Source organism: Sinohyriopsis cumingii, chromosome 14 (assembly GCF_028554795.1).
Source record: "Sinohyriopsis cumingii isolate HCF-2022 chromosome 14, ASM2855479v2, whole genome shotgun sequence".
NCBI lineage: Eukaryota > Metazoa > Mollusca > Bivalvia > Unionida > Unionidae > Sinohyriopsis > Sinohyriopsis cumingii.
The window spans coordinates 113,975,717-114,257,602 of record NC_142974.1 but is presented as its reverse complement, the minus strand read 5'-3'; the positions used below and the strand labels follow the sequence as shown (position 1 = coordinate 114,257,602).

Below are 281,886 nucleotides of genomic sequence, written 5' to 3'. Positions count from 1 at the left end.
AATTTATAATCACTTTCATTTACAAGTTATTACATTTTGTACCGTCATAGACCATATCAAGTACAGTATTTACAGCTTTTATATTAAATCACAATTCAGTGACGTTTTCTAAGGAAGATTATTAGGCAATAAAAATATTGGAAATAAAACACAATAAAACCTCTCGAGGCCCAGAATAAAGAGAAACTTCTCTCCTACATAAAATGTAGGGAGTTTATAAGATGAATACTTTAAGACATTTATCATTTATAAAATGCTCCCTTCAATGGATAACGTAGTATACGAAATGTAACATCTTTGCCCTATAATTCTTTAATAGCAAACACGGTACAATATATTTACCATGCTAACAAGACATTCCTCGATATATAATGCAGTACAAGAAAGAAAGAAAAAAAAAAACGCTTCTGAAACATTTTTAATACGTAGCCCTGTAAATGAAAATGAACATGTAAACAATAGCCATCCTAATTAGAAAACGCAGTACCAGAAATTTAAAGACATGTAATCACATGAAAAGAGTGACAAAGGAAAATGCGTCTGGATATAATATGTAAATCTATTATTTACGTTCAAACATAGCATATATTCTTGGAAGTGTCTGCATTCCGATGCAATAATCATACCGGGCTTTCGGGTTGCTTGTCCTAACGTCGAATTCTTGATTACATTTATGGTAACTGAACATTGAACGTTGTTAATGAATTGTATGTCTGCAACCTACAGACAGCAATGAGACACACTCAAGTTATGGCACGTTGTTGATGAATGACATATCTGGAACCATAATAATGACAGCATGAATAAATAATATAGTAAGTTATGGCAAGCTATTAAAGAATAATACTTCTGGTACGATAGGGATTACAGCATCAAAAACTAGTGACAATTGTGAGTTGCCATGTCCACAAATGATATGCAGGAAATAGACATTCTATTATAATTATCAAGACCACAACCAGCAGTTATGCTCATCACTGATACGTATCAGTAATACAAATATATTTCCACCAACATGAGTCCGTCGAGCATATAAAAGCGGTCCACAAAACGGACATTTGAAATATTTAAAATATATTTGAACAGAGGCAAATAAAGAAACGCTTTCGTTACATATACACCACCTACACCTCACAATAAAGGCTGCAGATCGTCTGGCTGTCTCGGTATATCCATTGAAAAGTCACTTATCTCCAATTTAGCTGCATGAACAATCTGATTAAGAGGCAGATAACAGTTGTTAAGCAGACTGCAGTATTAGTAGGGGATACCGTAAAGTCACGTAGACCTCTATGTTTAATTTAGGGGGTTGAACCGTAGGGTCAAAGTGGATTGGGACTGTATAGGGTCACATGAAAATGAATTGGGACTGCATATGGACAAATTAAAATGTATACGGACTGTATAGGGTCAAACGAAAATGTATGGGATCTGTATAGATCAATGGAATTGGAACAAGGTAGGTCTTTCTAGGGTCAAGGTTTTATATGGTCAATATGCACAAACAAATACACATACAAACATACGCCTATACAACAAAAAGTAAAACATAGTGTGACAATAGTAGAAATTTATATTTTTTCTAGATAAATGAGGAAAGGAAAAATTCTAATATCCATTTAGAGCTGGGTAAATTTCAATGTAAAAATCTAATATATATTTTTAGCCGGAATTTGTGGTTCAATCCTATGGAAAAACCCTTTTATCTATTTATAACCTCAACTTGTTGGAAAGTACTATGGAAAAACCGATTATATAATTTTACCCTCAACTTGTAGGATAGTCCTATGGAAAAGCCCAAGTATATATTTATATCTTCGACATTTCTAACCTCAATGACGTTGCTTTAGTGGGCACTAGATGAAAAAGGGCAACAGTATTGCAAGTAATTGACCTCAATCGGGCGGTGATTTAGTAATAGTGTTCTAGTTCATCTCAATACGTGCTATTGTATAAGGACAAATAAAACATGGACTTACATAAACAAACAAACATATACATACAATATCCAAAATGTATGGTGTAGTCTCCACATACACTCATACACACACACATACACACAATGCAAATGCCATGTTTTCGCTAAGAATGAAAAAGGAGATGAAATAACTCTATCATACTATCACATAACTTATATACTATCCAACATCCCACTCTACAAACTAGACAAAACAATTTGTATTAGGTTAAAATGTGAGAGAAGGAGACGAAATACCAGGAACGGAATAAAATATACCATATATACAATCCAACATCCCATTATACTTTCTATCCAACACGCTTTGTTCTCTTAGAATGTAAGAGAAGAACAAATTCATCAAACCTATTATTACATACCTTATATACCATCAAACATCCCATTATACACTCTCGCCAAAACGCTTTGTGCTAGCTTAGAATGTAAGAGAAGAAGAAATTTCACAAAATATACCTACCCCTTACACCACAAACAATACATGATACCACTAAACCATCCAACATCCTAATACCATCCAAAACCCCATACCATTACAATCCTGTACACCATCTATACCAACAATCACCTCACACGCTATCCAAGAAAACACCCTGTGTTAGCTTAATGTATACGATGAATGCAAACAAATCCCTTACACCACAAACATATCATCCATTACATCCCAATGCCATAAATCATTCACACACATTATCCCAAAACGTCGTATGTTAGCTTAGACTTTAAGAGAAGGAGATGCGATCTCACAAACCTAAGATCTAAATTCACACCTGTACCACTCAAACCCTTCCAAATAATATTCCGAAACGTTCGGTGTTAGTTATGAGTTTAAGAGAAGGAGATGAAAACATACAAAACATAGTCTCTCACACCTTGTATGCAATCCAGCACCCGGTACAGTTATATTCATTGCACCATCGATACCATCCATTAGACGACACACTATCCAACAAACGTCCCGTATTATTTTTTAGAGTATAAAACGTAGATGAAATCGCAAAAATATACTATCCCTTACCCCACAAAAATAATATAAATTACTCCACTATAGCATCCAACATAGCAATACCATTCAAAGCCCCATAAATATGCAATCCGTTACACCATCTATACCAACCATCACCCACATGCTAATTCAAAACGTCCTGTGTTAACTTATACTGTACGAAAAGGAGGTGACATCAAACGAAAATACTCTTACAGACCTTATATATAAAATCTAACATCCCATAAAAAAATATCCATTACACCATCTGCACCGTTTATCACCCACACCTTATCCAAAAAATTCTTATGTTAGCTTAGTGTGTAAGAGTCAGATGAAATCTCACAAACTAGACTATTCCTCAAACCACAAAAATATTTTCCATCACACCAGCTATACCAAACAATAATATACCTTTCATTACCAAAATACTTCACATCACACTACTTATGCCATAAAACATCCCAATTTAATCAAACAAGCCATATACACACTATCACAAGCTTTCTATGTTTGCTTAGTTGTAAGAAAATCAGAATATTTCTCACAAATTATCTATCCCTTACACCTCAAAAAATAATATCCATCAATTCATCTATACAATTCAACACGCCCTAAACACTTTATCCCAAAAATCTTGTGTGTTAGCTTAGAATGTATTCAAAGAAGATGAAATCTCTCACAAAAGGCTATCCGTTGCAAGACAACAAATACAACCATCACACCAGTATACCATCGAACATCCCATCACCATACAACACCCCTTACACACACTATTCAAAACTCCTCTTCCCATGTCAGTGTCTGCAGCTGTGAGTATTTGTCTGAACTTTACAAAATCAAGACACAACGATGTTGGATGAACAAAAAACAAAAAAGTTCCCACTTGTAAGCCTATAATACATATATTTCTTTCGATAATTACTAAATATTTCGTTTAAACTCCGCTAAATTCCTTATTCGTTTGGAAAGTTTAGCATTATTGTCTCGACCAAGTTTTACTTTATATGGAGCTTTTGTCTGTCTCTTATAAAGTCTAGTACAGTTTCGAAATTTAATTCTAGTCGCATTTAATTTAGTTGTACTTCGAGTTGGTCTCCTTGATTATATATATATATATATATATATATATATATATATATATATATATATATATATATATATATATATACATACATACATACATACATACATACACATATATATATATATATATATATATATATATATATATATATATATATATATATATATATATATATATATATATATATATATATATATATATATATATAACAATACAATATGTGAAAAGGTGTTGATAGCGTCAACCTAGTCAAAGGTACAGGTAATGTAATATATATAAATATCGGATATATGCATATATTCACTAGGTAGCAGGTTACAACACACGGCGTGTTGATGGTATAATGGGAGTATATGACCGGATATTGATCGGTACGTTTGTTGTAAGGCAGGTAGAAAGTACTTGTCACTACATACAGCTTGTTGATGGTGTAGTGTGGAGTTCTGCATAGTAAATGACTGAATACATTTCACTGCACGATGTGTGTTGGGTAGTGAGTGTGGGGTATTGGTCACTACACACAGCGTTCTGATGGTCTGTCACTGGTATTGGACACTCAACACTGAACGTTGATAATATAGTGCAGGGTATTGGATGTTAGATGCCTAAGTGTTAGATAGGAGTTCACTATTGTTGGATAGCAGATAACTATTTAACAATATATATTCCGTATGCAAAATATACAAAGTGCTCCACATTTTTAACAATGAGATATACAATTAAATTAAATTTGCTTCAAATGGGTTCACAATGTGAATCTGCAGCCAGTGGTGGTGGATAAGGGCAACTAATCTTGGGAAGCAAGTTCGGTGGGGTAGGGTCACATTTTCGCGGAGTTTGTGGTATTTTTCGATGGGTGGGGCGCACTGTAAACCGTCGTTGCAGACGTCCTACATTTGTGAAGGAATTTCTTAGGGAATACTGTTATTTCTCGTCTGGTTGTCGGTTGCGCCACATTTCTACCTCCTTCCGTTCGAAGATCATCCCATGGATGTGTCCGTCCATGAACGATTTGGTTTGCGCACTTTGAATTGTATTTGATATATTTCAACTATATTAGCATATAGTAATATATTAGTTACATTTATATTAATTAAATTTCGAGTCATCCCAATCTTTGGAATAACAATCCCTAATTGCATCGATTCTTAACTTTGATTTAAACGAAATTACAGTATCTAGAATGGTTGAATTCAATATATTTTTTCATCTGCCTAATACTCATTTTGTTGTCTCTAAAGTTGCAGAGTCTTTAATTATTGAACAGATTGTCCATTTTTCCAAGTCTGGCATTTGGGTTGGATTGTCAAAGATTTTGAAGAAATTGTACATACAGCTATTGAACTATTTCATGATTTGTTTGTCTGCCTTCAACATCGTGTTTTATAGAGTTAAGCGCAATTTTTAAAGATATAAAGGTCTCCATGTAAGGCCTTACAATTCAAATCGTTTTTGTGTGTTGAAAGCAAAGGCTTAATGACTGGTTGTGTTGGAGTCATCTCCGCATTAAAATATTTAGCCTGAAAGTATTTACGTCATTATTATTTCCAATCGGCAACCATATAGCAAGACTATGTTAGCACTTAGTGTGTATACTGTTGTGAGACAGGATAGTAAAAGAAACGTTAACATCTTTTGCATTCCAGAAGTAATGGTATTATATAGACCGAGACTTTTGACAACAATTATTATGTTTTAGAAATGACAAGTGAATAATCAGATATAGCCCTTGTTTCGCTGTTACTTTGCAAAAATAAACATCATGTGGACACGTGTATACATAACTAAATGAACGTTATAACCTGACACTATTCCCAATAGGAATCATGTTTGCAAAAGTTCTCAAATAGTATGGATTATAACAATGGTTTCACAGAGAATGATCGTCAAGTTTCATGTCAATGTCATCAATATTGTATGATTTTTTATTACCTTATCGGATGTCCTACTTTAGAAATCACCTTCATCTATCCACATTTTGGTATACAGTAGGTGAATTAAATGTACCAAATTATTATGCGCTTGTTGACGATAACAACAATTGTGAATAATAATTGGAAAGTTAAAGGACAGTTAATAAATTACAAGAATGATTCTACAGTTTATTCTGCACATAATTCACAGTTCAAACAATTTTACTGATAATCGATTTACAAGATTGGCATAATTATTAAATTATAAAAATATGCAAAGTAAGTGAACAATAGATAAACAAGTTCAATAAATTGAAGAAAAAACTCAGTATTGTTTATGACACAAAAATATATCCCCTCATATCGCATCAAGTAGTTCTACATTAGTTTTTTTGAAGTGAAGTTTTCAAATATATTAATTTGTATACATCAATTGAATTTATAGGTTATTTGTATTCGCTTTTTCTTAACAGAAATGCTATATGTTCCTGATTCTCGGGCCAGTTGGAGCAAACATTTTTATCACTACTCCTCATCAACTAAAAGATAGCCATGCAAACATGGGGTTTTACGTAAATACTTCTTACAGAGTTTATTTGGTATTTGTTAAAAGTTGTATCGATCTACCCTACAATATGGCGTCTAGGCAGTCATATTCAACATCCGCATTATTTATTGATAAAGGCCGGTTATCGCTACTTGTCCTGAACAAAATATTCGTGGTGACAAAGGGTTGTAACCAACAAGCATGTATTGATCCACAACTGCTTCTAAATGAAATAATACTATCCATACCTAACAAAATGCCTCCACCATAGTCATCTTCAAAAGGTTTAATTACTATTTCTGGTACTAATCGAAGTCACCACATAATGAGCAACTATATTATACCAAACGTAGCTCAGCGTAACGTATTTTGTTCCCATGATAAAATTTATATTTGTATATATTTTCTTCAAGCCTGCAACGTTTTAGGCTATATTTCGCACGCATTTTGGATATATTCTGACATATGTCAAGGAGGCAACACATCCAAGACTTAAATATGGTCAATATAATCAAAATTTCATGATTCTTTGACTTTTTTCATTTTAGTATTGTTTGTTTCTTACGAGTCACTAACCTTTACAGTGAATGGCCAGTGGACACATTCACTATCCCGGCAGCACAATGTAATATGCAGTCCACATCGATGATGAAATCAATGACACAGTTGCTAAAGCAAATCTGAGCTGAGTAGAGAATAGGTATCAGACAGCAAAACAACGATGGTCTGCGAAGCCATTATCTTTTCGACCCCAATGTACGCTTGCTAATCCGGAGCAATCTATAGACACCATACCAATACAGCTGAAACATCTGGGCTACAAGAGGAAACTGATGAAGATGAGATTGCAAGACAGGGTCCAATATACTTAAATTATTACACAAGTAGGTTTTCTTATCTTCCATACTTTGGTGATGAAATTATTGTTCATATGAGAAAGTATATGATAATGTTGGTATTTTTGGACTTTTAATAATTAATATTGTCACAATTATTAGCTAGATATACAGAAAAATAAATATTAAAATTTTTTAAAATATTTGCATAAAGTCAAACATTATCTCCATGACCAGCCATTTTTACATTGGGTTTACCTTAATTCTCCTATTTAGGGTTTTCCACATTTTCCCTCAACCAAATCATTTATGAAGCTACTCTACATAGATACGAAGATCGGTTACTTGATTTTGTTTCTTTGTATCAACAAGCATTTGAATCGTATGCAAATGTTTCAGGAAAATTTGAATTGTAAATCTGGGTATCGTGATTTGTCATTAAGGTCACGGGGAAAGGGGGCTAAATTAAAGTTTGAATTACTTTTGTCCTGTAAGCTCAATGACCTTACACATATCACGTGACAACTATGTAATGGTACACGTTTTCAGAAACGTTATGAAATGGTAAGTTCAATCAATCATAATGTGATTAAAAATATCTTAGCAAAATATAACACTTTAAAATAACGTTTCTAATTTTATTTACTATTTTAAATACTTAATTTGAAAAAGGGTTTTCCTCTCACCTTATCCTCTATTCACACCTTTTTGTGATTCCTTTCTGAATACAATTTCTTATTAAGAAGGTATTTACAGTTTATGCTATGACTATTTGACTAGAGAGGCAGAATCCAATTTTTCAATAGTACTAAAATGTAAACAGGAAATATTCGAAATTTTAAGCCATTTTCCCTAAATCATAAAATACCTCGCGACATTTAATTTTCATAAACCCAAAGTTTCCTTAAAAGGACAATTGTATTATCAAGTCTCCAGTCTGGATGCATGCATCTTTTCAGTACCCCGCCATAAACATATACACATCTATATCTTGTTGGTAGAGTTCAATTTGAAAATATTGAATCGTTCATGTACTTTTTTGAATTAGTCACAATCATAATGTCCATGTTAGAATTTCATTATATTCTGTAATTGTTCATGGCCTAAAATTAACGTTAAATATAGTATAAGTCAATAAATCATGACGGATCGCTTCACTGTTTTGAGCTTTATACAGCTAATTGATCCCTCTCAAGACTCCATACCACTTTATGCATTGTAACTTAGACCAACTGCAATAATTAAAAAATGCATAGCGTTATTTTGGTATCATTTTTGGAGATTAAATTGACCGGGGCCTCTGCTAACGAATTTGATGCAAGCGAAATTAAGAATTAATGTGGAAAATGATTTTATCAAGATATATCAATATGTATCACACCAAAAAAATAATCTCCACTTCTTTATAATGGACATTCATCATTCCTCTCAAATACTGGCCAAATTAAATGTTGGCAATTATATAAATATATATCGGGTCTACGTTGGTATCGTAGTGAAATGGTGACATACTAAAAAACCTTATCTTTACTATACTATTTTTTTTCCGGAGAAAATTTCATCAAATATTCTTGTCATGTTGGAGGCACAATAATCAGCTTCAGCATTAATGTCAATATGTTGCCTTATCATATTTAGTAGTTAATCATCGTAAACCATTATCGGTGCATGTTATATGTCCTCATTACAAGTATTTCTCGATTTAAATCAGACTGTCAAATTCTCATTACGTACTTGCATCAGCTCGACTTTACATATCGTTGACATTGTACCTCTGTTCACGCGGGTTCGTGTCGCAAGCTCGGTCAAAATGATTATGTACGTTTGCCAGCTGCTTTCCATAGACCGATAGTTCTTCCCAGGATCTCTTGCCGATAATTTCCACCACTTAATATATAGACTAACATGCATAGCCTACCATGTGCTCAAAATCGTGCTAACTACGTAGCAACAACAACAAGAACACAACATAGAGTGAATAATAAAGGTTATACTACGTATACCTAGGAGAAACGTTTGTATTACCGTTTGTTATTTCAAGTGGCATATTGAAATAGGTAACACGTCAAATTATCATGTGAAAGAGTTACGGATCGTATACCATTGTTTTCCGTTACATTCTTTTCGGCGTAATGTTATTGCATTGCTTTGATCTTGTCATGCATCCCTTTTTTAACATAATTCGAATGATGTTTGCACTGGAAAATAATTGCTCACACGGAACGTTAATAGTTGCTTTAGAATTATGACAGTTTCTGTGAATCTGTGTCAATGTATTTTTTGTTGTGCATTTAAATGTGTCTGGAGAGTTCGTCTGCCAATATATTCCTTTTGAAGAAAATATATCAGACTGTGAGAGCAATCTCTTCTGGGACTGCCCAACGGATGGAGGTCCACACTTATATGTACAGATGAAAGCCACATGTACATTATTGACTTCTGAGGTATGATACCGCCGATGTGTTGTCACATAACACAATGAACCTGTACATGGTTGACACACACATAAAGAGCTACAATTACTGTCAGTAATTCCTTTTTAAATGGAGGATTGCTACTCCACTGGACCATTAGATCTAAAGAATTATCCCTTCTGTCAGAAGGTGATCGCCACAACCCGAATCTGACACGTCGGTTAATATATAAGAATCGGTTTCCTGGCCTTTGAAATTTTACTTGTGCCAGAAACCGGTTCCAATTAAATAATTACCTCACGTGGTGATGGAAATAGGAACCAAAAGAGATCCGATCCAAGATCCACGTGTGGTCTTCAGCAGGAGAAACTGGAGAGGGTGTATGTGAAATCTTATTTGGGGGAGCCATGCCCACCGAGGAGATTAATGTTATCATAGACGAAATATATAGGAAAGCCGGCGAGGAAGCGGGATGGATAGCTGACAAAAGTGACAAGATTATGTCTGACCAGTGGAAAACATGCTAGCGTTGGACTTATTAAGGAGTTTATCCCCACGTAAGTGATATCCACTGAAGGGATTAGACCCGAGTTCTCCAAATATTCCTACCGCTCTGTTAAAATTCTCCAATTGTGTAGGCTGCGCCAAACATCATACCTTTAAATCGAATACTTCCTTCCTTATCCTATCTGATTGCCCCCTCTAGTGAGGCGATAACAAAAGTATGTTTGAATTGCGGACGCTCACAAAATTTGGAAGAAAGCTCTACTTGGAGGCCCTGATAAGCATGCTTATTAGCCTGCATCGACGGACCAAGAGCAGCTTAGCATGCCTATGTTGTTTGTCACATAGATCAGAAACGACCCAGCAGATTTACTCCAAGAGAAATGGTCCTTTAAAGGTAATTATTGTGCGTTAGCCAGAACTTTGAAGTATCTAGAGCATCATCGCTGACAAATAGCATTTCTTGATGTCTTTGCTATTGTTTCCATTAGGTTCTTAACCATCACTGCAGAGGAGATGTCTACCATCAGAAGACTGACGGTGGCAGGCGAAAGATGATCGGCATCAGAGAGCATGGTTATAAGTGTGCAATACTTAAGCTACATTTCTTAAGGGTTTTCATTACCCATGGTCACCATTTTAACTATAGATTTGACGGTTACTAAAATTATGGAGGTGACTATACATGTGTAGGTGACTATACACGTGGAGGTGACTATAAATTTGACGGTGACCATGGATGCAATGGCGACTAAAAGTGGGACGTTGACAACAAATGTTGCAATGACTGAAAATCTAGCGGCGATTAAAAGTGTTACGTCGACTATAAATGTTACAGTGACTATAAATGTAATGATGAATATAAATAGAATGGTGACTATACATGTTACAGTAACTATAATTGTCACGGTGACTATAACTGTAACGATAACTGTAAATGTGACTTTGACTATAAATTTTACGGTGAATATAAGCGGAACGGTGACTACTCGTGATTGCAACAATATATTTGACGGTGAATATAACTGTAACGGTGACAATAAATTTGGCTGCAAATGAAATGGTGACTATGGATGAGGCGGTCACTAGAGATTTGACCGTGACTATAAATGTGATAATGACAATAATGTGATTATAAATGTAATGGTGACTATACATTTAATGGTGAGTTTACATGTAACGGTGACTGTAGACCTTTCCGGTGGTCTTTTTGGTTAGACGCTCAGCATTAAGTGGTTAGTGTTAGGACTGGTAAGACTGGTGTCGGGATAAAGTAACTTTATAGGACATCATGCTACATGCCTGGGTATGTTTCCCAGTACTAGACATCATTATAAACTGCCACACTGACAAGCGATTTAAAATAACATGTTTTTAAAGCTGCGTTAAAAATCCAAATCACACACCATAAACACCCACACACACAGATACACACACGGTGACTGTAAATGTTGCGGTGTTACAAATCTAACGCAACGGTGACTATAAATGCATTTTTAAACTGATGTTAATATAATCAATGCATAATATTATGTAAGCTATTTTAATTCTGAAAGAAACTATATTGATAAGAAACTATATTCCTTCAATTCTGTTCAAAAATAGTTACATGTTTATGTTCTTTTCTTGGTGTCTCGCTATATTTCGACAGGTTGTGAACAACAACTGTAATCAACGATTTTTTTAAGATTCCTCACAGCCTATATTTGCATAGCATTACAATTATGCAATATATGTTTGATACGTTCTGGTAAGGGATTTGTAAGCAATGATGCCATTAAACATAGTCTTTGTTTTCGACGTTTTGGTGGACAATTTGAAAAGTAAATTTTTAATACGTTGTATTATTGGTTTACTACAAAGAAGAGGATAGAAAAGAAGGAGGAATATTTTTAAACTGTATCGTTTATTTAAATTGCTGATGAATATTGTTGGAAGGTTTGATTATATATATATATATATATATATATATATATATATATATATATATATATATATATATATATATATATATATATATTGTTGGGTAGACAGTAGACTAATGTTTTATATTGAATCGGAACGCTTCTGTGCTTTTCACTTCGATAGTAATGATTGAAACTAATATTAAATTATAAAACATCGGTCTAGTATGTAGAAGATGGCTTCGCTGATGCCAGGACAATTTGAAATCAAGAAAAATATGAGTACAGCATTATCTCAAAATTGAACCTTTTTAATGATTCTGATAAAATAGAGTTTTGTTTTCATGAAAACGTGAGATTAGTCTGAGTGAATGTTTGTGTATATCTCCAGATATATATATATATATATATATATATATATATATATATATATATATATATATATATATATATATATATATATATATATATATATATATATATATATATATATAGATATAGGTACAAGGAAAAGATGTTTGTCATACTCCAAAGATGCTTGTATAGGTAAAGAGAGACAACATGTGTATAGGTACAGAGGGAAGACGTGTGTATATGTTCAGAGAGAAGACGCGCAAATAGGTATAAAGATAGAAGATGTGTGTTTAGGTCCAGAGAGAAGACTTGTGCAAAGGTACAGTGAGACGATGTATGTGTAGGTCCATATCAAAATCGTTGGTATGTGTCGATAGAGAGGAAAGACGTGCTAATTAATAGGTCATGAGGGGATGATGCGAGTTCATGTCCAGAGAATGGAAATCAGTATGTACCTGGATCGAATACATGGAAATAAAGTCCAGAGAGAACACATTAGATTAGGGAGAAGATGTGTGTACAGGTTCAAGATAAAACATGGATATGAGACCAGAGTTAGGCTGGGGTATAAGTACAGAGCGATTGCCTGATCCTCTATAATACAATTTTCAAAGATAATACTCAAAAAGTCTAAGCTTTCAAGAAATTGTACCAAGTCTTTCTTTCGTTTTTTCCCGTTTTACAATGGTAAAAATTGAGTCGCTTCAAAATAGGGCATGATATTATTTATCTTTTCTCATGCAATATAAGTAATGTAATGTCAAATACACTTTAATGATATATAGAAATGTATACAGTATTTAGTCACCATATGTGGCACGTTTCAAAATTGTAATATTTTAGTTTGTCTTTCCGTCGCATTATTCTAACCGTAATATGTACATTACTCGTAATGCCAGTTATTGTCAATTCTCGTATGATCTTTTTAACCATGCTTCCTATGTTCGATATATTATGTTTTATGATTGTCACTTTATTGTAAAAGGGCATGTTCCATGAACATTATCCAAGAAAACATTCCCCTGTGTCTCTTGATTCTCATACAATGTTAGGTAAGTTTAACGAAGTGTATTTGAATTATAAAACGTAAAGTTGATTTGCAATACGAAATAAAATTGCAACATATTATTGTTCAGACAGTAGGCTATTTGTTCCAACCTAAACGCAGTTTCTAAGGTCTAGTTTTTCCAAGAACACATGTAGATTATCGAGCAATTGTATAGCACTGACTACTGACAAACACGTTTTCAATTATTCTTTGGAACAATTAGTCTTTGGAACAGTTAATGGCAAATAGTGCGTCATACGTTTCATTACTTTGCCTGGTTTAAGCTTTATCTCTAACATATCTCTCATTGACCTTTTTGTTTTGCATTGCACGATGTTATGAATAAACAATGTTAAGTTACAACGTTAGTTCCCTCGAACAATACTACAAAGGTTATGCTAAATTATTCGAAAAAATAACGATTGATTGCTTTTTAACGCTATTTTAACAAATATAATTGTTTCTGCAAATATTATGACTGTCTCCTGACAACACATTGTAGATAAAATTTTAAATCCTCAAAACAAAATGTGCATATGAATCCAGGTCCGCTGGTAAACGGCACCATCGCCTAGCCTGCACACACTAACCCATATTCAATCAAGACTAAGCACTCATCACTACAAATAACGATGCTTAATCGTTGTTATATGCAGTCGTGTGTAGTATACACACACAAAAGACGACCTATTAATTAATTCTCGACTATATACAATCATTTCAGAATTTCTTTTGCAAAATATGGTTGCAAGTTATATACGCATTGAATGCATACGATTTCCCTTTTTGTTTGCTTTCGCCACTTGTGTTTGTACTGAGTTAACTAAGTAAACATCCGTATATTAAATGTAGGATAGAAAACATTATGATTAATCTTACACGTACAAAAAAGTGATTTTGAGTTTTACGGCATATCAACACATGAAAATGCAATGAATGTGGACTATGTCATCCTGCCCAAGTGCCTACCAATGTAGCCAACTGGGGCTGATCGTAAGTATGTATGTATGTATGTATGTATGTATGTATGTATGCATGTATGGATTGATGGATGGATGGATGGATAGATGGATGGATGTGTGTGTGTGTGTGCGTGCGTGCATGCATGCATGTAGGTAGGTAGGTACGGAGGTATTTAGGTAAGCTGGCTGGTGTGTATGTATGTATGCATGTATGTATGTAACCACAGATACACATTTACTTGTTTGCTGCTCATTTATATTAAAGACTATCGAAAAAAAAGAACGATTCAAAAGTCCACTTTTTCTTCACTTGATTCCTCGTTTTCTTCACTTGAGTACCCTTTTTCTTCGCACTGAATTATATTGCATTGGTGTATTGGTTATTCACTACCTCTACCGTGCGTGGAATATCTTACCATTTATTTTTCCTACAAATGAAAAAGTTGAATAGTTGTCAGCTCACTAAATAAGACGTAATTGTAGCGTTTACGGATATCTTATTTCAACCCATTATTGTGACTGGAATTGTATGGGGTAGGGATGGGAAGCTGGAGAGATTATTGTGTATTATCGTGACGTTAATTATGTGGGGTAGAGATGGTATGCGGGAGACTGGGGTGTATTATTGTGACGGGAAGAAAGGATAAATTGTACAATTGTATTTTCTATATTTCCGTTGCGTATCAGCTTTGTTGCCGTAGAAATGTCTAGAACTAATCATTTATTTGTATTTTTCATTACATCATTACAAGTCTGTGCATCTTATGTTAATTGATCCAATAGTTGGATCATATACACGCACATATTAATCATGAATAATTTCTCATTCAAGTCGTTCGTTATTAAACATTGTATTTGTATCACCAGCAAAGGTATTATGTTATCTTATTACAAAGGGAAGAAAGGATAATTGTGCAGTTGTGTTCACTATATTTCCGTTGTGTATCAGCTTTGTTTCCGTAGAAATGTATAGAGCTATTCCCTCCATGCATTTGACAAGATTGTGTCAAAGCATTATACGTATACATAAGATTTTATCTATTATACTTGTTTAAAATTGTCAATCTAATTATAAACGAGATCTCTGACATAACGGATCTTAGACAGCCATTGGCATGAGCTCATCTTTTCCCGATTTCAGGTGTCCAATTAAATGACGAGTTTCACATTTACTAACGGGAATCACATCATTCAGAACATATCGTATCTATAATTAATGCTGTCTAATACGAAATATCTTACCTCATCTGATAGATCATTACAAGTTACTGGACTTTGTATTTCAAATAACACCAGACCATGACCTTATCTTACATATATAAGCCAATACAGTTTTTTCATTCTCATTTAAATGAACATGAAATAATAGTTTATTTATTATATATTAATTGTGTAAACGTAACGTTTTCATAGTATAGATAAGTTGTTAAGGTAGTGTTTCCATGTTATTGATATTCTTTGTAACGCTAGTAGCTACAATTGTATAGATATCCCTTACTCGGATGCAGGAGGTCGTGGGTTCGATCCCCGGCCGAGTCATACCAGAAACTTTAAAAATGGTACTAACAGCTGCCTCGCTTGGCGTTCAGCATTAAGAGGTTAGTGTTAGGACTGGTCGGCCTGGTGTCAGGATAATGTGACTGGGTGGGACATCATGCTACATGTCTGCGGCATGATGCCCCAGTGCTAGACATCACTATAAACTGCCACATTGCAGACATCGAAGCGATATTAACTGAAAAATTGTTAAAGCTACGTTAAAAATCAAATCACATCACATCACATAGATATCCCTTGTGAATGTGTATGTGATTTGGATTTTTAACGGAGCTTTAACAGTTTTTCATTGATATCACTACGATGTATGCAGTGTGACAGTTTATAGTGATGTCTTGCACGGGGACATCATGCCGCAGACATGTAGCGTGATGTCCCACCCAGTCACATTATCCTGACACCAGGCCGACCAGGCATGCGAGGCAGCTGTTAGTACAATTTTGTAAGTCTTTGGTATGACTCGGCTGGGGTCGAACCCACGACCTCCCGCATCCTAGGCGGACAATCTACCACTAGACCACCATAACGGTCCAGTGAGAATGCAATGATTCCATAGTATAGATAAGCTGTGTATAGTTAATGCTTCCAAAGTATATACCTTGGTAAAATACTGTTACTATGTGCGAACGAATTTAATGATACGAGGTCGTGCTCAGTTTCTAATGCTATGCTTTCTGCAAGTTTCACACCTTGCGACCTCGCCACAATACATACATCTTTAATAAGCATTAATATATTCTACATTCTTTTGCATACCTAGCTACAATTTCTTTCACCTGTTTTTATCTCATGTCCATGTTGTAGTTAATGCCAAAGGCAGTCTCGCATTCTCATAAGCAGTGGACAAGATAATAATACTATTTACTATTTAAACCAAGATTTGACAAATAAGAAACAGGAATTTTTAATTTATCATACCAGTTAGCTTGTAATCGGAAACTCTTTGTACGTTCTATGTTAGCATGCCAGATATTTTCAAAGACTGTTTAGATACATGTCGCTGTTCTTATGCCGAGAATGTGTTAATTGGTAAAATTACAACACGTGATAATTATCTAACAGGTACGTGTTTGTAAACAACATTCACTCGTCTCGAACGATTAACTACCAGGAGTATTTCGTTCAAAGCGTGATTATGTTCGGAAAATGTAATCCACAGGTGGCGTATATAATATCATTTTTACGTTGTTATCACAGGAGACTAAATACATGTTGCTTGTCAAACAATGACATGGACGAAAAATAAGTATTCTAAAATCATTCTCAAACGTCGGATGCATACATACTTTGATTCATGTTGAGGGCCTGAAGGTTGTTACTTAAATGGATAAAAGAAGTGTCCCCAAATTTCTTTACTTTTGAGCATAAATAAATCATTGAAAAACAGAATAGATCTTTCCATCCCCTCTCTCTCTAAAAAATGTATCGATTTCCTTTCTACCTTCCCATATATATTGTACATTTTTTCTCTTCCAAGTATATTTCCAACTGAACTCTCAATACTCTATTGTCATATGGCTTTAAGGTACTATCAGAGATGCAAAGGAAAAAAGAGATTCAATAAATATAACGTGATTTCCCTAAAATATACCATATTTTGTCTTATTGTGTTATTCATGTTGGGATATTATTTTTGGGGTAAGCTCAAATATTCCAAGGGTAAGTTCAATTTTTTAATTGTATAAAATCTATGCGTCTCTCTCTCTCTCTCTCTCTCTCTCTCTCTATTATATATATATATATATATATATATATATATATATATATATATATATATATATATATATATATATATATATATGTATATGCGTGTGTGTGTGTGTTCTTAAAGGGCATATCCCATGAATATCATCCAAGAAAACGACCCCCTGCTTTTCATAATTCTGGAATATTAAATGTAATTGCAAGGTTCTGTTTTGTAGAGTGTAAGTTATTTACTTCCAGCAAAACACAATTTGCAAACCCTTGCATTCCATATAAATGATCTTGCATTCGTGGCTGACTGTTTACTGAAAGCACATTATCAATAGTCTTTGGAATAGTTAATGATAGACAATTGCGTCCTATTTGTATACACGTTGTACGGTTTCTCCCTTGTCTCTGAAATATTTATCACAGGCTTTTATTTGAATTGCATGGTTTATTGAAATCTACTTGAATAATTAACTTTAAGTTTCAACTTTTCTTCCGTCGAGCTATATAGTACAAAGGCTGTCGTTATTGATTGGGACAAATAATACTTGTCGATTGCTTTTTAATAGCGATTGAAGTAAATATAACTGCTTCTGCAAATAGTTCTCAGTGTCCCTTGACGTCACTTTGCATATTTCATGACAAAATGCGCATCACATTTGTACCATTTCAATAGTTTCACTTTTATCTATATAATGTGTGATCACAACAAGCTTTTATTTGAATTCCATGGTCATATCAACACCTGTATGTATAATTCAGTTTAAGTTTCACTTGCCTATTTAAATAGATTACAAAGCTTATGGCCTTTCCTATCAAAGACTGAGACGGCAAAGACAGGCTGCCCTTGGCTGGTGTCAAACGCAAGACATTTGCATTAAAAGACCATCTGAGCTACAGCGGTTCCATCGAACTTAGGACGCATGGTACAACATAACATATGGAACATTAGAAGCCTATTCAAACATGATAAAATTGACAAAAGTAGCAGTAGGAATAATATACATGTTACGTTTAGCACACTACGACGGTAAACCAAAATTATAGTGTGCACTTTTAAAACGTGCCACATATGGTGACACAAATATAGTACACTCGGTTGTGCGTCCTTAAAGTCTGTTTGAGGTTCATTGTTTTCTATGAGAAAAGATGAAGAAAGACCGGGTCCTGTATTAAAGCAACTGGATACTTTACATTATGTCATGTAGCATGAACATCCACTAAGATAATGATGTCTTAATTTGTTCGACAGAACACAGTGCAAAATAATGCAAGTAAACCTCGCAACAATTACTTGAAAGCCTTGACTATTTTTTTCTCTTTATAGCCTATATTATTGAGAATCAGGCAATCACTATAGCTATATGTAAACGTTTTTTCTCTAGAATTACACCTACGTCTTCTATGAATTTTTTTTGTGCTCTGAACCTATTATCACATCTTTGCTTTGGACCTACGCCAACGTCTTCTCTCTGGATCAACTTTTATATCTGAACCTCTACGCATGTCTTCTCTATAGATCTGGACAAACTAGTTCTATCTGAACTCTCTGTGTCTTCGTTCTGGACACATACCCACCACTACTCTCCGGACATATAACTGCGTCTTCTCTATTGAACTATCATCATCTCTAGACCAGTGCAAACATATTCGATATCGACTTATGAAAACGACTTTGCTCTTGACCAGTCCACACAACTTCGCTGCGGACCGATACCAACACCTACCCTCTAGACGTTTCGACACGTCTTACTTAAAGGTCTACTATCGTATAATACACACCATACATTAGAATGATCATTTTACGCTACATAACTCAGAAATGTGCATTAAACATGCATATTTTGACTCATAGAGAAGAAAATGAAGATAAGTTGTGCATTTGTCAATGGTTTACGGAAAACACTGCGGAAATATTTTATACTTCCGGTGATAATAGACCTTCCGGAAGTGACATATTGTCGGGAAGTCTCTTAAGTTTAGGGTATATAGTGATGATGGCTGAATCAAGTGATGTTTCTAGCGAATTAATGGCAAACTTGTCATGCTCGTTTTCGTCGTCTGAAGAAAGTGATCTCCTAGAAGATGGCGAACATAATGAATAATAAGAAGACTCTTCTCGCTGAGGTTAGGCCGTACCAATTTCAGCCCGAACAAGACGAGAACGTGGACGAGGAGGAATACCCTAAAGAGTGCATGAGGCTGCGCAGCGCTTCGGCTATTCATTATGGTGATGAATGTTATCATTATGGTAATTATTATTATTATTCTTTCGTTAAAGAGAGGGACACTAATTTGAGCAAAACTTGGATGACTTCAGATCAGAATTTCATTTGAGATTGGTTCATCAGTAACTAGTGGTGTTCAAAAGTTAAACACTTAAGACTCAGACTGCAAGAGGTTTAGAAATAAATACTCGATTAACGTTATGACTCAAGATTGTTGTTCTTTTGAACCGTAATGAAATGCAGACCCCGAATATAATTTGGGTGGAATTTTTACTAACCTAAACAGATATTAAAATTAAAGAATTTCGTTAACAAGAAAAATTAATCATAGTCTTGGTGAATCCAGATGTTTAGCAAGAATATATTGTATCTTAGTATCTAGGTGTATAATACTAGTGTCAGAGCAAGTACAAAGGTTTATGTAGGAAACAAATCTTGAGATTAATACATTACTGATTAAATGTTCATTATAGTGGTACAAAAGGTAGAAAAAGAGTCTAACCATGCATCAAATATACATATAGTTCATACTTTCACATGCAAGAACTTCTCATACACCTTACACACAAGTTTGCTATCTAGCACAATAATGAATGATAGTGTGTATATACCATGTATATTGATTATTGCAGGTGTACATATGGATATTTCAGTAGTAAAGAAATAGTCCATACGTGTAGAGGCTATAACGAGATCAACATGATTTTGGATTAGCTTTAGGAGGTCAGTGTGTGATGTATCATTGATCTGCCTAGATTTCAGACAGAGTGCTTGGATGAATATGTCCTGGACGCTGCGTACTTGTGCCTACAGACAGCAATATGGAAATTGCAAGGAAATTCTGTAATAGTACATGAACACTTGTAGGCAAAATATTCTTACAAAAGTTATGATGCCACTTTCTGCATCGACTTTGGGACAAGTGATTGCTTGATACACATGACCCAAATATGACACAAATAATAGTATCATACAGCTTAGAGAATGTTTATTTCGTACTTTACGGAGATTCGAACCCAGGTCCGCGAGTACGAATTAAAAATTATCTAACCTGTATTATATTATTATTTGTATTAAATATTAACTCTGCTTATTATTATCAAGCATTCTCCTATATATTCCAGGAAAGTCACTTTCCGTACTGTCTAGTGTATATTTATAATTCTCTATAATTAATCCTATATACCTCGATTTCTTTCTTAGAAATCTGAAATGATTGTAGATAAGCGAGAATTAATTATGAGGTTCTCCTGTGAGTGTCTACTACACACGAATGCCTATAACACGGATTAAGTATCATTATTTTTGGTAATGTGTGCTTAGTCCTGATTGAATATGGGTTAGTGTGTGCAGGCAAGGCGATGGGTGCCGTTTACCAGCGGATCTGGGTTCGAATCCCCGTAGAGTATGAATTTAAAACATTTTAACCTCTATGATAGTATTATTTGTATTAACTATTAATTCTGCCTACTATTATCAATCATTCTCCTATATAATCCAAGGATAGCACTTTTCGTTCTGTCTGGTGTATATTTATAATTCTATAGAAGGGTTGATGTGCATACGTGTTTCATACGCACATTTTGTTTCACAATATTTAAAATTCTGTCTAGAATGTTTCGTCAGGAGAGAGTCATAAACAATTGCAGAAACAATTATATTTGTTAAAGTGGCGTTAAAAATCAATCAATCATTATTTGTTCGACTCGTTTAGCATTCCCTTTGGAATATTGTTCGAGGGAACTAAAGTTGTTATTTATTCATAACATCGTGCAGTGCAAAGAAATACGTCAGTGACAGATATTTTAGTGATAAAGCTGTGGACATATACACACACCTTCGCTCAGACTAATCTGCATGACACAGTGGAATGTTTTCTTGGATAATGTTCATGGAACATGCCCTTTTAGAATAAAGTGACAATCATAAAACAATATATTGAACTTAGGATAGATGATTACATTCCTCATATTGTATGAGAAACGATAGATAATGACATGCCCTATTTTGAAGCGACTTGATGTATCATCAACATCCACACTTCTGAATTATTACCAGTATAAAACGGGAAAAAAATGAAAGAAAACTTGCTAAAATTTCTTAAAAGCTTAGACTTTTTGAGTATTCACTTGAAAATTTGTTTATAGAGGATCAGGCAATCGCACTGTCTTCTCTTTATGGAACTATGCCAAGCTTTCTCTCTGAACCTGTACCCACCTCTTCGCTCTGGACCTATGTCCACGACTTAACTCTGGTCTCATATCCATGTTTTATCTTTGAGCCTATACAATCATCTTCTCCCTACAATAACGTGCTCTATCTGGACTTTATTTCCATGTATTTGTTCCAGATACATACCGATTTCCATTCTCCAGACACGTACTCGCATCATCGATCATGACCTATTAGCACGTCTTCCCTCTGAACATATACCCACGAATTTGCTATGGACCTAAACACATATCTTCTCTCTGTACCTATAGACGCGTCTCCTCTCTGGACATATACACACGTCTTCTCTCTGTACCCATACACACGTCTTCTCTCTGTAACTATATCACACATCTTCTCTCTGGACTATTACAAACATCTTCGCCCTGTACCTTTCTACACATATCTGTGGAGATATACACACACCTTCGCTCAGACTAATCTGCATGAAAACAAAACTATATTGTAGCACGATCATTAAAACGGTTCTGTCTTTTATAATTTAATATTAGTTGCATTCATTACTCTCGAAGTCAAACGCACAGAAGCGTTTCGATTCAACAGAAAATATTAGTTCACTGTCTACCCAACAATATATATATATATATATATATATATATATATATATATATATATATATATATATATATATATATATATATATCATCATCATGATTATCAAACCTTCCAATAATATTCATCACCAATTTAAATGAACGATAAAATGTAAAAGTATTCCTCCTTATTTTCTATCTTCTTCATAGTAATAGTGAACTACCAATATAATTTTATAAAAAAAATTACTTTTCAAACTGTCCACCAAACAGTCGAAAACAAAGACTATGTCCATGGCATCATTACTTACAAATTCCTTATCAGAAAAAAAAAATATTGCATAATTGTACTGGTATGCAAATAAAGGCTGTGAGCAATCTAAAACAAAAATAATATTCACAAAGTGACGAAATATAGCAGGACACCAAGATAAGAAAGAAAACATGTAAATAGTTTTGAAGAAAAGTGAAGGAATATAGTTTGGTATCAATATGGTTTCTTTCAGAAATAAAATACTTTACATAATATTATGCATTGATTATATTAACATCAGTTAAAAATTGCATTTATAGTCACCACTGCAATAGATTTATAACACCGCAACATTTACAGTCACCGTATGTGCCTGTGTTTGTCTGTATGTGGTGTATGGGGTGTGATTTGGATTTTTAACGTAGCTTTACAAACATTTTATTCATATCGCTTGTCAGTGTGGCAGTTTATAGTGATGTTTAACACTTGGAAACATGCCGCAGACAGTGTGGCAGTGTGGAAGTTTATAATGATGTCTAGTACTGGGAAACATACCGCAGACATGTAGCATGAAGTCCTATAAAGTCACTTTATCCTGACACCAGTCTGACCAGTCCAAACACTCACCTCTTAATGCTGATCGCCTAGCGAGGCAGCTGTTAGTACCATTTAAATAAGTATTTGGTATGACTCTGCGGGTATTAGATCCCGCGACCTGCGGCATCCGAGGGTACGCTCTAACCAAAAAGCCACTTAGCGGTCTAAAGTCACCGTTAAATGTATACTCACCATTAAATGTATAGTCACCGTTACATTTATAGTCACATTTATTGTCATAATCACATTTATAGTCACGGTCAAATCTCTAGTGACCGCCATATTCATAGTCACCATTTCATTTGCAGCCAAATTTATTGTCACAGGTACAGTTATATTCATTGTCAAATGTATTGTCACAATCACGATTATAGTCACCGTTCCACTTGTAGTCACCGTTACATTTATTCTCAACATCACATGTATAGTGACCGTTACATTTAATGCCACCGTGACAATTATAGTTAGTCACATTTATACTCAACGTTCTATTGATATTCACCACTACACTTATATTCACTGTAACATTTATTGTCAACTTCAAATTTTATTCATCGTTGCAATTATATTCACCGTTAATTATAGTGATCGTGAAAATTATAGTTATTGTTACATTTGTAGTCACCGTTTTATTTATATTCACCGTTAGTTACAGTCAGTGCAACATTTATAGTCAACGTCATACTCTTAGTCTTATTTGCATCCACATGTATAGTTACCTCCACATTTATAGTCACCTCCACATTTATAGTAACCGTCATATTTACATTAACCGTCACATGTATAGTTACCTCCACATTTATAGTCACCTCCACATTTATAGTAACCGTCATATTTATAGTCACCTCAACATTTATAGTCACCTCCACCTTAATAGTAACCGTCACATTTATAGTCACCACAACATTTATAGAAACCGTCGCATTTATAGACACCTACACATTTACAGTAACCGTCATAAGTATAGTCACCTCCACATTTGTAGTAACCGTTACATTTTTAGTCACCTCTACATTTATAGTAACCGTCACATTTATAGTCACCTCGACAGTTATAGTAACCTTCGCATTAATAGTCACCTACACATATTAGTAACCGTCATATTTTAATCACCTCGACATTTATATCACCTCGAGGTTTATAGTCACCTACACATTTATAGTAACCGTCACATTTATAGTCATCTATACATTTAAAGTCACATCCACATTTTTAGTAACCGTCACATTTATAGTCACCTCCAAATTAATAGTAACCGTCACATTTACATTAACCGTCACATGTATAGTCACCTCGACATTTATAGTCACCTCTACATTTATAGTAACCGTCACATTTATAGTCACCTCCACATTTATAGTAACCGTCGCATTAATAGCCACCTACACATTTATAGTAACCGTCACATTTTAGTCAACTCGACATTTATATCACCTCGACTTTTGTAGTCACCTACACATTTATAGTAACCGTCACATTTATAGTCATCTATACATTTAAAGTCACATCCACATTTATAGTAACCGTCACATTTTTAGTCACCTCCAAATGAATAGTAACCGTCACATTTACATTAACCATCACATGTATAGTCACCTCCACATTTATATTCACCTCCACATTTATAGTCACCTCCACTTTAATAGTAACCGTCACATTTATAGTCACCACAACATTTATAGAAACCGTCGCATTTATAGACACCTACACATTTATAGTAACCGTCATAAGTATAGTCACCTCCACATTTGTAGTAACCGTCACATTTTAGTCACCTCGACATTTTAGTCACCTCCACATTTATAGTAACCGTCATGTTTATAGTCACCTCAACATATATAGTCACCTACAGTTTAATAGTAACCGTCACATTAATAGTCCCCACAACATTTATAGAAACCGTCACATCTATAGACACCTACACATTTATAGTAACTGTCATAAGTATAGTCACCTACACATTTTTAGTATCCGTCACATTTTTAGTCACCTCGACATTTATATCACCTCGACATTTATAGTCAGCTCCACATTTGTAGTCATGGTCACATTTATAGTCATTTCTACATTTATAGTCTCCTCCACTTTAATAGTAACTGTCACATTTATAGTCCCACAACATTTATAGAAACCGTCACATTTATAGACACCTACACATTTATTGTAACCGTCATAACTATAATCAACTCCACATTTGTATTAACCGTCACATTTTAGTCACCTCCACAATTATATCACCTCGACATTTACAGTCACCTACACATTTATATTCATGGTCACATTTATAGTCATCTCTACATTTATAGTCACATGCACATTTATAGTAACCGTCACATGTATTGTAACCGTCACAATTATAGTCACCTTCATATTTATAGTAACCGTCACATTTATAGCCACCACCACATGTATAGTCACCTCCACATGTATAGTAACCGTCACATTTATACTTACCTCCACAATTATATTTACCGTCACCTCCAAATTTATAAGCACCTAGTCATTTATAGTAACGTCCACATTTATAGTCACCTCTAAATTTATTGTAACCGTCATATTTATAGTCACCTCCAAATGTATAGTCACTTCCAAATTTATAGTCACCTCCAAATTTATAGTCATCTCCAGATTTATAGTAACCGTCAATTTATTGTCACCTCCACAATTGTAATCACCTCTACATTTATAGTTACCTCCACATTTATAGTTTCCGTCACATGTATAGTTACCTCCACATTTATTCACATGTATAGTTACCTCCACATTTATTGTTACCTTCACATTTATAGTCATCGTCACATCTATAGCTACCTCCACCTTTATAGTCACCTCCACATTTATAGTTACCGTCACATTTGTAGTCACCTCCACATTTATAATCACCTCCACATTTATAGTTACTTCCAATCAATAGTTACCGTCACATTGACGGTAACCTCCACATTTATAGTACTTGTCACATTTATAGTAAATTCCATTTTTATAGTCACCTTCGCATTTATAGTCACATCACATTGATATTCACCGCCACACATATGATCACCTTTACATTTATAGTCTCGGCCACCTATAGCTGCTGTCACATTTACATTCATCTCCTCAATTATAGTCACCGTCACATATTAGTCTCCGTCATATTTATAGTCAGCTCAACATTTATTGTCACCTATATATTTATAATAACCGTCACATTTATCGTCACTTCTACATTTATAGTCACCGCCACATTTATAATCACCTTTACATTTTTAGTCACGGCCGCCTATAGCCTCGGTCGCATTTACATTCATATCCACATTTATTGTAACCGTCACATGTATAGTCAGCCCAATATATATATATATATATAGTCACCTCGACATTTATAGTAATCGTCACACTTAAAGTCACCTCTACATTGATAGTCACCGCCACATTCATAATAACCTTTACATGTTTAGTCACGGCCACCATTAGCGGCTGTCACATTTACATTCATCTCCACAATTATAGTCACAGTCACATTTAAAGTAAGCATCACAAATTATAGTGAACGTTACATATGACATAACCGTTATATTTATATTCACTGTTGTACAGGAGAAACAACTGCAGCATTGGGTTGAGCATTATCTCGAGCTATATGCAACCCAAAACAATGTCACTGGAACTGCCCTGGACGCCATTCCAGACCTGCCTGTCATGGAGGAGCTAGACATACAGCCCACCCTGGAAGAGCTCGGAAAAGCCATCGATTGCCTTGCCTGTGGGTCTTCTCCTGGAAGCGACGGCATTCCGCCTGAAGTCCTCAAGAGCGGAAAACGAGCACTGCTCCAGCCCCTACACACACTCCTCTGCCTTTGCTGGGAACAGGGATACATCCCACAGGACATGCGTGACGCCAACATCGTCACTTTGTACAAAAACAAAGGAGACCGTAGCGACTGCAACAACTATCGGGGCATCTCCCTCCTCAGCATTGTCGGAAATGCCTTCGCCCGTGTTGCCTTGGCGCGCTTGCAGATCCTAGCCTCCCGCGTCTACCCAGAGTCCCAGTGTGGATTTCGAGCCGGCAGGTCAACTGTAGACATGATCTTCTCACTACGTCAGCTGCAGGAGAAGTGTCGCGAGCAGCGGATGCCCCTCTACATTGCCTTCATAGACCTGACGAAGGCGTTTGACATGGTTAGTCGGAGTGGACTCTTCAGACTCCTGCAGAAGATCGGCTGCCCACCACGTCTGCTTGATGTCATTATGTCGTTCCACGAGAACATGCACAGCACAGTGTGCTTCAATGGCGCAACATCTGAAGCATTCCCAGTCATTAGCGGAGTCAAACAAGGCTGTGTCCTTGCACCGGCGCTCTTTGCCATCTTCTTCTCCATGCTTCTCCAGTACGCATTCAAGAACTGCAGCGAGGGAGTGTACATCCATACCAGGGCTGACGGCAAGCTGTTCAACATCGCCCGTCTCCGTGCTAAGACTAAAGTCACAGAGGTACTCATCCGTGAATTACTCTTTACCGACGATGCAGCCTTGACATCACACACGGAAGATGGACTTCAGCAGCTGGTATGCTGCCTCTCCCATGCATGTAAGGAATTTGGACTGACCATCAGTTTGAAGAAAACGAATGTCATGGCACAGGACACAGACTCCCCTCCCTCTGTCTCCATCGATGGGTACAATTTGGAAGTTGCCGAGAACTTCACATACCTCGGGTCTAACATCTCCAGCTCACTCTCCATTGATTCTGAGGTGGGCGGCAGGATTGCCAAGGCAGCAGCAGTGATGGCAGACTTAACCAGAGGGTCTGGAACAACCCCAACCTCACAGAGAAGACCAAACTGCGTGTCTACCAAGCGTGCGTGCTCAGCTCACTTCTCTACAGCAGGGAAATATGACCACCTATGCAAGACACGAGAGGAAACTCAACAGCTTCCACCTGAGATGTCTGCGGCGCATTCTGCACATCCAGTGGCAGGACAAAGTACCCAACACAGAGGTTCTAGAACGCGCCAACATGAACAGCATGTTCTCCATACTCAGCGAGAGGCGCCTTCGCTGGCTCGGCCATGTCAAGAGAATGGACCCAGGTCGCATTCCCAAGGACCTGTTATATGGGGAGTTAGCAGAAGGTGCACAACCAACTGGACGACCACATCTGCGCTACAGAGATGTTTGCAAGAAGGATATGAAGACAGCAAACATCAATGTCAATGACTGGGAGAGCTGTGCAAACAACCGTTCCAGCTGGCGTCTAGCTGTCAGGCAGGGAGTTCAAAACGCAGAGGAAAAGAGAAGAATAAAGCAAGCTGAAAAGAGAGCTAAAAAGAAGGATAAGCAAAAGCGTACTTTGGAGCTATGCCATCGTCTCCCGTAGACGGACGGATGCCAAGACTGTACTTATAGTCACCGTTACAGTTGCAACCCACCCTCACCCCAAAACTCGACCTGATCCGGCCTTGTGGTTTTCCAATATATAGCATTACATTTCAAACCCTTGTGTTCAATAATATGGAAAAAACTGCAAGCTTTTGTATCGAGTTAATTTAATCATGTTTCATTGCCATACATGTTAACAAATGCGTCAGGCTACAATTTCTAATAGGATAGAATAACTCCTTCCAAAATAGACGATACAAGAATGTAAACGGATAGCGGCACTAAATTAAAGTGATTTCAGAAACTTATACGTAAACATAAATTAGTCATGGAAATATATTGGTGGAAGGGGGAGATATGAATAAATGAATAATCGTGTCAGAAATTGGAGAAAAGTACATGCACCAAAACGAATACGTACTTAAGAAATATACATCATCCTGCCTTTCTGTGTCACATTTGGGAATAATTAATTGAATTGAAATCTCAGATTTTGAATATTCCTTAATTATTGAAAGCATTTATGTCTAACTTGATATCGACGTCAGTGATACGTGCAATCGTATCAAGACACGACTGACTCTGTAGCTTTTCCTTTGAACCATACATCGAAATTATCTGTTTATTGGAGGAGAGGCGTTTACTATATTATGAACCGTACAGCGACAATTACCAGTGTATCAGAGACGCATAGCGACGTTTTTATTTTGTTATGGGTGTAATGTTTGGAGATCCAAAATTATAACAATTATTGAAAATTTTCATAACTGATTTTTTTTTATATTTTAAAACTGTAAAAAAATACTGTCACTAGCAGGTTTTATTCAGAACTAGGAAGCAAACATACCTATGATATTAGTGTTTGTGATCTCTGTCATCAATGGTTTATGAGCTGAACTATCGATGTTTCCTTATCATATATATATGATACACTTTTCCAAGTAACCAAGTCAAAGTAACACAATTTTTGTTACATGCAAATATAGCAACTCTACTGTCAAAAATATCCCCCAAACCCAAAATGAAATAAGATAAAATAAAATTTCAAAATGTTTAATTTCTAGAACCATCATATTCTTATGAAGTATTGCAAAAGCCACAGATACTTAAGTCCAGCAATGAAAATGTAATAAACTGACACAAATAAAAATAACAGGTCAAAGTGTACCTTGCGTCGCTCTCCAGATTTCGACAACTAAACAGTTGACCATTTCACTAAGCAGGCTTATGTATTGAAAGCCTATGTGAACAATCTTCCAGACCTGTGTACTGTGTAAAGTTTATCTATTTCTCTACAGGTTTCAAAACAACAAAAAAAGTCTTTCGAAATATTAAAAAGTGTGATTTGATGAAGGTAAACAATACGTTCAGCTAGAAGCTCTTGAAGTACACTTAGACCTTAATTACTTACAATACATTTTCAAATCCCAGGGATATCAGTGGCTTCCTAGATATATCTCTCATCCTTGTGTAATCATTGATTTTGTATGTAATGTTCACATGGCATAGACATTTCTATCTCCTCTCATATGACATATTCAAATCAACATAGCATGATGTCTAGTACATATAAGTGTTGCCATGTTTTCCCATGGAATTGGAATATTCTTTTCACAAGGCTGTGCTGATTTTTGAAAATATTTTAAAAGGCCAACTGTCCCTTTCACTTACAATATATTTTCATTAAATTCCAAATCTTAAAAAATGCTTTAAGCAACAGTTTGATCATGCAAGCATTTTGTATGAACAATATGGACAGATTATATTCTTATGAGTTATTCCTGTAAAGTAAACATGTTAATTTGTTGAACTCCACATAATCTTAAGAAAGACCGAAACATGTTAACTTAATGAACTCCACATAATCTTAAGAAAAACAGAAACTTATTAAATCCAAACAACAATTTATCAGATTCCGCAACAATTCTACTTTCAAATAACATGCTATTATTCAGCAATTCCATAGATCACGGGTAATTAGTAGTAACTGTCAAGGTCAGCATTTGGTACTAGCAACTTGTCAACATAAAATCTGCAACATTAAAATCATTACTACAGACCAGTATCATCACATCATACCAGATTGTTATCTTTTTGATAATCTCACCTGAAGTAGATGATTGTTCCTGGTTCATGCAGATATTTAAGAAACAGATCCAATTTTTCACTTTCTTTTATTTGGACAGCACCTTCAGTGTTTAACTCTTCCACTGCACTGCGAGAAATCACCTGCAATTTCAAGTCGTCAAAGTCCTTAATTTAATTAAGTGTAATAAATGTATATGTACTTTGTTTAATCTGCTTTAAAATACCATTATAACATTTTTATTACATATTACAATCTTCCTATAGCTATCTAAGCATGTCATCTAATGTGACCTTGGCAATGTTGAAAGGAATAAAGTTATCATAATTGGACCTAACCAAGATATAAGTTGATACAGGTATCCTAAATCAACCTTGCCTATATCCAAGTGAGCTTTTGTCTTGCTTGATCACTTCTATAATGTGTTCTGTAGTCATCAACAACTGTATGTGTAAATCACAGGTTACATAAAATACTTTGCAAATAACCAAGTGAACTCAAGACATTGCCTGATCACCTAACCCACTGGATCGTCAAATGACACACAGTTAATTCATTAACATTGTAATAGTGAAACCATGGCAAAGAAATAAGATTTGGACGACTTACATCTTACATTGTTTATCAAAACATGTTACATTGCATCACATGTTTGCATTTTCTTTAAGACTAAAAAACCACCATATGGCAAGTAGCAGTCACTTGCAAAGTAACATTCATTGCCAGTAGAAGAAAAAACATTATTTGCCATAAAATGTTTTTTAAATATTTTGTTGAAGTTCAAAATGTGGTATCAAATGTTCTGGCATTAAACAACTACAAACTATGCAATAAACACGAGACCTTGTGTTTTCCCTGCCACATGGGAACAGTGTCCCTGTGTTTTCCTTGTCCTATAGAAAATGGGCCCTTGTTTCACCCAGCCTCATGATAACACAGAAATTATCAATGGCACAACTATAACCTCTGAAATAACAGGAGTACTTCTATGATTTAATCTGCTAAGATAAATTATTACAAAATATTCTTTGAAAATAAATGTGGAAATTTCTGAGGGATCTAAAAAGGAACAGTATGATATCATATCAACCAATAATTGATGAGATGCAAGATAATGTTAACAGATCTAACAAGTACTTTGTTAATTTAACAAACATAATTTCCAATATACCGAATACAAATGCTAAAAATACAAAGTTATGGGTTAATTGAGTCTAGAATCCCTGGAAATGTACAGTTCACAATACCATTTATGTCATGTGTAGAAGTAGTAAGTAAACTAAAATATTTAATTCTAAGAAGTAAACCAAAGTGGATCAGATAGGTCCATTCATCCTAAAAAAAATATATTATTGCCTCATCTCATACCGACGTAAATAATCAAATCTTTAACAAGATAAGCTTCCACCTCAATTAAAATGTTATGCATGTTAATAAAAAAGATTTAACATTAAATCCAGATCATTATAGACCAATATCTATTTTGCCAACCTTATCCAAGTTGTTTGAAGGAGAAATTTCTAGGCATCTCAATGGTTACCTTTTGTAGAACTGTACAAAGAAATTCACTCTTCCCAAATCAGGATCTCAGATGAACCATTCATGTCAGTCTGTGTTCGCAAAACTAATTGATGACTAGTTGCTTGCTATGGATACTGTATAATTCCTTGTAACTTAAGAAGGCTTTTGATTCATTTAAAAACAGTATACCTGCATAGAAAGTTTAAAAGAACAAATACTCTTATCACTCTCATGGTTCCAATCATACCTGTCTGACACAAGCCAACAAGTTGTTATGGGTAATATTTAATAAGCGGATGTCCATTGACAAGAAAGTTCCACAGGGATTTATTTTAGGGCCTAAATTGTCTCTATTGTTTATAAATGACTTGCACATGTATGCACAACATTCAAAAACTAAGCTATATGATGAAAGGACTACTTTGCATAAGTCTCATTATAATGTTAACATGACAAACAAACAATTGGGTGAAGATTTATATCAAGATTCAAGACATGTGTTCACTGAATAATATGTTTATTAATGCACAAAAACCAAGTTAGCAGGTAGCATTGTTTGGAGCTAATTAAATATTATCAGCAAACAAAAATCTAAATCTTGGGCCATATCTTTAAGGAATATGTATTCAAATTAAAAATGTGGCCGGAAAAACTCTTGGGAGTTCATATTGATAAGAATCAACTAGTGTAAGCAAGTGAAACGTACTCGGTTTAAAAATGTTGACGGAAAGACTCTTGGCAGTTCATGTTGATAAGAATCTAAATAATACAAAACGTGCGAAACATTTATTTGAATTAAAAATGTTGACGGAAAGACTCTAAGGAATTCATGTTGATAAGAATCTAGAATAATGCAAACAATTAATTCATGTACACCACTCTGACTACGACAACCTTATCGTGTAAACTAATGCATTATTGTACACCACTGACCACGACAACCATATTATGTACATTAATGAGTTCATCTACACCAATCTGAGTCCCACAACCTTATCATGTACATTAAAGCATTCATGTACACCACTCTGACTAACACAAACTTATTCTGTACATTAATGTATTCATCTACACCATTCTGACTACCATGACCTTATCCTATAAATTAATGCATTTATTTACACCACTCTGACTATCATAACTTTATCCTGTGCATTAATGTACACCGCTCTGACTACAAAGACCTTATCATGTATAATTATTGCATTCATGTACACCACTCTGACTACCACAATATTATCAAGTATATTAATGCATTCATGTACACCAATCTGAATACCACAATCTTACCCTGTACATTAATGAATTCATGTACAACACTCTGATTACCATACCCATATCATGTACACTAATAAATTTGTTTACACCACTGTGACTACCAGAACCTTATCATGTACATCAATGCATTCACGTTCACCACTCTGAGTACCAAAAGCTTATCCGGTACATTAATGCGTTTATGTACACAACTCTGATTACAAAAACCTTATCCTTTACATTAAGGAATTCAAATACACCAATGACTACCACAACCTTATCCTGCACATTAATGCATTTATGTACATCAATCTGACTACCACAAGCTTATCATGTACATTAATACATTCATGTATACAACTCTGACTACCACGAATTTACTGATGCTATACTGGTCAAAATACTTTTCAGGGCATATTTTCTTTTTAACCTATAAATGTTGAAACCATTGCTGTTATTCTTGAACAACAAGAAGATTTTCAAACAAGTTGCTGTGACAGCCATATTGGGCTCAATATTTTTACCATTTTCATCCTGGAGCAACTAGATATCATCTGAAGTCTTTTGGTGAAAACCCCATGTCAACATGGTCATCATTTCAGTAGGAGTAGCTGTAACAAGATTGACAAGGTGGAGGTCAAAGCAGCATTACTGGATATAAGAATTGCACAATTTTCATTTAGGACCAAAAATATATCGTAAGAAATCTTTAAGTGAAAACCCCACGTTGATATGGCCATCCATTCAGACGGAATGGAGATAAGATTTTTAAGATGGCCATGTTGGTGGCCATATAGGATATCAGATCGGCATCTTTTTCATTTAGGACCTACTAGACATCATCAGAAGTATTATGCTAAAGACTCCATGCTGATATTACTATCCATATTGTAGAAAAAGAAATATAAATATTTTAATATGGTCCCTGTGTCAAGTTTCAAGTAAAGCTTCCAAGTAGTTTATGAGTAACGATATCAAAATTTACTCACAGATGACCAGTAGAGCTAAAAATCAGAGACCTTACACAAATCATGGAACAATTATATATGTACATAATCACTATTGTGAACTAGATTGGAATAGATCCTTCGAATCAAATAAGTGAATCAAAGGCTCCCTTTCGCCGTCAATTACATACATTACTGTCATTCAACAACCCCCTCAGTGTCTTGACCTTTGTCTGAGTGCCCTCTATCAACTTTATTGGAATACACTAGATATAAAAAGTATGTTTTTATCCAGTGTTAGAAAATATATGGACACTCGATCACTCATTCACAAAACAAACAGATGTCACATAATCAAGTATAACTTAAAAATATGGAGTCCAGTGAATGCAATAATGAATAAATGGATTGGATGAAAAAAGTGAACCACAGGGTATCATCGTAAAAATGTTGTATAAGCAGATAGTATGTACGTGAACAAATAGACTCACAGGACAGAATTGTATGTTCAGGTATCAGCAATTTTTCAAAACATTGCATCGATCAATGCATCCTTTTTGAAAATGAAACAACCAGCTGCAGCAAAAGAATAAAAAAAACAAATTCTGACACTTTACATATGCAAATACTTTGTGAATACGGATGCGGGAGGTCATGGGTTCGATCAGCGGCCGAGTCATACCAGAGACTTAAAATTGGTACTAACAGCTGTCTCGCTTGGCGTTCAGCATTAAGAGGTTAGTGTTAGGACTGGTCAGCCTGGTGTCAGGATAATGTGACTGGGTGGGACATCATGCTACATGTCAGCGGCATGATGCCCCAGTGCTAGACATCACTATAAACTGCCACATTGCAGACATCGTAGCGATATGACTGAAAATTTTTTAAAGCTACGTTAAAAATCAAAATCACATCACATCACTTTATGAATATATACGGTTTATGTGGCTGTTTGATTTAATTACTCTTTGCAGCGCTTCACTGTGTACCACTGTTGCACCCAGTAACCATCTGCCAAGTTCTTTTGATACAGGTGTGTACTTCACTCAGTCTCATTGAATTCCATAAACAGAGTTTTTTATACATATTTTCTGTGATTACCATGCACTGTGTCTTGATATTGTGGCAGATTAGTGATAATGAGACCAGGACTGTCCAATGTGGAACTGACTATTTAATTTTAAAGTGAATGGCCTGGAATGTTTTTTTTAAATAAAATATTTCTTGCCCCAAAATAGCTTGAAAGAAATATTCTTGCTCTGATTTCATGACAAAAGAACTAATAATATCCATGATAGTAATAAAACCAAATCTTGAGGTAAAATAAAAAAATAGCTAAACAAAACCCTCAGCCCTCCCCCATCCACAATTAAATTGCTGTTCCCTTATGGAAGCTATTTCTTTTAACTGTTTCGATAAATGTGCATCACCACTAAATCTATTTTGAGAGCATATCATACCTCAAAACAGTGATTTCCAACCATTTTTGCAGCAACCCTAAAATGACCACGAACAGGACCCCCCTATCTTCAGGCTTATAATATGGTCTAAATATGAAATAACTTGATGACTCTTTGCAAACCGAGGACACTCTACAACCATGATTTGGGTCATGACCTGAGTTTGGGAACCGCTGCCTTAGAACAATAATCCTATATTGGAAAATCATGTCTCGATTGACCTATTTTAATTCACATTATTAGCCTATAGTTATTGCTAATGTATTTCTGTTTGTTTGTTATCTACAATCCTGTTCAGCAATATGCATAATAAAAAATCCCTGAACAGACTTAAGTAATTGAAAAATCTTAAAATTCCATGAGAATAAATTCGCTGCAATTCATTTATTTGTAAATCATTGTTACTGAAAACGTCTGAAACGACTCGTTTAATCAAGTCAAATAGAGTGAGTTAAGATTTCTGCTAGACCTAAATGTATCAAAACCACAGATATTGCAGCTTTCATGCTGTTCGTAATCAGAACCCTGCTCTTTGCGCATGTCAAGATAGTTAATTAATTTCAAGCTATTCTGTTCATACTATACTTTCAATGCTTCATCATCTGTAGCCATTAAAATTGGGATGTCTTTTCAAGTCATCATGGGTTTAATATCAACAGTGGGTCACTGACCTACTTTGCACAATTGGCTCCACATATTTTGTAAATCATGTGGAGATGATAGCATATTTTGAGGTAAACTACTCTCCAACATGCACGCCATTAAGGGATAATTCTTACCTACTTTTTAGTGTACCAATTTTTACAACTTTAGGAAGGGCATTATTTGATTATTTGATAAATGCTGGGGTATTGAGGAAGTTCTTCAGCTCTCTAATAACCCTTGTAATAATTAACAGCTTCCCAGCTAATATTTCAAGCAGAAATTTGACCTGTGCTCAAACATGTGTAGGGGAAACCTTCATTTTTATTTTATAGAGAAAACATGACTTTCTTATATTATCGTTAATTCACTTTCACGTGCATACCATTCATACACCCATACATATAAACCAGTCATGGGTGTTTGTCATGTACTGTAAGTTATCATTATATTATATCATATTTTAGTCAGCTGTCCATGTCATTATATTCTGATTTCATATTAAACTTAATATCAAGAAAAATCATATTAGATCATCACGTGAGACTTGTCTTCTGAGGGTCCAAGATAGAAACAGTCGAGTTTTCTAGTTTGTTTGCTTCATAATATTTAATAGTGTCTAAAAAGAGCAAGCCGCCTGTCACACTAACCCAGTTATTTAAAAATCATAGCACAAATAGCTCTGGAAGTGTGACAATTGTTTACCCCAGGATTCACCCACACGTAAACTTTAGTAGCAACATGTTTAAAAATGAAAATATAGTCAAAACGTTTTATTTCAACTTAAAAGATATACCTGCTTAATTGTCATATTACTCATGTCACTGAGAGGGGCACTAGAAGTGTCAGATGAAGCAGCTTAGTTCGCAATCCCTGTGGGGATGGTGGCCTCTTCACAGGGGAGGGCACTGGTAGTGCTATTTGTTGGACTGCTATTGGTATCACTTGGAGAAGTGTTCAAAGTGTCACCTAAGGGGTCAATTTCATTTCTAGAGGCATAAGATGCAGCAGAGTTGGTGACTCTATCAGACCCACCTGTAAAACAAGCCGTAAAGAAATTCTCAAGGTCCACTATCCATATATGCATTTGCAGACCAAACACAATATAAAGATGCCCTCCACTAACCTTGCTTGACAAAGTCTCTAGACACGTAATTTTAAAGTAAATGGTACAAAACAATAATATAAATGACTAATTAACCACCCTTTAACATACTACCATAGTGCCAGTATTACAACAAGAACATGTGACTAGTTATTAATGACACTTGAATGTATTCCAGAATACTACACTTATAAAACACCGAGGTATATGCCATTGTTAAAACTCTGCAAATGCAATCCCACTTTGGCGATAGTCATAACTTGCAATGGTCTTTGGTAGACATTTTCATTTCCTTCCTTTGTATGTCTAATGTTCTGATTAAAAAGGTTACATCTTCTGGTTTGACTTCATGTGCTGCATACATAGTACTTAACCTAGCTCTGTTGTTTGTGGCATTGATTTTTGAATTTTCAATTCCAATCTTTTTACACTTGTAATCTATGCAGTCCCATCCAATGACATGGTTTGGTGAAGACTCAGTATTTGGAAAGATGAATTCATTTGTTGATAAAATACCTGCATCCATGCTAATATTTCTGTCACAGAGGTTGTTCATTGCCTTCCTGCAATCGTCAGGTATCAAATATGATACAAGTCGTGTCTCTTTTCCCTGTTGGAAAGTGACCTTCTATGTCACAAGAAAGTGACCTCTATGTCACAAAACACTTTCCTCTCAACTGGTGAAAGATAATCCATATTCTTCATCTAGGACTCTGTAATCCATTGATTTCTCTTGCACTACTGATCGATCCTCACTCTACTGGGTCGTCCACCTCGGCAAGCATTGAAAAGAGTTAGTCTGGAACTAACTGCATTGCGCAGTTCTACAAAGTCATGTTTTCCAATGAAATCAAATTTGCCTTCAGTGTGTTTTATTATCACTTGCAGTGTGTATTTTCTAAGCTTTTTTTCTGGTTCATCCTCTGGTAGTCTATCTGGCAAAGGAAGCCGTTTTTGTCTACTTTGGGTAATCGTGTATCTTGCATCACCATTAACTGTTCGTCTGTTCAACTTCAAAACTGAGACAAAGTAGTCCAACTATACACAAGACAATGTCAAGACATTCAAATATCTTCACAGGTTCAACAGTTCTAACTAGACATCAATACATGAAGACACGTCGTTGGTGTATATTCCACCTAGCAGTAACTTTGACCTTGAGGCAGGGGTCATGGCAATGGTATGTGACACAGTCTAGTGATAATATATAACAGGTTAAAGGTGTTATTACCATACCTGCAGTAGTTCAAAGTTATGGTGTGAACAAGTGTAGCATAGCATATGTTTTATAATTTTATATTCGTGTTTTATTTAGGCAGAAGTAAATATTTTATTCTTTTATGTAGTTAATGTTTATTATTGAGTGAAATAGTCATCAGTTGCAATTAGTGTGTTATTCTCAGTTTACTCATATTTAGCCATTTAGGTAACCTTGAACCAGGATTACCTGTTAAGAGTTTTGTTCACTGAGCAATGCAACTACCCTGATTGCTGGTTATATTGGGTTGTTCTATTGTATGACAAGTGGTAAACAACTTTCTGATTGGTTAGTTTGCTACTTGTCTGTATAAACAACATAGTATGAACAGCATATTAGTGGTCAGTCCATTAGAGTTTCTTGTGCTTGCAAGATGTAAATTGACCTTTATCCCATATGACCAAAGTTTATGTTACAAAGCAAGGAGAAATGACTCAATCTCCACCTATGAACCCAATAATGCATAATAAATCCAATACTTAACAAAACACTGGACATGTATTTTCTCACCAATGAGTAGAAGGCAAGTGCGGTAACATTTGGCGCCCACCGTGGGACTTATTGTGCTGAGGTCGTGAGACTTATTGTGCTGAGGGTCGTGAGACTTATTGTGCTGAGTGTCGTAAGACTTATTGTGCTGAGGGTCGTGAGACTTAGTATGCTAAAGCCGAGGTTGTGTACATGTGTATGATGGAAGGAAGGCAGGACCAAATGGATTAAACAAGAATAGACGCAATAGATGCAATCCCTTCAGTATCATGCTGCCAGTAGATGTGGACATGTGGGTACTGCAGCCATATCAGCTTAGAAGAACACAAATGGAACTCCGGCTGTTTATTCTATTTCATTCATGGGATTCAAGAAATGTTTGTGAATCATTTTCATTGAGCCTTTGTGGATCATCTGAACCTTGTGATTGACAGTGACATTCATCCTGTGCTTATATAGACTGATATTTGTGTGTTTTGACTCCTTATGACACTGTATAATCTGTTTGTTCATTTAACCTGGACTAAATTGTTCTTTGCTGAAATAGGTAAGAATGGTTAGCATCAGCGCAAGTTGAAATAATTTGTATTTATTACAGAAACATCTATGAATATTTGAACTTGCTATATATATTTATATTCTCCTTAGTACATTTTTAGGAAATGTGTTATTTTGGAAATTTGTTTCATCTTAAAGTCTGTTTTATGCTACAGTTAGAATACAGGTAGTTCTGGTTCAATTGATTAGTCTAGAACTATTTTCTCATAGAATGTATTCCCCTCCCCAATTTTACAATATACGCTATTGACAGTGCAAACATTGTTCTTTCAGGGTGATCCATATTTTTTAAATATTCTTGCTTAATTGGCCCTATATAGATATAGCACAGAAGTTTGTGCATTTCTTCTTTTGATCGCGCGTTTTGTTTTTTCTTTTTTTGTTTTGTGTGAGTACGTATGGAGTTCACAGAGGACGAAGTTCTAAACATAGTAGGGGCCTTTAAGACTTTAAAAGTGAAACCCAAGGCAGACACACCTGAAGATTTCGCAAAGTGGATGGCAGACTTCACGTCTTTGATGGGTGCACATCCTCTTAAGGAAGAGCTAACAGCAGTACATGCAATGGCGTCCGTGGCCAGTGGTCCTATATCGGTCACACTACCACATGAATTAATGATATCGGTATTTTCAGGAGATAAGAAAAGTGAAACATCGTACGAATTATGAAAATATGAAGTTACATGCTTACAACAATTCAAGAATCCACAGGACCAGGTATCTCATATCATCAGACGTTCCTTGAGAGGAGAAGCTGAACGGATTGCTATGCGATTGGGTCCAACAGCATCCATTAAGGAATTGATATCAAAGCTGGAAAGTGTGTATGGCAATGTAGATTTGAAAGAGACTTTGTTAGCTGACTTTTACAGCGCTCGCCAGAATGAGGATGAAGATATTTCTACATGGATTTGTAGGTGGGAAGATTTGTTAAACAAAGCCGTTCAACATGGATTAGTGAAAACCAGTGAGACAAATGATATGCTAAGGGCTATGTTGTGGACAGGACTTAAACAGACACTTAAGAATGTGTCTGGCCATAAGTTTGATTCGCTCAAGACGTTTGACGAATTGCGAATAGCTCTTCGTCGTATTGAATCTGAATACAGGCAACGGGAAGATGAGCTAAAACGTACCAAGAGAACTATTAATCTTAATATGGCATCAATTTCAACACATCACAAAACAAGGAACTAAGTGAATTGAGAGATCTTGTCCAGCAGCTGTCAAATGAAGTGAAGATACTTTAGGAGCATTCAGCATCCCGCGTATCCAACAACCAGCAAAACTATATGAATCGATTTAGGAAAAATAATACTGATGAGAGGAGAGACCGAATATGCTGGCGCTGCGGGCAAATCGGACACATCGCTTCTGCTTGTCGTGTTCGACTAGACCATTTAAAACGGGATTTAAACTACACGAGGCCTATGGCTGGGGGCAAGCAGTAGGCTTTTCAAGGGGTTGCCCCAAGAATCATAAAGGAGCGGACACGATGGAGCTAGTAGGACAAGCTAACGAGGTTTCTGTTGTCATCAATGGTATTAGAGTAAATTCATTGATTGATACCGGATCGACCTTATCAACAGTTAGCCAGACATTTTATAACAAGAATTTGAAGACGACTCCGATTGAGCCCATTACAGACCTTTTGAATGTTGAATGTGCAAATGGAGAGAAGCTACCATATAATGGCTGCATAGAAGTTGAAATAGAAAGTAACATTCTGCCAAATGTGGAAAGACAACGTTGTCTAATGTTAGTCGTGCCAGACAGCAACTACAGTAGTCGCGTTCCTGTGTTACTAGGGACAAACTACTTAATGCGTGCTCTAAAGGAATGCAAAAGTGGACATGGAGCAAGATTTCTACAGACAGCTCGATTGCCAACTCCGTGGTATTTGACATTCAGATGTTTGACTTTGCGAGAAAAGGAGTTAGCAAAGAGAAACTTTTGTCTAGGCGTTTTGAAGAGCGAAGAGTCACATGATATTATTGTAGAAAGCAATAGAAACGTGATGTTGCGAACTTTCGTTAATAAAGAGATACCTTATCATTCAACATGTGCTTTGCTTCAGAATTTAGTGATGTCCACAGTAAATGAAGACTTAGATATTTCTCCAGGCCTGGTGACTTATAATTACACGAGGAATGGTTTGATAGAAGTTCACGTGTCCAACGTGACTGCCAGGACAGTTAGTATTCCGCCCAGAGCTAATGTGTGTGAGTTGCAACCAGTGTTTGTGGCTGATATCTCAGCAGATGTGGTTGGAAGGGAGCGAGTAGATGACCTTCTCAGTCAGATGGACATTACTTCCGATAAACTGTCCAAAGATGAGCAACAAAAATGAATAGATCTTATAAATAAATTCGAAGACATCTTTTCCAGAAGTGAAACAGATGTGGGATTTACGGCAGCTGTATAGCATCGCATCAATCTGAACGGCGAAACACCTTTTAAACAGAGATATCGTCGGATACCTCCTTCCATGTACAGTGAGGTGAAAGATCACCTTCACCAGTTACTTGCTAGCGGTGTGATTCGTAAATCACATAGTCCTTGGGCCAGCAATGTTGTTTTAGTGAGGAAGAAGGATGGAAAACTTCGCCTGTACGTTGATTTTCGGCAGTTGAATAAGATGACAATCAAGGATTCCTATGCCTTGACCAGGATAGAATATATCTTGGACTGTTTGGCTGGATCTAAATATTTTACAGTGCTGGATATGAAGTCGGGGTATCATTAAATTGAATTAGATGAAACTCATAAGGAGAGGACAGCCTTTACAGTCGGTCCACTGGGTTTCTACGAGTTTGAAAGACTACCAATGGGGCTTTGCAATGCACCAGCTACCTATCAGAGATTGATGGAAGAGTGCCTCGGAGATAAGCATTTGATCATCTGCGTGATCTATCTGGATGATATCATCATTTTCGGTAAAACCTATGAGGAACATTTAACAGATCTGGAAAAGGTCCTAACAAGGCTTAGGGAGTATGGTTTGAAGTTGTCCCCAAAGAAGTGCCAATTCTTAAAGGAAAGGGTCATATATGTCGGCCATATTGTATCAGAGGAAGGTGTTGAGGCAGATCCAGCCAAGATTGACAAAATCATAAACTGGCCAGCTCCACACACCCCTGAGGAAGTGAGACAACTCCTTGGACTTGCTGGCTATTACCGCAAGTTTGTGAAGAACTTCTCGAAGATAGCTAGACCATTATCAGAATTAATGCCAAGCACTCAGAATAAATCCGGTAAGCGTCAGAAGAAAATTCAACACGTACCATGGAAGTGGGAATCGGAACAGGAAAAGCCTTTCAACAGCTGAAGGACACTATTTCTTCACCACCTATTCTAGGCTACGTTGACACTGGGCAACCTTTCGAGCTGCACACAGATGCCAGTCAACACGACCTTGGTGCAGTTCTGGATCAGATTCAAGATAGTATCAATCGAGTAATCAGCTTTTCCAGCAGAGGGTTAACAAAAAGGAAGCGAAATTATTCAGCGTATCGACTGGAATTCCTAGCATTAAAATGGGCAATCACGGAGAAATTCAATGATTACCTTTATGGACAGTACTTTGCTGTGTACACTGACAACAATCCGCTCACGTATGTTCTTACATCAGCCAAACTTGATGCCACTGGGCATTGGTGGTTAGCTGCTCTAGCCACTTACAACTTTGACATCATTTACAGAGCCGGTTCATGGAATTCGGACGCAGACGGTCTATCTCGGTTGCCATGTGTAGAGAGCAGGAGCAGTACCAAGTATCTAAAGGCTATTACTACAGAGACCTTACACGCTCTCTGTAATTTAACTAGTGCCCAGCCATCTGTTGAAAGTCTTTGTATGTCTGCAGATGTTGTTGATGACATTGACTCTGGTTCGGGAATATTCGCAATGATAGATAGAGATTGGAGAGTTGCTCAATCGAATGATCCGGTTATAACGGAATGGGTAAAGCATGTACGAGACAAAAGAAAGCCTAATCGACAGTCCCTACCTGCTGAAAGAGATCATTTAGGATTATTTCGGACTTTTGACAATTTATGCCTGCGAAGAGGTGTGCTATACCGGAAGACAAGTGCTGATGATCATAATCAACTACAGCTGGTACTTCCCAAGTCTCACCGTGAGGAGGCTATGCACTACTTACATGATGATTGCGGTCATTTAGGCCGAGACAAGAAGCTTTCTCTTCTAAGGGATGGATTCTACTGGCCCCTTATGGCAAAAGATGTGGAGGTATGGATCCAAAAATGTCGTCGTTGCATGCTTAGAAAATCGTCAACGGATGTTCGAGCACCACTCGTCAACATAGTGACCACACAGCCATTGGAACTCGTTTGCATCGATTTTCTGACTCTTGAGATGTCCAAAGGAGGCTACCAAAATATACTGGTTATTACAGATCACTTTACCAGGTATGCACAGGCCATTCCGACAAGAAACCAGACAGCCAGGACTACAGCTGCGGCTCTGTTTAATAGTGTCATAGTGCATTATGGTATGCCCCAGCGTTTACATTCAGACCAAGGTGCAAACTTTGAAAGCAAGATCATCAAGGAATTATGTCAAATTACTGGAATAAAGAAGTCTTGCACGACACCCTATCATCCAATGGGCAATGGTATGTGTGAGCGATGGAATAGGACACTGCTGGGTATGTTAGGAACTCTTGACCCAGATCAGAAAAGGGACTGAAAGAGCTATTTAGGACCATTGGTTCATGCATATAATTGTACGCGCCATGAGTCTACAGGCCAGACTCCATTCTTTCTGATGTTTGGAAGAAAGCCACGTTTACCTATTGACCTCGCATTTGGATTAGATAAGGGTAGTGGATCAGACAATTTATATATTTATATAAAATCTCTTCGGAACCGATTCGAAGAATCGTACAAACTAGCCACATGTCTTGTGGAAAAATCTCAAGAAAAACAGAAAAGAGCATATGCCATAAAAGCAAGAGCTGCAACTCTTTTGCCTGGGGATAGGGTTCTTGTGAAGATAGTGGCATTTGATGAAAAACACAAAATTGCTGATCGCTGGGAAACTAATGTTTACATTGTGGAATCCCAACAAAACCCGGATATCTCAGTATACGTTGTATGATCGGAAGATGGCAAAGGACTGAAACGCACTCTTCATAGAAATGTGCTGCTTCCTATTGGCGCCTTGCCAATTCAGTCGGAGCTTAATAATCGTAAGCAAGAGAAACAAACTTTCAGGTCTGCGACATCCAAGAATAGAAATTCACCCAAGAATAATTTCAGGGAAACAGATTTTGACCAGGATATATCACTTTATCTTCCAAGTGATAATGAAATGATTGGTGTAACTGGTGGTTCCGTAACGGCAGATCCGGGAGATATATCTGTCAGGAACAGTTTTGAGGATGATTTAGCTGGCGAAAATTCATTTACAGACTCCTCCAGTGAGAGTCTTACAGTGGATGATGAAACCTCTTCAAACCATGATGGTAATCGCAGTGTGGGAGAAGAGTTGGTTTTAACTAGTGCAGTTGATGATGATGAGCAGAGTGGTCATACTGCTAAACAGCCTGGAGCTATGAATCCAGAAGACACTGTGATCAACATTGATAATGACTCTGCAGTACCAGGGCAAACCAGGATGAGAACCCCAGTAACGTAGTAGTTACTGATCAGTTACGAACAGAGAAGAGTTCCTTGCCTGTTCCAGCACCACGATGTTCTAGTCGAGTGACAAAACCACCTTCACGGATGACCTCTGGAGACTATGTGATGTCCCAAGCCGTTAATGAGCCAGACTGGCTAAGAAAAGTCCGTATCCTCCAGTCATTGCACACAAAAGGAATTTTCAGCAGCATGCCTGATACCATTTCCAAACACATAATTTCCATCATGGTGGATACTCCTAAATGATGAGGACATCATTTAAATGTGTGGAGGGAAGTGTGTAGCAAGAGCATATGTTTTATAATTTTATATTCGTGTTTTAATTAGGCAGAAGTAAATCTGTATTCTTTTATGTAGTTAATGTTTATTATTGAGTGAAATAGTCATCAGTTGCAATTAGTGTGTTGTTCTCAGTTTACACATATTTAGCCAGTTAGGTAACCTTGAACCAGGATTACCTGTTAAGAGTTTTGTTCACTGAGCAATGCAACTACCCTGATTGCTGGTCACGCTGGGTTGTTCTATTGTATGACAAGTGGTAAAAAACCCTCTGATTGGTTAGTTTGCTACTTGTCTGTATAAACAACATAGTATGAACAGCATATTAGTGGTCAGTCCATTAGAATTTCTTGTGCTTGCAAGATGTAAATTGGCCTTTGTCCCATATGATCAGGATTTATGTTACAAAGCAAGGAGAAATGTCTCAATCTCCACCTATGAACCCAATAATGCATAATACATCCAATACTGAACGAAACATTGGACTTGTATTTTCTCACCAATGAGTAGAAGGCAAGTGCGGTAACACAAGGATAAAAGTCAGAGTTGCATTCTATCTTTACCTGGAGTTAGCGATCATGGCTAAGGTATGTGACATACCATCTATACATGATACATAACTGGCAAAGCTTTCATTAAAATATCTTCACTGGCTACAAAGTTATATTCCAGATATAGGTTATATATTTCCATTGCAGTGATCTTGCCGTTGAGGCTGGGTTCATGGTTATAGTACCTGACACACCATCTAGTTATGATATATAATTGGCTAGTTTCATTAAAATATCTTCAAAGGTAGAAACGCAGACCTTCCAATACTAAATGGACCTCAGTAAGGCTGCCAATATTCACTCCAAGTTAGACCAAGTTTAGTAAGGTGCAACAAAGTATCATGTACTGTTATTGCCAATGTGGAAAACATGCATTTGAAAAGTTGAGAAGTGTTTTCCAATGAAGGGAAAGCAATATTAAACACTTCAGCCTAAATGAGATTCAGTTCAGTTTCAGTAACTGCATCTACAAACTACATGGCAGACAATGATTTCTTGATTATCAGCTTGATGGGATCTTTGTGTGTTTTTATTTTTCATTCTTGTAGTAGCAGTATTCATCATTCAATCCATGTAGGTTATGGGCATTTGGTTGATTAAATTGTCTAAGATACACCATTTAAAGTTAGTATGTTTCCTTGAGCAACGCCAGTGTGATCTGGACCAAAACCTAGACAAGCCAATATTTAGATTTGCCTGCATCAAAAGTATTTTAAAAGTGTTAGCGATTGTTCCATAAGTCCATTATTTAGTAGTATTTTCAGCAAACCTTACGATAAAATCATCTGAGTTGGCAGATGTGGAAACGTTGAATTCTGGACAAAGATACAAGTTACAGAGTTACATTTCCCTTGATCTTGACCCATAGGCTGGGTCCGACTATGGTACATGACACAGAATCTGACTGGTCATGGTATATACTTGAGCAAAGTTTCAAGAAAATTTATCCAACAGTCACAAAGGTATGAGCCAGACTAGCAACAATAAACAATGCCTTGAAGACAGATGTATACAAATGATTTTGATTTTTTAGGAGCCAAAAATCGCAATAAATACATATTAAGATATAGCAAAAGGTTTTGATAAATGTTTAAATTATTATTCAAATCTTTTGGTGTTTCTGCAGTACAGTCTAGAGAAAGCTTTTTCTGCTGTAAACAAAATACACCATTATACAAAATTCCATAACAAAAAAGCCTATTTAAATCTTGCTCAAACAAGCTTCACTTTTCAAATCTAGAAGCACCTGTCCATCTACAAATTTATGTTAGAAAAGTGTCTGACATCACCCAAAACCTTTTGTACAATTTATTTTCTTTCCCAAACAAAATGTTAACCAAAAGGAATAAGAAATATTAAATTTTCTTTTTCCTGTAATTTATATACATCTTACCAAACATTCATTTCACAAAGAAGAGTTATCGTGTTGGAATGCCATTTAATAGACAAATACCTAGGAACACGTTTGCTTCTTAACCGCTTGAAATTTTTATGTGAGGAAGCATGAAAATTGAACTGTGTGAAAGAAGCCCAAACATTTTGTTAATTCTATACATGTTCCTAAATGAGATATTAATGGTAGTAACAATGTCTGTGTCTTTAAGACACCTTATAAGTGTTTGTGTCAATTTGTCAGTCTGTGTATAAAGCCACTAAAAAGCATTAGGTTACGTTTATACATACATCACGATCAGTCTCAAATTTGACTAAATATATATATATAAATAGAAGTACAAATACAGTATTGTACGGGATGGTTGGGGGATATATATATATATATATATATATATATATATATATATATATATATATATATATATATATTTAGATATATATAGATATATATATATAGATATATAGATATTTATCTGTAATATGTATATCTCTATATGTATACCTATATGTATATATATCTATCTATATGTTTATCTCTTTATGTATATCTATATGTATATATATCTATCTATATGTATATCTCTATAGGTATACCTATATGTATATCTATCTATCTATATGTATACCTATATGTATATCTATCTATCTATATATATCTCAATATGTATATCTATATGTATATGTATATATATGCATATAGCTATACATATAGAGATATACATAGAGATAGATATATAGATATAGGTATACATATAGAGATATACATAGATATAGATATATAGATATAGGTATACATATAGAGATATACATAGAGATCGATATATATAGATATAGGTATACATATAGAGATATATATGCATCTAGGTATACATGTAGAGATATACATATAGATAGATATATATGCATCTAGTTATACATGTAGTGATATACATATAGATAGATATGTATGCATCTAGGTATACATGTAGAGATATACATATAGATAGATATGTATGCATCTAGGTATACATGTAGAGATATACATATAGATAGATATGTATGCATCTAGGTATACATGTAGAGATATACATATAGATAGATGTGTATGCATATAGGTATACATATTGAGATATACATATAGATAGATATGTATGAATATAGGTATACATATAGAGATATACATATAGATAGATATGTATGCATATAGGTATACATATAGAGATATACATATAGATGCATCTAGTTATACATGTAGTGATATACATATAGATAGATATGTATGCATATAGGTATACATATAGAGATATACATATTGATAGATATGTATGCATATAGGTATACATATAGAGATATACATATAGATAGATATGTATGCATATAGCTGTACATATAGAGATAAACATATAGATAGATATGTATGCATATAGGTATACATATATATATATACATATGGATAGATATGTATGCATATGGGTATACATATAGAGATATACATATAGATATATATTTATGCATATAGGTATACATATAGAGATATACATATAGATAGATATGCATGCATATAGGTATACATATAGAGATACACATATAGACAGATATGTATGCATATAGGTATACATATAGATATATACATTTTAGATATACATACAGAGATATACATATAGATATATATATATATATATATACATATAGGTATACATACAGAGATAAACATATAGATAGATATATATACATATAGATATACATAGAGAGATATGCATATAGATAGACAGATATACGTATAGAGATATACATATAGATAGATAGATATACATATAGATATATACATATACATATAGAGATATACATATGGACATATATATATATACATATAGATATACATATAGATAGATATTGATATATATATAGATCTACATATAGAGATATGTATATAGATAGATAGATATACTTGTAGATATACATATAGAGATATGCATATAGATAGATAGATATACATGTAGATATACATATAGAGATATGCATATAGAGAGATAGATATGCATATAGATGTGCATGTAGACATACACGTATATACAGATAGATACGCATACATATGTACGTATAGACATACGCGTATAGACAGAGAGGTACGCATACAGATGTACGTATAGACATGCGCGAATAGACAGATAGGTACGCATACAGATGTACGTATAAGCATACGCGTATAGACAGATAGGTACGTATACAGATGTGGGTATAGACATACGCGTATAGACAGATAGGTACGCATACAGATGTGCGTATAGACATACGCGTATAGACAGAGAGGTACGCATACAGATGTGCGTATAGACATACGCGTATAGACAGACATGTACGCATACAGATGTGCGTATAGACATACGCGTATAGACAGACATGTGCGCATACAGATGTGCGTATAGACATGCGCATATAGACAGACATGTGCGCATACAGATATACGTATAGACATACGCATATAGACAGATATGTACGCATACAGATATACGTATAGACATACGCATATAGACAGACATGCACGCACACAGATATACGTATAGACATACGCATATAGACAGACATGTGCGCATACAGATATACGTATAGACATACGCATATAGACAGATATGTACGCATACAGATATACGTATAGACATACGCATATAGACTGACATGTACGCATACAGATATACGTATAGACATACGCATATAGACAGACATGTACGCATAGAGATATACATACAGACATACGCATATAGACAGACATGTACGCATAGAGATATACATACAGACATACGCATATAGACAGACATGTACGCATACAGATATACATACAGACATACGCATATAGACAGGCATGTACGCATACTGATATACATATAAACCACGCATATAGACAGGCATCTATACATACAGATATACATATACACGCACGCATATAGACAGGCATCTATATATACAGATATACATATACACGCACGCATATAGACAGGCATCTATACATACAGATATACATATACACGCGCGCAAATAGACAGGCATCTATACATACAGAAATACATATACACGCGCGCATATAGACAGGCATCTATACATACAGATATACATATACAGGCAGAGATCTATACATACAGACATACATATACACGCACGCATGTAGGCAGAGATCTATACATACAGATATACATATACACGCACGCATGTAGGCAGAGATCTATACATACAGATATACATATACACGCACGCATGTAGGCAGAGATCTATACATACAGATATATATATACACGCACGCATGTAGGCAGAGATCTATACATACAGATATATATATATATACACGCACGCATGTAGGCAGAGATCTATACATATAGATATACATATATACGCACGCATGTTTTTCAGAGATCTATACATATAGATATACATATACACGCACGCATTTTTTCAGAGATCTATACATATAGATATACATATACACGCACGCATGTAGGCAGGATATACATATACACGCACGCATGTAGGCAGAGATGTATACATATAGATGTACATATACACGCACGCATGTAGGCAGAGATGTATACATATAGATATACATATGCACGCACGCACGTAGGCAGAGATGTATACATATAGATATACATATGCACGCACGCACGTAGGCAGAGATAAAGATGTATACATATAGACATAGATATGCACGCACACACGTAGGCAGAGATGTATACATATAGACATAGATATGCACGCACACACGTAGGCAGAGATGTATACATCTAGACATACATATGCACGCACAAACGTAGGCAGAGATGTATACATATAGACATACATATGCACGCACACACGTAGGCAGAGATGTATACATATAGACATAGATGTGCACGCACACACGTAGGCAGAGATGTATACATCTAGACATACATATGCACGCACACACGTAGGCAGAGATGTATACATCTAGACATACATATGCACGCACACACGTAGGCAGAGATGTATACATATAGACATAGATATGCACGCACACACGTAGGCAGAGATGTATACATATAGACATAGATATGCACGCACACACGTAGGCAGAGATGTATACATATAGACATAGATATGCACGCACACACGTAGGCAGAGATGTATACATATAGACATACATATGCACGCACACACGTAGGCAGAGATGTATACATATAGACATACATATGCACGCACACACGTAGGCAGAGATGTATACATCTAGACATACATATGCACGCACACACGTAGGCAGAGATGTATACATCTAGACATACATATGCACGCACACACGTAGGCAGAGATGTATACATCTAGACATAGATATGCACGCACGCACGTAGGCAGAGATGTATACATCTAGACATAGATATGCACGCACGCACGTAGGCAGAGATGTATACATCTAGACATACATATGCACGCACACACGTAGGCAGAGATGTATACATCTAGACATACATATGCACGCACGCACGTAGGCAGAGATGTATACATCTAGACATACATATGCACGCACACACGTAGGCAGAGATGTATACATCTAGACATACATATGCACGCACACACGTAGGCAGAGATGTATACATCTAGACATACATATGCACGCACGCACGTAGGCAGAGATGTATACATCTAGACATACATATGCACGCACGCACGTAGGCAGAGATGTATACATCTAGACATACATATGCACGCACACACGTAGGCAGAGATTTATACATCTAGACATACATATGCACGCACACACGTATGCAGAGATCTATACCACCTATAGACATACATACGCACGCACACACGTAGACAGAGATCTATACCACCTATAGACATACATATGCACGCACACATGTAGACGGAGATCTATACCTATAGAGATACATATGCACGCACACATGTAGACAGAGATCTATACCTATAGATATCCATATGCACGTACACGTATAGACAGAGATCTATACCTATAGATATCCATATGCACACACACATATAGACAGAGATATATACCTATAGATATCCATATACACATATGCATATAGATATATATATATAGAGATATACATATATATACATATACACATATACATATAGATTTATATATACATATAGATAGATATAGATATACATATATACATATACATATATATACATATACATATATACATATATATATATACATACATAGATATACATATATATATATACATATATATACATTTATGTATATATACGTATATATATAGATATACATATATATATACATATATATATACATATATGTATATACATATAGATATACACATTTATATATATATATATATATATATATATATATATATATATATATATATATATATATATATATATATATATATATATATATATATATATATATATATATATATATATATATATATATATATATATATATATATATATATATATATATATATTGGATCATTGGGAGTCATGGCAATTCAGTTTTTACACACTAGATAATTGGGATACATGGTAATTCAATATACATAAATGTTTGGGGTGCATGGTATTTCAATATAATATGCTTATATAATATACTTGTTGCTTCAGGGCCATGAAATCTGTCTGTGTGCATTTGTGAGTGTGCGTGTTTTATGTGTGTGTGTGTGTGTGTGTGTGTGTGTGTGTGTGTGTGTGTGTAAATGTGCATGCATCTTTTTGTGTCTGTATGCTTATCTGAAATAGTTTAGATAGCCCGGGTGAGCTTTCTAAGAACATTGCGTGGACTTTCAACAGTTTTTACTTAGTACTTTATCTACAGTAATTGGGTCAATTGCCCATTTTGAACTGCATACAAATCATTCCAAGTTCGGCCACGTTCTTAAAAAATTAGTTATCCTTTGATAAATGTGATTAGCAAGGTAATACTGCAAGTGACTTTACTCTATCTTGCAACGGTTGTTTCATTTGATCCTCACAATTTTATCCCATTTCATTACTTTTGGAAAGCATGTAAATAAAAGTCTTGCATTTAGAAACTGATATCTTTTATACAATATTAACGTTTTGTATTCCCTCTCATAAATTCATGGTGCTACAAAATTCAAGGAGTTTTTAAAGTAACTCCTCAGATTCAAGGATTTTTCAAGAGTGTGGGAACCACATTGGTGTATAAGACACTAACTAGATAGGGGACATATGACAACATAACAATTTACAGTCTAAACTATAATGATTTGGGGACACATATAAGTAAAGCAATCCCTACTTCTTGGCCATTTATTATTACACATTTACTGCTGTATTTTATCACACATTTATAAAACAAATACATTATAAATCTCATTTGTATGTGCAAAATGCATTTCATTTAAGCTTGTTTAACTATAAGGTGGTATTCCATGCCCAAATCAACAGCTTTAGAGGGTGTGTGTGTGATTTGGATTTTTAACGTAACTTTAACAATGCTTCAGCCATATCGCTAGAATGTATGCAGTGTGGCAACTTATAGTGATGTCTAGCACTGGGGCATCCTGTCGCATACACGTAGCATGATGTCCCCACCAGTCATATTCTCCTGACACCAGACTGACCAGTTCTAACACTAACAACTTGATGTTGAGCGCTTAGTGAGGCAGCTGTTGGTACCATTTTTGTAAGTCTTTGTTATGACTCCAGCCGGGGTTCAAACCCATCACCTCTCTTATCCGAGGCGGACGCTCTAACCACTAGGCCACAGGAGCGGTCAGATTTAGACGGAATACTATATATTGCATAATTTTTGTTTTTCAGAAAGTAATGTAGGCATGCATGTATTGATGGATTAATGTATGTATGTGGTTTAGATCCTGTTGGTACAATACTGGATACATGGTGCCAATTTAAAAGTAAGGTCTAAAAACAATAACAACGAGTTGCAAAAAATAAAAGATAAAAGATAAAAAGCAAAGGTTATATAAAATAAAAGGTAAATTACAAATAATATAAAATTATTACGTTATATGATCAAAATGTGTTATATAAACCACCACCACTCCAAATCTACGGTTTCTCTGGTGGTACATCACCATAAAAAGATTTCATCTTAGCTCACATAAAAACTTTCTGCCTTGCAGGTTGGAAGTTGATACTTTTGACAAAAATGTATTCCAATGCCAGTAGAGAGGGAGGGTTTGCACTCTGGTCCAGGTTCATTCATTGAGAACCCATGACCCTGCCATTTGATCACATTACTTCATGAACATTTAGCACATACCGTAAGCAAAGTTCTTATGTGGTGTGCACTGTATATGGTAGGGTGTACATAGACCTATACAAGGCATGTCATAAATAGTAGATAAAGATTTGAAAGTAACATCAGGGGTTTGGTTGTCCCTCAACAGGGGTACAGGGTAATTGGTTGCTCTGACAGATTTATGTGGGTAAATTATTCGGCTAATGATGCTTAGGAAATGTCCTACACTAATATAGGGCAAAATTGAACAGGTACTCATCCACGTATCCAACTGCGGGAACAATCAAATTCAACTAACTGATGCCCCCCACTCCAAAAAGACATATGCATTTTCAAAGACTATCATGGAAAGAGTTCTATCAAAGATCGATTGCTTCAAATTAGATTATATAAAGCTAAATTATGAATAACACACTGTACTCTTGTCATTTAAACCTTCCTGATACAGTGCTTAGTATCACAACTGATATAAATCTAATATTGGGTCCAAAAACAAACAACAGGTGGCAATAACTGCTATCAAATAATGAATGACGTGCTAAAACAGTGACAATACATTTCTTTAAAAGTCTGATTGGTATCAAGCTGTATACCAAGTTGGGTTGTGATCCAAAGATAATAATTAAAAGAATTACTGTTGAGAAACAAAGGCGGCTGGGTCTGACACTCTGTGGCTCTCACTTCACCAAATAAAAATACAGAGAGCTGACAATCAAACCTAATCTAAATCTCATCATAATCAAACTCTATACTTACATAAGCTGAATGAAACCCAATGATGATAACAGAAGATCTTGTGAAAGTGGGTGGGTTAGACAATATGGGGTTTTAGAAATGTTAAATTAGGAAATGTAACCTGAAAATCTAAACTGGCCATCAGTTTCAAGCTACCTACTAGATTATTTAAAGGTCCAGCCATAATTAAGGAAATTAATGCACAGAAATGAAAATGGGACAGATGAACAAAAGAATGTAGTGAAGAAAAGGAAAGGCAGCATTACATAGTCCATATCGTCTACAATAAAAAAACACTGACCCTCGATAAAAGAGTTAAAATGAAGCTAACACCAGCCAGTGCTACTGAGCAGTAATTTTTTTATAACCCTGCAGACCTGCGAACTGAAACGAAACCATTTCTCCACTAAGTCAGACCAATTTTCAATAAGATGCAACAATATATCATGTACTGTTATAGTCAACTTGGAAAACATGCATTTGAGAAGTTAAGAAGCGTGATCTGAGTCAGCAAAGGCAACATTATTTTTGACTAAAAGGTTTGTAAAGAATACTTAGGCCTTTTTTCAATATTTTACTATGCAGGACTTAATCTTATCAGGGTGAATAACTGACCTAGTTATTTTAGTTTCATGATATGTAATAAGGTCCGAAAACAAGCTTAAAAGACAACAAGCTGCTTGTCACACTGACTCGGTTATGGAGTGCAAACGTGTTTACCCTGACATATCTCAGTCAATACAAAGGTGACCTGTCCAAAAGTTTAGCCAGTTGTCGTCATCCTGACACTGACAGCTGCAATGTCTAATATACAGTTTGAAGAACTGTGCAAGGTATGTATTTGGTTGTTTTTAGCATAGCTGATCCTCTAATCAGCTGACACATCCCTACACAAACCATAGTTTCATCACACTGGCATATTGTCATTTCTATTAGCCCCCCCCCCCCCCTTTGTGTGCTCAGAGATGTAGAATATATCCAAAGCATCCTCTTGTATATCATAAGAGGTTAGTGTGCCAGACTGGCCAAGAAAAAGGTTCATGTTCGGCTGCCATGGTGTCCTTTGTTAAGGCCATTTGCTCCAGTTGCCTGGGCAATAAATAGACTGTGTTTCTGTGGTGTAAAATACCAAAGTCAACAAATCATTTATATTAGGACCATCTCATCTGTTATTCTGAGTTAGTATATATCACAGAGGCCTTATTTTATTTTACCTGTCAACAGTTCATCGTGGCATCACACTCGCAAGCTTGACTTTGCTCACCATACAGATGCTTAAATTTAGTGACATACAGCCTTCTCGAGCACTTTAGTGATATAGATAAAAAGTATTATAATTGAATATATCTGGGGTATAACTTGACTTCACTCGTCCTACAGATGCTTAATTGAATGACAAAGAACATTATCAAACACCTGAGTGATAGAGCTGTGGAACTTAATAACTGAATGGAATGCAGGCAAACTATATCTTCATGGAAAATGACAGCCCATAGAATATGTACCCTGAACTGAAGTTCACATGTTTGTGAAATATTTAACAGCAACTACAGTGAAAGTATAGCAGTAAATAGATCTGGAAGTGTAAGACATGGTTACCTCGAGATTAACCAACACTTAAACTTTAGCAGAAACAGGTTTAAAAGTGAAAATGTAGTCCAAACAATTTATGTAATGTTAAAACATATTAGCTTTTTCACTGATTTATCATATTAGCTAGGTTTCAAAATGGGGGAAGGGTACTTCCAATTTCAAGAAGAGTCCTCAAAGAGATTGACACTCTACTGATCAAAAAGCATTTTAGGAATCAAAGACAAATCCATTTTTAAATTTAACTGATTTATGGGACATCCCAGCAGCACCATTTTACTTTAGAAACAACTAGACCTTGGGGTGAAGGCGCGTGTAACGTTTCATGGTAATCTTTGAAGTAGTTTAGGAGAAGTAGTGGTAACTTGTGCCAACAGACACAGATGATGAACAACAGGTAATCCTATAGGCACTCAAATAGCAAGACACAGATGATGAACAACAGGTAATCCTATAGGCACTCAAATAGCAAGACACAGATGATGAACAACAGGTAATCCTATAGGCACTCAAATAGCAAGACACAGATGATGAACAACAGGTAATCCTATAGACACTCAAATAGCAAGAAAGTTTGCAACAACAACAACAAAAGACAGTTTGTTTTATCCAAAATCCCGAGAAAATGGTCTTCAAAGAAAAATGTGTCAAGGACTAAGAGTGTATGCATCAGGAAAAACGCTGGGGTCATGGTTTTGCATCTCTTATCAGAGACCATGCGGATATTGTTACACTACCGGTAATTGAGCATCGAAACTGTTCTTTGCATCGTATTGAAGCCCAGAAGAAAATCAATAATATTTTCCTTTGATTTGACCTCGAGCTTTGCCAACCAGTGAAGGATGTTACTTGAAACCAGCATTAAAACCTAAACAGAAACTAAAATGTTTATTAAGTTGAGATTGTTGGCTTGTGCAGAAGATGTCATTGAAAACAGGTATGATTTGCCCCATTCTGGAAAGGTCACTTGCACTAAAAATTCCAATCTTTTAATTCAAATGCAACTATTTCCAAAGCATAAAACATAACCTATTATGATTTGTTTTACATGCAGCATCCGAGTTAGTGCCCCGCATAAGCAAGATAGTCTTGGTGCATTCAAACTTACAAAAATGTACAAAAATTAAGCAAATATATAATACTTAAAATGGCTTGAACCTATATTTACCTACGAATTTCAGTAATACATTGCATGACTCTTTTCAGCTACACATAAGCTTTCACATCAAACTAATTTAAACATGTGACACAGCCTCAACTTTGTATTGTTGTAAGTGCTGTCCATTCTGTTAAATACAACCCAAATATACCGGTTAGAGCAAAAACTCTCTTATCACTTATTCAAATGTACATATATTTCTTATTTAATTGTACGTACACAGTATTGTCATCATCTAGGTTATGTTATTGACGCAAAACCTAACTGACAGAAATAAGAAAACTTCGCATGCTTGACAGTCAACTAGATAACTGGGAAATACAAACTTTACTCAGTTAAACCAGCCGAAGGCGATGCTTACTTGAACTTAAACTCTGAAAGTGAAGGGTTGCAACATAGATTCTCTATTTTATGATATACCAGTCTTCTCTAATTAATTGATCATGACTTTTTACTTCATCATTTCTTGCCATAATGATAATACAAAAATATATTAAATGACAAATTCCCCGTCTGCATATAGTGATCATTTTGATCGCAACAAAAATCTTTTCTCATTCAAATCGTTTACCTCAAACAAGAAATATCAGCAACACCAACATTAAATTCACACAATCAGTACGAAACCTAGGAGTTACTCTGTTCAGAACTCTCACATTGCACCAGCATGTCATGAACATATGCAAGGCTACTTATCTTAAGCTGAGACGCATCAGCTCAATTCGCAAATATGTTTCAGCTGATGCCACTTAAACACTTGTGTGTTCATTAGTACTTTCAAGACTGGACTATTGTAACTGAGTTCTGTCTGGTTCATCTCAATATCTGCTCCAGAAACTTCAAAAAGTTTAAAACACAGCTGCTCGGATCGTACTTAGAGTACCACGATAAGAGCACACCTCATCGCTGCTCAGTACCCTACACTGGCTATCCATTTGATCCAGAATCAAACACAAAATGTGTTCTCTGTGCTACGTGTCACTGTCGGACTCCTGTCCAACATACCTATCCGACCTCACCCATGTCTACACAAAAGTCCTTATTAATATTATTATTATTATTTACTTGTTTCCCAAACTGCTAACACCTTTGTGATATTTGAAAAGCACCATACACTAGAACTTAATGATATAAAGTAAAGTTATGTACCTCTGGTCAACAAGCATTATTTTCCTCTTGTTTCTAGAATCTGGCTCGAAGATGAAGAAATAGAAGGGGAAAAAGCCATAGCCAGCAAAAAGAGAGGTTAAAACAAAAAACTAGATATAATTATGTATCACACTTTTATTAAAAAAATACATTATAAGAAGAACTGGGTGTTCTCTAGATAACTATTTTTTATGACGTTATTGTTTGTAACTGGTAAAGATATACTTCCAAGAGAAGGAACCTGCGGATTCAATACGTGTAGAACAGTATGTGACCAGTATGTGAACAACACTTTGAAAACATAAAACAATATTTGTAGTGTATGTATCTGATCTATTCTTGTGATAAAGTGGACAAACTGGGAACAGTGTTCGTAGATAAATTGCTAAAATTATGAATTCTTCATTTATAAGCATTTTACATTGGAACAAAGACCCATTTTTAGCCTCCTACCCCCATACCAGACATTTGCATGCCCCTCTCCCACAAACATAGAAATTTTGTTTATATTTTATCTTTCTTGCTCCTTAAAACCATATGTCGATAATTAGTTATCCAAAAAATAGTACATGTAGATAGATATGTAAATGAAGAAAAAAGAAAGGGAATCCAGATATAGGAAGACGAGCAAAGACAAACACATGTATAAAAATAGACAGATAAATGGATAGATAAGTGATTGTTTTGGAAATGGCTAGAATTTTGAGAGAGAGAGAGAGAGAGAAAGAAAGAGAGAGAGAGAGACGTTTAGGTATAAAACTCATATATTAATATTAAAACAGCCAAGAACAAAACCATTTGAACCTAATTTTAATCATGTTTCAATATATCATGACATTTTTCTGTATCTACATTTTCATTTAAAAATCAGTTGATCATTCAGCATTACGTATCCATCCAGGAAGAAATCAGTTAAAACTGATTCCCTCATTAGCCCAATATTAATGAATTCACTCTTTTCTTATTTTCTGGGAAGTGTTGTGTCCACTCACATATCTGCTTCCATTTCCAGGTCATCGAATTTTCACTTTGAATCAGCGACATGCATCTAAACAATCGTTGACATGCCAACTTTGTAAATATTTATTTGTATCCAGTCTCATATAATAATCACATAAACAATAGATTATAAATACTGCTTGTGGGCTCTAGACTTCCAAGTGGCTAATCATTAGAGATGAGTGCCTTTTATTTGCAAACACAGCTGTGAAAGAAATCTCAACAGTTATATTACTGACAATAATCACCTCATCAGTTTGAAATTGATGACAGGCATCAAAACAATCTTTGACAAGCCGGCTGTTTAGAATCAGTAATCTCGGCACTTAGAACTCACAAACTGCCCATGGCTAGGTTAGGGCTTTAAAGTCGGAAAGTCTTTATACTTACAAATATTAAAACTAAAATATAACTGACAAGTTTAAATATCAATGTTTATTCCCTTTTGTCGAAACTTGCCTTAAATAGTAAATGTTTACATTATCATGTCTGTGCCAGAAAATGCGAGGCTGAACTTAACATTGACTACAAGATTGAAATGACGGACTTCGACAGTATATCGTGTGAAATATAGGATCGATATATGAAAGAAACTGCGGGCAGTTATGTTATTGAAGAATGCAATGCATATTGCAAAAAAGGTGTTGTCATATGTATTGGAAATGTGGAGAGATTGCAGAGTGTAAAACTACTGTTACAAAGCAGTACTAGTTTAAGACGACCTCTCTCTTTCTAAATTGTTTTACCTTGGCAACTTGAGCTTGCCCAAGCTGATTTGAGCTTGTCTTGGGTGGAAGCCAAGTGGATTTGTAAAGCCCTACAGGTTGGGTCATCGTCACTAATCAAGGGTTATTTATATATTTGTTCCACATTGACAATGAATTAACTGGATCAATTACCCTTGGTTTGCAAATATAGGCTTGATATTTTGGCTCCATGTCAGCTGTGTGCTACCTAAAATCAAATATTGTTGATTGAATTCAGTGATTTTATATCAGAAAGTAGAATAATTTATAGAAATTAAATGATCATGGGTGGGTATTTATCAATGTGCAAATTGTGCATATTGACTCACAAAGTTAACAAAACGTCTGGGCTTTATGTTCATTTTGTGATTAGGTAAAATTTACACATTGATGAATATCCATCCATAATCATTTACTCCCATAGTATTTCTAAAATAATTTAAAATCAGTCTTGATTTGTTTATACTGAAAGACAAGAAAATAATAATAAAACAAATAAATCTAACTCCTCCATTTAGATGATATGGATGTCAACTTTCAGAATCTGCAAAGCCCCATTTGACACCTTTTCACAATTAGCGTGCATCATCAGCATATTTTGCTATAGTTGAGACAGGGTCTGCATTAAATATACATTCCGAGTTCAAGTTCTCTTTGTTGTCTTCACTTGTACTCCAGCCCTTGTGTACCTAATGCCTGTTATTAACATTTATGTCGTTTTCATTGCAAGTTCATTTTCCAAAATATGAAACAAAATGTTTTCTTGACTCATTTTTATGAGTCAACGCATTTTTCCGCTCTCATGAAAAAGTCCCTACTGATACTGTAGTGCCCTAGTCTAATCATTGCATTAAAATGTTAATCATAATCATCAGACTGAGGGTCTGTCTACAAACATGGTTTTCAAGACGAACTGGTTTAATGTAATGTACAGGCATTGTAATTAACCTTATATGTAATATGCGGTACAACCAATTATCGACAATTTTGGCTTTTTTCCTAGCAATGCCACATAAAATTTGAAATCATACAACTTGATGCTATCCGAGGCGACATTGTTCGTTATACGACTGTTATATTCGAATACATTATACACTTATCTGACAATAAAACAAATAGTAATTTCTTTAACTCGTGGGTCATTCCATAACATTGGAAGTAACCAATACAAATTTGACAGTAACAGGAGAGTGTTACCCTATTTATATATGTGAGATCTCGACACTGATATTTATGTTGAGTGCTTCAGGGTCTTACAGCCTAAAAAACGCCGCTGTGTAGCGTGTTTTGATGTCGACTAACATCGTAACGAGTCAAATTTTCAGGAATATCTTACACAACTTGCAACTAAAATAATGACACTTTTCTACCAAGTAAAGTCAGATTTTGCTTACTCTGATGATTCAAGTTCTCACACAAGAATCTGTTTTCAAGCTTCGTTGGCCTACATTTCAGCTGGCTTGAAAGCGATGAAATATGGGAATGCCGAAATCGGGTTAAGTTAAAATGTTATTCTTTAACGAAACGAATAAAAATATATTACGCTTATTAGAACTGTAATCAAAATTTTGTTTCGTTCAAAAAATATATCCCCACGTGAACCTACTTGAACATACTTCGGCATACCTAGGGTTTACGGTCGCATTTAAACAAATTCAAACGTATGTCAACGGTAAATGAAAATGCGTCCATTTGCTATGTCAGATTTTGATTCCACCAGTATAAAAACAGCATAGTAAGTATGTTAATTACATATCAACTTGTGGAAGAGTGTTGATACGAGCTGCCAAGTGTGTGAGATATTTCAGAAACTTGGATTACTATTTACGATGTCAACCGACCTCGGAACACGCTATACAAGCACATTATATCGGTAGTAAGACATAGGCACTAAAACAACAATAACATGTGCTATCTTACATTGTAGGACTAGGTGTTACCCGAACAGTAGCCGGTATAAAATGTATGCTTGTAAATTACCTACCTGCCGGCGCTTAAGTTATGAAGCTTTTATAATGGATTTCGCAGTTCAATTTAATAATTATATTAAAGAGAATGGTGATTTTCAAAAATACTTTAGTTTAAAGCATGTATAAACTAAGACTTCTGCGCGTCTGCCGTGCATGTGTGAATGATATCAAATGGCATTGAATCCATTACTTTTGACAATCAACACGTATTTCCAACTTAAAACAAAACAGTTAGAAGATGCATGTTATTTTCAGTGTGCATACCACAGTTTCACCAAAGATTACATCTGCGCCTACAGGAGCACAACATCTGCATTACCGTGTGCCACTAGTTTCCTTTATAGCTATGCGAATCAAAACGCATGCGTGCAATATTTGACACTGGAAGGCGAATAGTGTTTGACTAAGACCATGTTATGTTCACCTTCGAAATAAAATAATTTGAACACTTCTTCTACAACACAACTTTTTCTATCGTCACTTTGGATTTAAATATCGGTCTTCTTCCTATACAATGATAAAACAGTTTCACTATATTTTATATAGACTGTATAACAGAAAATTAAAGATACCCAAAGGTCGCTATTTCCAGAAGAAGCAAATATATACGGCTTTTCAAAGATTATATTTATTTTGCAAAAGTGACTAAAGTCTAAATATTTTTTGAACACGAGTTAATTAAATCTGGTTTTTTTAAATTAACACACAAACACAGTTGTTTTCTTTTCTATTTATTTGCCCATTAATGTTTTTTGACTATTAGGGTACCAACAATTTCAAGGTTCGGGGACATTGAAACGTTGAATTCTGGACAAAGATACAAGTTACAGATTTACATTTTCCTTTGATCTTGACCTATAGGCTGGGTCCGACTATGGTACATGACACAGTCTGACTGGTCTTGATATATACTTCAGCAACGTTTCATGAAAATTTCTCCGAGAAATACAAAAGTTATGAGCCAGACTAGCAACAATAAACAATGCCTTGAAGACAGATGTATACAAATGATTTTGATTTCTTATGAGTCACAAATCACAATAAATGCATATTAAGATATAGCAAACGGTTTTGATAAATGTTTAAAATAGTATTCATATCTTTTGGTGTTTCTGCAGCATAGTCTAGGTAAAACCTTTTCTGCTGCAAACAAAATACACAATTATACAAAATTCCATAACAACAAAGCCTATTTAAATCTTGCTCAAACAAGCTTCACTTTTCATATCTAGAAGTACCTGTCCATCTACAAATTACTATTAGAAAAGTGTTTGACATCATCCAAAACCTTTTGTAAAGTTTATATTCTTTCCCAAACAAAATGTTAATCAAAAGGAATAAGAAATGTTAAATTTTCTTTTTCCTGTAGTTTATACATTCATTTCATAAAGAAGAGTTATCTAGCTGGAATGCCACTTACACAGACATTAGTCCCCTGGACAAATACCTTGGAAAACATTTGCTTCTTAACTTCTTGAAAGTTTCATGTGAGCAAGCCTGCAAATTGAACTGTGTGAAAGAAGCCCAACCATTTTGTTAATTCTATACATGTTCCTAAATGAGATATCAATGGTAGTAACAATGTGTCAGTCTGTGTATTAAGCCACTAAAAAACATTAGGTTAGGTTTATACATACATCACGACCAGCCTCAAATTTTATAAATATCTATATGCAGAAGTAAAAAAAAAGTATGTGTTATATAAACCACCACCACTCTAAATCAACGTTTTTCTCTGAAGGTACATCACCATAAAATCTCTTCATCTTAGTTCACATAAAAACTTTCTGCTTTGCAGGTTGGAAGTTGATACTTTTGACAAAAATGTATTCCAATGCCAGTAGAGAGGGAGAGTTTGGACAAGATTCATTCATTGAGAACCAATGACCCTGCCATTTGATTACAATCCTTCATGAACATTTAGCACATACCGTAAGCAAAGTTCATATATGGTGTGCACTGTATATGGTAAGGTGTACATAGACCTATACAAGGCATGCCATAAGTAGCAGATACTGATTTAAAAGTAACATCATGGGTTTGGTCGTACCTCAACAGGGGTACAGGGTAACTGGTTGCTCTGACAGATTTATGTGGGTAAATTACTCGGCTAATGATGCCTTGGGAATGTCCTACACTAATATAGGGCACACTTGAACAGGTACTCATCCACTTATCCAACTGCGGGTACAATCAAATTCAACTAACTGATGCCCCCCACTCCTCAAACACATACACATTTTCAAACATTATCACGGAAAGAGTTCTATCAAAGATCGATTGTTTCCAATTAGATTATATAAAGCTAAATTATGAATAACACACTGTACTCTTGTCATTTAAACCTTCTTGATACAATGCTCAGTATCACAACTGACTTAAATCTAGTATTGGGTAAAACAAAACCAAAAAAAAACAGGTGGCAATAACTGCTATAAAATAATGAATGACGAGCTAAAACAGTGACACTAAATTTCTTTACAAGTCTGATTAGTATCAAGCTGTATACCAAGTTGGGTTGTGATCCAAAGATAATAATTAAAATAAATACTGTTGAATAACAAAGGTGGCTGGGTCTGACACTCAGTGGCTCTCACTTCACCAAATAATAATGCAGAGAGAAGACAATAAAACATAATCTAAATCTCATCAATATCTAACTGCATACATATATAATCGGAATGAAACCCAATGATGATAACAGATGATCTAGCGAAAGTGGGTGGGTTAAACAATCTGGGGCTTTAGAAATGTTAAATTTGGAAATGTAACCTGAAAATTTAAACTTGCCACCAATTTAAAGCTATCTACTAAATTAATTATAGGTCCAGTCATAATTAAGGAAATTAATGCACTGAAATGAAACTGGGACAGATGGTCAAAAGAATGTAATGAACAAAAGAAAAGGCACCATTAAATAATCCATATTGTCGACAATAAAAAACACTGACCCTCGATAAAAGAGTTAAAATGAAACTAACCCCAATCAGGGCCCTATTCCTCTTTGTGTGATCAGACATGTAGAATATACCCAATGCATCCACCTGTATGTCAAAAGAGGTTAGTGTGCCAGACTGGCAACCATAAAGGTTCATGTTCGGCTACCATGGTGTCTTTTGGTTAGGCCATTTGCTCCAGTTGCCTGGGCAATAAATAAACTGTGTTACTGTGGTGTAAAATACCAAAGTCAACAAATCATTTATATTAGGACCATCTCATCTGAGTTAGTATATATCACTGAGGCCTTATTTTATTTTACCTGTCAACAGTTCATCGTGGCATCACACTCGCAAGCTTGACTTTGCTCACCATACCGATGCTTAAATTTAGTGACATACAGCCTTCTCGAGCACTTTAGTGATATAGATAAAAAGTATTATAATTGAATATAACTAGGGTATAACTTGACCTCACTCATCCTACAGATGCTGAATTTTATGACAAAGAGCATTATCAAGTACTTCAGAGATAGAGCTGTGGAACGTAATAGCTGAATGGAATGCAGGCAAAATACATCTTCATGGAAAATGACAGCCCAAAGAATATATACCATGAACTGAAGCTCACATGTTTGTGAAATATTTCCCAGCAACTACCGTGAAAGTATAGCAGTAAATAGCTCTGGAAGTGTGACACGTGTTTATCTCGTGATTAACCAACACTTAAACTTTACTAGAAATAGGTTTAAAAGTGAAAATATAGTCCAAACAATTTATGTAATCTTAAAACATATTAGCTTTGTCACTGATTGATCATAATAGCTAGGTTTCAAAATGGGGGAAGGGTACTTCCAAACTCACCAAAAGTCCTCAAAGAGACTGACACTCTACTGACCAAAAAGTATTTCCAGGAAGCAAAGACAAATCCGTTTTTAAAATTTAACTGCCTTATGGGACATCCCAGCAGCACCATTTGACTTTACAACCAGTTAGACCTTGGGTGAAGGCTGATGTAACGTTTCATGACAATCTTCCAAGTAGTTTAGGATAAGCAGTGATAACTTGTGCCAACAGACAAAGATGATAAACAACATGCCATTCCATACAATATACTCTATGACCAGTACAGCTAAAAACAAGAATTCATATAGGCACTGAAATAGGAAGAAAGTTTGCAACAACAACAAAAACAAAACAGTTTGTTTGACTCCAAAATCCTGAGAAAAGGTCTCCAAGAAAAAATGTGTCAAGGACTAAGAATGTATGCATCAGGAAAAACCTTGGTATTGCATCTCTAATCAGAGACCATACAGACATTACTACTCTACCGGTAATTGAGCAACGAAACTGTTCTTTGCATCATACTGAAGCCCAAAAGAAAATCAATACTATTTTTCCCTTGATTTGACCTCGAGATTTACCAACCAGTGAAGAATATTACTTGTATTCAACAGAAACCAGCATTAAAACCTAAACAGAAACTAAAATGTTTAGTAAGTTCAGATTGTTGGCTTGTGCATAAGATGTCGTTGACCCATTCTGGAAAGGTCACTTGCACTAAAAGTTCCAGTCTTTTAATTCAAATGCAACTATTTCCATGACATACAACATAACTTATTGTTATTTGTTTTACATGCAGCATCCGAGTTAGTGACCAGCATAAGCAAGATAGTCTTGGTGTATTCAAACTTAGATCTAATGCTCTGGATTTCAACACAATGTACAAAAGTTAAGCAAATATATAATACCTAAAATGGCTTGAACCCATATTTACCCACGCATTTAATTAATACCTGCCATGATTCTTTTCAGCTACTCATAAGCTTTCAAATCAAAATAATTTAAACACGTGACAAAGGTTCCACTTTGTATTGTTGTAGGTGCTGTTTTTCAAAAATACTTTAGTTTAAAGCATGTATAAACTAAGACTTCTGCGCGTCTGCCGTGCATGTGTGAATGATATCAAATGGCATTGAATCCATTACTTTTAACAAAAATGTTTTCCAGAAGAAGTAAATATATACGGATTTTCAAAGATTATATTTATTTTACAAAAGTGACTAACTAAAGTCTAAATATTTTTGAACATGAGTTAATTAAACCTGTTTTTTTTTAATTAACACATAAACACAGTTGTTTGTTGTTGTTTTTTTGTTATTTATTTGCCCGTAAATTTTTTTTGACTATTAGGGTACCAACAATTTCAAGGTTCGGGGACATTGTCCCCCGATGATCGCACTTTTGTTCCCAGATGGTATCATTCGGACTAATATATATATATATATATATATATATATATATATATATATATATATATATATATATATATATATATATATATATATATATATATATATATATATACATACATACATACATACATACATATATATATATACATACATACATACATATATATATATATATATATATATATATATATATATATATATATATATATATATATATATATATATATATATATATATATATATATATATGAATGCTTTACATTTTCGATCAAGAAAGGTGTTTTTCTCGCCATTATACCTTCGAAAGCATTTCTGGGAAAACTTACCAGACAAAAAGTTTGGAGGGTTGCGAAAGGTAATTAGGTTTGATGTCAACTATAACGAAGGAGACAAACAATGTAAGGGAGCTTTTTCTTTATTAAATCAAACAAATACTCACTATATTAAATTACATTCAAGTAGAAATATGACATTAATTTACTTCATGACAGAGGCAATAAAGGCCTATCAACATCATATTTTCAAAGAATTTCAGCATTTGAAATGTCATATGATATTCGTGAAATGATCAAATAATTAATTCAGTAAATATAAATAACCAAACTATACTTTTTGATTGAATACAAAGCAAATATTTTTAGATAATACTTAAGTTTTTGTACATAAATTTATATGAGATTCAAACATTTTAGAGTTAGACTATACTTAAGGGTTTAAAACATTTAGAGTATATAGAGATCATGTATGAATAACATTGTCCCAGAAAATGAATATCATTGTCGCAGATCATGAATATCATTGTCTCAGAACATGAATATCATTGTCGCAGAACATGAATATCATTGTCCCAGAACATGATGTTGGTAGCGATGACATCTTATAACAATATTGTTATTATCAGAATCACAAGCTATGATGATTGAAAACAATACTATATAAATACTGTAATTATTATATTAACGTATACGACATATTTACTACATTAATATTTACTATATAATTGCTACATTAATATATACGATATAATTACTACAATAATTTATATATATATATGTATATATATATATATATATATATATATATATATATATATATATATATATATATATATATATATATATATATATATATATATATATATATATATATATATATATATATATATATATATATATATATATGATTACTACATTTCTCTCATTAGTATGCATATGTTTCTAACAAAGACAGAACAATCACGGACATTATATATATATATATATATATATATATATATATATATATATATATATATATATATATATATATATATATATATATGGAATAAGGTAGTTCGAATTTGCAGCGAATAATACATTTACATATACTTAAGAAGGGCATAAAAACTGACAGGATGGAGTAAGTCTGTCTCCTGGGAGATGCTTGCATAGATTCCTTTATCCAGAATGTGAATACCCTATGCCAAAATATCGAACATACCTAAGGACGAAAATTGGTACATTTTGCGGTAGACATAACTGAAGACATTCTTTGTCAAATATTTTCTCATAGAAGCATTTATTCCGACATAGAATTTAGAATATTCACACCATTACATATAATGTGTTATCTGTAGTCAAAAGACTTCTTAAATCGGATGGTCGGCTGACAAATTTAATATATTTGCATTGCATATATTTGCTTGAAATGGCAGACGGTTATATGAACAATTTGTAATCGTTATTGCAAGACGTTTAAATTTTGCTCAGATGAGTACCTCAAATGATGGCAATGGTAAATGTGGAACTGGCGCATACAATTGAACTACAATTGTACAGATCTATGCCTGTTTGATATTTAAAACTGTACCTGATTACATTTGTGAAATACAATAATTGAATTGCATACACTTTCGAAATGAATTAACATAACATTCTGATCAAAACAGAAAGGAAAAGTGCGTTACTGAGTTAAGCAACACAAGCATTAAAATAAGATAATTGAGTGAACAATATATCTTCAACGCATTGGAGAACTTATATATTATCGGTCTAACCGATGAACAGTCGATAAATATTTGGAAAAGATTAGGCGCATACTCTATGACTAAAAATAAAATAATGTGTACTATTACTTCAGCTAGTAGAACTAGTGGGCTATGCAACACTATTGTGTTCTCTGTCTGAAAGAGTATAATATTAAAAATAGCACACATCACATTTATGTTCTTTATTTTGAAAAGGAGAAAAAAAATACAAAATACTTTTTGTTCTCTGCGTCTTATAATATAAGATAAAACAACAGGTTTTTTGCACAGCAAATGATGTGTTTATTTTTACATATGCAATCATTAATTACTTACATTATACATCCAAACATCTATTCGAAAAGAAAAATAACAACTCATCCCATAAGACCTGTATTCACGCGGTACATGATATTCCTATATTTGAATACAGTTTAGCAGCATACACATACCACCGATATCGGTCTGACCAAGAAAGAATCTACTAGCACTGTTCTTAAGTTTTAAAAAAAAAGTCAGAGACGATATCTTCCAACAGAGATTTTGAAAACAAGAAGCTTAAGGGTGCGTAGTATTGTGCGCCTGTTGGGCAATGCCCAGATTCCATTACATCACTAAGATGTTCATTGTTAGTTTTATTTCAAAATTATCTGGCTAAATTTCACTGTAAATTACTGAAATTTCGTTCTCTTTTAATATCAAATGCCATGCTACAAATAGAAAAATTTGCCAATATGTATGTATTTCTTGTCCAAAGGAGGCCAAGGCCGCTTGGGACAGAACAGCATTTACTCGTCGTTGGTATGGAAGGCGCACTAACTCCTGATATCTCTACCTGGTTTCACTGTTAAGACATATCGTTGTAGGTAACATCCTTATACAGTCTTATCAAATATGGCTAATAAGTTTTAGATAATACATAACAAAATAAACCTTTACACGTGCTACAACCGAGACCAGATCATTGCTGGGGAAACTATAAGTTATATTACTGGCAAGTTTGATCAAAACTGGCTTAGTTGCTAAAGTAAAAGTTAAAACCTGGTTGCTACGGAAGCCACAATCTTACTAGGCAGACGACTCTGACACAAACATAAACTAGAATATATTATGTTCAGAACTGAATGAAGGATTTTTGATGACAATAAAATGTCGACTGACGGACAACGCACGGGAAAACTGCAAGGCGGACACTGGATCATATAAAGCCCATAAATGAACTTAATGCCAAGTGATCTGAAATGAAATATCAGACAACAAAAAAGAACTATCCCGTTCGTGTTTAAAATAGAACTCAGTGTTGACGTGGGTTCAATCCCGGGCCGAGTAATATCAAAGACTTACAAAAATGTCCCTAACAGCTCCCTCCCTTGGCGCGCAGCTTTAAGAAGTTAGTGTTAGGACTGGACGGCCTGGTGTCAAGATAATAAGGCTGGGTGGGACATCAAGCTACATGTCTGCATCATGAAGAACCAGACATCACTATAAACTGCCATGATGCAGACATCGTAGCAATAAGACTGAAACATTCTTAAAGCTACGTTAAAAATCCAAATCACACACTCATACACAGTTTTGTCGTGATACAGTGATATGTTTGCGTGCATCACAAATTACTATTTACAGCAAAGAAAACAAAGCTTGTAGGCGCACGAAACGTCAATAAGACCTGGATATGCAGGACTGATCATTGCACAATTCTCCCCATCCTTGCCATTCGGTTCAGATGGATTCCAAAATGGATGAATCACCACTCCATCCCCGTTAACCCAATTTCCTTCAACAGATTCATCTGATATACCAATAAACGTCAAGTCTGTGTATAAAAATATTGATATGCATATATAAAGGTCAAATTCTGGTATGTATGTATGTATGTATGTATGTATGTATGCATGCATATATGTATGTTATGTATGTATGAACGTATGTATGTATGTATGTAGATGTGTGTGTGTATGTATGTATGTATGCATGCATGCATATATGTTTGTTATGTATGTATGAGCGTATGTATGTATGTATGTATGTATGTATGTATGTATGCATGTATGATAAATTAAAATGCTCATTTATCTCAATGTTTTCCTATTGTATGTTTATGTGATACGTATTATCAAGAAATGCATTGAATTTGTTTTTCGTGGTTAAAGAAAACAAACATGTATGATTTAAATGAAGTTTTTTTTTCAAATATAACGTGGACAATGAAATCATCGTCTATGAGTTGTCATGGAAGTTTGAGGAAAAGGAATAACAGAATACTTAAGAGTATGCCTACGTAATTTAACGATAGTTGATCTATTATAGTCTCGAAGATGCTGAAAGATTTATAGCACCCACATATGTCACGAACGCCAGTAAATATCACACTTTAACTGCAAACTTAAGATATGATGATACATGCTGCTGAGTAAAGACAGCCTCATCTGGAAAGAACATCAATTGTTTCAGATGAAAATATCTCCTTTCGATACGATCGTCTGGACTCTGTCGTATTTGAGCATTCATGCGTTAGTCCGTCCATCCGTGCATTGGAACTTCTCTTCCAATACTTAACTATGGCGAACATTTCGTCAATCTTTATGGCTATCTATCTATATATCTATCTATTTATCTACCTATCTATCTATATATCTATCTATCTATCTATCTATATATCTATCTATCTATCTACGTGTGACTATCTTTCTTTCTCTAATTATACACAACTTGTTCAGATTATTTTCCAAATTTTGTTTTAAACAGTGTGATGGTGCAAACATTTATATAGTCTCAACTAGCAATGACCGAACAATATCCAAATTACTGTTATATTCGTACCAGGTCTGCACATACGTTCAGAAATGGGTGAAAGTGCTATTAGTTTTGTAAAATGTATTCATTGAGAATATCCTATTATTCTTCAAGTGTACGTTTGTAGGTGGTACGAACAATAGAAAGGGTAAGATACAATGATGAAGATTGCATTGCAACAACAATGAATGTATATTGAGGCTAAATTGGTGTGCGGGAAACTGAATAACACGGAAAGGAACATTGTTGGGAGACCGATTGTGATGAGCATCATTTTCTTTCAAAGAGATTGTTGACTGGTTTCAAACTCGCTGCTATATGTTAGCTGTTTATATTTACTTTGTCTTGTGATAATTACATTGATGTTCGACATGAACTGTTTAAACTGAAAGCTCAGTACTGCCAATAAATGTCAAATATGTTGAAAATGACGGTAAGCGGTCATTGTTACTTGTATCGGTGATTCTGCGTGTTGTGTCATCATTAAATGTCACTGATATTTGTGACATTTACAAAGTCGTAAGTGATTCTAACTTTATTTTGCTTAGCACTAGAGAACGTGGTAAATATTCCAGACTCTGACTTGCAGTTGAGTTTATTACTAACATGTATTGAGGCTAACATTGCTTGTGTTCTATCTAGTTAGAAGCATCGTCACTTACCCATGTTCCAACCAATAAACTTCTTTACATCAGCTATCTCGGCCTCTTTCGTAACGACAAGCATCCTTGCCTTTTCAGATTCGCATTCTGCCTTTGCGTCTTGGAATGTGCTTTTTGTGTCATAGTACTTGATGCAGACGTAAGAACCTCCCAAACTGACATTACCGTACTCCATATCACATAAGGCTGCAAAATGCAAGTTCATAATTTGGTGAAAGATGGAGTCCCTGCTACAGTCACTCTGAGGTCGTAAATAATTTGCGAGCTGGAATGATACAGTCAATTTTGTTTCCTCTCTTGACTCGAAATATGTATGTGGCATTTAAATAATACCACGTTTTCAGATTAAGAAAATATGTCATTAAAGTAATTACAACATTTAACATGATTTATTTCTCCTGTTGTAAGATATACAGTAAATTAGATATTGCTTGCATATATATACATTCATAAATACACAAACACAAACACACACACACATATATGTAATTCGAATTTACACTTGTAAACAGTATCACATTATGTGTAATAACGATTACATATATATATATATATATATATATATATATATATATATATATATATATATATATATATATATATATATTTGTGTGTGTGTTCGTGTATGGATGAATGTATATATATGTATATATATATATATATATATATATATATATATATATATATATATATATATATATATATATATATATATATATATAGTGTGATGTAAATCCAATAATGAAACAAACATACATACATACATACATACATACACCATACATACATACATACATACATGCAACACACAACATCTATACATACATAGACAAATACCGACATACATACATACATACATACATACATACATACATGCATGCATGCATGCATGCATGCATGCATGCATTCATACATACATACATACATACATGCAACACACAACATCTATACATACATAGACAAATACCGACATACATACATACATACATACATACATACATACATACATACATACAACATATATACATACATAGCAATGGGGACCCGAGTTGCGGAATGGTCGAAAACACCGTTGCGGATTATTGCCATCTCACCTCTGTTTGCGTGGGTTGGAGTCTCCTGCTCGGCCAATGTGGGTACGTGAGAAAGTTTGCCGGTAGCTTCTCGTCGGTTGGTGGTTTATTCCGGGGCTTTCTCGAGTTCTTCCTCCAACATATATACTGGCCGCCATGTATAGTCTTTCTTGTGCTTAAAAATGTCGATAAATCCTATAACAAGAACATACATATATACATACACACATACATACATACATACATACATACATACATACATACATACATACACAACTGGATGTAAATTTATTAGATCGCATAACTTTATGTCTTCGTCATTGGAATAATAATTATATAATATTTACCCGTGTAATAGATCCATCCATAACTCGATTGAATAAGCAGCGGCGATCCTTTCCTGAATGAAGAGGATAACGCACACATGCCCGTGTGATTATCATAAAAGAAGGACAAGCAGTTGTTCATATCGTCACATTGTTGCATGCACGCCAACAAATCAATCCCTGTCGCTGTACCGATTAGACCAAAGCCATATGCGTTGCCAAGATATCTTGTATCCTGTTTCCAGTTCCGTTTTACTGAATGAGAATGAAACAAGTAAATTATCAGAATGTAAAAATAAAGAATCTCATTGCTATTGCTTTCTTCTAATCCTTCATGCACACACACACACACACACACACACACACACACAGACACACACACACACACATACATATATATATATATATATATATATATATATATATATATATATATATATATATATATATATATATATATACATACATAGATGCGCACATACATATACCCACATACACATAAACACACATACATATGGGTTTAATATAAGGATCATTAATAATAGATGTAAAAATGCTTATTTCGGTCTGGATCTAGCATATTGGGATTATCCTACAAGTTATCTGGTGTACCTGATATTGTCCAGATTATATTTTATAATTTTAGTAACATAATTTTAATAATTTAATTTTACTTTCTGAACATTAAACAAAATCCAGAAGGTTATTTTCTATTAGGTAATGAGTTTTATGAGAAAATGTTAATTTTTAGTGGAGGATGATGTGGAAGACTATATAATCTTGTTACTGGAAAGATTGTTAATTCGTACTGAAGATCTAATACAGTTAAGAAAAACTGAGCTTCAAGAAAGACAAAATCAATTAGATAAAGATAATGAGAAACCCAAATGTTGTCGCAAATAGAAGAAAGATTGAATCAAATGCAAATGCAATTGGAGAAAGAGGAGAAACAAATGCAGATGCAATTGCTGGAGGAGGAAAGCGAGATCTAATGAGAAAATTAAGAAAGAAAATTTCAATTTAAACTAAACGAATTAGAGCTGGCAAGTGAAAAATAGCCTTCCACTTTAAACACATGCTTAGGTTTTGATTTTACTAAGAATAAAAGGTTATCATCCCCTTTTGAAGAAGATGAAGTAGATAAATATTTTCCACATTGTTTTATAAATTGCTGAAAATTTGAAATGACCAAGAGAGCATTCTATTCTAATATTACAAAGTGCACTTATTGACAAATTCCTGACATCTACACTTTAAAACAGTTTAACACATCATTTATTTAAAAATGTATTGATCACATGACAAACTTACTTTATTAAAGACAACAATGTCATGAAAGTGTCTTCAGTGAATGCGGATGCCTTACATGACATTAAGTCATGACCTGAAATGTCATAAAGTGGAAGGAAATGCTATATATCAACAAATAAGGCACGGTAACAATACTGTCATATAATTAAATGTATTATTAAATTACCACAAATAAAATAGGTTGAGGTCCAGCTACCCTCCTGTAGACACGTGACGGTCGGATTCTGTTGTCCTTTCCCCAGCAGACCAACCTGGCATTTGTACGTGTAGTTCTGTCCAATCTCCACTTCTGGCATTTCATTTATCGCCCCAGATTTTGCCGGAGGAGTTGTACACACTGTTAAATGTGAACATGTACGTTGTACAATTACCTTCTGTACTAAGCTTATGAATGTTATAAACGTATGCAAAACGTGGGTTGTAAAACGCGGATTGTGAAACAAGACAAGTCAGAAGAATATCTTACAGTACCTGCAAAGCAGCATCTGCAACTAAAATGGAGTATGGCCTTAAATAATACATGGGAAGAAAACTTACACAAATACTTGAGATGCAGTAAACACTACTCAACATTGTGATCAACATGACGCCTTTCATTCTGTTATATATTCCATAAAGAGCTACTGAGATATGTTGTTTTGAGAAAAATGGTATGCCAAAGGGCGACAAAAGATGTATCGCCACCGTAGTTCTGTGACTTCTGGAAGGTGCATGTACGAAATATATATCCTTATATATGTTTTATATCTATATTTGCGTATAAGTCGTGTTTAGGTTTGTTTATTTTGTATTCGAATTCTTCTTCATGTTCTTATTTTTTCTGTTTCAGCTTCTTGAGAAGATCATAAAATACGCGAACACTGTATATTTATTTAAGGAACGATGTATATTTATGTGAGCAAAGAAGAGGGTGCCATTTACAATTATCTCCAAATGTGACTCCATAAAAAGGTGATTTTAATCATTAGCTTAAAATAGTTTTCCAACTGAATATTGCAAATTACCATTGCATGAGCATGCATGACCTGTTTGTATTCGATATATTTATCATCTATTTGCGAAGCTCCGTCAATAGAACCGATGATAATTTAAAACAACGAAATCTACCATCGCCTCCCTGTTCGTTTGATCTTTTTTCTCTTTTTCTTTACCTTTGTTTAGTTTGTTTTGTTTCTTTTTCTTGGGGGAGGTGGCTCTCAAAACTCATGAAGATTGAAAAACACAAATATTATTTTAACAGAAGTAACAGAAATCATTGTTGGTAAAATAGCAATAACAATATTCTAATTTAGTTTTGCATTCAACGCTGATATCCTTTCCATTATGTATCACAGTATATTTATTCTTAAATGTGAATACGAAAATTTCTTTCATTTATATTTAGTATTTAATTTCGAACCAAATGTATACACAGCTTTGATTAATTTAAAATATCTGTGTTGGAATATATAAGATATGTTTAGTTAGAAATGCTAAAACATAATTGATCACATGACTCATGAAAACTGTTTAATATATGAAAAACATGTATATTAAACAGTTTTTGAAGTTGAAACGCATCCTTGCTAAACTCTTACATTTGTTGGAAAGGTGTTAGTTATTCCATCTTATTGACTCATACACTTCGTGTACATCTCGAGGAAGTCTTATACATATTTTAGTTTGCACAATAGTACAAAATGCTAGAACATACGAACTGGGTGTGGTTATACATCATAGTTCGTATACCATTGTAAAATATATAAGGACTTATATATATATATATATATATATATATATATATATATATATATATATATATATATATATATCCAACTCAAATTTATTGTTTTCTTCCTTCTCCGCCATTAACACGAATAGTGTTTAAAATATATGACCAATGCACAATTAGGCAAGCGTATGATATCTCAAAATGAGATATCTGCAACAACTAGCTTATTGAAACCGGCTTTCGGCTTGAATTGAGTGCATTATCATTGACTTAACTTCTGTTCAAAAGCCGATGTCGTTCTTTACAAACCTGTATGATGTGTCAACCAGTTGAAAAGGAAAGAAACACCAAGTTTTCCAGTTTGTGAAAATTATTTTGCAAACCGCTTTCATTAGTTAAAAGTAATACAATCGTGTGTGCATGCCCAATATAAGTTTATTTGGTATAGTCATGAATATTAATATATAACTAATCACATAATCCATTGGAACTGATAAGCAAATCATTGACATATTTATTGAATTGATTTTGAACCAAAACATGTCCTTCTTAGTGTTCTACATGTTTTGTGAACATGTCATTCCATTTTGAGGCTTAATACAATTCGTTTGCTTTTTGATACATTTGAGGAAGGGCTTAATAAACTGTCTACTGTTCCGTATTCCATACTTGCAAAGTGTATATAAAATATTGCTGATATGTACTCTATCAAGGGCTTTTTATGTAATTTAGGAAAGAAAGCATATACATAATTTAATTTTCACATTATTTCAAAATATTAAAAGTAGTAGCAACCAATGATTATGTGTGTTTTACATATACGTCCAAAACTATTTTGATTTTCTTGTTCTTCATGTAGATATTAAATCATTTACAGTATCTAATATCTTGCAAAATTGCGTTCTTGAGCATGCTGTTTCCTCATTATTGACATTTGCGCCATTAATTAGATAATCTACGGTATTCAAGAAGATGCTCGATTATTACTTTGAAATGTATTCGCAATGTAACTAATGTTGATCTAAATGTTATGTGCTGCCTGCATCATATACTTTGGAAAATAATATATCTACATTACAAAGAGCATTAAGCGTGCATGAATAGAATGACAAGGGTAATGCTCTATGGCTCTACATCAGAGCATGTCTTCCCTCAAGACCCAGGAATAAAGCAGCAGGGACAATGAAGGTGCAAGACCGATAGAGCCGGAAGCACACCGGAACGGAATCGCCGAGGCAGAAGACTATCTGACAGAGGTATTTGTGGAGAAGATGAAATAGAGTTTATCGTATTATAGGTTTTTGCATCCATAGAGCATTTCGTTGCACCTAACTCAATAGCTGAACCAGTTCTATTTTGCCGGAGGCTAATGATAAGAATAGTAAATGATCATCATCGTTCGATTGCTTCAGCACAGCCTAACGTTTGCATTTGCTTCCTGAAATTCTCTGTGCGACGGCCATCCGATAAAGTCTTTGAAGCGGTTACGCTTCGCATACCGCTTGGATTAAGCATTGCGGATGTAGAAGAGGACCTTATCCTCAAGCACTGCGATATGATCAACTACGATGGTATTTCCTTTGACGACGTTGATCTCTGCAGGGTACAATAATTCAGGTAGCTGTCTGGACTTGCGCAGAGACACCAAGAAACCCTTGTTATCACAGTTGACGTCGACCGATCCAGATCTGGCCAGTGAGAAAGGTGACTGTTAATAGCATCGAGCAGTACTATGATGTAGCCACAAAATATGTCTTTCGCACTCTGCCTCTCACTTTGTGAATTAAGGCGCACGCCGAAGAAGATCTTGCCCGAATAGGGTTGGTCTACTAATGCCTGAGGACTTGTCAAGATGACGAGCATCATATGGAGGCATATCAGTATCTGACTTAAAGGCAATTTGAACATGGACATTCGTCTAGATATCGGAGCGTTTTCTATAACTGGGAGTGATGATATTTACACGTGAAAACAAGTTGCAGAATGCAGTACCATGCATGAAAATATACCAAAGGATTGTTTCTATAACAACGAAGTGGAGTTGTGTCCCCCGTTAATTATGTTTTGTCAGCATTGTCTAAGGTACGAAGAAGAAAAACTGGACTATTATTCAACGCATTCGCATTTGACCGTTTAAGAATGTGTGCATTTCGTTTCGGAAATCAGTATGGCTGTGAATTAGTGCAGTGTCAAGCCCTAAGAAAACACAAACTCTATAAATACTCCTTCAAGTAAATCCTCTCTATCATTACAATACAGATGTACTAGCAAATATAATAAATGGTTAGAAGTGCCAATGAGTACAGCACATGAAGGCCACTAATACTTATACTTAGTGATCACATTTATTTGAGATGAACTATAATATACCCTTGAAGTTACCGAGTGAAACATATATTTTAAGAAGAAAAACAGCTGCGAGAAGAATACACCAAGAAAACCAATGTAATGGTGAAATGCAAGCGAATGTGTGTAGTGCAAACCAGTTATCGTCCTGCGAGCTAAAATATTACATTGCTGGTAGTCTGGGCCCAAGAGCACAAGTTGAGAAGGACAGTACTATTGTTATAGACGAGATATGCGAAAAGATTTAAGATGGTTTAGTGCCTAATGACAAATCGGACGATTATATAAGGTATATAGCCACTGAGGCATCATAGAGGCTCCGGGGAAAAATGAAACATATGATTGTACGACCGGAAACATGCCGTGGCGTAGGCAGTGATCTATAAGCGGCATAGAATAACACGCGCAGGTACCAGTTGTGAGTAACGATTACTTGTGGCAGTATGTTCGAGTCGTCCTCCAGTACACAAATATGTCGGTATATAAACCTTAATGCTAAAATGTATAAGCCGTACCACACTAGCCAGCAGTGCATGAATAATATTCTGGCGCAAGCACTTCGATGGAACAAGAACAAAACATTCACAGATTGAGTACAACAGAGACCGGGAGGGTTTATCTACCTCGGGAAGCCTCTCCACGACGTTCGCACGTCGGTGTCCAATGTTAGGTCTGTCTACATATAACCTGGAGATAGTTGCACTGCCCTCCACGTGCTCTTTATATCGCAAACGATATCCTCCATGGATAAAGTTTATGAAAGTGACTCATTCCTGTCATGGGGCTGCTATCGTTACCTCGAGTTTTTTAAAAACCTCATAATCTAAATACGCACGGAGTTGTTTTAAAGCTCGAAAGGATGATAATACATTGCGCAAACGCAGAAATGCACGTGCTATTTGTCGGTTAGCAGTATTGCTACTATCCACAGCAACACAACCCCACAGCATTGTAATGTTTGTTTAGTTTGAAATTCGGAAAGGTAGTTTGTTTTAAACGTTACTTATTTGCACATTGATGGATATATTAAAATTCACGATACCCGCCCAATTCAGTCCGGATCGGATGCCACAGTGTTTCTTGGGAAGGTACTTGTATCTTATTTCCACGTCATGATATTAGTTCAATGCGCTTAAACGGCCATGAAAACACTTTGCTGCAACTTCAGCAAACGTTAAATTGAACCCACATTATCGAACATAATACTTACATGTAGGTGCAATTGGCTGGATAAAATATGCATTATTAAATAAAATCCGTACAGTGTGTTGGGTGTGGGCAATATACCTTTTTAATTATGCTGAGATCTCATGGTTACATTCTTAATAGACACAACAACAACTTCGACTAGAACGATTACATCCGTATCATTGTGTATTGTTATTATAGTTAGACAGGGTCATTGAGACGTCCATGGAAAAGATGAAAACTCTCAAGATCATTGATTTTTATCAACACAAGGTTTCCATTGCAATCGTCATGAGAATGCATGACATGTTTCAGAAATACAATCAAGCCATCTAACATTTGTAACAAATATGATACGAGGTCAATTGGAGACTGGGCATAAAATATCATTCTATTTTACATAGAATACATTCCTTGAGCATCTAAATATGCCATGATATTATTTGGAATTTTCAGTGTCAACAAAACTAAATTGCATGCACAAATCAAATTCGATACTTATACATAATGCATGTCAAGGAAACTGAGTTACATATAAACATTAACCTCCATCACCATACATACAACCATGTCAAGGAAAGTGAGTAACATGCACATAGCATAGTACATAACCATACATATATCCGTGTCATGAAGAGCGAGCAAGATACATATGCAAAAAAGCATATTCGTTGGGGCGCGAGAAGAACATCACACGTCTATATGCATGTAACATCAGCCCGTGATGATTTCGTATGGAACCAATCGTCCATTTGCATGCCTATATATCATGACAATAGTGAATGGCATCACTTGAAGTAACTCCTTTGTAATTTCCAGTGTCGAGCGTACCATGAAGTGCAAGGCAGTCGATCGGCAACAAGCTCTTCTTCTCAAGTGGTTAATAGGCCTCAAGTTACGTATCAAAAATTGTGTCATAAAGGAATCGTATAGTACCAAACACTATGTCACATGAATCACACCATTCCAATCTCCCACTGCATCATCGATCAGCGCATCTGGAATCACAGATACGACATCTACTGAGACAGTCGGAAAATATAAACAGCTGGGAAATTCACGGTATAACGTTGTTTCCCAAGACTACAATAGTAGCACCATCGCAGAGTCACTAGATCAGCACTGTAGCATCTACTACATCAATGACAAAACAGTATCCAGATTAAGTAAAGATGTTGACAAAATCTTAGTGCAATCCATGTATCGTCCTGCGAACTAAAATATTCCATTGCATGTGATCTGGGTCCAACCGCACAATTTGAGGAGGACTATGGCATTGTTATAGACGGTTCATGCGACTTGTTTTAACAGAGTTTACGTACCTAATGATAGATGAGACGGATTTAGCAGCCACGCTCTTCGCGGACAAGAGCAAGGACATATCATCACTGCAGTAGAAGTGATATACGATAAGGCTCACATAGTATGCGCTTACTATTGGTCCTCCTATCAAATATCAAGCCAGTGTTATTGTCCTTGTCGAACTGAGCAGAATCAACCACGGCTAAAATAATATTTTCGCAGAAATTGAATCACGCAGCATCTATACCTACCCAGACCACTGAAAAGCCAGACAGACACTGCCTGTAATTTGACTCAAGCAGTGCTACGATTTACTGTCATTGAATTATATATAGACAGCATGAATGATTTCATATCCCATCCATTTGTTTGCGACTTTTAATAAAACCAAGGTGAGCGACATCAGCAGAAGAAACACATCTCCTGTACAAGTAAACAGCTTCCAGTTCACTCTTCGAAGCATTCTCCAGAGATTGTTCATTTGCAATCCAAATAGAAATTGCGTGGATGTCCTCCTCAGATCATCGAGGAGATAGCGGCTATAGGCTTCACACAGGCGCCAGAAAAAATTGATCAGAACGGCATGGAATGGATATAATTTGATCACCGAAAACGTACAGCGTATGTGACTTCTGGCTTAGGCAGTGATCCCTTCTCTTCGTCTCATAACACACGCAGCGATCCTGTACTAATATGCCATGTACTAACGCCAGTGAGCTTCCTAATATTAAAAACTGCGTCGGTATAAAAACCTTTATCATAAAATATGACCTCTAACTTTAGAGATTAGTAAGCCGTACCTGTGCTAGCCACCAGTGCACTGGACCAAGCACTGCGAGGTAATAAGAACAAAACAAGTGCAGATTCAGCATAGACAGGGAGTGTTTTACTACCTCGAGAATCCTCTCCACGACGCTCAATGATGGGTCTGCCGACATTCCAGGTGGAGCTAGTTAATATTCCCTCCGTTTCTACTCCAAAGATATATTTGTGCTCGAAATAAAGTTCCGCAAGCTCATAAATGCACATAGTATAGGCCGGTTTGCTGTATTAGCACTCTCCACTGCAACAAAACTCCAATGGTTTGAAATTTGGAATGGTAGTTTTCTTTAAACTGTACTCTTTTTCACATTGTTGGCTATAATGAGTCCATGATACCCTACTGGGTCAGTCCGGATCGGCTGCCTCAGTGTTTCCTTGGGAAGGTATTTAGCTCCTATTTTCCCGACATTATATTGCCATTAATGTGCGTAAATACTGTGTTACAACTTCAACAAATATTACATCGAACTCGCATGATCCAACATAACATTTCCTTGTAGGTGCTTCTGCTTGGATAAAAAATGCATGACTAATAAATACATGTACTCCAGCTTGGTGTTGGATCTCGGCAATGTACCTCCTTTCTTATGGTCAAACCTCAAGGTCACGTTCTTCGTGGGTACGAAAACTTCTTCGACTAGAAACATTATAACGGATTATTAATGCACTGAACTCATTTCCGAAGTGATAAAAAAATGAAATTTCAGTTCAGATCTCAGTTCAAAACTTGGTAGCCTTTCAACACAGTCGCGTTGCTTTGTCACATGACATGCATGTCAACCTCCTTTGATGAAACTACACGACTTGAGATACTAGCACTTGTTCCATTTAATCTCCAACCAAATAGTGTTTGTAATGTTCAATGTTAAACCTAAATAAACAATATATCAGCAAAGAATACCCCGCATTTTGAAGCCTGGCACGCAGGGATCTCAGTAATAAATTCAAATTTCTGGACTCCTACCTAATCTGTAATATACATGTATGAGGCGATCAGATATTGAAGATTCTACGGGTGTCACTTTAATGTTATATAGGCTCTAATTTCTGAGTTTGACGATCAGCTTGAGTTTTGCTTGAAACGTTCCAAGACTAAGAGACCAGGAATATATGTATGCATTACTTGAAACTATAATTGGGCAAGATAGAGTCTACGTTTAATATCTAATAATTTCAGTTCAAAGAACTACACATTTGTATTACATTTTCCTGTTCAATTTCATCATAATATTCCGATACAAACCCTTTAACTACGTTTGATACGTTCATCCAGTCTCACAAAATATGCTGTTTTGAGTCAAAGTACAACAGTAAAATTCAGTACAACTCTACATTTTATATTATTCTTTAAATCACAGTTGAGTCACAGTTCAAATCACAGTTGAGTCATATAGCTTATGCTATTTCCTTTTCGAATTCTATACATTAAAGTCTTAATTCATATATTAGATGCTCGGTTTTGTGTGTATTGCAACGAAATTAAGTAAACAATTATTGTTAAAAAAGTTTTCATTTCAACGAACATGTGTACAACAAGCAACATTTCCGTTATATAAGAGCAATCGTACGTTCCTATAAGGCCTCATAATATATTATCATCCAGCAATAACAAACATTGTCTCAAACGTACACGGAGTTTTATTTTACCAGTGGCTGTTTTATATTTGCAACGGAACTTTATTAATAATATTGGATTTTCATTAAGATTTATTCGTCACGTGTTTTAACAGAGTTCATATAAAGGCATCTTTTAATGACATTTCACTTTTTTTACAATTTATGGTTAGAGAGTATCAATGAGTGGTTCGAGGAAAGCTCTGTATACGTTTTTTGATATTCTCTTTCTATGATGAGAAATTAAATCAAACCACCTAATATTTGTAGCAAACATAGTATGAAGACAGTTTGAGACTTTGATTAATATCGCATGTTTTACATACAATTCTTTCCTTATGCATCTAAATCTGACTAGATATTTTCAGGAAATATCAAGAATACCCAATCTACAAACATTGCGTCCTCTACTGGTTCTGTGACGTAATAATTGACCTGATGCTCCCAAATGCACGTCTTAAGAGCAAATTAAAACAGCTAACCTTGTTTTTATATAACTTTGATTATTACTAGCAAAATTGTATGTTATGGGTTCTAACACAAGTGATAGCGATGAATGCACATATCAGCCTCCATAACCGTACATCAGTGTCAAGGAACTTGTGCTAGATACATACATCACTTCAATGAAGGTCCATACAGTATTGTCAAGACAACCAGAGATATGCACGCGTCAATGGAGCAGGATACGAATTCGCTATGTAGATATATATATAATTTACCCACAAGATCTGACGTCCACTGCCATACTGATTTGGGATACACAGAACAAAACTGAACACATCGTCATATATATATATATATATATATATATATATATATATATATATATATATATATATATATATATATATATATTGAGTTTTATTGAGTTTTAGCAGTCGTGTCACAAAGCACTGTTTAAGACACTGCACACGACGGGCTATCTTAAGGTATGGTTGGTGTTATTATACATAGCATCACATCCACCTAATTCCTAATCTAGCCGTCCTCCTTAAACATAACAATAACAATTAATACCATTGAGCTAGATGCACACATCATCTTTGATATTCATACATAAAGCAGTCAAAAAATGAACGACTTACTTAAAAACATTAAATTATATCACCATACACGCAGGAAAACATAACAAATTACATAATATTACATGTAACAGTGTCAATAAGAGCGAGCAAGATGCAAATATAAAAATGTACATTTCTATAGGGCACGATAAGTATGTATCACTTCCTTATGCATGTAACATCATCCCGTGACGATATAGTAAGGAAACAAATGATCGAATTCCTTGATAAAAGCATGACAAAAGTAATTGTCATCACTTGAACAAGATAATTTTGCTGATAGTAAGTAATCCTCTAAAAGGTGATTCCTCCGATGAGTCTCTTGTGATGGAAAAAGACATAATTGCCAAACATTTAAGTAATCACTGTAGTATAAAACTAGGAAACTGCAACCTTATTTGCCTTATAATGAGTAGTATTTCCAATGATTAATAAAACCATTGGCTTTTCAGATTTTGCATACAACAGTGTCTGAGAAAATGCACTTATGCACGAACATCAGACATTCTTATTTATGATTAAGTATCCGTCTAAATTAGTGAGCTATTTTAGTAAAAACCTCTTTGATTGTTAACTTCAACACGATTTTCCTACGTATTGTCATCTTCACAAATAAATAAAAACAGTTTCATGACTGTATATAAAAACATCTCAGAGAAACATAAAACTGTTACTAGAATTGTATGCAAGTATCTAACTTTTATGCCTGTTCCGAAATGCGTCTTCAAAGTGTTGAGTATGCTATGTAATATGACTATATACTATTGCAATGGCAGTGAACATGACAAGGAAAACCATTACATGACACAATTAACCAGATAGCTAGATAAATAGATCTGCAAATTTATTGGAGTAGAACAAATAGATAGATCATGTCTTATGCCACCTGTTAGGGGTAAGGAAGAGTGGCATTTGAGAGAGGTGATATACAAAATGATATATGATGTAATTTGAGAGATATTTGCCATACCGCACTTGAAATCTGGATTAGACCATTTAGCCTCGCTTTCAAGACAAGTCGTTATAGGATCACCTCGCTCCATATTTTCTGATAAACATCTACGCCGTGCTTTCGTGTGCACAGCTGTTTCATTTGATGGCTCAATCGTCATTCCCAGCTTAAGCTCCGCAAATAGACATTCTATTTTGAAAAGAATTAACACTTCATGTAAAAGTATAAATGCTGTGCTATGTGGGATCAGAACACTTATATAGGATGCTATCCAGAAATATTAAAATTAGCTAGGAAGAATACCTTAGATTTTTCAGCGAAAATAGAAGTATCAATTTTCCATCTTCATTATCAAAACAAGACTCTATCTCTATTCTTTTGCATCTGATTCCAACGAGACATGTTAGTTAAATTTGTTTTGAATCCTCAAATGCCTCTTAATTTCTTTTGAGTAGATAGAAACTGTAAAGTACCCGTTAATATAATTGTTAACGTGCATATTTACTCTGTTAGTCAAATGCATCTTGAGAATTTTATATCACTTTAATTACCTTTGTTAGTAGTGTACATAGAGATGGTTCTAAGCCATCTTCAGTCTCTTCGTTAGTGGCATGTATAGCAAATGTCATATGGCCCTTTCATTTTCTTAGCTAGTTAATAAGCAAACTCACACTGATGTACCCATTATAATTCCTCTTTCACTAGAATGTTTATATAAAATCCCCAATAACTCACATTTCCTTTATTATTAATATATATGTTATGTCTAATGGATCACTTTCGTTTTCTCTGGTTTTAGTATGTATAAGGAATGTTCTAGACCAATATGATTTCCTTTCTAACAGTATGTATACTGACATCTGTGGACGACTACAATTTCCATTGTTATTTGCATCGCGAGACTTTAACTTCACTTTCACTACCTTTCATCCATCTTGCATTAGCTGTTTTGTAATATATACCAGTGCATGATATGATAACTACAAAAACATAATTGTATTCATCACACAACATGTCGAAACAATATAGATTACTAGAATGCTTGACTTGCAATATTAAACTGCTATAAATAACAAACTATGGAATATATATTTTACATTCATGCAAATACACAAAACACAAATCTTCCCAGCAGGTACACAGGCATTTTTATCAACGGGTTTGGATGGATCGCACCTTTCGGTCCATGAACAATTTGTTGTATTGCAGTGTTTAATAGGAATCTGTCATAACAAAAAATATTTAATTACATATTTTAAAGTAGGCAAGTTGCTTCGTTATGTACCATGTTTAATTAATCTGAACCACATTAATTGTCCAAATATGTCATGCATTGTTCTTGCAATTGTCTACATAAGTCATGCAAGTATATTCCATTCTGCTGTGTGTAAGTGTTTCTTACGGTTCCGGGGTGGTTGTGAATCTAGGAATATTGCTCATTTACTGTAGCAAAGGCTTGTACTTTCCGCGTAACTCCTGCTTCACTAAGGACACGCATGACATCCCCAAAAGTATGTGACAAAAGGTAACGCAGCTACTGCCTAAATGGTCAAGTACTTTATTCAACAATGATATTGAAGATTTTGTTATCAATTTATAACTCAACATTCTAGGATAAGCAAAACAAGTTGTGACATTTCTTCAATAAGATTATTTCTTATAAAGATCCTGTCTCATATACTAGTAAATTTTAACTAACAAAGGGCCTTAAAGTATCTGTAAAATTACTATTGAAATCCTTCCCTTATTTTTACCTTTCATTATATATTTCCAAACACATTAATATAAACATGTACTATTCCAACCTTCATTTTAAGTGGTTCACAACAGTTACTAAATTACCATTTGTTGTATAGAATAACCTGACGATTTGTGATATCCATACCTCACAAGACTGAGGCACAGTTTAACTACAAGTAGCGAAATTTAACTTAAAATCTAATATATTTAGATCGGTTTTATATGACGCCTAATGTTTTATATAATTATTAGCATTTTCACAGGCGATTTATGTAGCTATTCAATCGATTGAAATTTTTTGTATCAACTGATAGTGACAGCGAGGAGTGTTATTATTGCGACGTTAAAGCGACTAGCGTTTTCATCAATTTATATAATCTTTTATTTTAATCAAATATGATTTGCATGACAAACCATATTAGTGTAATTCAAATGTTACTGTTGACTAAATGACGTACCCTTTGCACAACGTTCAGTTCATGCTGTCTCCGACTAATTTGCTAATTAATTCCAGCACAGCAAAACGTGAACTGTGACTATATAGACTTATAACGCTGCCAAAGTTTCATATTTCCAGACATCAACAGGTTTGCATGAACTATTGTAACATTAATGTATATCAGTTTCAGTTTATACGATGCACTTGTCTACTAATTCATATTGTACTTAGAGTAATAAATTTTATATTTGTTGTAAGTGATATTAAAAATAAACTAAATATAATAAGCATGAACATGCACAAAATTCAAAGATTACATTGTTGCTGTTGAATTGTAGTACTTTTTCAATACTGTTTTCGTTTTTGTCTTTGGTTGTCCTTGTTATGAAGAAGCGCGTAAAGTTTCGATTGACTTAGCAACATTTCTAAAAAAAAAAAAAAACAGGATTGTACGCTTATCACAGTCCCGAACTTTCCATTCGTTCAATGACGTGAACATGTTTATATAAGTGTATCTCATTCTAAACACCTAAATCTTAGATGATATCAAGACTTATCGAACTTAATTTTAGATGGAAAACGTTTACGTTGATGATGATTATCGGTACAAGTTTTGATTTTTAGGACGATACGGTTTGGCACATTCATTGTCTCTGTCTCCGTTACGTCTTCTCTCTCCCAATATCAACATTAAGTCAACTATTTCGTGATATCACCGAAATCGTCAAGTAAATCGTTTTAATTACTATGTCATCTGGCTATTTTCTGAAAAAAGAAAAGCATCTGAAAATGTTCGAAATCTAATTTGCACACTACAATAGGTATTCGATAAATTTCGAAAACTCATTGCTTTCAAGTGTTTTGAATAATCAGGCGTTTCAACTAAATATTGTATTATATCTACATAATAATATACTTGTGTTCTTTATCATAATCAGTGATGTTTATTAATGGTGTATTATAAATAGCACGGAAATATAATTAAGCTGTCGGAGAAATACTACCTATTATATGGCATTCCAAATACTATGCACTTCTATGGCACCTGAAATCCTATGCACTAGCAAGCATTTGAAAGGGTCAAGATCCCGTCATTACGTTTACATTTATTTTCAAAAGTTCGATACTTTGCAGACCGCTGTAGAGTGCTTAATTATGATATCGGATGAAATTTAAACACCAAACTTAACTTGCATTTAAGCGTTTAAAAATGCAAGAATTCTACGAGAAATCAATAAGAAAGTACGTCAAGAGATTTCAGTTTAAATGTATGAAATGAATTAATATCAGATAATGTAAAGGAAACAAGTTCTGAGCTAAAGGTCTTATATAAGAAATGTATCCTAAATGACTATTATAAAAATACAATAGTTCGTAAAGCAATACTATAAAAATGGCATTGTGTACTCACGTTTTTCCAGGTGTCTATATTGCTGTGGATCGAGCCATCTTTGGGCTGTAGATTTTTACCTCCAGGTCCAGAGTCTTCTTCGCACAACTGACATGAAAGGGCAGATCTTCTGTAGTTAAAAGATTTGCATCTCTGTCTTCTAAGCGAACACTCAGTGGCGCATTGATATAGGCTTACTTGGTATTTTGTGGTAAAAGCGGAGCGTGGGAGGAAGTCTCCAAAACTGAGTTGTCCAAGACATGTGCCTCTCTCGCATATATCTTCTGAAAGAGCATATTCCATCAGCAGAAGGTATATTATCCACGAAAATTCGTCCTTCTTTCTCATGTCGGAATAAATTAGTATAGGATTATCTCATTTAGAAAACGTGTATCTGCAAAACAAAACATAATTGCAAAGTTTTATTGACAAATGTTAGACTCTATGTTATTTGATCCAACCGAAAACCATTTAAAAGCTTTCCAAAGGAACTATGCTTGTTTTTGCAACTGTGGATCATTGTTTCATGACAGAACATTCTCAATAGAGTTTGGAGTATTTAAGGACAGACGATGCGTCAGATGTGTCAATAAGTTGCTTAGTTTCACCTTTATCTTTAAATTATATCTCACAAGCATTTATTGAAATGGTTTTCACTGCCTGCTGATTCGATATAGCCTTTGGAATATTTAATGACATAATTTGTATTGCAAGGTAATAGACACAACTATGGGAATAATAAATAATGAATTTCAATGGATTACAAAGTTTATGGATAACAGTTTAAACACAGCCAATCGATTGATTCGGTACTTGGTTTCTAACGCTACCTTTAGCATATATCTCTGACTAAATTATGATGAGGAAATCGGATCAATGCAATTGCCATAAGATACACACATACATACATACATACACACACACACACACACACACACATAAACTATGTTTAGATTATGGATGCATTATGTAGGCATGATTTTAAAAGCTAATGCTTCCCTAGTATTGATAAACTCTCTATAGGTAATCTATGTGAAGGTTATGTTTCTATTGTATAGACAATCTGTGTGAAGGTAATGTTTCCACAATACAGATGATCTGTGTGAAGGTAATGTTACTATAATATACATAATTTGTCTGAATGTAATGTTTCCATAGCAATGAAAGTCTCTTTGAAGATAAAATATATATATATATATATATATATATATATATATATATATATATATATATAATCTGTGTGAATGCAATTAATTCTCATGCATCTACTCTGCCCTTTATACTTTGATTTCTTTCATAGGAATCCAGAACGACTGTGTAAATAGATGAGAATTAATTATTGAACCGTCATGCGAGTGTGTCTGCTACACACGGGCGCACATATCACCGATTAGCTAGCGCACATATCACCGATTAAATAGCATCATTGTTTGGTGCTGTGTATCTTTTGTCATGATGGAATAGGGGCTGGTGTGTGGCGATGGGTGCCGTTTACCCGCCAACCTGGGTTAAAATGTCCGTAGAGTACGAAATAAAAATTATTTAGCCTATATAATAGTATTATTTGCATTAAATGTTAATTCTGTCTACTATTCTACTATTATCAAACAGTCTCTCTCTCTCTCTCTCTCTCTCTCTCTCTCTCTCTCTCTCTCTATATATATATATATATATATATATATATATATATATATATATATATATATATATGTATGTATATATGAGAGAGCATATAGGCTGTATAATGATGTTTGCATCTCTTTGCTTGTATCTCCTGAATGAGCATCTTTAACGAAAACATTAAGTAAACCATTCCCTTGCTTTCGGTAGTTCTGACTCTCCTGGATGTCAAGACAGATTTTTATATTATTGCAATAATGCGTAAGAGAGGTATGCATACTTGGGTTAGAAAATTTGATTTGCAAATTGAAATAAAATTGCACAGTTCTATGAACAATTTCATTGACAGTAGACAATGTCAAAACTCTATTGTTTCAAAGTGCATGTAGATGTTCCTTTTGCTGTTTATCGCTTCTACTGATAATATAGTCTGTATAGTCTTTTGAACAGGTAATGACAGATAATGCGTCATTTTTTCTCGATATGTTACATGGATTGAGCCTAATCTCGAAAATATTATTTACAGACCTATTTGTATTGGATGTATTTTATCAATTCAATTTGATCAATTAACATTAAGTTTAAACTTTCGTTCCCTCAAAATAAATCATAAAGTATTTGGATATTGATATAAGCAGACAATATCGGTTGCTTGATTTGTAACAGCAATCAATTAGTTATCACTGTCCTTAACACATTCTAGTTATTCCCTTGAATATTTAATGATAAAACGTTCGTTAGTTGCCTATAGTTATCATGTTTTCACAAAACATATCTTTAATAAAAGGCTAACTGAGCAACAGCTTCTCCCTCGAGCAAATGAAACATGACATGACATATGGAAAATGTGGATTAATTAAAGCATGACAATGAAGTATGTCTTTGTCAGCACAATCTGAAGGCTGTAAAACATAATGTTGAATAATCATGAAACATGACAAATATAATGACAAACTTTGCACATCCCCATCTGCGTCATTATAATGTATTTAACCTTCATTATTTTCTATAAGAAAGGATAAAAATACTGTATCGTACTTTAAAACGACTGTGTATTTTACGTAACATCATACGCATGCACACAAACAAACAAAAAGCCCCAAAACACATGTTTTTGCAGGTAGAGGTGGTTACAAAGGACTGCAATTTAGACGAATAAACATATATGTGGAAAAGAAGATCACACAGACGTTAATACATAAGATAATACATGAAGCTGTAATTTGTACAGATGTTTGCATCTTTTGTTACCATAACAAAATTTATCTCAGAAACAGGGAGCCACTGGTGATAAAGAAACATTTCATAGTGTTGTTATTGTCTAACATGCATGACTAGTAACATGCAATCAGGTAATAGTAGCATGAAGTGTTTTAATTTTCTCTATAGACCTATGTCATGAAGGATTTTAGCATCCGAATCGTAGAATTTAATATTTATTTTATAATTTTCCTTAATTTCTTTTTGACAAAATGTAAATCCCTAGTAATGTAACAATTTGAATTGATACAAGCAACACACTGATTATAAGTCAAGGCGAAATATTTTAATGATGCCGGGTAAACAAAAGCTGAATTTTCCTCAATTTTCGTATTCAAGGTTTCAGAAACTTCGATTTTTACAAGTTTGATTACAATACCAGCTTGCTTATTTTTGCTATGGCTGTCTATGTTTGAAACTTTTCTGACATATATGTTCAGCAAAAATTCTTCACAATTAGTTCCTCCTTTTTCTACCTCTTCTTTTCATTTTATTTCAACAATGTGTTTTTCTCAGTATACTTTTGCACTGAAGGCTTGAAGAATAAAAGCCACGCATATGACCACTTTACTGAAAATATCCTTTGTCAGAAATCAAACATATTGCAATCTGTATTTGCCATACGTTCTAAAAGCAAAGAATAGAAGATATTATTCATAACATCATCTAGCCGAAATATTTCCTTCGCACATCTGTGAACGTAAGAGAGGTTAAAGTGTATATGCACATGCATATCCCTTGCGAATTCTGAGAGAAACCTAATAGATATGCTCTCAGAGGCAAACATAAGGTTTGCAGGAAACAAACCTTTGGTGAGGCTACAAACGAAATGTGATCAAGGGCAAACATATTAATGCAGTGTTTCAAACTGTTCGCGCAGACTTTCGAAGGAGAAAGGCTGAAATTGAAGAACAGCAAATACAACAACCATACATTTGATTGATTACTCTGCAAGAAAACATAAGATGCCTTAGGTTTTTACATGTTGGTGCTACAAAACAAACACTGTTTAATCTGATATGAAAAACCGGTCTGTATTTTTCACGCAATAATGAAATTTAAGACCTTTTTTTCTTGTACTGACTGCAATATACACCTAAATAATGGTGTACATATATTACTGAACATCTTTATCCTGTTGATGTTTATTAGAGGATGCAAAAGCGTTAAGTTGATTAAATGCAGTAATTTAGTATGGTTCATATGCATGTAAAGAATATCCCTTTTCTACAACTAGGAACGACATTTTCGCAAAGGAGACAACACACAATGGTTTTGAACGTCAGGTACCACCCTCCTATGCAAAGAAATGTGTGACTGTTCTCATAAAATGGACTGTTAGCTAAAGTATAAGCTTGATTTCTACGTAACGTGGCTCTGAACATAGATTTGCATGCTACTGATATGATATCATAACCGATTAGTTTGGTTGAACGTATTTTGAGAAATATTTATATGAATATATGGGATCTGTAAGAAAGCCCACAAGCTGATTATCTTAAATATGTTAAATAATTTTCGGGAAATGAATTCCCCAATAAGTTCTCGTCTCGCTTTGATGCAATTTTTTATATGTATGTCAGAGTTCTGATCCTTAAACAATTTCATAATGTTATTTTCATCATAGTTTGCACGTATGGATGCAAGTTAAAGTTATCTGTCATATGTAGATTTATGGCAACTTATTATGTTTGGGATAAATTGCATCCTCTTTATAACTTTCTCATGCATTAAAATGGGATATTGTCGTTGTAGAGGCTTCTATTTATTTTGCGCAATTTACAATGATATATGTCTAGAGCTGTATGTAGAGAACTTGACGTGAGATCAGTTTGGTAAATTCATTACATAATTATAGACCACGGTCAATCTGGAGAATGCTAAATTCGGATATAGAAATGTATTAGCAGTCTATATCAAATAAGACATGCACTATGTTTACGTATGCTTCAATGATACCGACGCCGAACACAACATGTTTCTTTCTTTCCTCCATAAATCTATCTATCTATCTATCTATCTATCTATCTATCTATATATATATATATATATATATATATATATATATATATATATATATATATATATCATGCGCTTCTGCTCTCTGCATAACAGTTCTTATATTTTACATGGAATATAACAAGAAACTGTAAATTAAGCGACAGCACAACTTTCATTTCATAGTCAATATAATTTTTTCGAGCACTCTACGTCCATGTGAATGATTAACAATGCAAGAAAGGCTTGAGTGACATTCTGACGTTTATACAATCGATTTTGATCGTGTTTGCCCCTAGGAAAGGTTTGATGAATACATGTAAAGGAATGACGTTCTTTATTTCTCAAAATCAGATCAAATTCATCCATAATTTCAGATGCAATTAAACTACACTAAATTCAGTCTTGTCAAATATCCAGTGTCTTCGTGATTGTTATTTCGGAAATATGTTAGAGAACTCTTGTTATTTGTAAGCATATTTATTTATATTTTGTTGATGGGTGTCAATATATTTAATTTACGAATTGAAGTTGTTTAGTTTGTTCATGCTGGTCCTATTGAAAATGTGGTCAATTTCATTTCCGCCACAGCAGCAAGATTTACTCATCCTGAAGGATATTGATATCAACATGACAATTTCACATGAACACTTATTATAATGTTTACTTCTTTCAATGAAAATGACTCCATACTAACATTAAATACGGCCCTGACGTGGGCAAGCTTTAAAATATTGCTGTAGCTAGCTTACCGCAGATATACTCACAGGAATACTAAAACATGTAACCATAAGTTCGAAATGAAGCTTGAGAAACATTTATCGATTAGATAGTTTTAAAACGGAAAATCGTAATAATTCATGAATGCAGTAAAGTGTTCTAATAAAAGGAAACTACTACGCCAATGGATTTAACTATGTTAAATGATTGATTCATTTTTAAAGAACACCTTGGAAACCTATAGATTGAAACAAAGCTTAAAATCATAGCAAAAGGATGAAACCAAGGCTATGACTATTACTTCCAAATAATCACTTGGCTACCAGGGTCCCAACTATTGATGATAAATGACACCTTTTAATGTGCCAACACTTTTTTAATTTTTTCATCGCCCGTACCCTTTGATAAGGAGATCCCAAAATCAACACCAGTCTTTCGTAACCCAAGAGTGAGCTATCCACAAAGTTTGATCTGGGTCTGTGATACACAACTAATGGCATTCTGTAAAAACCATTTGTTTACCTTCAGACATATTGAAACTGTACTTTGACTTCTTGAACCCAAAGTCAATATAATTCTTCCTGATATTAATTCAGAGCCATCTACAAAACGCGGAACATGTACGTGATTCTTAATATGAACAGCTATCAATTCAAATTGAGTAGTGATATGACCAGCTATAATGAAAAATAAGCAGTGATAAAATGGATATTCAAGCTGGCCTTTCTGGCAGTTATATTAGAAGACGAAGTGACGCCATTGGCTTCTAAGACCAACTTGAATTCAGCGGAAGAAGTATTCTCCATACCCCATGATTTTCAAGATGGCAACTAAAGCATGTGTATTGAATGTCTGAACGGTACCATAGAGACCAACTACACATCATTCAAGTGGTGTAGTATTAAAACAGTTTTAAGAGTCACAGTTGTGGTCATAATATATATATATATATATATATATATATATATATATATATATATATATATATATATATATGCTCTTTGTTTCTTTGCTTTGCACGGACATACTTGCATATTAATCATATGCGAAGCGTGAGGGTAATTACAGTTCTAGATCTGATTAGTGTGATATGCCATTATGATACATAAGATGATGCTGTTGTTGTTTTGGCTTTACAGCTGCTTTTCAGCGCGTAATTGGCTACATATGACAGTCAGTACAACTGATGTAGGACGAAACAAAGAAAGGTATGGTTGACCCACGGACCGACCCAATCTACTGCCAATATTCCACACTTATCCACATTCTTCGAGCATGAGACTCGGACACACACGGACACGGGTGAGATGGCAATGATACGTAAAGGCTAGCTCTTTAGACCACTCGGAAATCTGGGGACCGTCCGTAGGCAGTTAATCTAAGGTTTTAAGCTCTTTTTGTACCGCAACCTTCGCAATGATTCTTCTTTGACCTAAAAATCATATAAACGGATACATTTTCTAAACCCATTATCAATTTCAATGCTTAATATCTTAATTTTCTTAACAGGAAAGAACATTTGAAATATGAATTTTGAGTTTTCAAAAATAAATTTGAACAATAATTTCGCCGTCACCTTCTCGCATGTTCACAAATAATTTTGTAATTATACCTGGATAAATGTTCCTGTGCAGAAACATTTTTAACGTTATTGTTATTTAAGTATGATGACGGAATCTAAAGAGATACATACATACATGCATACATACAATATGACTCTTAGTTGAAATGCATTCAAACTTGTCGGGGCCCCAACCACACACACGCTCGCGCGCACACGCAGATACAAGCATGGATATGTGTGTATTTGTAAAACAAAAAATTAAAATAATGATTTCAATGATTTCTTTATACCTGTTAAACCATTAGGCACATTGGCTTTAATTTGAGAATGTCAGTTTACTTTGTAATTGTTAGTACTTTCAAATTAATATTAAATTTGTTCAAGTCAATAAGGCATGACACTTGACCGCGGTATTTGAGTACGTTTCAAGTTGTTAATCTCTCATGCGTGTTTCTGTCTCTTTATTGATTGTAACTTATACTGAACAAAACAACGTCAATAAATAATGTTTAGCGTTACTGTAACCACAATGTGTAGCCTTTGTATCATTATATTGACTGAAGCATTAATTTTGACAACTTTGTAGTAAGCGAACTTAAGCAGTCATATGAAAAATAATTATTTCAAATACATAAATATGCTGCAAACCGAAGCGATAATTTGCAATTTCACGATTGCTTTCATGATTAACCGACATCCCTGGAGAAAAAATAAATAAGGTGGTATAAGAATCACATTTAACCCAGTATTTGTCATTATTAAAAAGCACTGTAAAGGACGAAATTGTTGTACCTCTTTGATATCAGGAATATAATTACATAGCCTTGATCGTACATCTGTATATCGTTCTTATGAAGCATATAAAATTAACGTCAAAATGAAACAGGTCTACAAACATCTGAAAACAATTACTTTATCAGCAAATACAAATCTTACTGCCATGTATATTATGTCTCTGTTTTATTTAAATAAGAGCATTGTTTTCAGAGTCAACACAATTGAACTATCTTTTTTTATAATTGCGAGACGATAAATAAGTAATTGCTTATTTTTCTTGAGAAAACTTAACATATCGGTATAGTCTGAACTCAAAGCAGCCTCCTGTGCTGTATTAATTTATCATGCTGTAATTATCTCTCTCTCTCTCTCTCTCTCTCTCTCTCTCTCTCTCTCTCTCTCTGACGCACGGAAGTTGCAGGGATGCACAGCTTTCTCCTGGCTACTTCTATAAAGAGTGGAAAGTTGTACTGCTACGTTTTTTAACATTTCAAACGCTCCTCATCCAACAGTATTACAGATTCCTTCCCGAACAAGTTGAGCTCATGCGTCACACTGTCAGATACGCAATGCGTTGGTCTGTCTTCCTTGACCAACATAAAGTACCCCAAAATCGACGTACGTTAAGTCAGATATATCTTACTCTCAGAGACAACTGGTTCATCCGATTTAACATTATCTGCTGATAAAAGGCTGTCCTTCAAATTTTCGCGCGTACGAGTAGGAATCTAATAAAAGCCTCAATTAATAAAATGTCACATTAAATATGGCCTTATTTGTCATTGAAAACTTTAACCTGCATTTACAATCATTTTATTCACATGACGTATAAATAAAAATAAAATAAAAAGGACTCATTTTGGAAATGCAGCACATAAGCAATTGAATATGCAAGAACCGACCACGCCCACTAGCAGTGCATAAATTGGAACTCCATTTTCAGATGAAGTGACTTGGATCATTAATCATAATGACCAGCAAATATAGCAACAACGAAACAAAATGCAAACACTTACAAGCCTAAGCGATTTCTGGCAGGATTGGATGTACAAGCAGCCATAGCTAAGATGTCACAGGCTTATGTTTGATGCTGACAACTTGGCTAACTCAAGATGCTTCCAACCCTAGTCTGTTGCATGTGTAGAACGTTGCCTACTCAGTCAAGCACATTGACTTGAATCGTGAATAGTGAATACCTCCGATATTTGTCTATCGCTTTGGTCTTTTTTCCTATATCAAGCACTAATATCTCTGTCACTGCATCACACTTTGTAATTTAGTCACTGCTACATACTTAATCTTTTGTCACTGCATCATACTTAGTCTCTGTGTCACTACATCATTATTTAGTATTTCCGTCTGCCACACAAACCATGAACACAACTATACATTGTTTCAGTATATAGCCATGAAATACGGTAAACGCAATGGTCATGATCTAAAGACACACATCAGACTCATTTCATGTGTGGTAGGGGTGAAATGTTGAAGAGACTGGTGTAGTTTTATACGAGCAAGTTCTCTAGGCAATAAGCATTAAATTGAAACCATAGTAAATTTAGTTTTTTTCAATAGTGGAAGAAAAGACAAAATGTGCAAAATATAAGCTTTTGTTTTGATTTGGAATCGAATATATATGAAGCAAATATATTAATAAATGTACTAAAAGAAATGACCTTGGATTAGTGACTCATCATTCATTTGCATACAACGTGTAAGAGTTAAATGAATAAAGAGGTAGAACACATGCACTCAATGCATGGTATACATACAATACATGGTGCTATACATTTTAAAGAAAGAAAATTATCAAAATTTGTACATTTGTTTTTGTGAATTATCTGGCAAGGCTATCTGCAATTTTTAGTCGTTAGTTCTTTATAATGGTATTTAACAAACACGCCAATAAATGATAAGCAAACAGCATGACTAATACTATCTGTGTGATGACTAATACTGATTGTGTGATGAGTAATAATATTAATATGATGACTAATACCAATTGTGCGATGACTAACAATATATGTATGATGACTAATACGATATGTATGAGGATTAATATTATTTTCAAGAAGACTAATGTTAATTGTGTGATGTCTAATACCATGGGGATTGTACATAATTATGTAGCAATCATATACTTTCCACCCCAATGCAGTTTTGACGGTATGTTTTTTGAAGTGATTTAATAATATATTTTATCATTTGTATAATACGTAAAACGTAATTAGGATTACATGTAATGATAATGCTGCTTGAAAAGCAGCCCGGAAGGTCCAAATCAGTGACCGGAGAATATTCTCCACGCTATATAAATATTTTGCAAAATAAAGGCTTTGTTTATTTAATCGAGTAGTTACTGTCGTAATATCTTAATCTGAGTGTGTGCAACGCAAATTTGGTAAGACAAAACGACGCTGGTTTCTATCAATTAAGGATAGATTTGGATATCATTATCAACTAACGTATGTCTCCTTAATCACTTGAATCCCCTTTTCCTTCATTCAATTCCTTGTTTTCGTCACTTGAGTCATCTTTATCTTCACAATTAATCATATTTCATTTGGTGTATATTTCATTCATCATCATTGCGGTGAGTGAAATATCTTATCATTTACCTTTTGTACAAATTATTAATTGAATAGTTGTCGGCTCACTAAATAGAATGTTACTGTAGAGTTAACATTTATTCTGTTCTAACCCATTAGTGTGACGGGAATTATTGTAAGCTATTGGTGGGACACGGAGAGGCTGGGGAGTATTATTTTGACGGGGATGATCTGGATTGGAAGCGGTATGCGGGAGACTGTGGGAATTATTGTGACGGGAAGAAATGATAAATTATGCGATTGTGTTATCTTATATTTCTGCTGCCTATCAGAAAGAGGACATTGTATTCCAAAGATCACTAGACCATGAAACTGTATCAGTGCTTGTTAGATCTACTTATAATAAATCGTTTCCATTTGAAACAGAATGAGAACATGTTATAGGCACAGCTCTTTCAGGTGTGCTTGAAATCTTTATATATGTGTTTCTGTTTTTCAAAGAAACTGAGTTAATATTTGATTACCAAGTTAAACTTAGTATATTTTTTGCCTCTTATTAATCATTTTATATTTCTTGTCATTCGTGCAATTGGGATATACTTGACTTTTGGATAATGAATTTTATCTTGTTAATAATATTTGCAGGATTGATGAAATTTGGTCGTGAGCAATGTTATTGGTTTAATAAATGTACATGAAGTAAAGTTTTATATAGTATAAATAAATTGTGTACACGTAACGTTTTTATAGTATAAATAAATTGTGTACACGTAACGTTTTTATAGTATAAATAAATTGTGTACACGTAACGTTTTTATTGTATACATAAGATGCTTAAAGGTAATTTTTCCATATTATTGATATTCTGTGTAGAGCTAGTACCTCACATTGTATTGATTTTCATAATTCTGCAATGTTAATTGAAATTGCAAAGTTCTATTTTGTTAACTGTAGGTTATTTGTTTCCACCAGAACACAATTTCCAAACCCTTGCTTTCCATATAAATGTTCTTGCATTCGCGGAGGTCTGCTTACTGAAAGCACATTATCAATAGCCTTTGGAATAGTTAATGACAGACACATACGTCATATGTGTATGTACGTTGTATGTTTTCAATTTGTCTCGGAAATATCTATCAGGGTCTTTTATTTCGATTGCATGGTTCATTGAATTCTAAGTGAATAATTAACTTTAAGTTTGAACTTTCCTTCCCTCGAACTATATAGTACGAAGCTACTCGTTATTGCTTGGGACAAATGATACTTGTCGATTGCTTTTAATACTTTACGTAATGTCATGTACCGATGTCTTAATTTGTTCCAATGAACAAAATGAATGAAAAAAAAATAAAAGTAAACCTTGCAACAATTACTTGAAAGCCTATACTTTTCTGTACTCTCTTTAAAGCATACATGATTGAGAATCAGGCAATCATTCTAGATATATATCAATGTCTATATCTATACCATATATACGTATTCACACATGATATATGAACAAATCTTTGCTCTGAACCTATACCCACGTCTTTGCTCTGGACCTAAGGCAACATCTTCTTTCTGGATCAACGTTTATCTCTGAACATCTACCCATATCTTTTCTATAGATGTAGACCAATTAGTTCTCTCTGAACGCTCCATGTCTTAGTTCTGGATACATACTCACCTCTACTTTCCGCACATATTACTGCGTCTTCTATCCAGACCAGTGCCAACGTTTATGATATGGACTTACACCCACCTCTTTGCTCTTGACCCGTCCACACAAATTCGCTATGGACAGATACCCACACATACGCTCTAGACCTTTCCACACGTCTTATGTACAGGTCTAATAAAAACCTCGGAAATGTGCATTAAAATGCATATTGTATCTCACATAGAAGAAACTGAAGATAATTTGTGCATTTATCGATGTTTTACAGAAACCGCTAGGACATATCTTTATACTTCCGGTGATGATATTATTTCCGGAAGTGACGTACTGTCGGGAAGTCCCTTAAGTTTAGCGTATGTGGTGATGATGGCTAAATCCAGTGACGATTCTGGCGAATTTATGACACATTTTTCGTGTGATCATTTTCGTCGTGTGAGGAAAGTGATCTCCTAGAAGATGGCAAACATAATGAATCCTAAGAAGGTTCAGCTCGCTGAGGTTAGGCCATACCAATTTCAGCCCGAACGAGACGAGAACGTGTACGAGGAGGAAGAACCTAAAGGGAACATATGGCATAATGAGGCTGAACAGTGCTTGTGCTATTCATTTGGTAATGACTGTTATCATTTGGGATTGGTTCAACAGTAACTAGTGGTGTTAAAAGTTAAACAGTTAAGACTCAGACGGCGAGTGATGTAGAAGTAAATACTTGGTTAACTTTATGACTCAAATTAGTTCTTTTAAACCGTGATAAAATACAGACCCCAAATGTAATTTGGGTGTGACATTTTACTATCCCCTCAGATCGCAAAATCGAAAAAGTATTAAAAAGGAAAACAAATCATAGACCAGGCGTATCCAGATATTTAGCAAGCACATATTTCTCTGGGTCTATGTGTATAATACTAGTGTCAGAGGAATTAAACAGATTTATGGGAAAAACAAATCTTGAGAAGAACACATTGCTGATTAAATGTTCCTTATTGTAGTACAAAACATAGAACAAAAATCTAACCATGCATCGTATATACATGTATTTCATACTTTCACATGCAAGAACTTCCCATACATTTTACCCACAAGTTTGTTATCTAACACAATAATGAATGATATAATGTACTTACCATGTATATTGATTAATGCAGGTGTACAGGTGGAAATTTCAGCAGTAAAGCAATAGTCGATAAGTGTAGAGGCTGTAAAGAGATCAACATGATTTTGGATTAGCATTAGGAGGTCAGTGTGTAATGTATCATTGATCATCCTAGATTTCAAACAGATTGCATGGATTGCATAGATGAATATGTCCTGGAAGCAGCATTCTTGTGCCTACAGACAGCAGTATGGAAATTGCAAGGAAATTATGCTAGAGTACATGAAAACGCGTATGCAAAATAATGTTACAATAGTTATGGTGTCACTATCACCTTCAATTTTGGGACAAGTGCTTGCTTTATATACATGACCAAAAATGATACAACTAATGTTATCATACAGGTTAGAGTATTTTTAATTCGTCCTCTACGGAGATTCGAACCTGTATGATAGTATTATTTGTATTAAATATATATTTCTGCCTACTTTTATCAAGCATTCTCCTATAGAATCCACGGATATCACTTTTCTTTCTGTCCAATGTTTATTTATAATTCTCTATACTTAATCGTATATACCTCTATTTATTTCATAGGAATCTGGAATAATTGTAGCTAGATGAGAATCAATTACTGGGTCATCATGCGGGTGTGTATTATACACAAGAATGCATATAACACATATTAAGTAGCATCATTGTTTTGGTCATGAATGCTTTGTCGTGATGGAATATAGGCTAATCTTTTACAGGCAAGGCGATGGATTCCGTTTACCAGCGGACCTGGGCTCGAATATCCGTACAGTACGAATTAAAAATTCTCTAACGTGTATGATAGCATTTTTTTTTATTAAATATTAATTCTGCCTACTATTATCAGTCATTCTTCTAAAGAGTCCAAGGATAGTACTCTCCGTTCTGTCTGGTGTATATTTATAATTCTATGGGATGGTAGATGAATCCGTGTTTTATATGCCCATTTTTTCATTAAATGTTCAAATTCTTGTCAGGATAACGTGATAACATTAGCAGAATCAATTTTTTTTAAAGTGGCGTTAAAAAGCAATCAGTCATTATTACTTGTTCGAATCGTTTAGCATGACCTTTGCAATATTGTTCAAGGGAACTATAATTGTAAAATAAAATTAATTATTCATAACCACGTGCAAAGCAAATAAACGTCTATAGTAAATATTTTACCTATAGTAAATATTTTACAGATACAGCTGAAACAAAGCAAAGTACTGAAACATATGACACACTAAATGTCTTTAGCTATTCCAAAGACTAATTGAAAACGAGATTGTCAGTCTGCAGTGCTATACAATTGCAAGAGAATATCTTTGATTCTTGGAAAACTAGACCTTACAACCTGCGTTTTGGTGGGAACAAATAGCTTTCAGTCTAAAAACTGAACTGTTGTAATTTTATTTCATATTGCAGATCACTTTGAAGTTTTATAATTCAAAATACTCCTGATTAAACTTATCTGACATTTGTTAGAAGCACGAGAAACATTAGAATATTGTCTTAGATAATGTTCCTGGAACATGCCCTTTTAGAATAAAGTGACCATCATAAAACAGAATATATCGAACATAGGAAGCATGGTTAAACATACCATAAGAAAATTCACAACAAATGGCATTATGAGTAATATACATATTACGGTTAAAATAATACGATGGAAAGACAAACTAATTTTGTGAAATTTTGAAACGTGCCACATATGGTGACTACATACTGTATACTCCGCCTTATATCATTAAAGTATATTTGACATTACATTCCATATGTTATATGAGAAAAGATCATTAATACCATGCCATATTTTGAAGCGACTTGATGTATTACCATCATCCACACTTGTCTCAATTTTTACCAGTGTAAAATGTGAAGAAATGAGATAAAATCTTGCGACATATTCTTGAAAGCTTCGACTGTTTTGTTTTCTCTTTGAAGATTATATTATAGATGATCAGGCAAGCGCCCTGGACCTATACTCGTCTCTCTCTGGACCTATACATATGTCTTCTCACTTTCTCTCTCTCTCTCTCTCTCTCTGGACATATACCCACGTCTTCTCTCTCTCTCTCTCTCTCTGGACCTATACCCACGTCTTCTCTCTCTCTCTCTCTCTCTCTCTCTCTGGACCTATATACACGTCTTCTCTCCTTCTCTCTCTCTCTCTCTCTCTCTCTCTCTCTCTGGACCTATACCCACGTCTTTTCTCTCTCTCTCTCTTTCTCTGGACCTACACCCACGTCTTCTACCTCTCTCTCTGGACCTATACCCACGTCTTCTATCTCTCTCTCTCTCTCTCTCTGGACCTATATACACGTCTTCTCTCTCTCTCTCTCTGGACCTATATACACGTCTTCTCTCTCTCTCATTCTCTCTCTGGACCTATACCCACGTCTTCTCTCTCTCTCTCTCTCTCTCTCTCTGGACCTATATACACGTCTTCTCTCTCTCTCTCTCTCTCTCTCTCTCTCTCTGGACCTATACCCACGTCTTCTCTCTCTCTCTCTCTCTCTCTGGACCTATACCCACGTCTTCTCTCTCTCTCTCTCTCTCTGGACCTATATACACGTCTTCTGTCTCTCTCTCTCTCTCTCTTTCTTTCATTCTCTCTCTCTCTCTCTCTCTGGACATATATACACGTCTTCTCTCTCTTTCTCTCTCTCTGGACCTATACCCACGTCTTCTCTCTCTCTCTCTCTCTCTCTCTGGACCTATACCCACGTCTTCTCTCTCTCTCTCTCTCTCTCTCTGGACCTATACCCACGTCTTCTCTCTCTCTCTCTCTCTCTGGACCTATATACACGTCTTCTGTCTCTCTCTCTCTCTCTCTCTCTCTCTCTGGACCTATACCCACGTCTTCACTCTCTCATTCTCTCTCCCTCTGGACCTATATACACGTCTTCTCTCTCTCTCTCTCTCTCTCTCTCTCTGGACCTATATACACGTCTTCTCTCTCTCTCTCTATCTCTCTCTGGACCTATATACACGTCTTCTCTCTCTCTCTCTATCTCTGGACCTATATACACGTCTTCTCTCTCTCTCTCTCTCTCTCTCTGGACCTATATACACGTCTTCTCTCTCTCTCTCTCTCTGGACCTATACCCACGTCTTCTCTCTCTCTCTCTCTCTCTCTCTCTCTCTATCTCTCTCTGGACCTATATACACGTCTACTCTCTCTCTCTCTCTCTCTATCTCTCTCTGGACCTATATACACGTCTTCTCTCTCTCTCTCTCTCTCTGGACCTATACCCACGTCTTCACTCTCTAATTCTCTCTCCCTCTGGACCTATATACACGTCTTCACTCTCTCTCTCTCTGGACCTATATACACGTCTCCCCTTTCTCTCTCTCTCTCTCTCTCTCTGGACCTATATACACGTCTTCTCTCTCTCTCTCTCTCTATCTCTCTCTGGACCTATACCCACGTCTTCTCTCTCTCTCTCTCTCTCTCTCTCTCTCTCTGGACCTATATACACGTCTTCATTCTCTCTCTTTCTCTGGACCTATATACACGTCTGCTCTCTCTCTCTCTCTGGACCTATATACACGTCTTCTCTCTTTCTGTCTGTCTCTCTCTCCCTCTGTCTCTCTCTCTGGACCTATATACACGTCTTCTCTCTTTCTCTCTCTCTCTCTCTTTCTCTCTCTCTGGACCTATATGCACGTCTTCTCTCTCTCTCTCTCTCTCTCTCTCTCTCTCTCTCTGGACCTATATATACGTCTTCACTCTCTCTCTCTCTCTCTGGACCTATATACACGTCTGCTCTCTCTCTCTCTCTCTCTGGACCTATATACACGTCTTCTTTCTTTCTCTCTCTCTCTCTCTCTCTCTCTCTCTGGACCTACATACACGTCTTCTCTCTTTCTCTCTCTCTCTCTCTCTCTCTCTGGACCTACACCCACGTATTCTCTCTCTCTCTCTCTACCTACAATAAATAAAAACAAAATAAATAAATAAATAAATACTTGAATGTTTTGGGAGATTTTCATTAGAAAAGAACAAAAATGCTCTCTCAGCAGGATATTATAGATGATGTGGACATTGAGAGAAAGTCTCAAAATAGTTTTGATGTTGCTCAAGACATGTTAGATAATGAAAATGAGGACAACACCAATTCAAGGCCGGATTTAAACTTATCAGAGATGGATGATATGGGGAAACCGAAGGGAAATCTGAGAAACATTGAAAATGTCACTGATGCTGATACCAAAGATGATACCAATGATGATGCTCTATTTGTCTCACAGACATCGCAAGCAGAACAAGATTCAGATGTAGACGAAATTAATGAAGGCATATACATGCAAATCAAAACCAAATTTGGAACTCTTAATAGAAGTGCCTTCAAAAAAAGATTGAAATCAACACTTGATGTCAAAGGTCTCAGGGATTCTAGGCAAGCTCTCTTTGATCTAGCAAAAAGGAAGAGATATGATTGTCCTGATGGTCGATTAGTAGAACGTTTACCTCGAACAAATAGTGCTCCTGTGGAGGATAAGTTATCGGAAGATATTTATATTATATTCCATTTCATTGAAGGAGAAAATAATTACAGTGACATGAAAGCATGTATATCTAAATGGGCATTGAAACATAATTCTGAAACAAGATCATCCCAGCGTATAAACTCAATTCGCAGTGATTGTATATCACAAAGTCCGAAAGCTCCGGTCAATGATAGCGCCTTACAAAGAACTGATGAAGATGCTGATAGAATGAGCACAATATTTGCGCAGATAGCGATAATGAATGATAAGTTTGAAGAAAAATTCTCCAGATTGGAAAACCAGTTGGGTGATATTATCACACGGACAGAAAATGAGATCCTAAACTTAAAGTCAGACTTAGTGGAAACTACGAAGAAACTCAAAGAGGCGAACTCTCATATAGAACAACTGAAATTAAAGGAAGAAAAACTAATCAATGATAATAGAGGAATGTATTTCCAGATGTCATCAATGGCAACCCGGGAAAATGAGATCAAAGAATTATCTTCTCATGTACATCAACATCTAGATGTGATCATGAAAAAGATTAACTGTATTGAGGGAAAGTTAGACACAATTTGTACAAGACACAAACTTTTATTCAATCAGTCTAACAAAGGAAGTGATAGAAACGTAGACTTGCAAATGAAAGAAAATCATGGAAATCATGAACTATCAGCATACAAGGAGAGTAGACATGTTATCTCTCCATCTATTGATCAAGAAAATGTAGTACATGGACAAAAATAAATACATAAAGAGCCTGCTAGAGCTCTTCCAGCAAATTTGCCTAGCAATGGTCCCGCTATGTTTACATTGAAAGATTTCCCGCCACTTTCACGGAATGATCGGACTAACATAACGGAAAATGTGAATCATAATCAGCGCACAGAAATAACATCTCACAATGCAAGTACATCAACCTACAATCAGCAAAAGAAATTAAGATATGAAGATAGAGCTAACATAAATATAAATGAAAACATAAATAAAGATCAAATAGGGCACAACAAATCACCAAATGATCAAAGAATGCTTCCGAATGACGAGGAGAGACAAAAAAAGGAAGATACATCGTATAGACATATTGAGACAATTATTACCAGACCCAATCAAAGGAATATAGAACCGGATGTGTTTGAACCAGTTGTAAGAAACAAAATAAGACGCATTCTGCTACCAAATGTCAAATCGAGAAAAAATATAGATGTAGTAAGGACAGCTATTGCAACTCAGTGCAAGGAGGAAGGTGTGACAGTAACATTCGTCCGCCTCATAAAGGAACGACCCCATTGGGATGGATCAAATATATATACATTTCGACTAAATGTACTGGATAAAGATTTTGAACTGATGATGAATAATGAATCATTTTGGAGTTCTGGAATAAAATGTAGGGAATGGATAACAAACAGAAAATGGAGAGAAGGCTACTTACTTGATGAAACGCATGAGAATTACAAAATATATTCCTAATGAGCATAACTATATGACTAGTAATTGCTTCTTAATTATAATTATGATCATTATTTCAACATGGAATGTACGTGGTATAATGTCTAGCACGCAGAAACTAATTGAATTGTTACCAGACACAGATATATTTGTTATCACTGAACATTGGCTTTGTACAAAGAATCTAACGTATTTAGATAAATTACATGACGATTTCAAAGTAGTTGCGCTACCTACTGAAGAGATACAACAATGCTATAGAGGTAGTGGCGGGGTTGCCGTATTTTATAGATCATCACTATGCAAAGCAAGCACCTTACAAAATGAGTTCCCAAATATTATGGCGGTGAAAATCTTAGTGAGAGACTTGGAACCTATAATTTTGATTGCAACCTACTTTCCCTCGACAACTAGAACTGATGATGCATATGACAAATTTTGTGAAAATGTTTTTGATGTGTATGATAGGTATTCTGCTGAAAATATATGCATAATTACGGGCGACATGAATGCAGATCTTGTGTGTAAAAATCCATCAAGAAGAGATCTTGCTCTCAAAAAAAGAATAGAACAGAGAAACATAGTTGCTACGCTGGTGATAAAACCACATGAACATTACATCACGTATAGATCAAAAGACATGTCACGAACGTCCACACTTGATTATATATTAATACCTGAAATAATTAGAGGTGCTGTAAAAAGACACATGGTAAATGACAAAATCGATTTCTCAATATCGGATCACCTACCTATTACAGCGGCACTTGCAAAAGATATACTGAAGGAAAATAAAAAGACATGTGTATCTCCAAGAATGAAATGGAACTTGGCAAATCCATTAGAAATGAGCATGTATAAATCTGATGTTAGTGCATTCTTGAATTTCGCCTAAGTAGAGAAGGGGGATAGTATAGCCTCAATGGGAATTAGCATTACAGACCCCCTTGGGAACATATAGCCTCAATGGAAACGTAACATGGAGAAAAATCGTGGGAACATATAGCCTCAATGGGAATTTAACATAGAGAAAAATCGTGGGACGATATAGCCTCAAGAGGAATTGAACATGGAAATTGGGACTGTATAGCGTCAAAGGAATTTAAACAGGGTGGGACTGTATAGCGTCAAGGGAAATTGAACATGGGAAAAATTGCTGGGTCACTCTAGGGACAAGGGGAATTGAACATGGGAATAGAATGTGGGTCTGTCTAGGGACTAGGGGAATTTAACATATGGAAATTGAACATGGTGGGTCTGTATAGCGTCAAGGGGAATTGAACATGGTGGGATTGTCTAGGGACAATGATGGTAGAGGGTCAAACACAACAGAAACAGAGACATACATACACTAGTACAAGCGTGAGATATATATATAAAGCATTACCAAGACCTGAAATCTTGCTGGGGTGTTCAAAAATTTGCATAATTGTAATGATGCTATAAATAGCTATAATCAAGGAAATGCTCAACGACAAAATGGATGTGACTAAAAGTAACGTTAAAATGACGAAATTGTCCCAGAATTTAAAGGAAAATAAACATATTCCCGAAAATTAAGTTACAATGGTTTAGACTAAAATGGATAAAATTAGTAACTACTTACAATATCAACTTCTGTGACGATCGTGGATAAATACCTATGTATCTATAATCAGCTGAAATTCCTATGAAATCCCACTATCTATTTATAGCTCCAACTTGTGGGTTTTTCCTTTGGAAAATCCCACTATCTTTTTATAGCCTCAGCTTGAGTGACGTTCCTGTTTATGAATTCTAGTATATATGTATAGCTACAAAATGTGGAAATCCCCAAGTCGATATTTATAGTCTCAAAATTTCCAGCGTCAGTGACGTCACTGTACTGAACACTAGGGGATAAATGGCAACAGTGTTGCAAGTGGCTGACCTGAATACGCGCTACTGTAGGTAGGTAGGTAGAGTGTATCTGATAGGGATAAAGTGAGTTTTATAGGGACAGAGACCAATACACACACACACACACACACACACACAACATACGCGCCCAGACACACACACACACACACACACACAGAGGGAAGAGGAAAAAACAAACCCCAAATATACTATCAACACAGAGGGGAGATAATACAAACCCCAAATAAACTATCCACACAAACGTACGCGAACGCATACAAACCCCAAATATACTATCCACACAAGGTCGCTAACGCACACAAACCCCAAATATACTATCCACACTCGGGAGGAAGAAACAAAAACAACCAAATATACGATCTACACAACGTACGCTAACACAAACACACACACACACACACACACACGCGCGCGCGCGCGCGCGCACACCACAGAGGGAAGAAGAATAAAACCATTATACACTATCCACACGGAGTGAAGAAATAACCCTTTATATATACTATCAACAGAGAGTGAAGAAAATAACACATTATATTCCATCAACACAGAGTGAAGAAGAAAAAGTTTTTTGAAAGCACCTAAACCCTCACCTGCAATGACCAACTCTGCCAAACACCTACACCCCACCCACCCCCACTCCCAACACTACAAAACCCATTTCACCCGTTATTTTATGGCATCAGTGTGTGCTTTAGGAAACATCAAGACACAAAAATGATGGATGAATAGACTGACTATTGTTTACGGACTTGCATGCCTAAAGAGCAATGTCAAGACCAAGAGACACTTACGTTTTCTTTCTGGTCTATTCTCTTTTAGAAGGTAGTATGAAATTTCACATCAGGGCCAACGCATCGGCTCACATTGTCAATTTTTCCATTTCCATGTCTTTACTGGCACAAGTTCTTCATCATCTTCAATTTCTTCTTCTTCTTCTTCTGAATCCCTCTTCTCTGTTTCGTCTTGTTTTTTGTTTCTTCTCTTTTCTCGTAGGGCACTCTGAATTCCAGTGTCCTTTCTCCTGACAACGATATTAGGTATCTTGACTTTTGTCTCTCTTTCTTAGACGAAGCAGGTATTTTGGAGACAAATACCCATTTACCTTTGCAGATATAGCAAACTTCATTAGCTCACACTTTCGTATGACTCTCATCAAATCAACGACCAAAAGAGTACGTTTTGTTGCCACTTTCGCCTGTGAATTATGCTTTCGTATGACTTTTAGCAAATATTTTACCAGCAGGTCGATCTGTGCTGACTCTTCCATCTTCGTGATCGTTTGAGAGCGGAATGAATACTCTGACGCTAAGACACTCTCCTTATATACAGGGACCTGCTGCGTATGAAACCTAGTCAAATGAAATTTTGCAATAAGATGAAACGATTTCATTGAGGAAGTAAAAGGCAATGATCTACCGTATCGCCTCACACAAAACCTGAAGTGTTAGCTCAGATCCGTGTCAGCAATTTCGAAGACGACATAACTGAGCTTTCATCAATGCTCTCCAATTATGCCACAAAACCAGGAGTCCTGATTCACGCCAAAAGAACTTTCGTTCGGTCCATAAAAATAGTATCATATCTGAGAAACGCAAAAAGGAACTTCCAGAAAACTGAGAAAGACGGCTTACACCTACAACGTAAATGTATGAGTTCAAGTAGTGCGTAAAACTTAGTCAAATTAAATTTTTATAGTCAAGACGAAACGATCTCTTTTCGAACAAGAAAGCAGACACCAAGCGACAATGGCGATCCGTGTCACACAACACTTTTCAAAATGTATATTATCAGAGGTTTGTTCTAGCGATCTGCACGGTTAAATTAAATGTTGATGTATTTTGCAATAAGACGGACACAATTTCCATGGGATCGCCCATGGTACGAATGTTCGTGCATTAGTTTAATTTTTAAAAATATTTTTTTTTATATAAATCGCCTATAGGATAGACCCAGTAAAGCATGTCCATTCTCGTCACTGTCTGAATAGCTACTCAAGTCAATTCGAAGCGAACGCGGTAAGAAAATAAGTATAGCCAATGAAATGGCTTACAACGGGTGATGCATTGTTTTGTTCTAGGACTGTGTGGCATAATAATCCCTATGTTCTTGCGTTGTTACCATTACAGTGCAGACAGACTGAAATGTGAACTTACAAGCCCTCTTTGTGTGTGTTGTACCATTTCCTCTTACCACATCAAAATACTGAGCGTCACAGTATTGGTTCGCGTTTTCAAACTGACCATTTTTTTTATGTCTCACTTAAACATTTCGACATAAACACTCACACTCACATCGGTAGAGTCAGAACAGACGTGTTACATTATTGAGGGGCATGTTATCTTTTCGTTTTCAAACTAATAAATTTGGGGCTTGTATGAAGTAAAGAACCGAAAGTACAGTGAAACTCAAGGATGATGACCTAATCTGTCTGTCTATTGATGCGTGTATTTACTTAAGAAGAAATATGACCTCTAAAACACAAAGAGATACGGCAAGCATGATTAGAATGAACATAACGATGTTTTCCTTCACGCCCGTGTAATTTAGAGCTTCAATCCTCTTTGAAGACAAACTTGGTCTCCTTTTGTAGGGCTTGAAATAATAAAAAACCTGAAAAAATCTTAAGCACTTTGCTATAGATAATTTCATCAACAGACTAAACAACATAAATACCGTTACAACACTAGAAAGCCTTAAATCTTCTATCAAAAAGAAATGCATCAAAAAATTAAAGATTAACGATAACTAACCAATGAAACCGAATTTAACAAAGGCAGTGACATGTGAAGAAATGGCTCTCACTTTGGAAAGGTAGGCGAATGTACTCTGTCATGCACCATCAACTTGAAAAAGAATTATAAACAGAGAGAAACCTGAATTCAAAATTCAGTTGTTTTTTCTTCAAAATTGTTTCGTTTCTTTTTTCTTTTTTGGAACAAATCAAAGCACTAATATAGAGTGGAAAAGGGAAAATGCACATACAAGCTTTGATATTTCTGAAAAAATGAGGGGATATTCCTAACGTTCACAACCACCTATATATGCTTGGACTTATCTGTGACTTATCCACAAAACAAAATGTACATATTTCTGGTCAAGCTGCAAGTGTGTGCGTGTTTTTGAAAATGGTAAAAATTGGATATACAATTTTCTCGTGACACTTATAAAGTGAAGAGTCTGTGCAAGTGTCGAAAGCCAAAGTCATATAAGTTTTGTATTTTGTACGGCTTGTAAAGATTTCCACTTTAGAAAATGTGAAGCATCACAAGTTATTATCACAAACAGAAGTGGAACATAGGGGCTTGCAAGAAAGAAAATAACCCAGACAGTTGGTGTCATCAAGAGTGCTAGAGACGGTACCCGAACTTGCTTGCTTGCTTACTTGAATTAAAGTGATTTTCGCTCTAATGGAACATACATCACTGGTTTAATAACGCACCGCGTGATTTTTAATTACTCCTGGGGAAGGAAAGAGAGCCTCATCCCCCAGGCTTTTATGTACTCACGGACTACTTTTAAATTTAGCCACTCAGGTGTAGGACTAACTAGTCCTTAACAACCTGACTGAAAGGCTTTAAACATGAGTGGGAATAGTCTCACCACACACTCATTTTTCTGTCCGAGCGTGGTAAAGGAGGGAAAAGGTGCTCAGCAAGACAGCCATGGGTGTTAAGTACTCAACAAAACGCTAGCCCGTACTTATTTCAAATCAAGTCGTGTCACCAAAAAAGACGACGTGTACGACATCAAAGGCATTGTCAAACGCAGAAACCGTAAGGTGGGCAAACGACGTGTCAAAGAAGTCAAAGTACGTTGGAAAGGATATCCACCCAGTTTTGATTCTTTCATCGACGCTTCGCACTATAAAAAGAAGTGACCATCATTTCCTTTCACACAGATTCAGCTACTGCGATCACTCCTTCACCCAATTCTTCTCTGCAAGATTTACAAACACAACCCTTGTGGGTGTGGTATGGAAAACGTGTGCCTAAAACGTAAATCGTCTTTTTCTGCCAAACCTTCGTGGTGTATTGTGTCATCGGTGCATCCATTGCCAATTTGAGTTTGCAACAAGGAGACAAACACTTGTGGACCATTGTATTGAGCAGTTACATCGGTTACCTGCTTCCTAATCCCTGCCTGAAATTCTCCTCGAACGGGAACCACGGGAACCTAGTGTCCAGTGCCAGTGCCAGTCACCAGTCGAACAACAACAACCACAACAACAACAACAACCCCATTTTGGGCGGAGACACTCCTCTAACTTCTAGTATCGCCTCGGAGAGCCACAAAACTCTGGAATTATGAGCAATAACAACCAATTTTACTTAACCTTACCCAGTGACAGTTCCATGGAGGTGTTTCCCAAGAACACGTTGTGCTGTTACACGGTCAGATTACCTCAGACCATCAAGTTAGATCACGAAGCCCATTGGGAAGTGGCTTTAGTGGAAATCATTCACCCAACACAAATCAAAAACATCACCGAAAAGCAAAACACTTTCGAGGTAGAAATCCTGAATGCACAATTGGAGGAAGAAATCAACAAAATCGGGTTTTTAGGGGACACAAGACCAGCCAGCAATCCAGCCTTCATTATCTACACCTTGAAAATTCCTTCAGGTTATTATTTTAGTGGTGAACATTTGGTGGACACTATTGCGGACAGGTTCAACTTAGCCTTTGGCAAAGCACTGAACAGAGCCAAAAAAAGTGTTAAGATTGAGTACCATAAAGTGGCTCATCGTCTCGTGATCAAATTTCAAGATACGGACACATTGTCCCTCAGGTTCAATGGTAGTTTGTTTGAAATTTTGGGTGGACATGCAGAAATGGTCGCAAACAATATGAGCCCCAAGATCAAAAGTAATATGGATTTTTACAGAGCTTTTGGAAACCCGGTAGAACTGAACCAAGGACTTAATTTGATCTTTGTGTATTCCGATGTGGTGGAGTACAACGTGGTGGGACACACCTCTGTGCCGTTACTGCGTGTCATTCCTTTCAAAGTGGATAGTACCACAAACAATGACCAGGAAGGTGCAAACACCTATCACGTACACCGTGAATTTGTACATCCTCACTATTTGCCCGTCAGTAAGTCGTATTTAGACACTGTCAACATTGCTATAAAAGGAGATCTGGGACAAAATATTCCATTCTCCAAAGGGAAAGTTACAGTGAAACTCCATTTTCGAAAACGGTTCTCTAACGAATTGTAAGTCAAGACAGCGAAGAGCGACATTTTCACCCTATAAAATCCGGCCAGATGCGTGTGGAATTTCAGTTTGCAGAAAATCTACGCGCAGACAATACGGTGAACGTCATCCTGTATGCTGAATTGGACAATACGATATAAACCATCAGTTTGAGAGAAGTCATTCCAGACTATTAGAAGTCATGGAAGACTTTTATCAATGTTTGTATAGTAGGGATTCTTTGGACATGGAATGTGAAGATCCTGAGGAAGGAGAACCCCAAGACAAAGACGAAGAAATCATCATGATGAAGTCTAGATGGCCAGAACAAGAATCACATTTAGTTTCCTGTTATGCTATAGTCTTGACAGAAAAAAAAATAAGGAATTGATCAAGAAAAATTGCTATGAATGTCATAACGATCATCCCAGTGAAATTCAACACGATAAATGCCTGATGCTGAGTCAAGAAGAAAAATTGGACGAATATCTGGACGAAGCTTGGAGTCTCATCTCGGAAGAAGACGTGTTACAACAGTGGTATAAAGGCTTGCGTGAACATTATTGTCCTCCATTAACAACTCAAGAGATCCATCGCATCGAAGCTCTGTTGGATCAGAGTGAGGAGACAAGGTGAAGAAACGGTTACTTGACAGACATTTTCAAGCAAAAAGTCAGGATCGAATTGATGACTTATCATTACCTGTGAAGAAGAAAAAAAACAAAAAATGGATACCTGAGAACTTTATTACCTTTTGAACCACAGTTTGTACACTGCTTCTTGGAATCCTGTCGTCTGTGCTAAAGATGAACTCCCTCATTGCACACCTCAAAACCATCAAGCTTATGTGATCAACACGGACAACAGTCATCTCCCAGGAACCCACTGGGTAGCCGTCTACTTTCCTCAAGAAGGATGTGTGGAATATTTTGATTCCTATGGACTGCCCCCTTTGGAAGACGATATCATTGACTTTATGAGAAGAAATGCTCAGACCACACGATTCAATAATGTGAAATAACAAGGCAGATATTCCTTGGTGTGTGGACAGTACTGTGTGTATTTTCTGCATCATTGCAGCCTGGGCTATTCTTTAGAACATTAAGTGACTCATTTTGATCCTCGTTCTTCTTCTAGAAACGATGTGAAAGTAGATCGATGGTTTTGTGACCAGTATGCTTATCTTTTGTCTCTAACTAGGAAACGTAGCGTCCATCAATGGCCTAATGCCTTCCAACAGTGGAAATCACAATTTCATTCACAACGTTGTCAGCCCTGTTTAAAGTAGAGTGTGAATCGAAACAAAATGTTTGGTATTTGAAAAAATGCTTGATGTTATAGTGTTGGATTATTGTTAAAAAAAATGTTAGAGTTGTTTGTTAGTATGAATAAAAAATGTTGTGTTTTGAAGAAAAAAATGCCTTTGTGGTTTGTTTGGCTATAGGAATCTTGATTCATGCTCTTTGACTTCTCTCTATCCCTCCCATAACACTATTTGAACGTTCCGGCTAGAAAACCGTGTAGTAATGTTTTCCTTCACGTCCGCGCTTTGACTTTAAGAACCGGGGAAGTTTCCAGTCTGCCCATCCATTGTTAACTCATCCTCCTACGAAGATGTGCTCCAAACTAGCTAAGCTAAACGAAGCCTACGTGAATTTGCATAGCGTCTGACACAGTCTGATACCGAAGCCAGAAGAGATAGAAAATGTGAGAATGCTAAAAGTCACTGAAGACCTGAAAGAAGAGCTCTTCAAGGAGGAATTCAAGAAGGAGAAAGAAGAATGGATGGAGAAGTACAGACTTCATAAACAGCAGAGAGAGCAGCAACAGCAGCAGCATGAACCTGACAGAGGCTTTGTCAACAGTTGTATCGACACCAAAGAGTTCTTCTTCTCTTTTCCGAAGAAGCAGACCTTATCCTGTGGGAAAGCCTGTCGTCAGAGGAGGTCGCCATCTTATAACCTAAGCGACCGCCATAGCTTCAAGTTCCAAAAAAATTATTCAGGGCTACCCCATACTCTCGAAAAGAAATAACATTCCATTGCCTATGATACGTTAGTCAGTTAGAAGAAAAAATACAGAAGTGAGTCTATCAGCACATGATTTCTTTATCTTGGTTAGAAAGTGCGACTCTAAGTCCATCGTTTCCGTCGCTTATCAAAATTGTAAAAATAGTAATGTTCTGTAAAAAAGTGAGTGAGTGTTTCTTTTAGATTTGTGTGGGGTTTTTTTTGTTGGTGATAATATGGATAATGTAAGTTCGGTTACAACGAAATTAAAAGAATTAGGCCCAGAACTCGGTGTGGAGGGAAGAAATATACGCAACAGTAGCGGGAGCAAGAAATGCAGACCTAGCCAGTTAGCACTCCACCCACCTCGAGAACACAATTAACATCTAGTCAACATCCGACTATACCTAACAAACAACCTGTCCCGGAAAGAGTGGTGGCAAAACAGAGGGACAATTATGTTAGACAAACCGTATGGCAAACTCAAATGTAATTATCGGAGGCACTACGTTCTTTTCTGGGGCCCCGAGTGGCCGAGTGGTCTAAAGCGCTCTCCGTTACGGATCACTGTCATCTCACCTCTGTCTGCGTGGGTTCGAGTCTCGGATTCGGCTAATGTGGGTATGTGATGAGAAAGCTTGCCAGTAGCTTCTCGTGGGTCGGTGGTTCTTTCCGGGTTTTTCCCGGGTTCTTCCTCCACCATTAATACTGGCCGCCATGTATAGCCTATCGCGTGCTGAAAAAATGGCGTTAAACCCTACAACAACAACAACGTTCTTTTCTCACTCCGATACTACAGGCAATCTCAGCTGAAAGAACAACCACAGCAACAATAACAGCGACAGACACCATAACAGCGGATTTGAAACTACCTCAACTAAAGAATTAGTATCAGAACCAGAAGAGGAAATTGAGGCGATTGAGGAGGAGGAGGAGGGGAACGCTGACACTCGTTGAGAAGTACACCGAAATGGGACTAGATCAAGCATTGTATAACGTCAACAAAGCAGGGTAGTTTATTAGAGCCATACAATACGTTGCCTACAAATCTCTAGACACCTTTAAACCAAGACCTTCTCAATGGGGATTAGGGTCAGAGTTCTTCCCCAATTCTGCAGACAAACCTACACTGGATACCCCCTCAGTCAACTGGTAGAAGCCACTGCTTACATTGCCGCCCATCATGGCTACGCATTTCCTGATATCAAGAATCATGAGACTAGGAGTGCGGGAAAGAACGTGAAAGCAAAAGAGAGACGTGTTACCTTCTAACAGAAAAAACAGCCTTTTTTAGGGCTCGAAAAGATTGCTTTTTATTAACTAGGGAACCATATTTGGCTTGGTATCCCTCCTTGACTAAACTATTCTCGAAACAAACTTGACCCATTGGAACACCGCAACAAACTTAACTTTTTAAACCTAACAGTGACCAAACTGGTATATGTCGCTCAGACATAATAATTTAAATAAGATCAGTATGGCTATTTTTATGTACACTAAGTACTAATATTAGATAGATATGTTATTAAGTAAGAAGTTTAACAGAATCGTTAGATTTGAACTAATTGCACAAGAGGTTAACACATTATTGGTACTTTTTACTGTCCATTAGCAAAAACGGAACTTGATTTGAAATAAGTACGGGCTAGCGTTTTGTTGAGTACTTAACACCCATGGCTGTCTTGCTGAGCACCTTTTCCCTCCTTTACCACGCTCGGACAGAAAAATGAGTGTGTGGTGAGACTATTCCCACTCATGTTTAAAGCCTTTCAGTCAGGTTGTTAAGGACTAGTTAGTCCTACACCTGAGTGGCTAAATTTAAAAGTAGTCCGTGAGTACATAAAAGCCTGGGGGATGAGGCTCTCTTTCCTTCCCCAGGAGTAATTAAAAATCACGCGGTGCGTTATTAAACCAGTGATGTATGTTCCATTAGAGCGAAAATCACTTTAATTCAAGTAAGCAAGCAAGCAAGTTCGGGTACCGTCTCTAGCACTCTTGATGACACCAACTGTCTGGGTTATTTTCTTTCTTGCAAGCCCCTATGTTCCACTTCTGTTTGTGATAATAACTTGTGATGCTTCACATTTTCTAAAGTGGAAATCTTTACAAGCCGTACAAAATACAAAACTTATATGACTTTGGCTTTCGACACTTGCACAGACTCTTCACTTTATAAGTGTCACGAGAAAATTGTATATCCAATTTTTACCATTTTCAAAAACACGCACACACTTGCAGCTTGACCAGAAATATGTACATTTTGTTTTGTGGATAAGTCACAGATAAGTCCAAGCATATATAGGTGGTTGTGAACGTTAGGAATATCCCCTCATTTTTTCAGAAATATCAAAGCTTGTATGTGCATTTTCCCTTTTCCACTCTATATTAGTGCTTTGATTTGTTCCAAAAAAGAAAAAAGAAACGAAACAATTTTGAAGAAAAAACAACTGAATTTTGAATTCAGGTTTCTCTCTGTTTATAATTCTTTTTCAAGTTGATGGTGCATGACAGAGTACATTCGCCTACCTTTCCAAAGTGAGAGCCATTTCTTCACATGTCACTGCCTTTGTTAAATTCGGTTTCATTGGTTAGTTATCGTTAATCTTTAATTTTTTGATGCATTTCTTTTTGATAGAAGATTTAAGGCTTTCTAGTGTTGTAACGGTATTTATGTTGTTTAGTCTGTTGATGAAATTATCTATAGCAAAGTGCTTAAGATTTTTTCAGGTTTTTTATTATTTCAAGCCCTACAAAAGGAGACCAAGTTTGTCTTCAAAGAGGATTGAAGCTCTAAATTACACGGGCGTGAAGGAAAACATCGTTATGTTCATTCTAATCATGCTTGCCGTATCTCTTTGTGTTTTAGAGGTCATATTTCTTCTTAAGTAAATACACGCATCAATAGACAGACAGATTAGGTCATCATCCTTGAGTTTCACTGTACTTTCGGTTCTTTACTTCATACAAGCCCCAAATTTATTAGTTTGAAAACGAAAAGATAACATGCCCCTCAATAATGTAACACGTCTGTTCTGACTCTACCGATGTGAGTGTGAGTGTTTATGTCGAAATGTTTAAGTGAGACATAAAAAAAATGGTCAGTTTGAAAACGCGAACCAATACTGTGACGCTCAGTATTTTGATGTGGTAAGAGGAAATGGTACAACACACACAAAGAGGGCTTGTAAGTTCACATTTCAGTCTGTCTGCACTGTAATGGTAACAACGCAAGAACATAGGGATTATTATGCCACACAGTCCTAGAACAAAACAATGCATCACCCGTTGTAAGCCATTTCATTGGCTATACTTATTTTCTTACCGCGTTCGCTTCGAATTGACTTGAGTAGCTATTCAGACAGTGACGAGAATGGACATGCTTTACTGGGTCTATCCTATAGGCGATTTATATAAAAAAAAATATTTTTAAAAATTAAACTAATGCACGAACATTCGTACCATGGGCGATCCCATGGAAATTGTGTCCGTCTTATTGCAAAATACATCAACATTTAATTTAACCGTGCAGATCGCTAGAACAAACCTCTGATAATATACATTTTGAAAAGTGTTGTGTGACACGGATCGCCATTGTCGCTTGGTGTCTGCTTTCTTGTTCGAAAAGAGATCGTTTCGTCTTGACTATAAAAATTTAATTTGACTAAGTTTTACGCACTACTTGAACTCATACATTTACGTTGTAGGTGTAAGCCGTCTTTCTCAGTTTTCTGGAAGTTCCTTTTTGCGTTTCTCAGATATGATACTATTTTTATGGACCGAACGAAAGTTCTTTTGGCGTGAATCAGGACTCCTGGTTTTGTGGCATAATTGGAGAGCATTGATGAAAGCTCAGTTATGTCGTCTTCGAAATTGCTGACACGGATCTGAGCTAACACTTCAGGTTTTGTGTGAGGCGATACGGTAGATCATTGCCTTTTACTTCCTCAATGAAATCGTTTCATCTTATTGCAAAATTTCATTTGACTAGGTTTCATACGCAGCAGGTCCCTGTATATAAGGAGAGTGTCTTAGCGTCAGAGTATTCATTCCGCTCTCAAACGATCACGAAGATGGAAGAGTCAGCACAGATCGACCTGCTGGTAAAATATTTGCTAAAAGTCATACGAAAGCATAATTCACAGGCGAAAGTGGCAACAAAACGTACTCTTTTGGTCGTTGATTTGATGAGAGTCATACGAAAGTGTGAGCTAATGAAGTTTGCTATATCTGCAAAGGTAAATGGGTATTTGTCTCCAAAATACCTGCTTCGTCTAAGAAAGAGAGACAAAAGTCAAGATACCTAATATCGTTGTCAGGAGAAAGGACACTGGAATTCAGAGTGCCCTACGAGAAAAGAGAAGAAACAAAAAACAAGACGAAACAGAGAAGAGGGATTCAGAAGAAGAAGAAGAAGAAATTGAAGATGATGAAGAACTTGTGCCAGTAAAGACATGGAAATGGAAAAATTGACAATGTGAGCCGATGCGTTGGCCCTGATGTGAAATTTCATACTACCTTCTAAAAGAGAATAGACCAGAAAGAAAACGTAAGTGTCTCTTGGTCTTGACATTGCTCTTTAGGCATGCAAGTCCGTAAACAATAGTCAGTCTATTCATCCATCATTTTTGTGTCTTGATGTTTCCTAAAGCACACACTGATGCCATAAAATAACGGGTGAAATGGGTTTTGTAGTGTTGGGAGTGGGGGTGGGTGGGGTGTAGGTGTTTGGCAGAGTTGGTCATTGCAGGTGAGGGCTTAGGTGCTTTCAAAAAACTTTTTCTTCTTCACTCTGTGTTGATGGAATATAATGTGTTATTTTCTTCACTCTCTGTTGATAGTATATATAAAGGGTTATTTCTTCACTCCGTGTGGATAGTGTATAATGGTTTTATTCTTCTTCCCTCTGTGGTGTGCGTGCGCGCGCGCGTGTGTGTGTGTGTGTGTGTGTTTGTGTTAGCGTACGTTGTGTAGATCGTATATTTGGTTGTTTTTGTTTCTTCCTCCCGAGTGTGGATAGTATATTTGGGGTTTGTATGCGTTAGCGACCTTGTGTGGATAGTATATTTGGGGTTTGTATGCGTTCGCGTACGTTTGTGTGGATAGTTTATTTGGGGTTTGTATTATCTCCCCTCTGTGTTGATAGTATATTTGGGGTTTGTTTTTTCCTCTTCCCTCTGTGTGTGTGTGTGTGTGTGTGTGTGTGTGTGTCTGGGCGCGTATGTTGTGTGTGTGTGTGTGTGTGTGTGTGTGTATTGGTCTCTGTTTGTCCCTATAAAACTCACTTTATCCCTATCAGATACACTCTACCTACCTACCTACAGTAGCGCGTATTCAGGTCAGCCACTTGCAACACTGTTGCCATTTATCCCCTAGTGTTCAGTACAGTGACGTCACTGACGCTGGAAATTTTGAGACTATAAATATCGACTTGGGGATTTCCACATTTTGTAGCTATACATATATACTAGAATTCATAAACAGGAACGTCACTCAAGCTGAGGCTATAAAAAGATAGTGGGATTTTCCAAAGGAAAAACCCACAAGTTGGAGCTATAAATAGATAGTGGGATTTCATAGGAATTTCAGCTGATTATAGATACATAGGTATTTATCCACGATCGTCACAGAAGTTGATATTGTAAGTAGTTACTAATTTTATCCATTTTAGTCTAAACCATTGTAACTTAATTTTCGGGAATATGTTTATTTTCCTTTAAATTCTGGGACAATTTCGTCATTTTAACGTTACTTTTAGTCACATCCATTTTGTCGTTGAGCATTTCCTTGATTATAGCTATTTATAGCATCATTACAATTATGCAAATTTTTGAACACCCCAGCAAGATTTCAGGTCTTGGTAATGCTTTATATATATATCTCACGCTTGTACTAGTGTATGTATGTCTCTGTTTCTGTTGTGTTTGACCCTCTACCATCATTGTCCCTAGACAATCCCACCATGTTCAATTCCCCTTGACGCTATACAGACCCACCATGTTCAATTTCCATATGTTAAATTCCCCTAGTCCCTAGACAGACCCACATTCTATTCCCATGTTCAATTCCCCTTGTCCCTAGAGTGACCCAGCAATTTTTCCAATGTTCAATTTCCCTTGACGCTATACAGTCCCACCCTGTTTAAATTCCTTTGACGCTATACAGTCCCAATTCCCATGTTCAATTCCTCTTGAGGCTATATCGTCCCACGATTTTTCTCTATGTTAAATTCCCATTGAGGCTATATGTTCCCACGATTTTTCTCAGAAATCCATCAGAGGGATTTGGTAGATTTTTAAAAATTAATCCAGGATTAAAAATGTATCATCTATGGAAAATAGCTTACACTGACTCAAGCCGAAAAATGGAATATGGGACATTAATTCGTATTGGAGGAATGCAAGCAAGACCTGGACTGTGTCCCCTATGTGGCAAAATGAGTCATGACCGTATTTTGCACATTTCGATGAATTGTGCCTTAACCTCAGACGACAGAAACCACTTGATGGAAAGTCTATTTTCGTATATGCCTCCAGTGATTTACCGTGATTTCTGTGATCAGATCGATGATGTTATACTGATTATACTACTTGGTGGTTTAAATGATATATCAGAACGTTTAGAATTTGAGGCATGGATAAATATGATCAGACTATCTACCAAGTATTTCATTAAGATAAAGGATATTATATATTCGATTCAATAGAGAACTCACTCAAAATATAAGGAAAGAAATACTTGTACTGGATTGCAAAGAGAGTAGGAAACTATTTTTGTTGTGAGGATACATTTTCAAATGTTTTATCGTATATATATCTCTATCTAGATTAGTAATGATTTTAATTTATTTATTCGTTTGCTATTGGAAATAATTCAATAAGTAACGAATCTACTATTTTTGTGATTCTATGTATTTAAATGCATTTCTTTTTTGTCTTAAAATCTTCAGAAAATGGAGGAATAAAAGAATATCATCATCTCTCTCTCTGGACCTATACCCACGTCTTCTCTCTCTCTCTCTCTCTCTCTCTCTGGACCTATATACACGTCTTCTCTCTCTCTGGGCCTATATACACGTCTTCTCTCTCTCTGGACCTATATACACGTCTTCCCTCTCTCTCTCTCTCTCTCTCTCTCTCTGGACCTATATCCACGTCTTCTCTCTCTGGACTTATAAACACGTCTTCTCTCTCTGGACTTATAAACACGTCTTCTATCTCTGGACTTATAAACACGTCTTCTATCTCTGGACTTATAAACACGTCTTCTATCTTTGGATCTATACCATGTCTTCTCTCTAAACCTGTATCAACATCTTCGCTCTGGACTTTTACCCACATTTTAACTCTGGTCCCATACCAACGATTTAGCTTTAAACCTGTACACACATCTTCTCTCTATACTAACTCGTACTCTCGGGACTAATATCCATGTATTCGCTCCGGATATGTACCGATGTATATTCTCTGGACCACTCGCATCATCGCAGATGACCTATTTGCACGTCTTCCCTCTAGACATATACCCACAATTCTGCAATGCACCTATACGCACATCTTCTCTATGTACTTATGCACACGCGATCGGTCCAGAACAACCACAGGTTTTTATGAAAACCAAACTCAGTGTATTTTATCAGAATCATTCAAAAGGTTCTCTTTAAGAGAGTATGCGGTACTCATATTCTTCTTGACTTTGAATTTTCCCGGCTTCAGCAAGGCCATCTTCTACATATGAGATATATCATTATAATTTAATATTAGTGTCAATCATTTGTATGAAAGTGAAAAGCAAAGAAGCGTTTCGATTCAGTACAAAATATTAGCTTAATGTCTACCAAACACGCACACACACACACCCATATATCAGAGCTAAAACAATCAGATAGCCTGACGCACTGGAATCCTCTAAGTTTAGTTCCGGTCCGTCTTTTCGTCTTGTATTCCAAGTGAGGAGCCCGTCTGGATAATAGGAAAACAATAGTTAGTCTGAAGAAACTTTGATCACGCTGCAGCAGCGTTTTGTTCAAGTGTAATTTATTTTTTTTAAAACTTATATTTGAATTGTAGCAACGTATTGCAACTTTGTGTGACAATATTAGAAAAGGGGAAATTTGGGGCTTGTGGAAACTGTTGAGTCCGGAATATCTGTCAACTTTTCAAAAGCCATGTAGTGTAACAAACAAACAAAAGTGAGATTGGGATAGAAAATAATGGAGGATTTTATGCGACATTTTTGGAGCGCATGTTTCCATACATATTGACCTATCTTGCAGGTCAAATAAGGGTGAAATTCTCAAAGGACGCGCAAGAGGCGATCGCAAAAACTTTGGTGTATGTGGCGGGGGACCCGTAGTGGTCAGCCATGAAATGTTATGGATGTAGGCCAAAACACGTTTAAAGGTGACATAGTGAGAGGCGCCTATTGCCCTCCCCCCCCCCCCCCTGCGATACGCTTTGTTCTCCCCAAGACATGTCCCCATTGTCATATTCTGGCCAGCTGTGGCTAAACTGCAAATAGCGAACGTTTAAACTGAAGTATCAAGCGTAAGGCCAGTGTGACTAATTAACAATTGGTTTTGGTTTTATGTGTAATGTCTGAAGATCGAACATTATAGGAATTATTGAAAATTTTCATAACTAATTTTTTTTAAATATTTTAAAACTGAGGAAAAGTATCGTCACTGACGGGCTTTATTCAGAACTAGGAAGCAAACGTACCTATCGTATCAGGTTTATGATCTCTCTCATCAATGGTTTATGGGATATATATATATATATATATATATATATATATATATATATATATATATATATATAGTGGATGAATAGCATAAGGAAAACTTTTGACAACTGGTAAATGACAAGACCTTCTATATGATACATTTATCGATAATCGACATGGAATAAAATGCACCATCAAGGTAACTTTAAACTAACTTTATATACAAGAATGGCTAAAACAACTGTATCCTCTATGGGAAAATTTTAACAATGTTTAACACAAGATTTGAATGTTGAGAAATACCTATAAAAGTTGCATAGGACTCAGTAGTTTACAGTTTAGGACTTATAATCCTTTGAATAAAGTTTATGACTTCTAATCATAGACTTCATGTTCATAAAAGTCACTTCGACAAAGCTTAGGACTTCTATTCATTTACTCTGTGTTCGAAAAAGTTAAATTGAATAATGAAAATATCAGGTCCCAAATACGCTAAAATAGGGAATATCCTCCTCCGTAATCATCCTGTCATATATTCAACCAATTCAATGATTTGAAGTGAAACTAATAGTGACTCACTCTCGCTGTTAAACTTGTATTGTTGACTTCATACTGAACTTGCAAATACATTCTGTGTTGCAAAAGTATATCGTTTGAGTCACAGATGCACTATTTGAGCTAAATTTTAAAAATGAAATAATCTGACGAAGAAAATAAAATATACTGAGTGACAAAATTTCAGCAGGCTGTCATTCAAGCTATATTCATTTTTCTACTTTGCACCAAACTTATGTTTCGAACATCGAAAAGTACGAATTTCACGAACATAGCCTGACAGCTAAAATGGACGGTTTGTATCCACTTTATTTTTCCACCACAAGTTAGTTTTATAAGTACAAACATGGCATGTATCCACACAAAACTCCATTGTTTTCGGTTACACACAAACGTATCAATTGACACGGTTTGATGTATTAAATCTTATTGCATAGTTACGTGAAGAAATATTTTCTGCAGTAACTCTGAGGTAAAAGTATTAATAATTTACGTGCACGGTTTACGATAGAGTATACAGGAAATACTGAAAGATGGGGGAGGGGGATAATATGCTGATTTAAAAAAACAGGAATAACTAAATTTTATTGTATATCCTGGAGTAAAATAATAACGCCCCAAGTAATATCAGAACGACTGCATGGGCTAAATTATACACTTCTGAAACGAGTCTTGTCATTTTGCCGATATTGGGAAGTCGCCGCTTCATACATACATTGATACATACATACACACATACATACATACATACATACACACACACAGACACACACACACACATACATACATACATACATACAGACATACGTTTTATTTATATGGATAATTTATTTTATTGCATAAACAATGGAGTTAGTATATATGACTTAATTTCTAAAATTTACAAGTTTTGTTATATATTCTTACTATACAATAACAATAAAACACAATACAATACCTAACGACACAATACAACACAACACAATATAATACAATAAAATACAATACAATACAATATCAGAGGATAAATACACTCATGTACAGTAACATATATTTAAGATTCATGTTCAAATCTTGCCATGAGACTGGCCACGCTATTGTGTCTGTGTTCATGACCCTTTACCCCAATGTCGCAATTTAGTGTATTGGCAATAGCAGAGAACCAGCAATTAATACAAAGAGGAGCATCATGCATATTGAACATAACAAGTATCTAAGAGTGCATCTTTATATTTGAAAACATGACAGGAAAACATTAATGTAACCTAAACTAAGGAAACAAAGGTAACACTGTTCATGACCTTGACCTTAAAGACATGACCCCAATGTAGCGTGCGACACCTGCTAATGAAAACTGTTGAACTATCTCAATTATCAATAAACGAAAATTGTGATGGCAAAAATGGCAAAGACCGGAAGACCCCAATGCTGCGATTGACACACTCTCTAATGACAATATATTATTATATGATGTTTCTAATCATATGATTATACATTATTTTTAATGATAATATACGATATCCGATGCTACATTCCTGGAGCTTAAAGAGTTTAAAATTGTTTCTAGTCAGTAAAGCATAGTGGAAGAAGCCCCATGACTTTAAGAGCTATCAAATTCCCGAGTAACTAGACAGCAAAGAAGAGCGAAAATGAAACAAACCTTGTACACTGAACTGACCATGTGGAGCTCAATGCATCGATGATGCACTATTATGGACTATGCATGGATCGATCGATGGCTTTAAAAGTAGAACCTATCTTCCCGCATTTCATGAAAATAATCCAAGGGCAAATGAAAACTGTGACATGAACTATAAATAACTTTATTGAAATGAAGAAGACCAAGCATCTTGTACATACAGACTAAATATGGAAATTGATACATGGTTCGCTTGCCATGTGATACAAAATGATACACAGCTTGTTCGTCATCAGAATCTTCTCAAGTATCTAAACTTTTTCGATTAATTTTATCCCTGACATTTCCAGATTATTTTTCTATGTAACCATTAACTATTTGTTATGTCAACGCAGATTGCTGTTTGGACAACAATGAACCATTTATAATGTCAATACTTGCTACTTATCTGAACAAGAAAGAATCACGTGTCATGTCAGTACCTGTTAGTTTTCTGTACAACACGTAATATAATGGCGACATGTTGACACGCGATACATTTTCCCATGATGATCATTCGCTTATGTTAGTAATGAAGACTCCCCAACCAAAACGTTGTTTATGATCTAGACATGGAAAAGTCGCTCTGACAGATTTTTTAACATCTGTAAGCATAACCCTCACATTTAAGTCGGACGTTTTCATGCTAATATGTTCAAACATGTTTCACATTGGTACATGTACTTGCTTAATTTCAATTTTATGATATGCCACCGTTTGATTCAGCCGGTTTGTCTAATTATGTGTCCATAAACAAAACAAGTAGAATGTATGAACAGACTTACAGGTTATCATTTCACATCCTCACTATTAAAATGGTGCTGGCATAAAAGTTAAATACTAAAAAATAATAAGCATATGACAAAACATGTACACATAAAATCTTTGTTTCGAATTATTTTAGTTACACTTTTCCAAGTAACCAAGTCAAAGTAATACAATTTTTGTTGCATGCAAATACAGCAACTCTACTGTCAAAAATATTCCCCAAACCCAAAATGAGATAACATAAAATAACATTTCAAAATGCTTCATTTCTAGAATCAATCGTATTCTTATGAAGTATTCCAAAAGACAGAGATACCTAAGTCCAGCGATGAAAATATAATAAACTGACACAAATAAAAATAAGAGGTCAAAGTTGGCTTTGCGTCACTCGTCAGATTTTAACAACTAAACAGTTGACCATTTCACTAAGCAGGAATACGTATTGAACGCCTGTGTGAACAATCTTCCAGAACTTTGTACTGTGGAAAGTTTAACTATTTATTTTCATATTTCAAAACAAAAAAGTATTTCCAAATATAGAACCTGTATACTTGACCATGATCTTTGTATCTGGCCATTTACCATGTTTCATTGAGATTGTATAATAAATACGATAAAGCCTGACATGTTAAAAGGTCAGCCAATAACACGAATTTCAAAGCTGAGTTGGGTTGGATTACTTTTATTTAGGTTGGCTTGTATTTAACATCACAACAATAACTGTTCAGTACCAAATAAATAGGACATTTAATGGCTCTTGCTAAGGAACATAACTTGAAAGCTGAAACTGGCCGTTTCAAGGAGGCCCTGGACAGGTGACCTTTGGAGTCTGGTACTCAACCCCTTTAATAACATGACCAACCCATCTCAATAATATATACATATTTCACTCACTAACAAAAATATGACAATGACAATAGAGCATATTGAACACAATGGAGCAAAACTCTAATCAAAATGTAGTCCCCAAGTGAAGTAGCTCAGACAATTACATACAGGATTACGTTATAAATAGTCATAGTTCTCCCTGGTAAATATGTTTATCCAACATCTGTATGAGATTGACTTGTTGATCATGTATCTTTGTAATCAGACTTGTCCAACCACCTGATCAGAATGACTTGCTTATTAAGTATCCTGTGTAATTATGTTGATCAATCTAAAGACAGATTGGCAGCACTTTCATTCAGCATCAACTAAACATCATAAGAATTATTTTGATGAACATCCCATATCAAAATGATATTCTACACCAAAGCAGCGCACGAGTTTCAAGCAGACTAATGTGGTGTTCATATTGGCCCCATGTTCATTTAGAACAAATTAGATACAAAAGTCTTTTGGTAAAACCCCCATATTTTATGTTCAAATGTCCAAATGGCACCATATTATCAACTAGGCAATGTGATACATGTATGTGAGTTTCATGGCAATCATTGAGGTAGTTTAAAAGGAGTATCAATAACAAATGTGTGCTAATGGACTGGCAGATGAAAGACGATGAATTTGTTTGGTCTCTGACTAGTAGAACTAAATACAAGTTTAAACAGAAACTCGCTGGAATGACCTTTATTGATTCAGCCATAACTGGATAATATATCCGCAACTGCAATAACGTATCTTTTATGGTCTTGTTAATTATACTTGTCTCTGCTTGATCTTTATTTTTTCATTGTACAGATTTCTAAACTGATGTGGTCAACTCCTGGTAGAAAGGATATTTGTTTCTAGGAGTATGACTCTCTAAAATATAACATTTACAGAATAAAGGTAAATTTATTGAAAGATAAATATATATGCATCATCTAATGTAATGAAAGTTAATATATCTACAATGCCATTAATCACTGTCATTTATGTGGTGATATATAAAATAACCGGTATCATGCGACCTCTTTTTTCTATTTTGATAAATTTTGTCCCATAAAATTTCATATAGGATGAAATAGTGAAAGGACAATATTGTCTGTGATAATTGCAGTACATCATTTTATCAACACAATTAATACATACAAAAAGTCTTACTTTATTGCAATTCACAGCTGAAGTTAACAAATGGAATGTAAAACACAGATTTCTAATTGTATGTTCCAAAGAAATTAATAAACTATAGGTATGGATTTTTTGTAAGCCTAGTGAAAAAAATCTTTTTAATAATTGTTGGCAGTGCTGAAATTATGTGACTTGAATTCCTTTTCACTCAAACTACTGAACGTCTGTTAACATTACACGCTGATGTAAGTACAAATTAATTTAATGCGGTTGTAGCATGCAGGTTCAAATTCCGGCCAAGTCATACCATAGACTTAAAAAATGGTACCACTAGCTACCCAGCTAGGCGCTAACAACAACCTGTATTAAGAGGTTAGTGTTACGATTGGTCGGCCTGGTGTCAGGACAATGTATGTGGCATGATATCCCAGTGCTCGACATCATTATAAATTGGCACACAGCATGCATCATAGTAATATGACAAAAACATTGCAATAAATCCAAAGCACTCACTCAACCATACAGGTAATAAACTGAAGTTCAGAATTATAATTTTTTTTTTAAATCAAATGACAATACTTTCAGTTTCAATCCAACATGTAATACAAACTGGTGATATTTTTTAAAACTTGCATTTCATTTGCGCTTGTAAACAAGAGTACTCCATGAAAAACGTTAAACTGCAATGAAACTCGATTTTGCAATCGGACTAAACTTACAAACTAATTATAAGAAGTAGGCCCTGACAAATGCCGAACTTTGGAAGTCCAGTTCCACGTATTTTTAACAATATATCAGAAATATTGCATTTGAGTCAGCAAGAGTTACTATCCCAAACTTAATCATACTGGTCAGTTTTAATATCTTTAACAATTTGTACAGTTGCTAACCCCAGTTTCAGAGTTTTGGTTTGATTAATTTATGCATCTCAAAACCACAGGACATGCCTTTAAATAAGAACCTGATAAACTTTAAAGTTATTTTTTGGCGAGTTTAATTATCTAAAATATGGTGCACAGTGGACCAATTTCTATACAAGTGAGTGTACTCTGTCCATGATACATGTATTCACATATGTTTAAAAGGATGACAAATTGACCATTCGAAAATAAGATTGTTCCTGTAGTTTTATCTTGTACAGATAAAGATGCAAAAAAAAACCCATTGAAGAGTTGATGATAGTCATAGTCAATTTGCAATACACCCCTATAAAAAGAGTGGAAAATATTAATAGTCAATTTACATAAACACCCTCTTCTTATTAAAGTGTTCAAAATGTGCAGTTTAAGCTATCCTCCCTTGGTAAAGTGCAAAATGCAGAGACTATTTATACTATATTTAATATACATCTGCGTTCCAATTTGTTGACAGTATTTGAAAAATATTTCAAATCCTAGAAAATGAATGATGTTAGCTGTAAAACTATCACAGGACAAACTCCTCCTCTTCGGTTCTGAATGAGCAACGATCATGCTTTTCTTTCAGTTATTCTGTATCAATTCTACATGCAAATAGTCATGTTAAATATCGTGTAAGATACAAAGTATTAAATGCTTAAATCTAGGTCTGGACTAGATCGTTATCTGAACAAAATCATTTTCCCTATTGAACTCGAAAAAATGATGCAAGTGCAGAAATGTGGACTAAAAGATGTATATCAAGCTAGTACCACATTTTAACGGCTTTCACAAAGTGGTTGCTATGCAACTCACCAAAACAATCAAAACTCCCCCCCCCCGCCAAAAATAAACACAGAAAAGGTCAATCAAAGAAATGTAAAAGTGGAACCATGCCAAACATAGGTTGGATGACTGCAGAAAATCATTTGTTATGCAATGGTACCAATATGCTATACACTGCTACTAAATATGTTATGCATTGGTGCTGAGTATTTTATAAAAAGGTACCAAGTATGTTGTAAAGTTTGAAGGAGTATGTCATGCAATGGTACTATGTAAAGCAATGGTACTGAGTCCGTTATATAATGATAATGAGCATGTTATATTGAAAATGTATGTTCTCAACTGTGGTATAACTCGGATTCTAGCAGCACTACTCAAATAAGGATTAGTAGTATAATGTTCAATTAATGATCGTCATCTCATATATATACACAATGTAGGCCATTATTAAAATGTGCATTGGCAGTGTGTCACTTAACTGATAACTGTCAAATCGAATTTTTGTACAAACACGTACATAAAAATGAAATTTAAGGGTAAAAAGTTGTATCATACAAGTATTTTAGCACAATTCTTTTTGACATTAAGTGATATAAATGTATCATCCACAGGATTGGCTCTTCTTTTTCTTAATTCTTTCAAAAAATTCAATAGGAATTATTCCTTGATCTGCGACGACAGCTGCTTCTCTTGGTTGCAAATATGTTAAAAGCGGTGTTTATTGGGATACCTGAATATAGTGGGCAGTGGCGGATTGTGTGTGCCTTGTTTCCTGTTGAACCGCAAAGCGGACAATCATGCTTCCTCAAAATAGGGCATATAACCTTCCCCTTATTATCCTTCACAAAATTGGTACTGTAGAACTCTAGGGTATCTCCATTCCTCTTACAACATGCACATGATGTTACTTCTCCATTTCTAGGTCGTCCGAAATGTAAACAGGTTTGCTCACCTTCACTTTGTAATCCTTCACGAGCCTTCAGAAGATTCCACATCAGTAATGTCAGATCTTGGACATCTGACAGACTGCAGATGTTCGAATCATGAAACAGGCTCCAGGTCCAAGATGAGGTCTCATTCTGATTAGAATGGCTTCAGCTACGATGACATCTTTCTGGACAGACAAAAGTCGCATCATCATAAATGGAATTCAAATCAGATTATCTGCATCTGAAATGTTTTTTCTGTGTAGGACTGAAAGATGGAACATCAGGAATGAAACTGTGATATGATGAACCATCATACCAGCCATTGCTAGTTGGAACAGGCAAATCTTGCCACTGAGATCTAGGGTTATTTTTGAAGGACCAAGGATTGGCCTGACTTGAAAAGTATGACTCGGTGTTCATGGCTCCAGATTTTGGAGTTGGTATGTCACATGCTAGATTTTTCACATTCGGCAGGATGCACGATCTTTTTGGCACTGTTGTACAATGAGTTTGAATTTCTCTGTGACCATGGTCGCCCCACTGCCAGTCTCACATTTTCACCATCAACTCCTTCATTTACAACATCTTCTTCCACCACATTGTCTGCAAATGAACTGTCCTTTGACCAACGTCCAAGTATAGGATGTAGCTCTGAAACCTGCCTTGCATCAGAACTACTCGACCAAATAGAAGAGGATTTCACTCTTTTCATATTCTTAACAGAAGCAGATGTAGGTTCGTCAAAATGGGTGTCTGATCCATTGTCTAGCAATGGATAGTCAAGCTGCAGAAACTTACTTATTAAACATCAGATTCCTTTTTTCTGGTGACAACAACCTTTCCATCAAATAATCAGTACTTCAACTAAATGTACAACTCACATCAGACTCCATGTCCTGCGTATGGAAACTATTACAGAGGAACAGAGAATCACTTCCATTTTCTACTGCAATATCTTCCTGGAAATGTTTGTTTGTGAACCTTCCATTGCTCATGATGTGTACTAGTGATGAGATTTTCGTACCATTTGCAGGGTTAGGCCCAATATCAATGGGAACCTCTGAAATACAAATAACTGAAGTTAGTTTAAAAGTTCAAAACTTCCTGCTGAAGCTAACAGGGGTTTCTAAGATCACAAAGACAGTGCATATTCAATTCTTTGTGTCAAGCAGTACATACATTCAAGTACATTGGTCTCAAGGAACAAAATGTTTCAGTCCAAGTCTAGTTGACCCCAAATTGTGTTGGTCCATACATAATGCAGTCAAGCTGGGAGCTTGTTAACATTTTCACAAAATATTTTGGTACACAGGAAAGTTTACACGTCATTTCCAAAGGCATCCAAGCATGTCAGATTCAGCGGGATTTTCCTCTTGACAGTTGCGTTGATGCCAGAGAGGTTGTTTTTGAATGGCTATAAGACACGTGTATGACTTGATGGCTGAAAATTTAACTTTTTTATATCAGACTCATGTTTCGGTCTGCTTGTTTCATTTTATTCTAAATACCAAAGTTTCTTAAATTTTAGAAAGGTCTACAATGGACACTTGTACAATAATGAACAGTGCATAAACGTATGAGCTATTATTGAACTGAACATAAAACATTCTTGAAATTTGTTTTCAGATGTTCATGAACTACAGCTCTTGAACAGTTCATTAGCAATTTATATAATATAAAATATATAATTGATGAACAATAATACATCATAAAAGGTTATGAACTATTGTTAAAATAGTTCATGAACGTACTAAAGATAGTAAATGTACTAAAATCAATTAAAATAGTTGATCGAAAGAACTCATGCATAGTTTTTCAAAGAGTTCTTCAACATGTCAATAGAAGTTAAAGAACTAAAACAACAGCAGCTAAATTCAAGAAATATTGCTGAAACGTTTGCAAAGATAGCTGGAAACAACAAATCAGGAATTGTTTAAGTACGTAAAAGTTGCAGTTGAAATAACTGAAAACAAATTAAAAATGTATGGCCATCTGGTTGTTTAATGCAGCAATAATTAAATGAAAGCGACTATTTCTGACCTTTTAACTCCAGGTCACAGTTTTCAATATTACTCAAAATTAAACTTTTTTTGAGGCAATAATTAAACCTGTGTGAATGTTTGAAAAGGATGACAGAAGGAATAAAATCACATATGTAATTATATATAACCTTAACATTAACAAATTAATAGAATTAATAGAATCAGAAAGTATTATTATCATTGGTCATCTCTGTAAGCCCGTATCAATTCCGTACAAGTGAACAGCAAGTTCATAGACGTAGACATTTTAATTTTGTGACTAACATTTTACTACAAAATGCAGCTTAACGTTTAAGTGTTACTGCAAAATTCAACTAAATTCAACAATTAAATGTGTTATTGCCCAATTCATGTTACTGTAATTTTCAATAATCATGTGTAATTGTTATTGTTGGTACTTACTTCCTTGAATACAAAGTTATACCAACCACTCGAAAAGCATCAACTGTTTAAACTTGGCATAGGGGTGAGAGGGAATGCCTTTGTGCTGGAGGAAAACATCATAGTTGTATATGCCGAAAAAAACCTTGCTATGAGAATGGATACTGTTCCATGTTCATATGTCCGATATGTCTAATCATGTCATGCTGACCTGAATTGTACAATCTGACAAAGATTCACTATCACATATTCTGTTATATTGCTTAAGGTAAGTACCGCAATCATGCCAAATGTTTATGCATATCCATGATTTGTCAAATTTGCATACATATCGAGGATATGCCTATGTTACTCATTTATTCATAGCTAGCCAATTTCACATACATATCCAAGACATGCCAATTTGGCATGCATATCCATGACATGCTAAATATGCACAAATATCTTTGACATGCCAAAATGTACTTGCATATCTCTGACATGCCAAATTGACATACATTCATGACATGCCAAAGTTACATAAATACCCACAACATGTCAAATGTACGTGTATATGATATGTCAAATTTACATGCATATCCAAGACATGCAAAATTTGCATGCATATCTAAGACATGCAAAATATACATGCATATACATGACCAGCCAAATTTGTACATATATATATGACATACCAAATGCATATGCATATTGCAAGTCAAATTAACATGCATAGCCATTACAAGCCAAATTTACATGCATAGCCATTACAAGTCAAATTTACATGCATACCGACATTTCTGCTGTAGTTAAACTACATCACTTTTATAGCACATTTTAAGATGCTACAACTGTACAATGTTTGAAACAACAGCTGTTCATATTTATAAACTTGGCTCACGATAAATTGCCAGCATTTATTAAATACAAATATAACTGTCTTTAAACTACCCGTGTCTCTACTTCAGAGCTATCAAATTCTGTTTTTCAAGTGCTAAACAAAAAGCAATACATCTTTGGGCAGCTGCATGAACAAAGATAGCGTCGTCTCATCTTATTTAAAGTCGTGAATTGTCCTGCTGAAATAAACTGGAATTTCTTGTCTTTAAATTAATAATTTACCTCTCACTATTTCTCTGGACTGTTTTCATTACAAGCTGCGATTATTTGCATTGAGGGTTCACATACATACACACAGACACACTTTTTCAATAAAAATGAATACTCATGAGAAAATGAAAATAAATAAATCTGCCATTTGCTATGTATATTTCATTTATATTGTTTGTTGAAAGTTTCGTGAAAGTTGCAAATTTCCCAAAGTAAAATTCATTAAAAATTAGAAAATAGAAGAGGCCTCAGGTGGCCGAGTGGTCCAAACTCTCAACTTTATTGATCACAGCCGCCATCGCACCTCCGTTGAGGTATGTTTGTGTCTGGTTCAGCAAATGTGGGTAAGTATGAAATCTTGTCAGTAGCTTCCCGTGGTTTTTCCTGGTTGCCATGTATATCCCATCGTGCACTGAAAAAGTATGTTACATCCACAACAATGGGTCAAATAGGAAGGTTGTTTTTGTGTTTTGAATAGTTGAAACATATCAGTTTTAAAGAATTTAGAATTACAACAACAAATTTTCATTCAAAGGGTAAATTTTAACGATCATAAAAAACAAATTAATAAGTTGAAAAATAATGTTACTTTATGAGGTCGTGTCATAACCATCAAATAATTGCCAACTAATGCATGACAATGATGACAGACGCGTCCCTCGTCAACTGAAGACCAGATATTGAACTCTGGGTTGGAGTATATTTTCATGTACAATGGAACCAAGATTCACAAGACTAAAGCAAACTATATACACAGTTGACATGGACGAAACTTTATATGTAGGATAAAAGCAAGAACATAATATATATTCATGGATCTTTACATGTAGAACTGAGACAGGAACACTCTGACAGGTCTAGTTCTAACAAGATGAAAATTGCCAACATTCCTAAATTAAATGAGAAATCTATGAAAGTTTGATAAATTTATATAATAATACATTTATATTCCCAGGATAATGAATCAACCAATCTTACATATACTTGTAGTCATCAATGATACAAAATTAAAACTATAAATGCAATATAAACCTTTAGTTGTTGTTCTTATCGGGTTTAAAGCCATTTTTAGCATAAGATAGACTCGTGGCAGCCAGTATTAATGGTGGAGGAAGAACCGGGAAAATCCCAGAAAGAACCACCGACCTACGAGAAGCTACCGGCAAACCTTTTCACATACCACATTAACCGAGCCCGATACTCGAATCCACTCACACAGAGGTAAGATGGCGGTGATCCGTGACGGAGAGCGCTTTAGACCACTCAGCCATTCAGGGCCCCGCTACATTTAGTACAGGCAGGGTTTGACAGGCTTATACAGTGGCATAGCTAGGATATATGGGTCCCTACACAGGCCCCTATGCGCAGCTTCATACTTGGCCTCTGCTTAATCTATAGTGTACAAATAGTGTCTGGGTCCCTATGACTTGTATAATGCTAATATAAGAGATCTAGGCCCCTGAGTTAATATGTAATAATAAAATATACATTCACAGGATATGTGGGCACCTATGCAAAACTTACCGATGGGCCCCTGCCTAATCTATAGAGTAACAAAATAATTAATGGCTCCCTATACTTTCTATACTTTTACTTTTACTATATGGTTGTTTGGCCCTCGGCTCAAATGTAATCGTAAAATATACACATACATTAGACAAAAACATAATAAACATATACAAGGTGACCTGGGAGCTAATAGTAGAGTGTGGGGAATCCAAGCTCGGTATTCCAATTTGACAGAGATTTAGCATGATCAGAATGAAAATTGTGAAGTGCACAATCGAAATAAAAGTGCTGGTGTGATTTCCCACAACACAACTGCAAAATATGTGTGTGTATATATATATATATATATATATATATATATATATATATATATATTTATATAAGTGTTTATTTAATAATTCGAGTGGCTCATTATTTTGTTTTATTTTACTATCTGATTAATACAAATTCCATTGTTGTTTCCCAATATGGTACAACCATAATCAAAGCCCCGATATGGTAAAACCATAATCAAACCACCAATATGTACTAAATGTAATGAAACACCCAATGGTGTAACCATAATTGAAACCTCACTATGTTACAAACATAATGAAATCCCCAATACTGTAAAACCATAATTGAGTCCCTCAATATATATATATATATATATATATATATATATATATATATATATATATATGTATATATGTATATATATATATATATATATCATTTCAGCAATTCAGGTCTTATTTAATATAGTTTCGTAAACAAATTGAAAACTTGTTTAAAGAGTGGCATGTCTGATTTATTTTGTCTTTACCTTTGACATTTAATAAGCATATTGTGGAAGTACCATTGAAATAAATGTGTTTTCTATTCTTATTTGTATTTGACAATATTCAGTTGCTATATATGTTGTGTTTATTATAAATGAAGTACAGGTGTCATCTTTTCTGAAGAAATCTGAATTTTACAAACAGAAACCTTAACGATATGTCAGGATGCACAATAAAAACCAAACATATGAAGTTCCATGACTATATGCTGCTTTTGTTGCTACTATAGAATAGTGTGTATTCTTTGTTATGGTAGAAAGCCATTTACTGAATTTTCCAAGTGAAATAAATTTAATAGGTCACAGGAGTGAAATATAATAGCTATTTGTGTTGCCACATCAGTATCACTGTAACAAACATTATGAGCTATATTCGGATGCTTGCATTGTATAGTGATAACTGTGACTGCCAAGCATGCAAACAGACCCAGCTGAAATCAAGCAAAAAGAGAATATTTGCTTAACAACTAAATAACGGATATATTTCATTGTGTTATGACTCTAGATCTTAAAATGTGTAACTGAAAGAAATTAAGCCATCAATTTAAGTAAATCAGCAAGTTATTTATTTATCTACAATGCACATTATACATTCAAGATAGTGTTGTGAAGTCTAAATATTTATAAATGTCCCATGTAAAATAATACAGAATATTCCAAAAGAATTCCAATAGTCTTGAATATCCCATGTAAGATAATGCAGAATGTTCGTAAAGAATTCGAATAGTCTTGAATGTCCTGATGTCCTATAATGATGCACATAATGTCGTTGAATGAGTTCACATTAATTCAAAAGTAGTGTACATATCCAGTCAATAAGAACTTACTAATTCCAAGGAATAATTTGAATAGTTCCTCTTGAATTTTATCTCAAAAGTACTGTAAATTCTATTAAATAAGGATTCCCACACACTGATTTAAAACAAAAGTAAATTATTTATCAAATACTTATTGATAGACATTTTCATTTTACCTATATTTCTTCTTTTATTATTTATTTTATACCTCACTAAAGCATAAAGATTACGTTCTGATAGCAGAACAAAATTTATAATCTGTAACTGAAATTAATAATTCATGTGCAAAACAGTAAAACTTTCTGTAGTATACATGATAGCAAAACTGTCTGTGGTATAAACACTAGTAAAACCTTCTGTAATGTACACAATAGTAAAACTTTCTGTAGTATACGTGATAGCAAACACAATACTAAAACTCTGTATTATACAAGATAGCAAAACTATATGTAGTATACACAATAGTAACACTTTCTGATAGTATACACAATACCAAAACTTTCTGTTGTATACACAATACTAAATCTTTATGTAGTATACGTGATAGCAAACGTTTTGTAATATACACAATACTAAAACTCTGTATTATACAAGATAGCAAAACTATATGTAGTATAAACAATATTAAAACTTCTTTATGCATACATCTTATCTTTATCTTTGTCATTATGTGTCTTCCATATATAACCTCCCATTTGTCATTATGTGTGTTCCTTATACAACCTCCCATTTATCATTATGTGTGTTCCTTATATAACCTCCCATTTGTCATTATGTGTGTTCCTTATATAACCTCCCATTTGTCATTATGTGTGTTCCTTATATAACCTCCCATTTGTCATTATGTGTGTTTCTTATATAACCCCAATTTGTCATTATGTGTGTTACTTATATAACCCCCTATTTGTCATTCTGTGTGTTCCTTATAAAAAAAAACATTTGTCATTCTGTGTAATCATTATATAACCCTCCATTTGACATTGTGTGTGTTCCTTATATAACACCCCTCATTTGTCATTGTGTCTGTTCCTTATATAATCCACATTTGTCATTCTGTGTGTTCCTTATGTAAAACACGCCCATTTGTCATTCTGTGTGTTCCTTATATAATCCCCATTTGTCATTATGTGTGTTCCTTATATAACCCTCCATTTGTCATTCTGTGTGTTCCTTATATAACACCCCTCATTTGTCATTATGTGTGTTATTTATATAACACCCTTCATTTATCATTCTGTGTGTTCCTTATATAATCCCCATTTGTCATTTTGTGTGTTCCTTATATAAAGCACCCATTTGCCATTCTGTTTGTTCCTTCTATAACCCACCATTAGTCATTTTGTGTGTTCCTTATATAACCCTCCATTTGTCATTCTGTGTTTTCCTTATATAATCCCCATTTGTCATTCTGTGTGTTCCTTATATAATCCCCATTTGTCATTCTGTGTGCTCCTTATACAAAACACCCACAGCTGTCATTATGTGTGTTCATTATACAGAACCCCAACATTTGCCATTCAGTGTGTTTCATATATAAAGCACTCATATTTGACATTATGCGTGTCCCAAATGCCATACAAGATGTCATGAGTTTGAAATCACAACAGCAACCAAAATTTGTCTTTATACAATTTTAGTAAAGTGTCCATACAAAAACTTTATTTAAACTCTTTTACCCCAGTTTTTACAATTTATATTTGTAATTTATTGTGCAATGAAACTAGAAATGTAATAGAATGTGAAGATTTCCAATGGAATAACATGGTCCAACTGTAAATATACCTCTTGCTATTTAAACATTTTTTAAACTTACAACCATTAACAAAATTATACAAAATATCAATTAAATACACACAACAAGCAAGAGTGAAAACCTCTGTATTTTCACCCACGAGGCCAAACAAATATGCTTGCTCCCTGTTGGTAAACCATCTCTCTCTCTCTCTCTCTCTCTCTCTCAATGCCAACCCTGTTCATCTAAACCCACGGTGGCGATATTAATTGTAAATATCTTCAAATATCTAAGTCATAATGTTACAAGTGTATATTGTTTGGCAATGAAACAGTATGCATTGTATTTCACTCCAGTAAACTGTCAAGAATACTTGACTCAGAAATTCACCAATTCAAAGCCTTGAATAAACTAACGTGTATATACATGTTTGCTAGGAAAATTAAATGTGCTATTTTGCATAGACGTTGGAAGGAAAGTTGTGTTAAGGCTGACATTTTCTGTGCGATACACAACACATGGCAGAACATAAAACGGTAAACTGCTTGCATTATGATGAGGGATACAGAGGGAAATTATCAATCCATATATATATATATATATATATATATATATATATATATATATATATGGAGATACAGAGAGAGATACACATATATATTATTAGCCAATGTTTTTCATTATAAATGAAAATTTGCTTGCCCCTAGTGAACGGATACAGTTCATCTCCTAGGTGGAAGACCACGAGCATTTGCCACATGCAAAAATGTTTTTACTCACTCAGTGAAACATATCCATTATTAATTCATTTCTAGAAAATATCCTTTCTGTACATTATTATTCGATTACTGTACACCAATGCCATAATATATATTAATATCAATAAAGGAACAATAACAGCAAGAGGAAACTGAACAAAAACTAATTTAAATAATTCATATAATGTATATAGTTCAACTTTTACACTCTCTATTGTTTGTGCACAACGCATGCTGTTTGGAAAATTATATACGTGTGTTTAACCTATAACTGTACTATTATTGTCATTTGTACTTGGAAAGGCAAAAGTAATTTAAATACTAAGTAAATAATATGGATAGTGCGTGTTAGTCAAGCAAACGTAACCGTAAAGAAGTAGCAAAATGTATTATAATTGTTCTACGATTATTTTAATGGGTTTGGTGAAAACTAAAAAAAGGCTAGGTTTCATTCAAACTAGTAATTACAGACAGTGGATTAATTGGACATTTATATTCCCAGCTGGTTAATCCGACATGTATATCCCCAGTGGGTGAATCGGACATGCTTAGCCACAGTGGGTTAATCGGATATGTATATCCCAAATGGGTTAATCTGACATGCATAACCACAGTGGGTTAATCGGACATGTATATCCCAAGTGGGTTAAGCAGATATGTATAGGCACAGTGGGTTAATCCGACATGTATAGCCACATGGGGGGGAAGAAATTTTTTGCTTGAACAAGAACTAGGAGAGGCTCGTGTATAGCCACAGTGCGTTATTCGGACATGTATATATAGGTGGGTTAATAATATATATATATATATATATATATATATATATATAGCTACTGGCAAGCTTTCTCACATACCACATTAGCCGAATCCGAGATTCGAACCCACGCAGACAGAGGTGAGATGGCAATGATCCGTAACGGAGAGCGCTTTAGACCACTCGGCCATTCTTGGCCCCTGAATACGTTCTACACAATAGATTAATTTTACAGCGGAAAGAATATTTTTCCCTGTAAGAGCTCCCTGTTCCATCAGCACAGCTGAAAGGAATCCATATTTTATATTCTGAATAATATCTCTTCTTAGAGTAACTAATCAGGACTTATTTTGGAATCTACGTAAACCTAAAAGCTTACTAGGTAATTATTGTATTTACAAACATGTTTCTTGAAACTATTGCCTATCAATCTTAACAATCGATCTGGAGATTTTTATTCGTTTCATAACGTTTTTAAGAAATTCGAAATATCGTATTGGCGAATGGATTGTTGGAATTATACATTTGAAGAACATAGAGACAGCAGGAACAATGTCAAAAAAAAAACCTTAATAGTAATAAAGTAACATAAAATCCAGAAACGATGACACCATATTTCATGAAATGGACTGTATACAAATCAGGACTTAAGAAAAGAAAGAAAAAAACGTGAGCTCTTCAGTCCACTCGGCTGCCAGAGGCTCCTTTATGTATTAATGTAAAACGCAATTAGAACATCGCTCCGCCATTTCTGCCAGGTCGTTAATCATGACACTTGTAATAAAGAACAAAATATTATATTCAGATGGGAGTTTGACTTTATTTAACGCACGTAACAAACAAAGAATTTTGCTTTATTTCGTATATACTGAACAGAATAATACAGATATAAAACGAATTTTACATAAGTGAACAGGAATTATGTGTGGAAACAAAATTGATTTCATAAACGTGAAAATGTCATTTACATATGTGAAGTTCGTTTCACGTATTTAAAATAATTTAATCTTTTTACATCTTAGTGGCGGAGCCCCGATGAGCCGAGTAGTCTAAAGCGTTCGCTGTTACGGATCACTGTCATCTCACATCTGTCTATGTGGGTTCGAGTCTCGGACTCGGCTAATGTGCATAAGTGAGATAGATTGCCATTAGCTTCCAGTGTGTCGTTGGTTCTTCCCAGGTTGGGGGAGGGGGTGAGCTGTGGGGGTTAGTGAGCTGTTTAGTCTGAGAGAGAGAGAGAGAGAGAGAGATTTGGATTTGTATCGTAGGTTCAACATTTTTTCAGTTATATCGCTACGATATCAGCAGTGTGGCAGTTTATAGTGATACATGTAGCTTGATATCCCACCCAGTCACATTATCCTGACAAAAGGCCGACCAGTCCCAACACTAACCTATTAATGCTGAGCGTTTACCGAGGTAACTAGTTAGCTGGTGCCATTTTTATCAGTCTTTGCTATGACTCGGCCGGTGTTCGAACCCAAGACATCCAACATCCCTGATGGACGCTCTAACCACAGCGTCAGCAGAGCGGTTGAGAGAGAGAGAGAGAGAGAGACAGAGAAAAGAGAGAGAGAGTGGGTGTGTGTTATGTGTCTGTATGCATATGCATTGATATATGTTAGAATTGATAGAAGTGAAATGTTCCATTTTTATTTTATTCAGATCCTTGTATTCTTCTTGGTTTAATTTAAGTTTTGCGATGACAGAGTGCAATAAGATTTAGAACAGTAAATTTAATTTTTGTCGCAATAGAACAAATGATGTAATATTTTTAAAGAGGATATTTCTGATTACATCACACACCCACACGCCCACATCACTGATGTTTTAATATTTGTTTTTATAAAAAGGCTGACTCTTTTGATAGAGGTAATTATTATAATTTTTCCAAGGGTAAATAACTTTGTGACCATATATTTAAAAAAAAAATCAGCAAATAAAAACAATTGTTTTATTTTTAAGTCTCAAAGACAAAACTGTCAGTCACCAAACAAGCCAACTCATTGTCAAGCCAAACTCAAAGTAAATGTAAACCACATTACAGATTTAGTTTCTGTGTGAATTTACAGTTGATAGACTTAATACTCATTAGCTCATGCCTTCTACCTAAAACAATTTGGGAGATGTCAAAACACGAAACTATCGAGTGAGACCATAACAAACTTACTAGCTCTACGTGTCAAATAAACATCGTAACTCTTTAATATAAGCATATTTGCTTCATGCAATATGCCACTTCATTTACTCGTATGCTGATGAAGTTTATTACGATAAGATCTGATGATTTTGTTTTACACTAACTAATGAAAAAATAATAAAATCTTTGTGTTTTGATTAACAGAAATTAAAAATGAGAAACATTCAAATACTTTAGTTTTCGAAGCAATCCAGCCGTATATACTGAATATATTTTCCAAGTTCAAAATAAATCTAATTTTTGATATAAAACATACGGATTTAAATGTATAAAATCATTGATCATTTACAAATTGCAATAGGGTTAGCACGTTTGTTGATTCTATATTTGTACAGCTGCTATAAAACATAAATGCTGATTTTAAAAATTGATAAAAAAGCAGCTTTATTCTTTATATTCCCTTACGCGGACAAATAATTTTTTGATTATTTCAAAATTTCATTATCACTTTCATAGAGCATAACCTATCGTATCTTCGAGTATCAAAGAATCATTAGGTGCAACACATTTTACACATGTTTATCATCGTGTTTCTCTATATATATATATATATATATATATATATATATATATATATATATATATATATACATATATATATCTGTTGTGCAAAATTTATATGTAAATTTTCGCCATCTTAATCTGATGAACTATCTTCCTTTGTTTCATTTGTGCCTGAATATGTTCTACACAATATACTAATGAGATGGCAATGATCCGTAACAGAGCAATTTAGACCACTCGGCCATTCGGGGCCCCCTGAATACGTTCTACACAATATATTAATTTTACAGCGGAAAGAATATTTTTCCATGTAAGAGCTCCCTGTTCCATCAGCACAGCTGAAAGGAATCCATATTTTATATTCTGAATAATATTTCTTCTTAGAGCAGCGAATCAGGATTAATTTTGGAATTTACGTAAACCTCAATAGGTAAGTATAGTATGTACAAACATGTTTCGCTGAAATTATGGCCTATCAATCTTAACAATGGATCTGGAGTTTTTTTTATTCGTTTCAGGAAATTTTTAATCAATTTGAAACACAGGATGGACGAATGGATGGTTGGAATGATATACATGAAGAACATAGAGATAACATGCACAAAAAATAAGAAGATTAGATGACTATGATGAATTAAACATATTACACAATAGTATGAACACATGCCTGCAGTTAAACTGTTCTTAAATATTATTGACTGTTATAACGTTTTCAAGAGCATTTCATTTTCACATATATTTCTGCACTGAATTGTCCACGTGTTCGCTCTGGTCACATACCCATGTCTTCTCCTTGAACCTGTAGCTGTGTACCCACGTCTTTGCTATGGACCTATACCCACAAATTTTTTCACGGACATATCCACAGATCTTCACCCTGGACCTATACCCACATTTATTTTCATGGACATATCCACAGATCTTCACCGTGGACCTATACCCACACCTTCACTCAAGACCTATCCAAATGTCCTCTTAAAAAAACAATACCCATCCAATTTTTCACAATCCTCCAAACACAGCTCTATTTTAGTGATTATGCGGTATACATATTCTCGTTAACTTTGAATTTTTTCTCCGTCAGCAATAACATCATATATATATATATATATATATATATATATATATATATATATATATATATGTTTAAACAACTTTTTATTCAAGTGAAACGCATACTATGTTTTAGATTCAATAGAAACTCTTAGCCTATCATGACACTAATTATAACTCTCCCTATCCAACAGTAAAGGTTATCATTATCTCTCTCTCTCTCTCTCTCTCTCTCTCTCTCTCTCTCTCTCTATATATATATATATATATATATATATATATATATATATATATATATATATATATAGTTACAGATAAAGAGAGAAGCCTTTATGATAGACACAACATTCCAACTTCTCGATATTATTATTATTATTATCAAAACATTATAATTATTTATATCTGTTCCCTTAAGACCAACCGTGCAAATATAAACACAGTACTTATGAGCTCTTTACTTATAATAACCTTTGTCAGAATATGTTACAAATACTACAATTTGGTATGCAGGTAAGGCTAACAAATACTACAATTTGGTATGCAGGTAAGGCTAACAAATACTACAATTTGGTATGCAGGTAAGGCTAACAAATACGACAATTTGGTATTTGGTATGCAGGTAAGGCTAACAAATATAATAATTTTGTATCTGGTATACATGTAAGATTGGTTCACACTCTCTTTTAAAAATAAACCAATGACAAGAAGTATTGTTCACAACCTGACAAAATATAAAAAGACACAAAGATAGAAAAATAAACAGATAGAAGGGGAGACCTATATAAACCTAATTGAAATAATATTTTGATAGTGTTAAAAAACTGTAAATAATGTGTGGGAAATAAAACTAATACAGTTTACTGTTGCAATAGGTTCTTTCAGAAGTATCATGATGCATGTTGTTATGATTATATGGTCATAAGCGAAGCAATATAAAGAAGCAAACCCAACAAAGTTTTAAAACTTTATACATAATTTATTTATCAGATTTATACAAATAAACTATAAAAGGAACTTACTGTATTATGAACTCAATGACCTGCCTTAAGTCTTTGTGTATCAAAATGGCATAGTCAATAACTCCTTTGAATAATCCAAAATAGTCTCACAATAATATTTTAGTCAACTGTGCACTTAGTAATTCAACTGAATACTAATTTCCACAATTTTCCTCTCAAATAATATTTAAACACAACATCAAACACATTTGAAGACTGATGTTACAACAAGAAAACAAGAAAAAAGACTGACTAAAATTGTCTGGATTCACTTACTAAAATTAAATCATAGCAATGTATAAATCTTACACAATCCTGTCATCAATGCAGCAATATCAAACTATGAATCTTAAACAATCCTGCCACTCTTAATATCGTAAAACGATACACATTCAACACATTTAGCTATACATAATCACTACAAGTTAGTAATGAAAAAAATACAGATATGCATAACAACATGCAGATTATTAATGAATGGATTATATCAACAAACATTAGAAATAGTTGTATTTACAGTCACCATGATATTTTAGGCACCATCACATTTATAATTGCTGTCAAATGTATAGTCACCATTGCTCTCAAATCTAGTTATACTCATCATCACCATTATTGTCACCAATATATTGTATGACCGTCACATTTATAGAAACTGCAACATTTATAACTCTTTCAAAATTATGGTCCCAGTCACATGTATAATCACAGTTATATTTACAGTCACCATCATAATAATAGTAACCATCACAATGATAGTCACTGTCACAAAAATAGCAATAATCACATTTATGGACACTGTCACAATTAAAGTCAGTAACATTCATAGTCACCATCACATTTATATTCACTGTCAGATAGTCAATGTCACAATCATAGTCAATGTCACTTTAACATCACCATCGCATGTATAATCACTGTCACATAGTCAATGTCACAATAACATCACAGTCACATGTATAGGCACGGTCACATTGCCACAACTACATTTATTGTCACTATCAGTCACCATCACAACTATAATCACTATCACTTTTATAGTCACATTGTAGTCACTGTCACATTTATGTCCTGTTACATTCAGTCACTGTCACATTGATACTCAACATCACATACAGTCACTGTCACAATTATAGTCAATGTTGCATTAAGTTAACTTCACATTTAGTCACTGCTACAATTAGTCACCATCACATTTATAGTCACTGTTACATTCATAGTCACCCTTACAGTCAGTATCACAATTAGAGTCATACAGTCACCATCACATTTATAGTCACTGTTATAATTATAGTCACTGTTACATTTATAGTCACTCTTACATAGTCAGTATCACAATTAGAGTCACAACTAATGTTATATTCACATCCATATTTATAGTCACTGTCACATTAATAATCACCATCACTTTTAGTAATAGTTATGCTTATTGTCACTGTTGTATTTAGTTGCCATTACAGTTGTAGTCAGCACTTGCAGATTTCAAGTCACTATCACAATTACAGTCACTGTTATTTCTGATTTAAAGTCACAATCACCATTACAGTCACCAATGTATCTTGCCCTTAACAATTTATGCACTGTTTAAACATTTCCTATATGTTTCGAACAAAATACTGAATTTGATACTTTGCAGAGGTGTATATGTCATATTGTTATATATTATATTATATTAAATTATATATTATATTATATTATATTATATTATAGCATATCTCAATATGTTATATAAAATTTATGGTTATGTGATCATAAGCCCATGGTGACTGGTAAAACAATATAACGTTGATGTCACTATGACAGAAGGAAATGGAGTAAACACAATGAACTCTGGGAGATTGTAGTTATTTGCCTTATTACATCTTCAATTGGTGCATACTCCTCTTTCAAAATATAGTACTTATTTAAAAGCTGACACGATTATTATTGTCAGTGGATGGAATGAAATGGGGCACTAATTTGAAAAAATCAAACATTTGTACTGAGTTAGTTGAATCGTATTGTCATAAATGTTAAGTGTGGCTGGGACACATGTTCTCATAAGTTAGAATAAGCCATTCTCCTCCAAAAAATACAATAATGTACATATAAAACAACACTAAAATATTATGATTTTATAAAATTACATGTAAAGATACATAATTCAGGAAAACTTTAATATTTATGGTGAGGTAAAATGACAAAGCTAATAATCATAGTAGAAACTCTACAATAGTACATACACCAAAATCAATACAGTAGCTAAAGAAATTTACAATATCATTAACTGAGTAGTAAGAACAAAGTATCTAAGTGAAATAATGTCAAAACACAGCTGAATCTGTAAGGGGCCATCCATTTAGTACGTATCCAATAATTTGGCAAAACTTGACATCCCCCCTACACAAGCATATTTTTTTACACCACCCCACATGCGTATAACTAATCCACGCAGAAAGTCCACGGACGCTGAATGTCTGGCTGCATACAAAAATTAAGCTGTGTAACTTTAAAACGTGTGTCTAGTGTCCTCTAAATTTTAAATGCTGACTGAACCCAGTCGAACAAGTTAATTATTAGACAGATTATTATTGAGGTTTCCCCTGTTTCTTATGCGCTCGTACATTATCAGTAGACCTTCCACCATACTTAAGCATATGCATTTGGTTGACACCCTCCCGCTCCATGACGCCTTAATAAATGGATGGCCCCTAATCGCCTGTGTAGATTTTATTCATGGAACCCGGTTAGTATGGGCAACTAACAAACAGCTTTTAACATATTATCTGTGTATCTGAGATGCACAACAACATTTGACTTTTGGTTAAGTGTATCAAGTTTTGGGATTTAAAATTACAATGATTACGGAAATATTTTTGAGAACTGTTTCACAACTGAGGAATAGTATTCACACTGACAGGCTTTACTGACAACAAGGAAGGAAATGTACCATTTTAATTATGAAATTCCAAATAATATGAAACTTATGTAAATATAAAATCCCACATGACAGCAAACCTACCTATTTAATTCTCGAATCGCAAATAATAGGAAAACCAATCTAATTTTGTCATCCCAAATGAGAGAATTAGGGATCTTCATCCAGACTTCTTTATCATATATATATATATATATATATATATATATATATATATATATATATATATGGAATAAATTGCACAGCAAAAGCATCTTTAAACTAGCTACATATATATATATATATATATATAGAATGACAAAGGCAACTGTACCCACTATGGGGTGGTGGAAATGTAAAAATGTACAAAATGAGTTTTAAATATGGAAACAGTTGCTTAGGAATCTGTAGTTTTCAGTTTAGTTATCCTAATCATAGACTCACTACTCTAAACAAATGTCATTTGATGAACGTTTAGGACCTCTAGTCATAGACTCTCACCGCTGGAAAAGGTTGTTGGGACAGTACCTATTTTGAAGACAGAAAGTGTAATGACGGTGATACAAATTCATCAGTGACGAATAGTATAACTTTATTATTTGCCAAATAACGATGTAATTTTCTAAACCTTTTAGTTACTTCAAGCCATTTAATGCAAAGTTGTCAAATTTATTTCCACAAAGAATAAAACAATTCTCCAAATTATTGCTAATTTGTTACTCTAATAATTGGTGAAATATTATAAACTGTACGATATTTGTTCAATTGCAAATTTTGAATACTTGTTGATAGTATTTCCTTTTCCATTTAGCTAGATACTGTAAACTCCAGGATAGCAATTGTATCCGTTACTTTCCCATTTTATCATATATTCTGTTTTATAAAAAATTATATTTGTTTTCATTTTTCAACTCTAAATCTATATGTTGTCCAGTGATGCCATGCATTTCATGATTGGTTTGTGAGGTCACTTTATAAAATTTTAGCAGCTGCATTTTCACGTGTGTGTGGTATTACAGTCATTAATCAAAGTTCTGTATTATTATTTTTTTGGTTGAACTAAGCTTGCACAAGTTGTTTTGCCTACGTGCTTTCAATCGTATTGTTTGGTAATCAGAGTAAGGTGTTTTGCCCTATCAACTTAGGAATCAAACCCAGTGTTACTACATAGGTATCCAGAATGCTAACCACAGGACTGCCTATTTGCTTCTAGCCACTGCCTCTGCGGTTTAATGTGATTTTAATTTATTTATATATTCTATAGATTTATCTGTCTAAAGTGTTTTCTATGATGTTTATAACGAATTGCATAAATCACAGTATTTAACCATATTAAGATTAATGTTGCACTGTAATATTTTCTTGTGCACATAAAAGGGGAAATATATGTGGTGAGATGGCTACAATGGCCCAGTTTGTATCAACTTATTTGCACCTCAAGCTATTTAATAAATTCAACTCTTAAAGGTATCAAACAAAACATCTTTGTAATATGTTACGTACCAACATCTCAATTATCACCACTTATATTGTTTATTATTCTTGCTATGTTATGAGTAAAATTATTATGTATATTACCCTGTCGATTCTGTGTATTCAGAATCTACATGCACTATTAAAAGAAAGGTATTGAATAAATACTGAAAGAGTTTGGTGGCGAAAATAATTTGCTGATTTTAAAACAACATGGAATAACTTCATTTTACTATAGCCTTGAAAAAATATTAATATCCCGAGTAATGTCATAAACAAGTTATAGAATAAGGAACCATATGGAGTGGGATCTCACAAAAAATAACTGGGAAATTATAGAAGTGCTGTATAACCATATGGAATGGGATCTCTTAAGGATAAATGACCAGAAAATGGTGGAAAATCCATCTGATATTAGTGCGGATAACTATATGAAATTGATTTTCTCCAGTAAAATCTCCATAAAGCAGTGGAAAATCCATTTGGTTGTGGAAATGTATAGACACCATGTAATTTGACTTTTTTATTTTGTCTTATTCCAAGTAGAATGACTAAATCATCTTGAAACAGATGACTGATGTCATAATTGCCAAGCTATTAGATCTGCAAAATATGAATAATTTGGGTTTCATGATAAAGAACAAAATGGGTTGGTTAAGATTCTTCTCACTCCATTTACCCAAGGCTAACCGTGCATGCCAAACAATTGTATTCTTTTGAGAAACAACTTAAGTATTACACAACAAGACAATATTGTAGGACATTTAAATATACACACTTTATGTAATTACTTAAATATTGTGTATTTGATATACTTTGCTGTAAATGTGAACTGAACATGAATAGCGCACACCACATAAAGTTAACCTTTACTGAATTAGTTTTAGTATTTATATACTGTAGGTGCTATAACACTTGGACAAATAATAAACATCAAAGTGATAGGGGTGAAAAGATTCATCAATAGATAAATGTAACAATTCCTGTACCAAATTGATACACATATCAAGTTCAGTTAATATTCAGCAGTCATACATTATTATTAGTCATTTGCCTCTTTACTGTTTAAACAGAACATTCATTTTGATTAGATGACACATGCTCCGGCACCCAATTTTATCGGGCAGCAAAGAAAAACCCATTGATCACACCCCCCTCACCTTCTACAAACTAATGTGGTGCTGTACTAATTAGCATATCCCAACTGAATGTTCAACATAAGAGATATTTCAAATGCGTTTACCTAATCTAATGAAGTAGTTTAATTATCACGCAGTAGAATGTGTTACACAGAATTAAGATTGGTGATATCTGTTTCAGTCCATTGTAAACAATACAAAACAATCAAGATGTAATTAGTTTATTCTCTGTTTAAGCTGTACATCGGATAATATGGGTCAGCTTGAAATGACCTACAAGGCTGAACTAACATAATTGAAAACTAACAAGTAGTCCATTTTAAAGTAGTTCTGCTACCTTGCCATTGATGAGGATGGCAAATAAACATGATGCTATGTATATTTATGTCTGACTACTCTTCATACTGGAAATATCGCCATTGTCTCTGCAAATAAAAATGGGCACAAACTACCACTAACAGACTTTCTAAATATGGAAATACTGCATAAAACAATACGAGTATCAATAGTGTATCCTACAGTAGGCTGTGTATCGTATCGTGAATCAAATTGTTGTGAAACACATGTGTATCATTTCACCTTTACTAAATGAACATGATTTCAAATTGTGAACACAATATAACATAGTAATTCCCACCATATAAAAAACATGTTGGTTGCTTTATATAATCTGCTTTACAGTCAGAAAAATAATTGCTGGTGTCGGCATCTGGAAATCCAGAGGGTCCAAATCTTTAGGTTAATGACACTAAATAAATTTGGAGGTGCTTTATGAGAGAAACATAATGGATTCTGGATTATATTAATACCAATTATAAATCTAAGCTAATGTTTGACATAATAATTTATCTATGAGAGCAAATGTGTACACCAGAGAATACTTACCCTATCATATTAACATTTAGATAGAAACTTACTACCTTCTGAACCCAGCCATCCTAAGAAGATGAAAAATGTCTTTGTCCACCTTTTTAATAAATACGAATGGCAATAACTCTTGCCCATAACCACCCTTACCATGCCAAGTGTTGCTAGTTTTTAAGCTGAATAATATATGAACATAGGTGCTTGCAAAGCAGGATGGTTGAAAGGGTTAAGTAATGTGATTGGATAAGCATTCTCATTAAAACATAATTTACTTAAAACAATTTGCTCTTTCCTAATATTTTAACCGACCACATTAACATTATGAGAATAAGTCACAGGAGGAGGGAATACTTAATATCTGACTTCTCTCTCAGGTATCTTTCTAGGGAAATGTGATTGGATTCACTAACTGAACAATAAACTGTTCTGATAAGCAACATAGAGTAGTCACATGATTGTGACCTCTATAGACCACTCCGGTGGCCTAGTGGTTAGAGCATCCGCCTCAGATGCGGGAGGTCGTGGGTTCGACCCCTGGCCGAGTCATACCAAAGACTTACAAAAATGGTACTAACAGCTGCCTCGCTTGGCGCTCAGCATTAAGAGGTTAGTGTTAGGACTGGTCAGCCCGGTGTCAGGATAATGTGACTGGGTGGGACATCATGCTACATGTCTGCGGCATGATGCCCCAGTGCTAGACATCACTGTAAACTGCCACATTGCAGACATCGTAGCGACATGACTGAAAAATTGTTAAAGCTACGTTAAAAATCAAAATCACATCACATCACACGTGACCACTATATCCAGTCAAACGAGATGAGTATTGAAATCGTGTTACCTACACAATTTCAGCAGTGAATCCATCAAATCCAATTGGCTGTGGTGAGTCTTAATCGGGTTTGGTGGTTATCTGGGTCATCGTTACAGCACCAACCAGATCTGTGATAAAAGTTCGAGAAGGAAGAATCTAATATGTCTCAGATCAAAATGATGCGTTGTAACACAAGCCTTGTCGAGATGGCGCTAATCTCGAGAGGCAACTGATTATTTGAGGCCTCAGATTATGCTGAATGTATAACTCACCTCGGCCACTTTCATATGGTTTGAGATATAAAATTATGATTTCCAGTTTTCACCGAAAGAAAGAGCTGTTGAACAAGAAAAATGGTTTGTGTGATAGTAACTTCAATGAAGTGCTGGCTACAATTGTTTGGACTCCTTGAACTAAAATATGCTAGATGCAGGACAAATTTAATTTAGGAGAAAGGGTGACTGACTTTTGTCAAAATAGCTAACAAAACTAATATGTCTTTATTGCAATGGATATCATATATGCCATGATGTCTGATTGTGTCAGACATCATTGAGTCATAGCCTTTGATAGAAATTGGAGCCAGCATTTCCTCCTCAAAGAGACAAAGAAAAGGCCAGCCAGTTCAGGTATTGAGGCATTCATGGTGATGAAAATATTGACTTCGCACCATTAACTGAATGCACGCCATTTTCCCTTAAAGCCTGAAAAGTTGAGGGTTTTCTTACTCGCTATCTTCTCTATACAAGAGGGTTTAATCATTTGTTCCACAAGGTTGTCAAAGCAAAGAAAAAACTTTCACAAAGAATACTAAGACAATATGGGCATAGATGGAACACCTGAATCCTGGCTGCTTGACAAGATTGGGCCTGGCCGAAATCTTCATGGAAAGGATAGCTCTATCGCTAGATTGAGTAGATCTGTGGCCCAGAAATTGTCTTTTCTGCGAGTGGCTTTCACAATAATTTTGAAGTTCTAAAGCCATAACTGTAGGATTTTTTTTTAAAGTAAGACTACGGGAAGGTAGACAAAGGACTAAACCCCTTCCTAACTGATTGACAGTACGTCCACAGCCCAAGAATCTGGATCTGGAACTTAAGAGATAAAGGCGGGCTGCTTGTGTTTCCAACTGCTGGCAAAAGAACTATTCTCAGAAGCCCCCAAATTATGCAAATTGGAAAAAACGTCTGTAGAGTTCTTCACACCAGCATAGAAACAGCTAAATCAGAACACACAGGTCACATGATTTGATGCCTCTGTGTGAGGAGGTAGGTCTCCACATATAAAAGTTGTCTGACATAATAAGAACCATATTCCATGAGAAACTTTCATTCTAAAATTGAAAAGGCATTGATTACAGCCTTCTTATATAATGGTTGGGGCTTCTCCGTAGGGATCCCAGACGGCAGTCAACCCCGGTTGAGTCACTGATACAGGAATGATTATAGGTCGGACGTGAAATTTACTTGTTGATCAAAGGGACTGGATAATGTGTGTGACAGAGCTAGCATTGTCATCCGTAAGGGACACATAAAAGACCTAGTGAAGACCGCTGGCATATTGAATAATCTGATGAGTTGAAAAAACTACCAAGATGAAATCCAAGACTTCTTGGAATTGGGTTCAACTGGTTCTATAATCAGTATACACAACTGTGTGAAAGCCATATCGAATTGAGTATGCTGAGAAATTCCATAACCAGGTTGACAAAACTCTGGGATTGATAAATGTTGGATTGTCTAAGCACACAAGAATGTCTCAGCGATAGGAAGTTAAAGGAGGTCATTCCTGTCTTGGAGATGAAGCGTACTTATCATAATTTTTTTAGATGTCGTCCAGATATTCAATGCATGACATCTGCCAGAACAAGGTGACGATGCAATCCAAGATCCTGATAAAAGTCCAAGAGGATGGAACTGATAAACTATGTCACAGTAAACACATTGTCTACAGGCTTCACTGAAACAGTGATATGAAACAAAATACAACAAGAATGTATAAATTACTGACTCATCATGCTGATAAGACACTAAGTCAACCGTTACTGAATGGATCAGTGAAAAAGTTTATGCATAACCATGAATAAGAACACTGATGTGTTATGTTGTGAATGACATCAACAGAGTTGAATGTAGCATGGTTGCCATTTTGGGATAGTGAGTCTTACAAGACTAAGTACGTAATTGACAAATTCATCATAAATTCTAGAGAAAATATAAAATTAATGTATATCATAACTACAAACTACATAATAACTCCAAATTCGGCTGCTGATAATTTGTTAGAAAAAATCCTGGAATATTAGAAAGGTATTTCCATGTGTGTCTCAACACGAGAAAGTAGCTTAAAACTAACTAGACCAGGCAGTGCCAAAGGGATGTAATGGGCAAGAGTTATTTCCCTTTGTCTATATGAAATATATTTCAAAAGACTAGTTTTTTTACTTTTAGTACAAGTGGATTCAGGCATTAGAAGGCTTATATCCAAATGGTAATGTCATCATGGAGCATTATTTGAAGGAGAGAAGCCATAAGATAATGATAATACATGTGATGACATGCAATCAACAAACGTATCAGGCATTTTAATACAGAAATACTTTTTTAAGGTCTTATTTATCAACTTTCAACTTTTGTTGGACAATTAGATTACTGGCATACAACTGAAAGACACTAACAATGCCTGAATTGTATGCACAGTACAGCAAATGCATCCCAACAATGTATATAACATATGGCTGTTGGTGTGCATCGCAGGTGTACAAATACCTTGTGTGATTGGATAAAGCCTGCTTTAAGGTCTATGTTACAAATCTGAGACCTTACTGATATAAGAATATATTCCAAGTCTGATGAAATCTAGACCAGAAATATACATCCACCAAATAGTAACAATGCTAACCAACTTGATGCAACTTATTGAAAAACAGCCACTACTTTTTCTTTCATTTCCTTTCAGCTAGATATTTCTCCACATAACATTTTGTGGATATTAACTGAGAATATCAACACAATGCTAATGGAGAAACATGAATAGTCATCAAGTCTATTCTACAATATATACATATTACAAATATAACTATTTATTATCAATTATGCTGGGTTATAAATATGGTATCTATTGGTATGTGATTATTTACAATAATGTGACCTAGTCATTTAATTATGGTGATAGTAGTGTATCTTGTATGGGATTATGCACAATACTATGACCTAATTATGGCTCCTCACAGTAGTTCTTTTGGTATGGAATCATGGATGATGATGGTTCCTAAATAAGGCCACATATCTGTGCTCATTGGCATTGGATTGTGTAAGACGCTGGGTCCTAATTATGGCCACATATGTCTGTGTCTCCTGGCATTGGATTATGTAAGACATTGGGTCCTAATTATGATCACAGTGACTTTTGCCATAGGAACATCTATTCTGAGGGCATATCTCCTGTTCCTGGTATTCAGTCTAGCATTCCTGAATTCAGTCTAGCATTCCTGGGATCCAGTCTAGCATTATCCAGTCTAGCGTTCCTGTGATTCAGTCTAGCATTCCTGGGATTCAGTCTAGCATTCCTCTTCAACAAAGTTAGCATGTGACAAACCTGAAAAAGCACACAGTTCTTGTCAAATTTAACACTTTAAGAAAAACACATAGACCGCTAGAACATGACAATAATGTTCCACATAAATTAAACTCTAGAACTGTGAAACCGTGTGTAATTAAACCAAACTCCGTACTCTACATATGAAAAATAAATTTTGTTTTTTGTCTAGTTTTCCATGCCACAGTTCAATAAAATATGTACACAGTCATTATAGACTGCAAATGTCTCCTTTGATAATAAAAGCTCTAATCATAGATACTTTCATTTTAGTCACAGAGGTTATTGTACCATTTGGCAAAATGTCCACTTTCATAGACATCTAAGTAATATAGTTGTCAAAAGTACCAATTAGCAAAAGCATCCACTTCCACAGATGTCAAGGTAATGTATATGTCACAGTATGTACTGTCTGACAAAAACATCCACTCCCATATACATCTAAGTGATGTGGATGTCATAGCACCATTTACCAAAAACATCTACTTCCATATACGTCTAAGTGATGTAGATGTCATAGTACCATTTGTCAAAAACATCCACTTCCACAGATGTCAAGATAATGTATATCTCATGGCACCATCTGGCAAAACATCGTCTTCCAGACATCAAAGGTAATTTAGAAGTCATACAGTAGTACCATCCACTGCCGCATATATCAACATAAAATATAAGTGATATTACATTTTAGCATAAAACGCTACTGCAACATACATCAACATAAAATATATATATGTTATAGCACCATTTGGCAAAGCATCCACTTACATACACATTAAAAGTAATGTAGATAAGACTGGAAAAACATATACGGCTATGAAGGAATCGTTGCTTGAGGTAAGAAAAGACGCTGATGTCCCGTAAAAATAAAGGACTTTACATTATTTACTGTATGAAAAGGGGATGTCATAGCACAATTTACCAAGAACATCCACTTCCATATACGTCTAAGTGATGTAGATGTCATAGCACAACTTACCAGAAACATCCACTTCCATATACGTCTAAGTGATGTAGATGTCATAGCACAGTTTGTCAAAAGGGGTAGAAATTTTGCATGCAAACGTTTTTGAACACGACATTCTTGTATCAACAATATCATCAGCTGATTTGATTGTGGTACAATTGGCATTTTTAATTTAAAACAAATTACTCTAAAATATAAATGATGAATGATTTTATCGTGCAGCTGAAAAATTAGGAAAACAATATTTTAGTATTACTACTAAAACTGATGTAATATAAGGTGCACATGATATTAAACTGTATGTAATAAAAGATGCACGTATGATATACTGTATAAACTGAATGACACTATAAAACTGTGATGTAATAGTATGTGCATATAATGACACTGTATAAAACAGGAATGCAATATTATGTGGAAATAATATGACACTATAAAGCTGTTATGTAATAATATATGCATATACCATGACACTATATATTTATGATGTAATGGTATGTGCAGATATGACACAATTTTTAAAAGTATGATGTAATATGTGTATGTATCATGACACCATATCAAACTGCGATGTAATATTATGTGTACATAATACGATGACACAGTATTTGATATTTGAAAGAAATGGGAACTCGTCTACTTGACAACAAATACTGCCTTGAATATCATAACCAATATTGATATTCTACTGCTAAATACTAACACTATGTATCTGTAACTTTCATTTGGTATTTATACACCAATGTTAAATAATAGGTTCAATGTTATATAATCAAATATGATGGCAAATCTGAAACCAATCGTCATCTCCATTTTTGATGATCTGCCATGTTCATGTACAATGTACTTACACTTTTCAATTGTTGCTCTTGCTTCATGACTTTCATTTGCAGCTAACATGCTTCATATATGGAGATGACCTGTCTCTTTTGCTTATCCAACTCTTGGCTGTACACCTGTCCACCAATTACAGCTTCAATGTCAAAAATCACACATTCAAATTTCTTCCAGTAATCTTCCAGGTTTTGTCGGCTAATCTTTCCATCTGGTGAATGGCCACTGATATGATTCCTATATGAACGAATTCGCTCCACACTTGCTCCTAGAGAGATGTCCCTTGGTTGATCTAGTGGATCATTTCCCCAGCCTGTTAGTGGAGCTTTAACTGTACTGACATTTCTGATTAGAGTATATAGCAATGAAAGGTCAAACTGGTCCAATGTTCCCGTTTTTGTCCCCTTAGGGTCTGGAAAAACCAGATGAATTTGATCAGCGTTAAGAAGTGGTCTTCCCTGTCTACTGGTCAGCTTGCCCATATTTGCTAGGATTGCTTGGGAGATATTTGTGTGAGGCGCAGGAACTTGGGTGCGGAGGACTTCTCTCATGGCATTTCCGCAAACAGTTACAAGAGCAACACAGAGTCGAGCATGATTCATGTGATCAGGTGTTATGGGTGTATCAGGATCATGCCCCTAAAGAAAGAGGAAGGCCATTATTATAAGGAGACTCCTGTCATCAAGATAGAAGGAACGAATGGGTTTCTGTTTAACTGCATAATTAGAGTCATCGATTCTATGAAATTATTACAAATTAAACTGGTCCTGCCTATTTTCAGCAGTGCTGAATACATAAATAGCATCAATATTGATTTATTCAATATAAGTAGATCTAGCTAGCAGTACTGTAATACAGTCACGTGACTGACATGAAGTGTCCTCTCCATTCACCTTATTCTCCTTCAGGAAGATTCTGTACTGATAATAGTGAGAAAGACTACAGACAAAGTGAATTATTTTAGTGCACTTTGTATGAAAATAGGACTCTGACATCCCTCATACTGTGTCAACAACATCTTCCTTCAACTCAATCATTTTTATTTTGGACCAACATCACATCAGTCGTTTGATGAAAACTCATACACATCCATATAAGAGATGGCTGTTTTAATATGGCTGCTATGGCAACAATATCTGAGGTCACATCAGCAGGATTTATAAGACCAGCAGGACATCATAAGAAGTTTTTAGTGAACATTCCATGTCAATATGAACATATGTTCCCTGGATTCCCATGTTTTGGTGACTCATACCGGGCTTTTCTGGATTCATCCTCTAACCAAAAATACATACATGTACAGGCTGCCATATATACCCTATCCTGTGCTGAAACATGCCATTAAACCCAAAACAACAATAACCACTGATATGGCATTCATATTAGATGTCAGGTCAGTGCCCTTTTCATTAAGGACTTAACAAACAGCATGACAATATAACACATGCTCTAGTGAAAAGCCCAAATTAATGCAATCAACCGTTAAGATGTTGTGATAGCATTATTTTCAAGATGGCCACCATAGCAGCTATACCCAACATATCAGCCATATTTAAAGGTATATTTGCACCAGTTTAGGACCTACTAGACAACATAGGTCTCTCAGTGGCATCATTTAGGAGTAGTAGCTCTAAAATGCTTTTAAAATGGCTGCCATGGCAGACATACAAGATATCAGAAGGGCACCAAGTTTGTTTAAAACCAAAGATATGTCATTAGAAGTCAATTAGGGGAACCTCCATGTCAGTATGAGGGGCCCCGAGTGGCCGAGTGGTCTAAAGTGCTCTCCGTTACGGATCACTGCCATCTCACATCTCTGTCTGCGTGGGTTCGAGTCTAGGATTTAGCCAATGTGGGTATGCGAGAAGGCTTGCCAGTAGCTTCTCGTGGGTTGGAGGTTCTTTCCGGGGTTTCTCCGGGTTCTTCCTCCACCATTAATACTGGCCGCCATGTATAGCCTATCATGTGCAGAAAAATGCGTTAAACCCTACAACAACAACAACAACCATGTCAGTATGACACTCCAATGAGACGTAGTAGTGTCAACAATATAAGCTGCCATCATGGTGGCAATACTGGACACATTCTGATTAAAATCTGATCTCCACTGTCCTATATGAAAGTATGACAATGATCACATAGGTGTCATGTTCTGGGGACCTATATAATTGGCATAATTGCTAATTTTGTGAGCCAACCTGATGAAGTATTATATCTTCATATCTGGGCAGTGTGGCTGAAGAACATCAATGTGTGCTGAATGATTTGATTTACTTTCAGATTTCTAAAAACTGTTTCCATTGGCTAATTTAAAGGTCCCCAGAACACTGTCCCTAAGCTGCCACTGTTAGATATTTGTCTATGACAGTGAATATCCAGTTTTAATCAGGTTGTACTGGGTGTTCAAGGGTAACAATTTACATTCAGTACCATCCAAGCTCTGGTGTGAAAGTGTCACTCTCTCTTTACGATATGGTGGCAATCCTATTAGAAGCTCAGGACAAGCAGCAATGGCAATCTTGTGCTAATGCATACTGGATGAATAACACGATATCATGTAATATACAGTACAGGTAAATTACATAGTCTTGGATTCATATCGAATGAATAACGCAATAACCATTCTCATATGAACATGTATGATTGTTATTTTATTAACACGCTATTTGGACAGATTGATTAATTGAAACATTTTGGTACGGTGGTTTAAACATTATATAAATAAATGAAATTTACAGCGTAACATTCTTAAGCTATTGATTTTAATGACTGTGCATTTGCCTGTTAAGATAATGCTTGTTTTGTTTATTTCTGCAGCCACCTAAAATCAACCCTCAAGTGTCCTTGATTTCTCCATTGTTTACAAATATAATTTGAAGTATGTTGATAGATAAGATTCCTTATTAAACAATCTTGTTATCTCTACTGACCTCAAAGAGTTTATAGGAATCAAAGATTAAACTATTTCTTCTGTACTTTAACTCTTTTTACCGCAAAGTATTGAAAGCATCTTCAACTCAAACATCACAAATTTGGCAAGAAAATGTTTTCATGCAGGGTTGAGCTAGGATGCTCACAAAATGACGAGAAGGTGCAGGATACAATCTGTTGGCCTTCAATCTGGTTTCATGGATATAACATCAAACCACAATTTAAGGTAAGCATTCAGAAACTGTGAATTGAGAAAATGGTATTACCATGCTAACAGCAACAAACAAGAAACCAAATGCTAGAATTTAAATTACTGTCAGAGCACCATTTATATTTAGAGCCAACTAGACCATGGAATGAATGTGTGTGTAAAATTTCATGGCCATCAACCAAATATTTTACTAGGAGGAATTTATTAAAAGATCTTGCGCTAACAGACAGACAACTGACAAAATACCATCCCTTAAGCTATACTGGTCTATAACCATGAAAGCTAACAAACATTTGATAGAAATGGGAATGTACATGTAACTGCAGCCTTTCCATATTTTTCAAAATGTGTAGATTATTATACAAACAATGAGGTCATAAATAAATGTTGCATATTACTTACATTCAGATTAAATACATGGATGCAATAAAAGAAGTTAATGCATTTTAATACAATACAAAAAACTACAATGTTGACATTTTAACACGTAAGGATTTCTGAAATATCAATGCTACAAATTCAGGTTGAATTAAATTATTAATAAATGAAAGAAGGTGCGTGTACATCTGCTTTGTTTCAACTATGGTCAGATTATAAATATTAGGATATAGCTGTGGTTAACTTCTTCTGGCTCATTTATTTAAAGTACATATGTAATCAAAAACAAACTTTAAAATTCATTTTTATCTTGAATGAATACAGTCAGTGAATGGAGATATATACAAATAGTTTATTCAAATGTGCATTTACAGTTATTAAAAAATAACCCCACAAAATGTAATTTTCATTACCATTCTGAACAAATTTATGATATATTATAAATAACTGCTTCACTGAAAATCAAAAAAGTTGCGACTGAATTGTTTTTAGGTGATCTCATTATATATTCTCCAGTTCTTGTCCTGTACAATTACATGAATTTCTTTTAGGTCAATAAGACATTACAGACAATTAGACTAAATTTTTAATTGTATTTTAGCTTAATACACATAATGCAGATCGTATGCCAAAGTATCAGATTGTTAACTATATTAATTTATTTTTGGACAATATTTATGAAGTACATCATATGACACATTTTCAAGCTTAAACAGCATAACTACAAGATAGATATTTAAAGGTCAATAGCATGATGAAAGATTCTTAAATTTCATGACGTTACATATTTCTCCTCATGTCTGGAATTGGTCCCTAAGAACAGTTATCACACATCTTTAAGCCACAGGCCAAACATCACATGATGTCACATTACATTTGGTGATGGGTTTAATATACACAACCTTCTCCAACGGGAAGTCTTATGATGGGGTAATGTGATTTAACCAATGGCCTGTGCACTTGTATACACAACAGACAATTCCCCGGTTTATCACCCATGCACGAGTAGAAAACAACACAGTAGAACAGTACATGAAATAAAGGAGATTATATAATAGTAATGCATTCTGTTTGTAAATTTGAATAACAACTTACCTCCTCTGCAAACCACATGTCAAACAATGGTGCATAGCCAACCATGTCATGGCCAGAGTCACCTTGAGATGGTGGGCACTGTACAGACAACCCGTATTGTAAATTCTGGCCAAGGTAAGATGTAATCTTGGTGAGATTCAGAGAAATAAACTTTCTAACTCTAGTACACAGCTTTGCATCAGGTGTCTTGACTTCATCAATCACCATCCTAGTCATTCTTGCAAACACAATATGGTTCCTACAGTGCAAGGTCAGTCTGTGGAACAGGTCAATGTCAAAAACGCAGCAACCACAGAAAATTAGATTTTCTGATGTCTCCTTCTTCTTGGCTACTGGCCAGCGAGTTACACAGGCAGCAATCAGCCTGTGAAAGATGGGTGGAGGTAGATACTTCCCTCTAAAGATATAGCACAAGACTGGTGTGCTCGCCATACGTTGATCCTCTTGAGGGGAGATAACTTCTCTGGGAGATTCTTGACGAAGCATACAAGGAACAAGGAAATAAGTCTCCACCTAAAAGAATATATACAAAACTCAAAAAGTTCAAAATATTGTCAACATGTTTCATTTTGTAATTGTATAATGTATTTTTGTAATCTTGTCCTTGTACATATTTTTTATGTTGCCTAACATTGTAAAGTGCAAAGAGCTTCTAAAGATTAGGCGCAGTACTAAGTCCATATTATTATTATTATTATTATTAATTTCAGAGGTGGCTAAATGTCATTGTCATAACTTAATACTAACCTACTGGCTATTGGCTTGCATGCCTTTTAGGGAACACATATTGGGATCAACGTAATATAATGCCTTTGATCTTGCAAATGTTAATGAGAGCAGAAAACAGTTTTAAATGTAAAATTCCAGAAAGAAGCTCCACCCAACAGTTCAAAATGGCATTTTAACAAATAGCATAACACAAAAATGAGATTCCATCTAGGTGTGTGTATTAGTTGGATGTTTAACATAGCTTTAACAATTATTCAGTCATATTGCTATGAAGTCTGCAGTGTGGTAGTGATTTCTAGCACAGGGGCATCATGCCACAGACAAGTAGCATCATGTCCCACCCAGTCACATTATCCTGACACCAGGCCGACCAGTCCTTACATTAACATCTTAATGCTGATAGCCTAGCAAGGCAGCTGTTTGTACCATTTTTATAAGTCTTTGGTATGATCAGGCCAGGGTTCAAACCCACAACCTTCTGCATCTGAGGAAGACTCTCTAACTACTTGGCCACCAGAGTAGTCACGATCAATCTAGTAGATAATAATAAGCATAAAAACCAGCTACGGCTCAAAAGACCTGATAGGTTCAAACAGATGACAGATTGATCCAATGTCCAAATCCTTAGCAAATTTCAACGTTGTAATATGATGGGTTGGACTGCACTGTCGAACTTAATAGTAAGACTTGAACATTGTCTCTCTTCAAACACAAAGAGAAGAAAGTATTTCATAGCACTTGTAGAGGGATAACTACAATTAATGTTTTCCTACTGCAAAATTTACAAAGGATTCTCTTATTTACATTGTTGAACTTGAATGTGGACCACTTCCTGAGTTAAACAATCCACTGGGAACCATGCTGGAAAATTTGTTACAAGTGTCATTTAACACACTGTCTACTATGCTCTTTGGAAGAAAGATGTGTACGTCTTCCCTATTGTGAACCAAAACTGAGTGGCAAAATAAAAAGGGGATGCTTGTTAGAAAAGGCTATTCCTGAAACCAAAATGGGAATGCTCTTTTTATTAAAGCAATTATTAACATCTTTCATTTACCACATCCTCTAAACTGCAATGGTCCTTTAAGCTCTGGTGATTCCTGAAGTGAGCCTGCATCCTTTTAAAGAATATTGTGGAGAAACCCAAGAAACAATTTGGACAACCACGTTTTCTAGCTTGTGTTGATGGGCCACAAATACTGAAATGCTGTGGAGTTGGATTCCTCCATCAGATGATTTAAGGAGATGGCAATATTAGATATTGGCCTTGAAGGCTATGGTGATAAGCATGTAAGCCTTAACTCCAATGCCTACAACATCTTGACTGGAAGGCAATCCATGGTTCCCATCACAATCCTAATGTCTGATGATCCACCAGGAAAGGACCACGGGGCTTAAGAGGCCAGGAAAGGTAGTGAACCATGTAGCTGTATGCTAAAACAAGCCTTTGGATAACAAAGGAGGGAACAGACTACCCTATGTTGCCTAATGAATTCCTGGTCCTTAGAAAACCTTTGGGAAACTTTCTCCACATCCAAAGGTTTGGGACTCCAAACATGGATACATGTACTGGGTGGTAAACCTTGTTTACTGCCTTGTCAAAAGACCAGATCTCGTCCTCCTCTACTGCCAGAATCAACAGGTGGGCAGGAAATGAACACATTTGGAGAAGGGGGACCATATCCAATGGATATTCCAGGAATTTACTAGAGGTCATCAAAACAAAAGAATGTTACTGTCCTGCTCTTGCTTCTTGTGTAGAGACTATTGCAATGCAATGTCTCCTAAGGGTGACCACGATGTAGATAGGGGTTAACTTCTTTGTCCAACTCCTCATCAGGAAGGGTGGAACTACCCCTGCCAGCAGGGATTATTGGAGGATGGGAATGTTTCTAGAGGTAATATTGTGCCCCATCTCTGAGGAGTACAGAAACTGTCCACACCTGCAAGCCTTCTACATTTTCATTTCTCCTAGATCATGTTGAGGGGTGAACCAGCACACCTCATTTAGTTCGCTTCACAAAAGTGGAAGATATTGATCCATTACCTTATATAACTGAACTATTGTGATATCATGGTATGGTCATCCGTCTTGTGAAGAATGTGAAGAAAGGTTTGAAAGGAGATTGAAAGGGACCACGAAGGAGATTAGATGCCAATCAGATCACCATCCCTATCAAAACACATCAGCTCTGACTTTCAGATTCCACATGATTGGTTTGTGGAGTGGAGTCTGGTCAGGGGGGTTGCAACCCATATACTGTCCAAACAAACAGTCAGGTGACTGATTTGTTGGAGAAAAACCTCCTCTGAAAATCTGGATCATGATCCTCTTTAAGAATGGTGCAATGGCCTCAACAGCATCACTGGGTTAAGAGGATAAAGAAGATGCTGGTCCTGCCTTAATGGGGATTGGGTGTGTGAGTGGAATGGTTCACTCACAGCCAATGCCGTTTATGCCTTAGATGTTATCCTGGATCAAACTCCACCTGAGCCTGACTGCATCAGACAAACCACCAAGGATCCTAGGAATTTGTATGTTTACTCTAGAGAAAATGATCCCATATGTGCTTTTACTGTTAGGACAGTTTCTGTACAGCAGTACTACTGCTAGATTCATCTTTATGAACTCATCTCTTAAAAATCAATTTCCGTTTTATTTGTAATATGTTCAAGCAGGAATGTGAACATGCTTTCAAGGCCTATTTTGTTTGAATCTGAAGCCTATCACAGTGGGAGTAACCTTATAAATTATCGTTAAGGAATGGTAGATTTAATTTCTGATGTGGACATTAAATGAAGGTGATAATCAGTTCCAATATTGTGATCGACAACTAATATGCAGTGTCATGTGTTCTACTAGTGTATGTATTGCCCCTTATTGAGAAAATCTCATCATAAACCCTTTTATATGTGTGTTATTATTTTGTTTGTGTTATTATTCACGCTGTTTTAATAACAATCTTTGATAAGTCTAGGTAGATATGCTAATTGGGAGAAATGTTATTGTGAATTTAAAAAGTATAGAAACACCTAATGGACATTAATGTATTAGTGAATTTCAACGTAAGGAAGTGCTTAATGGATGGTAATTCATTCATGAATTGAAAGGTTTGGAAAGATGTAAAGAACCTTTTATTCTCGATATATACAGATTGGTTCTTCAGTATTACAGATATATTTGTTGAATGTAAATGTAGTAGCTTTTGTATATTGTAATCGTTACATTTTTGTTCTTTTACAGGTTTTACTATAATGCTGAAGAGTTCATGGCTATGAAGAAACACAGTATTTGAACATAACATGATGTTTCGTGTCTTGCATATTACAACACTCATGTTTATACTAACCATAATTAATCCCAGGGAAAGGCAGTACACCATACACCGGGATGAAAGAATCTTCTTTGTCTGAGCCCCTAGGCCAAGTAAAAGGATTTCATACCCTCCTGACATAGAGGAAATGTCTTCTTTTGAAACCCAAGGGACAAAGAAAGATCACATACCCTCAAGGGATAAAACAATCTTCTTCCTCTGAGTCCCTAAAGGCCAAGAGAAGGTTTGCACACCTTAATAACATTGACAAGTCTTCTTACTTTGAGACCAAGGGACTTAGAAAGATAATGCGAAGGAGACAAGATGATAGGAAAGCCTTTCTTTGTCTCCTTATATGCGGTCTGACTGTTGGCGACATCCCAAGCCTCATTAAACCAGCAAGATTTGTATATGAAAGATCAGTGGATTGTGTATCCCATGGGGCCTTTATATGACCACACTTTCTCCCACTATGTTACGTAATATTATTACTGTATAGGAAAGGTTAATAAAATAGATAGACCCTTTATTATGTTATCAAAATATGTTAAAGGAAGACAAAACAAACATCAAGATGCAAATAATCATCCTAAGTTACCATCAACATCCAAATGAATGATACTAAATTAAGTGTACTTTCCAAGTAATATTTTTGTAATTAATGCATATTTTACATGTAATGTAATTATGGAAAATGACATTAAACAGTTTATGCTGTTCAATTTTTCACTTTTGTATAACAAGTTATAATAATTATTTATGCATTTTTCCAAAATTATTGTACTCTTTGTAGTTAGGATGGATGCATACAGAATTTTGGGATCTAAACACAGTGCTCAAATGTTACTAGTATGAAGAAAAAAAATTGGAAACTTATAGCACAGCTCTCAACCAAAGCGTTAATCTACTATGGTAGTGCTAAAGTTATAGGTGTGAGAAATAGAAAATAATACCAAAGTGGTAAACTTATCAAGTTTGCATTCTTGTCATTTGCATTGCCTTTTATTGCATAGTAATAATTCTCCTAATAATTATACATGTTCACCAAGTAACATTGTTTAATTTGTTTAGCTGTAATGCAAGTAATGATGTATATAGTTACATGTAATGCAAGTACCATTATATGTATAGGTTACATGTAATGCTATTAGCAATATGTGTGATTTACATGTAATGTAATTAGTGGTATGCTTACATATATCATGTAATGTAATTAGTGACACGTGTCTAGTTTACATGAAAATGCAGTCATCAATATGTGCATCTTACATTTAATTATAGCAAATATTAGTAAACAGTTGATGTCTGCTAACATTGTGTTATTTATAATAAGTTGTTTTCTTTATCAAATGTTACTAGTATGAAAGGTACATAAAAGGGGGATTTACTGGACAACAACTGTCTCTCTCTCTCTCTGTCAAAGTGTTAATGTTCTGTGCTAGTACCGAAAAAACAGAAGCGAGAAAAATAATAGTTAAGTGTTAGAGTTATCATAGGACTAAACTATAAAATTGGCAAATCACCATCTTTATGCTTGTATATAGTATGTATATATAATTCACAGGAAATCTGCGCATGTATGACACTTCCATAAGTAGTCCTGCCACCAGTTACTTGTATTTGATTTTCAAGCTTTTTGATACCTATCTCCATCATGAATCTAAAAACAGTGACAATAAACAATAATACGCTATTCAAAAAATGATAAACATGGATCAGAACGGTACATTCGATGTCAGAGGTGGACTGGGTAAACTCAGATGCATTGTGTTTCCTTTGAATTGTTCTCTCATCACACTAACGTTGGGAATATAAGTTCTACCTTTCCAATTCAGCCCTCCCAAATCGGAATTTCATCAGTATGCGTATTATGTACAGACAATGGGCAACAACTCTTGCCCATTATATCCCCTTGTAAATTCAGTGTCAGAAGTGGGCCAGGTAAACAAAGATCTATTTTATTCCTGATTGTAAATAAAACACTTGCATATTAAAGCTTTAATGTTCACCTTAATAAATAAATAAATTAAAATGCTGGTTATAGTTCTGGTGATTGTTTTATGTTTACATGTATGTAATCCAAATACAGTGATAATAAACAATAATTACTTTGCCTGCATCCAAAAATTGTGTGCAAATATCTTATTCAGAAAATAATAACTAAGGATCAGAACAGTACATTTGATCCTGATTGTAAATAAAACACTTGCATATTAAAGCTTTAATGTTCACCTTAATAAATAAATAAATTAAAATGCTGATTATAGTTCTGGTGTTTATTTTATGTTTGCATCTGTGTGTTTGTGTCATCTGTTTAGATACCAGTCACATCCTCCTTTAAGCAAATGCACCAATCAAATCAAAACAACTTAAGCCTCTATACCCTTTCCCATATCATGATAGCCTATCCGTTGTTGACATACATAACATATTCTGACTTTTAACTGACTTCTATGCAGCTTAGAAGTTCCATAATAAAGTGAAATGTCAGTCTATACAAATAAGAGTTCAAGTAAAAACAAATTATTCCCAGCCTCATGTACATTTAAAAAATAAGTGATATACAAATCATTTATAGGTAGTACAAGCCTTTGTCAGTTAATTTAAGTTCCACTGTAATATCAGGAACACTTTTAGCATGGTCACTATTTAGAAAAGAATTACTAGACCATGACCAGAAAGCAATCACAACATATAATTTTATATAACTATTATACCCTACTCTATTTTTTCTTTTTTAATGTAAAAAGAAAAGCAAATAAAAACAACTACACTTAAATTAAAATATATAAAATGGCCAGTCCTAACACAAACAAAATATAGCATCATTAAAACACTATAGCATACAAATATAAGACACACATGACATTATATTGTTCTTGGATAAGATCACTAAAATATAGGGTCCATGATATAGAAACCAGACACAAGACCTTGTGTCTGAGGAGGGAAGTATCTGTCATAAAAAATATACTGGGAAGGTAAACAAATGGACCACTGACATTGTGGGTACAACCCACTGTCAAAATAATAAAATGCAAATAACAAAAACAGCCTTGGAATAAAATTAACAAGATACTTTTTCTTCCAAATTCTTTTTGGTTTTTTTTGAGGGACTTGTTTCACAGAATAACTAACATCCACACTATGGAAGATACAGAAATGCGTACAAGACTCTAAACGTTTTGGATCGCTGGGTGGGGGCTTCAAAGTCTAAAACTTTAATAAAGCCATGGAACGGACAAGTGCCCACAAATAAAACAGTATATAATGCACCATTTATAAAAGAACTTGATAAACAGTCTACTTATTGTGGAACATAATCAGTGGGTTATAGATCGGTATGACTATAATATGCATTGAAAAAGGAACACAAATGTAATAAAATAAGAAATCGACTTAACTAAATAAAATGCTATTTTTAACATTCTGCTTAATTTTAATTCATTATTTATTTTTTTGTTTTGTTATTCTTGTGATTCGGAAAGGAATCGAGTTTCACTAATTTTTTATTTCTAAATTATCTTCTTCTACATGTTTGTTTAATTTCAATTACAAGTATCTGCACAGGTTATACACATACCCTTTGATATATGAATATATCCATTGTGCTTAAAAATATCCGTTAATTACTTTATCATGCATTTATGTAGGGCATTTATTGGAAAGTTTACCCATGGAGAGAAATATAATTTCATTCACTTCATTCTATGTTCCGATCTGTTATTATCGACCAGCAGTAATACCTACCGGAAATGCATCTAGCTCAACCTCCATAAACTAAAGAGTTTGGAAAGAAAGGGCAGATAATGAGGTTACCGAAAAGGGGTATAGCTGAGTTCATCAAGATTTTTAACCATTTAGGCTTACATATCAAATCTGTCAGAAATGAAGCTCAAAGCCAGAATAAAGCAATGTGTGTGTGTGTGTGCACGTGTGTGTGTATATGCATGGCAAAATGGGGACATGAGAGAACATGCATATCTACACACGGGTCACATCTACATATGAGGCCTATGACATAATGAACATGCTAAATATGGTATCATTCTTTAACACATTGTATCTAGTGTGTTCACAAACTCAGCCAATATGAGATGAGATCGCATTATTAATAGAATATTGCATATACATGAGTTCATAAAAGTTCTTAATCATTGAGGCTTAAATATCAAATCATCAGAAATGAAGCCTACAGTGTTCACAAGCCAGTATCAATTGGCAGAGAGACAATGCAAACCAAATGTCAGAAAAAGTCCATACGCTAATAGATCACTTGATTATATGAACTCTAAAAGGGATCATTCTTAATACATTTATCTTCATGACACCTGTGGATATTTACTGACAGGCTATTTATGGCCAGATGCTTTCTCTAAAATACGGCTAAATGTTAAGTCACTGTCATGCATGATAAAATCATAAGTAACATAACATGCCCAAAGTACATGGAAATTGATAGGTTACAAGACATACATTTTATGAGAAACCTTTTATGGTGGCATGTTTTCTCTGAGATTTGGTTATATTTTGGAGCAATTTTAAAGAGATAAATGTACAGTGGAAATATTTTATTCTGAATAGTGACTATATTTTGAAAGCCATTTATGCCATAATGCTATCAATTGTTTTTTAAATTATGTTGTTTCTGAAAAGAAACTGTTTAAATATTTGTTGGATTATTAACATACAGATCTGAGATCTCTATCTGCCAGAATAATTATTTATAATTTTTACTGGATTCTTTTCTAATCTTTCTGAGAAGGAAGTTGTTCAAGATGTTGCTATTAACATCAGCCATATATGATATTTTGTTGGCAGTATTTAAGCAAAGTCCCAAGTGGGCCTGAGATTACCCACATGGCTGACATCTGCCTAAGAGCCAATGCAAGACCAATAAGCCAAAAATTCTGGGTCTGTAGGACACTTTCAGTTTAAGTTTCTTACAAAGTCATGTTTCGATGGCAGATTGGCACAATCTGCATCTTTTTAAATGTCTGCCAGGTAAGACTACTTTCTGTAACTTTTGTTCAAATTCTGCTGCATTTTTATGAAAATAATCAATTGAAAGGAATATATATTTCCAGAAATAGCATTACATTTGGCATACTTGTTAATAAAGAAAGACTAATTTAAAGCAATGCTTTGTCAAATTTATTTAAATTCTGCTCAGAAGCTATTGTAAAGAAATTATTTAATATTATGTTACCTTTAGAAAGGCAGCAATGTTAAATGGTTGATCAGTCGATGCCCCATTGTTGCAGCTTTGTTTGCAAGAAAAGTATCTTAAAATGGCCCAAAGGCCACATACAAGTATCCTAAGAAATAATGATAAATGTCGCTATGGTTTATTATTCAACTGGATGTTTTGGGGCATACAATAAAGCTCATGAAGCCTTATGACAAATGGATGTAGGGCCATACCATAAATCTACTGTGACCTTATGACACAATGGATCATGGGCCATAACATAAAGCTCATGAGGCCTTATGACACAATGTATGTTGGACCATGTCATAAGCTCATGTGACCTTATGACAAAATGTATGTTGGGCCATACTATAAGGCTCATTTAACCTTATCACACAATGGATCCTGGGCCAACCATAAAGCTTTATGACCAGGTGAACTGAAGAGGTCAAATCCCAGCCAGCATTCTTTCTGTACAAATTGGTTAATGTCTGTGAAGTAGTTTTAAGTCTTTTTAAGTGACAGTCATATATGGTGTCTAATTGGCATCTTTTTGTGAAATTTGTAACAAATATCGTTTTATGTCAGAGTCTTTTAATTTTGAAATTCTGTCCTGTGTTTTTAAGAAGAATTTAAGACAGCCATTAAATAGTCAATCTGCATTTTTGATATAACTCTGAAAGCCCTATCTCCCTATATACTTTTCGTTAAATTATGTCATTGTCGAGAAGTGGTTTCCATTTCATTTTGTAATGGCAAATATAATTTACTGGGAACATGATCATTTGTAAAAACTCTGAATTTCCTTCAAGCTAGATGGTTTTCTATTTAGTGTGAACAAATTTTTTTCTGCAGATTTTGAGAAGTCATTTAAACTCGTGTATATGTCTTGTATTAACTTTGAAACTGGCAGCAGATCATCATTATTCTAATCAATTATGCGACTCCATGCTATGTTTTTTTGTGTAAAATTTGGTAAAATTCCATGGAGTGGAGATTGAGAAAAATGTTTGCCACATTATCCCCAATCTGAATATATTGTTAGACAATTTTGATCAATTAGTGTTCAGTGTTGTTCCCTGATATTTATTTCGCGCACAGGGGTAGCATCATTTTGATGGCTGTAATTCAGTCCCCATCCACGCCATTATTTTTATAAATTTACTGATTTTAAAAGTTGCTTTCATGCTTTCTACTAATGGCTAAAATATAAAATACAAAACAAAATCAATACTGGAATGTCCATGAGGATTTACGTTTCAAAACACAGTGTATAAAAATTTCCTGCCAAACTTCATTAATTTAACCAATTAAAATAATGAAAATAAAGATTGTCTGGAGGGTTTTAATAATGCTACATTATAGAGGATCCAAACGATGAAACTAACTTGCATTGTATTGATAATCATGTTTCTTTATTGATCATAAGCATACATATTAAAAAATATTATGAGATTATATTTAACCTATAATCTCTGTTGAGCATATGCTACTGTAATGATTAGGTATTGATGAAGTGCTACTTTGCAGCCATCAAACATTATCAAGGGATGTAACTGCATGAATATACTCCTTTAATCAGAATGAGTAATATCCATTCATACAGCTTCATGCACCTTTCAAGTTCAAAAGACCATAATAGTTACATACAGATGCAGTAGAAATAATCTTCCTTCCACAATATAGCAAAATATAAAAAATAGCAAATTTTATAAATGCATCCATTAACAAATTGTCCTTAAAGAATGGCAAGCACAGGTTCAGTATTTAAAAATAGCCAGATTCCGTATATGTTGTAAACATATATTTTCAAGTAATTGTTTAAAATGCATTTACATGCTTATCATTTATCAGTTTTTTTTTTGTTATGAATTGTTTATGAAATGTATTAATACAGCTAGAGTGGCGTTATTCAAATGTGTTTTTTTTTTCATATTTAACATTTTAGGCTTTGACAATATGGATAATTTCAAATAACACCAAAGAAAACTCAAATATTCAAATCAACTGACCTTCTCCCCAATCTCACTAAATGACCTTGGCTTGGCTATTATATTGAACTGCTCCATTATCCTCAATATGTGATCTTTGTTGGCATGAAGTTGTGGATGCTTCTCCTTTGTCCAGATAGCATCTGTAAAAAAACAAACAAAACTTGTTTTATATTTATCATTCTAAAACCATGTAAATTATGAGATATGAGGAGAATATATTTGTTAAATGCATTTATGACATAATTTCGTATTGTTCCCATTCTTATGGGTCACAGACTTCAAACATCCTGATGACATATCATGCACACATGCCTTGGAGTTAAAGCTACTAACAGTCGTTCATGCAAGAGGAGAGTCAAAACTCTGACCCACATCAGTATTCAACTAAGCGGCCAATTGTATCCCGAACACGCACCTTTCAGACTGGAATGTGACAAGTCACAATCACATACATTGGCAAACATTTACCTGATTAATACTGACTGTAAATTTACTCCGCCCACTTCTGTATCTGCGCTCAGAGCTGCTGGTGTTTTCCATTTCTGTCGACTGTCTTGATCTCCACCATGTTAATTATTTTATTACCGATAAACATCACATTTTACTAATTCTAATGAGACTTCTTTGTACTGTTGTGAGAAGACCTAAACAGACAGGTTGTCATGATAGCATCCTTAATGAGATGGTTTAACCACCTCTGTCAGTCACACTGGTTGTTATTGATGTGGTTCCAACAACAATTCCAACTGGTTTATTCTTACTAGTTGACACTGATGATTTATACTACAATCAAAACAACAGTGGCTGCTGCAACAATTCTGCAAATAGCATCTGGAACCACACACATGCTTTGTATTTCCTGAGCAGCGTGGTTCTCTTTGAGATTTCATCTTGGATTTGCCGGTCAGTTTCATATATTTTCCCACACTGGTAATACTGAGCATACATTATATTTTTTATAATTATAATGTGATCGAATAGTAGTAATGTTTGACAAGCCAAACCTGATCAGGTGCAACACACATATGTACTTCCAATCAATTACTCATTATTACCGATACGACTCATATAATCAACTCATATAATCATAGGTAATATTTATTTGGGAAATATTTACATTTGCAACAATTGTGCCTTCTTGTGGTGTGGCATTAGATTCATGTAAAAACTATACTAATTACACCATTGAATAATGTCTGAAATTATCATTCTTGTCTTTGCCCAATAACTGTTATACAGACAACTGCATCTTTGTTAATGTTGCTAAATGCAACCGTGGGTTCAGAGATGAATTCCACTTCTTCTTTGCAGAAATGATCTCCAAGTGTTGTTATGCAAGGTGATGCAGTCAGTCAGCATGTTAATACAATATCATTTATGAAATAATTAATCTAATCTCCAGAGATGGTTAAGTGAACTCCAGATACTGTATCCCTTAATTTAATTCAATAAGTAATGATACTGATATTGCATACATGACAAAGATGTGTAAATTTCTTAACACATTCACTGGTATGTAATATATATGCTAGTAAAACAGAAAATTTATTTACTAATATTTGTATCAGACATCAACCATGATGAAATGAATAAATTTGATAGAGCCTCGTGCACATTTAAGATAGTTAGCTTCATCAATAATATGCACAGGATTTGAAATACCTCAAAGACTACTGCCTGCACTTCCTATCATGAAGGAAAACGTTTACATCACCAACTCACTCTTTACAAATTTGTTGGCAGACTCAGTATACTTTAGTAACCATTTCATCATTAAACCTGCAGTGATATATTTCTTACTTGACAAGCTCCTTCCCCTAGTTATCTGTTGAAAATTACCTATTTGTGACGTGGTCTTCAAATATATTTTATTTCAAGTATTTTGAAATGCGACCAGAGAGACATTAAGTAATACCGCTAGAACCAAACTATCTATCACACCATTCATTTTGTACATCTTTTGGTATGGCTGACTTGCACATACTAAGTTAAATGAATCTATGTTGAAATATAATTTGTAACACTGAAGATAAAACAAATAATTGAAAAATAATGCTATATCCCTCTCACAGTTTGATTGGTGAGGAGATATAAATGAGACACATACTTTTAAAACAGGCCACAAACAGTAACAAACGGACAAACCAACAAGCTCTGGGGTAAGAATTCCTTTGTCCTTGAAGTCAAGCCATTTTTGTGTGATGGCAATATCAGCAGGGCTGTTTGACTGAGGGCCATTTTCAGCATTACTGTCAGCAGGGATGTTTGACTGAGGGCCATTTTCAGCATTACTGTCAGCAGGGCTGTTTGACTGAGGGCCATTTTCAACATTACTGTCAGCAGGACTGTTTGACTGAGGGCCATTTGCAGCATTACTGTCAGCAGGGCTGTTTGACTGAGAGACATTTTCAGCATGACTTTCTGGTAGGTTAGTATGAGCATTGATGAGAAGTTTCAGGGCATCAATCAACCACTTTGGGTCCAACACAATATTGTCTCTCAATACTTCAATGCTGAAAAATAGTATTAATAAGATGTGGAATTAAGTAATGATTCTTCTCTATGTATAACAGTTATATTTCATCAGTCTTAATCAGGCAGCAGATGTTCCTATATCGTGTGAGATTAATAACCATCTTAGGTATGAATGAAACAATATACAGTCAGAACACAACTCTATAAATAAATCTTTTAAACATTGTTAATTTTTTACTTTAATATTTGAATATTTATAGTTTCTATTTATTCTAATAAGAAATAAAGATTGATACAGAATGAACAAAGATGGTCAAGTTTAACTTAATCTGTTGTTACATTTTCATACATTTGTTATGTGATGCATTATTTTTCAGCTTGATTACTAGGGATTGTCCAATTCCCTAAGAAGTTTTATTTTGCTAATGTATATCTATTTTATTGCAATTTATGACTCATATTTTTCTTGTTTCTGTAAAGAAGATAATTCAGCATAAATTCTGCAATTCATGATAGACCTCAACAAAGAATACTTCTCTGCTTTTAAAAGAAAAATTGGTAATTAATTTATGTTTTTTTATGAAGTATGGTCAAATTAAATTCAACGCCATTCAGCAAGAAATTGTTACAAGATTGTCTATCTATTATAACGGTGTATTTCATAAGTAAAAAGTATTCATGCCAGGATGCTTTCTGTCAGATATAGTCCAGTCCTACTCAGGAGTTTTTCAGCAGTTGTTGAAAGGTACTGATGTTTCTTCCTTTGCATCAGTGACCATATTTTCACTCAACTGTTGAAACACTGCATTCATTATTATGGGAGAAGATGTCTTTTTTTTGGGGGGGGGGAGGTTGCTTTTTTCTGTACTAAGGTGTTTTCCTTCAAGGTTGGTTCTGATCAGTAGTCTCAGAAAAAGCATTTAATTTTGTGTTGGTGTTTATAGTAACATTTACTATATTTGATGATATGTGTGCAAAGTCTGACTACAATAGGATGGGATATAAAGTGTGCAGCCCTCATTAGAATGGGATATAAACTGTGCAACCCACATTAGATTGGGATATAAAGTGTGCAACTATCATGAGGATGGGATATAAAGTGTATAATCCTCATTAAATTGGGATATAAAGTGTGCAGCCGTCATTAAGATGGGATATAAAGTATACAACCCTCATTAAGATATGATTTAATGTGTACATATCTCATTTGGATGGGATGCAATGTGAGTGACCCTCATTAGAATGATATCTGAAGTCCGCAACCTTCATAATGCTGCTGCTTTTGTTTGCAATTTCAGGTTGTTTAAGTGACATTTAAACTCCTTAACTTATGAACTTAACCGGTATTGATGGGTTGAGCTTTGGCAGTCTATGATAATATTCAAGGTTTCATCTGAATGTGTTTGTTTAAATAAAGTAGCTGCATTTCACAAGGTTTTGAATCAAGAAATGGCTCATCCAAATGAGATATGTATACAAATAACAGTATTTCATATGATTTGGAATTAAATAAAGGTTATTTTCTGTTGTATAAAAGTATCATTATTTCACAGGATCTGAAAGTAAGTAATGACTTTTTGAGTTGTTATCATTCTTAAGTCACTAAATCAATTGAGCTGCTACGGATGGGGGCCCCGAGTGGCCGAGTGGTCTAAAGCGCTCACCGTTATGGATCATTGCCATCTCATCTCTGTCTGCGTGGATTTGAGTCTCGGATTCGGCCAATGTGGGTATGTGAGAAAGCTTACCAGTAGCTTCTCGAGGGTCGGTGGTTCTTTCCTGTGATTTCCCGGCTTCTTCCTCCACCATTAATACTGGCTGCCATGTACAGCCTATCGTGTGCTGAAAAATGGTGTTAAACTTCACAAGAACAACAACAACAACAACATTATATATCATTTTTATAAATAAAAGTAATCTGGGGACTCGGAGTGTCTGAGTGGTCTAAAGCTAGAAAGTTGCAATAAATAGAAAATCTTGTAGACATTTTCTTGTTCAAAATGGCTGAATTTAATTTGATCATACATGATCAAAACATGCTGTAATTACATGAAGCAGAGAAGTATTCTTTGATGAGGGCTATTGTGAATCACATACATTATGCAGATTCATGCCCCGATTGCATATCATTTCATTCATGACTAAAAGTATTATAAATCACATATGATAGACGGAAATTTGCTTGTTTTTGGGAATGAAATCCACAACCATGCATTTAGATGTCTTATGCCTTAACCATTGATTCACTGTGGCTCCATATGAAGTGGTCTCAGTGCTTTCCATAGTTTTTCAGCTTTATCACATACCCACATTGATACATAATTAGAAAGCCTTGTCATTACTTTTTTTATTAGTAAGAAGAAAATTATGTACATCCATGTGATAATTAATACAAATGATACAAGGTTGTAAACAGCCATGCTATATTGATGAAATGACAATTAAAGTCCTTATTCTGACCAAACCAGAACATACATATTGATGGGTTGAGCTTTGGCAGTTTATGACTGTAATTATTGATAGTTATGAAGCATTCATTGATAGTTGTGAAGCATTCATTTCATGGTGTTTGCTTAAAGGGAGGAAACTCCATTTCTAACCATTGAGTTGTAAGTACTGCATAGTAGCAATGATCTGTATTAAAAGTCTTTGATATATTATCTAAACACAATAAAGTCCATTATATGACTATGCTGCAGCCAATGTTTATGGACCCGTTAACTTTTTAGTTATTGATAGAGAGTTGCAGCATGGTACCATGGTAATCTCTGATTCCCTAACTTTCATCTTAAAAGGCCAACTCATGTTTGAACCAAGCTCTGAGTATAGGGGTATAAAGAGGATTTGTATATTGTTTCTTGATATTTTTAAATCACATTTTTTGAAAAATAATTTATTCCACTGATTACAATCCATTTTGCACAGTATGGATAATTTTTTTACTGTCCATGGATAAAAAAGTTTATTATCTACTTATATGTAAGCAAGTTATTCATGGTTTTGTCGACACTTTGTTGGCTACATCATGTTTAGGAAATGAGAGCTATATGCCTCTCTCATGGATAAATCAAGACAGCTCAGTTAAGCTGACCTGTGTTGGTATAAAACCCATGAATATAGAATTATGAATTAATGTTGTAACAATACTGTGAATTTTTCAAACTGATGAAGGATGCTAGAATACATATAATTTGTTTTTCTCTTGTAAAGTTGTAGCAAGTGTTTAGGTTTCATATATGTTAACCATTTTAACTTTAATTTAAAGTTCGATGAAAAATTATTTTTCCCACCAGTGAATTTTCATCCTGTTTGAAAATGACAGTTAAAAATTACAAATAAGGAAACCTAATGGGAATTACTGCAAATAAATGTATTTTCTGATTATGTTGGTAGTTTTCTCCATTAAAAACTTGAATTGGATAAGAATAGTAACATCTGTGTAGTGCACAGAATATTGTCAACTTGTCATGTCATGTGAGATGTGATCCTAATGACAATCTCCCATATAGGCAACCACATTACGTAAATATGCCATATGAGATAGTACCACGATAGCATACAGGATATTGTAAAATTCTGAAGCAAGATAGTACCACCACAGTGTATGTGGTGTGTGATTTGAAATTTTTATGTAGCTTTAACAATTTTTCAGTTATATCGCTACGATGTCTGCAATGTGGCAGTTTATAGTGATGTCTAGCACTGGGGCATCATGCCGCAGACATGTAGCATGATGTCCCACCCAGTCACATTATCCTGACACCAGCCGACCAGTCCTAACACTAACCTCTTAATGCTGAGCGTCAATCGAGGCAGCTGTTAGTACCATTTTTGTAAGTCTTTGGTATGACTCAGCCAGGGATCGAACCCACGACATCCCGCATCCGAGGCGGATGCTCTAACCACTAGGCCACCGGAGCATAATACTCAAATTGCCATGTGATGGAAGAAGTCAATTGAGTTTATACCACTGTAGTGTTCAAAATATGGTGAAGTTACCATGTGAGTTGGTATCGCTGCAGTAAACAGAAATGGTGGAGTTGCCATGTAAGCACATACTGCTATAGTATATAGAAAATGGTGAATTTGTCATGTGAGTTGATACCAGTTCAGTATATGAATTGCTGTGAAATTGCCATGTCAGTGGGCACCACTACAAGAAACAGAAATTTGTGAAATTGCCTTCTGAGGGGCAGAAGTAATTGTGATGATATTCTCCCACATAACTGACTACTTGCAATATATTATGCAAATATGAAAAACACGTACAGTTTTTTTTAGGGGGAATGTAACAATTCATTTAATCATTTTATACTTACCTGTTGCTATTGGATTACACTAAAGTCAAGTCAAGGCATATTAATACATGCCAAATTCCACTAATGTAAAGTGGTTTTCATTGAATCATGCTAATCTAAGATGTTTTGTCAAAACTCGATATTCAAAAACGATACAAAACCTGGTAAAATTATTACAATGACCTAAAACTGAATGTGGTCATTTACATATTACCATAATAAGGTGGTTAAGATTGAATGGCTTTTATGCTTTTGTTCAGAAACTAGGACATCGAGAGTGGTTTACCACTAGATACCTTCTGAAGATTTAGTCATCTTAATTTTGATTATATATATTTGGCAAAAGAAACATTATTTCAAAAGTCTTATACATTTAGTATTTGTATAGTGATAAAAGGTTGATTGACTTTTTTCAATAATCTGATACTTTTGCTTAATTCTAAGAAATCTGAATAAACATTCACACTGACTGATGAGAAGCACACCTTGTTGAACTTCTCTTGACCAACATAAATTTATCCCAGTGTTAGGAAGGAAGATTAATCTTCTGATATATGGACAATAACATTCCAAACTGAGTTATGTTTCTGTTTAAAATAACAGCAAACATAAATTATTGAATTGTGAACCACATGCCTGGCACTTAAGCAGTAATAATGGCGTAGTCAAGTGGCTGAATAAACACAATGTTGAACTATCTCAATTCTGACTTTATGTGTACTGCAAGGGACTGACCATTTAATGTATGGGGCTAGAATTGTCTTTTCAACAAGGATATTTACGTTAACTTTAGTCAGAAAAGAAATTTTTTTTCTCAAAAAATAAGGAATTGATAAATGTCTTTTATATGTCATAACATGACAATTGTTTTAAAGTATTTATCCCAAAACCCACCTCATTTTGAAAACTAAATGTTCTCTCCCTAATAAGGAATTAATTTCAGTAGACGTTTACAGAAATCAAGGCAGTGACCTTTGCTGACACTGTTATAGAATGTCTAAAAGGATTAGCATGAAAATATGTCAAATGTAACTTTGGAAAGATGTACAAAACCATTTAAATTGGTGTGTTGTAACAGCCCCAATTATGCTCCAGCAAAATAGTCCATCAGAATGCAAGTAGAGATGTGGAGGGTTTTTCTTAATTCACTCTTTTTCTGTCTCCACCACACCCAGACACATGGGGTTTCGAAAAGTTGCATGAGATGTATGTTCAATTGAGGTTAGAAAGAAATATGTTCCTTCTCCTAACACAGTGGGTTATGAAAAGTATGTGTCAAATGTCAAAAGGTTGTTTTCTCAAGGTCTACTGTGCCCTCATAGCACACTTTGCAAGTTACAAAAATATAAATAACTAAAGGATGTTCTACTTTCATTATGTCAGAAATTCAAACTAGTTAAGTACATGAAGTGTTTAAAATAATCACTACTGAGATAAGTCAACCAAAACAAAAGCGTTTCTATAAAACAATTAGTATTTCCTAACAAGTCAGAGTAATTTTTAGTGAAGCCTAATGCAAGATCATTTACTGTTATTGCCAACTCGGACAACATGTATTTCAAATATTAAGAAGTGTGATTTGATGAAGGTAAACAATATGTTCAGCTAGAAGCTCTTGACGTACAATTAGACCTTAATTACTGCCAGTACAGTTTCAAACCCTGCAGTTGTTAACCCCAGGGATCTCAGTGGCTTCTTGCTAGATTTCTCATCCATATGTAATCATTCATTTTTTTATGTAAATTCCACATGACATAGGCAATTCTATCTCCTGCCATATGACATACTCAAATCAACATAGCATGATGTCCTGTATACATAAGTGTTGGCATTCCTGCATGTTATCCCATGGACTTGGAACATTCCTTTTACAAGGCTGTGCTGATTTTGTGAATCTTTTTTATAAGGCCAATTGTCTCTTTCCCTTACAATATATTTTCATTAATCTCCAAATCTTGAAAAATGCTAAAAGCAGCAGTTTGATCATGCAAGCATTTTATATGAAAAATATGTACAGATCATATATTTATGAGGTATTCCTGTAAAGTAAACATGTTAACCCGATGAACTCCACATAATCTTAAGAAAAACAGAAACAGATTAAATCCAAACAAGATATCAGATTCCACAACAATTCTACTTTCATATAATTTGCTATTATTCAGCAAATTTCATAGGTCAAGGGTAATTATTAGTAACTGTCAAGGTCAGCATTTGGTACTAGCAACTTGTCAACACAAAATCGACAACATTAAAATCATCATTACAAACCAGTATCATCACATCATACCAGACTGTTACCTTTCTCATAATCTCACCTGAAGTAGATGATTGTTCCTGTTTCATGTAGATATTTAAGAAACAGATCCAATTCTTCACTGTCTTTTATTTGGACAGTTCCTTCCTTGTTTAACTCTTCCACTGCACTGCGAGAAATCACCTGCAATTGCAAGTCGTCAAAGCCCTTAATTTGATGAATTTTACTACATTTATAAATACATGTTTTAAGTTGCTTTAAACGGCCATCATGACATTGTTATTACATAACATAATCTTCCTATAGCAATATAAATATGTCATCTAATGTGACCTTGCCAATATTGAAAGAGATAAAGTTAACATAATTGGACCTGACCAAGATACAAGTTGATACAGGTATCCTAATTCAACCTTGCCTATATCCAAGTGAGCTTATGTCTTGTTTGATCACTTCTATAATGTGTTCTGTATTCATCAGCAACTAGTATGTGTACACCACAGGTTACATAAAATACCTTGCCAATATCCAAGTGATCTTATGTCTTGCTTGATCACTTCTATAATGTGTTCTGTATTCATGAACAAATGTGCACCACAGGTTACAAAAATACATTGCCAATAACCAAATGAACTCAAGACATTGCCTGATCACCTAACCCACTGGATCAGCAAATGACAAACAGTTAATTCTTTACAATTTTATTTATTCACATAGTGAAACCATGGCAAGGAAATAAGATTTGGATGACTTACATCTTACATTGCTTATCAAAACATGTGACATTGCATCACATGCTTGCATTTTCTTTAAGACTGAAAAACCACCATATGGCAAGTAGCAGTCACTGGCAAAGTAACATTCATTGTCAGAAGAAAGAAAAAAGTATTATTTCCCATAAAATATCTTTTAAAATATTTTGTTGAAGTTCAAAATATGGTATCAAATTTTCTGACATTAAACAACTCCAAACTATGCAATAAACATTGGACCTTGTGTTTTCCCTGCCCCATGGGAACTGTGTTCTTGTGTGTTCCTTTTCCTATAGAAAAATGGGCCCTTGTTGTATCCAGCCTCATGATAACACATAAATTATCATTGGCACAACCATAACCTCTGACATAACTGGAGTACTTCTATGATTTAATCTGCTAAGATAAATTATTACAAAACAATCGTTGAAAATAAATGTGGAAGTTTCTGACAGATCCAAAAAGAAACAGTAAGATATCATATCAACTAATGACTGATGAGATGCAAGATAATGTTAACAGATCCAACAAGCACTTTGTTAATGTAACAAACATAATTTCCAATATACCGAATACAAATGCAAAAATACAAAGTTACGGGTTAATTGAGTCTAGAATCCCTGAAAATGTACAGTTCACTATGCCAGTTATGTTATGTGTAGAAGTAGTAAGTAAACTAAAATATTTAATTCTAAGAAGTAAACCAAAGTGGATCAGATAGGTCCATTCATCTTAAAATTTGATTTTATTACCCCATCTCTTACCGACATAAATAACCAAATCGTTACTAAGATAATCTTCTATCTCAATTAAAATGTTATGCCTATTAATAAAAAAGATTTGAAAATCAAATCCAGATAATTATAGATCAATATATATTTTGCCAACTTTATCCAAGTTGTTTGAAGAAGAAGTTACAAGGCATCTCAATGGTTGCCTTTCAAAGAACTGTACAAAGAAATTCACTCTTCCCTAATCAGGATCTCATATGAGCTAATTAAAGACTATCAGTGAACAAATATCTAAATCTTGAGCTGTATATTTAAGAAATATGTATTAGAATTAAAAACGTTGACTCTTGGGAGTCCATGATGATAAGAATCTAGACTAGTGCAAGCAAGTGAAACATGTTTCCTCTCCTGTAAGCTCAAGAACTTAATTTTTACAGAAGATACAAAGTTATCTGCCAATCAAACATCACAAATTATTATACAATGCAAGCATTCTTAACCTTCTTGACTAGTTCTGCGCAATTTGGGGAAATAGAATTGGTATCAAGTATGAAACAATCCACAAATTTGAAAAAGGCCCCATTAATTTTCTAGATTTACAAGTTGATACGGCTTCCAAAATTCTATTCCTGGAATTGAAAGCTGAAATTTAAAGACCGATTAGCCTATAAGTCATTATTAATGTTTAAAATTAAAAATGACAGTTGTTTTCAATATCTGAATGTGGTACATGTATATTTTATTTTAAGTCAGATAAACAAAACAAAGAACCTAAATTGAGAAAACTACGATGATTTAGTGCCTGATACGTTTTCCGAATGCATGAAGTTTATAAAATAATTTGGTTACTATGGTACTGTTTTATGAAATGAACTACACAAAGCCATTAGGTCAGACACAAATCAACATGTGTTCAAAATAGAACTGTATCATGATGAGCAGGTGTCACTTTAATTAATGAAATACTCAAATACATTCTCCCCATTTTGCTCTGTTCATGCATATCATATATTTATTGTACTGCGAGATCATCAGGGGAGAATAGTATATTATATTTAGTTATCCTTGTAAAATAAAGTATTTATTATTATTATTATTATTACTTCTACTACTACTGGATTATTGTTGGTCATGCGCTTTATTGCTCCTAATCATTAAAAATTACGTTTTTCAAGGTAAAGCATATTCTGTTCAGGGGTTTCCTTTATTTCCCTCAAAAGCAATAAATATAACATAAATTCATGTTAATTTACAACTAATGTCACTGATGATATGCCATAAATTAGTGAATTTACACATGACAACACAAACAGCAAACATTTCTGGCACATTATTATAGAAATACCATTTTAAGGTTTGTTGCTTTGGTTAGAAGAAAATGTCATGGCAGCTGTGGTTAAGATCAGTTTTACTAGGTGGAGTAATTTGAGTGGGATATAATGTTTAATCAGTTTGATTAACCGGTGTACTTGATTAACCAGTGTACTTGATTAACTGGTCTACTTAGATATAAATTGATCAGACATTGAATGGGTTACAAGGATGGTATATATTGATCAGATGGTTTGATTGGAGTACTTGTGTGTGTAATACTTTTGGTGTAACAAATTGCAAACTGTGATCAGCCATTGGAGCAATAATTCAAATACATAATTCACACAAATGCACATTCTTTAATTGCAGACCTATATATCAATGATGATTTTCCACTAATCAATCATTAATGACACGAGAAAATAATGAAAAAAGTTAATTGTCCCTGTTTTCTAAATGAATTTAACGTGGTACATAATTTCATTGCAATCATTTCATTTTTATGTTCCCCTCTCCCCTATTATGCATTATAGGGGCATCAAATGTAGAAATATGGATTATGAGAGAAAAACAATGAACTTACACCAGGTAACCTGAAAGAATATAACAGTATGTTTACACTTTCCTTGGGTTCTATCTACAGTGTTTATAATATCAATGATACATAGTTGCAATAGCCTGTCGACACTATAAATTAAATTTGGCGGTTACATGGCACACATATTGTAACATATTGCATGATTTGTTGCTGTTTTTTCTTAAACCAATTATAATGTTCTAAAGATCGATTATTATTAATTAGATATGAAAATGTCCAAACGGTGCCTCCCCTGCTCTCGCTCTCTCTCTCTTTCGACCATTGTAGCAAGATACGGGCAAAAATCCATGAAAATATGAGGGTTTGGGATTTTCACTTGTATCAATGTCTCTGGACCTATGAATAATGGTACAGTTAAGTCAAACTGTCTAAAAGAAAAGGAGAGAGAGAGAGAGAGCGAGAATGAGATAGAATTTTATGGTTAATCGTAATGTTAATTAAGCAGATTACTGACTTAGATCAATTGTAAATATATTAAAATATTTTAATTACCTCTTGTTGGTTCATCATTTCACTTAGTTTATATTCCACACTAATTTATATACCCCAGTACGTGAATGCCTGAGAGTTGAGTGTGTACAAGAAGCTAATTTGTTCGTTGTACTCTACTTTCCTCATAAGAACACTATCTCATGTTTAAATCATAAGTGTGTATTATATTGATTTAATAAATGTGAACAAAAATAGAAGTTCAAAAGAAAACAATTAACTAATCAATTTGCATATGTGATTGAGAACAACATGAAAAGGCACAGAACTATATTTTGCTACAAATTCACTCACAAGGCTGTGAGAGTGCATTCACTCGGTCAATACACAGTTGCCCTGAACATATTTTAGCTCCTTTCAAAGTGTAAGTATGTGTATTTGTACTTGATATAAAAACAAATCTGTATACAGTGTACTCGTATACATTTTTTATTAAAAGGAAACTTGGCAAGCCTCGTTTCATTTTAATGAAACAATTATACATCTTGTATATCACTGACACAGCATACATACTACACACACACACACACACATGAACACACACACACATGCACACATATGTATATATATAGTGATCAGATGGATAGATTAAATAACTTTGAAGGTGATCAGATATGTTGAGTTGAGCCCTTGGAGCGATAAAATCAGTTGGACATATTGGAGAACTTAAATGGATATAAAGCAAGCAGAGTAAAGAGTTTTTTGTAAGGATGTGTGAATGACTACAATCTACAATTTGGTATGCTAGGCTGTACATGGTGACAAGTATATCTGGTTGAGGAGGAATTGAGGAAAACCCAGGGAAGAACCACCAAACAATCTGGTTCTACTGGTAAACATTCTCCAATTCATACGTGGGGTACGCATGTGCTGAGTTGTCCAACGTGAGCTACTTGCAGAATACAGTTTCTTGGTTTTCTTGGAGTTTTATTTGTCTAATTGTTTGAAATATGAATGATCATATCCTAATACCATTAATATCAATCATCTTGTCCACATTATGGAACATGAGAGATATCCTTTTCCTACCAACTGCTTGCCACCAAAGAGGTATCCATGACCAATTTTTCCTGGTATGTTCCCATGCAACTTCAAATCACAGAGGAAACATGCATTATATTCGACACCTAAAAGATGCAAGACTGGTCACTTACATTTTCTTTACTTATCTTGAATGTATCAGATTGTCACCAAACCCAGGCCCCAGAGTGGTGAGATATGCATGCCATATATGCGAAAAGGCATGCATATGGTCTAAAAAGATATGCTTGGTTTCCTGCACAGGCTGCGAGAAATGGTTCCATATAAATGCTTGCATATGTGTATTAAGCATATGGACCATGCAAACTAATATAATTGAGTTGGTATTGCTGTAACTGCAGCGTACAAAACTTCAACACAATCCATTTTGAGGAGCATCCCTACTTCATGTAGCAGAGCCAGTCACTCTGAATCAACCATATCATTGATCTCATCCTTCAACTCGAGCATTAACACTGGTCTGTCAAAATGTTCATCCTCACCAAATACTCTTAGAAAGTCAGTCCCCATATCAAAGAAATAATTATGGGTCCTGGGCATTAACCTTCAAAAAATATGTGCCAAAAGAGAAACCTTTTGGACCATGGTTGAGTATTGCAATCTTGACATCGTACTTGATAGCAAGACATGGTTATACCCTTCTATTGGCAAGAATGAAGTTTTGCCAGATACATATAGATTCATTGCAAGAAGAGATAGACCAAGAAGTTCCCATAGTGGAGAGGCCATCATCACTAGATCAAGCATCAATTCGACAGAAACAGACATATTAAATCTGAGTTCGTAGCACCTGTTTTTATATGCACCAGCTTGATGAAACTACTCATTGTTGGAAGTATTTACAGAACCACTGATAACAATAACAAGAAGACAGAAGAGTCCTCTCAATAGAAGGACCACCCATTGTGAACAGGGGGAGGAGCACACCTACCTACCTGATACTAACTGGACAGATGACTCTATGTCAGGCCATAATTACTCCATACCTATCAAACAAGCCTTCATTAACATGGTGAATGAAAAATAGTCCACTTCACAACAAGATACAACACATTCAACATATTTTTGACCGTCCGCCCTTCCCTAGTAGTCAAGTGCTCTCCTATGCCTGGGATCAGTGACCAAAGCATAGTAATGATCTACACCAATGTAATTCCAAACAAACAAAAGCCATGCACACCAGTCTCATAAAATTCTCATCTACATTTATACCACGAGTTAACCACACCTATAAATAAAAAATTAAACAAAAATGTATATACCTACGTCCCCTCAAAGTACCATCTTGTAGATTCAGCCGACCATGGTGTAACCATCAGGTTAAGTAGAGAAAGATATATCAGACAGCAAGACAGATAAACCATACCAAAGACTGGAACAAATACTGGCATATGCAAAAAATTACTCTACTGGAATGCTTACAATCATTATGTCAGTGATATGATCTGCAACCCAAGCACCAGGAAGAAATTATACTCTTTCATGAAAAGTAAAACATGTGATGGTTCTGAAGTCTCCCCTCTGAAGAAGGATGGCACAATCCATTCCAGTCCATCTGACAAATCATAAATCCTGAACGCCCAGCTCTTGTCACTCTTCACTACTGAAGACACTACCCACATGCCTGATCTCGGTACTTGCAACATTCCGACTGCCCCACTAATCCAGATTAATAAGAAATTAATATTTAAGCTCCTCCTAAACCTTATCCCTTATAAAGCGACTCAACCTGACCAGATTTAATCAAGGTTCTTGAATGAGATGGCACCTTCAATATATCCAGCCATAACTTTCCTATTCCAAGCCTTATCAGAGCAGGGCCGGACTCCAGACAACTGGAAAGGAGCATTTGTCAGCCCATTGTTCAAGAAAGGTGAAAAAAACAAAGCATCAAACTACAGGCCAGTTTCCTTGTCATCAGTCTGCTGCATAGTCATGGAGCACATCATCCATAGTCACCTGATGCAGTTTCTCAAAAGCAAAAACATCCTATATGATAACACAACATGGCTTCTCAAAGAAGAGATCATGCTGGACCCAACTTATATTCACACTTCAGGATCTAGCAGCCGGTCTTAACAACAAAGAACAGATATACGCAGTCCTACTTGACTTCATCAAAGCCTTTGATAAAGTCCCTCATAAGCACCTTGCAGCCAAGATTCATCCTTATGGCTTCCGGGGAAAGAACCTTGAGTGCACAAACAGCTTTTTAGATGGGAGAAACCAACAGGTTGTGCAAGATTCATCCTTATGGCTTCCGGGGAAAGAACCTTGAGTGCACAAACAGCTTTTTAGATGGGAGAAACCAACAGGTTGTGCTAGAAGGTCAGCAATCTGCATCATCACCCTTGACTTCAGGCATACCTCAAGGAAACAGTCATGTGTCCTCTGTTGTTCTTCATTTACATCAATGACTTGCCATTGGGAGTCGATTCCCAAGTTAGCCTTTTTTGCTGATGACAGATTGCTGTACAAAGTAATCGACTTGTATCAGGATGCAATACTGGTACAAGCAGATCTAGACTGGCTACAACGATGGGAAAAAGACTGGCAAATGGATCTCAATTATCACAAATGTGAGGTCATCCGAATCTCCAACAAGAGATGGATCGTCCCAGCCATATACACCATCCATTATTGGATGAAGAACAAGAATGACGCTGTAGTAGTACAGCACTTATGTAGTTAACCCTGACCAGATCATCCAGAAAATATCTGTGTTTGACTGTACTAATCATATTTTCTATTATTAGGCTATCATTATTATTATTACCTAAAGGGTAATTTCTGTAAGACCTGCAGTAAAATAATAAAGGTTGGCAGTTATGCTTAAAGGTCACCAAGTGTGTTCTGGTTTAAGTGTGATATCACATCATATACATATTTGCAATCATCACTGGACATTAATGAATCATTGAAGGCTGAGTAAAATAATTTAATGAAAGGTAGCATTGTTTCATCAAATCTTTCTAAACTAGCAATGTATTCAGAATGGATGATATCCTTTTGCAGAAATATTTCATATGAAATGGCTAAACTGCTATATAATAACGAAACAGCATAAACTGCTATATAATGATGAAATAGCATAATTTGCTATAATAGCTGACTTAGGAAACCAGATGTGTGATCTGACGCAGCAAAGGCAAACATCATGCTAAACTAAAATGTCTGTGGAGTACTTTATGACCTCTACAAATTCTAATACAGTTTCAGAAAAATTAATGCAGTTTTAAATACCATGAGCTCCACGGCTTCCTGTTAGATTTTTAAACTGGGCACAAAGCACAGGTTCTTTTTAATTTCATATAGTGATAGCAACCCACTGATGTAGTGCATATTTCATTAAATCAGGCTTCATTCGACAAGCAAGAGGAATTTCATTTTATACTTTACATTACATGACCAATTCTGGTACTTAATGCTGAATCCAAGCTCTATAATTTTAAAAAAAAAAACAACTGCATTCCCTAGGCAACGTACAAGGTTTAATGTAGTGCTAAACTGATGGGTAAATTGTTTTAATTGTTGACATTCATATGACTCTAGTATACAAGCCAAACTGCACAAATTACACATTGAATAATCTAATTATTTATATAAATCCCTTCTCTACATGCACACATGATTTCAGCTAAGTAAATTTCTAAATTATATTGGCATAATTCAGCTTAAAGTTTGCGATTTTTTAAAACCTCAATATGTTTTTTTATTATTCAGAATGCTTTTTTAATCTAACTTGCTTTGGAATCAGTAACTTAAGTACTGAAAGCTTCATCACTCATTTTGTAAGCAACAAGAATACAGCCCGAATATATAGTAATGCTAGATTCATCAATGACAATTACGCACAATATTCAAATTATTAATACCAATTATATATAGTACTACATTTCTCGTCATAGTAATTTACACTAAGTATCACCAGAACCAATTCATCCATGAATTGTAGATTTAATTTTAACTCCATATCATCCACAAGTTATACATAGTACCTTTAGATCCAGATCCAGCTCATATACTGGTAGATAGACAAATAGGCATGTACTTTCTCATGATAATCTAATGATGAAAACAGGAGATATTTCCCAAAAACATGATGCTATATAGAAGGAAAAATGAAGATCATGGTCTTTAATAAAACAAAAAATGTTTTTACCAAACAGTAACACCAGATGGGTGAACAATTGGACATAGTGACTGCTATATCTCATTGTTTATGAAATTAATCACAGACATGATGTACAATAAAGTGAACCAAATAAGTCAACCTTGGGATATCAGCCACCTGTACTCACATTCAACCTACCGAAAAATATGACTCAAGTAATAAATATGATATATATTAAAACCAAAATATGTATATGAAGATAAAAATGCAGATTCCTATAAGTCTTTCGTTCCAAAATATTCCTAAAAGAACTTTAATTAAACTATATTTAAAGAGATATTTAACAAGACTTAGCAAAAGGTTCATAACTATTTTAGCTTTAATACAAGTAGCATCATTTCAGAATGTCTATGTGCATACACCCCAACAAACTACATTACTATGTGCATATCCCACACACTCTGCCTGACTATATACATTCTTCACAAAATAAGCATGGCTACGTGCATACCCAATATGCACAATCTGCATGACAATGTTCATACTTCATTCATTCTGCATGACTGTGCTGTGCTATTATTGTGGTTTTTAACAACATGTTTCATCAAATGATAGGCTATACATAGGGGTAAGTATAACTGACCCAGGAAATACCTGAGAAGTACCACTGACCCATCGGAAGCTACCATCAAGTTTTCTCACATACCCACAATGGCCGAGCCAGAGTCTCGAACCAATGCAGACAGAGATGTCATGGCAGTGATCCATGACGGATGACCACATAAATGATAAACAGTCTCACACAATTTACCAAAATCTTACCAAATATTTTATACAATCTCAGTTTGGTGCTCTTAAATATAACAAGAATGACTGTGTAATGGATATACCAATCTCGAAAGCAATATGCATGTCATGATGGTTAATATAACCAAGAGAGAAAGCCCATCATATCGCATCCTTGTAAGTTCAAACAACAGTGTAACACTTTTGCAAAATTTCTTTACAGTGCTCATTTGTGAAGTATTGAATATATCACAAAATCTCTTCAATGCTTCTCTTAATTAAATCTTTGAACAAGATGTTCCTTAAAGTGACTGGGACCAACAATCAGAGAATTTCCAGGAATTCATGATCAGAATTTTCTTCTTTTTAACTGCTAACTGTTGAAACCATCAGTGATATTCTTGAGCAACAAGATTTTCAAATAAGCAACTGTGATGGTCATACTGTATGATGATATCCAACATTTTCATTTACGACAAACAAAACATCATTTAAAGACTTTAGATGGATGCCAATAACACCTTCCGTTTAGGAAGAAGAGCGATAAAAGGATTTTCAGTGGCATCATTTGCATTGAATATTATGTTATTATCATGAGAAGTCTTTCAGTAAATACCCAATGTTAATTGATACGGCCATTAAAGTAGCCATATCATGAGTTGTCAGATACCAACCATGTGATCAGAATTAGTAAAAAGGTGTTCTAGTGAAAACACCATGTTTATATCACTTTACGGTTAAGCATAGTAACAAGCTAGCTGTCATCCATATTAGAGGTCAAATTGGCACCAGTTTCTTTTAAGACCAACTCTTTATTTTATTAGCCTTCTGATGAAAGCAAGGACAAAATTACTACATATTTAGGAGTGACAATAATGTGCCTTTCAAGATGGCTGCCATGGTGGCCATATTGAGTGTTAGATTGACACCATTTCTAGTTGGATCCAATATAACATCATAAGAAGTTCATATGACTTTTCATGTAGGAGACGGAGCAATAACATCTACATATATATTCCTTAGATGGCCACTGTGGCAACCATATTGGATGTCAGATCAGTACAATTTTCACTCAAGACCAATGATGTACCATACAAATCTACCAATGAAAACCCCATGTAGACTGATTTTCCAGTTAGAAGGACTCAAGTAGTCGTAACAAAATTTTCAAGATGTTTGTTCTGATGGCCATATTTGATTTAAGATCAGGTTGACTTTACTTTATGAACAACAAAACATCACAAGAATATTTTCAGTGAAAACTCAATGCTACTATGTCCATCAATTCAAATGTAGTTGCAGTAATAACATTTTTTAGATGACATCTGTGGCGGTCATAATGGGTGTCCAAACAGCAACATTTTCACATAGGACCAACTATATATCATAAGAACATTTCTTGTATTAAAAAAAACTTTAGAATATGACTTTCTATGTAGGAGATGTAGTGACAATATGTTCAAGATCTTAGTAAGATTTTCAGTATGGCCAAGTGACAACAATTTCATGTAGGGACAACTAAAAATTATACGAGATCTTCTGGTGAACATCCCATGGGGATATGAACGGCCATTCAGCTGTAAGTGATAATATTTTCAAGCTGTGGATTGTGGGGGCCATACTGGATGTCCAATCAGTATCATTTTCACCTTGGGCAATCTAAACCTCGGGATGAATATTTAAGTATAGTTTCAAGGCATCCCTTCATTTAGTTTATGAGTTTTGATAACAACTTGTGCTAATGGATGAGAGAGAAAAGGTCTTCCCAAAAGCACTTTTGTTATATGATATGTCGAGCTAAAACTTACTGCACTGATTGTACAAGTAGATCTAAAACTTGAGGCAAAATTTGTTTAAGAGTAGATGAACAAGATCTTTTAATTGGATCAGTCTTATTTGAAGATCAACAACATTGAAGAAAAGTGAATTCTGTGGTGGGTCAAAAGAGGTCTACTATAACTACATGGAAACCTTGAAAAATAATCTTTTCAAGAGAAATTCTCTTAGCTCAAAATAAATTATGAATTATTAATATAATAGTCATCATATTTATCCAAAGACTGTGGTCAATATTTTAATTTATATATATATACAATAGCAGACACAGATTTCTAAAAGACTTGTTCACTGAGCCAAAACAAAATTTCATTAGCTTGAGAGTATTGTTGTCAAATGTAGGATAAAACTGGCAAGAATTTTATGGCTGTTGTTGGTTATAGGAAAGTTTCTGGAAATGTTGATGTTATGGACAGATTATCTCTAATGTGGTTTACATTTCAAGACTCTGAAGCCACTTGCCACACTGAACTGATGGATGCATAGCGTACAGGTCCAAAATTATATTTCATTTGTCTTGAACAACAGGACAACTCAAAATCAGCTTTTATGGATCTTTAATCCAAGGGATTCACATAAATGTCATTGGTGTTGGTAATCATTAATTTAAATGTGTACCTTCATTCCAGCATCCATAAGCTTCATCAGCTGCTGTTCTAGAAGAAACCACCGAGTGGGTATCTGCTCTCCCCAGTATGGCTGCTGTGAAGCCACTTCTACAATTTTCCTCTTCAACTCCTCTAATTCACTGTCCACAATTGTATTGTCAATGGCAAAGTCCTTATCAACCAAGTGAACAATGGTTGGTTTGTCTCCTAGATAAGAGCGGATTTCCGTTAAATATTTCAGACCTTGTTCACGACGTTTCTAGAAATGAAAATTCAATCCACATTCAGTAAGAGACAATGTATATCCTGTATAAGAATGACAGGTGGAATTATTTCTATACTGATGAACTCTTTCATGGTGATAAATAATTTTTGTCATAATATATCCAAATGTTGTCTATGATGAACATAGCGATTACTTTCGGACAATTTTGTTGTCTGCATTACAAACTCCCAGAAACGCCACAATCATTTCCTAAACACTGATATTTTCATTATAGTACTACATTTTTGTGTCAACATTCTTTCCTAATACATGTAAACTTAATTTAGTCTCAACTCAACACTTGTTAGGACAGTCATTATCTTAGCCTTTTTGCAAGAAACATAGAAATTCATTACCATGGCCATTCAATATGAACCTGATATCATGGACACAAAATCAATAATACTTTCTCAGACAATGTCAATATATAAACAGACAGATGTAGACACATTTTATTTAGAGGTGGACTTGCATTATATATAATAAAAACATTTGCTTATTGGAGCTATTTTATCGATTATCAACTATACAGTAAGAATAAATGCAACAATCTTACATACATACTGGCATCCAGTCATAGTTTTTCTAACTAGTTATAAACATTGTTTCTATGCTAAATAGAAAGCACTCCTGTGTGCCCCCACCACCAACCTAAATGCTCTACTAAACAAATCAATGTAGATAAACCATTCTACACTTAAAAGCAGTATTAAAATATAAATGTGTACCTTCTAGCTAAATCACAGTTATCACACCCAACCCTACCACTTAATCCTTACCACCCAACCATGCTGATAAATCAATTATACGAGTAGATTCTATTTTGTAATTATATGTAGTGTTAAAATAAACATGCATAGTGGCTGGACAAGACACATGTAAGAAATCCCTACTTCCAACCACAAATTTATAATTTCTGTTAAAATATTTAAATTCATTTACTATATTCCATTATACATACTCTGTCTTCTGCACAAGACTCTTTCCCAATTTGAAACCAAGGGTCTAATCTTGGGTTTATGTTGTGTCCTAGGCAGGCTGCATTATTTGCCTCTATCACTGACACAATTTTGTTTGAATTGGTCACAAACCAGTCTTTTATTTGCACCTCGTTTTTACAGAATTCGGTGTCAGTCAGTTTGTATAAGATTGTGCTCAGCTCACTCCAGACTTCTTCAATATTCTCTTTAATGCCTATATGTGGCATAATCTGCATTCCCTTTAAGGCCTTACTGTGGCATAATCTGCATTCCCTTTAAGGCCTTAGTGTGGCATAATCTGTATTCCCTTAAATGCCTTCATGTGGCATAAACTGTATTCCCTTGAAGGCCTTCATGTGGCATAATCTGTATTCCCTTTAAGGCCTTCTTGTGGCATAATCTGCTCAATGATCTGAAAAACTGCAATTGTCTTTTATGCTAAATATTCACATGTAGTAAGCCTTCATGCTTGAATTTATTTAACATTCTTGGCTATACTCTGAGTGTGGCATTAAGTGAGAGGTTAGTGTCATTATCTGCACTATGATACGGATGAGTGTAAAGTACACAGATAGTGTTGTGTCTCCTGGCAATATTTAGGTCAAGTTGATGCCAATGACTGGATATTTTGGTAGTGCAATGATACACTGCAACAAATATGCTGGTAATGCAAAACTGCTTTTGAGTGCACAATTCAAAAATCCTTTAGCCATTCTCATCGGTAATCATACTGACACCATGATGTCCAAGATATGATGATCACGATCAGCAGTCAGACTCAGCTCTTGTATTGACGCCACAATGGAGGATAATCTTCTTGCCGGTGGTACACACACAAAGATGTCAGGTAAAATATTGCAGAAGCAGTCTCTGCCCTCAGTGGATGTGTACATGGCCTAGGCACAGATAATGATGACTAATAAAACATTAAATAGAAAAAAGTTTGTCAGCACTCATTCCATGTTGGCATCAGGTGTAGTTAGTTTTACATACTGAACCTATCTCAAATAATCTTGCCTCCTGGAGATCTATGATACTAAGTGAGTTCTCTTAACCATTGGCATTCCCAGTCATAACCCAGAAGGCTGTGTGCATTATTTGAAACATCGGTCATGACTGGTTGATGGTTGGCAGGGCATGTCCACATGGTGGTGAACCAGCACATTGCATCTCAGGGACCCAAGCTCCTCTGAGTTCATCAATATTTTAGCCTTGGGCTACATGGCCCCAGTTTCTATTGTTCTCATGAAGAGGAACTTAGGTGTCTTGAACTGCACAGAGGCCATGCACTGGCTGGAAAGGCTTACACTAAAGGTGTCTTGACTGAACAGAGGTCATGTACTGCCTGTAGATGCTTACACTATGGGAGTCTTGACTGCATAGGGGCCATGTCCTGCCCGGAGATGCTTACACTGTAGGGTTTTTCACTGCATAGATGCTATCTTCTTATAGGAAAGTCTGACACTACAGGTGTTTTCACTGCATAAACTCCATGTACCAGCATGAATTGCTTATGTACTCACCTCTCATTCTGTAATGAGCTAGCCTGTGGAAGCTGAAGCGACTATTATGAGTAACACAGGAATCAATTCTAAGTCCTACACATTTAATTATATATATGTATGTATGTATGTCTGTCCAAGGTTATTTAACCATTCTGCAGCAGTGATGTATATAGATAATACATCACCAAATGTTAATGATAAAGATGCATGCATCTTTGGGATCAAACTAAATAAAGACTTACAATATGCTACAAAATATGCATGACAATAAACTTAGCTTAAATTTACAATGAATCTTGATAATGTTTATACACTCAGCACAACAAGCAGCCGAAGGATGTTTTTTTACTTAGAATTATATAATACAAAACATGTAAACTGTTAAATGTGCCGGTTGTTTATGTATCTTTAGTGAAAATATTTTATTCTGCTCCAACCACTTCAACATTATCTAAGAAACAAAGAATTTTGGAAAGGGACAGAATCTTTATGATGGATTGGACAAAAAATTGTTTTTCCATATTAGATGTTCTTTTCTAAGCATGTAGTGTGTGTGAGAAGAGCCAAATAATTCTTCTTAAAATCAGAATATAAAATTTGCATAAACAAACAACCAGGATGATTTTAAATGTAAAAGATATGTTAATATCAAACTCATCTATTTCCAGCATACACAAATATATGCCAATTAATATACCTCTGCAAATAATTAAATGGGGAATCCCGATTCTATGACCAAATAACATCTGATCCTGTACCTGTGACAACAGTCTAATATGTGACTTATAAAAGCATGCAAGACTTATAAACGTTTTATTAATATTTGTTTAATTGTGTATGTAATTGTTAATGCAATTCATGTTAACCTTGTATATTTGTTGCTATTGCAATTTGTATATGTTTTATTGGCAGGGCCATAAGGTAAGCTATATGCAAGTTAATTAGGTCAACCTCATTAAATAGAGGATATTGCTTGAAATAATAATAATAATAATAATAACAATAATATGTATTATCAACATTATTATTACTATTATTATAAACCAAAATGCAATAACTTGCAATTGCACTTATACCTTCAAATGTGAAAAGATTTCAATTCTCTTTAAAAAGATAAATTCATTATCCAAAAGTACACACACAGATAATGCATAATCCAAAAGAACTACACTGTCACCTAGATCCAATCAACCTATTTCAAGAATATTTGCAAAGCAAGAAACAAGGCATTTATATGCACTGTTTCAGACCTTGCTTTCTATTCCACTATCACCATTAAAGATGAAAAAATATGGCTTATGCGAAACATAATTCACCAAATTAACAAAACTTTGGCAATTTCAAATGTTAATGGTTGTATGAGAGAGAATGTTTTTTTTTTTCCCTCATGTGCATGAAAGTTTTGACCCACTTCCTAAAATATATCTCTCATACCTACATACAGGTCTCAACAAAATCTATTTCCAATAGTAGCTCTCAAACCCATTTTATTCATTCAAACATCCTTCAATGTTGCTTCAGTTCCACTCTATTTCATACCTTACTCATGTAACTGACCTTCCATTAAGTAACAAATTCACAAATAAAGATCTGTTAGCAAATAACTCATGTAAGTGATATTTGATTCAAAAATAAAATCACATCAGATATAATGTTAGCTAATGTTTGCTAACACTGAACCACCAATTCACAGGAAGCTACTGTCATACTTTCCCACATATCACACTGCCATGCCTGTGAATTGAACCCAACAAGGACAGAGACTTGATAGCAATAACTGGTAAAGGCCAATACTTTAGACCACTAACCCACTCGGGGCAATTATCTGTGAGTAGTTGTCATTCAATCACAAAATTATATAAAACATTCAAATATGACAAGTCCTTTAGTCAAGACAATACTATTGCCAACTTTCACAACTATATATCAAAATCCAAGCCACCTATATTATTAATATATTTAATATGCAAGAATCCATGCATGTTTTTAAACCTAACTTTCAATTTCATAAGAAATAATCACTTCATTACTTCTGAGAAAAATATATCACTTACGCTATATGTAACTCACCTAATAAACATAATTTTAGCTATCAAATATTGTATTGTTTCTTTGACTAGAATTGTTTTACTCAACTAAAACAACAATTTAATATGTATGTGATAAAAGCCTGTTAAACAAATAAGGTATTATCCCTCCTTACATATATTGTTTATGCAAAACTATATGAAATGTTAGTTGTTTCTCGTTTAGAATTGGTTTTCTCAATATGTGAAAGACTTTGACTCAGTTGATTATACATATCTCTGACAAAAGCCAAACTGTTACAGTATTCTTTTTTTAAATTCTTTTTAGCATGTTTAGTCTGGGTTTGGATCATACCAACAAAAACCCATTTCCAATATTAGCTCATTTACAAGACGATAATATTAATTCAAACATCCTTTGAGGTTAAGCTTTAATTTCTCTCTCTTTTTATTTATGTAACTATTTTTAATGAAGTAATAAAATCACAAATACTTATTTCTTAGTTAATGGCTTATGTAACTGATCATCCATTAACACATTAACACCTGGTGACGAGTTTACATGGCACGAAGTAGTAGCCTACTGCCATGCTCTGTAACGTCAAAATCATGTATGATACACTAAAGTGGGTGGTATTATAGAAAGGTAGACAGATGTAGCTCTACAACGATATCAAATGATCTGGAAGTTCTAGTTGCACTACAAAATACAGAGGGAAAAACTTCATTTTATGGACCTGATTTTTCTACCCCCAAAATTCGCCCGTGGTCAGAATCTGATTTTGTGTTCAGATATTAGACTTTTCGGTCTCAGATCTAAGGCAGAACGGTATGAACTGCAAACAGATGAACCTTTGCAAAAAGTAGGATAAGATGGGCATTTGGATTAAGGAGTGGTCTCGATATAAAAATTATGGGTCTGTTAAGCAAAAACAAAAGAATTCCAACTTTTACCCTTCTGCTCATGCGCGAGCTAAAGTGCCAATGAAAAATGATGATTCTAACACAACTAAGCATTAGATTACTGGAAAATCACCTGGAAGTTGATTTGTTTGGATTTATTCAGCAATAACTTTCAAAATGTGTTTCCTACTCGAATTACAGGCGAAAATGACAAAAAACTCCAGGGGTTAATGTGTTAAGCAATCAACTGACAAAGTTTAGATTTGTAAGCTAATAGTAACTTCTCATTACTTCTGAGAAAAAATATATCACTTACTCCATAAATAACTCACCAAATAAACATAATTTTAGCTATCAAAAATTTTAATGTTTCTTTGACTAGAATTGTATTACTCAACTACAAAAACAATGTAATATCTATGTGATAAAAGCCTGTTAAACAAATAAGGTATTATCCCTCCTTACATATATTGTTTATGCAAAACAGGACTCGTCAAATAAAACAGAACTTTAGCTATATGAAATGTTTCTCATTTAGAATTGGTTTTCCCAAAACATGAAAGACTTTGATTCAGCTGATCATACATATCTCTGCCAAAAACCAAACTGTTACAGTATTGTTTTTTTTTTAATTCTTTTTTGTGTGTTATGTCTGGTTTGGATCATACCTACATAAAGAGCTCAACAAATACCCATTTCCAATATCAGTTCATTCACAAGACGATAATATTAATTCAAACATCCCTTGAGGTTAAGCTCTAATTTCTCTCTCTCTCTCTCTCTCTCTCTCTCTCTCTTATTATGTAACTGATCTTCCATTAAGTAATAAAATCACAAATACTTATTTCTTAGTTAATGGCTTATGTCACTGATCATCCATTAAGCAATCAATTGACAAAGTTCAGCTTTGCAAGCTAATAGTAACTTTGCATAATGCTTACTGCTGATACTGACTTTGACCAGTTTAAGTGTGGTACAACATAATAAGATGGTAATAATTCTAAGACAAATTCATGTAAAACAATGAATCAGAAACTCTGCCAAACATAAAATGTTGAGACCAGAAGAATGGATAGTCATCAACCAGGCAGAAACTCCTTTTGAGCAACAATACAGTAAGAATTGAACTTTTGTGAGGTTATGTATCACACTGTGTATGTGCATGTCCATAGTCAGTCTTGAACAGTTATCAATCAAAAACAATGTTGTATGGAATGGATAGACATATCAACATAATATGACCATGATAAAAAAAGCAACAGACTTACCATCCGATACAATGAAGAGAGTAAATGCTCTGAGGAATCCTCTGAATCTAGGGAATGCTCTGAGGAATCCTCTGCATCTAGGGAATCCTCTGAGGAATGTTCTGCATCAAGGGAATGCTCTGAGGAATGCTCTGTATCCTGTGAATGCTCTGAGGAATGTTCTGCATTCTGGGAATGCTCTGCATCTTGGGAATGCTTTGAGGAATGCTCTGCATCTTGGTAATGCTCTGCATCTAGGGAATGCTCTGAGGAATCCTCTGCATCTTGGGAATGCTCTGAGGAATCCTCTGCATCTTGGGAAAGCTCTGCATCTTGGGAATGCTCTGCATGTAGGGAATCCTCTGCATCTTGGGAATGCTCAGCATCTAGGGAATGCTCTGCATAATACTGCATAGGATTTCTGAGACCAGGGATGTTACCACCAGGAAAACTGGGCACAACAAGGTGATCTCCATAATTACCAGACATACTCATCAGGTTCTAAAAATAAAGATGACTTAGTGGAATAGTGAGCATATTGTTCACATAAATATAATTAAATGATACTGTATCAGCATCCCACCCCTTCCCAAATGATGGAGAAGAGTCTATAATCCAAACAGTACATAATTCGTCATATAATATCCTTTGTACATGAACTAGTTAAGGTATATATCTTCCATAGATTTCCTAGATTTTCCTCAATGGTTAACCTGGCAATTTAAAAATTTGCCTGTGCCTTTTAGAGATTACTTACATAATTGTAATTCCTTTGATTCCAGTGTATGACTGATGGTACACTTTGGGTTATAGAGCATACAGCTTGGCCTTTCTTCAGATATTTGCTTATCAAAAAAAGGCTAAGCTCTGCTTTGTCATTTTCACTTCTGGAGGTAAATCGAAAACAAAAGAACATACAACTTTTTTAACATTATTATCTTTTGCCATTCATTCATTCCTTATTCGAAAGAAGATATTGTCTTGTCTGGCAAAATTAATTTTCCCTATATTGATAATTGCAAAAGACTGTACTTTGGACTAATCCATGCTGACTTTTTCAGTACAAGGGACCAGTAATTTTGGTTATTAGTGTGATTAGATCTTACACATTTTCGAAAAAATGTTCCAATATCCAAATAAATTTCTGCCACAGTACATGAAAGTAACATAGAGGTATGCCAACATTGTTGTCACTGCATGTTACGACATTGTCTCTAATGCATGTTGCAAATGTATTGTCTCCACTGCATGTTGCAAATGCATGCAATTTTACCTCAGAAGTTCATAATATATGTAGTGTACCCCCTACCATAGTAATAATACTTAAAATAACAACCATAGGAGAACAATATTCATGAATATGATCATCTTTAGACAACGACCATCATATGAATCAAGTTCCATGGAGAGTCAAACAATACTTCAAAAGTTGTAAACAAAGGTATGTTTTACACTGTATTCAGCTGCACATCCAAATAGAAAATACCTATTCCAGATGACATTCTTATTCATTACTCTGGCTGGCAACCATGAGCATATCATTATCATTTTGAATGAAGCCAATTGATATTACAAAGCCATGAGCTGCAAAGATAATTGACACAATGAGTCAGTTTCAATAAACAAAATATCTCCTGTTATGTGTTATAGTATGGAATTTCTGGGGAATATTGCTGATTAAGATCATAATAATGTAATTAAATCAAGAACACAAGCAATGAATGTGACAAATTAAAAGTGATAATGTGTACAATGATGAAATGCGTACAGTTAAATAGGCTGGAAGGAAATAATCAACTTATCCAAAATATCCCACTTTGTGATGTATAATGATGGACGAATGTAGATGCATATGTATGGACGGACCAAGACATGGTACCTTAGGAACCACCCGCAGAACATATACAAGATAAAAAAATGAAAGTGAGGACAAACTTACCATTTGTGCTTGAACATTATGCTGGATGGGATTTATTAGGCCAGGTCTGTTATCTAAAGGAAAACTGAGCATGGCAGTGTGATCTCCATAATTACCAAACATTGCCATCTGATTCTAAAATTAGAAAGTAATTGATCGGTGAGCAATGCATTCATATAAATATATCCATCCTCACCAGCATTCCTGTACTAATCCTAAGAACTACACATTAAAATATAGTGTATGATCAAGATGCACTTCTTCTGATGAATATAATATGCACTAACTCTCATATCCATCCACTAAAAATATAAAAACTTTCGAATTTCGGTCGGCCTCTATTCTGGCAACTGATCCCCTCTAACAGTCTGCAGCAGAAACAGGGGCAACAAGTAACCTGGTAGCTGCCTCTGATGCAGCTGGATATAAATCTTTGTTTTTCAGTGCTAAATTAGCCATATTATTTGTGCTTGATATAGACATTTTATATAAAGTAAATTTTTCATTTTTCATTGATATAAGTGACTGGGTCCCTTTACAGTCAGCAACTGGCATCCTTGAAGTGGCATTCTGTGTTACTCAGTTAGGTTCAATCCCTAAAACACTAAGCAGTCCCAAGTGTGTCTCACACTCACAGTTTGCAATAAACATAAATAAACAACACATGCAAATGACACCAAATCTTTTTGCTGACCTGTTCAACAATAGAGTATATCCCTGTGTCATTCCATAATTCCTAGTAATCACATTTAATTGCTTCTCAAAACTGACTGATAACTTGAAGTTAGTTGCAATCATGTTCAGATAATGTTTTATTCATCCACTGACTGCCACAGATAGTGAAAACAAGTATTACATGGCTCAAGTCAAATATATCAATACAAAATTAAAAATTTACTTCACAAAAATTTGTCCCCAGCAACTTTCGCCAGTCAGGAAAAAATAACACCACTTTCAAAATTCTTTCACATTTTGCAATAAATGCAGAGTCTAGTGGAGGCCCAGCTATTTTATTGGAAATAACAATGTTTGCATATATTTATAGTCTCAAGACAACTTATGATGTTCAAACAATTTTTCACCTTCTCCAACAGTCTTCCAACTTTCAACAATTTTCTAGCAAATTTCGAAACATATGGTATTTAAGGCCTGTGAAAGTTCAAATCCGTAGCCAGAAATCCGGTGCATGAGCAAGGAAGCAACAAAGCATCTGAAACCTAAATTTGATGGGTATTTACAGCAGTACATAACAGCCAGGTTTAAGAGTCAATGTAGAAAGAAAAGGGTTTCTACTCTAATTTCAGATTTTAGTTACTTCTTTAATTTATTTAATATTCATTTTTGCAATCATTTTTATCACATTGATAATTTTGTTACTTAAAAATTTTTAAGATACAGATAGCTAATGCTGTAATTTCAGTATTTAAAGTAGAACTTCAATTTCTTATTATTTTAAAAGAACAATTTCTTCATTTCTAATGTTTCATCCAGTATCCATTTTCATGCATTTGAGATATTTATAAATATGACATTTAGTTTCTGTTCTTTGAAAAAAATTGTTTGCAAATCCCAGCTGTATAAATGTAAAAGAGTTCACCTTGACATCGCTATATGCTGCAGTGATAAAACTTTATTTGGGTGATCATTGGTGACTTCTGACCACATATCGTCCCTTTCTCATTAATCGTGTGTGGTCATTCAATGAGTCAAATTTCTCTTCACATACCACACTCTTGGTAATATGAATTGTGTATGGTCATTGAATGAGCCAATTTTCTTCTCATATACTATGATTTTAGTTATACAGATTGTGTGATCACTGGGTGAAAGGAATTATCTCCTCAAATCACACGTATTCAATTCAAAAAATATGTGTGTGATTATTGAATGTATCTAGTTCTCTTTCAAATATCACACTGTATTGGACTGAAAGTCTTGATTTGATGAACTAATTTGCGTTTGTAGGGTGAACATAATCTTCATCCCAATATCACATCCAACTTCATGTACTCTATGCCAGAAACAATCACAGGACAAGTTGTCTCCCTTCATCTATTGCAGTCCTATTAACTCCAGTGAACATTATCTACAAGAATTCTAAATGATAAAGTTGTGTTCTGCCCAAGAGTGTATAATATATAAATAAAGTGTTCTTAATAGTACCCCCTTTTCCATTGTCAGTAAGCAATAATAAACTAAGTAGAAATCAAGTCATACAGATAAATAAAGTTGGCGATATTTTCCCCTTCACACCAGTGACAAAAATCAACCATACAAGAAAAATACCCAAATGTCAGACCTGATGTCAAGTTAGCATCTCCACCACTGTGACATATTTCTGTGAATCTAGGTGACTGTTAAATATTCAGTTTATTGCTGTATAATTTATTTGAATCTTGCATCTTGAAAAAATGTGTATGGTATGCATAAAAATGTCTGACTCTGTCATTCTTTTAATCCACTTTATTGCATAAGGTGTCTTGTTTCCTTGTTTGTTGTGTCAAAAAGTGAAACAAAAGTAAAGTACCTAATGGTCAATAAACACTACAAGGCTTAATTGTCCTGTTTCTCCAAATAAGTTGCTACTGTTGTTATTATTATTTTTATAATTATTATTATTCTTATAATTATTATTATCTCTGTATAATTGATATGTCTACTAGACGATAGTAGACTAGTACAGTTCAAAAAAATCACATGCCTCTTAACCAAAGTAGCCCAAAAAGTGTAAAGGAACAAATAAACACTACAAAGCTTATTTTTCCCATTTCTCCAAATAAATTGTTATTATTATTATTATTATTATAATAACATAATCATTATATATTTCTGAGCACTCCTAGATGATAGTTGACTTGTACAGTTTGAAAAATCCCATGCACCGTATTCAAAGCAGCCAAAAAGTTGAAAGGAACAAAGATCAGATTTTGTCAGCATTAGCTACCACAGTGACTCCTGAAGAATGGTCCTTTATTCCAATTTCTTTGGAAAACTAAATAACTGGTTATGTTGTAACTCAAAGTAACTCAAACGAGAGAAAAAATTGCAAGAGTCAAATCCTTGATGGGGTCATTCCCAGTATTAATTTTCTTCCTTTTCCTTTTGCACCTTCTTAGTTAAAGGCACCAATTGCAGTGCTACTTGGAAAGGAATACTGCAAATTATGGTCATGCAAAATTATAATCAAATCAAATGCATAAATAACTTCTTTTGTACAATGACATTTTGCAAATGAAAAAGTCACTCTGTTAGTAAGAAAAGGACTGACACATTTTAAGAATGGCCAGGCAAGCATAAAATGGCATGGCACAAGGAAAGTGTATGTGATTATAGACAAAGATTGCCACCTACATCACACCCACTGAACATCGCCAAGGTACAAAAATAAAAGTGAGAACAAACTTACCATTTGCACATCATGCTGCATGGGATTTCTCACACCAGGGTTGTTATCAGCAGGAGCACCAGGTATAACAGTGTGGCCTCCATAACTACCCACCACATTCATCTGGTTCTAAAAATATAAAGACCAAATGGAGTGGTGAGCAGTTTGATTATAAATATACACTGCATCTCCAGCATTCTACCACATACCCTAAGATGATAATACATCTATAATCAAAACATTATTACTCATCTGGAATATAGTGTTAATACACTGACTTGTCAACATGTATATCTGATGATGATGACCACACTATTCACATAGTTTCACATCTGTCCATTAGCATGTATAACCAGCATTTATCAGGAATTCACAAAATTCTGTCAGATACTATATACAGCTTTAAGTCAGAAAATGCATTAAGTCCTCCAAAGTCATGGACCAATAAAGATTAAACACTTTCTGTAATTTTAAATCAAGACCATGACACATAACAATTTTCACACTTACTGATAACTTTAAATAAGAGTAATTTTCACAATATTCCCTTGCATGATACAGAAAGAAAAGAGCAATAACCAGATACCTGTAATACAAATCACTGTAGCAAGGTGATGTGTTGATACATGCATACTCAGCTAATGACCATGTAACCCATTTCATAGTGATCCATGACAAATTATGAGACTAGCTATACCAGTGATAATGAGTAAGACATTATATTTCAGCTGCAATATGAAATAACGGCAACTGTAACAAGAGACCCAAGAAGGTCTTATATTGTTAACTTGGCTTACATAACATGACAACTGATCATGTCATATGCAGACTTATCTACTATTGTCAGGACACAATAATAGTATAGGCTTCTTTACCAAGGTGGAGTAAAATCAAACTAGAATTTGGTTTCCAAAATAGTAGCCACCTATACAACAACTGTAACAAGAGACCAAAGAAGGTCTTATATTGCTAACCTGACTTAACATGACAGCTGATGATGTCAATATGCAAACTTATCTGCTATTGTCAGGGAACAAAATATAAACTCTCTCTCAAACTTTGCATCTGTTTGATTTACCTAATGTACTACTAAATCTACGCCTTCACTACAAAAAACTCATTTACCACCTCTGAATAAGCAGGATCGGGAATTTCCTTAGATAGAGAATGGTAACTAGCCCAGCCATTCAGATGCAGTGCATCTCACTAATAAGCACAGACTTCACTCGTTATAGGATCTGTCAAGAACAATACAAATATAGACTTCTTTACCAAGATGGAGTGCAAACAAAGTCCATGACCTTGATAATAAGATATTAGATGATTACTGCTTTAATATCTTGGTTCAAGATCTTGGTCACATAAGCCTATTTTCTAAGTTTGGCCAAATCCTATCAAAATTACAAACTTTTGCATGGTATAAATCTCACCCCATCTGGTTCTAGATTGGGTTAAAGTTGGCTTAAGATAAGCTAAATTGTGTCTTAAATGGTAACAAGCTAATCATATGCAAGGTTATCTTATTAACATGCGCTGATCTTACCCATTATTAATCTTATTTATGATCCAGAATCGATATAAATTATCAAAGTTCATCCTGCATTATGAATGTCAGTGTGGTAACATGGTGAGGCAATCAGATGAAATATAAACTCATTAATACTTGTTAATTTCACTATTTATTTAAATTAAGCTCTTGATGATATAAGCACATATTCCAAAACTGATTGTAACTGACTTAATCGCTATAAGCTCAGCCAATTAGATTTAAAAATACCTCATTAATAAGGATGAATCGTATTCATTAGTGAACTCATCCAAGCTCTTGTTGATACAAACCTATATTTCAAAGCAGATCAAAAGTGATCATAAATACAGTTTCCTTGGTGTTAACATAATCAAGAAATTATTCAAAATATCTTCATTAAAGGAGAGCAGAAACCAATTGAAATATAGAATAATAATAAAAGCACAATAGAAGAAAACCTTATTGTGAAGTATCATCTGCACCTGTAATGCCAATATTTTAATATTGGCATATCTTCTAGAGCTGAATTTCCACGTCTATTCAGTTACTTTCGGGATATGAACTAATAGTAGTGACTCCAGCATCCCATGTGTCAGTTGCCAGAGTAAAAGACAATGACATTTTCCATTTCTTACGGGTGTAATAGCACATTAAAAAAAGCCTGTGAACAACATCTTTTTCTTTTCCAAAAGATAAAGGCATAAAGAAAGTATGGATACATTATTACAAGCGAGTTGATTTCAAAACAACAACATACAGCGCTATGTGCTCACTACATGTTACGAGAAGGATTCTGAAAAAATGGCACACCAAGAATATGCAAATTCTAGGTCTAGACTAGAAGTTGGCACTGTTCCAGACATACAGCTGGATATTTTAAATCCCGGGAAAAGTGTTAAACCTGTGACTTACAAGAGCAGTGCTAAATAAATCTGATAGTCTGACACCTGGGGCCCCATTGCTTGTCAGGCTTGTCGAAACAAGAATTGTTTTCCTAAGGAAACTTTGATCGCGCTGGTGAAATGAGTAAATGTATTTTCAAGATGTTGACATAGATACTTTAACATGGCACAGTCTAAATCAAATCACCACTGTCCTAGGTGAAATTGAGATCTGATTTTAATTAAATGGAAGCTTTGCTAAAAATAAGATTTTAAACCTCTCGTGTTTTGAGAAAACACAATATTCAGTAATCTTTAAAAAAAAGAAAACAACTTTCAGTCTATGCCTGTTACATGTAGCATGTATAAAGGGTAATCTGTCATGATTGGAACTGATGTAAAACTATCCCTTGCGCAGGTTAAATTGCAGCAATTAAAAGAAAAGAGGTAAAAAGTTTGACATTAACTGGCTGACAATATAAATTGGAAGGAGGAGACTATTGACCCCACCCCTTTCCCCAATGTGCAAGCGCTCATGGGATGTGCAATTTCTCTATGTGATACACCTTATTATTCCCCCAGGACAAGTCTCTTTTCCATATTCTGGTCAGCTCTGGCTACACTGCAAAATAGCTAAAGTTTTGGTTTAAGTATGCAACAATAAAACCAGTGTGACTAATTAACAGTTAATCCTTATCCTTGCATTTACATGTATCTTGTGAAAAGGACTGCCCTTCTTATATAACTCAAAGAAACCATGTTCTACAGCATGTGTATGTAAGCACCAGCAATTGATTCCCAGCTAAACAATGCTTATTTTGTTGTAACTTACGATGCCTAGGACTTCATTTTAACAGTTCAGACCTGCAATCACAAGTTACTGTACATGTGGCAACTGTTTTTCGAATGTTCTATACCCCAGCTTATTTCTTTAAGTTTAAGTCATAATGCATGTAACACTATTTATTGAATAAAATATTTGTTCTGAAATAGTTCTTTAGGGGCACATACTGCATGGTATATTTTGTTTTATTCCTTCTTTTAATTTAATCATGGTAATTAAACTTTACATATAAGTTGGAGGAATGTCAAGTGTTAACTGGCCGAGTTTCTTTGGCGGAAATGGAGATGTGATTTTGTTTGCAGAGAAAATTTTACAGCACTCACAGAGATCATTCATTTAAGCTAATTGGTGATAAATTTATTCTTTTAACTTTATTTACTATATTACTGTTGTAGTTGTTTAAAAACATCTGAGATTTACATGAATAATGTTTAATCTTAACGTTCTATTTACTGAAGAAAAAACTGTTGTGTGATATTAATTATTTTGTCCAATGCCAGATTTAGACGTGTGTGTGTGTGTGTTTGTGTGATTTGGATTTTTAATGTAGTTTTAACAATTGTTCAGTCATATTGCTACGATGTCTGCAGTGTGGCAGTTTAGACATAGCGAGGCCCTAAGCTATGGGAAGCTGCAGAGGCCATATCTGGCATAAAATAAAATTGAGGCCCCTTCAGACTGTGAGTTTAGACATAGCGAGGCCCTAAGCCATGGGAAGCTGCAGAGGTCATATTTGGTATAAAATAAAATTGAAAGGCCCCTTCAGACTGAGTTTAGACTGTGAGGCCCTAAGCTATGGGAAGCTGCAGAGGCCATATTTGGTATCAAATAAAATTGAGAGGTCCCTTCAGACTGTGAGTATAGACTGTGAGGCCCTAAGCTATGGGAAGCTGCAGAGGCCATATCTGGCATAAAATAAAATTGAGGCCCCTTCAGACTGTGAGTTTAGACTGTGAGGCCCTAAGCTATGGGAAGCTGCAGAGGCCATATTTGGTATAAAATAAAATTGAGAGGCCCCTTCAGACTGTGAGTTTAGACTGTGAGGCCCTAAGCTATGGGAAGCTGCAGAGGCCATATTTGGTATCAAATAAAATTGAGAGGCCCCTTCAGACTGTGCGTTTAGACATAGCGAGGCCCTAAGCTATGGGAAGCTGCAGAGGCCATATTTGGTATCAAATAAAATTGAGGCCCCTTCAGACTGTGCGTTTAGACTGTGAGGCCCTAAGCTATAGCTTGTTTAGCTTATGCCTAAATCCGGCACTGATTTCATCACAATATTCACAAGTGATAAAAATAGAATATGGCATCTGTGGATTGCATACGTTATATCTATTTATGTATGGTTTGTTTTACTTTTCTTCTGATAATTGAAAATTGACAGACATAATGTAATAATGGGGACTTATCTGCGAAAAACTGGGAGATTTTATGAGATCCAGAGTTAGATGAAGAAATACCCCAAAACTCGGAAGGTTTTTCTCCTGGCTTGAGAGTTGACAGGCATGAACTGTCCAGGCTTGTGGAATTTTGGTCAGGGTTTGAGTTTATTTAAGTCACCTGAGCCTAAACTTTTTTTATTTGAGCACTGATCAGTACAACTTTTGAATGTGCAACCCAAATCTGGCCTATTCCTGTCTGTCTCAATCGCCATGCTTATGTTTGTATTCAAGGACTGGATAGAATTGCGTCACGGGACCACGTGATCTGTCGTCTCATGAAAACTTGGAAAAGCTCGTCAATTTAGGGAATCGTGGTATCCTCCATGCAATATAATCACTTCCTCCTTACAATATTTAATTTATAAACATTACAGTCTAATTAAAATCTGTTGAGAATTACCTACGAAAAAAGGAAAAGTATTATTTCTGATCTCCTTTCATATGCCTGCTTCTGGTTTATTATCAAATATGAATAAGATACAAGCATGCATTTAAAGAAACCTGAAACCAAATTTACACTAAACATATGTTTTCAAGCACAGTTACAAAGTCAGCCATTTCCATGCAAAGTAACTCTATTACCATGCAAGTGAATCTCACTGGTTTTGGAAGCCCATCTAAAATCTTGATCATACAAGTCAAACTTAAAGTCTACAGTCTGACTCCACATCCCCGTTTGTTTCTAGCCCCCTAACAATTTCAAAAATGATAATGTTTAATGTGATAAAAAGTGCACAGAACTAAGTCAGTTGAATCACTGATTAATAATTTTTAACCTGACTGTGGCCAGAATGGCACTAATGCTGCATCCCCTGCACCATTTCATGCTTAACGGACTTTCCATACTAACAGGGCGCCATATTGTGTACACTACAGGCTAGTTTGTTTCCATCAGACACCATAATAACGTAGTTCATCCTGTTTGGTAACTGCTGAATAATTGCGTAAATTACATAACGTTGAGAATTTGGAATTATATCCCTCTGCATATATGAACATATAAATTAAACCGTTTGTTAAATCCACATTAAAAGCAAATTTGTAGTTGTCATTATTTTCCTTTGCTTGATTCGATATTGTAAATATCGGAAGCAGACAACTTATGTATGTACATCTGTAGTCATGATAAACCCCTTTGCTAAAACTAGACTTGTCCAGAAACTGGAAATGGATCCAAACATGTCCGTCTATTACACTGAAAACTTCCGTTAATCATGAAGCGCGCATAAGATGACAATGTTAGGGCCACTCTACTCAGAGTCAGGTTAGTAACTATAAATCAATGAATGAACTGACTAAGTTCCTTGCACTTTTTATCACATCAAAGTTTTCCATTATTTAAATTGATAAGGGGGTACAAACAAACAAGTTTGTATTATCAGACTATATCAAGATTACGTCATTTAAGAAAGAGCATTCCAGAGGTTAGTCAATGAAACACAATATTAAGTGTGTATCTCATTACTGAACTCTTTCTCAGATTTTGATATATTGTAAGTTTCATTAAAATCAGATTAGACAATTATATGCTTCCCAGAACAGTAACAATCTCAGCCAATCAGTGACTAATCTTGCGACTACCTTAATAGTATGGAAAAGGTTTGGTCATTATTAAACACATTCAAATTTGTAATGTATAAGCATATATTCCAGGTCTGATCAAATCCAATAATATATTTGGTCTCCAGAGTGGAGACACTGCTAGCCAATGAGATAACCTTATTAATATATGTGGTTCATGTGTATTATCAAATTGACCATTCTGGTGGCCTAGATGGCTACAGTGTCAGCCTGGGATGCGGGAGATCATCACATTAAAAGCCATATAAAATCTCTCTCAAACTGATAACCCCTGCCATTTTTCATGTGTGTAACTTAATCTGATGTTGATCAGCAAATTCCACAGGTCAACTGATCTCAGTTGATTACAAAATTTCATGATGTCACCATTTTAAGCATAGGAAGCCCACACCATGCTATACAGTAGTTCGGTAGCTGATTCGTATGTGATATGCTATCCTCATTTTGCATCTGATATGATGCTGTACTCGGCCTAACACTGATGAGTATTTTACTTAAAAGGCATAACTAATATCCATTAATTTTTAAATGTCTGTGCCCTATTCTTACAATTAATTTTGAAATCCGCAACAGATGTGTCTGTCTTCAACCCAAGCTCACCCTTCAATGTATTCCAGCGATCCAACTGATCACCAATATTCAACGAGTTCCATTTTTATCTAACATATACTTTATTCTCAGATCTCCTTTAAAAAGCCTGCCTCCTCTCTTCATTCACTCAGATCAATTTGCATGCCAATTGTGTGAACGCTGTTATTAGATTAGTTGCTAACAAAAATTTTGTTGGACTGTGTAGCATCATTACTTTTGAAGTACAGTCCAAAAAGAATGGAATAACGAACAACTTCATTTGACTGAGCTAAGGTGTGGCAACTCTTAATCCTAAATATTTTAATGTTATTTAAACCTAACATCTTGATTATTTCAAGCAACACTATGTTAGATAACAACATTCTAATAACAGGCACATCAAAGTTAAACAACTGTGTTGGTTTGGGTTTGGAGTCTCAGGCGCAGCATTATGGTCATATGAAACAGCTTGCCAGAAGCTTCCAGTAAGATAGTAGTTCTGAGCTTTCTGACCTAACAATGAACCTGAACTCAAAACAACAGCTAGTTCTACTCCTTGGAAGTGTATCAACATTCTAATAACATGCACATCCAGTTTATTCATATCCACACTCTCTCCATATAATAATTTCAAAACAAACACCGGATCTCCAGGAAAGTAAAAAAAAACAACAGTGGATTGTCAGAGGCTATTGCACTATGTGTTCTCTGCAGAACAACAAAGCAAAAAACTATCAACACCTGGTGACACCTGATGACATCAAGTGGAGGTAATGGGCAAGAGTTACTGCCCCTTGTCTCTTTCAGAATTTACAGGATATGACATTTTTCATCTTTTAGTAGGACTGGATCCATGACGTAGCTGGCTAATATTCATAAGGAGAAACTATATTCAAGATTATATTAGGAAGTAAATCCAAAATCATTCCATATAATATCACAAGGACTCCATTATTAATAATAATGACGAATTATGCAAGGTCCATAATGCCATAATGCCAGCATGTAACTAACGATACCTTCATCCTCACAATATAAACATTTTTCTCTCACTTACCCACTCTTCCTACACTTTTCAATATAAACTGTCCTTTTCCTTGAAGATGTATCAACATTCTAATAGTATGTACATCCAAGTTATTCATACTCAGTCCCCTTCCACTACTCAACAACTATTCCTACCCCTTGGAAAATATCAACACTTTAATAACTTGCACATCCAATTCATTTATACACAATCCCTATCACATTAATAATTAAGATAAGTCAATGTCCATAGTGCTAGCAGGTAGCTAATACTAACTTGATCCTCACAACATAAACATCTTACTTTCAACAACAGGGAAACACTGCAGAGTAAAAGAAGACAATGCTACTTATTCTAAATGTGTATATTCTGTTCCATAAAGTTGCATATTTAAGTTCAAATATATACATCTGTATACCAAGAGGAATAGCAACATTACAGTGTTTTCTGAAACAAACCTTTGTGTCATTTTCATCAAATTCCATCCTTTCCACAGCTTGCCTCTGACCTTCCACCTTGAGTCCAGACGAGTCTGAAAAATACAATATAAGCAGGCATTAACAAACAAAGCGTTTGTTAGAATAAAAATACTAATAATTTTAAAACTTTCTTTAAAGAGATTTACTCATATAGTCAAAATACATTCTTCACTGAAGCTTGAAACTGTGGAACATATAACATCATGCAAAGTTAAAATAATTACAATTTAGATATAAATTATTTCATTATCATGAATACTAAATTATATTTATGTATGATCACTTAAGAATGCCTTTTCCTTAAATACATAGTTTTTTTATTGAGGAGGGAATGGTGGCTGCTGTGTTAAACTGATTTTAATAATGTAATAATTACCTGTCACTGCTGAATTGCTTACCTGTTCCAGGACACATGTCCCAAAGTCCTATTCCATACTTAAAACCTCCCGCTATATGCAACATACTAAAACATGTTACAGTTTGATCTCCACATCGTAGGTTCATGAAGGATACTCCTCATGAATCTGAATTGTACCCACACTAATGTCAGACCATTAAAGTGAGCTTTTAGCAGGGAATTTTATAATAATGGCTGGCTAATGCTATATAATTAAAATTACTTTTACCATCCACCCCCAGAAAACTAAATTTTATTAGCAGCAATAAAATTCCTGCAAGGATTCTTATAATAATGAAGATGGATGCCATACATGCACACTTCAACACTTAAGGAGTGAAAGGTTCCAAATCTTCATGTGACCATGGGGGATATTCTTAAGTTTCACTGACATCAAAGTGCAACTGTACCATCTGAAGAAGAGCCAATACATGGTATTGTGGTTTATATGGCAGAAGAAAGATGTTTGATCATCTCTTTTATAAGTATGCCGACTCATTGCCACGTCCCAAACAGAGTTTGTCAATAACTTCAAAATAGACCCTTCATATCCACTTGGTACAAGACAAATATGTGGGATGAGTCATTTGTGCAACATTTTGAGCCCACAGTTCCCCCTGTTCTATATAATTATTATAATCCAACAAATATAATCAAAATGGCAAAGCAAGTGTTTATTAGTTATTCAGTTTCCACAGCAGATACACCAGAAGGGTGGTGGAATTATGATTGAACAAATGGACTTAATGTTCAAGGATAGGCAAGCAAGGCAAACATGGCTGATCATGAATTGTTTCTAATAAAATAAATTTCCTGCAGATTGTATATGCAATGGAACCCCTCTGGTGGCTTAAGTGGTTGGGTTCTCTGCCTTGGATTTGGGAGGTGGTGGGTTCAAACCCCAGCCAAGCCACACCAAAGACTTCTAAAAATGGTACTAACAGGTGCCTCGCTTGGCACTCAGTATTAAGAGGTTATTGTTAAGACTGTTAGGCCTAGTGTCAGGATAATGTGACTAAGTGAAGTATGATACTACATGTCTGTGGCATGATGTTCCAGTGTTTTCCAGTACTAGGCATCACAGTAAACTGCCACAATGTAGACAGCAAGGCAATACGACTGAAGAATTGATTAAGCTATGTTAAAAAGCCCAATCATACACACACATGCAATGGAAGAATATTTCATATAACTGTATCAGAGAAACTGCAACGTATTAAACTACACTGTTCTTTGTTTTTAATAGTGTAAGTCCTATGAAACATTTCTACTAAGTATGATCAAAATAAACAGTTAAAAATATTTACCTAATGGCGGCTATAGAAGCTATGCCAATAATAATAGTGCCACAGCATACACTATTGCACCAAAGCATCTACTGTGATACATTCCCTGCAAGTTTTAATCAAAGTTACCTTTCTGATTAAGGGAAGTTTAAAACAGGATTTCTACAAGATCCATGTAGAGATGACACCACTGAGACACTGGAGATGCCATACATACAATCTTGACAGAGCATGTCCTAAGAATAATCTTGATTATTATCACAAATGACTCAGCCATTCTTGAGAAGAAGTTGAAAAAATATATTTTTTATATAACTACCTGGACCAGTGAGATTAATAGCCAGAAAAGCTACCTGGACCAGTGAGATTAATAGTCAGAAAAACTACCTGGACCAGTGAGATTAATAGTTAGAAAAGCTACCTGGACCAGTGAGATTAATAGTTAGAAAAGCTACCTGGACCAGTGAGATTAATAGTTAGAAAAGCTACCTGGACCAGTGAGATTAATAGTTAGAAAAGCTGCCTTGACCAATGAGACTTGTACAAAAAGTTGCATATGAAATTCTCTCTTGATGGGACCATCCACTGAGGAGTGATAACAAGATTTGTGAGAAGGCCACTGAGGTAGCCGTACTGGATTTTCCGATAAAGATGATTTTTGTTTAAGACCAACTAGACATCATGCAAAGCATTATGGCATAAATTATATTTCAATACAGGATTCCTGCCACAAAAGTAGAAACAGATTATACACCATTTTCCAGACCAAACTATAAAAATGTCCAGACCTAACCATGTGACAAGTTTATTGACCTTATGAAAGCAACAAGGGATCCATTTTCCAGAATTTTTGGAATAAATAAAAATGGATAGTTTTCTGCATAATTTGGTGTGCCGAGTCTAAATTTGAATGCATATCCATGATATCTTTATAGATGAATTCTCGGGAAGCATTGAAACACATGCACCATCCATCATTTTTAATACTGGTCTTGGTCACTTGTTGCAAAATCTTGACCTCATGTTATTTCAAGTTGATCTGCATATTTCTTACATACGGGTACATATAAATGTAGGGTGACGATTCTTCTTTAAGTATAAATAGACTTTTCTTGTGTTCCAGGTATGTCGAAAGCCTTTCTGTACATTTTTATCGAGTGACCTCCCCCTTCACTTTGATATGAAAAATTGTATTCTTGAGTCATTCATATGTTGAAATTATATGTTGCTCTAAATTATGTGTTATGCATAATTTTTGTAAACAGGATTCAAAACTGAACTCATCTTTATGATATTGTTTCAAGTAAATTCATAACATATCCACCATCCACCATTTTAATATTGGTCTTTGGTCACTATTTGCAAAAGCTTCACTGCTTGTTATTTCAAGCTGAAATTTGCATATTCCTTGCATATGATAATATATAAATGTTGTGAACATTCAGCTTTAATAATAAATTTACTTTTTCATTGTTTCTTTTGTACTTCTGAAGCCTTTCTGCATCTTGTTTATGTGACTTCTCACAATCAATGCTTTCATAAAATTCCTTAATGACAAATCAAATACAAATTGAAATTATATCTTACTCAAGAGCGCATAAGCATTACACTATTCTTGTACATATATGTGGTGATCTGAAATGACAATTAAGTAAACAGAAATTGACACTTTCCAATTAAATTATGATATGATAGTCTTGGTTTTATACCGTTAAAATTAATAACAAAAAATAAGCAAACAGAAAAATAATTCACATTGAATACTCCCACAATTCTACAAAGTATGTCGGTCAAATGGAAAAAATTCCTCATTTTCTCTTTCATACTGTTCAGGTTTTCCACTAATTTATTATTACAGTAAATCTGCATTTATATGGTTTAAATTGTGAATGTTACAACATAAAACTCTGGATGTCGATATTTTTTTCTTTCTTAATAATTATGATGAATTTTGAGCAATACCATACAGTTCATAGAGTAGTATTAAATTGTGAAATCAGATAGTGCAAGAGAAGGAACTGGTACTGTGATCTTATGAAATATTTATGATTTTTTTATTTTTTAAATAAAGTGATATGTACAGATTGAGTGTTTGTTCTTTATAATGTCAATATTCAGAATAGATTGATATTCACAATAAATGCCATGAATTGGTTTTCTTTCCTTCAAAATAATTTAAATTGTATCTCTTTTTGCTTATACTGAACATGAAAATTTTAAATTAAATAAGCTCACCAATGCCTCTAGATATCTCCCTTCAATTGTAATTACAAGTCTGAAACAAACCTTGAAAATACATTACACACAAAAAACCGTACCAAATTTTTTAAAATACATTTAGTATTTAAAAATATGAAGCACGTGTGTATCATATGATTCCTTGGTAAAAATGTTCTCTTTGTCATAAAATGGGATTTTGTGTGTTTCTGAAATCAATGTATGCAGTACTATTGCAATTATTGACATTTTTACGGACCCACATGCCAGGAAGAGTTAATGTTCAGTCTATTTTGCTGATGTGCCAATATTTGATGAATCACCATGTCTTTAGATGAAATCACAGTATTTCCAAAACAGCTACTAAATCCTAAAGTTATAGCATGTTGTACTGGAAAGAATAATAGAAATAAATAATTCAGGTCATGTCAACTGAATTGGACACAATTATTTGTCACCACGACTACTGTTTATTCTAGGAGAAATAATTTTCAGTTAAACATCCCTTATATGAAAAACCAAGGTGCAGTTTCATAACCAGAATGAGGGTCACAAAATCATTTTTAAATCACTCTTTGTCAACAAGGTCAAGTACTTTAGCAGCTAGCCAATCAGGAATAAGGTTAGTTTTCTGTGATAAAAATCACGACTGGTACTTGTATCTCATCAACATGTTAACTTCTACACATAAACTAAGCAATATGTTTGCCTATAATGACCACTTTGTAAAGAAAAAACTCACAAACATAAAGAAAGTTAGTATTTAATGTTATTTACTAAATGAACTAACACTCTATAATCATGAAAATTAACACATGTAATATATATGTGTGTATGTGTGTGAACACACACACACGCACACTGGCATATAAATATATTTATTTATTAATAAACTTACCTATTGGTTCTAGTGACTCATAATGGTGTTCCCAGATATGTCCAAGGAGAATTGGATCTCCCTGAAAATTATCCTGGCCAACAACCCATGCGATAATGTCATCACTGCCTGAGGAAGGCGAGCTTGTCACAATCATAATATCTCTCTGTAATGTCCTAGCCATTGCAACCACTAATACGTGGTCTGCCCATTCGCCATTCGTTGCCATTCTTGCACAGTACTCCTTAAAACTCTCATTGCACATGAATTCAGCAAAGTTTATGTTGCCAGCAGACACCTGTGTAGTTAAAAAAAAGATTTCTTAGTCTGATCAGTTTGGTCTATGAAATTGATATCCACATTCTTAATAACTCTAGAAGTTATACCGTCCCACAATGATTTGTGTCTGGTATTTTCTTTAATCTTAGTCAGAAGAAAAATTGATACCCTGTCAGTTAGAAACAAATACACTGTCAGTTAGAAACAAATACCAGGTCAGTGTCATGTCAAGATTAATGTGATATTGTCATTAGTCAGATGAAAACCTGATACCTGATCAGTTGGAAACAAATACCAGGTCACTATGATGTCAAGATTAATGTAATATTGTCATGAAGCTGCTCAATATGTCCTGAATTTGACCCCACATGAAAATTGTACAAAATTAATGTTTGTGCTTGATGCAAACATCTAAGTCAGCAAGTTTCTTATCAACACATTATAATTCCATACTGGAGTCACAAACAAAGCATGTAATTCAAAATACTCCAACTCAGACTATATATTAATGCCAGGTTTGTGTTATGTGATACATAAATGAAATTACTTTGTGATTACATCATTGAATATTTATTTCCCTGCTTTCTATGTAATTTTATATGAAAAAGGAATACTGTGGTAGGTTTTATTTTTGTGGGTCTCAGTTTTGAAGGATTTCTAAAGTAACACATCTTGAGGGAACTTAAATTCATGATTTTGCCTCCAAGAACTTAAATTTTGTGATTTTGCCTATTTAAGTATGCATATTTATATGCAATTAATTTTATGGATTAACCTCTAAAACTTCCCAAAATCAAAAGTACAAAGACAAAAACTATGATGACAAGAAACAGCAGTTGCTTTGATGATTAAAAGCTACCACAATATGAACACCTGTCAAGATCAATCCCTTACATTCAAAATCAAAGGGAGACAATGCAACAACATGCTAATCAGTAACACACCTGTCCAGGGTCTCTTTTTTTAAAAAACACCTTATATAAAGATGCAACATCAATTAATTTCTGATGACCATGGCATTATCACGTCGGTTTAAGAATGGTAAAATTCAACTCAAATTCCAGTTTGCATGGATGTCATCATTCCATATCTAAACCAAATGCAAGACCATCTGTCCCTTGCACCATATAGTTAGAACATCTGACGCAGCCAGAAATTGGTGGGCAGCCCTTCTTTACCATGTGTGGCTAATTTTTATCAGTGTCTTTAATTTCATAACACAGGAAATCTGCTTATTTTAGAAAGATTTTCCCCTGAAGGAGACAAGAAGGCAGTTTGGTTTTGGAGTTTTAGTACAACAAATATATACAGCAAATGAAGCTCAGTAGTGTAATGATATCAATTTGTGAATTTCATTCTTTGGTACAAAAAAAATCAAACCAATCAAGCTTTTATGCTTATCAAATTAAGAAAAGTTCAACATTGACTGCACCCATCTGATCAAGTATGCTACTAGATCAGTATCAAAAGGAAACAGCAGACATAGGGAATGAAGTCTGAATACACACATGTAGATATGTGTGTGTGTGTGTGTGTGTGTGTGTGTCAGACCTGCCAACCCTGACAAGAATGTCTCAGTAAGGCAGCTGGGGTCTTTTTGTCAGAAAGTTTTACCAGAGTTCAATAAGGTGTAGCAAAATATCATAAGCTTCTAAAAGTTTAAAGGTATGGTATTCAAAACCAGTAGCGACAGTAAACATTATGTTCAACTGAAAAGTATGTAAAGTACGCGTAGACCTTATTTACCACTAGTACAGCTGTACAAACTTCAGTTGCATACCATATGCAGTTCAATGGCTTGTTGCTATCTCTCAACTTGACATAATTCTTGGAATGTTTTTCTTTCTCCCATTTCACACGAGAACTGCAATCATATCTCCTTTCAAGAGACATACTCAAACTGACACATGATGTCCAATAAACGAAACTATGTCCCTACCCTAGCTGCTTTTCTTCACAAGAATCTCAATATACCTTTTTATACTTCTGTGCTTATTAACACTTTTTAATAGGCTTACTTTCCCCTCGTCTTTAGGACACATGGCAATAATTATATGGAAAATGGGAATCAGCCTGGAAATGTGTGAACATAAAATAGAGCATATATGGGTTTGGCTGTCCATGATTGGTTAATAATGTAAGTTATGTTTTAGGAAAAAGAATCTTTTGAGAGCTTAACCTAGTTGTAAGTGAAAAAAAAGAACTAGAGACAGTTTTATTGATGGAATTTCAGTCCTTTAACAGTCTTAAGTTTGGAACATTCATTACTAAAATTAGCACCTGACTCTTTGGTGCGTAATTGAAAGTGTATGTTTCAAACTCATGCAGGTCCAGAAAATGGTGAGGCTCATATCCTTGCCTCTACACAGAAGCTAATGTCCAGGTTTCTTCTATACTGATAAATATTGATTTGATCATGAGCACTCATAAATATTAAGTTATTGAATTTTTAATATGGTGTTTGCATAGGTTTACTAAGGGAACTGAATTAGTACCATGAGTCCTTCAACATTCGTCACTTGCTGGTCATCTATTTTAAAATAGTCTATAATCAACAGTTTGATCATGCAGACACTTTGCAAGAAAAGTATATGCAGTTTATAACATCTGAGGTACTGTTGTATAGTTAGTCTGGTTCCCTGAGTAATTCCACTAATCTGGATCCATATCAAACACAGATGAATAAATTATGCTTATTTTTCAGCAACAACCAGTTTTCCATAATTTCTGCTTTTCTTACATAAGTCTGTATTTAAGGACCATTCTAATAACATTACAGCAAAATCATAAGGATATAATATATATATATATATATATATATATATATATATATATATATATATATATATATATATATGCATCCTTTCTCCTAGTCATATTTTATAATCTAGATAGTAATTTACATATGGAAATGATTTTTAAAAAATAATGACTTTCATATTTCAGCTTCATGGTATGGACACTATAGAACTGTTCTTACCTGCAGTACTTGATTAGCTTTCAAGAAGGCAACAGCATCCTGGCGTAATTGTTGTGGAGATATTTGTATTGGACAGTTTAGTCGCTGAAGCTGACTGGACACAGCCTCAAAGAAGCAGTTCCCATTACCAGGAGTTTCTCTATGAAATCGCAGACCCACAGTTTGACAGTTTCTTTCCAAAGTAGATCGGCTAGAAAGGGCACCTTGTGTCGATTTGTGTAGAAGCTGGTACAACAATTTAGGATCAGCACAAGTCACTCCTGCAAACAAAAAATGCTTGCATTCTTACTGCTGGCCATAAATAAATCCATATACAGATTCATACGTCCTTGAACGTTTTCTAAACTTAACTAATTGATTGGGTAACTATGTCCATGCAGTAATTAACATCAAGCCAAATTATGTTTGTGTGTGTGATTAGGATTTTTAATGTAGCTTTAAGAATTATTCAGGCATATTGGTACCATGTCTGCAGTGTGGCAGTTTATAGTGATGTCTAGCACTGGGGCATCATGCTGCAGACATGTAGTATGATGTCCCACCCAGTCACATTATTCTGACACCAGGCCGACCAGTCCTAACACTAACCTTTTAGTGCCGAGCGCCAAGCGAGGCAACTGTTAGTACCATTTGTATAAGTCTTTGGCATGACTCTGTCGGGGTTCAAACCCTTGACCTCCCGCTTCTGAGGTGGACGCTCTAACAACTAGGCCACCGGAGCGGTCCCCAAATTATGTTAGTCTAAAACTGGATGTATGTTTACCGTACCAATTAAAAGCATATCAAAAGCAGTGAATCACACTACCAACCCCAGTCAGCAGTTAACATTTAACGTATGAATCAACTAACTCAGGTGTACTAGTGAGAACAAGCTTTTCAAAATGTCCATCAATTCAGCCCTTCTGAATGTCAGATTGGCACCGTTTTCATCTAGGGCCAACTAGATTGGCATCGTTTTCATTTAGGGCCAACTAGACATAATAAAAAGTGTTTCAGCCAAATTCCCATTTAAGACCATTGTCCTTTATGCAGGTGCCTTAACATTTTAAATGTGGGTGCCTTAGTAGCCATATTTTTAAAATGGCCCCCATACTGTCTGAGATCTCCACCATTTTCACATGCAACCAACTAGACATCCTAAGACTTTTTCTAAGTGAAACCCCAATATTGGTATGACAGTTACTTTAGGAGCATGAACGATAAGAAAGTTAACAAACAATGAATACTGTGATAGCCATATTGGATGTCCAAGTGGCTCCATCATTTTCACAGGGCCCAGAGTGGCCAACTGGTCTAAAGCACTCACTGTTATGGATCGCTGCCATCTCACCTCTGTCTGTGTGGGTTCGAGTCTAGGATTAAGCCAATATATGTATGTGAGAAAGCTTTCCAGTAGCTTCTCGTGGGTCAGTGGTTATTACCAGGGTTTTCCCGATATCTTCCTCCACCATTTATACTGGCCACCATGTATAGCCTATCTTGTGCTGAAAAATGGCATTAAACCCTATAACAATATAACAACAACCATCATTTTCACCGAAAACTCACTTGACCATGCATGCACAGGGTACAGTCAATATAAGCGATGTTTTTAAAGCCACGCCATATGCTGTAAATTAAAAGGTAACATCTGTTCATTCCCGCAGGCCATATTTTGCCCACCCTGAACCAGACAATGCCATGAATGTATCTGTGCAGCTTGGATACAATCCCTCCAACAGTTTAGGAGTAGTAATAACAAACTTGTTCTAATACAAAATGTATCCTGGATTAAAAACCAATGCATAATCTTTTCTGGTTGATGACAAAATGGAGCTAAAAATGAAAGCTCTCAAATGACAAAAAAAAAATTCTAGAGGGAAATGGTTGATATGATGCTCAACATGAATTTAAAACCCAATACAATTGGTGAGGCTTACAACAACATCTGTGTGATCTTGAGTTGTGAGCTCCTTGTTTCTTTGGTTTATTTCGTACAAAATAAGTTAGAAAATACAAACACATATAAATGCATAGAAAATAACTATACATTTCTTTTAAAAATAATCATATGTATTAGTTTGTAACAATTTATTGGCATGGTAAGTGAACAAGAATTGGTAAAGCTATAATGTGACCTGATTTTTAAGTGTTACCAATTACAATTCATAATCCTGGTACATGTAGTACTTAAGACAATTCTGCATAATCTATATACAGGTCAATTCAGTAAAATCTATTGACTTATAGATTTTATAAAAATGTATTTTGAATCAATCACTGGTGAGCCTTTGCACACTTTGCTAGCTTCCACATCAACCAAAATAGATATGTCCTGAGTGAATATCTTTATTATAGATGGTAAACTTATTTTCTTTTATAAATGTTATTGACTGACTATAAAATGACCGAGTCAAAGTCTGATATTTCATGTACTGTAATGAGATTCTACGTAATGCATGGTGACAAATTATGATTAAAACAAAAATTGTTCTGCAGTTTCTAATTTCTAAATGAAGACTCAAAAAGTAGCGTTCTACTGGTTATACTGCAGGGTTTGAACCTCAAGTGGTTATGCTGCAGGGTTTGAAACTCAACTGGATATCCTGCAAGGTCTGAAACTCAACTGGTTATACTGCAAGGTTTGAAACTCAACTGGCTATACTGCAGGGTTTGAAACTCAACTGGTTATACTGCAGGGTTTTAAACTCATCTGGTTATACTGCAGGGTTTTAAACTCATCTGGTTATACTGCAGGGTTTTAAACTCATCTGGTTATACAGCAAGGCTCTCTATATCACTTTCCCTGTGTCTTTCAATCAAACCATACATCACTCAATTACTCTACTTAAACACAAAGTTCACCATCATTGCCTTCACATCTGTCAGTGACATAAACACACACACTTGTTCTCTCCCAATAATTTGCCAGATTTATGAAACTGAAGTTTTTTGCCACTGCCTCTAACATCCATCAGCCTCGATTACCCTTTTTATACAAGTATGCAATTCTTTATCACTCCCTCGTCAGCCTGTGATACTCACATGCATTCTCTCTCTCTCTCTCTCTCACTAACTCACTAGTATTACTTGATTTTTGGGCCAGTTAAGTATGATAACATTTTGACTGGCAAGATTAACTCTGCAACTGCCTAGTAATTCTCAAAGTAACTAGCTTTTTGCAGGAAGCTCCTATAATTGGTCCACTACACAATAGAATTTTTACTTTTTCTCAGTTTTTCCTTCCTGGGACAAGGTTCATTTGATTAGCCATTACAACTGTTTATATGATTTCATTTGAGATTGATTTGTAATGGGGCTTAAGATATATACAATTAATGACTAACTATTGGAGAGTCTATGGAAGTAAATGTACAAGATAACCAGTGAAAATATTTGTCATGCAAGTATTTTACATGGTTTGTCAATCCTTCAGTCCTCTCACGAGCAAGCATAAACAACTATACATGTAGCTGATTGCAGGTATCAGATTTTTATCTGAAATGGTGCATGCAGCCCAATGGCTGTGCCCAATATTATTTAGCATCAACCAAATGCTGAGGGGGGAAGTCAGGACCTGTAAATGTAATGTACATGACTTGTAATGTGCACTTAGATACATAAGAGAATGGGATGTTTTCTTCATATGCATTGATCTATAATGGGGATGAAAATATGCAGTTATACCTTTTATCAGTTACTGTTGGAGATTGGGTGGGTATAAAAATAAATGGGAGAAATAATCGCAGAAAATATTGTATTGTTTACCCAGACATTTCGTCTTCACATGAATATAAAATATATACATGTTGTTGACTGCATTATGACATATTGCAATGAACGGATTTTTGTCATAATGCATGCAGCCAATGGAACTTGCCCGTTCTATTTTAGTGCAACTATATTCCTCTAGAGTACGTGCTTTGAAAATTGGATGATGCAGGTGTTTTATAATAAGAGCTTAAAAGCAGCGAAAATTTCAAGAAAACCATGACTGCAAGGCACTTATGCTTTTGAAAAAGAGGACGGAGGTGAAATATTTGTTAAATTACTGTTTCTTGTAAACTGTTATTTATAGCATAGGACATAGTACTGTAACAATTCACTGAGCATGGTTCCAGTTTCGCAGTGGCAGTTGCATAGGTTACTTGTAACTTTGATATCGGACAATGTCTTGTAAAAGAATCAATAAATGTTTCTTTTTAATTTTCTCAGAATTTCCTTTAGAAAGGGTTTGTGACCATATTGGTTAAATAAATGTTAATTTGCTAGATTGTATTCATGTGATATTTCTCCATGAGTTATGCATTGATACGTTACTGTGTTTTGAATGGATATGTGTCGTTTTTCGGTCATCTTGCGATTGTGAAGTGATAAAAGAGAAAAGATGACTCGAGCGGATGGTTGGGGTCACACTTGCATTCCTTGTGTTCATATATAGTACCGATGTGATTTCGTCTTCTCTGAGATTTCATTGTACCTTATTGATTAAATGTCAGACTCCTGTACTTTTAGCTTGCTCTCACATGTTTCTTGCTCAGTCTTGAGATTGGTGCATATTAAATAGAAACATCAACCACCTTCCTCTCTGCTGTGCTGTTCTTACTGTCTTTGCCAATAAAGCTGAACCAGTTTAATATATGGTAGATTCTTCCTATTAAAGCAATGCAATCAAATGGTCCTTACAGTTTGTATCCCATCATAAATGCGAATGCCAATATGAGTGGGTTTTCTTTTCAAGGTGTGGGTAGCCTCTCTGTTCTGCTACTCACTGATATCTCCCACATATTCAAACTTATAAACAAAATTCTGGAACAGAAATTGTTCATGTTATTACCTAACCTTCCTTCCAAAGTAATCTATTTACTGTACATTAAAGACCGCCTTTAACATGTGACTATGAACTGGATTAGCAACCACAGCTATTATTACATGTCACAATGCAAGTGGGATTTGCAGTACAATTTTTAATTTGCATCAGACACAATATGAAGACATGATTGTGTTGTACAACAATTTATAATGAACATGGCTTAATGGAAAATGACAGCATTAAAAGATTATACTATCACTGACTTATCTGTGCAAGTAAATCCTTGGCCACCCAAACTCTGTGACATGTTACCAAACTCAGTTAATGCACTGATCATTGACCCAGCTGGACCCTTGAAAACTCAACTGTTGTTGAATATGATTAAGAGATGGTTAATCAAGGATCAGCATATATGATAGTACCATCCACTGAAGAACAACCAAGTTATGATGTACTCAAGGACTTCACAGAAGCTGTTGCAATGTCAAAGACATCTTTGTCATTCACAATTGGATTCTTTTCTGAATCAATAAAGCCCCCTCCAATGATGGCCTTGATCTAGGTGCAAGTAATCTTGTTGGGTATAATGATGTGATTCTTACACACAAAGACATCCCTATGTGAATATTATTTTCTGCAGTCGACACAAAAATTAATATGGGATCTATTTGTCACAATGTTAACCACATGCATGTCAAGTGATCAGACACAACTGCAACATATCGATGACATTTAATGGTCTTCACATGCATGGTACTGCAAAAAGTCATTAGATTCGGATGTGGCTGACCTATAAATGACCGATGAGTTTTAGAATATGTCTCCATGGGAAGTTTAGTACCCACAGAGTTTACTCACAGCTGACTTAACCAGAACTTCCAGTTCCATCAGGAAAACATATTTTGTTGCCTTTGGATAAAGCAATTTAACCATTATATATATATATATATATATATATATATATATATATATATATATATATATATATATATATAGTAATAAAATCCGCAAGTGATGCTATAGCAGAGACTGCTGAATCATGCTACAATACTGCTTGTGATCCACTGGAACTTCTTCACAAGCACACAGGTACATGTAAACGTATCAAATACATGTTACAGTCGCAAAATACCTCAGAGGAAGACCTCACCTTCAACATCCAATGAACGCCTGCAAAACTGACCATGCCAACAAGAGAAATTGTAGTCAAGACTGAAAACCAGAGATAAAGTAAAGCAAACTGCAAAACTCATCAAAGCAATGATTGCAACAGAAACAGAACAATTTGTCCAAATCACATGCAAGTGGAATGGTTTTCATGATTGTTGAGCTATATAGATGTTTTACACAAAATCAATGCTGTCATGTGCATTGCCTCAATGATTGATTAATGTTGTAATTTTATGGTTTAACACCATTTATCTGTGCTAGACAGGTTATTTATGGTGATCATTATAAAAAAGAACCAAGAAGAAACCCTGGTAAGATCTCCAACCCATGAGAAGCTACAAGCAACTTTGTCACATACCCACTTTGGCCTAGTCTGGGGATTTGAATCCATGGAGACAGGTAAGATGGCAGTGATCGGCAAAGGCAAGAAAATTGGACCACTTGGCTAGCCTACTAGAAGTCCCTCCTGAATGACTAAAGTTTGAATCCTCACCCACAATTTATGATGTGACTTCCTCTATAATAATCACCTTGCAGGAATTCCACACACTTAAGATCACACCAGCATCGCTGAGTGTGTATTAAAGTTGGCTTAATATCTGATCATGATCATTCAAGTATCTTCTCTCAAACAATTCATTTGTGTTTTTGGTGGCTGAGGGTGTAAATTTTGACCGTTGCAAATGACACAGAATAAGATTTGATGAACAATTTTATTAATGATTGGTATAAACTCTTAAATAAATGTCCACTTCAAGCTGTGTCATTTCAGTTAAATCTGCACTGTATATGACTGACATCACATGGCCAAGATTTATAAAAATTCCCACTGACCTGATTATATTAATACAAGTCCTGTGAACTAGTAAGTCTTACACACGGAATCTTGAGTGTCTTGATAATATATTGTGCCTGATATTGTCAGAGTTACCTCAATGATTCATGTTAATCTGTCTTGTGATGACATCAGTGACATAAGGAGATTTGATGAACAATTTTATTAATGATTGGTATAAACTCTTAAATAAATGTCCACGTCAAGCTGTGTCATTTCAGTTAAATCTGCACTGTATATGACTGACATCACACGGCCAAGATTTATAAAAATACCCACTGACCTGATTATATTAATACAAGTCCTGTGAACTAGTAAGTCTTACACACGGAATATTGAGTGTCTTGATAATATATTGTGCCTGATATTGTCAGAGTTACCTCAATGATTCATGTTAATCTGTCTTGTGATGACATCAGTGGCCATCACAAAGTGGACATTCTGCAAGCGTAGCCTCTCAGGGTCTTATATTGTTCAGGTTTTCCACAAATGTGGAGCCAGATGATCTGCTGGCAATTACACCCATGGCACCTCTGCATTTTCTATTTAAATGCTGGACCAGGATAGGCATGTGCTGGACTTATGCAGGCAGACCCAGATGACAGAAATGTATATTAGAGATTGACTTGACATTTAAACACAGAACAGCTCACACTATGTTTTGGAATCACAAGCATTGCGGTGGGTTTGAGTAAGATTGGAAAGGGTGAAGAAGGAAAAACTCTACCATCAATCCACACATTCTAATGGAGTTGCCGCAGTGGCTTGCAGAGAAGTGCTCTGCACACCACACTTTCTTGTTGAGTCATCGCAGATGACTACCATGGAGTGAACGTGGTCTCATCACATCGGAGTGGTTTACTGTGTATGCCTCCTGCAAGCATGCTCTTTAGAGGTCCACAGGGAGACAGAGATGGAAAGAGATAGTGACAGTGACAGAAGAAGAGAGAGAGAGAGAGAGGGATGGGGAAAGAGAGATAGAGATAGTCACCACTTTATCTACATCATTATACCGGGTATGATGATTATGCACATTACCTAGTTTAATTAAGATAATGTGACTGTAACCGATATCATGCCAAATCAAATTTTAGTTAATTTTAACATAGCCACAATGCATAGAAAACTGTACCTATACCATTGTACAGCTTTTCATTTAGAAAAGGCAGTTCAACGCTTTTAATTTGTTCAAAGAAATCTAAACAAACTTGTGCATTGCGTTGATGAGGCCTTGTTGAAGTGAACATTTATCCTAATTTAAACATGAAAAGTAATCCCCTGAGTTATAGACTATTAAATTCCAGATAACTGCCATTTCTATTGATAAAAAAGCATACAACACAACAGATAACACTGAAATTACACTCAAATGTGAACCATATATTTAGTCCTTAAACAGTAACGACCCAGTCATGAGGCTGAATATACATGTATAGTTCATGGACTTGTCATGGTTCCAATGTTTTTTTCAAAAATAATACCAGGTTTTTTCCACACTTTCTCCAGGAAAGAAATTAATTTTTCAAGGTTCATGTATGACCATTGATGGAATTAAAGAACCTTTCAGCTTAGATAATGTGCATTTTTCAAATACAAAATTTCATGACTCCCACAACATCTGATAGAGACATATGTAATAAACACACTGTTTTAATATAAAACTGTATTTCTATATGCTAAAAATAACGGTCACATTATACACACACCAGGCCGACCAATGGATACAAATTTACTGGCTTTTATTGTGTATTGTTCATTAATAATAGGATTAACCGCTCCAGTGGCCTAGTGGTTAGATCATCCACCTCAAATGCAGGAGGTCGTGGATTCGATCCCTGGCTGAGTAATACCAAAGACATAAAAATGGTAGTAACAGCTGCCTCACTTGGCGCTCAGCATTAAGAGGGAAGTATTAGGACTGGTCGGCCTGGTGTCAGGATAATGTGACTGGGTGGGACATCATGCTACATGTCTGCAGCGTGATGTCCCAGTGCTAGACATCACTATAAACTGCTACTCTGCAGACATCACAGCAATAAGACTGAAAAATTGTTAAAGCTACCTGTGAGTTCAAACACTGACTCTTCCAAAGATGATAATTAACTTTTTACACACTAGTGTTCATACTTTGGAGAAAGAACGATTATTTTTTGATGAATGAACAAATATACAATTTTTAGCAACCATGCCTCAATCATGTTATATCTGAATTTGTTAAACAGCAAATCATCCTAAATCAGGCTACATTATAAAATACAAAGGACAACACATCTTCCATTTCCCCAGTGACCTGTGTATATCTGACACTGGCATTTCAAGCTACATGTTACACAGCATAATACTTTAGTACCAATGTTCTGTTCCAGGATTTGACATTTTCAAGTACAGACAATTTCACTTATTACTCTATCTTAAAGAAATGGTAACACTTGTCTAATCATAGTTTACTCTGACCCATCCCATCCCATTTTTAATATTTGGAAATTTATGTTGTGGTTAGGGGTCAGATTCAAAGTCATCACCGTGTTCTGGTGACATAAGGTAGTGAGATTTGTGCAGTCATGTGACTAGCAATGTAAATGACGAGTACATGGTCAATTCCTATCGTTGCTGTGGTTTAGTCATATCTGACAGCAGTTATAATATTCACAATTTCTCATAAAACAGACCTTTTCCCTTTTGATTTCAAGCAGGTATGACTCAATCTGACATCATTTAAGTTTGCTAGGCCTGCTGGTAAGCTGGTACCATATGCTGCCATGCATGGCGGCAGCAAATTCCAATTTTGCAATAGGCAATTGACAATGACTACATACCCCAACATAAATGTCCATATACCAAAAGTGGGTGGGAAGCGTCATAGGAAACTCAAATTCCCAATCTTCCAATCCTAATGCCATAGGTTGCCATGATCAGACTACCTTAACATAACTCTGATCGAGTGAGTGTTTTCAAAAATGACACCGCTGCTGGCAGGTGGAAATGTCTGCACCTGCAGTCGCATTGCTTTTATTGTCTATATTAATGGTGTCACATCACAAAAAAAAAAAAACGTTTTAAATCATTTATGCTAGAGTTAGAATATATTTATTGCCCAAAGTTTAGTCACACTACACACAAAAATAATACTCACATGAGGGTAAAACTTGACAAAGTCATGGGATATAGCAGGCTTTAACCCAAATAAGCAATTAAAATCTAAAACACTAAATGTCATTCTACTGTTTGCAAACAGATTTTACTGACAAGCTGGGTTTTTTTGGTACCAAGATTGATGGCTATGCAGGATTGTTAGTTTTATCACATTTGATTCCACAATACATGTACATGTATTTGAATCTTTATTAAACTAACATATTAAATATTTAATCATGCATGCCTTTCATGCTTCAAATGTAGCTATTACATCACTTTATAAGGCTACTTTCCTGCTGTTGATGGGGTGACCTTACAAAAGGGGAACAACTGTACTTCTCTTGCAGATAAACAGGGTGGGTGTTCAGGGATGGGTAGCACCTCTGGTTGGGGGAAGCAGTCGTCCTTCTGGGATAACTCGCCCAACTTTGGTCCCCACTTGGCACTCAGTTCTCAACTGTGGCTCCAAGAAGCTGTGGCATGTACAGCGGCCACATGCTGGAAAAGGGCCTCGACTGGCCGGCTAAACCAAGATGAGGGTAACTGACGAGTCTTAAACTCTCGGTGAGTTAGAATGTGTCTACATAGCAAGTGAAGACTGGATTTGGCAGCCTCCATGGAGGAACCACCATCTGGTCAATGGGCAGAAAGGCAATTCCCAGCAAAGCTCCATGGAGCGCTAAGAGATCAACAAGACACGCTGGACATCCTGATCATCCACTGCACTCAACTCCATCTCTGGCCGCCTCGAATTTGTCATGCTGCTGGACTCTGATGGTTTTGGGCAAGAGAGTGAGGTCAATGAACTGCGCAACTCTCACTTAAAACAAAGTCACCACTCAAGTTACTCTTGTCACCCACCCATCCCATTTCACCACCCACTAAAGTCATGTGGCAAAAGGCAAGTGATGAAGCAGCAGGTGTAGGTACACTGGCAGCCATATCCACAAACCTGCATGCAGGTGGCTCAGGCCATTAGGGTCGTTCACCACTGACACGGATCAGCTGTGGAGTCGGGCAGCCCCTTGCGTGACTGAGAAGCCCTCTGCAGGAATGCACTATTCACCTCCATTGCATGAGGAAGGGGCTAGAAAAGGTGCCCTAAAATCGCCTGCTCTTAACCTCCCTAGCCAGCTTATCATGGCCGGTAGGGACCCTCCTCCAGCGGTCAAAGAAAAAAGACACTTGGCACATGGAAGGTGCACACCTTATTGGACAGAGACAATGCAGAAAGACCCCAGAAGAGAACTGCCCTAATAGGAATGGAACTTGCCAGATACAATGTGGACATTGCTGCCTTGAGCAAGACCCAGCTTGCAAGAGAAGGCAGTGAAAGGAGCCCCTGATACACTTTTTTTTCAAGTGGCCGAGGAATGTGAACAGTACCATAAGATTAGAGTCTGCTTTGCAGAGAAGACATCACTAATTGGCAAATTGGCCAGACCTCCCAAAGGAGTAAGCTATATACTTATGACCATGAAACTCCCCCTCTTGTCTTGAAGAAAACACCTAACCTTCATCAGTTACTACATTCCAACCATGGCCAATCTGGATGGAGCAGAAGTCAAGTTCTATGAGGATCTTCACTCCGTCATTGCTGACGTTCCAATGGCATATAAGCATGCCATTCTTGGCGACTTCATTGCAAGAATAGGCTGTGATGACGTTGCCTGGGATGGAGAGCTAGGAAAGCATGGAGTGGGTCATTGTATCAGCAACGGTCTCCTTTTGCTCCAGACTTGCACCGAGTATGAACTACTGATCCCATATATAGTCTTCCACCTCCCTACCTGTAACTGAACATCATGGATGCACCCTCACTATAAGCACTGGCATCTCATCAGCTACATCACTGTCAGCAAAAGGGACAGGCAAGATTGTGTGTGTCCAAGTCCTTGTATGTTGCCATCTGCTGGACATACACCGCCTCATCATCACAAAGCTCAACATTCACATTCAGCCCAAAAGACGCCCACAGGGAAAGAATGCTCCTAAATGACTAAACATCTGCAAGCTGAAATGCACCAGTACCAAACAGTATTATCATGGATGCCCCTGAAGAAACCAGAAAGCACCAAGACTGGTTTGATGAGAACTGCGACGAGATCAAGCAGTTGCTGGATAAGAAACATTGCCTCCATCAAACCAACCTCAACAACCCAATGTACACCTGCAGGAAAGATGTGTACTGCAATATACGCAGACCTGTACAGGAGAAACTCCATCAGATATGAGACACATGGCTGAAAAACAAAGTTGATGAGATCCAGTGCTATGCAGACAAGCATGACATGAAGACCTTGCAAGAAAGAGGTGCATGGATCATCTGCATCATCCCCCCTTCTCAGCGCAGATGGGAACACACTGATTGCTGACAAAGAGAAGATTCTTCAATGATGGGCTGAACACTTTGACAGCGTCCTGAATTGCCTTTCATCCATAAATGATGAAGCCATCAGCTGACCATGAAAAAAACTGAAGAAACAGTGTTTTGTGATGAAGAAATTACAAAGGAAACTAATCAGCAGACAGAAAATGACAATTTAAGCGAAAATAAAATAGAGAAAAAGCCCACTGATGTTCAGGCAAGTGGTAATCTTGTTGACAGTGATGACGATGATAATGATGATGAAACTCTGAAAAAAGAAACTAACTTAAGTATTCAAATAAGAAACAGTTGAAACAGTGCTCAAAACTTCAGAAGAAAATTGCCGAAAATACTGAGAAGTTAGAAAACATTAAAAACTGGATTGGTCACTATTCTGTGCGGAATGTAAATAAAAGAGACGAGACCTCAAAGAAACACTTGCATGCATTGCGTGGCTTGAAACGATTAGTCAGCAGGCAAGAGAACCAAATAAAGATGATGACTGAAAAATTGAAAGAAATTGAACTAAAGCTAGCAACTGTGACTAATGAGAACCAAGCATCAGATGACAGAGCAAGTAGGAGTTATTTCTGAGAAAAGAAATAGTGAGAAATCAAAGATCTTGTCCCTTCAGAAAAGCAACAGTTATTTAAGAACTGAAATTAAAAGTCTCCGCTTCAAATTGAAACAGAGACTCTTTAGTACCTGGTGATGCTGAAAGATGTAATGCCAAATTTGACAACTGTGAAATGATTAGATCTCAAATACTAGACAAGGAGAACAAAGTAGCAGAAATTGAAGAAGATATTGATGAAATTATAAATGATATTGATTAACATCACAGTATGCTTTAAATTAGGTCTTGCAACATTGTTTCAATCACAATTATGAATAAACGTTGCATTTTTGTTGATTTTGAAGTTGTTTTACTCGTATATGAACTCTTGCTAATATGATATATTTGTATTAAGTTAACTGTCATAAAAGTTGTGAAATTTTTATATGATTTTCAGTTGTAAATGAAAATATTAAAGTCATACAACATATTTAATGACAGTAATGCATTCTGCAGGAAAAATGCAATCACAATATCAAATTTCATAATAATATCTCAACAAATAAGAAAGTTATAACATTTTTAAAGAAATCAAATTTTACTTCGTTTCCTTGACTGCCACATAATCTGAATATATTTACATAAGACACAAATTCTAGAAATTTGTAAATATTTTGGAACTTAAAAGTAATATAACTTTTTTCTAATAGAGATATTTTAAAACAATAAACTGTTTTGAAATGCTGTTAAACAGATCTATATGAAGAAAGCAAGTGTTTGCAGTTATTTCAATATCAAAAAAATGACTGGGGTTGCTACTTATCCCAATTATAACACCTATGGCACATACTGTCAATGATGTTATCACCAGTGTACCTGTCTGATGATACATTTAAAACTATTCTGCATACCTTTCTGAATGGAACTAGAGAAGACCTGATCCGTTGCTCTTCTTTTTCTTTGTAGCCTTTCAGTAGATGTCTGTAAAGACTCTTGGCTGATGGACAATGTTGGCTGTTTTCCTGTTTGCATTATATGGGAGTGTTTATATTCCTCACTGCACCTAATGGCTGATTTTCTCTGATACAAAATATTACAATATTTAGTAACTGATATTCCCTGACATGAAATTCAATAATAATAATTTAGATAATTGCTGAATGAAAAACAAACAATGGGATGGTCCAAATATCAATTGTCAGATCTCTGTTAAATGATGATGCAGACTAAGCACTGCAAACTCCAATTCATCAACATCGCGTTGCATAGTTTCATATCAAGCGAGCTAAAACACAGAAAGATTGCTACAAGTCCTTCAAAGGAATTAAGGCACAGAAAGAAATGTTGGCGGGTCAATATTAGCTATGCAATTTATTTGAAATTCAATCATAATTAAGGGAATGCAAATAAGTTGGTCTGTCACTTAAGGGCTGTAACACTGCTAAAAACTGTGAAACATTGCTTTCATTTTCTGTCAAGGTCTCAAAGAAGTCAAGCTGCATACCAGATTTTGCACTGTGCAGAAAAGGGCCTAAAGAAAATTGGTCAGTAATCTTTACTTTGATAACAAGAGTCCCTCAAATGGAATGGCAGTGTACTAGACATAAAGAATGACTATGTACAAATTCAAGACAAGACTATTTCCTATATTTCACCACTTAGTGTTGAAATCATCTCTGAAAATCTTTATCGATGACAAGATGTTGTGCTTGCTGATGTGGTACACAAATTAGCTTGGCACCTTTTTTATTTGCTACAAAGTAGTTTTTATTAACAATCTTTTAGTGAAAATGCCATGTCATAATAAACATCCATTAACTGGGAGCACGGACATAAAGATTTTTAAGGTAGTCATTGTGGAAGCCATACTCCATGTGCAACAGTCACTTCTTCATGTAGGACCATCAAGGAATCATAAAAAGTATATTGTTAAAAACCCTGTGCTGATATAGCAAATAATTTTGAGGGGAGTAGACACATAAAAAGCTTGCCAGTAGCTTTCCATGAGTTGGTTGTTCTTCCTCCACAAATTACACTGGCCACCATGTATATACCATTATACTGGCCACCATATATAACCAATCATGCACTGGAAAATGGCATTAAACTGTAAACAACAACAATAACCACAATTCAGGAGACACATCACTAACAGAATTTACAAGAACACTGCTGTGATAGCCATATTGGACATCAGATAAGCATCATTTTACTTTGAGACTAACTAGATCAACCAAGAAGTCTTGCAACAAACACACCCATGCTAACATTAGTTTTTAGTCATGCAGAGTTGTGATAACAAGATTTTTATGATGGCTACCATGACAGCCATACTGGATATTAGATCAGCACTATTTTTTAGGATCAGCTAGATATCATAATAAGTCTTTTAACAAAATCACATGTTGATAAGACCATCCAATAAGTAATGATACTAAGATTTTCAAAATGGCTGCTATTGAGGCCAAATTGGATATCAGACAAAGACCATTTACATTTAGTGCCAACTAGACATTCTAAGAAATCTTCTAGTAAAACCCACACTGATCTTACCATCCCATAAAAAATATTGACAACAAGGCCTTAGATTGGCACAGTTTCACCTAGGAACAACCAGAAATCATAAGAAGTCTTTCAGTGAAAACCCGATGCTGACATGACCATCCCATCCATAACGAAGTAGCAATAACAACATATTTGTGACAAATGCTGTCATGGCCATATTGGAAACTGAATGGTACCAATTTCAGTCAAGGCCAACAAGGCTTTAAATAAAGTCCTTGAGTGAACACCCCATGCTACGACCATCCACTAAGATATAATAGTAATAGCAATACTTTCAGGATGGTTATTATGGTAGCCATATTGGATATATGAGTGGCATCCTTTTCATCTAATTCCATCTAGACCATAAGATGAGCAAGTATGTGAAGTTTCAAGGTAATTGCCTCCAAGTAGTTTACAGGGAGTAGCAAAATGTATGTGGGTTTGCATTGGCAAGCCAGTGATGTTACTCTAGTTACGTATGAGCTCTATCATAGGGTGGGGTCATTACGGCTTACTAGTGTATGTGAAGATATCCATATTTATTAGTCTACTATTTAACTTTGAAACCTTGCATAGATTTAGGCTACGGCTTTAATTAAGAAACATTAATATTTATTCTTCTACTTGATTACTTCAAAAACTTGCATGGATTCATATTAAACAATCTGAACATTTTTGAAAGCTTCCTCTAATTATAGCTGCAGGTTTTAATGATTTGTGACAATCACTAGCCATGGGAATGAAATGATTGTCACATTCCTCACTCTCAATTATTTGCAGTTTGTACATTCAGTAGATATGTGTTATTGACCAAATTAAATACCTGTGAAATTTGATCAACATGTGTCCCCACTAAAATCACAGGTGGTGGGATGACTGTGTAAGATGTTGTAGGGGAATGTGCAGAATTCAACTTTTCTGTTTCAGGTGGTGCACAGGAATGTACGGAATTCATCCACATCTCAACTAGCTCTAAAAAAGGCAAGAAACAAAATACATCATAAACATTCAAAGCATTGACAGAATCATGTATATCTACTGGCTGACAAAATATTTACTAACACAATACTGACTTAGTTTTTGACAGACTTAATTGAATGTGTATCAGAATGAAATGACTTAAAACTAAAGAATCTGAAATTCCTGCTTTTGCCGGACATTCCCAGTAGATCAAAGAATGTGACCACAAACTCTACTCAATCAGATGTCATCGTGAGAGTTTTGATATATCTCATATATCAGTTAGTCTTTAATTTGTCCTTTTAACTGCCAAATAAACATCTTAATGAAGTAAAATGAAAAAGTCACCAAGTCAAGTTTAAAAAGTATTTCTTTCGCAGGCAATCAATATAGATGTTGCCAACTAAGCTTTCCTAAGATTCAAATGTATGTATTGTTTTCTGTTTGTCAGACAATCAATCAAGGTGTCACTGTCTAAGCTTGTCTGGTCATTTTGTTTTCCCAGTTTATTTAAAGGCTCTATAGCCACAAAATACAAGACAAATAGAGGTCTTACTGCTTATCTGCACAGCTTAAAATAAATTATGAAAAGCCTAAACTCAAATTTAGGAAAGACAGGTACTCGCAACAATAACTGACTTTACAGGAAATGACTGTTAAGTAGGTATTACACATTTTTAAGCAGTAAGTCAGCTGATTGTTAGCAGTTACAACTGAAAAACAGTGGAGTGACATATAAATACTATTGTTGGGGAAAATCCTGAAGTCCTTATTTCTGAATGAAAATAATATGAAGAAATAAATAGTTCAGGAGGAAATTACTTAACCATAGAAGAATATTACTATCATAAAAGCAGCATCAAATCTGGAGCCAAAAATGACACATTTTGTGGTGCAATTAATAATTAATTATATCAATCATTTCTTTCTTGGCATGTCATGTTTTATCTCCTTTAAATGCTTTTATGTTGCAACTGACAATTATATGGTTATTATATTAATTTTTCAAGATCAGCCGTATGGAATCAATCCTTTAATCAACTCAAAATTCTCTTCTAAATATAACTGAGTTCTTACAATCTTAACCAAGAAATGTTTACAGTTGTACAAACGAATGTGATTATTTTTTGTATATTGAAAAATATCTTTTATCTGTGTCAAATTCAAGATAAATGAATTTAAAGATGAGACGAAGCCCAGCACGTACCATGAACTTTGCATTTCACTTTGCCCTCAGTGTCAAAGTAAAACTCATCTTCTACAATATCAGTAATTTGTCCACTGACATCTGAAACTAACAGGTAAATGGCACGTCTTGTCAGGAACATCTGGTGTGTTGTGTAAAAGGCATACTGCCCTGCAAAGTCCCACATTGTTAAACGTGCATACTTTCTTACATCCTGCTTTGTTTTGTCTGGATTTTCTTTCAACAGTTTTAACATTTCCCTCAATGGATCTGTCTTATGACTTTCAGTGGCATTACTTTCTCCAGGCATCATGTTATTTTCAGACTGGGTGCGATTACTCTGATCTACCGTGGAAGGTGGTTCTTCTTGAAGACTAGCCGTAGATGAAAGATTCTGGCCAATATTCTGTTGAAAAGCCCGGTGATATATTACCTCTGTATCATTGTTATCATCAGCAACAGTGACAGTTGGAGTGTGGTCAACTCTCTCCTGTTGAGGAGAGCATGCAACCTGTTCCTGATCTGCAGTGCTCTCACTCGTTTTGTAATTCTCATTCAAAACGTTAACAAGGCGCTGTAGTTTATAATCCTGTTCTGAATCTGAAAGAACATATATTACAATTGAATAGTGCTTTGCAACAAAAAATCAATCTGGAAATGAAAAATAAAAATACAACTTCAATGATCTTTTGTCTCTCCACTACATGTGGTGGGCCAGATAAGCCTCTCCATGCTACTGCAAGTTTAAATACTGTAGTGGTGGTGGTGGGGTAGATACCAAGCAAATCAACACCAACATTCTTTTGGTACATGTGTACCTCCACTTCATAGTGGTTGACAGGGAGTGATTGACAATAAAATAGTCAATGCATTAAGACTACCATTGGTATGTATGGATGTATGTATGGATGTATGGATGGATGGATATATGTATGTATGTATGTATGTATGTATGTATGCATGATATGTGCATGCATGTATGTATGTATGTTTGCATGTATGTATGTGTGTGTGTGTGTGTGTGTAATGTAAAGTAATGTAATGTAAACAGCATCTCAGTACAATAACTGCTACATGGCACCAAGAAAAAGCAAAATAAAAAACATGTAAAAATGAGGATTGTACAAGAACTTAGAAGAAACAAAACCTCTCAAACAAATGTAAACACTGCTAGAAATTAAAGTCTAAAAATGATGCTCTAATTTTATAAAATGCATACACAGAAACTCGTTGTAAGCAATAACTGCCCTTGAAAAGACTACGTCAGCGATTAGTAATTATATAGCAAACAACGCTTTATCATTAAGCTGATTACAAGTTTAACTAATGCAAACATAATTTCAACAGCAATTAAGCATTCAATGCATGTTTGTTTTGAAAACATTGCCTAATTAATGCCTTTTCCTAGTCACCCCATCTTTAGATGGTGCATCATTTTGTGTATAATAACTCTTCCTTATACTTTGCAATTTATATGCTGTAGTAGCCTTCAAATAAAAAATGGACATAACAAGGCAAAACGTTTAAAAGGCACATCCATAATATGCAAGAATGCCACTTGTTTCTTTATTCTACAGTACACACATCCATAGCACATATTTGTGTTGGTCTATTCATTTCATATGAAGCTAAAGCAGTTGATCTCGGCTAATAAGGCCTTATTTCCCATATAGCACAGCTAATGATCTTGACTAGTTTAATGCAGCATGATAATGGCACTGCTGTACCAAGCAGCATCAATCTTTATAAAAGGCTTATATTACAAAAATATGACTACATTCATTTGGAAAAGGGACTCAGCTGTTGGAATAATAATTTGTTGTTAAGAATGCAATGTATATGTACCAGTAGGAAACAAAATCACCATAATCCTTGGGATGTTTTACTGAAAGTATCTGTTCATATCTGGGATATCAAATCGACAGTCATGTTGATTTCTATTCATCAACTTGTAACATGGTATTTTTACTTGATGTTTATGTGTCAATCTGTTTTCTGCTCAATCATGATGGCTTAATCGTTTCCAAGATAATCTGATAAATACTGTAGTGACTTTGCAATGTGACATTTAATAATCAGCTCTAGCCTCAGTTTTCGTACTTGTAAAAAAACTTCAATAATCACAAAGCTTTCAGTGGTAAATCAGAGTGGATGGTTGTACTAATATTAGTACCCCTACTTCATGGATGTACCACATGGCACACTGTAGGTGGGTGGTTGTTGTCAACATTTTTGATCATATTAATTTATTTATTAATACCTACATTTATCCCATACCAAGAATTGGTTGATATGATTATTGAGTATATTCCATACTTAAATATAAAATGAACATAAATTATCATTTAAACTCTTTAAATCCATTATGTTGTGAGGTGAAATAGATGAACACTTATCATAGGTACAATCACCCTCATTTCCAGATTTGGCACATTTGGAACACCAATGTCATTATCATGTTTCAAAGGTCCCTTATGATATTACTCATTTTTAAAGTTAATTTTTCACTGTATTGCACATTTTGACCATTTAGACATATGTTCATTTTTTGAACACTTTGCTAATATAATAGGTCATGTAGGTTTTCAATCACAGTTATTAATTCCTGGTAAGGTTTAGTTTTATTGTGATTAATAGCATTTTGTATACATGCCATGCAACCTTTGCTTGAGGATTTTTTTATAGGTAGCTGTTACCCAGAAACAATAGAATTTTCCCCGCCAGATGCAGACTTCACTGGGGAGAATAAATAGGCTTGAAAGCATTTGTGCTAGGACCAGGTCATATTTCAGATGTCTTTGTTAAGAGTTCTGATTGTTTAGACCCTGGGTGAGAAAGTTGTTTTACAATTTTACTGCATAGTTGGTTTCCCTAAACACAGTAATTTTCAGTAATGTACTGTAATATACAGTAATGGATATGAAAATACAGCAACGAAGAAGAAATTTTAAAAATGTCGTAAGTTAACAATGCATATCTTGGTATGGTTTGTTGTTATCCATTGACATTAATATTAACATGGATGGTGCTTATGTAAAGTAACAGAATTCAAACTTGTATATATAGTAAGGTTTACTATACTATGATAACATACAAAATACAACCAGATTTTGAACTAAGCATTATTATATTTATTTGTGTATTTGTCCAGTTTGGTGAGAATTTATTCTTTTTATATTCTCTGTTTTGTTATAGAATATTTAGTTACTGTAACGGAGATGAAATGCAGTAATAGACACACAATTCACATTAATTGCAAAGATAATCCAATTAGTAGAAATGGCAGTGTCATGTATGACCAAACATAATTATCCTTTAATGGCATACTTCTAGATGCAACTTTCATATTTCATGTAAATAATTGGACTCAAGATGAAAAGAATGAGTCAGCTCAAATATACATGCAGGGTTAAAATCAGTGTATCCCCCAGGAGTGTAAAACTGAGGGTAAAAAAAATCTTTGGTGTAAGAACTGGGGGTCAAATAAAAAATGTGGGGGTCAAAAATATACTGACAAATTTTCATCCAACTCGTACTTTTTCAGCTTGAAATAGGACATTGCAACTTGCACACCATACGCTCTCTCTCTCTCTCTCTCTCTAAACATACCAATAAACCAACATGCGCAATTAAATTTAACAAACAAATGCATTGTCCATTCAAAAAATAATTTTATTTCATTTTTCTTTTAAAATTGTACTTTTAACAGTCTCCTTATAATCTTTTCGAAGCAATATTATAGAGCAACATATTACATACAAGCCAATACAAAAAGCCTAATAAATCTTTATAACCGAATGACAGTCAATTTACTGCCTGTCATAAAAAGTATACTGTCATCGGTTTCATTGTACTTCGTCCTGGAACAAATTTATCCAAAAATCAAGGAGGCTAATGATTCAACTTGTTTCTAATAAGATAAACTTGAACTTTAAGGACTTTCTTCTATTGCATCAAAGTTAAAAACCAACAATATCTGCAATGTCCCCCGACTGTGTAATCCAATAAACGCAATTGTCTCGGCAAGTTTACTGATTTCTTTGTTGCGAAAGAATGTCTTGGGTTTTAATGTGTTCTCCATATATCTTGTGGCGAACGAGGGCAGATTTGTTAAAATTCTTAAACCCTGTCACGAAAGGATTATTCACTTATGCAGTCTTCGCAATCACGCTATCATAAGTCACACCAGAAATCCTAATGGATGTAGCAGCAGAGGGGGGGAACCCTACAAAATATTTTGCTTAACAGAGCCCCCCCATCGAGGACATTTTAGATAGAGACCTTATTTTCACAAAATAAACCCTCCATTCAGAAAAACAACACAGAATGAGCTTTCTCTGCTGACTTGGAAGAGGTATATCGTGAAAATATCTACGCTACAACTATTTCTCGTACAAGGGTCTATGCTGCAAAAACTTCTCGGGGATGTTCAGCCCCTCTGCTGCTCTGTAAAAGTCCTGGCAGAGTTTGCTTGTCGTCGCCATTTCTGCTGCTGTAAATTAAAAATTTAAGTTAACAATAATGGCCAACATCGGAGAAGCACATTCCGCTAGACTAGCTCGAGAGCGACTAGAAGCAATAAAAAAAATTTCTTCCTGTACGAGATAGTGTAAGACAAAAATTACAAGCGCGGCAGCAAACACAAGTTGAAATTGCGACAGGTGCAGAAGAATTATTTAAACCCGTCACAACAGCTACTGAAAAAGCTGCGGCGATCACTGAAAGAGCTTTATTAGGAGATGAAAAGGGTATTCTTCCAGAGCTAAAACAAACCGCTGAGCAGACTGAAAAAATTGCTAGAAGAACCAAACAAACAAAAAAACTTTTACGAGATCTTCCAACTGATATAGCTGCAGCTCAACCTTCGCCCGTCGGCGAAGAAATACTTAAAGGCATTGAACAAATTCGTACTGAACTCGCGTCTAAACCAATAAAGGAAAATATTGGACTAATTACAAAATTTAGGGGGATTTTATTGAAGATCTTAAAAGAACTAAAGAAAAAGAATTGCCTGAAAAAATATTAACTAGTATATTTAGTAAGTCTAGTGTCTTAAAACCCGGCTTTGAAAAAGTAACCGACGACAATCTTATTAAGTGGATGTATCGCATATATAAAAACAAAAAACAGGCCAGAGATGATGATTTAGAATACAGAATTCTTGATGAAAAAATAAAAAGCCTTTATAAAGAGAAAATGAAACAAATAACGCACCAGCAGGGGCCTTCTTATCAACTTCCTCCACCTCTGCAACAGATAGAACAACAACAGTCTCTTTCGCCGGAACTTAAAAAAGAGAAGTATCTTAAAAAAGTGAGATCTTTATCTAAAAAAGACACAGGGACAACAGAAGAATTTTTTGACGCATCTGACACTTTAGCTACTGGCAGTGGTTTGGGAATTACTTGTCCTGACAACGTCGTCAATGATGTATCACGGTTAGAAGTTCTCATCGGAGGAAAACGCGCCGGAAACAACTCTCCGGAAATCATTAATGAAGCGGCTGATATCTGTCAGCGATTATTTCGCAGCGGCATCATGGATACTAGCATCTATCAAGAACTTATTGATGAACTCATGGACAGCGACTGAAAGTCTCCGCGATTAGAGAAATAACAATTAAATAAAATGATCGTACACAATTCCCATTGTAGGTCAGTCATGGTCAGGGTTGTAAATTCACGAGGACCCTTATACAGAATGACTTGTGGAAATGGACTCGGCGATGTTGTCAGGGGTTTATTCGCGAGAATGCCACCTAAAGCAATACCGATCGCAAAACAATTATCAATGAAAGCTATTGACGTTATTAAAGATAAAGCTACCGGCGCTGTTGGTAGTGCTGCCAGTAAAGCATTCTTGGCAATCAAGGACAGACTAGCGCGATTAATACGCAGAAAACCACCGCCGGTAAAATTACCAGTCACCGCAGATATGTCCGCAGATGTTAGTAAAGCAATAAATGAAGCCGCAAATCAAAAACTTGCATCGCTAATAGCCCCTGGACAAGGTCCGGGACAAATGAATACAAGTTTGGTGGCGGGAAGTGGTCTTCGTTTTAGACGATAGCTTTTATAATAAAATGTTTAAACGGGAATCCGACCCAGCATTCGACATAGACGAGCCGGTCCTTAAAAATGAATCGGTGCATGATTATCAGTATTATTCTTATGACGCACGAACCCCAGATCAACGAGGGGGGCAAATTGAACTTCAGGTCCAGGATACAAGTAGATATTTCCTGCCCGCTGAAGCATTCATTGAAGTAGAAGGAGAAATTGTAAAAGCAGATGAAACAGCCTACGGACCTGATGTTAAAATCGGTTTTGTCAATAACGGAATTATAGCCCTGTTTGATAGTGCTATCTACAGCATTGATGGAAAAAAATATTGAATCTATTTACAAGGATGTTGATGTTGCCACAACAATAATTGGTCTAGCAAGATATTCTGATGATTATACAAGATCAGCTGGTCCATCAATGATGTTTGCCAAGGACACTTCTAATTTTCCTAACAGTGATCCGTACAATATTAGACGACCAAGAAACTTTGCCAATAACGCCGACGCTGATGTATGGCCGGTGGTTCATGGCGCTAATGCAGAATTTAATTTAGGTTTCGCTGCACGTAGACAAATGCTGAAAGGTGATCGTAGAAATTTTTCTTGTGCGATTCCACTGTCGCACATCTTTGGATTTTGCAGAGATGTCAGAAAGGTAATTTTTGGAGCAAAACATACGGTCACGCTTGTTAGAAAAGTCAGCGATGATGATGCGCTATGGCGACCTATGGGTGACCCTGGTAGGGTAAACATAACAAAACTATCACTGTGGATGCCGGTAATGACTCCTTCAATTACTGAAGAACCACGACTGCTTTCTTTTATGGATCAAGGTGGTAAAATGCTGCTATCGTGGCTTACAACAACCACAGATAGTATGCAAAGTGCTGTTAATGGTTTATTTACATGGCATATAGCATCACAGCAAGGGGTTGCCACGCCGCGACATATTTTTATTGCTCTTCAGGACGTTGCACGGGTAAACTCGCAGACACGTTCGCATATGATATTTGATCAACTTGGTATCACTGACGTTTCTCTGAGAATAAACGGACATCAAGAACCATCCGAGAATATAATGTTCCATTTTGGTAACAACCATGTTGCACGTGCATATCAACGATTGACAAAATATCTAGCGCGCGATCTAAATATTGATACTGGTTTGCAAATATCACAGTTGGATTTTATATCTCTTTATCCAATCTATTACTTCTCGCTGGAGCTTCTTGATTTAACCAGACAGTCTGTCGTTGATATACACTTTCGGGCTATCGTGAATAAAGACCCGCCACCAGCAGGAACAGCCGCTATAGCTAATTACAGAGCAATCGCTGTTATACTTTCCGATAAAACAATGCTGCTTGAAGGTGCTGGCGGCTGAATGAGATTCGTTGATGCACCAGTAGAAAACTTGTTGTTTTCCGAAGATATGTAACAATTAGATCAATCGCGTTTATTATAAAAAATGTCATACAGTCACGTTAATGTCACTCTGACTCCTGGTCAGGCTAAGAAATTACAATCGAAGAACGCGAGCACATGTGGGACAAAAATAACACTAAAACACGATCAGCTAATGGGCGGTCCAAACAAACTGTCATTAACTAAAACCCAACTAAAACATTTCAATAAAGCAAAGCAAGCAACGACTGGAACTCAACTTGATTTCTCTCCTGCAGCTGTCAAGGACATGATTAAAACCGGTGGTATATTTCCTCTTCTCGCCGCGATACCAGCACTGATAGCTGCTGCTGCCCCCGCAGTTGCTAAGGCTGCCGCGTTAGGAGCTGTTGGAACCGCTGCTGGAATGGCACTAAAGAAAGCCACAGGGAAAGGATACAAAAAAAAGGGACGCGGGCTAAGACTTCCAGGAACTCCGAAATCATGGTACCCAAAACGGTTCTGAAAACCACACCGATGTACAATTTTGATTTGCTCGATGCTGTTAAACAATATAAAAAATTTCAGAGGTGTCTTTATGCGAGATCAGCTACCACGACAACCGAATAATCCACAAACTGGAATTATTAATCTTGATAACAGCAATGGTCCAGGATCCACGTGGAATTATCTATTTCGTTTCGTATGGGTTAGCGCCGCCAGTTGAATTTCTCCAGTATACAAAAAATATCCCCCTGTCAAGGACAGGGACAAAGTCAGGGTCAGGGTCAAAAGTGTGGTACTCACCGTTGCCAACACAAACACTGACCGATCCTCTGATATGTAGCCAACAAGTATTGAATGTTCTTGATGAGATATCAGCGTCAACCAAACCACCTCACAAAGTTGTGCACGAGTATACCACGGGTCAATTTAAACAGTTTCCTATCAAATAATGATTGATATCTATGGAAGATCTCTTCTCGAAACAAAGACAAAAAAAACGCGCTGATGCGGGTTTTTCAAAATATGTGACCAAAGATGAAATCGATAATCTTTTAAGTCTGACCGGGATAGACCCAGATGAGGTTGTTATTTTTCAAGACCGGCACGGAAAACTAAAAACCAGCGATATCAAATGGCATGAAATAATTCGTAGGGTATTGGAGCTACTCCGGGTAACATCCCTGTGTTCACTGATAGCGGAAAAATCCGGGATTCGCTGATATCAATCGCGGCGTTGCGAGATGATATGCGCAGCGTTGCTGTAAAAAAAGACCGGTGATACAATGACAGGTGAACTCAGCATGAACGGCAACAAAATAACTGTGTTAGCGGATCCAACATCGGCAGAAGATGCCACAAACAAAAAATATGCTGACGCGTTATTTACAACCGTCGGAGGCATACTCGTTACTCACCTAAAAAATACCGGTTATACAATGACAGGTGAACTCAGCATGAACGGCAACAAAATAACTGTTTTAAGAGATCCAACATCGACGGAAGATGCCGCAAACAAACAATATGTTGACGCAAGCGCTAGCGCCTTTGACGGTAAACTAACAACGTTCCAAGCCGAGTATGATGTTCATGTAAACGCGTTTACAAATCTCCGTAGAAACTTTAGAAAAACCAATGAGACCATGGATGAGTTCTTTGGTACTCCGCATGCCGTTGATATGAAGCTTTCTGATATCAAGACCAACACTGACACGATCAAACAAACACAGCAGGATATCGTATCGGGGATTCCTGAGATCGTTAACAAAACCAGTTTGATTAAAGTCCCCACTGGAGTAACTCCCGGGCATATTACCAACATAGTATACACGATATCATCTGGATTTGCAACATGGTCCCGACAAAATAATGCTATCAAATATACAGCAACTGTCACTGGCGTGTACAGACTGTCTGTGTTCAGTGCCGCTAAATTTGAAATCTTCACAACATATCCCTGGAGACATTCCACCGACAATTATTCCGGGGTTGTGACTATCATATTAAATAGCGTAACTGAAGAAACATTTATACTGGAATCCGCCAACAAGAAATTAACCGCAACATCTTACTGGTGGTGTTTGGAATTTGTAGCTGAAACGCCTCAATTGGTTACTGCGTAAAATAATAAATGACAACGACAGTGATGCAGTCACCGACAACAGCGCAGCAATACAGATATGATCAGGTACGCAAATGGCAGTCAGAGTTAAAAAATACCATCAACGAATATACAACAAAGGTAAAAAAATATAAGCGGCGTGTAACCGTGTTAGACACAATGGTATATTCGGTGTCAGCGATAGTTGCATCCACGGGTGTGTTGTTATCAGCGCTGACACCAGTGACAACTGCAATCGCGATTACAATTACAGTTTCAACATAACGACAATTGCAGGAGTTGCTAATATTATTGTGAAAACAATATCCTCGTGTGCGCTAACAAAATTGCACGAGTATAAAAAGTTAAACAGCACGGCCACGAGCACCTACTCGAAATTGTCTGCGCTGATATCATCCAGTCTTGACGATACAACAATATCAGATTCCGAATTCGTGCAGATGGCAACCGCGTAGAACGATTACAAAAAGAACCTCAATTTGAAATGACAGCAGATAAATAATGACAGAATTACTTCAGCAGATAGTCACAAATACAAGCCCGTCGCGAACATCTTTGTTAACAGTAACCTCAACTAAGCCAGAATTTAGTATTAATTTTCCAACTGCAATTCCAGTAAGCGAGATCGCGTTAGCACAATTACGAGTATATCACAGTTGGCCCAATATCAGATCAAAATCGTTTGGTGGATTGCCAGCAAATAATTCGTTTGTGTTTGCATATAAAAGTAACACCGATGGCACCCAGACTGGAACGTCATTGGGTTACCAACCGGGTCTTATCAGATTGAAGAGATCAACGGGGAATTACAACGTCGAATAAAAAAAATCACCGGGAAGGAATCAAAAATAGAAATAACTGTTCATGAGCCAACGCTGTCATCCGTGATCGAAATAAACACCCCAGACTACGCCGTGGATATATACAACAGTTCAATCAGAACAGTGTTAGGATGGCCTGAAGTCGCTCTACCAGCACGACCAATACTGCCAGCCCCAGTGAAATCTGATTATGTCACTGACAGTAAGTCATATCACGGAATTAGACTATCTATTTGGGTTAAAAACAAAACATCGTCCGGATGACAACAAACACGTGTTGCCGGCAATTACCGATATTTATTTTGGCGATAAAGACTATATTCGATGGTTGTATAGTAGGACTTATGACACAACAACTAACGACATTCACAATTTCCTTTCAGGGATTACCAAACTGCCAGGTTTTTATCCAAAGAGTTTGTATAGTCATTTTGGAGGGTCTTTTAACCTGGCAGATATCATCGAATATTTTAAACAAATCAATCGCGAGCATAAAACACAGCTAGCGCGACTACGGCAGCTGTTCCAAGAACAATCACCACGTAGCGAAATTATCAAACAAATCGAAATATTAAATCAACTTGCCTCCGACATGGAATATGCGAATTGGGTTGTAGTCCAGGAAACAATTAATTACACCGATGATAAAGATCGTCATAAACAACAATTTTTAGATGCCTACTCGTTGACAACAGCCACGTTGCCGAATTTTAAATTTCCCAGGTATAACGTGCCCGCGATGAGAAAATCTGTCACTGATGCTATCGATGAGTCCTTTGATGATCTTATTGCACAATACAGGCAAACACTACCGGAGCCAACTATCCTCAGACACGACAATAGTACTTCAAGTGACAGCCGGCATGCATCCCTGGGCATCGTAAACATCACTGAAGTGGTCGCGGTCAATCTTGTGTGTGATGTCATCGATGGCAGTTACAGCACGGACACGAGAGTATCAAATCAAGCCCGGCAAGGATTTATTCTTTATTCATTTACTCCGAAAGAACCACCTGGATTTCTAATCGTGCAAGAGCCAATCAATCAGGTCTATCTACGATGTCATAATCCATGGCTGACCAAAATAAATTTCGCGCTGACAGACCAGCGTGGAAATCCTTTTGATTTGCAAAATGAAACACTACATATTAGTCTCCTGATAAAATCAGGGTGAAATCCTAAGGGCTTTCATCGTAAAACGATTTTCAGTCTTAAGACTTTCAATCCTGACGATTTCCAAGCCTTTTCAATTAATAATATTATATTATAATAATGTCCCTGAAGAAAAAATGTGATGATGATAGCACTGATGTCACTGATGATAGCACTGATGATGATAGCACTGATGTCACTGATGATGATAGCACTGATGTCACTGATGATGTCACTGACGACGACGACGATAGCAGTAATGTCACCGTCAACATAAAATATATTTCAATAAATTATTTTAAACAAAAAAAATATATATATTTTCTGCAACACTGACAAATTCACGGCATTTATGGGATATTTACTAGTAATAATCACAGAAATCGTCTAATTTTTCAACCCTGATAGGGTAATTACTAGTAAAAATCACAGAAATCGTCTAATTTTTCAACCCAGAAGGGTACTTTACTAGTAAAAATCATGCGAATTTAGTAAAAAAAATATTTTTTTACTGACAATTAATCAAGCAAGTATTATATAATGTATCACCACATGAAATATTTTATACATAATAAAGAACTTCTTGATAGCGCTGTTAGAACCGGAAAAGTTACCCCGGAAAAAATAATCATTGATATATACTGGAATGACGATTTTATACTGACTGATAACCAACTTCAAGTATTAGAAAAAAGATCATATTGCGATCGCGCATTGCGGTATACATCAAATCCTTGAATATATACGTGTATTTAGATCTTAAATTTATATCTTAAATATGTACCACCACACCGGTGTTTTTGTGTATGACAAACAAGCACTCGAGCAAGCAGTCAAGGCTGCATTTACACAAGAAGAAATTAACGCTAGATTGCTTATTGATGAATACGGAGACGAAGATTTCTTACTAACACAGCAAAAGTTAGATAGTCTCAGACGCAAGCATATTATTTCAATTGCATGTGACAGAGATCAAATTCTCAATTATGCACACTACTGCATTAAACCCCACTGACTTATCACGCTGATGAAATCACCCTGACTTCGTCAAGGAAGTAAAAAAAAGTGATATATGTTTTTTTAGTTTCAATTTAGGTAAATCAAGGTGAGGTATTTACTTCCCTGATGCTCGACTTTATCCTTGATGAAATCAAGGTGCGGTATTTACTTCCATGATTTCGTTGCTGACTTCATCACTGACACTGTCCTTGACTTCGTCAAGGGACATACAATCCTTTAACTTCCTTACCCGGGTACTTATTATCTTCTTCATTTCATACTCGGCCGCCAGTGCCAGCCTAATCTTTTCAATTGCACGAGACAATGAAACAAATTCATTTATTTGTGCTTCTTCTACGGTATCCAGCGATTATATACAAATTGTTTTGAATTCTTTTTATAAACCGATACTGAACAGGAAGAATATAACCCCCTGCGCATTTAGCTTCATGTAGAGATTCAAAATCAGACATGATTGTTTCAGAATTTAGTGATAAATTAAATCCTTGTTTTTCTAATTTTTTAATAGCAACAATCACATTATTGATATTTTCGTAATTCATATTTATATATATTTTTATATATTTAAAAGAAAAAAATAGACACCACATCTCCTTGAGTCTCTAGGGTGTCATATGACATCCTACCAAACTCAGGAGCGGAAACACGACCCCCATGTGAACCCCTAACCTGTCAAATAAGTCTAGAAGGCCCAGAGGGTGTGTTTGCGAGCGACGAGACATTCCCCATGTGAACCCCAGGCTTACCTGATGATATGCTAGCGGGTTCATACAGGGACAACACACAACATATATTATTTACATCTGTAAAGCTTCTAAATTGCCACCGCATTTTAGCAAGCTTACAGTAGTATTGTATTTACACTATATAACTTATCCTAGGACGGTACAGACAGATGGACAGCACAACATATAGTAACCAAGGACGGCACAAATAGATAGTACTTATCCTAACTGAGTCATTTTCTACACTCAACAGCGGGGCAATACATCCCCTCAAAATCAACCCCTGGATGGACGCAAAAAGCATCCGCCATGAGCGGATATGACGAGACGGTATTGATTGCTGTTGAACTTTGAAGACTCCGTCTTCTAATAGGATCGTATCGTTTATAAACTGACTGATACTTGGAAGTTCAAAAATAGCTCACGCGATGGGCGTGACTTGTTTAAAATGTTTTATTTGGGGTTTTTTTCTTAAATATGATCATGTGGAAAATACAGATGAACCATAAACCCGAACAAGTACAATAAAATAAAGATTTCATCTGTGAAAAGACAATTACGCCTTTGTCCCTGACTTTGTCAGGAATAAAATCATTCTTGACTTTGTTGGGTTAAGGGGAAGTTATTTACTTCCTTGTGCACAAAAGAACCGTCTGCTCGTTGTGTTACCTGTAATGACATTGCACAAGGGGAGGGAACTAATTGCATGATATACCTAACGAAGTTATCTCCGTTTGAAAATCCGAGGATTTTAGTGATAATGAAAAATAATCTTTTGCTTATTTTTTGACAGAGCTGATTTACATATATTTTCTGCAACACGTTGAACCGAAGCCCTACAAATACCAAAATACCTGCCAGCTGCATATATTGATTGAAATATTTTTTCTTCATTTGTATCTAAATTTATGGATACAACTTTCTTGGCGCTATTATTGTTACGGCCAGTATTACCATCGCTACAATTTTCGCTTTGCGTCACAGCTCTTAAATTGGATAAACGGTTGTCGGTTTTGACGCCATTGATGTGATCGATCACAAGACCATCTTTGATTATCCCAAAGAAACACTCGTGCACAAACCTATGATTATAATAACGTCTCTTTCCAGCAGTAAATCTTAGATAGCCAGAATTTTCAACGACACCAACTGTTTTTTTCAATCTATGGTGCCTATCTATTCCCTCGCCGGATGCTTCATAGTTTTCAATGGTTGGATGTGGGACAAATTCTTGACTCATTTATATAATACTATATTTGTCTAATTTATAACTTGTCTGAAAACTTATTTAGATAATCGCGCTCGGATATGTCGCTGAATTTTTTATTGTAATATCGCTTGAGTTCCCGGTATCGCTTTCCTCCGCAGCCCACACATAACTGTGTTTTACCCCTGACCCCAATATCACATCGCAGACACGGTATCGGCCCTAAACTCCCCCGCCTGACGCTTTGGAAATGTTGTCCACAGAATTCACCTCTGCAGGATTTATTACAGCGAGTTGATGATTTTGTACCAAGCCACTTGCATTGATTCATATATATAATTTTCTTATTTAAATGTTTGCCTTAAATATAATATGGAGGAGCTTTCGAGGTTGTCTGCGTTTGGCACTGGAAGATTTGATCTTGACAGACTAACCCCTGATTCACGGAGACGAGCCCTGACTGATCTGTTTAATATTATCAGGAATGCCAAAAAAGAATTCCGCAACGATGGCGCATCTCACGTGTGGTCGTCATTTAAAATAATCCGCGACATTGACAGAGGCAATGTCATTGATGTTACAATGAATGATGCACGAGCGAAAACGATTATCGATTATCTCAATCAAGGTGGTCGAAAATATTTCTTTAAAATAAAATTTATTGTGCAAGCAGATTCCGATACCTGGATTATCCGTGACAAACGTGATCCTGTTCTTGTTAGCGGAAAAACCATTCTGTTAAGTAGTGGTTGTAGACCAGGAATACTGACCGGGATTGATAAACCATATTGCGCGAGAGCTTATCCTGTGACCGCGGTCATTTATGGAATCTATCCGATAAAAAAAACAAAAACTGATAAATTCATCCCGATGAGGTCGTCGTTGACGCTGAATTGTGTAGCCGAGCGAGTAATGGAACATTTTAAAAATTCGATGCGCGGAAACGGTCTGACTGCGTTAAGACAGTCCAAAATAACAGTGTGGGCTGAGCGGGTCAAACACACAGGAGCGTCAATGAACGATGTTGCCGAGCTAGAGCGCGCATTAAGATTTCCCATAACCGTAACAACGATAACATAGGAAGTGTTATACAAATCACGCTTGGACTAACGCGGTTACAATATTTCCACGGGATCGTGTTGTGAAATATTACCCCCTGGAGTTTTCCGACGGGAACATATTTGACTTTATCAAACAGATAAGCAAAACCGACACTGTATCAATGTAGTTGTTTAAAAGTTCCGAAGATTCCGAGTATGATCAATTCGTAAAACCCAACGGTGAATTATACCGGACGGAGTTGTTGCAACAACAAATGAAAAAACTCGCAGAGAAATATACGAAAGAAAACACTGAACAGTTATTGGTTAATTGTTTTACAGTTCCAAGTTTTGTCGCCCACGCTGCCAGAGAAAGAAATTCGTGGATACCAACACGAAGTAAGTTTCTTTCGGACATACAATTGAGTTGTGTCGAGTACAGGCACGGCGGGCTGTGGAATACCCGGTATGACCGCCGCGATATGATTTCCGTGGATATGATTGCTTGGTACCTGGGAAGCTTTCTCGGGATGGGCGAGTGACGCGAATACTTTAAGCGATTTGGACATCCCACGAACTCGATGACACGAGTTGCTATAAATGGCTCTTTACCCGACTTTGACCTGACAGGATTTGCCCGTGTGACGTCGTTTGAATTTTCCGTGGGACTTCATCCGTGCTGTTATGTTTGGTTTGGCAGACACTTCAGTGAAAAGCGCTGGGCACCAATAGTGTTATTGCGATATATGCGCGACAGCCGAATACTGGTATCATTGACTGTCAGTGAAGCAATCATATCATATTGACCGCATACCTCAGTTTGGTTACCAACACCGGAGCGTATCAGTGTAGACGATGTCATTAGCGAGTATGCACGAGAGAGTCCAAATACTCCCATGGATGTCATTCTCGGTGAGGCCCCTAAAATTCTTAAGATCAAACTTAGCAATAGTGAAAAAATAGCAAAAGATCTCGGATGAAGAATAATCGGTAAATTTACTCAAGGTGGTGCATATGATCATAAACTACATCACTCGCGGCTGATTATCGACGATGCTGAACTCGATTTTATAATTGCTGACGACGTTGCGAGAGATATATTTTGTAATCGGGAGGATGCTTACTTGTCCAACGGGGAAAAGTTGGGCACAATTGTAAGTTATATCGACGGAGAATCTCCTCAATACACACATTTAAGATCTTCGATGCTAGCTTATGTTTCTATAAATTTGCTATCAATTATAAATCGATTTCCTGACACCGCAGTTAGAGTTGCAACGGATTCATTTTATATCAGTAGCAGATATTTAGAATCATTGGCTCGTTTTACAAAGGGTGTCGAAGACTTTTACGATGAATCATGGAGTTCATGGAGAATAAAAGCGGAGATGTTACATGAATATTGTGAATCCGCTGATGTCACAATTAAGGATGATTATTGTAAATCAGAATTATCAGAAATGTCGAACGCACCATCTGTGTATGATCCAATCACTAGACACAAAACTGTTTATTTGAACGGGCCGGGTGGGTCTGGTAAGACAACTCGAGCGATTGAATTATTTCGAAATTCAGATATGATTGTGCTAACACCTACACACAGGCTCGCCAGGGAGATGAAACAACGAGGAGTCAATTCTTGCACTTATCACAGCTTTTTCAAATACAGCAGCGGTGTATGGACGTCAGATCAAATGGGAACAAAATATATTCCTGGGAAAATAATTTGGAATGAAATATGTACGGTACCGTCAGATACATTAAAATTGTTCCTGAATTGGCTGCTAACAGCAAATACTGCAGTGATAATGTGCGGCGATCACGGTCAGCCACCACCTTTTATTGGGCCATCTCCACATGATTGGCTGAGGGATTTTGTTGATTATTACGAAGAAGTGTCTGATGATCATAGAGCACTTGATGCAACGTTGAAGGAATTTAAAACATTAATCAGATTACAACCGAATAAAATTCAATGCGAAATTATGCGCGAGATGATTCCTGAAACTTCAATGAGCGACTTTTGGAAAACGTGGAAACCAGACGATTTGATAGCGACAAGTAGAAAGATAGTCAGAGACACACTTCAACAGCAGTTATTTCAGTTACAACAAGAAAAGTTTCCAATGCTGCCAGTGCCGTTATGTTATAGACCAGCTGATACACAGTTACAAAATATAGATGTTGATATTCCGGGGACAGAGTCAAGGAAACAGAATTTAGTATTGAATGATATTGTGCTAGTTTATATTTAATGCTGTCAAAGATGCACTAAAAATGAATAAATCCCCGTGGACGCTAGGATACGCAATGACGATACATTCATCTCAAGGACTAACTATCAGTGATACAACTGTCTGGATCATTGACAACCGCATCGAATGGTCAAATTTAGTTTACTTAGCTGTGTCCAGAGTCAGAAGAATATCTCAACTGCGAAGAATTGTCTTGGATGAGTCTGAAAACAACAGCGACACAGTCGCCAGTGACATAATAAGAAAAAAACTTGCTGGTTACAAACAGAGTCACAAAAAAAATAATCGCGATTTTGACCTCGATGATGACTTCGTTGTTACGCTGAAACAACAGCAGAATAATCACTGTGCGAGTTGTAATTGTATAATGCTATGGCAGTATTCAAGTAATAATCCAAGACAATTCACCGTAGATAGAAAAGATAACAGCCGCGGTCATACACGTGATAATGTGATGCTGACCTGCCTTGAGTGTAATCGACGTAGAGGCGCCAGCGCCTTGGGTGCAGGCACCCTTGGTGCTAGTTAAGTGATCGCGGTGGTAATTGGGTGTCCTCGGGAATTACTTGTAATTGCTCACGTGTGAATCCACGTTGAGGAGCAGTTGCATCCCACCTGTAGATTGCTGGTCTGCCTGACGATCTTGTTATGTTAGATATCTTATGTGCGGTAATACTCCAGATAGGATCAGTTGCTCTTTTTTTACCGCCTTCAAGTTCACCTGGTTCATATAAATATCTCACAGTGACATTACCCAGTATTGGCCGAGCTGAAGAATCACGTTGCACGGGTATATATTTTTTTGTGATCGCGATGGCAGGTTTTATGTTGGTTGTTCGAGTTATTTCATTATTTAGCGCAGCTATCACACCTGGTAATCTTGCAACCCATTCACGAGATCTCGTATCCTGAATGAATTCCTTCGCGTACTGATATCCAAATAACCGCTCAGCAAGTGTTCGATTAAATCGCTCAACAATTGCCTAATCACGGTGAATTTCAGTATGCCCTCGTCTGATGGTGACGTTATGTTGTTTCATCAGTGATGATACTGCACCTTGAAATTCTTTGCCAGGATCAACTTGTAACAAATGCGGCCATTGTAGAGGTCCTCGTTGATAAATTCGTTCAAACGCAGAAGCAACCTCAGATGCTGTTTTAGTCGCTAACGGTTCCGCATCTTTGTATCCACTTGCAACATCAAGTACAGTTAGCGCGTACTTGTATGTGTTTTGACGTCTTCGGATTTTAATAGTATCATGTGGCAGAAATAATATATCAGCCTGATGAACTTCATTTGGCACACTAACATCAAAATGTGCAAAGTGAATTTGTTTAGGACGCGGTAGATAAATTTGCCATATTGCCTGCTTGGATAACCAATTTTTAGCAGCAACTCGTGTAACTTTTGCTGCTTCAGCGAGTTTACTAATTGCTGCGCTACCTCTCCAATATCCCTTTGGGGAATAATAAATCGACTCCATTATATACCAGCACCTAGCGCTAATTTACCTTTCATTGCAGATTTTATTAACCAGGATGCTAACTTTTCTTTGAAAGATTTATCAGTGATGGCATTTAACGCGTGAATTAATTTCACATCCGCGAGATGGCGCTGTTGCAAATCCTTGCTTCGGTAAGCTACATCATGGACATAGCATGCGCTATCGATAGCATTTATTGGATACTCACCTGGATTGGGCTGATCTTGGGCATTAAGTCTGATATCAAGTCGGGTTCCAGGACCACAGTAATTATATCCTGGAAGATGTTTTTCTCCTGGGTATTTAGCCCACGGAGTTCCTGGTAATTTTCCTAACTTGGCTGTGATATCACCTCCTTTTTTTTTACCCGACGGAATAAATCTAAACTTACTTGTGCCGCATCGTTCACACTTGCCTGTAAGCGCAGATCGATTATTTTTTGTTGTAGTGGTTGTTATGTCTGCAGTTGGGGTACGTGCTCTACATTTCACACAATATAAATCCATATTATTTTATAATATATCTAATGGAGATCACTGACTTTTCTGCTACAAAATGACGAGAGCCTGTCAAGCATCACGCAGTGCTACCAAACTCAATTTGAATAATTATTATAGGCCCATCTGGGTCAGGTAAGACGCAGTTGTTACTTAATTTAATAATGAAGTGGATGACGTGGGATAAGTTGTATTTGATAGCCCCGTCTGTGGATGATCAGCGATGCTACAGCGTGTTAAAAGATTTTAATGAGAGCGCAGCGTCAATAAGCAGCGATGATAATGTTATTGAATTTATCACCAACATCGATGAAGCACCGAGCATTGATGATATTGATGGGAGAATTAACAATTTAGTCGTGTACGATGATGTGATGTTGGACAAACAAACAAAACCCTGCCAGGATATTTTCACGCGGCAGACATAAAAACACTGATGTGATTTATGTAACACAGCAATATACACAAATACCAAAAGTGATCAGAGATAACTGTAATATTCTTGCGGTGTTCAATGGCGTTGACACACACACGTTACGAAATATACATCAGACTTGGTGCAGCGGTGACATGGACATAAATAAATTCAGAAATTTCTTTAGTCGTGCTCAGGCAAAACCACACGGATTTGTAACAATAAATTTACATGATCCTCAAACACAGTATCGAGTTATATAAAAATTTTAACTAGACAAGCAAACTCTGCCAGAAGTTTTACAGAGCAGCAGAGGGGGCTGAACATCCCCGAGAAGTTTTCGCAGCATAGACCCTTGTACGAGAAATAGTTGTAGCGTAGATATTTTCACGATATAACTCTTCCAAGTCAGCAGAGAAAGCTCATTCTGTGTTGTTTTTCTGAATGGAGGGTTTATTTTGTGAAAATAAGGTCTCTGTCTAAAATGTCCTCGATGGGGGGCTCTGTTAAGCAAAATATTTTGTAGGGTTCGCCCCCTCTGCTGCTGATCTGCCGTATTCCAGTCAAGGGAATTTTTTTCTCCATTTTTCATTAAAGTTAGATTGCACAGTTACTCTTTTGTGTTCTGCTTCTTTCACTTTCTTTGCTAATGATTTTTAGTGCATGACGTTTTAATCTGGAGATCGCTTTCTAGTACAACAAGTATTGAGGTTAAAAACCAAGATGACTACTTGCTGAGCTCAATGGAAATCGCGTGGGAGCTCGCAAGATTAGGGGAAGCTGCTCCGTCATAACATTGCCTATGCTAGTCTGGTTCCTTATTTCGTATATTCCCTGTGTTCCACTCCATAATACGAATAGAGGAGCCCAACACAGGGAGTAAACAAAGTGGGGAACCAGTCAGTGCCTATGCTCAAAGTATACACGATGCCACCCTTCGTTCAACGCATTGGATATTAAATAAATTCTGATTGCATTATGCCAATCCCTTGCATCAAAATGTGTGCGTCAATTTTCTCCAGCGTGCGTCCCTGACGCACAAATGTGCGTAAAGGGAAACACTGAAAATGGTATAGAGGTCAATGATTACAACAATGGGTGCAGTTTACCAGCAAACTTGGGTTCAAATCTTATGTAGAGAGCGAAATAAAATTATGTAGCCTGTATGGTGATGTTATTTATTCATAGTTATAGAAATCTGCTAGTATTATGAAGCATTGTGCTGTAGAAACCTGGGATAACTTTCCATTCTGTATGGTACATTGATGAATTTTAAAATCAAAACAAAATATAATTTGATAATTTTGCTATTAAATATGTTACAATTCGTTGATCTGTGATATATTGGATATTATCAGAAAGGTAACAGTAACGTAAAATGACAGAGCCAGAAACAGTTTCCTTGTGGTACATGTAATGCTTGTGAGCCTGCCTGTATTTTGTATTACGTATGTCTTCTTTGTTGTGATTTGTTCTGTTTTGTCCACTTCAGTATGGTTCCACATGTGAAGATATACCAAACAAGATTTTAAGACCTATTCTTGAATTTATGAGATACATATGTTGTTGGTGTTGTTCATTATAAGACAAATGCAACTAAATTATAATATTCAGTGTCCATTACTTAATTTCTTTCAAATTACAGTGTTTTATCACATTACAGAAAATAACTATATTTAATCATAGGAAATTATGGATACTAATAATAATAATAATAATAATAATAATAATGATAAGTACAAGCTTGATTAGGATGCCATTGAATGTTTCTCAAAGATCTAGTCATAAATTTGTTATATTGTAAGGCTATTGTAATGGGCAGGGGATCTAGCCTCTAAAATTTGTATAAGTTTCAAATTAAATTCATTAATCGTAAAACTCTCGGTGTTACAGGAGGATAAATGGTCGTACCAAAACTACTAGACCTAGCACCTTTACTTCGCAGACAGGGTTCGCCATCGTAGCTAGGTGGGTGGGTGTTGTCAACACTGACAGTCAACATTAATGTAACAATTAATACCTACCGATATTCAGTACTGAAAAGATGATCGGCATGATTCCTGGGTATATTTCATATCTGCATATACTGATCACAAATCATCCCTTGAACTCTTTCATTCCATGGTGGTGTTATGTCATGTCATGAATGCATGTGTCACTAGCCGAAGTATTGGTCTCGTTTTCAGATTTGGCACATTTGGAACACTTCAGTTGTTTATATAGCTTAATGGTTAGTGGTCGCTTACGGTATCAACCATTCTAAATTAAACATTTTTGTATCGAAAAGTTTGACCATTCAAAAGTATATTGTGCACACTTAGCTAATACTCTGTGTTATATAGGATTCTAATTACATTTATTAATTAGTGTGTAGTTCTTCTGCTATCAGTAACAAAGTTTGGTTGCCCCTGAAAGCAAACGCTCGCAGATTTTTGTTACCTGCGGCTGCTACCCAGCGACCGTTAAAAGTTTCCTGGCCAAACGCAGAATCCTGCAGAATTCCACAGAAGGTATAAGAGGTTTGTAATCGTCTGTGTTGGGACCTCATCAGTTTTTCGAGGGTCGTGTTATAAGCTCAAAACGTTTTGAACGTGCGAAGGAAAATATTTTACAATTTTTTTGATACTATAAAGGTCATATAAGGCAGTGTGCAAAGAAAAGATAACTCTTTTGTTTATTATTTTCCACGAATGAGAATTCATAGTTATTTCACGACATCTACATAAATAAATGCAAAAATAAAGTTTTTATAGTACATTTGGAACAGGACTAAAACTACATTTTGAGATCTGCTTCTGTATAACTAAAAACCTTTCAGAATATTTATTTGTTCAATTTTTACGTTTTTTTAAATCAGCAACTTTAGCTTAAATATCTGCTTAATCTGTTAAATTGTAATCAGACAGTAATTGTGAGGCCAAGCCACATGTTTTTTGCCGACCTTGTTCAAACAATGTTTATCACAATTCAATAGAAATACAAAATCAAATAATAATAATAATATGTGCAAGTTTGAGTATAGAACAGATGAGTGTTTCTCAATACTATTCCAATAGTTATTTGTTAGTATTGTAAAGCTGTTGAGTGTTTCTCAAGGTTTTGTATAGATGCTGCTAGTTATTATTGTTATAGCCATTGGGTGTTTATCTAGGCACTGTTTGAAATTAACCCATATGAATGTAATGAAATGTTAGCCAATCTTTCTGGTCCATCAAAAGACAATAATTTTAATATAAACTCTGAACTTTGATATTTGTAATTGTTTATGTCAACTTCTATCACAAAAACTGTTGCTTATACTTTAAAGGTTATGGACTTCCAACTTGTTTGGGATGGCTGTCTATATTTAATGTCAGATTTAATATCTATTAAAGAAAAAAAAAATTGTCTTCATGCTTGCCATAGCTTTAGAATTTAACATTTCAGAAAATGAAAAGCTGGAGAAATATACTTGTCTTGCTGAATCATCACTAGTTCTTTCCACAAAACAATGTTGGATGCATATCAATACTAACTAGGAATTCAACAATTGAAATTTTGAATTTTGAATAGCAAGAGAAATTTCACTGGCCTTGGGCAAGTGGACTACTGTTAAATGTGAGCCATCAATATGATGATAAATCAAATGCACACATGTACACACACAAATAAAAATGTGCAAGCCTTCTAACCTAAACCCCCAGGTGGCCTGGTTAATGGCTTATATGGTGTTATCATATATACCACTCACCATGTAGCTATGTTACAAAGCAGGTTAGCATGCAACAGAGGGTGACTAAAAGCCAAAGGGTGCATACAGGGTGCAAGCAGCATGTACACTTGTGCAAATACATAGAGAAGGAAAAAGAACTTTAAAAATACAGATACACATAACATAATGATATATACTGTGCTAACATAGTACATACTTGTAGTAAAAGGTTAATGAGGGCTTACAAATTCATCTTTGTCTTCACATATTTAGAACATGTGGATAACGAAAAACATGTCACTTCTAGTAGCTCTTTTAACCTGACAAGTAGCATTTTAAGCAAATTCAGTATTACCGGTATGTCCTTTCTAAGATGAGTAAAATTGATTCATGACATGGAAAATTTCCAAACTACTTGCATACAATAGCTGACTGAAAGCATTAGGTCAAAGTTCAATAAGAACATTACGGTTCTTATCACCAATTTGTTCTGATGTACAATTTAAAGGTCTGTATGGATTATATTCTGTGTGCATATACATAAATCTGTTCACTATTCATCCAGCACCTGTCCAATGGTCATCCAAAATCTAAACTTTCTATCCATTCTTGCACCTGAAAATGTTTATGCCTGTAATATATATGACTGCCACATTTGTTTGAAAAGTGACAGGTGGGAAATAACAAATCTCTCAACAAGTTAGTTAAAATAATCTTGTAATCAACCTCAACATCGTTCAAAATATTTGTTATATGCCCACCATAAAAAAGACAGAGCATATAATTTCCTCTATTCATCAATTCATTGGCAATTTCGACTGCCACATCCTATCCAACCATAGCTGTTCACCAACTGCAGTTATCAACCATATTACACTTGAGTAAGGCATATTTCTAATGATGCCAAGCCCAAAGGTTAATATTGATCTCATTGGTAGAAAGAAACCAGTTCTTGCACAATAATAACTTCTCCCCCAAATACAATCATAACACTTAGAGATTATCTTGCACTTGCAACAAGGAAGAACAATATCAATTTCAGGTCAACCAAAAGAAGAAAATTGATATCAGCATAATGTGGCTAACTGAATTTTCCACAATCTACAGTTTCCAAACTTAAGGATCATCTGCTACTGGGATAGGTTGTTGCTGAATGAGTAAAAGAAGAAAAAAAGGTTTAAATGTAATAACAGTAGTTCTGTACTTCAGACCAGGTCCAAAGTTTACTGATGGCTTGTCTAGAGGTAAGAAACTATTAAATTTGGAATCAAAATAAGAAGGGTCAAAGTCACTGACTAAAAGATGAAAAAATGTTTCTCACCAATAAGAGTTGTTTTACATTACACACCTGGTCCACACTTTGTGGATGGCTTGCACTAGGGTTACCCAAACCAAAATGCATCCTTGCTGAAAGCTTGTGGCAAGCTTGCGATAAGCTAGTTTGATGTTTATAAGCTAACATGGATGCTTGTGCAAGCTTGTACAAGCAAGTGCAGGCTTGGGCAAGCTAGCTGGATATAACCGCAAGCTTGCACAAGCTTGCGCAAGCTTTTGCAAGCTTGTACAAGCTTTCTTGTTTGCTTCAGAAATTAAAACTAGCTTGCACAAGCTTGCGCAAGCTTTTGCAAGCTTGTACAAGCTTTCTTGTTTGCTTCAGAAATTAAAACTAGCTTGCACAAGCTTTCTTGTTTGTTTCATAAAGTAAAACTAGCTTGCGCAAGCTTACTTGTTTTCTTCAGAAAGTAAAACTAGCTTGCGCAAGCTTTCTTGTATGTTTCAGAAAGTAAATTTAAACTAGCTTGCAACAAGTTTCTTCATATATATATGTCCATTGCTTGTGAAAGTTTGAGACCATGTATCCAAGTAGCAGGCACCATCACTGTCACGCCCCTACGAAAACAAATTCATGACTTGATGAACAATCATGAAGTGTTCATGAAAGTTCCTCAACTAAGAATTTTGATGAATCATGTACCTGAAGTTCATGAACACACTGATGAATTTTTATGAACTATTATAATATTTTTGAAGTTCCTGAAATGTCGTGAACTAATGGTTCATGAACAATTCAAGTACTTTGATGCAATACCATGGTATTTCTTAAAAAAATGTATATTAAATATCTATATCATTATGTTCATAAAATGTTCATGAAAATTTATCATACAAACTTCTCACACTATTAGTGAAATTTAAATAAAGGTGAATTTTTTCTTCTTTTTTTAAAAATGATATACTGTATAAATGTTCATACAAATCTTTAATTCGATACTTGTGTACTTAACCTGAGTATTTCTGGATTAATATGGGATAATATTTTCTGACCAGCATCAACAAAATGTATTTGCTTTAAAAAGCTTTCAATGACTTTGTCCTAACGTTTTTTTCTTCTCTACATTACTGTTATAAACTGCATATTCTATTGACTTAGTCACTGGTTGCCAATTTGCAGTAAAAACCGAAATATATTAACAATGATTATCCTGATTGGATGACTATGAAAAAAGACGTGATATTATTGGTTAATATATGCGCGATTTCAACAGTTAAGCTTCCTCAGAAACCAAAGATCATGCAGATGGTTAGGCAAAAACCTCCAACAAAAACCGTAGACTCCATGGAATGGACAGATGAGAATATTTTCAATATCATTTTTTTAAAGTAAGTAGACGTGCAGAGAAGCGATTTTGAAGAATATGAAGGAAATGATTTGGTGAGAGCAAAATTAGGCGGAAAAGCGTACCAAGCCTGGATGACCAAAATTACGGTGAGTATCTTTTTCTTGGTCATTCGTGATTATTTCTGTAGACGTTATATGGATATTTTATTGGTTTATATATGTCATCATATTATTTATAACCAAGCTAATGACACGATTTTGTTCAGACCTAATTTAAACTTGCTCATCGAAGTTTTGAAAATCACTAAACATTATCACCCCCACCCCCAGTTCTCGATACCAGACGTGGTACGATATCGATAGGAGTTGAGATGTTCGAGATCGTTTTCTTTTACATGACATCACTATTTCTATGATCTGATGTAATTTGGCAATTTTAAAAAAAAAACTTAAGAAAATAGTTAATGCGTGAAACTGTTCACAATAAAAGTGCAAATAACAATGTGATGAAACCGGAAGCAGCTATACGCAACATGCGGAGTCGGAGTGGATGCATTAGTGACATACTAAGGGCCTATACCGCACAAGTCTGGCGTTTTATCAATAAAAAATGGTGAAAATATTTGAAGCCATGAAATAACCGTTATCTGTAATATATACGGTTATTTAGTGTAATGATGTTGTCAAAAAAATTGTCATATTTTACTGAATAAAACATCCGTCTCCTGTGACTATACCTATGGCTAGACAGATTCAATTAATATAAAACAGTGACAAAATTCTGCACTAATATAAATGCTCAGTATTATGTGTAAGGGATTAAATCATTTTTGAGTTGGATCATATTATTCCAGTAAGTAAAGTGGGGTACAATGATAATGTGCTAAAAGCTAAAAGCAATGTTGATTAGAGATTATCTGTAATTAACTAACTTTACCTTTTTTTTCAGACCAGACAGCAGAAAAGTAAAATTGTTAGAGGATGATTTTTATAGGTTAAGGAGGAAAATTTGAAAACTGGAGGATCCAAGATGGAAGAGACATTAAATTGTGACTGCTGCAACAATGTTAAAGATCCAAACAGTAATCGGATGGAACAGCTTAAGTTGCAGAAGGAGACATTCAGTAGTGACAATGGACAGGATTTGATTAAATTATAGACCCTGAACATCTTCACAAAAGAGTTATCAGACAGGTCAGTCTCTGGAAGAAGATTGGTCAGGAGAAACCCCAGCTGAAAGACAGCCCCATGACGATGAAATATGCTTCAACAGTTGATTGCAGGCAACTGCCCCAATATCTCTTGAACATTTTTCGAAGAAAAATTACAGAACATACAAAAAGTGTTGCTAAGGGTTAAAAAAAAAAAGAATATCACTTGTCAGTTTAAATTTATCTGAAATCAAATACAGTTTTTAAGATAATATGTTGCATTTTATACTGTATTAACCCCATCCCCCATCTAAGGTTATTGTATGATTCAGGATGAAATAGGTATTTGTGACTTGCCAGGTAATCATATTTTGTTTTATAGGCACTGTTCATGAAGTCATGAATCACTGAGAAACTTTGTTCATCATAGTTCATGAATATGTTCATGCACTTGTTCATGAATGATGATGATCCAATTTGTGGACTGTTTTCAGTTCATGCACATTATAGAATAATTCATAAACCTTTTGATGAACTTTCATGAATGGTTCTTGAACCAAGTTCATGAACACTTCATGCCAGTTCATTCATTATTCATGATCATTTCATAGGGGCGTGACACTTGCAGCTAGGGAACACATAAAGCTTCTGCAGCCTTGGGTAAGCTTGCAGTGAATGAATAAACTTGAATAATGGAATTAAACTTAATGTTTTGGCGGAACAGATTTGTTTTCCACTGCATTGCAACTATAAGATTACATTATTTAATCATTAAATATGCAGATTACTTCATTGGAATGAAGTAAAACTTTGCAATATATTATGATAATATGGTCCACCAGGAGCAGTTGAGTCTAAAATGCATTTTTGGACAGGGGCCTTCAGACTCCCAGACCCCTTCCCCCTTTCAAATTTTGAGGGGTTTTTTTGGAAGGGGGGAAAACACAATCATGTCTGATTTTTGAAAGCCCAGATGCTTGTAGCAAGAAATCTCTGCAAGCTTGCAACAAGCTAGTAACAAGCTTGCGCAAGCTTGTGTATATTTATTGTACTAGGTAAATAAATAACAAGCTTGCGCATGCTTGTACAAGCTTGCACATGCTTATGACACTTTTATTAAATAAGCTTGCACAAGCTTGCTGCAATGTTCCAAATACAAGCTTGCCACAAGCTTTATAAATAAGCTTGTGGCAAGCTTGCTGCAAGCTTTAAAACAAGCTTGCAATTTTGGTTTGGGTAAGGACAAGCTATGCTTAGGGTCAAGTAGATGGTCACTGACTAAAAGAAGAAAAATGGTTCATCACAAGAAGCATTAGTTCTACTTTAAATTCCACCCTAAAACATTACAGATTGCTTGAACTAGGGATATTGAAAAAGGCTTCTTAGATTAATAGTGCAATGGTTGTACCATGAATAAAGTTAACTACTTCACATAAAATCTATGACTTATTTGCTTTGGATAGAAAACCTTTTTGTCATGTGTAGTGCATATTAGCCAATGTGGGTATGATGTGATGTGATTTGGATTTTTTACATAGCTTTAACAATTTTTCAATCATATCGCTATGATGTCTGCAATATGGCAGTTTTTAGTGATGTCTAGCACTGGGGCATCATGCCGCAGACATGAAGCATGATGTCCCACCCAGTCACATTATCCTGACACCGGGCCGACCAGTCCTAACACTAACCTCTTAATGCTGAGCACCAAGCGAGGCAGCTATTAGTACCGTTTTTGTAAGTCTTTAGTATGACTCGGCCGGGGATCGAACCCCCGACCTCCCGCATCTGAGACGGACGCTCTAACCACTAGGCCACCGGAGCAGTTCTCAATGTGGGTATGAAAAAACTTGCATGTATCTTCACAGGGTCAGTAGTTACTTGTGATATTTTTACAGTTTTTTCCTCAACCAAATAAGCAGAATGTTATGCATTCTTATGTTACATGTACTTGTTTAGGCTCAAATAACCAGTAACAAGAGAAAGAGTGAAAACAACAACCTTTGAAAAATTTAACAAATAATGTATTTCCCTGGAAATAAACAATGTAAAAATTGAAGAAAATAACATATGGCTTTAAGAATCAAATCCAAAAATAATCCAATAATAATCCACAAATTAAATCTTTTTAGTCCTTATAATGAAATGTTTTAATGAATTCAAATTAGAGTCCCAACGAAGAATCCAAAATGGAAGGCGGTGATGTATACTGTAGTGTAGTCAGTATGGTTTTGTATCGTCTACAGTTCTTTTTTTATCCCACAGTCAATAATATTCCAGTGTTTGAATTTCAGAATAAAATTTAAATAAATGTCTTTGTCAAAGATTTCGGCATGAGCACTCAAATATTTCCAGGAAAAGAATTAATCTTTTATAATCCAAATAATTTGAATAAAAATAATAACTCCAAACTGACACAACAGACACTTCCAGTGTAAAGAAAATGCCCCAACTGAGAAATATCTCTATAAACAAAGATTATACAGTAACTTGAAACTCAAAACATTACCGGATGAGGGTCAATTCCAGAATTTTTGAGAAGTATTTACATCTAAAAGCATGCAGACCCAGTATGACCTTGATAAAAACCAATAAATTTACACTAAGAGTCAGATAAAAGTAAAAAGTTGATTACTTGTCTCAGTGATTTTTGAATCAAGGTCGGGAACTACGTCATAATAAGATACAAAGTTCAGTATTTACAATTAACTCTAAGGTCAAACTAATTTCTGGAAAATACCAAATTCCTAGTAAACAAAATTACATTACTTTGACATATCATGAAATTAAAAAAACTTTTTTTAAAAACTTACAATTACATTAAATCAAATATAAATTAAATCAAATATAAATTACAGCATAGTATATCATGCACTGAAACATGGTGTTAAAACCACAAACAACAACCAATTAACATTAATTACTTTCATAATCATTAAATTAGAACAGAGAAATAAATTGTCTTCACAGTTACATAAATTGCAGCAATTGTTTTGATAAAAAGTGTTACACTGACCAACAAGGTCTGCTCACAAATATATCAACCAGCCCTGCAGAAAATCTCTTTTGGGAGAAGTAATATATGTTTAAGAGGACTGCTTCAACTTTGTCATAAAGCTGTAATTTTTTATTTCACGATATCCCTTGAAGCAACCTTAAGCTGATGTTCTGAACAGCCTTCTCCAAAAAGTTATGGGCAACATAACCTTCCAAGTTATATTTTAACAACTGATGATTTGTGCCCTAGCATGACAGAGTTTACCATCATCTATTCTTTTCTTGTACACCTGAATGAAATTATCTACACCATTTAAATAAAAAAAAACGAAGATCATTCCTTCAAGATTGGTAGTGACTTACATAAGGCAATAAGAATTATGTTTCAGGTTGGCCGACCATCCCTATATTTCATTGCTGACCCAAGCATCACCACCACCCAATAAAAAAAAAAATATATATTTTTTAGTCTTGGAAATTGATTTGTGCATGTAATTGAACCATTTGTGACCAGTATTTGAAGTACTTAGTACACTAAAAATACTAATCATTATAATATACTACATTTTACAAAAGCTCCTGAAATTGATTTGTACATCTAATTGAATTTGTTTTACCCTGCACTTGAAGCACATATACGTTATACCACTGGAGTCTGATGTTTCATCAGTATAGTACGATGAAATCACTGATAACACGAAATGGCCTAGTCAGTACTTTAAATTATAGCTATACATACTGTGGCAAATTATCATACATGTATACTACTATAACATGGTTTGTATCAAACCATTCACTGATCCATGAAACTCACATTATTTTCGTCCTCTATAACCCCATATACTGCAAATATCCTATTGTTTATTAATGAATTAAATTCACATGCAATTCATTATATTACCTGCTGCAGACAAATTACTTCATTTGTTCCTTTGGTATTCAAAGGCTAATTACATCTGCTTCAATTTCGGTTCATAGCCATTTGGTTAGGTTCTGTTCTTTCTGTATATACTATGTTATTAAGTAAGAGACCTAAACAACAATTGGTTTGTTTGGTTTCCAGTTGTTTGGATTTTATGGGTATAAAAGGACATGTGAGTATTTCAGCAGTTGTGTACTTGGCTGTCCATCAGTGAACACCTAATAGCTACAGTCTCCACCATTTATCAGAAGATAGTCCCAGTACCAGAGCTTTGTCAGTATTGATGGTGATTAGTATAGATTCCCATTTTGAGTTTAAGAGCATATGCTTACCAGAAGAAGTTACCCAATAAAAATTGTAGTTACAATGAGGTAGCAGTTTCTATATGTAATCAAAACCATGTCATTGTAAGAAGGAAATAAAGTTCATAGCAAATGAGAAAATAATAGCAGGGGGAGGGTCTGAAACAATACCAAATAATTTGGCCAAAAGTAACAATTTCATGGAAAGCTGTCAAAAACACAGATGAACAATTAGCATGAAATCAAAGGATGTTTCATAAAAATTTAGATTATCATATCAGAGATGAAAAGTTATCTGATAATTTCTGTAACAATTTATAGCCCCAAACGGAATAATCTCTTTCAGGATATTTACATTTTTATGTGAAAAATTAAGTAACCCACCCAGCCCCCTGCAATGGAAATTTGAAGATCTGCCTTTACATATGCAAAAACAGTTAAACCTGCAAACAAAAATAATGCCAAGGTGGTATGTAACTGCTCTTTATAGAGTTGAACAAAATGAAACTAGGATTACTGTGCCCATTTTCACAAAGACAACAAAGTTTACATCACAGAAGGAGAAATCAGAGAACCTGAAATAACAGGAGGATCATAAACTGTATATTATTTGCTTGCCAGGTTGTAAATACTATTAAAATCTCCAGATATAAAGCCTTTTTACATTAGTTTCATATATTACATGTCTGCCAGGTGGTAAACACTATCATAATCTTCAGATGTAAAGCACTCATACATAAGATGGAAACAGCTTAAACATATTCAATTTTAAATCAATATACATCTTCCTTGTCTTATAAAAGAAAAATTGTATTCATATCACAAGATATATGTTCCCTATGGTCAACGTCTTTGATACAAAAAGTCAAAATGGCATGTTGTCCTTTGTTCATCCATCCATTAACACAAGCTTCTTATCACTGTTTACTCTAACTACTTGGAAAATGGACATGAAACTTTAAGCATGCATTCACCCCATGAATGACTTGGTTCTAAATAAAAATCTTGTGCTTCTACCTTTAAATTTGTATTGCTGTTCCTGAATGGATGGCCATATCATCATTGGGTTTTCACTAAGGGACTTTGGATAATGACTAGTTGGTCCTAAATGAAAATGGTATTGATCAGACCTCTAGTATTGGTCATCATGGTGGTGACCAACTTGAAAATCTGTCATTGCTAATTGTGTGGGAAATTTCCTTCTTTTAGTCGTTGTGACCCTAAATTCTAGACCCTGATGCTAGATCTTTTTCATCCTGAAATCAAAACATGTAGGTTTCTGCCTTGCCCCAAATGCAAACTACTTACAATCTCTGGTAATGTTAGACTGCAGAAAACTTAGGTTATTGTGCCAAAACAAAACTGAGATGAATGGACAGATGTCAGCATAGCACAATACATTTCACCTCCTGGTATGTGAATAAATAGAAAAAAATGTATATATTTTATATCTGTATGCCAACATACCATTTTCTCGCCTCGTCCATTCACAGGTCAATAAAGAAACATCACAGCAGTTGACATAGACATCTATGCCCTCTGTACTACATCTCTCGGGAATGTTTACTTTCTCTCCAAGAAGACGTTTGACCAAGGTTGTCTTTCCTACACCCATGTGTCCGACAACCATGATTCTTATGCTGTATATAGTTTCCTTTCCATCTTTTAGAGCATTTTCAAAAAGTTGGATGGATCTGTCATCCATGTTCCGAATTTCTACTGAAACACCTGTGCATGTAATGGATTATTATTATTGTTAACAGTGAGGCAAACTGAAAAATAATGACAACCCAAAACATCTGACAGTGTATCCTCTAGTGGTGCAAGACTGAGAGTCAAAAATCACCTTGGTGTCAAAATGGGATGGGGGAGAAGTGTCAGACTGAGTATCAAAAAAAATTGGTACCAAAAATGGGGGCAAAATTAAAAATGGGGGGTCTCTGAAGCACAAATGAGGGTAATGGGAAACACTGATCAGAGAGTGTAATTTCAATGTACATCAAAGTTATTAATGTTAATACACTGTTGACTTGTGCAGCATTCACAAATCCATTGTCATAAAAGCTCACCAGTTTTTCGGTGTTCAATCTGGTCAACATAAATTTTTTTTAAAATCAAAACATTTAAATCTACAATCTGATTAAAACTGAGATATATTTATAAACATTAAACCTGGCAGCACCAGTAAGAGTCTGCACTACAATTATTAAGTGCTTCAATAAAAAAGTAACTGGTATGTGTGAAGTTGCTTGCATTTGCAAGATGTATAATGTTGAACATGTTGGCATGCATTCATGTACTGTGACTATATTTACATGTGACTATACTTACTTGTTATAATTACGAAATAAAATTACTGATTCATTTGCTCCAAAAATAGGCTTAAATTAATTCAAAGTGCAGTAACTTAAACACTTTTAAAATTGGCAGGTGAATCTTGCCAAAGTAGGGAATACCAGCATATAAACATGTATTAAATAAATTATAAAATACAAAACAATTATATAAAGAATACAAGTTGTCAGCATGTTTTTGTGGGGGGTTTTGTGTGTGTGTAGTTTTGTTTTGTTTTTACTTTTAAAATCATGAAAATAACCTAGAATGATCAACAGATGAACATCTGAAGCAAATCCAAGCTGTCAAGTGTCCAAACCAAATTACACCCAGCAATCGGACATCAAAATGAAATGGTTCGTTTAATTATTCCTACATCATCCGGAATATGAATGCGTTATTCATATTCGGCTTCGGCATGACAAGATGGAGACTTCTATAAATAATCGTTTGAGGAAAAGTTGATATCTGTTACGGTTTCTATTGGTCAATAACTTTCTTATTTATTTTCTCAAAAAAAGAAAATATTTTTAAAAGAATCTGTTACAAACGAAAGGCAAATGGTGCAAGTGTTTCTTATATAACGGAAATATCCAATACCGCGAGATTGTGCAACCTGCGAGAACAAGAGAAACTTGGGAATTTTAGACGCTGTACCCCAAGACTGTTTTCCGGTAACCCGGATTGACCGTCGCGTGCAAATGGCTTCTCAATGAAAGCGCCCCCTACTGGACAAAAACAAAATGTGTATTGCCCCGCACAGGTATTGATGAACGCTAACCTGCCAGCCGCCATTGCGACATGCCATAGATATTTATCATTTTTATATGAAATTTTATAGTAAGAACTAA

At 35.3% G+C, this 281,886-nt stretch overlaps 2 protein-coding genes across 2 annotated transcripts; both read right to left on the bottom strand.

The window, feature by feature from the left end:
• Window positions 1-70,281: 70,281 nt before the first annotated feature.
• On the bottom strand, window positions 70,282-88,300 carry LOC149784637 (uncharacterized). The gene is made up of 5 exons (XM_089933302.1): window positions 88,135-88,300; window positions 77,281-77,451; window positions 75,825-76,058; window positions 74,405-74,590; window positions 70,282-72,762 (listed from the first exon to the last, which is right to left on the bottom strand). The coding sequence occupies exons 1-5, from the start codon at window positions 88,274-88,276 to the stop codon at window positions 72,563-72,565; spliced, it is 933 nt and encodes a 310-aa protein (XP_089789428.1). The 5' UTR covers window positions 88,277-88,300; the 3' UTR covers window positions 70,282-72,562.
• A 62,594-nt stretch (window positions 88,301-150,894) lies between these two features.
• LOC149784636 (uncharacterized) lies at window positions 150,895-280,710 on the bottom strand. Its single transcript, XM_089932694.1, has 17 exons — window positions 280,169-280,710; window positions 246,852-247,430; window positions 245,508-245,656; window positions 243,049-243,217; window positions 229,282-229,541; window positions 226,044-226,320; window positions 221,225-221,298; window positions 212,918-213,025; window positions 209,533-209,646; window positions 207,615-208,094; window positions 200,677-200,925; window positions 188,459-188,580; window positions 181,513-181,880; window positions 179,386-179,507; window positions 168,140-168,652; window positions 163,542-164,162; window positions 150,895-161,723 (listed from the first exon to the last, which is right to left on the bottom strand). Exons 1-16 carry the CDS (start codon window positions 280,404-280,406, stop codon window positions 163,584-163,586), a joined length of 4,401 nt encoding a protein of 1,466 aa, XP_089788820.1. The 5' UTR covers window positions 280,407-280,710; the 3' UTR covers window positions 150,895-161,723; window positions 163,542-163,583.
• Window positions 280,711-281,886: the final 1,176 nt, after the last annotated feature.

Excerpts from the sequence above, each read along its gene's own strand:
- LOC149784637 (XM_089933302.1), bottom strand. The coding sequence starts at position 88,276 with ATGACGATTGAGCCATCAAATGAAACAGCTGTGCACACGAAAGCACGG. Across the intron at positions 76,059-77,280 it reads CTCAACCTATTTTATTTGTG|TAAAACGGAACTGGAAACAG; the intron begins GTAATTTAATAA and ends ATTCTCATTCAG. Across the intron at positions 74,591-75,824 it reads TGGATGGATCTATTACACGG|CCTTATGTGATATGGAGTAC; the intron begins GTAAATATTATA and ends TGCATTTTGCAG.
- LOC149784636 (XM_089932694.1), bottom strand. The coding sequence starts at position 280,406 with ATGGATGACAGATCCATCCAACTTTTTGAAAATGCTCTAAAAGATGGA. Across the intron at positions 208,095-209,532 it reads ATAATGTTCAAGCACAAATG|AACCTGATGAGTATGTCTGG; the intron begins GTAAGTTTGTCC and ends CTTTATTTTTAG. Across the intron at positions 200,926-207,614 it reads TCTCTTCATTGTATCGGATG|AAACGTCGTGAACAAGGTCT; the intron begins GTAAGTCTGTTG and ends TTTCATTTCTAG.